The following is a 288,358-nucleotide window of genomic DNA, read 5'->3' on the forward strand; positions in this document are numbered from 1 at the left end:
ACAAACTATAAAACACGCTAAAACATACATAATACTAATAGGGACCCCCATTAATCCTATATGCCCGGATAGCCTGCATCTAAGTGACCAACGTGTCCAAATAGAGCTTAGATCCCACAAATACAGCCGAATCGCCACCGGGGTAAAGTTTTGACCATGAGAAAAGAAGCAGCGGTCGGTCACTTTCAGGAGTCCCAAACCAAACAAAATACCAAATGGTTCCCCTGGCTCATAGGTAGCGATTGTTCCTCATGTTAGTGCGTACCTTTTCCCCAAATAGCATTCTCCTGGCTTGTCAAGAATACAAGCAGGCGTTCGCATAAAATCACCGGTGTTCGGTATATCCGACTTATTTTTTTTTAATTCTTTATTTTTGCAATGAGAGAAGTTGTGGTGCATCAATAGTGGCTTGTGCAAAAGCCCAATCACATTTCTTATATCAGTATCATTGTGTTCCAGAAAGCAAAGGATATATCGTTAATGCTTGCAGTAGGTTGCAGTAGTGGTGTTTGATATGGTCGCAATCCGTCAAGGTTTTATAGTGTTGTATTTAACTTAATCAATAAAATAAACAATATAAAAGGAAAAAGGAAGCACCGAGAACGAGTGTCGTAATTGGTACATTGTGTGTTTGAGTTATGTAATAAAGTAATAAATCTAAACATTTCAGTGAGCACATATCCTGCATCCGTCACTTCTTTTGCCCTTCAAGAGGCTGTCTGACCGACTTAGGGATGAGTGCAAACAGCCATGCAGCGGCATTCGTTGTGGTATAGCTGCTGTACAGAGGCCTGTGCAAAAGCCGATTCTAGTTTCACGAATCACTGTTTGTTGCAGTAAGGGTTACAAGGCATGTAATGCAGTGGTGATTGGTGTATGTACCATCTGTCACATTTAAACAATTTATCATGAGAATAAAAACACTGAGAGAACAAGGAAAAAACAGGAGAATACAGGGTACTTGAAAGGACCCCCCATGTGCTTTAGTAATCAATTTTTGGGGAGTGTCATAAGTTATGCCATCATACATTCCCCACCTCCGTCCCTGAGGCTGGGGCCAGGGAGCACCACCCCCTCCCTCTGAGCCCAGGGATACCCCCGCCCCCTGCCGAGCACACCGGCCAGGGCCCCTTTTTGGGGGTGGAGCCGTGACCCCGACCGGCGCCCCCAGCAGAGCACGAGAGGCTGAGCGGCGGGCGGCCCCAAAGCCTCAAACATTGTGCACCCGGAGTTTAGCTCTGTTCTGGTGGTTTTTCAGTTCATTCTGAAGGGAGAGACCCATCCACCCCCTGTGGTTGTCTATAGGGTTGGAAGACGGAGTGGCAAAATATAGGACACATATGAACGCATCGTAAGATGTGGTTTGGATGGGTCTATTTACCAGTGTGCGACTAATTATTAGATGTATGGGGGTTCCATTCGGTGCGCCACCCCGCCCCTTCACCTCCAGGCTCCCCCACCGCCCCATTTGTGGTCCCACATCCCACGCTCTCCATCTTATTGCCCAGGGACCGGTCAGTTTAAATCCCTGTCTCATCAGTGTACTGCTCCCACAGGTTCTACACCTTTTGAAAGGTCTTTGTTGTGTTCTGCACCCATAAGTTCAGCTTGGCCATAAGGTGGTTATCTTTGTGATGACTAGTGACAGGGGAGGGGGTTCTGGGCCAATGCCCTTCGGGCAGCCAAATAGAGCATGTTAAGCAGTTTCTGTTCGTGACGGGACAAGCCCTCTGTGGGCCTAGATAGGAGACATGCCCGTGGGTCCATGTCCAGGTGTCTGTGTAGTATTTTAGTGCTCAGGTCCACCACCCTGGTCCAGAAGAGCCTGACGATCGGACACTCCCACCACATATGTATGTATAGTTTCATGTAAAGGTGCTTGACCGGGGTGGTGTACCAGCACAATAATGTCTTGAAGGATTGTTCCTGGAAGGTGACACAGATGGAGGAGTGTGCGCACGCCTCCCATATGTCCTGCCACTCCCCTCGCTCTAGCACCTCGCCCAGGTCGGTCTCCCATTGGTTGGTATATATGAGTTTTACCCACTCGTTAGATTCTACACTGATGTGGTATAAAGTAAGGATATAAGACCCTTGGGTTGTTTTTCCTGGGAGAACATTTTTTCGAACAAAGTTAAAGAGCTTTTAGCGGCCTCTTCAACCGCCCTATTATTTGCAAAGTCACATATTTGTAAATAGTGAAAATAAGCCCTTGTGGTGAGAGGGGCGTGCTCCTTGAGCTTCTCGTATGTGACGATGGCATTATCTATGTATAGGTGGACATATCTCTGTAGCCCTGTGTATTCTATCACTTTAAAGTCCCTAGGGTACATTCACCGTCCATTGCTCCAAGTCCCGTATCAGGGTGGGAAGCAAGGGTGAGTAGTTGTGTCTGTATAGTTGGGCGTGATCTGTTGTAAGTTTACTGCCCAGGTAAGGGAGTGCATCTGCAGTGATGCTTAGCTTGTATTTATTGCAAATCAGTGCCGTGTCCGAGAGGTGAAAGGTCATAGCCGTGGATTTTGCCATGTTGACTTTGTAGCCAGATACAGAGCTGGTTTGGTCAGGTGCTCAAAGGATTGGACTGGGTCAGATAGCGTAATCAGGACATCATCAGCGTAAGTGGACATTTTGAACTGTTGTCGGCCTATGTGCACACCCAGTATGTGTGGGTGTTGTTTCAGAGTGGGTAACTAGGGAGTTTTGGGCCTTTGCGGTCGTCTCCACTCGTTGCTCGAGGTCTGAGGTGCGGGCCCCTAAGGCTTGGATTTCAGCCCGGACTTTCTTAAAGTTATGGGTGATCTCCCCTGCGAGATAGCTCCTTACCTCCGATAGTTTGTGGAGGATTTGCGTGGTGTCGCCTAAGTGACCAGCGGGTGCCTCGCCTTCCCTTATGGATGCGTCAAGATAGGGAGCCATGCGAACTGGTGTGGCCGCCATCTTGCGAGGCCAAAACCGTACGGGTCTCTGTGAAGAGATCTATCACGGAGGTGCTGGAACAGCTCCTGTCACCTTTATTTTTGCGTGGCTGCTTTGCTCCCGAGCCTGCAGCTGACATACTGGGGTGGTACAAATTCGATATCGGGTCTCGATGCTTCAGATAAGTGCTATATTGAGTATGGGTCAGCGGAACATTAAGATCAAGCAGCCATGAAGGTCGACGTCCAGGCCACGTCCCCTCGTGTATCCGACTTATAGTTCCAGATACTCGACGACCAAGTCCCGTTGCCTGATTTCAGGAGACAAGATCAACGCACAGGGAGAGCACTAAATCTTATGGTTACTTTGAAGTTTAATTAGTTGGTGTTCGGTAGATCCAACTACCGAATGTAGGAAAAAATTAACAGGGCAAGGGAAAGAGAGTTTGTCACAACCATCAATTACCAAACTACTTTAGCTGGGTACCGGACCCGGACTGCATGGCAGTGGATGCTTTTCTACAGAGGTGGTCTCCCCAGTATGACCGAGAAGAAGTATATTTTGACGGTTGTAGACTATGCCACCCGCTACCTGGAAGCTGTCACCCTGTCCAATATCCAGGCAGCAACCATTGCGGATGTCCTGCTCAGAATATTTGCCACAGTAGGATTCCCCCAGGAGATCGTGTCTGATCAAGGGACCCAGTTCATCCATCAACTATGGAGGTTTTGTGGGATTAAACCCCTGCAAAGCTCCCCATATCACCCCCAGACAAACAGAGTTGTGAGAGGTTCAACAGAGCCCTGGAGCTTTGGGCTTTTGTAGCCACTCACAAGGACTGGAAGCGACAACTGGCACACCTCCTGTTTGCATAACGGGCGGTGCCACAGGAGTCCATTGGGTTCTCTCCATTCGAGTTATTATACAGGAGGCGTGCAAGGAGGGGGCCCTAGATTTTACCTTCCTTCTCTGTTTGGTCTCGGACGCTTTTTCCTTCTCTCCAGGAGTCACATTCCGGATCTCATGTCGTACTAAGTCTAATTCAATGTACATTTTCTAACCCTTCAGGTCAGATCCTCACCTCTGCATTGCTTCTACTTTAAGTCGCTAGGTGGAGACTACGGCGGCACTCATGTCCTCATCCTCTCACCAATTGCTTATCTCCTATGTCCAGCCTCATGGCTCGGTTTCGGTTACTACCTTGGCCAGATGAATTTGTTGGCTTCTATCTCTGGCCGCTCTTGACTACTGATTCTGGCTCATTCCATCAGGGGCACAGCTGCGTCATCAGCTTTCTCCACTGATGCTTCTTTTTTGGATATCTTACATGCTGTGGATTGGTCACGAGAGTCTACTTTTCTGATGTTTTATTTTTGCCTGTATTCGAATGCTGCCTTGATTTAGCAGCGTTAAGATTGCAAAATATGAAGCCTCCTGTCATCTTGTAAAATAAAAGATTATGCTAGCTTTAGTGTACTAATAATCTTAATTTTAATAATGACAGGAGCGGAGTGTAAGAAATTGTAGATTATGCTAGCTTTAGTGTACCTATAATCTTAATTTTATTAATGACAGGAGGCGAATATTTGCTTAAGTCTCTCTTTACTAGAACTCCACAGCAGCAAAACACACAGAGAGTAAACAACCAATCAGAAAACAGCAAGGAGACCATATAACTCCCTTCTCCACATTCTATTTCCTCTTTCAAGCTGCGATAACAACACAGACATAAAAACATAAGATAACAATAACAGTCCGACATATGGCAAAATAACGACTCTCACAGAAGTCTTCAACCGAATTGGAACTTTTAACGAGATCTCATCCTGGAAAGTTTACACTGAAACGAAATAAACAGAATCGAAAAATATGATTAGCCAAGTAAATGTACTTATCACCCAGTGCAAAATTATGTTAACACCACCAAAACTACAGATCCCCGCCTTAGATAATAGTAAAACAGAGAGATGATCTAATAACAATAAGGTACATCTGAGTAGAAACATACCTCCACTAATGATATTCAACACACAATAAACGTCTACAAAAAAGGGTCGGGGAAAAAAAAGGGTGGGAAATATTCGCCTCCTGTCATTAATAAAATTAAGATTATAGGTACACTAAAGCTAGCATAATCTACAATTTTATAACATGACAGGAGGCTTCATATTTGCTGTTTCAACGCTCAGCCAGCAAAGCAAACGATGCATGTTCCACCGGTCTGAAATAAAACTGTTGAAAGGTATCTTCTCGAGACCAGTCTGCTGAATGTGGGTGTTACGCTACTAGGGGTGATTTGGATTGGAACTCAACTGCAGCTTGTAATCTCCCTAATTACAATAGTGAAGAAATGGAGAATCCTTAAGTATCAATACTGTAGCTTTAAGAAAAGAGAGAATCACTGGTAACTTGATTCAACCGAAGTTTTAATAAGTGTTAAACTTAAATGAGTTGCATTTAGGCAATAATCCAATAGGAAGAAGTGCAAGTAATCAACAACACAAAGTTCATTATTAAGTATTTCTTCAGAGATGCATTAAGTAACATTAGTTCATGAGAATAATCTTCAATAGGAACAATAATCAAGTAGCTAAGAATATTTGCAAAGCAAGAACAGTTCATAGTGAATAAGCATGATGGGAGTCGTCCTTCATGAGATTAGTAACTTGAAGCACTGAATGTAATTGCAAAGCAAGAAACAGTTCATAGTGAATAAGCATGATGGGAGTTGTCCTTCATGAGATTAGTAACTTGAAGCACTGAATGTAATTGCAAAGCAAGAAACAGTTCATAGTGAATAAGCATTATGGGAGTTGTCCTTCATGAGATTAGTAACTTGTAGCAATGAAGGTTTGAGTAAGCAAGCATTAGTTCATTAATAAATGATATTGCAGACAAATAGCTGAAATATATACTTAAGGTTAATATGGGTAGTCCTACAATAGTTCAGAGATATGGTCCACTTGTAAAGTAGCAAAGTATCCGTTCTCCAGTAATCCTTTATGGCATGCAGCAATCCTTGCATTTGCTCAAAGGGTGGAACGGCGTGTCTGAGCTTGTGGAGAGGTAAGTCTGGTGGAAGTAGCTCCCAGTAGCTGAGCCTGTGGAGCCCGCGGTCTCGCAGAGGCAGCTCACACGTTAGCTCACACAATCAATCACCAAGCACCCTCTCTCTGGCCCAGCCTCCCTAAATACCGTCAAAGCTGTGTCAGAGGGGGGCGGGGACCGGCTCCTCACCGCTGAGTGCCGAACCCGGAAGTGTTACTCCATGACAGTGGGATATCAGAAAGGGAAGCACCCGCTACTAGGGCTCCCGATGCCACCGCGCCCCTTACCGAATGAGAGCCAAATGAGGAGTCCACACCGGCCACCGATAGTAACCATCTGATCCAACGAGCCAATGTAATGGAAGAAACCGTTTTTTGAGGACGCACATAAGATACAGTTGTCCCGATTGGGAACCTCGAAGCGGGGCAGTAACTGTCACATAGCGAGACAGAGTAGAAACCACACAGAGCTTCAGAGTCTCTCGGAAGTATGGATAGAAAATGGCAGTGGAGTCGGACTTGGTACGTCTTGACACCGAAAAGGTCACCCCGTCTGGAGAAAAAGTGAACGCGTTAACATCAAAAGCCCGGACGTCGGGACCCGATGAAAAGATACAAGGCACAAAAAAAGCGTAAACTTGGCCGACAACGGTCGTAGGGATAGGTCCTGATTATCCGGCAACTCCTGAATGAAATCCAAAACCCGGTGTACGTCCCAGAGGGATGCATATTTAGGTGCCGGCGGACGTGACAGTATGATGCCTTAAGAGTCTACAAACCAAGGGGTCTTGTCCGATGGGCGTCCCTTGAAGGGGAAAATGAGCCGCTGAAATGGCCGATCTGGCAACATTAACCGAACGATATGACCTCCCTTGATCAAAGAGGTGAGAAAGGAAATTCAGTACACTGGATACAGGCGCTGTAAAGGGATCGATACTCCGTTCCAGGCACCAATTACACCATATGTTCCAGACGGACAAATAACATCTCCTCGTTCCTGGGGCCCAGGAGTCCAGAGGAGGCTTCTAGCTGATCCTGATATTCATTGACATTCCAGGCACCCCGGAAAGAGTTCAAGCCACCAAGTGGAGGTGGCCTTCCAGTACGAGGGGGTGATGGTTGCCTCGTGAGTCCGAAAGGAGCATCTGCAGGGACAGAAGGAGAAGCGGGTCCCGACATGACATCTCCAGTAATTCCAGGAACCAAGCCTGGCCTTGCCAAAGAGGTGTCAGCAACACCAACGATACCTGTTGACTCCGTAATTGGAGTAGGACCCGGAAGATCATAGTGAATGGTGGAAATGCATAGGCTCCCTGTGACCGTCAGTCCTGAAGGAAAGCATCCACTGCTGCGCACGTCGGATCCGAAAGCCAGCTGAAATAAGTCGAAACCTGGAAGTTCATCCTTGAGGCGAACAGATCCACCGTGAATGGGCCTCTCCCTTGCGCCACCTCGAGGAATATCGGGCGATGGAGCCTCCAATCGCTGGCATCCCTCTAGTGTCTCGAGAACCAGTCTGCTGTCAGATTCGTCACACATGGGAGGTACTCCGCCTGGAGAGTGATGTTGCGCTGAAGACAGAAATTGTAAATCTCCTTTGTCAACTTTGTCCCCCCCTAGGCGGTTGATGTACTGTACCGCTGATACATTGTCCATTCTCAGCAAGATGCAGCAATCTGACAGATGACCCGCCAGGCTCTGCATTGCAAATGAGCCCGCGATCATTTCTAGGCAATCAATGTGGTAATCCGTTTCCATGTGTGACCAGGGGCCTCCTGTGGAGGCGGTTGCGCAGGTCGCTCCCCAGCCCCATAGGCTCGCATCCGATTCCAGGATGAAGTTCGGAGTCGGGTCGAAAATCGCCTTGCCGTTCCAGGCTGACGTGTATCAGCCACCAGCCAAGTTCGGTCTTGACTTCCTGCGTAATGGGGATCAGTTGGTCGTATAAGGGTCTCCTGCACAGGAAGCGTGCTTTCAGGCGCTGCATAGCCCTGCAGTAAAGGGGTCCTGGGTAGATGGCCTGGATCGATTAGACGGCCTGGATTAGAGGCCCACCACCCGTGCCAGGACCCTGAGTGGAATCTGTTCCTGTCTTAGATCCGTCGGATTTCTTTCAGAATGGCCGTAATCTTGGCCTGAGGGAGGCGAAGGATGCACTGGGTCGCATCTATTTCAAATCTCAAGAATGGAACTACTTGCATCAGTGAGAGGGCCTACTTCTCCCTGTTGACCACAAAATCCAAAGATTCGAACAGAGATCCCATATAAAGCGTCTGAGATTTCAGCCTGGAGGCGTCCACGCAGAATAGAAGTAGATCGTCCAGATATATCAGACATCGGATGCCCCTGGAGCGTAGGCGAGCGTCACCGGTTTCAAGAGTTTGGTGAAGCACCATGGTGCCGAACTGAGGCCGAAGGGCAGGCAGGTGAATTGGCACGGTCTTCCTTTCCAAATAAAGCCAACGTCTCTAAGAAATGCCCTCCATCTTGAAGTGTTGGTAGAAGATGAAGGCGTTCAGGTTCCTCAGGTTTATAACCGGACGGAACTCTCCAGTCTTTTTCCTGACTAGGAATATGGAGCTGAAGAAACCTCCCTCGTCCGGTGCCCCTGAACTGCCCCTTTGTCGAAAAGGGCCTTTATCTCGGTGTCCACCAGAGCTTGATGTTCTCTTGATCAGAGTTGGGTGAGGTACACCCTGAGTGGGAGGTGAATGGAGCTCTATAACATAACCTCGGACCGTATGGAGTATCCATGAGTCTGAAGAAAAGTCCCGCCACCTGTTGAGACTGGAAAAAACATGTGGTGGAACTTGTCTCACCTGTAGGCATTCTGCCTCTTCCACGCGTCTGGCCTCCTCTGCCACGGTCTGACCTCTGGGAGGTGAAGGACCCAGAATGGTAGCTGGGGGAAAAAGTCGGTGTCCGGGATCCTCAGTGGCTTGATGGCCAGAAACGGCCGGAGGCATGACCCCGCTGCCTGCCGGCCCTGCCAAAAACACGTGGAGTGTAAGTGCGTAACACTCTCCTCATTGAAGATTGGGCCTTGTTCAGGGTAGCATAGAGATTGACGTGTCTATGGAGCTCCTTGATAAAGGGTTCCCCGAACAGTAGCCCCTTGGCCAACGGTCCCAGCTCTTTGGACCCTAACTCTGATAATTTAGCATCCATGCGCATAAGGACAGCCTTCCTCCGCTCTGTGCATAGCGCCACGTTGGAGTTGCCCAGCAGGCAAATGGAGCGTAACGCCCAATCACTTATGGCCGCTAGGTCCAGGGTCGAGCCCTGTGAGACAGCTTCGTTCGCCATCATAAGGATCCGGGCCAATGGCCCCAACATGTCAAGCACCTTATCTTGTGCCAGGCGGAGGCTGCGCTCAATCGCTTTCCTGGGGGCACGACCCGTGCAGGTCAGATAGGTGGAGACCATTGAGTCGAACTCTGGTGTCATAGCGACCTGTCACCTGTCAGGTAAGGTGGGTCTGGGGCACTCTGCCCTCAATCTCTTCCAATCTAGGGGTCTGCGAACCCTAGTAATGAACAAACTGAGCCAGATGTTCGGGTAGGGACCACTCATGAGACCAGGGGTGCCGGATGGTGCGCAGGTTAAAGAGTCCATGAATACGTCTTCCCCTAAGGAGGAGTGCAGCGTGCAGCTGTTGCGAAGCGGTCTCACCGGTTTCCTGATGGTACGAAGACTCCTCTGGGTCTTCCTCACCCCAACTGCCTTCGTCCTCTCATTCACTTTTGAGAAAGCTGTAAGCGAAACATGTCAAGTGGAGATTAAGGATTGCCTACAAGGACTGGTTTTATTTATACTTCTTTTTACTATATAGTTCACTTTTAAATAGTTTTATTTATTCTGTTTACTAATAAAGATTCTGTTTTAACACCCAGTCATTCTTGAGCTCCTTATACTCTCACCATCACTCTGCTGTTCCTGATCTACATATATCCCTAGGTGGGGATTGTTCCACCTAAAGCTCCATACACTAGAGCAGGTCATTGCTCTAGCAAATGTAAGTAGGCCAAATATTATTTACTTATCCTACTTTTACATACGTACTGTACCATTGGTATACATCCTTATTTTTTTTCATATGATGAATCGCACTACCTTGGGAATCTGATACCAGCAAAAAGAAATCCTTAGACGGGGATTGTTCCGTCCAGGCTCCTAAAATAGAGCTTTTTAAGCTCTGGAAAACATGAGTGCCCCTTTGGAATATATCTTTATAACCATATTATTCATAACATACTGCACTATCATTGTACTTTTATTTCCCTTTTTTTTTTTAAGAGTAAGACACATAATTGCGAAATCTGCTGCTACCTGTGTATGTATGATTTTATTATAATAATTCTCAGCGCTGTCCACCTAATTTACTTGCTTGGTTTTTATTACAGTCAGGTACAAATAGAAAATAACCAATTACATACAAGGTACAACCTCCACGTCTCCTCCCCTCAGATAACATATAACATAATTAAAACGTGCACAATTATACCCTAGTTCTGGGTGTACCCCAAAAACAGGGGGTACACCTTTAAGTCCAGCACCGCTGGAACAACATGTCCAAATTTCAGCTTATTCGGTTGAGGGGTTCGGGAGTTATGGGTCTTTGAAGTTTTGACCGACCGCACAGATTTTGTAGCCGAAAAGAGTTCCATAAGTTTTGGCCCTGCGGTCGGTCTCCGTTCGTATATTAAAACTCCACGAAATCCTTGCCATCCACAGTCATCTTGTTGTTCGCTGGAATCCCCATAGCCATTTAAGTATAACTACCGAACGGCCGTTTGTTCGGTAGTTCCAGCACGAAGTTATGGGTGTATGGAGGTCTCAGCGGTGTTCGCCTATTTGCGTATCCGTTTTTAGTTCCATGCGTTCACAGACAAACACTGCTGTTCGTGCGCAAGATGGCCGCGAACACGTGTAAAGTCCCGAAATGGCGGCCACCTATATTTTACACACGGAGTTCGTGCTGAACTATGCGAACGGCTGGAAACAAGCTGGGGGGTAAAGTACTTCTTAATTACACACCAAGGTGGTCCGGTGTTCGGTAGAAATACACTGATAAAGAAACGAATCAAACTACCGAACAGATGATATACAATGCAATTCCCTTGATTATTCCACAGAGCTCAGGGGATTGTAAGGTTCTGTTACAAGAGACTTAAGCAAATATGAATCCTCCTGTCATGTGATAAAATTTATATGCAAAACTGCAATATTGTATATAACATTTTGCTTATGTGGTTTCAAAAGTTGGGGTCATTTACTTGATAACAGTGTGATAAGGATCAAAGCTTTCAGTTGCATTTTACACCACCCAGCTAAAACAACCATGGAAGTATGTGTTTTCCCAAGCTATCCTGTCTCTAAAAGAAGTCCAGGCCTGCTCCCAACCTACCCAAAAAACTACTTTAACTGGTCACATCTTACTCAATGTTACATTGTATAGCTGGAGGGAAGAGATCAAAGGGAAAGACTTGTGTAAAGACAGAACTCTCTGGAAAAAGAGGGCGGGATAAACCACTTTTGGGAGGGAAAATGGATTCTGGGACTTGTAGTTAATGACTTCAACATTCAGTCTTTAAAAGAACAACAGCCAAGGAGGTTGGGCTCCTCTCCTCTCTTTTGAAGAGGACAGCGCAATAAGCACAGGTGCCATGGTTAACTGAGAAGACTGTCCCAGACTACCCATGATGAAGGCGCAAGGGGAAGATCTTCATTTAAATTTCTAAGTATTGCCCTTTTACTATGTATATTTTGATTATGTACTGGATATGGTTATAATTTGTAATGGGTATATCCTTCTAAAATCTGTAACAGTATCCTAAATTAATCTTTACAATACACTTTAATAAACACTTGTGTTTGTCTTATTTCTCACACATTCTCTAAAAGAATATCCTTGTAAGAGGGTCATAATTTCTTACAGTGAGTATTTTCCACTCTGTGTTTCCCGACCCTTACTTTAGGGAATACAAACAGCTGATGGTAAGTCTTGGTTTTTTCTGTTCAGATACTGCATAGTAGGTTTACACTGTATGTTCTATAATATGTAGTGGATTGGTTAATGACGGTTGTTATGATTATTTGTGTTGCTCATTTTTTTTACGTCCAATTCCATTTGGCTAAACCTTTTTTTGATATTTTACAGCTTGAATCGCTTTGGATTTCCTAATTTGGAGTATTTCTGGTTGTATTACTACACGTAGTTATTTCTTGGATTACCGTATTTCGTTTTTTTGGTTTAGGAACTTGTGATGTCGCAAGATGAAGAGGAAGTACCAATAGCAAAGTATAGGTTAAGTCAAGTAAAACAAAGTGACGGAGAGGAGACCACTCCTCTGACCTTTCTTGTGATGGAACAGCAAAGAAAGAGGCAGTGCATCAGTTTCCTATAACTCTGATTACCTATGGCTACTTATGATTGGTTCTTGGTTTTTCTATATATTTCTTTGCAGCTATAGATTTTCAACTAGTAGTATGGTCAATTATAGTTATTCCAGTTCTATAAAACAATTTCTAGGTCAGACTACATCATTTGAGAACCCTGTACCTCAGATGCCAGAGACGTTTTAGATTTAAGGAATTATGTTTACCAGGGTATATCAGAATTAATTTTCTTTATTGACGATGTTATTTTGACTCCTATCAGCTGCTGGTCCAGGCAATATCTGAGTCTAGGGAGCGAAGCACAGCATTAAATCTAGATATTTTGTTTTACTAGATTGGAGCATATTTCCAAACTGCGGTACGAGAAAAGGAACGAGCTACATGTAGAGCAGAGTTTATTGGAGTTTGTAGCCAGAATATTACTGGAATCAGAAGACGCTGGGCACATTGTTAGAAATGAAATTTATTTTCATGTCACATTGTGACTCTACATTTATAGCAGCTACAGCAAGGAAACACTGTGACACACACAATTTGATATATTATTACAAGTCCCCATTTAAACCAGGATTACTAACGCTCATTGTACAACTGCCCCGGCTTCCGTCACCTGACAGGCAACAGGACAGGGAAGACCATGGTAAGATCTCACCACTGGGTGTTGGGGAGTCCCCAGTAATATCTCGCCACTGGGTGTTGGGATGTTCCTGATAACATTTCACCATTGGGTGTTGGGGAGCCCCTGATAAGAAATCACCATTGAGTGTTGGGGAGCCCCTGGTAAGAAATCACCATTGAGTGTTGGGGAGCCCCTGGTAAGAAATCACCATTGAGTGTTGTGGAGCCCCTGGTAAGATCTCACCATTGAGTGTTGTGGATTCCATAACACAATTAGTTATTTGTCAGTTTTCTTCTTCCCCAGAACTCCAAGATGAAGGAATCCTCACAAGGATGTTAACCACATTATTGGCATTACCACCTTGAGGGAAAATACCATCTCAGAATATGTCAGCAGAGCCTTGGAGACTGAATAATTGATCACTCTTATGGCACGTTTTACATTAACTAAGAATACTGCACGTGCTGACATCTTTAATCTGGTAACTAATATGTTAATTACCAGCCCATTAAACAATTAGCCAATTTGTGACAAGCTACAGAGAACTATAACCAGGTGATGGTAGGGAAAAGAGTATTATAACCAGTAACAGATCTAACAGCCTGGCACAGTGTATTATAACGAATCTGACAGCCTGGCACAGAGTGTAATAACAGATATGACAGCCTGGCACAGTGTATTATAACAGATCTGACAGCCTGGCACAGAGTGTAATAACGGGTCTGACAGCGAGTATTATAGCAGATCTGACAACCGGGTACAGAGCATTATAAGAGATCTAATGGCCTGGGACAGAGTATAACAGATCTGGCAGCCTGGCACAGAGGGTAATAACAGATCTGACAGGCTGGCACAGTGTATTATAACATATCTGACAGGCTGGCACAGTGTATTATAACATATCTGACAGCCAGGCACAGAGAGTAATAACATCTGACAGCCTGGCACACAGTGTAATAACAGATCTGACAGGCTGGCACAGTGTGTAATAACAGATCTGACAAACTGGTACAGAGGATAATAACAGATCTGACAGCCTGGCAGAGGGTAATAACAGATCTGACAGACTGGCACAGTGTATTATAACATATGTGACAGCCTGGCACAGAGGGTAATAACAGATCTGGCAGCCTGCCACAGAGGGTAATAACAGATCTGACAGCCTGGCGTAGAGTGTAATAACAGATCTGACAGGCTGGCACAGAGGGTAATAACAGATCTGACAGGCTGGCACAGAGGGTAATAACAGATCTGACAGGCTGGCACAGAGGGTAATAACAGATCTGACAGCCTGGCACAGAGGGTAATAACAGATCTGACAGCCTGGCACAGAGGGTAATAACAGATCTGACAGCCTGGCACAGAGGGTAATAACAGATCTGACAGGCTGGCACAGAGGGTAATAACAGATCTGACAGCCTGGCACAGAGGGTGATAACAGATCTGGCAGCCTGGCACAGAGGGTAATAACAGATCTGACAGCCTGGCGCAGAGGGTAATAACAGATCTGACAGCCTGGCGCAGAGGGTAATAACAGATCTGACAGCCTGGCACAGAGTGTAATAACAGATCTGACAGCCTGGCACAGAGGGTAATAACAGATCTGACAGCCTGGCACAGAGGGTAATAACAGATCTGACAGCCTGGCACAGAGTGTAATAACAGATCTGACAGCCTGGCAGAGGGTAATAACAGATCTGACAGACTGGCACAGTGTAATAACAGATCTGACAGGCTGGCACAGAGGGTAATAACAGATCTGACAGCCTGGCACAGAGGGTAATAACAGATCTGACAGCCTGGCACACAGTGTAATAACAGATCTGACAGCCTGGCACAGAGGGTAATAACAGATCTGACAGCCTGGCACAGAGTGTAATAACAGATCTGACAGCCTGGCACAGAGGGTAATAACAGATCTGACAGCCTGGCACAGAGGGTAATAACAGATCTGACAGCCTGGCACAGAGTGTAATAACAGATCTGACAGCCTGGCACAGAGGGTAATAACAGATCTGGCAGCCTGGCACAGAGGGTAATAACAGATCTGACAGCCTGGCACACAGTGTAATAACAGATCTGACAGCCTGGCACACAGTGTAATAACAGATCTGACAGCCTGGCACAGAGGGTAATAACAGATCTGACAGCCTGGCACAGAGTGTAATAACAGATCTGACAGCCTGGCACAGAGGGTAATAACAGATCTGACAGCCTGGCACAGAGTGTAATAACAGATCTGACAGCCTGGCACAGAGGGTAATAACAGATCTGACAGCCTGGCACAGAGGGTAATAACAGATCTGACAGCCTGGCACAGAGGGTAATAACAGATCTGACAGGCTGGCACAGAGGGTAATAACAGATCTGACAGCCTGGCACAGAGGGTAATAACAGATCTGACAGCCTGGCACAGAGGGTAATAACAGATCTGACAGCCTGGCACAGAGTGTAATAACAGATCTGACAGCCTGGCACAGAGGGTAATAACAGATCTGGCAGCCTGGCACAGAGGGTAATAACAGATCTGACAGCCTGGCACAGAGTGTAATAACAGATCTGACAGCCTGGCACAGAGGGTAATAACAGATCTGACAGCCTGGCACAGAGGGTAATAACAGATCTGACAGCCTGGCACAGAGGGTAATAACAGATCTGACAGCCTGGCACAGAGGGTAATAACAGATCTGACAGCCTGGCACACAGTGTAATAACAGATCTGACAGCCTGGCACACAGTGTAATAACAGATCTGACAGCCTGGCACAGAGGGTAATAACAGATCTGACAGCCTGGCACAGAGGGTAATAACAGATCTGACAGCCTGGCACAGAGGGTAATAACAGATCTGACAGCCTGGCACAGAGGGTAATAACAGATCTGACAGCCTGGCACAGAGTGTAATAACAGATCTGACAGCCTGGCGCAGAGGGTAATAACAGATCTGACAGCCTGGCGCAGAGGGTAATAACAGATCTGACAGCCTGGCACACAGTGTAATAACAGATCTGACAGCCTGGCACAGAGGGTAATAACAGATCTGACAGCCTGGCACAGAGTGTAATAACAGATCTGACAGCCTGGCACAGAGGGTAATAACAGATCTGACAGCCTGGCACAGAGTGTAATAACAGATCTGACAGCCTGGCGTAGAGTGTAATAACAGATCTGGCAGCCTGGCACAGAGGGTAATAACAGATCTGACAGCCTGGCACAGAGGGTAATAACAGATCTGGCAGCCTGGCACACAGTGTAATAACAGATCTGACAGCCTGGCACAGAGTGTAATAACAGATCTGACAGCCTGGCACAGAGTGTAATAACAGATCTGACAGCCTGGCACAGAGGGTAATAACAGATCTGGCAGCCTGGCACAGAGGGTAATAACAGATCTGACAGCCTGGCACAGAGGGTAATAACAGATCTGGCAGCCTGGCACAGAGGGTAATAACAGATCTGACAGCCTGGCGCAGAGCATTTTACGGTTTTGATAATCTGGAAAGAATACAATCTAACTATACACCAGTGAGGCCCAAAACAGATTGCAAATGGCAATGTGTTGGAATATGACGGCATATCTGTAGGATCTAAACTATTATACCCTTACTGTTTATTTCTAAAATGAAAGTGAAGATGAGGAGCAAAAAAAAGATAGAAATGAGAAAATAGAAAATGAGTGAATTGGTAGAATTCTTGATAGGAATCAGCACATCCCTGATCTAAACCAGACTGGGGCGATAACACTGAATGTAACAAGGTAATCTGACACAGACACATTGTGGACATTGATCGGTCACTGCCACCGATGATTACGTGTTCCGAACTCCAAGAGATTGCTCCAGTTCCTGTCTGCGCTGCTGGATCTATGAACAATGGGAGAAATTGAGACAATTTAATTCTCTGTTTATTTATAATGACATCGATAAGGACACAGAGCACTGACACCTCACCTTGCAGTAAAAGTATCGGCTAACGGCCTCCTGAGACCAGGGCTCCTGGTAGAAGTCAGCTCTTCTCTCCTGCTCTGGATTTCCCACCACATCAGTCATAATCTGGAAATAGAACGTCATTCCAATTAAAGCAGTAAACTAGAGACACGAACAATATGGAAAATGTGATTAAACTAAATAACATACTATAGCATAATCTGAAATTTGTTTTCAATAAATCTTGTATATTGTACTGAATGGCCTGTATATCTCCCAGTCTCTCTGTAATATACCGACTGGTCTCAGTGCTCAGTGTCAGACAGGTCTGTATATCCCTGTTAGTGACCATGTGATGGCAGAAGTCTCCCAGTCTCTCTGTAATATACTGACTGGTCTCTATGCTCGTTATCAGACAGGTCTGTATATCCCTGTTAGTGACCATGTGATGGCAGAAGTCTCCCAGTATCTCTGTAATATACTGACTGGTCTCAGTGCTCGGTATCAGACAGGTCTGTATATCCCTGTTAGTAACCATGTGATGTCAGGACTCTCCCAGTCTCTCTGCAATATACTGACTGGTCTCTATGCTCGTTATCAGACAGGTCTGTATATCCCTGTTAGTGACCATGTGATGGCAGAACTCTCCCAGTCTCTCGGTAATATACTGACTGGTCTCAGTGCTTGGTATCAGACAGGTCTGTATATCCCTGTTAGTGACCATGTGATGGCAGAAGTCTCCCAGTCTCTCTGTAATATACTGACTGGTCTCAGTGCTCGGTATCAGACAGGTCTGTATATCCCTGTTAGTGACCATGTGATGTCAGAAGTCTCCCAGTCTCTCTGTAATATACTGACTGGTCTCAGTGCTCGGTATCAGACAGGTCTGTATATCCCTGTTAGTGACCATGTGATGGCAGAGCTCTCCCAGTCTCTCTGCAATATACTGACTGGTTTTAGTGCTCGTTATCAGACAGGTCTGTATATCCCTGTTAGTGACCATGTGATGGCAGAAGTCTCCCAGTCTCTCTGTAATATACTGACTGGTCTCAGTTCTCGTTATCAGACAGGTCTGTATATCCCTGTTAGTGACCATGTGATGGCAGAACTCTCCCAGTCTCTCTGTAATATACTGACTGGTCTCAGTGCTCGTTATCAGACAGGTCTGTATTTCCCTGTTAGTGACCATGTGATGTCAGAACTCTCCCAGTATCTCTGTAATATACTGACTGGTCTCAGTGCTTGGTATCAAAGGTCTGTATATCCCTGTTAGTGACCATGTGATGGCAGAAGTCTCCCAGTCTCTCTGTAATATACTGACTGGTCTCAGTGCTCGTCATCAGACAGGTCTGTATATCCCTGTTAGTGACCATGTGATGTCAGAACTCTCCCAGTCTCTCTGTAATATACTGACTGGTCTCAGTGCTCGGTATCAGACAGGTCTGTATATCCCTGTTAGTAACCATGTGATGTCAGGACTCTCCCAGTCTCTCTGTAATATACTGACTGGTCTCAGTGCTCGGTATCAGACAGGTCTGTATATCCTTATTAGTAACCATGTGATGTCAGAACTCTCCCAGTCTCTCTGTAATATACTGACTGGTCTCAGTGCTCGGTATCAGACAGGTCTGTATATCCCTGTTAGTGACCATGTGATGGCAGAACTCTCCCAGTCTCTCTGTAATATACTGACTGGTCTCAGTGCTCGGTATCAGACAGGTCTGTATATCCCTGTTAGTGACCATGTGATGGCAGAACTCTCCCAGTCTCTCTGTAATATACGGACTGGTCTCAGTGCTCGGTATTAGACAGACAGACTAGTGATGTAAATATACAAACAATCTCACCTTGAGGTCTCTGCTCTGAGATAGCAGCCAGTCCTGTATATATCCTTTGGGGTCCCGGGAAAAGCTTAACATAAAATCCCTCTGGATTTTTAGTTGATTAATCGATTCAATAGTCTCATGTATCTGGAGAGGAAGAGAAACGTGTCAGCTATGTTTATTCTTTAAACTTGGAATTGGAGTTCCTTAAAATCTAAATACAATTTGCAAGCTGTAACTATAGGTTAGAATTTCTCTAGAGCTGCTTTGTTTGCTGTGTTTTCAATTTGCGAGAGTTTGAATTTTAGTAAAAAGACCCCCACGCATCTTGTGTACTGAAAAATTGCTCACTGAATATTAGATTTGAGTGAAATGTTTGACTCTCTGGAACCCACAGGAGGGGGACCTGCTCTCTGTATGTTGTTTCCCTGTGTTGATACTGACAGTGACCATTTAATAAAATAAACTGAATTATGAGTGGTGTCTGTTACTAAGGGAGCAAGGCAAGGTTGTCCGATATTTCCCGTGTGGTTTATGACAGACAGAGTCATTGATCCCATGCACCATAAACAGACAAATAAAAGATCTGCAGATGAGGGAAAGAGAAGAAACCCTGCGCTTGTACATCACTTGGGATTCACCCTAAGGGGATTTAGGGACTCCAAGATAGACTTGGCTGCCCAGCTCGTGACTTTTGTTTTTATCTTGCTCTGCACCCTTGTATGCTGTAAGGTAAGCATGTCAAACTCACAGGCCAACAAGTTTTAAGTTTATGTGGGTAGCAAAAAAAAAAACAAAAAAAAAAAAACATCAGTTTTCATAGAAATGGATGTTTATTTCTAGGTATAGTATAAAAAAGTTGCCTAACTGAAACCCTATGACCGTGAGGACGTCCAGTGTCAAAGTAAAAAAAAGAGCACATTGATTTTAAGGAGACGCACATTTGCATCTAACCAATGTTTCAGTCCAACTGCCTTGACATATTAAGAAATGTTTGGTAATGGGACTGAAATGGTGAATGTTTGTTGTTGCACAGCTCCAAAATAAACAAGATAACATCATTTGTTTTTTAAAGTCCTATGAGTGTGATGTGCACTTTGGCTAAGATCATCAAACTTGACGATCTCAGCCAATCCAATGCTTTCCCACAGGAAAGCATAGTGAGGCTATTGTGCATGTGTGACAAAAAGCTGCGGCACTGGTACTGCGAGCAGGAGGGAAGGGGGAGTGGCTGGCACTGCAAGCAGGAGGGAAGGGGGAGTGGCTGGCACTGCAAGCAGGAGGGAAGGGGGAGTGGCTGGCACTGCAAGCAGGAGGGAAGGGGGAGTGGCTGGCACTGCAAGCAGGAGGGAAGGGGGAGTGGCTGGCACTGCAAGCAGGAGGGAAGGGGGAGTGGCTGGCACTGCGAGCAGGAGGGAAGGGGGAGTGGCTGGTAGGCTGGTACTGCGAGCAGGAGGGAAGGGGGAGTGGCTGGCACTGTAAGCAGGAGGGAAGGGGGAGTGGCTGGTAGGCTGGTACTGCGAGCAGGAGGGAAGGGGGAGTGGCTGGCACTGTAAGCAGGAGGGAAGGGGGAGTGGCTGGTAGGCTGGTACTGCAGGCAGGAGGGAAGGGGGAGTGGCTGGCACTGTAAGCAGGAGGGAAGGGGGAGTGGCTGGTAGGCTGGTACTGCGAGCAGGAGGGAAGGGGGAGTGGCTGGCACTGCGAGCAGGAGGGAAGGGGGAGTGGATGGCACTGCAAGCAGGAGGTGGAAGGGGGAGTGGTTTGCACTGCATTCACGAGGGTTAGGGGGTGTGGCTGGCACTGCATGCACGAGGGAAGGGGGAGTGGCTGGCCTGCGGGAGCACACTCTGTGCACTGTAGAGCCGCGCAGCCGGTGTGGATTAATGCTTGGCGGTCTTGTGGGAGAACATGATCGTGGCACCAGTCGTGTGGCTGGTCGCAGCCACACAGCACAAAATGGCTCCAGGGCAGGCGAGCCGCAAATATATTAATTAATTAAATTTGACATGCTTGCTGTAAGGGAAATGCACTGTAGATTTGTGGAGTTTCTGTTGAGTAATTTCACCCCTTAGACTCTTACAGTGAATTTTCTGAAAATCAACCTGCAGGTAAGTCCACTGAAAAGCCCCAATAACAGACCCAATGCAGAAAAAAAAAGAAAGTACAATTCTGGTATGTAGGCAGTGAATAGGCCAAGTTACTGGTAATGGAGCAACATACAGAGACAATAAAAGTGGCCTTATACTCTAATGTGAAAACACGCATTTAAAACACACTAAATGATATTTGAAGTGCAAAAAATGGAATTTGTTTAGGAATGTTTCTGATACTGGATCTTAATGGATCAGATTTCCTTGTCTTGGATGAAATTGAGGACATTCAAGCGGTGACATGTCTTTATCTAACCTCCATATTTCCCAGTTATAGAGGAATTGACAACTGCATTTTGAGACATTTTTGACACCTGATAATTTGATTCCCTAGTATTTTGCCTTGGCTTGTGTACCTTATTGTCCAAAGCAGATATCTCCTGCTGATTGGCTGTGGACAGCAAGAAGCTGCTCATCTGGCTTTTCAGAGGATCTTCTACTTCAACGTCGATATCATAACAGGCGGTTTTCTTCTGGTCTGTTGGGTCAACACTGCAAGGCAAGGGGTTTGAACTACTATGAGCTCACCGTAATTACCATAGAATAGACTATAAGCCCAGAGTCCATGGCCACTTCTCTAAAGACCTCGCAGAGGGTAAATTGCTACACATTGTTTTATTACTTGGTGCCCAGTTGGACAGATCCAGGAGAGAACCAATCCTCAGCCATGCTTTGCTACTACGTGATGAGGGCAAATTTTGTGGAGACTGGTGGCTGAATCTTAATGGAGAATTGTTTATCCTTTGTACAGTCCTGTTAAAAATTTCACCAATGAACTGTATGTTCCTCGCACAAGCTGATAGACTGGCATTATACTGTGCTGCTAATACGAGAGTTTGTTATGGTTCCACGTTCTTCAAGTTTCATATTGTCTGCCTACAACGTCCATTTACAAATAAATAGAAACATGGTTTGCACACCAGTCACCAAAACAACTTTAATACATTTGATGATAGGTCTTGACCTCATCAATATGCTGCTTTTTGTATAATCAAATATTTATAGTTTTTTGCACCAAAAACCGTTTTGCAGAACCAGAAGCCTCTGCCTTTAGCCATGTCCTCTCCTTCCTGAAAGGCTTCCTTATCAGTGTATGTTCATGCTGCGTTTCCTCACATTCACAGCTTATTCGTTTAGCTAAATGTGGAAAAACTACCTCCATAGCCACTGTTGTGATGCTTGGTACAGTATTATTTTTAATATTCAGAGAACAATATGGAGGATGAGACTGGCTGGAGTTTTCAATTTGGAATATTGCTTTAAACATTTCTGGACAAAGTTCAAAGTAGTCTCAGGAAAACCTGAGAAATTAACCCCTTAACCCCTTAATGACACATGACATGTGTGACATGTCATGGTTCTCTTTTATTCCAGAAGTTTGGTCCTTAAGGGGTTAAGGACCAAACTTCTGGAATAAAAGGGAATCATGACATGTCACACATGTCCTTAAGGGGTTAAACAGAAACATCCTCAGGGCTTGAGTCCTGCAGGAACACATGGGAGCGGCGTTCCTGCATTTTTTCCAAAGCAGGAACGTCGTTCCCGCTAGTAGTCCTGCAGGACCTGCCCTGCTACCTGCACACAGGGGCCCAGCACACTCTGTGTTACCTCTCCAGCTGCTCTGTGTCTCACATTTGCAAGACCCGCGGCTGTCAGAGCGTTGCCCGCACATCACGCAGTCGAGTCTTGCGAGATTTAGACAGAGCTGGAGAGGAAAACAGAGTGTGCTTTGCCCCCGTGTGCAGCGGCTGGCTCCCTCCACCATCATTACACATACAATCATCACACATACACACACACACACACACACTCTGCACTTACTACAAACACACTGCACTTACTACAAAGTGTGTATAATGAATGCAGTGTGTGTAGTGTGTAGTGTGAATGTAGTGTGTTTGTAATGAGTGCAGAGTGTGTATAGTGAATATAGTGTGTTTGTAATGAGTGCAGAGGGTGTATAGTGAATGTAGTGTGTTTGTAGTAAGTGCAGAGTGTGTATAGTGAATGTAGTGTGTTTGTAGTAAGTGCAGAGTGTGTATAGTGAATGTAGTGTGTTTGCACTTACTACAAACACACTACATTCACTACACACACTCTGCACTTCCTACAAACACACTACATTCACTATACACACTCTACATTCATTATACACACTTTGTAAGTGCAGAGTGTGGTAAGTGCAAACACACTACATTCACTATACACACTCTGCACTTACTACAGAGTGTGTATAATGAATGTACAGTGTGTATAGTGAATGTAGTGTGTTTGTAGTAAGTGCAGAGTGTGTATAGTGAAAGTAGTGTGTTTGTAGTAAGTGCAGAGTGTGTATAGTGAATGTAGAGTGTGCATAGTGAATGTAGTGTGTTTGTAGTAAGTGCAGAGTGTGTATAGTGAATGTAGAGTGTGCATAGTGAATGTAGTGTGTTTGTAATGAGTGCAGAGGGTGTATAGTGAATGTAGTGTGTTTGTAGTAAGTGCAGAGTGTGTATAGTGAATGCAGTGTGTTTGTAGTAAGTGCAGAGTGTGTATAGTGAATGTAGTGTGTTTGTAGTAAGTGCAGAGTGTGTATAGTGAATGTAGTGTGTTTGCACTTACTACACTCTGCACTTACAGAGTGTGTATAATGAATGTAGAGTGTGCATAGTGAATGTAGTGTGTTTGTAGTAAGTGCAGGGTGTGTATAGTGAATGTAGAGTGTGTATAGTGAATGTAGTGTTTTGTAGTAAGTGCAGAGTGTGTATAGTGAATGTAGTGTGTTTGTAGTAAGTGCAAACACACTACATTCACTATAAACACTCTGCACTCATTACAAACACACTACATTCACTATAAACACTCTGTACTCATTACAAACACACTACATACACTGCATTAATTATACACATTCTGCATTCACTACAAACACACTACATTCATTATACACACCCTGCACTGCATTATATGCATAGGAGTGTACTTTTTTTTTTTTAAAGGGGAGATGGAGGAGATAATCTAGGGTGAGTTTCCACACCTTTTTTCCCCAGGGCTTGGTTAAAGAATATAGAAAATCATAGAAGAAAAAGATAGATATTTAAAGTAATCACAACTAACACCAGTATTGGTGAATTAAAGGTCAATTCACCTATTCAACCAAGTAATCAATGAGAACAAATTCCCATTTCCCTTATTCCCATGCAAGTTATTTCTTATTCTACCGGCAGTCTGAGAAAGATATACCTTAGTAAGTTAAGGAATATTATGAATACTTATTTTATCAGTTCAACATACAGTCTATATATAGATATATATTCAAGTTAGAAGGAACCTTTAATTATATAAGTTTATGTTTTATATCAATAGGGTTAAAGAAAGTTGTGGCCAATCATTGCATAAGGTCATATATCAGGTTACTGTAACTACATTTTATTGGCTTAGATTTGGCAGGACTGGTTGATATTTCAACAGATTGACAAACCAACAATAGTTTCTTTAGCTCAAGTGGCGCCATATTGTTGGTTCTGCGTGCTGGGTTCTGCTGGGTTCTTTGTATCTGTTTTATTGTCGTTTCCTGATAAACTTTTAGATGAAAAGAGGTTTAATGCTGACCCTTTGGCTTGTCAAGTAAATTAATTGACTTGAAATGATATATGGTGTAGCAAATTGATTATAATTTTATATTTTTTCGATTTGGGTTTTATAGTGTGTATTATAAAAATTATATATATTTTAAGCAAAATCTTTCCCATTTGCGGTTCACAAGTGTTTATATCACCGCCTAAAATAGAGACCTACATGGTCCCTGAAGGCTCTATGTGTGTGTGAATATCTATATTCCATACATAGAAAACCTTAAATAACCCAACATCACACTCCCTCTTTTCACTAAGAAACTTCCTTATTAGACACATTCTGAGTATGTACTTAGCTCAACCAATGAGAGGTCCGTGTGGTAGAACTGCTACTCCCGAGATTTCTATACCTTTAGAATGACAAGGCATCATGGAAGCTATAGCTTTACAACATCTACCTATTTGGGCACCCCTGATGTAGACTGTATTTTTTCTTTCTTTTATAAATGAAAAATTTAACACCTCCACAGGTTTCAATTGGACAACCAATTTGGGGTTTTCTTGCACTTTTTAAAATGTATTAATTTAATATTTGTTTTATTACTGGAGAAGCCCATCAACTTTCTTCAATGACTTGGTTCATATTGACAGTGATTGTAATTTACCAAAGAATCATGAATATTTATTGCAGACCCAAAGTGCAACACAATGTACAGTGAAGGAATTGGAGCTGCCTATTCTATGATAGATACAACGTATTTAATTTCCCCAATTAACTGGAAATCTTGGAGATTTACTCACCAACGAGAGGAAGTGGCTTTGAACCTTCTAGTGAACATTCTCAGTGCAGATAAACTTACTAAGGAAATAACAGTGACCTCACCTCACACAGGTATTTATAAGAATTGATCTCTGCAGTTAAACTGTTAGAAAGAGAAAATCTCAACATGGGCTAAACCACATCCCTACCGTCTTGGGAGAGATCAAACCACCACAATATCATCTTGGGATAGATCAAACCACCACAATATTGTCTTGGGATAGATCTAACCACCGCACTATTGTCTTGGGAGAGATCAAACCACCACAATATAATCTTGGGATAGATCCAACCACCACAATATCATCTTGGGAGAGATCTAACCACCACAATATAATCTTGGGAGAGATCAAACCACCACAATATTGTCTTGGGATAGATCAAACCACCACAATATAATCTTGGGATAGATCTAACCACCGCACTATTGTCTTGGGATAGATCAAACCACCACAATATCATCTTGGGAGAGATCAAACCACCGCAATATAATCTTGGGATAGATCAAACCACCACAATGTTGTCTTGAGATAGATCAAACCACCACAATATAATCTTGGGATAGATCAAACCAGCACAATATTGTATTGGAATAGATCAAACCAGCACAATATTGTCTTGGGATAGATCAAACCAGCACAATATTGTCTTGGGATAGATCAAACCAGCACAATATTGTCTTGGGATAGATCAAACCAACACAATATTGTATTGGAATAGATCAAACCAGCACAATATTGTCTTGGGATAGATCAAACCAGCACAATATTGTCTTGGGATAGATCAAACCAGCACAATATTGTCTTGGGATAGATCAAACCAGTACAATATTGTCTTGGGATAGATCAAACCAGCACAATATTGTCTTAGGATAGATCAAACCACCACAATATCATATTGGGAGAGATCAAACCACCACAATATTGTCTTGGGATAGATCAAACCACCACAATATAATCTTGGGATAGATCAAACCACCACAATATAATATTGGGATAGATCAAATCATTGCACTATTGTCTTAAGATAGATCTAACCAGCACAATATAATCTTGGGATAGATCAAATCATCGCACTATTGTCTTAGGATAGATCTAACCACCACAATATAATCTTAGGATAGATCAAATCATAACACTATTGTCTTAGGATAGATCAAGCCACCACAATATCATATTGGGAGAGATCAAACCACCACAATATTGTCTTGGGATAGATCAAACCAACACAATATAATATTGGGATAGATCAAACCAGCACAATATAATCTTGGGATAGATCAAACCACTGCAATATAATCTTGGGATAGATCTAACCACCGCACTATTGTCTTGGGATAGATCAAACCACCACAATATCATCTTGGGAGAGATCAAACCACCACAATATTGTCTTAGGATAGATCAAACCACCACAATATTGTCTTGGGATAGATCAAACCACCGCACTATTGTCTTGGGATAGATCAAACCACCACAATATCATCTTGGGAGAGATCAAACCACCACAATATTGTCTTAGGATAGATCAAACCACCACAATATTGTCTTGGGATAGATCAAACCACCACAATATTGTCTTAGGATAGACCAAACCACCACAATATAATCTTGGGATAGAGCAAACCAGCACAATATAATCTTGGGATAGATCAAACCACTGCAATATAATCTTGGGATAGATCTAACCACCGCACTATTGTCTTGGGATAGATCAAACCACCACAATATCATATTGGGAGAGATCAAACCACCACAATATTGTCTTGGGATAGATCAAACCACCACAATATAATCTTGGGATAGATCAAACCACCGCAATATAATCTTGGGATAGATCAAACCACCACAATATAATCTTGGGATAGATCAAATCATCGCACTATTGTCTTAGGATAGATCTAACAACCACAATATAATCTTAGGATAGATCAAATCACAACACTATTGTCTTAGGATAGATCAAACCACCACAATATCATATTGGGAGAGATCAAACCACCACAATATTGTCTTGGGATAGATCAAACCAACACAATATAATCTTGGGATAGATCAAACCAGCACAATATAATCTTGGGATAGATCAAACCATTGCAATATAATCTTGGGAGAGATCAAACCACCACAATATTGTCTTAGGATAGATCAAACCACCACAATATTGTCTTGGGATAGATCAAACCACCACAATATTGTCTTAGGATAGACCAAACCACCACAATATAATCTTGGGATAGAGCAAACCACCGCACTATTGTCTTAGGATAGATCAAACCACCACAATATCATCTTGGGAGAGATCAAACCACCACAATATTGTCTTAGGATAGATCAAATCATCGCAATATTGTCTTGGGATAGATCAAATCATCACACTATTGTCTTAGGATAGATCAAACCAGCACAATATAATCTTGGGATAGATCAAACCAGCACAATATAATCTTGGGATAGATCAAACCACTGCAATATAATCTTGGGATAGATCAAACCAGCACAATATTGTCTTGGGATAGATCAAACCAGCACAATATAATCTTGGGATAGATCAAACCAGCACAATATAATCTTGGGATAGATCAAACCAGCACAATATTGTCTTGGGATAGATCAAATCATTGCAATATTGTCTTCAGATAGATCAAACCACCAGAATAATGTCTTAGGATAAACCAATCCCCTTGATATTCTTTGAGGCAAACCAATCTATTTTAGTAATCCCCTGAGATGAGCTAACCCACCTGCTGAAACTCATCTGCATTGTCATGAGACCTGTCTGTCTTTACTGCTTCAAGCTAAAACCAAGCACTCTCTTTGGAGCAGTGTTTACTAGGTTTTTCCCCCATCGGTCAGGCATATGGAGAAATGTGGCTGGTCCCCTATGTGCTTCCTAGGGGCTAGGGTGAGATTACAAAGTAGATGGCTGGCTTCTTGACTTCATCTGGTGGAACATGAAGAGATCACATAGCATGTGGCTGGCGCTCCCTAGTGGCTATGTGGAGATTGCACACCTAACATGATTTGATCATTCAACTTACCTGATAATGTGATTAATTACAATTGGATCTGGAGGAAGCAACAAGTTTGTCAACCTTTGTGGGATCTCAGAAAACTTTAATCGCGGACAGTCAAATATCTAAAAGCAGAAACAAGGGACTTGTATTGGTTTCTCTTTCATACTTAATGTAACACATTTCAAAACTGGATTTCATGACAAAAACAAAAACAAAAACCCAGTGTAAATAAACAATGGCTGTTCTACCATACCTTGTTATGGACTGCTCTCTAATACCCTGCTATAGGGGTGCTCTCTAATACCCTGTTATAGGGGTGCTCTCTAATACCCTGCTATAGGGGTGCTCTGCAATACCCTGCTATAGGGGTGCTCTGCAATACCCTGCTATAGGGGTGCTCTGCAATACCCTGCTATAGGGGTGCTCTGCAATACCCTGCTATAGGGGTGCTCTGCAATACCCTGCTATAGGGGTGCTCTGCAATACCCTGCTATAGGGGTGCTCTGCAATACCCTGCTATAGGGGTGCTCTGCAATACCCTGCTATAGGGGTGCTCTGCAATACCCTGCTATAGGGGTGCTCTGCAATACCCTGCTATAGGGGTGCTCTGCAATACCCTGCTATAGGGGTGCTCTGCAATACCCTGTTATAGGGGTGCTCTCTAATACCCTGCTATAGGGGTGCTCTGCAATACCCTGCTATAGGGGTGCTCTGCAATACCCTGCTATAGGGGTGCTCTGCAATACCCTGCTATAGGGGTGCTCTGCAATACCCTGCTATAGGGGTGCTCTGCAATACCCTGCTATAGGGGTGCTCTGCAATACCCTGCTATAGGGGTGCTCTGCAATACCCTGCTATAGGGGTGCTCTGCAATACCCTGCTATAGGGGTGCTCTGCAATACCCTGCTATAGGGGTGCTCTGCAATACCCTGCTATAGGGGTGCTCTGCAATACCCTGCTATAGGGGTGCTCTGCAATACCCTGCTATAGGGGTGCTCTGCAATACCCTGCTATAGGGGTGCTCTGCAATACCCTGCTATAGGGGTGCTCTGCAATACCCTGCTATAGGGGTGCTCTGCAATACCCTGCTATAGGGGTGCTCTGCAATACCCTGCTATAGGGGTGCTCTGCAATACCCTGCTATAGGGGTGCTCTGCAATACCCTGTTATAGGGGTGCTCTGCAATACCCTGCTATAGGGGTGCTCTGCAATACCCTGCTATAGGGGTGCTCTGCAATACCCTGCTATAGGGGTGCTCTGCAATACCCTGCTATAGGGGTGCTCTCTAATACCCTGTTATAGGGGTGCTCTGCAATACCCTGCTATAGGGGTGCTCTGCAATACCCTGCTATAGGGGTGCTCTGCAATACCCTGCTATAGGGGTGCTCTGCAATACCCTGCTATAGGGGTGCTCTGCAATACCCTGCTATAGGGGTGCTCTGCAATACTATGTTATAGGGGTGCTCTGCAATACCCTGCTATAGGGGTGCTCTGCAATACCCTGCTATAGGGGTGCTCTGCAATACCCTGCTATAGGGGTGCTCTGCAATACCCTGCTATAGGGGTGCTCTGCAATACCCTGCTATAGGGGTGCTCTGCAATACCCTGCTATAGGGGTGCTCTGCAATACCCTGCTATAGGGGTGCTCTGCAATACCCTGCTATAGGGGTGCTCTGCAATACCCTGCTATAGGGGTGCTCTGCAATACCCTGCTATAGGGGTGCTCTGCAATACCCTGCTATAGGGGTGCTCTGCAATACCCTGCTATAGGGGTGCTCTGCAATACCCTGCTATAGGGGTGCTCTGCAATACCCTGCTATAGGGGTGCTCTGCAATACCCTGCTATAGGGGTGCTCTGCAATACCCTGCTATAGGGGTGCTCTGCAATACCCTGCTATAGGGGTGCTCTGCAATACCCTGCTATAGGGGTGCTCTGCAATACCCTGCTATAGGGGTGCTCTGCAATACCCTGTTACAGGGGTGCTCTGCAATACCCTGCTATAGGGGTGCTCTGCAATACTCTGTTACGGTGGTCACTGTAATACATGCTGTAGGTTATTGAGATACACTACAATACTGAATCCTCTTATATTCTGCATATTACTGTGGATTTCGGTAGGCCCCCCTTCTTAAAATAGCCTAACTACCATCCCTCATTTACGTCCCTATTATTACCCCATTTCTTCATTCTTACATCTTCATGTCAAGTAATGGCTACAAGTTACACTGGCATTATTTCACTTCTAATTAACCCCCTTCCATACCAACACAGATCACATAATGTGCTTGCTAACAAACCCTCCCAGTTATCTCCCTACACCTTCCCTCGGCACTCAGCTCTGGTACAGCGGCCATGTTGTATAGTAGAAGATGGAGGGATATAACCTCAGATATTTCAAAGTCAAAACCATGCGCCGTTTACACAACAGCAAGCATAACAGCACAGAGGGAGTGTCAAGGGAAATGCCAAACCAGGGTAAGGGACTGTCTTATAACCATCACCTCTACAGGCACACACTCTGCATTCACTAACCTGCTGGAAATACTTATCGCCGCTGATATACTCCTTGTCATGACAGTCTTGAAGTTTGTTGGTTTTTATATATTGCCAAAGAGCCTGAATAATCACTGCTCGCGTCTGAGTGTGAATCCCCAAGAGGCGGGCCAGGCGAGGGTCAAGCTTAAACTGTGGTGGCTGTGTGACAAAGAGATAATATGTGAACGTGCAAGATAACTTTAATGGGGGACCCTCAAGGCATCAATACACCTGATAATCCAGCACTAGGATCAGAGCGGTTATCTGATAATCCAGCACTAGGATCAGAGCGGTTATCTGATAATCCAGCACTAGGATCAGAGTGGTTATCGGATAATCTAGCACTAGGATCAGAGCGGTTATCTGATAATCCAGCATTAGGATCAGAGCGGTTATCTGATAATCCAGCACTAGGATCAGAGTGGTTATCTGATAATCCAGCACTAGGATCAGAGTGGTTATCGGATAATCCAGCACTAGGATCAGAGCGGTTATCTGATAATCCAGCATTAGGATCAGAGCGGTTATCTGATAATCCAGCATTAGGGGCAGAGCGGTTATCTGATAATCCAGCATTAGGGGCAGAGCGGTTATCTGATAATCCAGCATTAGGGGCAGAGCGGTTATCTGATAATCCAGCATTAGGATCAGAGCGGTTATCTGATAATCCAGCATTAGGGGCAGAGCGGTTATCTGATAATTCAGCATTAGGGGCAGAGCGGTTATCTGATAATCCAGCATTAGGGGCAGAGCGGTTATCTGATAATCCAGCATTAGGATCAGAGCGGTTATCTGATAATCCAGCATTAGGATCAGAGCGGTTATCTGATAATCCAGCACTAGGATCAGAGCGGTTATCTGATAATCCAGCATTAGGATCAGAGCGGTTATCGGATAATCCAGCATTAGGGGCAGAGCGGTTATCTGATAATCCCGCATTAGGATCAGAGCGGTTATCTGATAATCCAGCATTAGGGGCAGAGCGGTTATCAGATAATCCAGCATTAGGGGCAGAGCGGTTATCAGATAATCCAGCATTAGGGGCAGAGCGGTTATCAGATAATCCAGCATTAGGGGCAGAGCGGTTATCAGATAATCCAGGATTACGATTAGAGCGGTTATCAGATAATCCAGAATTAGGAGCAGGGTGCAGTGTGGTTACCTGATAATCCAGCATTAAGAGCAGGGTGCAGCGCACACTAACATCGCCCGGCCGCTTAACCTGGAAGCCATCAGTCTCTTGTGTGCTTGGAGTCCGGTGCCACTTTATATTAAACAGAAATACTTAAGTACATTAACATAGTCATACCAAAAAACAGATCCCTACACATAGCAAGATAATGAGATCAATAAACAAGGAGACGCCTATATCTCAAGAGAAGATATGCATAAAAGGAGCAAGTAGTAGTACTCCATTTCAAAAGGGACTTCAATACAAACAAATCATGTTCTAAAAAGAGAAAGTGTAATATGTTTAAATTAGAACTACATGCTATACTATCTGAAGCATTAGAACAAAAAATAATTACAAAAATGGAATTTGAATATCTTTATATTGAGTTTCCAAAACTAGCTATTTTTTTTTACCAATTACCTAAGATTCATAAAAGTCTAGAGGATCCACCTGGGAGACCCATAATCAGTGGGATCGGTTCCCTTACCAGTAACATCTCTGAATATGTAGACATTTATCTACAAAAATATGTGACATTGGCAGCCTCTTATGTAAAAGACTCAACTCAAATGATTAGAGAATTGGAAGGAATGGAGTGGAAGGAAGATTATCTATGGGTTACCATAGACGTCACCTCACTATATCCGGTCATTGACCATATAAAAGGGATAGCCGCTGTAAAAGAGGCGCTAGATAAAGATGGTGACATGTCCAAAAAACAGAGTAAATTTATCTTACAATGTATCAATTTTATTTTGCATAAGAATTCATTTTGGTTTGAGGGAACCCATTATCTTCAGGTCTGTGGTAACGCCATGGGCACCAGGTTTGCCCCAAGTTACGCTAACATCTTTGTAGCTAATTGGGAGGAACGGTGCATTTGGAATAATAATCCATTTAGGGCAAACCTGGTGCTATGGTGAAGGTACATAGACAATGTTTTTATTATTAGGAAGGGAGATGTACAAAAGTTCAATAGTTTTATGATTTATGTTAATTCTAATGATTATGGTTTGAATTTTACCCAAGAAATGGGAGACAAACAGATCCATTTTTTAGATTTAACTTTTTTTGTTGAGAGAAATGTAATTTGCAGGAAAACCTTTTTCAAACCTACGGATTGTAACAGCCTTATAGAATTTTCTAGCTGTCACAACCCCGTATGGTTGCGTAACATTCCTAAGAGTCAGCAAACTAGGTTGTTTAAAAATTGTACAAACCAGACAGATTTTGATAATCAGGTTCAGATTCTCAACAAAAGATTTTTGGATAGAAATTATCCTAAAGAGCTGCTTGAGAGAAGTCAGAAAGAGGTCGAAAATAGAAAAAGGGAAGAATTTTTACAAGTAAGACAGGGAATAACTAATTCTGAGAGGAACACATTCGATATGGCATTTATTACAATGTATAATAATAAGGCGAACAAAGTCCTCAGGAAATATTGGCCGATTCTACTGCAGGATAACTATCTGCACAAAATATCACCTAAGAAACTGAAAATTGTATATAAGAAGACCAATAGTTTAAAGACAATCTTAGCACCTAGTATGCTTCCGAAAAAGGTTTCAGAAAACATACAGGAAACCTTTTTGGGAAAGAAAGCAAATGGTTTTCATAGATGTGGAAATTGTAGCACCTGCAAGTTCCAAAAAAGAACCACTACTACTTTTAAAAGTACTGTCACAGGTGAAAAGTTTATGATAAAACATTTTATAACGTGTAGTAGTAAAAATGTGGTATATTTGCTGGAATGTGCATGTGGAATGCAATATATAGGCCGTACTATCCGCAGACTGCTTGAGAGACTGATAGAACATTTCTATGGCATAAAAAAGAAAAGTGAGAAACATAGTGTGCCTCGACATTGTATTAACTGTTCTGCTTTTACTCTTAATAATTTTGTTTGTATAGGTATTGATTTAGTTGTTCCACATTGGCGAGGTGGCAATACTACCAAGACACTAGCCAGAAAAGAAACAGAATGGATCTATAAAATAGAGGTCTAAATGGCCTTTATGTGAAAGAAAGATTATTCCCTTTTTCTCTCTCTCCCCTTCTTTCTGTTGTCTCCCTATGTTGCATGATCCTGAATGGTAAAACATATGTATATGAAAAATGGGACCACTTTAAGAATTTTCAAAGTATTTATCATTCTAGCATATCTAAATTGGGGTAACGTTTAATTAAGAAGAATGCGGAAATTGAACATTTTGGGATTTTAAAAGTTTAGGGAAATTGGAATTCTTGTATGTATTTTTATGTTTATGTTGATATTTATTTTTATGTTTGTATTGAGATATCACACATTTATTAATAATTATATACGGGTCTAATAAGGATAGAGTTGTACTGTGCCCTTAAGTATAATTTGTAAAAAAATTACATCATCTTTTGGTATAAAGAAAAGAAGGGGTATATACATTGGAACCGTCCTTTAGATTGTAACGATTACCACAAAAAACTGTGCATACAACATTATGTTTTTTTATAAAAAATTTTTTTTATATAAATAGTTCTTTAGTTGACATGGCCACCTTAAGTGCGTATATATAATTGTTATTTTGTGGTAAATTCTAAGGACTTGTTCTTGGATTATCAGGCATGAATTGTGAGTTTTCGGTCACATATAACTATATAAGTGTTATGTTGTGCCCGGACTCAATGCCAATAAAGTTTTGTGCGGTCTCATTTGGCCGCGCATGCGCGCCGAATATTTCCCGATAGCTACTGGTCAATGGGGGTACCCGTACCTGGAAGGAAGTTGGTGTCGGTGTGCGCATGCGCTAGGGCAGTTTTGAGCGCGAAGAGTGAAGAAATGGAAGATATAAGAAGAGACGACAGCGGAGAAGAAGCTACAGCATCTACAGCTCCTGAGGAAGTCACGAAGAACGCGGGATGAAACGCGTTGAGCCAGAGGCATTGAACACAGAAGTCCAGAGACCGTTATTTCACCACCACGTTTGTATTGTTTTGTGAGCCGCAAGTATATTTCAGCCCTAGGAGTCGCGACCAAGGGCTGTATGTTGCATCTGTTCACTTGTGAGCTAAGTGGTTGGTGTCGGGCTTTGTTCCCTGGTCTTAGAATTGCACTGCTTTGTATTTCTTATTTGCAAATATTGCTATTAATTTGATATTCTATGTTATATTTATTTTTATTTATTGAGAAGTGTACATAATACATTTTTGATTTTTTTTAACAAATCTATACACTTGTCTGTAGTGATTAGCGCCCTCATTTGGTGGGTTTGCACCCACCTTCTTTTTTCTAAACAGAGAAAGAGACCCAACTCAAAACAGACATCATATTAGACTGATAGGAACTGGAAAAATAGCAGACAGACTGATGATAATGGTAACCCATACACAGATAATATTGATAATCCATAGATTGATACTAATGGTAACCCATAGACTGACTGATAATATTGGTAACCCATAGACTGACTGATAATATTGGTAACCCATAGGCTGATAATAATGGTTACCCATAGATTGACGATAATGGTAACCCGTAGACATAGTGATAATAAAGGTAACCCATAGACTGAAAATGATGGTAACAGACAGATAATAATGGTAAAAACTAAACAAAAGATGAGATAAGGTTGCGCCAAAATAGGATAGACAAAGTATAGTAACTAATATACAGTATAAAAAGTCCAATATATAGAAAATTCAATATGAAAAATAAAAATAAAAAGTCAAATAAAAGTCCTAATAACATTTGCCAGAAGATATAGCCTTAAATATGTCCGGTATGATTCTTCTACTACAGTGTCAGATCAGGGTATTGATCCATAGGTAAATACAAAAGGAAAAACTAATAGTGCATTATATCCCTGAGATAGATAATACCAGTATAAAAAGTCTAGTATAATCCTACCCACGTTTTTAAGAGCTTATAACCAGCTCTAGAATAGTATGTTTTTATCTCCACTTGATGAAGCCTTGTTGGTGAAACGCGTTGTGGATATTTTATACTGCTGTGGATAAAGGTATTTTGGCTACTTCCATTTGTGAGTGTACCATGTTACTTTTTTATTTGTTCTTCTGTTTTCTACCTGGCATCCAATTTATGTTCTAGTAAGTTCTCCTAAATAATTCCAAGGTGGGAATTATACCACTTACACCCTATACAGTTAGTAGTTTGTCTGCTCTACTGAATGTGAGTAACCATTATTTCATTCTCGTGACACAGTGAGCACTGTTGATGTCGCTTTTACATTTATTTTATGGTCTACATATTGATGAAACATCTACCTAACATCATATCATCACATATCCCTAAGTGGGGATTGTACTACTGCACACAATCCATATTAGAGCTGGTTATAAGCTCTTAAAAACGTGAGTAGGACTATATTAGACTTTTTATACTGGGATTATCTATCTGTAATGGATCCCCTGTACTCTGACTGAGTATATCCATTGTAAGTCTCCCAAATCCCAAGTGAAACAGTAATCAGAGCCTTTGGTTACCCAAACATCAGCCGAGACTTGATGAAGGGTACAACAGGAATGTATTTTTATTTGGTTACACATGGCTTTTATGCCCAGACCACCACAAAGGGTCTCTCATACAAAATTACAGGCGTTTCCCTCCCAAGATCCTCTGTGCCTGAGTGTCACGACTACAAGTGTGGTCCAGCACGCAGAAACTATGTAAACATATACATAGGCAAGAAAAGGAAAATAGGCAAGAAAAGGAAAAGAATGGCCGGACTAATACGCTAGAAACAGAGAAGCCAAGATCAGGATACCAGGAAATCAGATTCGGAAAGATAAAGGTCTGATTGGTCAGAGGGCGACCTCTGACCCCAAAACGTGCATGCGCGTTGACGTCATGACGTCACGCGCACGTAAGTATGAACTTCAGGGGCGGAGCTATGTTTAGGCGCGACCATGCGGTCAGCGCCATTTTGGATCCGGGCGCGACGGCCGGAGGATGCAGGGAAGCGGTTGTCGGCTCGCCGACGAGCAGGTAAGCTCGTGCTGTCGGCAAGGCTGTACCAGTTGGGCACAGCCCTGCCACGCGGCGGGTCGGCAACCGTGACAGTACCCCCCACTCGAAGACCGCCCACCGGGCGGGAAGGATCCGGCTTGAGGGGAAAACGTTTGTGAAATGACCGGACAAGACGGGGCACATGAATCCGGTCAGCAGGAACCCAACAACGTTCCTCAGGGCCATACCCCTTCCAGTCAACAAGATAGGACAAGATACCTCTGGATATTTTGGAGTCCATTATAGAACGAACTTCATACTCCTCCTGGTCACCCACTACCAAGGGCGGAGGAGGGGTGGACACTCTAGTGTATCGATTGCAAGTAAGAGGCTTGAGTAAAGATACATGGAACGAATTGGCAATCCTCATATGGGCAGGAAGTGCCAAGGAATAGGTCACTGGATTGATACGTCGGATGACTCAAAAAGGACCTATGTACCGAGGGGAAAAATTCATGGAAGGAACCTTAAGTTTGATATGGCGTGTGGATAACCACACCTTGTCACCCGGATGATAGACAGGATTGGCACCCCGTTTCTTGTCAGCTTGGACTTTCGCACGTTTTAAAGCCTTTTGCAGAGCTGAATGAACGGAATCCCAAGTATCATGAATAGAATCTAAACGGGTGTTTAAAGCAGGAATATCCGTGTCTGAGAATTCAGAAGGGAAAACTGTGGGGTGATAACCCTGATTTACAAAAAATGGACTATGATTAGGAGATTCATGATTCGCGTTGTTCCTGGCGAACTCAGCCATGGGTAAGAGCTCATACCAGTTAGACTGATTGGCATTGATAAAACAACGTAAATAGGATTCTAAAGACTGATTGGCCCTCTCTGCTGCTCCATTTGTTTGAGGATGATATGCTGACGAGAAGGAGAGTTCGATACCCAATTGTTTACAAAAGGAATGCCAAAACCTAGAAATAAATTGGGTGCCTCTGTCAGACACTATGTTTTTGGGCACTCCGTGCAACCTAAAGATCTCTCTCAAGAATATCTGAACGAGATCTTGAGCAGATGGTAATTTTTTAACGGGAATAAAATGTGCCATCTTTGAGAATCTATCGATGACCATAAGGATTGTATTAAACCCGTTTGAACTGGGTAGATCTACAATAAAATCCATGGCTAAATGGGTCCATGGAGCATTAGGTATGGGCAGTGGTTGTAATAGTCCAGGAGGTGATCTAGGAGGAACTTTAGAAACGGCACATATTTGACATGCCCCCCCCCACATAATCTTTGATATCGTTCCTAAGAGTAGACCACCAAAACCTCCTGGAGATAGCAGAGAGGGTTTTATGGACTCCAGGATGACCTGCTGTGGGATTATCATGAAATAAATCAAGTACCTTTTTTCTTAATGGAGGTGACACATACAGTTTATCCGGAGGTTTTCCCACAGGTGCCTGAGTTTGATCTGCTATTATGGCACAGAAGAGTGGAGAAGACACTTCGGAAACTGTGGTGGCAATGAGGCATTCTGGAAGTATGATAGGAAATATCATACTTCAGGAGCTTCATCTGTCTCAAACTGTCTAGACAGTGCATCTGCCTTTGTGTTCTTGGTCCCAGGCCTATAAGTAATTACGAAATTGAATCGGGAGAGGAACAATGACCACCTAGCCTGACGAGAGGACAATCTCTTAGCGTCCCCAATATAAGCCAAATTCTTATGATCGGTAAAGATCAAAAGTGGCTCTTTGGAACCTTCCAAGAGATGCCTCCATTCCTTAAGGGCAAGTACACTGGCCAAAAGTTCCCTATTCCCTATGTCATAGTTCTTCTCTGCAGGTGTGAGTTTGCAAGAGAAAAATACACAGGGATGATAAAGGCGCATCAGGACTTTCTCTTTGAGACAGAATGGCTCCTACTCCTGTTTCTGACGCATCTACTTCTAGAATAAATTGCTTGGTTGGATCAGGATGGGTCAGGACAGGTGCTGAGGAAAATAAAGATTTTAACTGTTCAAATGCCTCTCTTGCTTCTTTGGGCCATGATTTGCAATTTGCTCCTTTTTTGGTTAGGTTGGTTATAGGAGAAATTACAGAAGAAAATCCTTTAATAAATTTGCGGTAGTAATTCGCAAAACCTATAAAGCGTTGTGTAGCTTTAAGGCCCTTGGGCAACAGCCACTGTAAGACTGCTTCCAGCTTGCGGGGGTCCATCTGGAAACCGGACGGAGATATAACATATCCAAGAAATTGTATCTCCGTTTGGTCAAACTGGCATTTCTCCAGCTTACAGTAGAGACTGTTCTTTAACAGGGTTTTGAGTACTATTCTCACATGTTCGTGATGTGTCTCTAGGTCTGGGGAATAGATGAGAATGTCGTCTAGGTACACTAAAACGAACATGTGGAGGTACTCTCTGAGGACATCGTTAATAAAATCCTGGAATACCGCTGGAGCGTTGCATAATCCAAACGGCATAACCAGGTATTCGGAATGTCCCATTCTAGTATTAAATGCGGTCATCCACTCGTGACCGTCCTTAATCCTGACTAGGTTGTACGCACTTCTGGGATAGAGCTTAGTGAAGACTCGAACTCCTTTCAACCTGTCAAATAATTCTGATATAAGGGGAATAGGATAGGCGTTTATCGTAATCCTATTCAAACCCCTATAGTCTATACAGGGGCGTAGGTCTCCTTCTTTTTTTAGAGACAAAGAAGAACACAGCCCCGGCGGGTGAGGAGGACTTACGGATATGACCCTTTCTGAGAGCTTCCTTTATATACTCCTCTAAACAAAGGTTTTCTTGGGGGGATAGAGCATACACTCCTCCCTTTGGAGGCATAGTACCTGGTAATAAATTTATGGCACAGTCATAGGGTCTATGTGGTGGCAACCCCTCCGACTGGACCTTGTTGAACACCTCCTTTAAGTCCAAATACTGCGGTGGTATTTGTGTGGTTAGGGGAGGTGCAATGGGAACATTGATGGTACCAATTGGTTGTGGCATCTGCTTTAAGCAAGCACCTCTGCATCTCTCACCCCAACTCACAATCTCTCCTTCAACCCAATCTAAACGTGGATTTTGTTTCTGGAGTCAAGGGAAACTGAGTATTATCGGACATGTAGGTGAAGATATGATTTGAAAAATCATCTCTTCAGAGTGAAGAATACCCACTGAGACAGTGATTGGCAGAGTTTCGTGTGTGATGAGAGGCTGGGTAAGAGGCCTTCCATCAATAGCCTCTACTGCTATGGGTCTCTCTTTCTGTCTTAAGGGCAGGAGAAACTTTGCAGAGAATTCTTTGTCTAGGAAATTCTCCGCTGCCCCAGAGTCAATCAGAGCCTCACTGTAGCGGTACTTACCCTCTCCAGGGGCCGGCCGGGGTCCTCCCTTCTCGCCGCGCGCGGTCCTGCTCCTGCACGAGCCGCGCGCGGCTCAGCCAACGATGGGATCAGTCAGGCGGGCAGTGACCGCGAGAAGCGGTCACATGTCCCGCCCGACACTAAGAGCGCGCCGCGCGTCTCGGGCGCGCTCTTAAAGGGACAGTGGGAGACTAAATTAGAATCAGTCTCCCATTGGCCCCTGTCAGGCCACATTCCCCATTCACTCACGTTTTGGGGGCGTGGATATGACAGGAACCAATCAAAGTGAACCTTAGGGTTTTTATACTCACCTGTTTCCCCTTGCTCCTTGCCCTATCGTGGTTTCTGTCCAGTTCCCTTTAGTGCTTGTATCGTTCAGTTGGTTTTTTGGTGCTTGACCTTGGCTTTGTTCCTGACTCCGCTCTCTCCTTATCCTTGCTTGCTTATCCGCTGTTTTGTCCTCTGTGTACCAGTCCTCGGCTTGTTCTACGTTACGCTGTCTCTCAGTTCCCTTGACCTCGGCTTGTTCTGACTCTGTCTTTCTCTCGTCCTAGTCCGGCCATTCTAAGGTCCGGTAGACGAACTCTGTTTCTTGTCTCTTGACTGTGAACTATTCCTGCGTGTTGGGGTATATTACCGTGACACTCACACTGTACAGCGGTCTTCTTAAAAGACAAGGTAACTCTGTCAAGGAAACGGTTCTTAGTCAATTTAGGGGACATATACATCACACCTAAGGTCGGTCCTCGTAGGTGCCTTAGGGGCGCAAGTTTTCCGGCCGAACTTGACATGAAAATCTTTGATGTCCCTTCTTGACGCAATACATACACAACCCTTCATTACGCCTGTGTTGTCTCTCAGTGAGTTTAGCAATACCCAATTGCATGGGTTCAGGTTCTGGAGGTGGAGCTTGGCTAATCACCACTGGGTTAGAGAAACGAGGGGCTATGGACGTCTATTACGTTTGTTTTTTTCTCTTTCTCTGAGCCTGTTATCGATATCTATCATATAGGCAATAAAATCATTGAGGTTAACCGGAAGGTCTCTAGCTGCGGTCTCGTCCTGTATACTCTCAGCTAAACCTTCTGAGAAAGCAGCCACCAAACCACTATTGGTCCAGTCAACCTTCGGACGCCAATGTTCTGAACTCTATGGCGTAATCAGCTACAGAGCGACTGCCTTGTTTTATCCTCATTAGGGTTTTGGCAGCGTTTTTTTCTCTGCCTTTAAGTTCAAAAGTAGCCTTAAATGCTGTTAGGAAGACACTGTAATCACGGGCTATGGCGTTTCCACTCTCCCATAAGGGGTTAGCCCAGGTTAAAGCCTTTCCTGTTAATTGGTTCATCAGATAGTCAATTTTCGATCTATCTGTAGGGAATGAACCAGGGGAAGCTTCGAAGTGGTACTCAATTTGGTTTAAAAAACCTCTAAATTTTTAGAATTACCTCCATAACGAGGGGGAGGTGAAAGGGTTATGGACGGTGGTTTATGTGGCACGGGAGCCACGACAGGTGGCGGAACCACAGGTTGTACAGGAGGTGCCTCTAAATAGGCAGTTCTCTGGAGCAAGGTCTGAAATGCCTGGGCAAATTGATCTAACCTGTGGTCCATATCCTCCACCCTATTCTCACAGGCAATCATATGTTTGCATAGTCCTGCAGGATCCATGGCCCTGCCGTAATGTCACGACTACTAGTGTGGTCCAGCACGCAGAAACTATGTAAACAGGAAAAGGAAAATAAAAGGACAGAGCGTAAACCGGACCTTAGAATGGCCGGACTAATACGCTAGAGACAGAGAATGGTCAAAGGGGAAGCCGAGGTCAAGGAAGCCAGAAAATACACAATACCGTTTACACAAGCCAAGTCAGGGAAACCAGAATTCAGAATAACCAGGGAAAAGCCAAGATCAGGATACCAGGAAATCAGATTCACAAAGATAAAGCACCCTCAGGAAACCAGGAACAGGAAACCATGACAGGGCAAGGTACTAAGGTGAGCTAGGGATTTAAATATCCCTCTCTAAGGTCTGACTGGTCAGAGGGCGACCTCTGACCCCAAAACGTGCGTGCGCGTTGACGTTGTGACGTCACGCGCACATCAGTATGAACTTCGGGGGCGGAGCTACGTTTAGGCGCGACCACGCGGTCAGCGCCATTTTGGATCCGGGCGCGACGGCCGGAGGATGCAAGGAAGCGGTTGTCGACTCGCCGACGAGCAGGTAAGCTCGTGCTGTCGGCAAGGCTGTACCAGTTGGGCACAGCCCTGCCACGCGGCGGGTCGGCAACCGTGACAGTACCCCCCACTCGAAGACCGCCCACCGGGCGGGAAGGATCCGGCTTGAGGGGAAAACGTTTGTGAAATGACCGGACAAGACGGGGCACATGAATCCGGTCAGCAGGAACCCAACAACGTTCCTCAGGGCCATACCCCTTCCAGTCAACAAGATAGGACAAGATACCTCTGGATATTTTGGAGTCCATTATAGAACGAACTTCATACTCCTCCTGGTCACCCACTACCAAGGGCGGAGGAGGGGTGGACACTCTAGTGTATCGATTGCAAGTAAGAGGCTTGAGTAAAGATACATGGAACGAATTGGCAATCCTCATATGGGCAGGAAGTGCCAAGGAATAGGTCACTGGATTGATACGTCGGATGACTCAAAAAGGACCTATGTACCGAGGGGAAAAATTCATGGAAGGAACCTTAAGTTTGATATGGCGTGTGGATAACCACACCTTGTCACCCGGATGATAGACAGGATTGGCACCCCGTTTCTTGTCAGCTTGGACTTTCGCACGTTTTAAAGCCTTTTGCAGAGCTGAATGAACGGAATCCCAAGTATCATGAATAGAATCTAAACGGGTGTTTAAAGCAGGAATATCCGTGTCTGAGAATTCAGAAGGGAAAACTGTGGGGTGATAACCCTGATTTACAAAAAATGGACTATGATTAGGAGATTCATGATTCGCGTTGTTCCTGGCGAACTCAGCCATGGGTAAGAGCTCATACCAGTTAGACTGATTGGCATTGATAAAACAACGTAAATAGGATTCTAAAGACTGATTGGCCCTCTCTGCTGCTCCATTTGTTTGAGGATGATATGCTGACGAGAAGGAGAGTTCGATACCCAATTGTTTACAAAAGGAATGCCAAAACCTAGAAATAAATTGGGTGCCTCTGTCAGACACTATGTTTTTGGGCACTCCGTGCAACCTAAAGATCTCTCTCAAGAATATCTGAACGAGATCTTGAGCAGATGGTAATTTTTTAACGGGAATAAAATGTGCCATCTTTGAGAATCTATCGATGACCATAAGGATTGTATTAAACCCGTTTGAACTGGGTAGATCTACAATAAAATCCATGGCTAAATGGGTCCATGGAGCATTAGGTATGGGCAGTGGTTGTAATAGTCCAGGAGGTGATCTAGGAGGAACTTTAGAAACGGCACATATTTGACATGCCCCCACATAATCTTTGATATCGTTCCTAAGAGTAGACCACCAAAACCTCCTGGAGATAGCAGAGAGGGTTTTATGGACTCCAGGATGACCTGCTGTGGGATTATCATGAAATAAATCAAGTACCTTTTTTCTTAATGGAGGTGACACATACAGTTTATCCGGAGGTTTTCCCACAGGTGCCTGAGTTTGATCTGCTATTATGGCACAGAAGAGTGGAGAAGACACTTCGGAAACTGTGGTGGCAATGAGGCATTCTGGAAGTATGATAGGAAATATCATACTTCAGGAGCTTCATCTGTCTCAAACTGTCTAGACAGTGCATCTGCCTTTGTGTTCTTGGTCCCAGGCCTATAAGTAATTACGAAATTGAATCGGGAGAGGAACAATGACCACCTAGCCTGACGAGAGGACAATCTCTTAGCGTCCCCAATATAAGCCAAATTCTTATGATCGGTAAAGATCAAAAGTGGCTCTTTGGAACCTTCCAAGAGATGCCTCCATTCCTTAAGGGCAAGTACAATGGCCAAAAGTTCCCTATTCCCTATGTCATAGTTCTTCTCTGCAGGTGTGAGTTTGCAAGAGAAAAATACACAGGGATGATAAAGGCGCATCAGGACTTTCTCTTTGAGACAGAATGGCTCCTACTCCTGTTTCTGACGCATCTACTTCTAGAATAAATTGCTTGGTTGGATCAGGATGGGTCAGGACAGGTGCTGAGGAAAATAAAGATTTTAACTGTTCAAATGCCTCTCTTGCTTCTTTGGGCCATGATTTGCAATTTGCTCCTTTTTTGGTTAGGTTGGTTATAGGAGAAATTACAGAAGAAAATCCTTTAATAAATTTGCGGTAGTAATTCGCAAAACCTATAAAGCGTTGTGTAGCTTTAAGGCCCTTGGGCAACAGCCACTGTAAGACTGCTTCCAGCTTGCGGGGGTCCATCTGGAAACCGGACGGAGATATAACATATCCAAGAAATTGTATCTCCGTTTGGTCAAACTGGCATTTCTCCAGCTTACAGTAGAGACTGTTCTTTAACAGGGTTTTGAGTACTATTCTCACATGTTCGTGATGTGTCTCTAGGTCTGGGGAATAGATGAGAATGTCGTCTAGGTACACTAAAACGAACATGTGGAGGTACTCTCTGAGGACATCGTTAATAAAATCCTGGAATACCGCTGGAGCGTTGCATAATCCAAACGGCATAACCAGGTATTCGGAATGTCCCATTCTAGTATTAAATGCGGTCATCCACTCGTGACCGTCCTTAATCCTGACTAGGTTGTACGCACTTCTGGGATAGAGCTTAGTGAAGACTCGAACTCCTTTCAACCTGTCAAATAATTCTGATATAAGGGGAATAGGATAGGCGTTTATCGTAATCCTATTCAAACCCCTATAGTCTATACAGGGGCGTAGGTCTCCTTTTTTTAGAGACAAAGAAGAACACAGCCCCGGCGGGTGAGGAGGACTTACGGATATGACCCTTTCTGAGAGCTTCCTTTATATACTCCTCTAAACAAAGGTTTTCTTGGGGGGATAGAGCATACACTCCTCCCTTTGGAGGCATAGTACCTGGTAATAAATTTATGGCACAGTCATAGGGTCTATGTGGTGGCAACCCCTCCGACTGGACCTTGTTGAACACCTCCTTTAAGTCCAAATACTGCGGTGGTATTTGTGTGGTTAGGGGAGGTGCAATGGGAACATTGATGGTACCAATTGGTTGTGGCATCTGCTTTAAGCAAGCACCTCTGCATCTCTCACCCCAACTCACAATCTCTCCTTCAACCCAATCTAAACGTGGATTTTGTTTCTGGAGTCAAGGGAAACTGAGTATTATCGGACATGTAGGTGAAGATATGATTTGAAAAATCATCTCTTCAGAGTGAAGAATACCCACTGAGACAGTGATTGGCAGAGTTTCGTGTGTGATGAGAGGCTGGGTAAGAGGCCTTCCATCAATAGCCTCTACTGCTATGGGTCTCTCTTTCTGTCTTAAGGGCAGGAGAAACTTTGCAGAGAATTCTTTGTCTAGGAAATTCTCCGCTGCCCCAGAGTCAATCAGAGCCTCACTGTAGCGGTACTTACCCTCTCCAGGGGCCGGCCGGGGTCCTCCCTTCTCGCCGCGCGCGGTCCTGCTCCTGCACGAGCCGCGCGCGGCTCAGCCAACGATGGGATCAGTCAGGCGGGCAGTGACCGCGAGAAGCGGTCACATGTCCCGCCCGACACTAAGAGCGCGCCGCGCGTCTCGGGCGCGCTCTTAAAGGGACAGTGGGAGACTAAATTAGAATCAGTCTCCCATTGGCCCCTGTCAGGCCACATTCCCCATTCACTCACGTTTTGGGGGCGTGGATATGACAGGAACCAATCAAAGTGAACCTTAGGGTTTTTATACTCACCTGTTTCCCCTTGCTCCTTGCCCTATCGTGGTTTCTGTCCAGTTCCCTTTAGTGCTTGTATCGTTCAGTTGGTTTTTTGGTGCTTGACCTTTGTTCCTGACTCCGCTCTCTCCTTATCCTTGCTTGCTTATCCGCTGTTTTGTCCTCTGTGTACCAGTCCTCGGCTTGTTCTACGTTACGCTGTCTCTCAGTTCCCTTGACCTCGGCTTGTTCTGACTCTGTCTTTCTCTCGTCCTAGTCCGGCCATTCTAAGGTCCGGTAGACGAACTCTGTTTCTTGTCTCTTGACTGTGAACTATTCCTGCGTGTTGGGGTATATTACCGTGACACTCACACTGTACAGCGGTCTTCTTAAAAGACAAGGTAAGGGGGGCGGGGCCGGGCCGCCGAGCCGAGCGGCAGCCATCCATGCCGGCTCCGGCTCTGAGCCACCGATAAACTTAAAATGCAGACCGAGAGACCACTAAGAGCCGGGGCACAACATGCCACCAGATGGGGAATAGCCCAGGAACACGGCGGTGTGCCATACGCCGCACCGGCAGCATACTCGGAGCACGGCCGACACACGAGGCCCATACACCCGAGCGGTAAGCAGAGGCAGCGGAATGAGGCGACAGCGGGTGAGACAGGGATATCGGCCCGGCCCCGCTTCCCCCCCCCCTGGCCGGTGGGGGTGATCCCGGCCCATGAGTCCAACCTTCGGGGGCTGGAGAGGGAGGCCCACGCGGCACATTTCCCCTTTCCGCACAGAAACAAGATGGCTGACGCACATGCTGCAGGGGACCGCGCTGAGACACCTCGGCCTCCCCAGGTTGAAGGATCCCGCGGATGGACCCCGCTGGGCGGCAAACTGGTAGGCGAGGAGCCGGCCTTAACCCCTGGATTTGGTGGTGGATCCAGGGGAAACAGCCCCCAGCTCTGTGAGCCCTGTGGGGCCGGGGTGTGTGGCCCCCCCTGGCGGACCGGTGGCCGGGGGGGCACGCACCGGCGCCATGCATGTGACCGGAGCAGGGCGAGGCGCAGCAAGGCTGGAGCTCCAATGAGGTTCTGCAGGAGCTGGGGAGGTGCAGGGGACAGGTGACCCGCGGACTTTCAGGGGGGGAGAACGCTGGACTGCCGCTGTCCCTGAGTGCCCACAGTGCAGTGGAGCCTCTCGCTGACAGACAGGAGCATGCCCTGGGGGGAACAGAGGGGGATTTGCCACGATGGGGGCGCAGGGAGGACTTGGCTGTGGACTATCTGCCCATCATCTATACCCTAAATCTATAAAGCCGTTATGCATATTCCCAGGAAAACGACAAAGCCAAATGGACAGTCGCTTCACACCGGGCGCTAAAACGCCATCTCCAGCGGAGTGGACTCTCCTTTCTTATCCTCAGAGGTTTTAGATAAAGATACGCCTGATTAATCTCTTGCGTGACAAGCTACTACAAAGCCACATCCAGTGGAGAGACTCACCAGTTATCATTTTTTCTTTTTGTCAAAAATCACTGCCAGTGACCCTACAACCTGTTATGTCTTGCTGACTCAGCCTGTAGCTAGTATAGCATGCCTTATCAAACTTACGTTTAACTCTTAACACGCTTAGTTATCCTAGCATGTTATGTTAAATAAGCGACTTGTATTAGCCTAAACCGTACTACAGCAGACACAGTATGCCTAACCATATCTAAATCAGCCTGTTGTTAATTTAGAATGCCTCAATATGCCTACTTACGCTAGCATGTTATGTTCTAAACGGTATTAATGATATTATTTACCAAGTTGACGATCTAGTGCAGTCTAAGCTAGTAACTTTAAATGTAACGAGCAAGCAACGCCGACTCATGTTTTGTTTCTACAACCATATATAAAAATGTGCACTGCTCAAATGCCAATATTGCAATATGTTTATGCTAACGAACGCTATTGTGGCAGAGTAAGCTGTCTTGTATATCAATGCACTCAAAAATAAAGAATAAAAAAAAAAAAAAAAAAAAGACAAGGTAACTCTGTCAAGGAAACGGTTCTTAGTCAATTTAGGGGACATATACATCACACCTAAGGTCGGTCCTCGTAGGTGCCTTAGGGGCGCAAGTTTTCCGTCCGAACTTGACATGAAAATCTTTGATGTCCCTTCTTGACGCAATACATACACAACCCTTCATTACGCCTGTGTTGTCTCTCAGTGAGTTTAGCAATACCCAATTGCATGGGTTCAGGTTCTGGAGGTGGAGCTTGGCTAATCACCACTGGGTTAGAGAAACGAGGGGCTATGGACGTCTATTACGTTTGTTTTTTTCTCTTTCTCTGAGCCTGTTATCGATATCTATCATATAGGCAATAAAATCATTGAGGTTAACCGGAAGGTCTCTAGCTGCGGTCTCGTCCTGTATACTCTCAGCTAAACCTTCTGAGAAAGCAGCCACCAAACCACTATTGGTCCAGTCAACCTTCGGACGCCAATGTTCTGAACTCTATGGCGTAATCAGCTACAGAGCGACTGCCTTGTTTTATCCTCATTAGGGTTTTGGCAGCGTTTTTTTCTCTGCCTTTAAGTTCAAAAGTAGCCTTAAATGCTGTTAGGAAGACACTGTAATCACGGGCTATGGCGTTTCCACTCTCCCATAAGGGGTTAGCCCAGGTTAAAGCCTTTCCTGTTAATTGGTTCATCAGATAGTCAATTTTCGATCTATCTGTAGGGAATGAACCAGGGGAAGCTTCGAAGTGGTACTCAATTTGGTTTAAAAAACCTCTAAATTTTTAGAATTACCTCCATAACGAGGGGGAGGTGAAAGGGTTATGGACGGTGGTTTATGTGGCACGGGAGCCACGACAGGTGGCGGAACCACAGGTTGTACAGGAGGTGCCTCTAAATAGGCAGTTCTCTGGAGCAAGGTCTGAAATGCCTGGGCAAATTGATCTAACCTGTGGTCCATATCCTCCACCCTATTCTCACAGGCAATCATATGTTTGCATAGTCCTGCAGGATCCATGGCCCTGCCGTAATGTCACGACTACTAGTGTGGTCCAGCACGCAGAAACTATGTAAACAGGAAAAGGAAAATAAAAGGACAGAGCGTAAACCGGACCTTAGAATGGCCGGACTAATACGCTAGAGACAGAGAATGGTCAAAGGGGAAGCCGAGGTCAAGGAAGCCAGAAAATACACAATACCGTTTACACAAGCCAAGTCAGGGAAACCAGAATTCAGAATAACCAGGGAAAAGCCAAGATCAGGATACCAGGAAATCAGATTCACAAAGATAAAGCACCCTCAGGAAACCAGGAACAGGAAACCATGACAGGGCAAGGTACTAAGGTGAGCTAGGGATTTAAATATCCCTCTCTAAGGTCTGACTGGTCAGAGGGCGACCTCTGACCCCAAAACGTGCGTGCGCGTTGACGTTGTGACGTCACGCGCACATCAGTATGAACTTCGGGGGCGGAGCTACGTTTAGGCGCGACCACGCGGTCAGCGCCATTTTGGATCCGGGCGCGACGGCCGGAGGATGCAAGGAAGCGGTTGTCGACTCGCCGACGAGCAGGTAAGCTCGTGCTGTCGGCGAGGCTGTGCCGGTCGGGCACAGCCCTGCCATGCGGTGGGCCGGCAACCGTGACACTGAGAGATAATTGCTTAATGAAGTGGTCTGGGTGCAAGGTCCATCTAGGATTAACCCATTCTGCTGTAAACATAGCAGTTTCAGAGAAACGGCTATGTTTACAAATGGGTTAATCCAGCCTCTAGTGGCTGCCTCATTGACGGCCGCTAGAGGCGCCTCCGTGCTTCTCACTGTGATTTGCACAGTGAGAAGATGCCAGCGTCCATAGGAAAGCATTGAGAATGCTTTCCTATGGACTGGCTGAATGCGCGCACGGCTCTTGCCGCGCATGCGCATTCAGCCGATGATGGCGAAAAGGAGGAGGAGAGTTCCCCGCGCCGAGGGAAAACAGGTAAGATTTAACCCCTTCCAACCCCTAGAGCCTGGCGGGAAGAGGGCCCTAAGGGTGGGAGGGACCTAGAGACCCTATAGTGCCAGGAAAACGAGTATGTTTTCCTGGCACTATAGTGGTCCTTTAATTTAATTATTCCTCAGGTACAGAAAAATCTACAATAGTTCCAAACCCCCACTCACAAACACATTTTAATATTTCAAAAGGGGCTAATTGATTGCATGGAAGTTCCTCTTTGAAGCTGGGTTTTCAACAGAGCTATTCTAAAGGTGTGAGAAGTCACACATAAGTGGCCTGGAAGTCTGGGCTCTGTACAAACCAACTCTCATATCTGCCATATGTCTTGTCTTGCTTGCCTCTCAGATAGGAAGTCCTTTGATATGGTAATGATCATGAGACATTTGCTTCACCTAATTTCCCCCCAGGCACTTGAGTTACAGATCATATCACAACGAGACACTGATCTACAGATTAATAACTAAGCCCCATTTCTATTACATTCAGAATGGGACAAGAACAATCGTCTAATCAGCCCAAACATGATTTGCGAACAAGGGGATCACACGTATAGGGGGAACCCCAGCATGATGACCTGAAAACAATAGCAGGCAAGCAAGGGGCACACGTGGGCATAGTACTCTGTGAAAGCGGTTCGTCACACCATCTCTGGGATATATTGCAATATCATTTTTCCTTTTGTTTTTACATACGGATGAATTCCCTGATTTGACACTGTTTTAGAAGAATCACTCCGGACATATTTGAGGCTATATCTTCTGGCAAGTTTTATTGGGACTTTTATTGGACTTATTATAATTTTTTTATATTGGATTTTTTATATATTGGATTTTATATATTAGTAACTATATTTGGTCTATTCTGTTTTGGCACAACCTTATCTGTATTTTTATCTGGCACTCCAAAAAATCTGAGGTGGGGATCATACCACCAGCGCTGTTACCAAGGATCAGTTAGTCTGCTCTTTGCTTGTGAGTACTATTTTAGTTATTTTATATACTGTTTTTATTCAGTGAGCACTATTACTTGTCTCTTTTTACCTTCTTTCCTGAGTGTGGACCATACCCCAGAGGAAGAACCCCACAGCATATCCCACAAGCGGGGATTACATCGCTGAACGCCTTTCATACTAGAGCTAGCTATAGCTCTACTAAATGTAAGTTTATTCCCGTTAATTCCATCTATATACATATTGGACCATTTATATTGCACTATTGGTTCTTTTTATCAGTTTTTTGTCTTTCATATGAGTGGATTCATCCAGAAAAAGACACTGAGGATATTACTCCCGTTTAAGCACTTTATTCTATATTTGATCTGAGTAAGATCCTTTTTATTGGACTTTTTACTTATTTTATGTGTTGTGATTTTTACTTATTTTATGTTGTGATTTTCACTGCTCATTATATTTTGTTATAAGAATTGGCGAAGCACTTCTATTTTTCTCACTATCTTTGTTTCCGAAGGGTTTGGAGGGATCTCAGATGGGTTGCAGCCCATCTGTTAGTTAGCGCTTACTCTTTTTCTGTTGTTCGTTATCTGTTCTTTTGCTTTGCTTTTACCCACTTGTGGGGCTTAGAGGGAGACCTACCATTTTATGAGTGCTGCCTCATTTACATTTTGTGTTTGGTTTTTAGAGCGCTGATCCTTTTCTGTCTAGATAATGATGGTAACCCATAGACAGATAATAATGGTAACCCACAGACAGATAATAATGGTAACCCACAGACAGATAATAATGGTAACCCATTGTGACGAGAGCAATCTCCCCACATTGCATTGGAGGAGCCTGGTTGCCCGCCTGCTCCCTTTAGACTATGGACCGGACTTTTAAAATACTTTATTTTGCCTGCAGTAAGGCTTATTCATGCCTTTCTGCCAGGGCGTTTGGTAGATTTTACCTACCGAACAAAATACCGAAGGCACGACCAACAGGAAGCTGGCGTGTGTCTTCAATTGACCACCCAGTAGCTGCGGTTAACCGCAGCTTCATTGACTACTACTGGGTGGCCACGGTTACACTTAGCGGCCGCTAGGTGGCGGTGTTATGGAGCTCCCCGGACGGCCAGCGGTGCTCAGCCCGGAATCAGTGCACTAAAAGCGGACACTTTTACGTGCAGGCACCGCTGAGCCTCCAGCCTTCCCTACTTCTATTCGTGGCTGTTTAGACGAACGCTGGATTGATCGGGACTTTTTCTATGTGAATGTTTTAACCCAGATAGCTATGCCATAGAGCCTATTCGTGTAATTAAAGACTTTGGCTCCATGGCAATTGAGCTGTGCGAATAGGATCTGCACTGGGTATTGTGGAGTAACTGCGGGACGAGAGATTCCCCAAGAAAGACCAGCAGTTGCAGAAGCGAGTAGCCCTGCAGATGCCCTTCCTGGGAGAGCAGCCCCGGGAGGAATGGGTAAAGAAATTGGAACACCTAGTATGGCAGGAGATGTGGCTGGAAGATGCCTACCAGGCGCTCTGGTGGTATGGGGCACAGTACCTGCCCTGGACAGCCGAGCATGACAAGCCAGAGGGAGAGGGGTTTGATGGTCCTGGCTTGTTATGGGTCTCTTTTTCAGAGCCCGAGTTTGGGAGCCCTACACAAGCCCTGGTTAAGTGATCTCTTTGAGCAGAGGGAGAGCAGGTATGACTGGGACGACACTCACGAGATTGAGCAAGACCTGGTCCACCTGGTGACCCGGGAGATGGAGCTGGAACAGGGCTACCAGCAGCTGTTCCAATCCAGTGAGAAGGCTCAGCAGGAGAGCAGAGTGACAGACCCAGGGACTGACCAATTCAACTGGGACGAGATAGTAGAGTTTTACTGGGAAGAACCCCAGGTGGCCGGTGGAGATGGGACCAAGGTCTCTCCACCGGTCCTGCAGGGAATTGGGAGCCCAGTCTCCATTCCCCAGCGGCAGTGTGATTTATTGGGAATTGGGAGCCTAGTCTCCATTCCCCAGCGGAAGTGTGATATGCAGGGAGTTGGGAGCCCAGTCTCCATTCCCCAGCGGCAGTGTGATTTATTGGGAATTGGGAGCCCAGTCTCCATTCCCCAGCGGCAGGCTGAGTTACAGGTGGCAGAGACAGTCGGTCTCCCCCACCAGCAGCAGAGCTGTGTATCCAAAGGTGAGACAGTCGGTCTCCCCCTCCAGGAGCAGAGCTGTGTATCCAAAGGGGAGACAGTCGGTCTCCCCATCCAGCAACCAGGCTCCAACCAGGCTACTTCCACGGTAGCGCTGGCACCAGGGCAGAGTACCGCTGGTCTCTGCCCACTTAGCAACCCACCAGTCCCCCACTGGTGAGGCACCTGGACATGGACAAGTTTCTCCCTTACCCAGGTGTAGTAACCATTTATTGTGGGTGGGCTATATTACTGTTTGTGCTTCGTGGGTGGGCTGCTGGACTAACCAGGGCACTGACCGGCAGGAGGTCAGATACCCTGTTAGTCTGTCTGGAAAAGGGGAGAGATGTGACGAGAGCATTGCATTGGAGGAGCCTGGTTGCCCGCCTGCTCCCTTTAGACAATGGACCGGACTTTTAAAATACTTTATTTTGCCTGCAGTAAGGCTTATTCATGTCTTTCTGCCAGGGCGTTCGGTAGATTTTACCTACCGAACAAAATACCGAAGGCGCGACCACCGGAAAGCTGGCGTGTGCCTTCAATTGACCACCCAGTAGCTGCGGTTAACCGCAGCTTCATTGACTATTACTGGGTGACCGAGGTTACACTTAGCGGCCGCTAGGTGGCGGTGTTATGGAGCTCCCCGGACGGCTAGCGGTGCTCAGCCCGGAATCAGTGCACTAAAAGCGGACACTTTTACGTGCAGGCACCGCTGAGCCTCCAGCCTTCCCTGCTTCTATTCGTGGCTGTTTATATGAACGCTGGATTGATCGGGACTTTTTCTATGTGAATGTTTTAACCCAGATAGCTATGCCATGGAGCCTATTCGTGAAATTAAAGACTTTGGCTCCATGGCAATTGAACTGTGTGAATATGATCTGAGTGCTATTCGGTAGTTATGTGCGCTCAGATCCCAGCTATCTGGGGATATGTGACATGTCTGTATTTTATGTATTAAATGTAACTTTGTATATTTTAAAGTATTTTACCATCTTTGTGTCCCCACGTGTATAATGGAGTTTTCCTCTGTCCTGGGAGATAATTGGATTACTTCCCAATTATCTCCAGGATAGAGGGAGGGAAATTAGGATGCATTGTGGGGATGTTTTACTTCTGTGTGTCTGAATGTGATACATGTCTGTCTGTGTTACAGTCTTCCATCTGGTCCCCTAGGGGAGTGTCCACCAGGTGGGAGACCTGCATAAATACTGGGCAGGTAGCCCTCAATAAACCAGACCACTGCTTAACCCCCAACACGGAGCCTTGTCTCGTTCTTGGGGGGATTTACTGTATGCTGATAGAGACTGATTGCTAGGGGTGTAAGCCGCTTGGGTGCTTTTCCTATTCGTCTGCTAGCAGCTATTTGTGAGGTTCCAGTTCTGGAGTTTGGAGTGCTATTTTGTATGCAGTTCGGGAGTTTGGAGCATTCCCTTGTATTCAGTTCGGGAGTTTGGTGTTCTGCATTAGCTGTGTCTGTATATCTGGAAGGGGAAGATCTTCTAAACGGCGGTTTAACCCCTTTATGCCCGGGGTGCCGTTACACCCATAGACAGATAATAATGGTAACTAATAATGGCAACTCATATACATATAATAATGGTAAGCCATAGACAGACTGAAATTAATTGAAACCCATAGACAGACAGATAATAATGGTAACCCATAGATTGATAATAATGGACACCCACAGACTGATACTAACGGTAACTCAGACTAATCATAAAGGTAATCTAATAATAATAGTAACCCAAATACTGATAATAATGGTAACCAATAGACGGATAATAAAAGTAACCCATAGACAAACCGATTATAATGGTAACCCATAGACAGACTATGTGAATCCATAGACAGACTATAATGTGAATCCATAGACACATAATAATGGTGACTCATAGACTGATAATAATGGTAACCGATAGATTGATAATAATGGTGACTCATAGACTGATAGTAATGGTAACCCATAGACTGATAATAATGGTAACCAATAGACAATTAATAATGGTAACCGATAGAAAAACCGATTATAATGGTAACACTTAGACAGACAATAATGTGAATTGATAGACAATTAATAATGGTAACCCATAGACAGATAATAATGGTAACCCATAGACAGATAATAATGGTAACCCATAGACAGATAATAATGGTAACCGATAGATTGATAATAATGGTAACCGATAGACAGATAATAATGGTAACCGATAGATTGATAATAATGGTAACCGATAGATTGATAATAATGGTAACCGATAGATTGATAATAATGGTAACCGATAGACATATAATAATGGTAACCCATAGACAGAAAATAATGGTAACCGATAGATTGATAATAATGGTAACCGATAGACAGATAATAATGGTAACCCATAGACAGATAATAATGGTAACCGATAGACAGATAATAATGGTAACCGATAGACAGATAATAATGGTAACCGATAGACAGATAATAATGGTAACCGATAGATTGATAATAATGGTAACCGATAGACAGATAATAATGGTAACCGATAGACAGATAATAATGGTAACCGATAGATTGATAATAATGGTAACCGATAGACAGATAATAATGGTAACCGATAGACAGATAATAATGGTAACCGATAGATTGATAATAATGGTAACCGATAGACAGATAATAATGGTAACCCATAGACTGATAATAATGGTAACCCATAGACTGATAATAATGGTAACCCATAGACTGATAATAATGGTAACCGATAGACAGATAATAATGGTAACCCATAGACTGATAATAATGGTAACCCATAGACTGATAATAATGGTAACCCATAGACTGATAATAATGGTAACCCATAGATTGATAATAATGGTAACCCATAGACTGATAATAATGGTAACTCATAGATTGATAATAATGGTAACCCATAGACTGATAATAATGGTAACTCATAGACAGATAATAATGGTAACCGATAGACAGATAATAATGGTAACCCATAGACTGATAATAATGGTAACCCATAGACTGATAATAATGGTAACCCATAGACTGATAATAATGGTAACCCATAGACTGATAATAATGGTAACTCATAGACAGATAATAATGGTAACCCATAGACTGATTGTCAATCATTTTTTATTGATGTACAGAATCGCATGGGGTACAGAAAGAAGATTGGGATACAGTACAGATTATACATAGCAGGTGTAGTCTAGTACATTGCATATCAACCCCAGTCTCTCATAGATCATATAATGCAATAAACATGTGGAGCTAAAACGCAGCAATATGTCTTAATATTGAGTTCGGCCGATCTCTCGGTTGAGGGATTATTTAGCTGTTCGTTATCCTAGGTTCTTTCTTTTTTCTTTTATGTTCTCCTATGTTAGTGTCTTTCCTTCCCCTGTCCTCCCACTCTCACCTCTCCCCTCTCCCTCTCACTCCCCTCCCATATCCACTCCCCCCTCAGCTCCCTCCTCCTCCATGCCCCCTCTCCCTTCCATAGAAAGTGCCATCCCTGTGGAGTAATGCGTTCATGTGTGGTAGTGACCGAGGCCGTGTGTGCAGGGGTAGATTTTTTCCGTTCAGGCGATTAGTGAGCAGCTTGTGTGTAGTCCATAGACTGATAATAATGGTAACCGATAGACAGATAATAATGGTAACCCATAGATTGATAATAATGGTAACCCATAGATTGATAATAATGGTAACCGATAGACAGATAATAATGGTAACCCATAGACTGATAATAATGGTAACCCATAGACTGATAATAATGGTAACCCATAGACAGATAATAATGGTAACTCATAGACAGATAATAATGGTAACCGATAGACTGATAATAATGGTAACCCATAGACTGATAGTAATGGTAACCCATAGACTGATAATAATGGTGACTCATAGACTGATAATTATTGTAACCGATAGACATATAATAATGGTAACCGATAGACAGATAATAATGGTAACCGATAGACAGATAATAATGGTAACCGATAGACATATAATAATGGTAACCGATAGACAGATAATAATGGTAACCGATAGATTGATAATAATGGTAACCGATAGACAGATACTAATGGTAACCGATAGATTGATAATAATGGTAACCGATAGATTGATAATAATGGTAACCGATAGACAGATAATAATGGTAACCCATAGATTGATAATAATGGTAACCCATAGACTGATAATAATGGTGACTCATAGACTGATAATTATTGTAACCGATAGACAGATAATAATGGTAACCGATAGACAGATAATAATGGTAACCCATAGATTGATAATAATGGTAACCCATAGACTGATAATAATGGTAACCCATAGACTGATAATAATGGTGACTCATAGACTGATAATTATTGTAACCGATAGACAGATAATAATGGTAACCGATAGACAGATACTAATGGTAACCGATAGACAGATAATAATGGTAACCGATAGACAGATAATAATGGTAACCGATAGACAGATAATAATGGTAACCCATAGATTGATAATAATGGTAACCCATAGACTGATAATAATGGTAACCGATAGACAGATAATAATGGTAACCCATAGATTGATAATAATGGTAACCCATAGACTGATAATAATGGTGACTCAGACTGATAATTATTGTAACCGATAGACAGATAATAATGGTAACCGATAGATTGATAATAATGGTAACCGATAGATTGATAATAATGGTAACCGATAGACAGATAATAATGGTAACCGATAGACAGATAATAATGGTAACCGATAGACAGATAATAATGGTAACCCATAGATTGATAATAATGGTAACCCATAGACTGATAATAATGGTAACCCATAGACTGATAATAATGGTGACTCATAGACTGATAATTATTGTAACCGATAGACAGATAATAATGGTAACCGATAGACAGATACTAATGGTAACCGATAGACAGATAATAATGGTAACCGATAGACAGATAATAATGGTAACCGATAGACAGATAATAATGGTAACCCATAGATTGATAATAATGGTAACCCATAGACTGATAATAATGGTAACCGATAGACAGATAATAATGGTAACCCATAGATTGATAATAATGGTAACCCATAGACTGATAATAATGGTGACTCAGACTGATAATTATTGTAACCGATAGACAGATAATAATGGTAACCGATAGATTGATAATAATGGTAACCGATAGATTGATAATAATGGTAACCGATAGACAGATAATAATGGTAACCCATAGATTGATAATAATGGTAACCCATAGACTGATAATAATGGTGACTCATAGACTGATAATTATTGTAACCGATAGACAGATAATAATGGTAACCGATAGACAGATACTAATGGTAACCGATAGACAGATAATAATGGTAACCGATAGATTGATAATAATGGTAACCGATAGATTGATAATAATGGTAACCGATAGACAGATAATAATGGTAACCCATAGATTGATAATAATGGTAACCCATAGACTGATAATAATGGTGACTCATAGACTGATAATAATGGTGACTCATAGACTGATAATAATGGTGACTCATAGACTGATAATAATGGTGACTCATAGACTGATAATTATTGTAACCGATAGACAGATAATAATGGTAACCGATAGACAGATAATAATGGTAACCGATAGACAGATAATAATGGTAACCGATAGACAGATAATAATGGTAACCGATAGACAGATAATAATGGTAACCGATAGACAGATAATAATGGTAACCGATAGACAGATACTAATGGTAACCCATAGACTGATAATAATGGTAACCCATAGACTGATAATAATGGTAACCCATAGACTGATAATAATGGTAACCCATAGACTGATAATAATGGTAACCCATAGACTGATAATAATGGTAACCCATAGACTGATAATAATGGTAACCCATAGACTGATAATAATGGTAACCCATAGATTGATAATAATGGTAACCGATAGACAGATAATAATGGTAACGGATAGACATATAATAATGGTAACCCATAGATTGATAATAATGGTAACCGATAGACAGATAATAATGGTAACCGACAGACAGATAATAATGGTAACCCATAGATTGATAATAATGGTAACCGATAGACAAATAATAATGGTAACCCATAGACTGATAATAATGGTAACCGACAGACAGATAATAATGGTAACCCATAGATTGATAATAATGGTAACCCATAGACTGATAATAATGGTAACCCATAGACTGATAATAATGGTAACTCATAGATTGATAATAATGGTAACCGATAGACATATAATAATGGTAACCCATAGACTGATAATAATGGTAACCGACAGACAGATAATAATGGTAACCCATAGATTGATAATAATGGTAACCGATAGACAGATAATAATGGTAACTCATAGATTGATAATAATGGTAACCGATAGACATATAATAATGGTAACCCATAGACTGATAATAATGGTAACCGATAGACAGATAATAATGGTAACCCATAGACTGATAATAATGGTAACCCATAGACAGATAATAATGGTAACCCATAGACTGATAATAATGGTAACCCATAGACTGATAATAATGGTAACCCATAGACTGATAATAATGGTAACCCATAGACTGATAATAATGGTAACCCATAGACTGATAATAATGGTAACCGATAGACATATAATAATGGTAACCAATAGATTGATAATAATGGTAACCGATAGACATATAATAATGGTAAACCCATAGACTGATAATTATTGTAACCCAAAGACTGATAATAATGGTAACTCATAGACTGATAATGATGACCCACAGACAGCACACACTGTGGGTACAGACACAGTTACACTTATTAACACAGATAATATGGTATAACTCACCTCCACCAGGTGGTTGTCTGGTCCGTAGAGATCTTTATCCAACTCTATGACCAAACTTTTAAAGAATGAGGAAAATTTTCTTTTCATCTTACTCGGCTAGGAAGAAAGGTGTAGAATTCTAGTCAGGTATGGATCCCACATCTATCAGACTTTTCCTGTATAAGTTTCCTAAATCTCTTTTAACAGAACGTTAACTTGTTTCAACATCTAGAGCTATAAACCATTCCTACATCTGGAATTGTAATTTATACTCATAATCCAGACATCTAACCCATTTCCACCCGTAGAGCTATAAGGAATTTACATGTTAATAGTTATGACCTATTTCAGTAACTAGAGCTATTCTCATTCCCATATCTAGAACTGTAGCCTATTTATAGAAGAAATAGTTAAAACCTATGGCACCACATAGAACTTTCCTACATCTAGAGCTATAAACCTTTTTCTACATATGTTCTCCATCTAGAGTTAGAACCATTCCTACATCTAGAGCTATAAACCATTCCTACATCTAGAGTTAGAACCTTTCCTACATCTAGAGTTGGAACCATATCTACATCTAGAGCTATAAACCTTTCCTACATCTAGAGTTAGAACCTTTCCTACATCTAGAGTTAGAACCATTCCTACACTTAGAGCTATAAACCATTCCTACATGTAGAGTTAGAACCTTTCCTAGATCTAAAATGTACCCTTTCATACATCTAGTATAGTACCAATACTACATCTAGAGCTATAAACCTTTCCTACATGTAAAATTAGAACCTTTCCTACATCTAGAGTTAGAACCAATACTACATCTAGAGCTATAAACCTTTCCTACATCTAGAGTTAGAACCTTTCCTACACCTAGAGCTATAAACCTTCCCTACATGTAGAGTTAGAACCAATACTACATCTAGAGCTATAAACCTTTCCTACATCTAGAGTTAGAACCTTTCCTACACTTAGAGCTATAAACTCTACATGTAGAGTTAGAACCAATACTACATCTAGAGCTATGACCCATTTCTACACCTAAAGCTATAAACATTTCCTTCATCTAGAGCTATAAACCTTTTCCTATAGTAGACTTCTGTGTGTGATTAAAGTTCAATTTACAGAGTGGGAGATAAAAACTAAGTAAGTGTGAAGAAAATAGACTTTGTTCGTTATTTTCTCCTATGTTCGGGCTTTTTCTACGGTATTTTGTGCATGGTGAATCTATTGGTTCGGTAGTTTGAAACTACCGAACACCCTCCTGGCTCATTAACTTCAAAAGAACCGTCTATTAAGCGCCCTCTGGGCGGCCGCTGTTCGTATAGCTGAATGCCACGTGGAACAGAAAACGTCGGCCATCTTGTTTGCACGAAAGGAGGCAGCGGGATTTGGTGGTCGAGTGTCTGGAACTAAAATCAGACACTCGACCTCACGAACCACCGCTGAAACTACCGAACGCCTGCTTCCTTTAGTTATGAACAGCCAGGAGAGCGTCATTCGGTAGTTTTGTTCATACGGACAAGGGGAGCAATCGCTCCTATGAGCCAGGAGGATCCATTCCGGACTTTTATTAGTCTTTTGCCTTTTTCTCAATTGACTGACCGCAAACGCTGAATTCGTGGAACTGTTTTGGGCAGGAGCCTCGTGTGTGGTCAGTAACTTGTTTTTAAAAACCCCTGAACCGATCTGGGTGAAATTTGGATATGTTGGTCCCCCAGATCGGGGCTATCAGGGGATATGTAATGTGGGGATACCTTGTGTGGAAAGGGGTGTTCCAACTTTTGGGGAAATTGTGTGCCCTCTGCCTGGAGATAATTGGTTTATTCCTTACCGTATCTCAATATCTCCCAGGCAGAGAGGGCGGGGGTTACTGTAAATCTGTATGTTGATTGGTTATTGTCTTTGTTTATTGTGGGAGGTCTCTTGCAGGAGGATTTCTCATAAAAGGCAGTGTGTTATCAATAAACTTCATTCCTGTTACACCCTTCATGAAGTCTAGGCTCATGTTTGGGGAATATTCTATTTGCTGGGGAGAATCATCTTGGAAGCTGCATTAATCTACACTATTCCTCTACTTCCTACTGCAGCTATAATCACTTATGCTCAGCTATTGGGAAAGGAATAGAAGACCGCAGTACTATAACCACTGCAGGTCTTAACAGTAAGTAAGTTACATTTGAAAATGAAACCATTGTTTTTATGCAGGCTATGTCAGTTACAGTCACGGGAGGTGTGACTAGGGCTGCATAAACAGAAACAAAAGTGATTTAACTCCTAAATAGCCGAAAATTGAGTAGTGACATGATCTATACACAAAAACTGCCTTATTAAGCTAAAGTTGTTTTGGCAACTATAGAGTCCCTTTCATTTTGCCTGTCTTAATTCCTTTCCAATATATATTAACAATTGGGTAAAATTAGTTAGATTAACTAAAATGTCAAATAACTTTTGGCCGAAAAGAATAGCGATATCACTAAAAATCATAGTAACTGAAAATATGTTTCTCTTTGACTGAATGTCCAATAACACCGCTAAAGCCCTCCATAAACATAACCAATTCCTACATGACGAGTTATGACCAATTCCCATGTGTTAAGCTATGACCCATTCCCATGTGTTAAGCTATGACCAATTCCTACATCACGAGCTATGACCCATTCCCATGTATTAAGCTATGACCAATTCCTACATCACGAGCTATGACCCATTCACATGTGTTAAGCTATGACCCATTCCTACATCATGAGATATGACCCATTCCCATGTGTTAAGCTATGACCCATTCCCATGTGTTAAGCTATGACCCATTCCCATGTATTAAGCTATGACCCATTCCCATTTGTTAAGCTATGACCCATTCCCATGTGTTAAGCTATGACCCATTCCCATGTGTTAAGCTATGACCCATTCCCATGTGTTAAGCTATGACCCATTCCCATGTGTTAAGCTATGACCCATTCCCATGTGTTAAGCTATGACCCATTCCCATGTGTTAAGCTATGAACCATTCCCATGTATTAAGCTATGACCCATTCCCATGTGTTAAGCTATGACCCATTCCCATGTGTTAAGCTATGACCCATTCCCATGTGTTAAGCTATGACCCATTCCCATGTATTAAGCTATGACCAATTCCTACATCACGAGCTATGGCCCATTCCTATGTATTAAGTTATGACCCATTCCCATGTATTAAGCTGTGACCAATTCCTACATCACCAGCTATGGCCCATTCCTATGTATTAAGTTATGACCCATCCCCATGTATTAAGCTATGACCCATTCCTACATCACAAGCTATGACCCATTCCTACATCATGAGCTATGACCAATTCCCATGTGTTAAGCTATGACCCATTCCCATGTATTAAGCTATGACCAATTCCTACATCACGAGCTATGACCCATTCCCATGTATTAAGCTATGACCAATTCCTACATCACGAGCTATGACCCATTCCCATGTATTAAGCTATGACCAATTCCTACATCACGAGCTATGACCCATTCCCATGTATTAAGCTATGACCAATTCCTACATCACGAGCTATGACCCATTCACATGTGTTAACCTATGACCCATTCCTACATCATGAGATATGACCCATTCCCATGTGTTAAGCTATGACCCATTCCCATGTATTAAGCTATGACCAATTCCTACATCACGAGCTATGACCCATTCCCATGTATTAAGCTATGACCAATTCCTACATCACGAGCTATGACCCATTCCCATGTATTAAGCTATGACCAATTCCTACATCACGAGCTATGACCCATTCCCATGTATTAAGCTATGACCAATTCCTACATCACGAGCTATGACCCATTCACATGTGTTAACCTATGACCCATTCCTACATCATGAGCTATGACCCATTCCCATGTGTTAAGCTATGACCCATTCCCATGTGTTAAGCTATGACCCATTCCCATGTGTTAAGCTATGACCCATTCCCATGTGTTAAGCTATGACCCATTCCCATGTGTTAAGCTATGACCCATTCCCATGTGTTAAGCTATGACCCATTCCCATTTGTTAAGCTATGACCCATTCCCATTTGTTAAGCTATGACCCATTCCCATGTGTTAAGCTATGACCCATTCCCATGTGTTAAGCTATGACCCATTCCCATGTGTTAAGCTATGACCCATTCCCATGTGTTAAGCTATGACCCATTCCCATGTATTAAGCTATGACCCATTCCCATGTGTTAAGCTATGACCCATTCCCATGTGTTAAGCTATGACCCATTCCCATGTGTTAAGCTATGACCCATTCCCATGTGTTAAGCTATGACCCATTCCCATGTATTAAGCTATGACCAATTCCTACATCACGAGCTATGACCCATTCCTATGTATTAAGTTATGACCCATTCCCATGTATTAAGCAATGACCAATTCCTACATCACGAGCTATGACCCATTCCCATGTATTAAGCTATGACCAATTCCTACATCACGAGCTATGACCCATTCCCATGTGTTAAGCTATGACCCATTCCCATGTATTAAGCTATGACCAATTCCTACATCACAAGCTATGACCCATTCCTACATCATGAGCTATGACCCATTCCTACATCATGAGCTATGACCCATTCCCATGTGTTAAGCTATGACCCATTCCCATGTATTAAGCTATGACCAATTCCTACATCACGAGCTATGACCCATTCCCATGTATTAAGCTATGACCAATTCCTACATCACGAGCTATGACCCATTCCCATGTATTAAGCTATGACCAATTCCTACATCACGAGCTATGACCCATTCCCATGTATTAAGCTATGACCAATTCCTACATCACGAGCTATGACCCATTCACATGTGTTAACCTATGACCCATTCCTACATCATGAGATATGACCCATTCCCATGTGTTAAGCTATGACCCATTCCCATGTATTAAGCTATGACCAATTCCTACATCACGAGCTATGACCCATTCCCATGTATTAAGCTATGACCAATTCCTACATCACGAGCTATGACCCATTCCCATGTATTAAGCTATGACCAATTCCTACATCACGAGCTATGACCCATTCCCATGTATTAAGCTATGACCCATTCCCATGTATTAAGCTATGACCAATTCCTACATCACAAGCTATGACCCATTCCTACATCATGAGCTATGACCCATTCCTACATCATGAGCTATGACCCATTCCCATGTGTTAAGCTATGACCCATTCCCATGTATTAAGCTATGACCAATTCCTACATCACGAGCTATGACCCATTCCCATGTATTAAGCTATGACCAATTCCTACATCACGAGCTATGACCCATTCCCATGTATTAAGCTATGACCCATTCCCATGTATTAAGCTATGACCAATTCCTACATCACAAGCTATGACCCATTCCTACATCATGAGCCATGACCCATTCCCATGTGTTAAGCTATGACCCATTCCCATGTATTAAGCTATGACCAATTCCTACATCACGAGCTATGACCCATTCCCATGTATTAAGCTATGACCAATTCCTACATCACGAGCTATGACCCATTCCCATGTATTAAGCTATGACCAATTGCTACATCACGAGCTATGACCCATTCCGATGTATTAAGCTATGACCAATTCCTACATCACGAGCTATGACCCATTCACATGTGTTAAGCTATGACCCATTCCTACATCATGAGATATGACCCATTCCCATGTGTTAAGCTATGACCCATTCCCATGTATTAAGCTATGACCAATTCCTACATCACGAGCTATGACCCATTCACATGTGTTAACCTATGACCCATTCCTACATCATGAGATATGACCCATTCCCATGTGTTAAGCTATGACCCATTCCCATGTATTAAGCTATGACCAATTCCTACATCACGAGCTATGACCCATTCCCATGTATTAAGCTATGACCAATTCCTACATCACGAGCTATGACCCATTCCCATGTATTAAGTTATGACCCATTCCCATGTATTAAGCAATGACCAATTCCTACATCACGAGCTATGACCCATTCCCATGTATTAAGCTATGACCAATTCCTACATCACGAGCTATGACCCATTCCCATGTATTAAGCTATGACCCATTCCCATGTATTAAGCTATGACCAATTCCTACATCACAAGCTATGACCCATTCCTACATCATGAGCTATGACCCATTCCCATGTGTTAAGCTATGACCCATTCCCATGTATTAAGCTATGACCAATTCCTACATCACGAGCTATGACCCATTCCCATGTATTAAAGGACCACTCTAGGCACCCAGACCACTTCAGCTTAATGAAGTGGTCTGGGTGCCAGGTCCTTCTAGGGTTAACTAATTGTTTTATAAACATAGCAGTTTCAGAGAAACTGCTATGTTTATCAATTAGTTAAGCCTTCCCCCTAATCCTCTAGTGGCTGTCTCACTGACAGCCGCTAGAGGCGCTTGCGTGATTCTCACTGTGAAAATCACAGTGAGAGCACGCAAGCGTCCATAGGAAAGCATTATGAATGCTTTCCTATGTGACCGGCTGAATGCGCGCGCAGCTCTTGCCGCGCGTGCGCATTCAGCCGTCGGGGAGGAACGGAGGCGGAGAGGAGTAGGAGAGCTCCCCGCCCAGCGCTGGAAAAAGGTAAGTTTTTACCCCTTTCCCCTTTCCAGAGCCGGGCGGGAGGGGGTCCCTGAGGGTGGGGGCACCCTCAGGGCACTCTAGTGCCAGGAAAACGAGTATGTTTTCCTGGCACTAGAGTGGTCCTTTAAGCTATGACCAATTCCTACATCACGAGCTATGACCCATTCCCATGTATTAAGCTATGACCCATTCCCATGTATTAAGCTATGACCAATTCCTACATCACAAGCTATGACCCATTCCTACATCATGAGCTATGACCCATTCCCATGTGTTAAGCTATGACCCATTCCCATGTATTAAGCTATGACCAATTCCTACATCACGAGCTATGACCCATTCCCATGTATTAAGCTATGACCAATTCCTACATCACGAGCTATGACCCATTCCCATGTATTAAGCTATGACCAATTGCTACATCACGAGCTATGACCCATTCCGATGTATTAAGCTATGACCAATTCCTACATCACGAGCTATGACCCATTCACATGTGTTAAGCTATGACCCATTCCTACATCATGAGATATGACCCATTCCCATGTGTTAAGCTATGACCCATTCCCATGTATTAAGCTATGACCAATTCCTACATCACGAGCTATGACCCATTCACATGTATTAAGCTATGACCAATTCCTACATCACGAGCTATGACCCATTCCCATGTATTAAGTTATGACCCATTCCCATGTATTAAGCAATGACCAATTCCTACATCACGAGCTATGACCCATTCCCATGTATTAAGCTATGACCAATTCCTACATCACTAGCTATGACCCATTCCCATGTATTAAGCTATGACCCATTCCCATGTATTAAGCTATGACCAATTCCTACATCACAAGCTATGACCCATTCCTACATCATGAGCTATGACCCATTCCCATGTGTTAAGCTATGACCCATTCCCATGTATTAAGCTATGACCAATTCCTACATCACGAGCTATGACCCATTCCCATGTATTAAGCTATGACCAATTCCTACATCACGAGCTATGACCCATTCCCATGTATTAAGCTATGACCCATTCCCATGTATTAAGCTATGACCAATTCCTACATCACAAGCTATGACCCATTCCTACATCATGAGCTATGACCCATTCCCATGTGTTAAGCTATGACCCATTCCCATGTATTAAGCTATGACCAATTCCTACATCACGAGCTATGACCCATTCCCATGTATTAAGCTATGACCAATTCCTACATCACGAGCTATGACCCATTCCCATGTATTAAGCAATGACCAATTCCTACATCACGAGCTATGACCCATTCCCATGTATTAAGCTATGACCAATTCCTACATCACGAGCTATGACCCATTCCCATGTGTTAAGCTATGACCCAATCCCATGTATTACGCTATGACCAATTCCTACATCACAAGCTATGACCCATTCCTACATCATGAGCTATGACCCATTCCCATGTGTTAAGCTATGACCCATTCCCATGTATTAAGCTATGACCAATTCCTACATCACGAGCTATGACCCATTCCCATGTATTAAGCTATGACCAATTCCTACATCACGAGCTATGACCCATTCCCATGTATTAAGCTATGACCAATTCCTACATCACGAGCTATGACCCATTCCCATGTGTTAAGCTATGACCCATTCCCATGTATTAAGCTATGACCAATTCCTACATCACAAGCTATGACCCATTCCTACATCATGAGCTATGACCCATTCCTACATCATGAGCTATGACCCATTCCCATGTGTTAAGCTATGACCCATTCCCATGTATTAAGCTATGACCAATTCCTACATCACGAGCTATGACCCATTCCCATGTATTAAGCTATGACCAATTCCTACATCACGAGCTATGACCCATTCCCATGTATTAAGCTATGACCAATTCCTACATCACGAGCTATGACCCATTCCCATGTATTAAGCTATGACCAATTCCTACATCACGAGCTATGACCCATTCACATGTGTTAACCTATGACCCATTCCTACATCATGAGATATGACCCATTCCCATGTGTTAAGCTATGACCCATTCCCATGTATTAAGCTATGACCAATTCCTACATCACGAGCTATGACCCATTCCCATGTATTAAGCTATGACCAATTCCTACATCACGAGCTATGACCCATTCCCATGTATTAAGCTATGACCAATTCCTACATCACGAGCTATGACCCATTCCCATGTATTAAGCTATGACCCATTCCCATGTATTAAGCTATGACCAATTCCTACATCACAAGCTATGACCCATTCCTACATCATGAGCTATGACCCATTCCTACATCATGAGCTATGACCCATTCCCATGTGTTAAGCTATGACCCATTCCCATGTATTAAGCTATGACCAATTCCTACATCACGAGCTATGACCCATTCCCATGTATTAAGCTATGACCAATTCCTACATCACGAGCTATGACCCATTCCCATGTATTAAGCTATGACCCATTCCCATGTATTAAGCTATGACCAATTCCTACATCACAAGCTATGACCCATTCCTACATCATGAGCTATGACCCATTCCCATGTGTTAAGCTATGACCCATTCCCATGTATTAAGCTATGACCAATTCCTACATCACGAGCTATGACCCATTCCCATGTATTAAGCTATGACCAATTCCTACATCACGAGCTATGACCCATTCCCATGTATTAAGCTATGACCAATTGCTACATCACGAGCTATGACCCATTCCGATGTATTAAGCTATGACCAATTCCTACATCACGAGCTATGACCCATTCACATGTGTTAAGCTATGACCCATTCCTACATCATGAGATATGACCCATTCCCATGTGTTAAGCTATGACCCATTCCCATGTATTAAGCTATGACCAATTCCTACATCACGAGCTATGACCCATTCACATGTGTTAACCTATGACCCATTCCTACATCATGAGATATGACCCATTCCCATGTGTTAAGCTATGACCCATTCCCATGTATTAAGCTATGACCAATTCCTACATCACGAGCTATGACCCATTCCCATGTATTAAGCTATGACCAATTCCTACATCACGAGCTATGACCCATTCCCATGTATTAAGTTATGACCCATTCCCATGTATTAAGCAATGACCAATTCCTACATCACGAGCTATGACCCATTCCCATGTATTAAGCTATGACCAATTCCTACATCACGAGCTATGACCCATTCCCATGTATTAAGCTATGACCCATTCCCATGTATTAAGCTATGACCAATTCCTACATCACAAGCTATGACCCATTCCTACATCATGAGCTATGACCCATTCCCATGTGTTAAGCTATGACCCATTCCCATGTATTAAGCTATGACCAATTCCTACATCACGAGCTATGACCCATTCCCATGTATTAAAGGACCACTCTAGGCACCCAGACCACTTCAGCTTAATGAAGTGGTCTGGGTGCCAGGTCCTTCTAGGGTTAACTAATTGTTTTATAAACATAGCAGTTTCAGAGAAACTGCTATGTTTATCAATTAGTTAAGCCTTCCCCCTAATCCTCTAGTGGCTGTCTCACTGACAGCCGCTAGAGGCGCTTGCGTGATTCTCACTGTGAAAATCACAGTGAGAGCACGCAAGCGTCCATAGGAAAGCATTATGAATGCTTTCCTATGTGACCGGCTGAATGCGCGCGCAGCTCTTGCCGCGCGTGCGCATTCAGCCGTCGGGGAGGAACGGAGGCGGAGAGGAGGAGGAGAGCTCCCCGCCCAGCGCTGGAAAAAGGTAAGTTTTTACCCCTTTCCCTTTTCCAGAGCCGGGCGGGAGGGGGTCCCTGAGGGTGGGGGCACCCTCAGGGCACTCTAGTGCCAGGAAAACGAGTATGTTTTCCTGGCACTAGAGTGGTCCTTTAAGCTATGACCAATTCCTACATCACGAGCTATGACCCATTCCCATGTATTAAGCTATGACCCATTCCCATGTATTAAGCTATGACCAATTCCTACATCACAAGCTATGACCCATTCCTACATCATGAGCTATGACCCATTCCCATGTGTTAAGCTATGACCCATTCCCATGTATTAAGCTATGACCAATTCCTACATCACGAGCTATGACCCATTCCCATGTATTAAGCTATGACCAATTCCTACATCACGAGCTATGACCCATTCCCATGTATTAAGCTATGACCAATTGCTACATCACGAGCTATGACCCATTCCGATGTATTAAGCTATGACCAATTCCTACATCACGAGCTATGACCCATTCACATGTGTTAAGCTATGACCCATTCCTACATCATGAGATATGACCCATTCCCATGTGTTAAGCTATGACCCATTCCCATGTATTAAGCTATGACCAATTCCTACATCACGAGCTATGACCCATTCACATGTATTAAGCTATGACCAATTCCTACATCACGAGCTATGACCCATTCCCATGTATTAAGTTATGACCCATTCCCATGTATTAAGCAATGACCAATTCCTACATCACGAGCTATGACCCATTCCCATGTATTAAGCTATGACCAATTCCTACATAACTAGCTATGACCCATTCCCATGTATTAAGCTATGACCCATTCCCATGTATTAAGCTATGACCAATTCCTACATCACAAGCTATGACCCATTCCTACATCATGAGCTATGACCCATTCCCATGTGTTAAGCTATGACCCATTCCCATGTATTAAGCTATGACCAATTCCTACATCACGAGCTATGACCCATTCCCATGTATTAAGCTATGACCAATTCCTACATCACGAGCTATGACCCATTCCCATGTATTAAGCTATGACCCATTCCCATGTATTAAGCTATGACCAATTCCTACATCACAAGCTATGACCCATTCCTACATCATGAGCTATGACCCATTCCCATGTGTTAAGCTATGACCCATTCCCATGTATTAAGCTATGACCAATTCCTACATCACGAGCTATGACCCATTCCCATGTATTAAGCTATGACCAATTCCTACATCACGAGCTATGACCCATTCCCATGTATTAAGCAATGACCAATTCCTACATCACGAGCTATGACCCATTCCCATGTATTAAGCTATGACCAATTCCTACATCACGAGCTATGACCCATTCCCATGTGTTAAGCTATGACCCATTCCCATGTATTAAGCTATGACCAATTCCTACATCACAAGCTATGACCCATTCCTACATCATGAGCTATGACCCATTCCCATGTGTTAAGCTATGACCCATTCCCATGTATTAAGCTATGACCAATTCCTACATCACGAGCTATGACCCATTCCCATGTATTAAGCTATGACCAATTCCTACATCACGAGCTATGACCCATTCCCATGTATTAAGCTATGACCAATTCCTACATCACGAGCTATGACCCATTCCCATGTATTAAGCTATGACCAATTCCTACATCACGAGCTATGACCCATTCCCATGTATTAAGCTATGACCCATTCCCATGTATTAAGCTATGACCAATTCCTACATCACAAGCTATGACCCATTCCTACATCATGAGCTATGACCCATTCCTACATCATGAGCTATGACCCATTCCCATGTGTTAAGCTATGACCCATTCCCATGTATTAAGCTATGACAAATTCCTACATCACGAGCTATGACCCATTCCCATGTATTAAGCTATGACCAATTCCTACATCACGAGCTATGACCCATTCCCATGTATTAAGCTATGACCCATTCCCATGTATTAAGCTATGACCAATTCCTACATCACAAGCTATGACCCATTCCTACATCATGAGCTATGACCCATTCCCATGTGTTAAGCTATGACCCATTCCCATGTATTAAGCTATGACCAATTCCTACATCACGAGCTATGACCCATTCCCATGTATTAAGCTATGACCAATTCCTACATCACGAGCTATGACCCATTCCCATGTATTAAGCTATGACCAATTGCTACATCACGAGCTATGACCCATTCCGATGTATTAAGCTATGACCAATTCCTACATCACGAGCTATGACCCATTCACATGTGTTAAGCTATGACCCATTCCTACATCATGAGATATGACCCATTCCCATGTGTTAAGCTATGACCCATTCCCATGTATTAAGCTATGACCAATTCCTACATCACGAGCTATGACCCATTCCCATGTATTAAGTTATGACCCATTCCCATGTATTAAGCAATGACCAATTCCTACATCACGAGCTATGACCCATTCCCATGTATTAAGCTATGACCAATTCCTACATCACGAGCTATGACCCATTCCCATGTATTAAGCTATGACCCATTCCCATGTATTAAGCTATGACCAATTCCTACATCACAAGCTATGACCCATTCCTACATCATGAGCTATGACCCATTCCCATGTGTTAAGCTATGACCCATTCCCATGTATTAAGCTATGACCAATTCCTACATCACGAGCTATGACCCATTCCCATGTATTAAGCTATGACCAATTCCTACATCACGAGCTATGACCCATTCCCATGTATTAAGCTATGACCCATTCCCATGTATTAAGCTATGACCAATTCCTACATCACAAGCTATGACCCATTCCTACATCATGAGCTATGACCCATTCCCATGTGTTAAGCTATGACCCATTCCCATGTATTAAGCTATGACCAATTCCTACATCACGAGCTATGACCCATTCCCATGTATTAAGCTATGACCAATTCCTACATCACGAGCTATGACCCATTCCCATGTATTAAGCTATGACCAATTGCTACATCACGAGCTATGACCCATTCCGATGTATTAAGCTATGACCAATTCCTACATCACGAGCTATGACCCATTCACATGTGTTAAGCTATGACCCATTCCTACATCATGAGATATGACCCATTCCCATGTGTTAAGCTATGACCCATTCCGATGTATTAAGCTATGACCAATTCCTACATCACGAGCTATGACCCATTCACATGTGTTAACCTATGACCCATTCCTACATCATGAGATATGACCCATTCCCATGTGTTAAGCTATGACCCATTCCCATGTATTAAGCTATGACCAATTCCTACATCACGAGCTATGACCCATTCCCATGTATTAAGCTATGACCAATTCCTACATCACGAGCTATGACCCATTCCCATGTATTAAGTTATGACCCATTCCCATGTATTAAGCAATGACCAATTCCTACATCACGAGCTATGACCCATTCCCATGTATTAAGCTATGACCAATTCCTACATCACGAGCTATGACCCATTCCCATGTATTAAGCTATGACCCATTCCCATGTATTAAGCTATGACCAATTCCTACATCACAAGCTATGACCCATTCCTACATCATGAGCTATGACCCATTCCCATGTGTTAAGCTATGACCCATTCCCATGTATTAAGCTATGACCAATTCCTACATCACGAGCTATGACCCATTCCCATGTATTAAGCTATGACCAATTCCTACATCACGAGCTATGACCCATTCCCATGTATTAAGCTATGACCAATTGCTACATCACGAGCTATGACCCATTCCGATGTATTAAGCTATGACCAATTCCTACATCACGAGCTATGACCCATTCACATGTGTTAAGCTATGACCCATTCCTACATCATGAGATATGACCCATTCCCATGTGTTAAGCTATGACCCATTCCCATGTATTAAGCTATGACCAATTCCTACATCACGACCTATGACCCATTCCCATGTGTTAAGCTATGACCCATTCCCATGTGTTAAGCTATGACCCATTCCCATGTGTTAAGCTATGACCCATTCCCATGTGTTAAGCTATGACCCATTCCCATGTGTTAAGCTATGACCCATTCCCATGTGTTAAGCTATGACCCATTCCCATGTGTTAAGCTATGACCCATTCCCATGTGTTAAGCTATGACCAATTCCTACATCACAAGCTATGACCCATTCCTACATCATGAGTAATGACCCATTCCCATGTGTTAAGCTATGACCCATTCCCATGTATTAAGCTATGACCAATTCCTATATCACGAGCTATGACCCATTCCCATGTATTAAGTTATGACCCATTCCCATGTATTAAGCAATGACCAATTCCTACATCACGAGCTATGACCACTTCCCATGTATTAAGCTATGACCCATTCCCATGTATTAAGCTATGACCAATTCCTACATCACAAGCTATGACCCATTCCTACATCATGAGCTATGACCCATTCCCATGTGTTAAGCTATGACCCATTCCCATGTGTTAAGCTATGACCCATTCCCATGTATTAAGCTATGACCAATTCCTACATCACGAGCTATGACCCATTCCCATGTATTAAGCTATGACCAATTCCTACATCACGAGCTATGACCCATTCCCATGTATTAAGCAATGACCAATTCCTACATCACGAGCTATGACCCATTCCCATGTATTAAGCTATGACCAATTCCTACATCACGAGCTATGACCCATTCCCATGTGTTAAGCTATGACCCATTCCCATGTATTAAGCTATGACCAATTCCTACATCACAAGCTATGACCCATTCCTACATCATGAGCTATGACCCATTCCCATGTGTTAAGCTATGACCCATTCCCATGTATTAAGCTATGACCAATTCCTACATCACGAGCTATGACCCATTCCCATGTATTAAGCTATGACCAATTCCTACATCACGAGCTATGACCCATTCCCATGTATTAAGCTATGACCAATTGCTACATCACGAGCTATGACCCATTCCGATGTATTAAGCTATGACCAATTCCTACATCACGAGCTATGACCCATTCACATGTGTTAAGCTATGACCCATTCCTACATCATGAGATATGACCCATTCCCATGTGTTAAGCTATGACCCATTCCCATGTATTAAGCTATGACCAATTCCTACATCACGAGCTATGACCCATTCACATGTGTTAACCTATGACCCATTCCTACATCATGAGATATGACCCATTCCCATGTGTTAAGCTATGACCCATTCCCATGTATTAAGCTATGACCAATTCCTACATCACGAGCTATGACCCATTCCCATGTATTAAGCTATGACCAATTCCTACATCACGAGCTATGACCCATTCCCATGTATTAAGCTATGACCAATTCCTACATCACGAGCTATGACCCATTCCCATGTATTAAGCTATGACCCATTCCCATGTATTAAGCTATGACCAATTCCTACATCACAAGCTATGACCCATTCCTACATCATGAGCTATGACCCATTCCTACATCATGAGCTATGACCCATTCCCATGTGTTAAGCTATGACCCATTCCCATGTATTAAGCTATGACCAATTCCTACATCACGAGCTATGACCCATTCCCATGTATTAAGCTATGACCAATTCCTACATCACGAGCTATGACCCATTCCCATGTATTAAGCTATGACCAATTGCTACATCACGAGCTATGACCCATTCCGATGTATTAAGCTATGACCAATTCCTACATCACGAGCTATGACCCATTCCCATGTGTTAAGCTATGACCCATTCCTACATCATGAGATATGACCCATTCCCATGTGTTAAGCTATGACCCATTCCCATGTATTAAGCTATGACCAATTCCTACATCACGAGCTATGACCCATTCACATGTATTAAGCTATGACCAATTCCTACATCACGAGCTATGACCCATTCCCATGTGTTAAGCTATGACCCATTCCCATGTATTAAGCAATGACCAATTCCTACATCACGAGCTATGACCCATTCCCATGTATTAAGCTATGACCAATTCCTACATCACGAGCTATGACCCATTCCCATGTATTAAGCTATGACCCATTCCCATGTATTAAGCTATGACCAATTCCTACATCACAAGCTATGACCCATTCCTACATCATGAGCTATGACCCATTCCCATGTGTTAAGCTATGACCCATTCCCATGTATTAAGCTATGACCAATTCCTACATCACGAGCTATGACCCATTCCCATGTATTAAGCTATGACCAATTCCTACATCACGAGCTATGACCCATTCCCATGTATTAAGCTATGACCCATTCCCATGTATTAAGCTATGACCAATTCCTACATCACAAGCTATGACCCATTCCTACATCATGAGCTATGACCCATTCCCATGTGTTAAGCTATGACCCATTCCCATGTATTAAGCTATGACCAATTCCTACATCACGAGCTATGACCCATTCCCATGTATTAAGCTATGACCAATTCCTACATCACGAGCTATGACCCATTCCCATGTATTAAGCTATGACCAATTGCTACATCACGAGCTATGACCCATTCCGATGTATTAAGCTATGACCAATTCCTACATCACGAGCTATGACCCATTCACATGTGTTAAGCTATGACCCATTCCTACATCATGAGATATGACCCATTCCCATGTGTTAAGCTATGACCCATTCCGATGTATTAAGCTATGACCAATTCCTACATCACGAGCTATGACCCATTCACATGTGTTAACCTATGACCCATTCCTACATCATGAGATATGACCCATTCCCATGTGTTAAGCTATGACCCATTCCCATGTATTAAGCTATGACCAATTCCTACATCACGAGCTATGACCCATTCCCATGTATTAAGCTATGACCAATTCCTACATCACGAGCTATGACCCATTCCCATGTATTAAGTTATGACCCATTCCCATGTATTAAGCAATGACCAATTCCTACATCACGAGCTATGACCCATTCCCATGTATTAAGCTATGACCAATTCCTACATCACGAGCTATGACCCATTCCCATGTATTAAGCTATGACCCATTCCCATGTATTAAGCTATGACCAATTCCTACATCACAAGCTATGACCCATTCCTACATCATGAGCTATGACCCATTCCCATGTGTTAAGCTATGACCCATTCCCATGTATTAAGCTATGACCAATTCCTACATCACGAGCTATGACCCATTCCCATGTATTAAGCTATGACCAATTCCTACATCACGAGCTATGACCCATTCCCATGTATTAAGCTATGACCAATTGCTACATCACGAGCTATGACCCATTCCGATGTATTAAGCTATGACCAATTCCTACATCACGAGCTATGACCCATTCACATGTGTTAAGCTATGACCCATTCCTACATCATGAGATATGACCCATTCCCATGTGTTAAGCTATGACCCATTCCCATGTATTAAGCTATGACCAATTCCTACATCACGACCTATGACCCATTCCCATGTGTTAAGCTATGACCCATTCCCATGTGTTAAGCTATGACCCATTCCCATGTGTTAAGCTATGACCCATTCCCATGTGTTAAGCTATGACCCATTCCCATGTGTTAAGCTATGACCCATTCCCATGTGTTAAGCTATGACCAATTCCTACATCACAAGCTATGACCCATTCCTACATCATGAGTAATGACCCATTCCCATGTGTTAAGCTATGACCCATTCCCATGTATTAAGCTATGACCAATTCCTATATCACGAGCTATGACCCATTCCCATGTATTAAGTTATGACCCATTCCCATGTATTAAGCAATGACCAATTCCTACATCACGAGCTATGACCCATTCCCATGTATTAAGCTATGACCAATTCCTACATCACGAGCTATGACCCATTCCCATGTATTAAGCTATGACCCATTCCCATGTATTAAGCTATGACCAATTCCTACATCACAAGCTATGACCCATTCCTACATCATGAGCTATGACCCATTCCCATGTGTTAAGCTATGACCCATTCCCATGTATTAAGCTATGACCAATTCCTACATCACGAGCTATGACCCATTCCCATGTATTAAGCTATGACCAATTCCTACATCACGAGCTATGACCCATTCCCATGTATTAAGCTATGACCCATTCCCATGTATTAAGCTATGACCAATTCCTACATCACAAGCTATGACCCATTCCTACATCATGAGCTATGACCCATTCCCATGTGTTAAGCTATGACCCATTCCCATGTATTAAGCTATGACCAATTCCTACATCACGAGCTATGACCCATTCCCATGTATTAAGCTATGACCAATTCCTACATCACGAGCTATGACCCATTCCCATGTATTAAGCTATGACCAATTGCTACATCACGAGCTATGACCCATTCCGATGTATTAAGCTATGACCAATTCCTACATCACGAGCTATGACCCATTCACATGTGTTAAGCTATGACCCATTCCTACATCATGAGATATGACCCATTCCCATGTGTTAAGCTATGACCCATTCCCATGTATTAAGCTATGACCAATTCCTACATCACGAGCTATGACCCATTCACATGTGTTAACCTATGACCCATTCCTACATCATGAGATATGACCCATTCCCATGTGTTAAGCTATGACCCATTCCCATGTATTAAGCTATGACCAATTCCTACATCACGAGCTATGACCCATTCCCATGTATTAAGCTATGACCAATTCCTACATCACGAGCTATGACCCATTCCCATGTATTAAGTTATGACCCATTCCCATGTATTAAGCAATGACCAATTCCTACATCACGAGCTATGACCCATTCCCATGTATTAAGCTATGACCAATTCCTACATCACGAGCTATGACCCATTCCCATGTATTAAGCTATGACCCATTCCCATGTATTAAGCTATGACCAATTCCTACATCACAAGCTATGACCCATTTCTACATCATGAGCTATGACCCATTCCCATGTGTTAAGCTATGACCCATTCCCATGTATTAAGCTATGACCAATTCCTACATCACGAGCTATGACCCATTCCCATGTATTAAGTTATGACCCATTCCCATGTATTAAGCAATGACCAATTCCTACATCACGAGCTATGACCCATTCCCATGTATTAAGCTATGACCAATTCCTACATCACGAGCTATGACCCATTCCCATGTATTAAGCTATGACCCATTCCCATGTATTAAGCTATGACCAATTCCTACATCACAAGCTATGACCCATTCCTACATCATGAGCTATGACCCATTCCCATGTGTTAAGCTATGACCCATTCCCATGTATTAAGCTATGACCAATTCCTACATCACGAGCTATGACCCATTCCCATGTATTAAGCTATGACCAATTCCTACATCACGAGCTATGACCCATTCCCATGTATTAAGCTATGACCCATTCCCATGTATTAAGCTATGACCAATTCCTACATCACAAGCTATGACCCATTCCTACATCATGAGCTATGACCCATTCCCATGTGTTAAGCTATGACCCATTCCCATGTATTAAGCTATGACCAATTCCTACATCACGAGCTATGACCCATTCCCATGTATTAAGCTATGACCAATTCCTACATCACGAGCTATGACCCATTCCCATGTATTAAGCTATGACCAATTGCTACATCACGAGCTATGACCCATTCCGATGTATTAAGCTATGACCAATTCCTACATCACGAGCTATGACCCATTCACATGTGTTAAGCTATGACCCATTCCTACATCATGAGATATGACCCATTCCCATGTGTTAAGCTATGACCCATTCCCATGTATTAAGCTATGACCAATTCCTACATCACGAGCTATGACCCATTCACATGTGTTAACCTATGACCCATTCCTACATCATGAGATATGACCCATTCCCATGTGTTAAGCTATGACCCATTCCCATGTATTAAGCTATGACCAATTCCTACATCACGAGCTATGACCCATTCCCATGTATTAAGCTATGACCAATTCCTACATCACGAGCTATGACCCATTCACATGTGTTAACCTATGACCCATTCCTACATCATGAGATATGACCCATTCCCATGTGTTAAGCTATGACCCATTCCCATGTATTAAGCTATGACCAATTCCTACATCACGAGCTATGACCCATTCCCATGTATTAAGCTATGACCAATTCCTACATCACGAGCTATGACCCATTCCCATGTATTAAGCTATGACCAATTCCTACATCACGAGCTATGACCCATTCCCATGTATTAAGCTATGACCCATTCCCATGTATTAAGCTATGACCAATTCCTACATCACAAGCTATGACCCATTCCTACATCATGAGCTATGACCCATTCCTACATCACGAGCTATGACCCATTCCCATGTATTAAGCTATGACCAATTCCTACATCACGAGCTATGACCCATTCCCATGTATTAAGCAATGACCAATTCCTACATCACGAGCTATGACCCATTCCCATGTATTAAGCTATGACCAATTCCTACATCACGAGCTATGACCCATTCCCATGTGTTAAGCTATGACCCATTCCCATGTATTAAGCTATGACCAATTCCTACATCACAAGCTATGACCCATTCCTACATCATGAGCTATGACCCATTCCCATGTGTTAAGCTATGACCCATTCCCATGTATTAAGCTATGACCAATTCCTACATCACGAGCTATGACCCATTCCCATGTATTAAGCTATGACCAATTCCTACATCACGAGCTATGACCCATTCCCATGTATTAAGCTATGACCAATTCCTACATCACGAGCTATGACCCATTCCCATGTATTAAGCTATGACCAATTCCTACATCACGAGCTATGACCCATTCACATGTGTTAACCTATGACCCATTCCTACATCATGAGATATGACCCATTCCCATGTGTTAAGCTATGACCCATTCCCATGTATTAAGCTATGACCAATTCCTACATCACGAGCTATGACCCATTCCCATGTATTAAGCTATGACCAATTCCTACATCACGAGCTATGACCCATTCCCATGTATTAAGCTATGACCAATTCCTACATCACGAGCTATGACCCATTCCCATGTATTAAGCTATGACCCATTCCCATGTATTAAGCTATGACCAATTCCTACATCACAAGCTATGACCCATTCCTACATCATGAGCTATGACCCATTCCTACATCATGAGCTATGACCCATTCCCATGTGTTAAGCTATGACCCATTCCCATGTATTAAGCTATGACCAATTCCTACATCACGAGCTATGACCCATTCCCATGTATTAAGCTATGACCAATTCCTACATCACGAGCTATGACCCATTCCCATGTATTAAGCTATGACCAATTGCTACATCACGAGCTATGACCCATTCCGATGTATTAAGCTATGACCAATTCCTACATCACGAGCTATGACCCATTCACATGTGTTAAGCTATGACCCATTCCTACATCATGAGATATGACCCATTCCCATGTGTTAAGCTATGACCCATTCCCATGTATTAAGCTATGACCAATTCCTACATCACGAGCTATGACCCATTCACATGTGTTAACCTATGACCCATTCCTACATCATGAGATATGACCCATTCCCATGTGTTAAGCTATGACCCATTCCCATGTATTAAGCTATGACCAATTCCTACATCACGAGCTATGACCCATTCACATGTATTAAGCTATGACCAATTCCTACATCACGAGCTATGACCCATTCCCATGTATTAAGTTATGACCCATTCCCATGTATTAAGCAATGACCAATTCCTACATCACGAGCTATGACCCATTCCCATGTATTAAGCTATGACCAATTCCTACATCACGAGCTATGACCCATTCCCATGTATTAAGCTATGACCCATTCCCATGTATTAAGCTATGACCAATTCCTACATCACAAGCTATGACCCATTCCTACATCATGAGCTATGACCCATTCCCATGTGTTAAGCTATGACCCATTCCCATGTATTAAGCTATGACCAATTCCTACATCACGAGCTATGACCCATTCCCATGTATTAAGCTATGACCAATTCCTACATCACGAGCTATGACCCATTCCCATGTATTAAGCTATGACCCATTCCCATGTATTAAGCTATGACCAATTCCTACATCACAAGCTATGACCCATTCCTACATCATGAGCTATGACCCATTCCCATGTGTTAAGCTATGACCCATTCCCATGTATTAAGCTATGACCAATTCCTACATCACGAGCTATGACCCATTCCCATGTATTAAGCTATGACCAATTCCTACATCACGAGCTATGACCCATTCCCATGTATTAAGCTATGACCAATTGCTACATCACGAGCTATGACCCATTCCGATGTATTAAGCTATGACCAATTCCTACATCACGAGCTATGACCCATTCACATGTGTTAAGCTATGACCCATTCCTACATCATGAGATATGACCCATTCCCATGTGTTAAGCTATGACCCATTCCGATGTATTAAGCTATGACCAATTCCTACATCACGAGCTATGACCCATTCACATGTGTTAACCTATGACCCATTCCTACATCATGAGATATGACCCATTCCCATGTGTTAAGCTATGACCCATTCCCATGTATTAAGCTATGACCAATTCCTACATCACGAGCTATGACCCATTCCCATGTATTAAGCTATGACCAATTCCTACATCACGAGCTATGACCCATTCCCATGTATTAAGTTATGACCCATTCCCATGTATTAAGCAATGACCAATTCCTACATCACGAGCTATGACCCATTCCCATGTATTAAGCTATGACCAATTCCTACATCACGAGCTATGACCCATTCCCATGTATTAAGCTATGACCCATTCCCATGTATTAAGCTATGACCAATTCCTACATCACAAGCTATGACCCATTCCTACATCATGAGCTATGACCCATTCCCATGTGTTAAGCTATGACCCATTCCCATGTATTAAGCTATGACCAATTCCTACATCACGAGCTATGACCCATTCCCATGTATTAAGCTATGACCAATTCCTACATCACGAGCTATGACCCATTCCCATGTATTAAGCTATGACCAATTGCTACATCACGAGCTATGACCCATTCCGATGTATTAAGCTATGACCAATTCCTACATCACGAGCTATGACCCATTCCCATGTGTTAAGCTATGACCCATTCCTACATCATGAGATATGACCCATTCCCATGTGTTAAGCTATGACCCATTCCCATGTATTAAGCTATGACCAATTCCTACATCACGAGCTATGACCCATTCACATGTATTAAGCTATGACCAATTCCTACATCACGAGCTATGACCCATTCCCATGTATTAAGTTATGACCCATTCCCATGTATTAAGCAATGACCAATTCCTACATCACGAGCTATGACCCATTCCCATGTATTAAGCTATGACCAATTCCTACATCACGAGCTATGACCCATTCCCATGTATTAAGCTATGACCCATTCCCATGTATTAAGCTATGACCAATTCCTACATCACAAGCTATGACCCATTCCTACATCATGAGCTATGACCCATTCCCATGTGTTAAGCTATGACCCATTCCCATGTATTAAGCTATGACCAATTCCTACATCACGAGCTATGACCCATTCCCATGTATTAAGCTATGACCAATTCCTACATCACGAGCTATGACCCATTCCCATGTATTAAGCTATGACCCATTCCCATGTATTAAGCTATGACCAATTCCTACATCACAAGCTATGACCCATTCCTACATCATGAGCTATGACCCATTCCCATGTGTTAAGCTATGACCCATTCCCATGTATTAAGCTATGACCAATTCCTACATCACGAGCTATGACCCATTCCCATGTATTAAGCTATGACCAATTCCTACATCACGAGCTATGACCCATTCCCATGTATTAAGCTATGACCAATTGCTACATCACGAGCTATGACCCATTCCGATGTATTAAGCTATGACCAATTCCTACATCACGAGCTATGACCCATTCACATGTGTTAAGCTATGACCCATTCCTACATCATGAGATATGACCCATTCCCATGTGTTAAGCTATGACCCATTCCGATGTATTAAGCTATGACCAATTCCTACATCACGAGCTATGACCCATTCACATGTGTTAACCTATGACCCATTCCTACATCATGAGATATGACCCATTCCCATGTGTTAAGCTATGACCCATTCCCATGTATTAAGCTATGACCAATTCCTACATCACGAGCTATGACCCATTCCCATGTATTAAGCTATGACCAATTCCTACATCACGAGCTATGACCCATTCCCATGTATTAAGTTATGACCCATTCCCATGTATTAAGCAATGACCAATTCCTACATCACGAGCTATGACCCATTCCCATGTATTAAGCTATGACCAATTCCTACATCACGAGCTATGACCCATTCCCATGTATTAAGCTATGACCCATTCCCATGTATTAAGCTATGACCAATTCCTACATCACAAGCTATGACCCATTCCTACATCATGAGCTATGACCCATTCCCATGTGTTAAGCTATGACCCATTCCCATGTATTAAGCTATGACCAATTCCTACATCACGAGCTATGACCCATTCCCATGTATTAAGCTATGACCAATTCCTACATCACGAGCTATGACCCATTCCCATGTATTAAGCTATGACCAATTGCTACATCACGAGCTATGACCCATTCCGATGTATTAAGCTATGACCAATTCCTACATCACGAGCTATGACCCATTCACATGTGTTAAGCTATGACCCATTCCTACATCATGAGATATGACCCATTCCCATGTGTTAAGCTATGACCCATTCCCATGTATTAAGCTATGACCAATTCCTACATCACGACCTATGACCCATTCCCATGTGTTAAGCTATGACCCATTCCCATGTGTTAAGCTATGACCCATTCCCATGTGTTAAGCTATGACCCATTCCCATGTGTTAAGCTATGACCCATTCCCATGTGTTAAGCTATGACCCATTCCCATGTGTTAAGCTATGACCCATTCCCATGTGTTAAGCTATGACCAATTCCTACATCACAAGCTATGACCCATTCCTACATCATGAGTAATGACCCATTCCCATGTGTTAAGCTATGACCCATTCCCATGTATTAAGCTATGACCAATTCCTATATCACGAGCTATGACCCATTCCCATGTATTAAGTTATGACCCATTCCCATGTATTAAGCAATGACCAATTCCTACATCACGAGCTATGACCCATTCCCATGTATTAAGCTATGACCAATTCCTACATCACGAGCTATGACCCATTCCCATGTATTAAGCTATGACCCATTCCCATGTATTAAGCTATGACCAATTCCTACATCACAAGCTATGACCCATTCCTACATCATGAGCTATGACCCATTCCCATGTGTTAAGCTATGACCCATTCCCATGTATTAAGCTATGACCAATTCCTACATCACGAGCTATGACCCATTCCCATGTATTAAGCTATGACCAATTCCTACATCACGAGCTATGACCCATTCCCATGTATTAAGCTATGACCCATTCCCATGTATTAAGCTATGACCAATTCCTACATCACAAGCTATGACCCATTCCTACATCATGAGCTATGACCCATTCCCATGTGTTAAGCTATGACCCATTCCCATGTATTAAGCTATGACCAATTCCTACATCACGAGCTATGACCCATTCCCATGTATTAAGCTATGACCAATTCCTACATCACGAGCTATGACCCATTCCCATGTATTAAGCTATGACCAATTGCTACATCACGAGCTATGACCCATTCCGATGTATTAAGCTATGACCAATTCCTACATCACGAGCTATGACCCATTCACATGTGTTAAGCTATGACCCATTCCTACATCATGAGATATGACCCATTCCCATGTGTTAAGCTATGACCCATTCCCATGTATTAAGCTATGACCAATTCCTACATCACGAGCTATGACCCATTCACATGTGTTAACCTATGACCCATTCCTACATCATGAGATATGACCCATTCCCATGTGTTAAGCTATGACCCATTCCCATGTATTAAGCTATGACCAATTCCTACATCACGAGCTATGACCCATTCCCATGTATTAAGCTATGACCAATTCCTACATCACGAGCTATGACCCATTCCCATGTATTAAGTTATGACCCATTCCCATGTATTAAGCAATGACCAATTCCTACATCACGAGCTATGACCCATTCCCATGTATTAAGCTATGACCAATTCCTACATCACGAGCTATGACCCATTCCCATGTATTAAGCTATGACCCATTCCCATGTATTAAGCTATGACCAATTCCTACATCACAAGCTATGACCCATTTCTACATCATGAGCTATGACCCATTCCCATGTGTTAAGCTATGACCCATTCCCATGTATTAAGCTATGACCAATTCCTACATCACGAGCTATGACCCATTCCCATGTATTAAGTTATGACCCATTCCCATGTATTAAGCAATGACCAATTCCTACATCACGAGCTATGACCCATTCCCATGTATTAAGCTATGACCAATTCCTACATCACGAGCTATGACCCATTCCCATGTATTAAGCTATGACCCATTCCCATGTATTAAGCTATGACCAATTCCTACATCACAAGCTATGACCCATTCCTACATCATGAGCTATGACCCATTCCCATGTGTTAAGCTATGACCCATTCCCATGTATTAAGCTATGACCAATTCCTACATCACGAGCTATGACCCATTCCCATGTATTAAGCTATGACCAATTCCTACATCACGAGCTATGACCCATTCCCATGTATTAAGCTATGACCCATTCCCATGTATTAAGCTATGACCAATTCCTACATCACAAGCTATGACCCATTCCTACATCATGAGCTATGACCCATTCCCATGTGTTAAGCTATGACCCATTCCCATGTATTAAGCTATGACCAATTCCTACATCACGAGCTATGACCCATTCCCATGTATTAAGCTATGACCAATTCCTACATCACGAGCTATGACCCATTCCCATGTATTAAGCTATGACCAATTGCTACATCACGAGCTATGACCCATTCCGATGTATTAAGCTATGACCAATTCCTACATCACGAGCTATGACCCATTCACATGTGTTAAGCTATGACCCATTCCTACATCATGAGATATGACCCATTCCCATGTGTTAAGCTATGACCCATTCCCATGTATTAAGCTATGACCAATTCCTACATCACGAGCTATGACCCATTCACATGTGTTAACCTATGACCCATTCCTACATCATGAGATATGACCCATTCCCATGTGTTAAGCTATGACCCATTCCCATGTATTAAGCTATGACCAATTCCTACATCACGAGCTATGACCCATTCCCATGTATTAAGCTATGACCAATTCCTACATCACGAGCTATGACCCATTCCCATGTATTAAGTTATGACCCATTCCCATGTATTAAGCAATGACCAATTCCTACATCACGAGCTATGACCCATTCCCATGTATTAAGCTATGACCAATTCCTACATCACGAGCTATGACCCATTCCCATGTATTAAGCTATGACCCATTCCCATGTATTAAGCTATGACCAATTCCTACATCACAAGCTATGACCCATTCCTACATCATGAGCTATGACCCATTCCCATGTGTTAAGCTATGACCCATTCCCATGTATTAAGCTATGACCAATTCCCATGTATTAAGCTATGACCAATTCCTACATCACGAGCTATGACCCATTCCCATGTATTAAGCTATGACCAATTCCTACATCACGAGCTATGACCCATTCCCATGTATTAAGCTATGACCAATTGCTACATCACGAGCTATGACCCATTCCGATGTATTAAGCTATGACCAATTCTTACATCACGAGCTATGACCCATTCACATGTGTTAAGCTATGACCCATTCCTACATCATGAGATATGACCCATTCCCATGTGTTAAGCTATGACCCATTCCCATGTATTAAGCTATGACCAATTCCTACATCACGACCTATGACCCATTCCCATGTGTTAAGCTATGACCCATTCCCATGTGTTAAGCTATGACCCATTCCCATGTGTTAAGCTATGACCAATTCCTACATCACAAGCTATGACCCATTCCTACATCATGAGTAATGACCCATTCCCATGTATTAAGCTATGACCAATTCCTACATCACGAGCTATGACCCATTCACATGTGTTAAGCTATGACCCATTCCCATGTATTAAGCTATGACCAATTCCTACATCACAAGCTATGACCCATTCCTACATCATGAGCTATGACCCATTCCCATGTGTTAAGCTATGACCCATTCCCATGTATTAAGCTATGACCAATTCCTACATCATGACCTATGACCCATTCCCATGTGTTAAGCTATGACCCATTCCCATGTGTTAAGCTATGACCCATTCCCATGTGTTAAGCTATGACCCATTCCCATGTGTTAAGCTATGACCCATTCCCATGTGTTAAGCTATGACCCATTCCCATGTGTTAAGCTATGACCAATTCCTACATCACGAGCTATGACCCATTCCCATGTGTTAAGCTATGACCCATTCCCATGTGTTAAGCTATGACCAATTCCTACATCACGAGCTATGACCCATTCCCATGTATTAAGCTATGACCCATTCCCATGTATTAAGCTATGACCAATTCCTACATCACGAGCTATGACCCATTCCCATGTATTAAGCTATGACCCATTCCCATGTATTAAGCTATGACCAATTCCTACATCACGAGCTATGACCCATTCCCATGTATTAAGCTATGACCAATTCCTACATCACGAGCTATGACCCATTCCCATGTATTAAGCTATGACCAATTCCTACATCACGACCTATGACCCATTCCCATGTGTTAAGCTATGACCCATTCCCATGTGTTAAGCTATGACCCATTCCCATGTGTTAAGCTATGACCCATTCCCATGTGTTAAGCTATGACCCATTCCCATGTGTTAAGCTATGACCAATTCCTACATCACAAGCTATGACCCATTCCTACATCATGAGCAATGACCCATTCCCATGTGTTAAGCTATGACCCATTCCCATGTATTAAGCTATGACCAATTCCTACATCACGAGCTATGACCCATTCACATGTGTTAAGCTATGACCCATTCCTACATCATGAGCTATGACCCATTCCCATGTGTTAAGCTATGACCCATTCCCATGTATTAAGCTATGACCCATTCCCATGTATTAAGCTATGACCAATTCCTACATCATGACCTATGACCCATTCCCATGTGTTAAGCTATGACCCATTCCCATGTGTTAAGCTATGACCCATTCCCATGTGTTAAGCTATGACCCATTCCCATGTGTTAAGCTATGACCCATTCCCATGTGTTAAGCTATGACCCATTCCCATGTGTTAAGCTATGACCCATTCCCATGTGTTAAGCTATGACCCATTCCCATGTGTTAAGCTATGACCCATTCCCATGTATTAAGCTATGACCAATTCCTACATCACGAGCTATGACCCATTCCCATGTGTTAAACTATGACCCATTCCTACATCATGAGCTATGACCCATTCCCATGTGTTAAGCTATGACCCATTCCCATGTGTTAAGCTATGACCCATTCCCATGTGTTAAGCTATGACCCATTCCCATGTGTTAAGCTATGACCCATTCCCATGTGTTAAGCTATGACCCATTCCCATGTGTTAAGCTATGACCCATTCCCATGTGTTAAGCTATGACCCATTCCCATGTGTTAAGCTATGACCCATTCCCATGTGTTAAGCTATGACCCATTCCCATGTGTTAAGCTATGACCAATTCCTACATCATGAGCTATGACCCATTCCCATGTGTTAAGCTATGACCAATTCCTACATCACGAGCTGTGACCCATTCCCATGTATTAAGCTATGACCCATTCCCATGTATTAAGCTATGACCAATTCCTACATCACGAGCTATGACCCATTCCCATGTATTAAGCTATGACCAATTCCTACATCACGAGCTATGACCCATTCCCATGTGTTAAGCTATGACCCATTCCTACATCATGAGCTATGACCCATTCCCATGTGTTAAGCTATGACCCATTCCCATGTGTTAAGCTATGACCCATTCCCATGTGTTAAGCTATGACCCATTCCCATGTATTAAGCTATGACCCATTCCCATGTGTTAAGCTATGACCCATTCCCACGTGTTAAGCTATGACCCATTCCCACGTGTTAAGCTATGACCCATTCCCATGTGTTAAGCTATAACCCATTTCTAATTCCCATGTGTTAAGCTATGACCCATTTCTACATGTAATATTATAAACTATTATGCAAATTATCTCACTTACATCATCCAGTAGCTTTCCTTCAACCCTCAGCTCCCAAGATGCAATGCTTCCATCTGAATCTTCAGCATCTGGTTTTGCTGGATTAAATGTATTGGAAATATAAAGCCGTAACTTCCTCTTTTGCTAAAAAAGAAAAGAAAAAAGACAGAAAAGTTAAGAATGCAATGCTAAAATCTTCTCTATGCACAAGCAATGCTCATTAAATATAAGCTTGTAGACCATATTCCCATATACCGTCTGTAATCCATATTCTGCATGCTGTAAATAACAATACAGATAATGAAACTATTTAACCAACAAGGATCCACTCTAGAATACTGAAGTCATTTTTATCTGACACCAGACTTGTTTCCAGTGTTTTGTCTTAGTTTTACCAATATGTTGCTAAGAGCTAAAATGGGTGTCACTAACATTACAGACTGCGGCTGGTTACAATCTATAAAATCTATAAACTCTTATAAATTATGAGTACTGGAGGAGAGTTTTAATCTTAACAAATTTCTACCAAAACTAGCCTCAGGGAGTGTGGCCTGGATGAGCATGGTGCAGGACGCACGGTGAATGAGCTCCACACGCCTGGCCACTTAAACCCTAATTTGAGGCACACTTATAGGCAAAGATGGTACGAAATAAGAAACCCTCAGTCCTAGGGACGACTGCGTTAAGCTCCCCGCGCCGCTACAAGGGTACGATGGATGACAGTGGCAAGGCCGTCGGATCTGAGAGGCCCTCCGCACGAAGACAAGATGGCGCCCGCCTCTCCGGGCTCGGAGAGTGTGGAGGAATTCTCGGCGTGGATGCTTTTTAAAGCCGACACAGGCTTCTTAGTGCAAGAGCTCCGCGCAGCACTGAGGGAAGAACTAGCCAGCCAGCGCACTGACCTGAACGCTCTGGAGCAGAGAGTGGATGAGATGTAGACTGCAGCCCAAGACTGCACTCAGCAACACAGGGCAACTGAAATAGCGGTCACTAGGCAAGGCAACATGCTGATTACCCTTAGAAAGCAGGTAGAAGACCGAGAACAGGAGTAGATGTAATAACATCCACATCCGCGGCCTACCTGAAACGGACTCTACCTCACTTATTTCCACACTGGAAGCATGTTTAAGCAAATTCTGGTCACAACAGCTCCTGACACTATCCGCTTTCAACGGGCACACAGGGCCCTGGGCCCGATGAGACAAGATGGCAGCTCGAGGGATATGGTGTGCTGCATGCAGACTTACAGCTCAAAAGAAAAAATAATGGCAGCCGCCAGAGGATTGCCCGCCATTAAGTTGCACTAGGCAGAAGCTTCGTCTATCAAGACCTATCCAATCTAACGCTCGATGTCAGAAGAGCCATACGCCCAAACAAGCGCCATTCGTGAGAAGAGGATTTCATACCGGTGGGGATTTCCCTTCAGCTTGCAAGCTAAACAAGGAAGCACATGGGTGACAGCCTGCTGGCCAGAGCACATCCCAAGCTTCCTGAGAGCCCTGCACCTGTCAGCGATCCGGATCAGGTATTGGATTCTGGAGGAGTCCATTGCAACACGACAAGACCCCCTTGCCCCCATGCGCACCGACGACGCTCCTTCTGGGAGGAGTACACAACAACACAGATGGGGAGGCCCAAAAGAATAGAACGGCAGGGGATATGCCGGGTTATTGGGGAGACTGAGTCACCTTACAATTTAAGGAGCTGGGGGATGTAGTTATTGTTGGGAGAAAACCATGGTCCCTTATTTGACAGGGGGTATACCCGGGACACTTTGGGAGAGGGCCCGATGGGCGCACAGGGGATTTTCCCGGATTGATCACCATCTAGGAGTCCCAAGACACAAGGGCATTACTGGGCAGCCCTCACCAAGCTGCTATTGTCTCTCATTGGTGTATTTTGGAGTGGGGTACGGGGAACCAAAACGCCCCAAGGCGAGACTGTGGGTTAATGAAGGCTCATGTGCTTGCCGGATTGACCACCAAAGGGTGCCCCCTCCGCGGCTCCCTGGTGCCCCCTCCGCGGCTCCCTGCAGAAACCAGTAGCCAATCCTGGACTGTGACTACGACAAAGCTTTTCTCATGTCCCCCGAAGCCTCCTGGGGCCCGAACTTCCCTCCTGATATAATGTTCAGCTTATTTTATTTTTTATTTTAACTCTTTATCTGGTGGAATCTGTCTAGGGTCGTCAGAGTGCTGTTCGGCATTAGCTCTGGTAGCGGTTTTAAGGTTTCTGGAGTGCACCACTGGCGGATGTAAGTCCGGTCCGATTCACCAGATGCCTTGAAATCCTTGGGTTTAAGGCCTCCGGTTATCTCCGGGTTAATTATAAGGGGAGTTAGCGGTTCCGGTGTTGTAGTGAATGAGAGCTTCGTCCTGATCGAGCTCCAAACCTTCAGGGACACCCCTATGAACGGGTGGTTTTGGGATTGCACCCTCCTCAGGGGTCCATGTAGCCCCACTGCAGGGTCTCCTCCACCTGAGCCCTTCCCATGTGTATTCAGATCTTCACTGTCTTAGGTACATGCCATTCCACCACCCACAGGAGTTGTGTGGCTCTGTGATAGTTCCAGATGAAAGGGAGTCCCACACCTCCCTGAGCCTTTGGTAGATGTAGTTGAGCCCTCTTGTTCCTGGGGGCTTGGGACTGCCACACAAACTTAAAGACTTGGAAGAAGGACGTAGGCAAGCATATCGGGATCGTTTTAAATAAATAGAGCAAGCAGGGGAGGAGGTTCATCTTGATGGCATTCATTCTGCCAAACCATGAAACGCAGAGGCCTAACCACCTTGCCATATCAGTTTTCAGCGTGTGTAGTAGAGGTGTGAAGTTGTGGGTATTCAATTGGGATAGGTCAGCGGTAAGCCATATACCGAGGTAATTAAGTTTGGTGTGGCACCAGGTAAAATCGAACTGAGATCGTAGATGGGTGGCAGCTGCTTCTTCCATCGAGATGATTAGAGCTTCTGATTTTTCAGTGTTCAACTGAAGGTTGAGATACGGCCGTATTACGGTGAAGGGAACAAAAGACAACAAATACAGGGTGCGCTAAATAAAATAAAGGGAGATGAAAAAGTCTTTAGGTACAATGTGGACCTTGAGTGAGTGTTCTTAGGTTCTTTCTTTGGGATCTCAGTAGTCGAATATGGAATACAAAAGCAGAGAGGGGAGACCAATAGTGCAAAACCGTAATGCGGAAAGGATCACGAACAACACAGACGTAGAGAAGTGCCAACTTACGATTTAAAGAGCTAAGCCCAGCTCTAGGTAAAACAGCATACAGTGGTATTTAGTACTCCCCACATGTAGGATATTGCTGGACAATTGGAGGTGTCTTCACAAGATTCTTTACACCATCCCAGACAGACGTCAGCATATAAAATATATAAAAGAGGGAAAAACCCAATGGTGCAATAACTTTGGTAATACTGCAACAACAGACAACACTGAGGTCCTAAGAGTGCCAACTTACAATTTAAAGAGCTATGACCAGCTCTGAGTAAAACAGCATACAGTGGTATTTTAACTCCCCACGTGTAGGATATTCCTCTAATGATGCTTGCAGTGCCGGTCTTATGAAAATAAAATCACAAGAGAGGGCCCATAGTGTTTTCCATATATAAAATGACAGTGGAATAAAAAAGAAACGTACTTACAGTGTTCAGAGCAGCCACACTGCTCTATGAACCAGGCGTGGGTGGAATAATCCCCACCAGGGATTTCTTTTGAAGTACTGGATCTTGTTTAAAAAAAATCAGCCCGGATAAAACAGCAACATATAAAGTAAATGTACTAACCAAAGATAAGTGGTAGTCACAAAATACTTTAATTAAAAACAAAGTAAAAATACACAACGCGTTTCGCCAAACAGTAGGCTTTTTCAAGTATTACGGTGAAGGCCCTCAAAAGATTCGGGAGGGAGACCAAGGGGTTGCAGATGAAAAATAGCATAACGTCCGCGTGGGCAGCTATCTTGTGTGTCATTCCTTTCAGGGTTAACCCAGCTATTCCTCTGTCCCATCTGACCGCCCCCAGGAATGGTTCCAGGGGCAAACAGAAGGGGGAAAAAGCAGGCACCCTTTGAAAAGGTGGTACAACGACGATATCAAAGACATCAGGTGTGGGCCGAAACCCATTGCCGTCAGTGTTGCTTTCATATATTGCCAATCTACACGGTCGAAAACTTTCCCCGCGTCAGTGGAGAGAACGAAGGTCTGCTTTTTTGAGTTTTTGGTTGTGTGGATGATGTTCAGTGCCCGTATGGTGTTATCCTTCGCATCCCTCCCGGGGTTATATCCGATCTGGTCCGGGTCAACAAAGTCCAGGAAGACTGCACTGATACGCGTAGCTATGATCTTCATAAAGAGCTTCAGATCCGTGTTTTAGAGTGATATAGGCCTATAGCTAGCACAGCTGGACAGATCTTTACCTTCTTTAGGGATGACTGCTATAGTCGCCAGTAGGGAATCTCTCGGGAAAGCTCCACCATCCAGTAAGGAGTTCATTCCTATTAGGAGTCGAGGTAGAACTACGTCTCCAAACTCTTTGAGGTAGCGCACAGGCAGGCCGTCTGATCCCGGTGCTTTGTTTTTGGAGGCTTTCAGGGCTGCCTGAAGTTCCTCCAGCGTAATGGAGGCCTCCAATGCTTCAGCCTCGTCTTGGTCACATGTTTTAGGTAGTCTGACATCTGTGTGGTCCTTCGCTGTACCTCTGCAGGGATGCCGTTCTGGGGAAATTATACAAGTCAGTGTAATAATTAAGGAATTGGTTAATTTTATCTGGGAATTGGGTTGTTAACTCGTCCTTAGTTTTGATTTTGGTAATATGCGTCGTCGTTTTTGGAGTGTTCTGGCTAAGAGGCTGCCACATTTGTTAGAGTACTCAGAAAAAAAGCGTTGTGACTTACAGACCATGTGTTTTCCAAGATATTGTGGCAGAAGTGCCACTGCCATGTGTTCTTGGAGGGGCCTGCTTGCCAGCCGCCTGCCATAAGACTATGGGCCCTTTAAAAACTTATGTGATTTTTGTACTTTTGTACTCCAGAAAGTTAAAATTATGACTTCCATGGAAATCCCGAACCCCTGAACCAATCTGGGTGATTTTTGGATATTTTGGTCCCCCAGATCGGGGCGATCAGGGGATGCGACTTTTGTGGGGTTTCCATGTGTTTTGGGGGTACTTTGGGGTTTTTGTAAAATATATGTTTTCTGTGCCTGCAGATAATTCAGTTTAGTACAGTTTCTGACTATTATCTCTCAGGCACAGGGGAGGGATTATTCTGTTTTGTGTGGGAGTGTCCTTGACCTGAGAGCCAATGTAATTACAGTGTGTACTTTGTCACAGTCCCCTCTCAGGTCCAGTGGGGAATGCCCCTGGAATATGTTATGGAAAACCCCTTGCCTGGGAACTTGCATATAAGACCAGTTGTGGCTGCCATTAAACAGTTCCATTTCACCCTCATGGTGGGATTGTCTACTAGACAATCTTAAATTGAAAATTACAGACATTTTTGTTGATTTGAAAATTGATATTACTTTGACTGTGGAGTGATTTCTTTTTCATCTCGATTGCCCCTGTCTATCTAAATCATTGATATGTCTATTTACTCATTCATATCTTAATGGTGGTGAAATGATGTATGGCTAGATATTGGAAAGATGAGAAATCTCCCAGTATGGAAGAAATAAGAGCACATATGAATTACCATGGGGTAATGGAAAAAGCAGTATATTATAATGGTAATATAACAAAATATAATAATATCTGGGATGTTTGGTTTACATATTTTAAAGAGTGAATTCTGTCCTCATAATACCTGTCATTGATATGTCTATTGTACCTTTCGTATAATCTATTATTTATCACGTACGTCTTATACTTTATGTATTTATCGGTTTCTTTTTTTGTTTAATAAAGGCTTTCAATTGATGTTTAATGATCTCCTTAATAGAATGTTAGTAATTTAAGCATTTATATCATTACATGAATTGCGATATATTACGTGTTTAAATATGCAATTCAACTTTGAAGACTGCACTTAATTATATAATTGAATTTTATGGTTGCATATTTATGTCTAAAAACAAATAAAAATTTCAAATATAAAACAAAACTATATTATATTCACTTATTGTATTAGGTTTTTACAATAATTCATTCAGTTTATGTTTAAACATCTCTACAGACCCTGATAATACCACTTTTTCAGGCAGAGAATTCCACATTCTTACTGTCAAAAACCTTTCCTTTGCCTTGGACTAAATCTCCTTTCTTCCTGTTTAAATGTGTGACATCGGGTCCTATCTATATTCCTGTTTAGGAATAGATTTCCAGACAATGGTTTGAATGGGCCCTGAATATTATTTTAATGCTATCACATCCCCTCTGAGGTGCCATTTTTTATAAACTAAAGAGATTTTAATGTGCTACACTTTCCTAATAACTAAAATCTTTCATTCCGTTTTAATTTGGAGCCTGCCTCTGCGCTTTTTCTAGTGTAGCTAGACAGGTGCCCAGAATCACACAGCATATTCAAATTGTGGTCTTACCTTTGATTTATAAGTCAATATACTCTATGGTTATCCTTTTGTGGTTCTATAGTTCCCTAATTGTGTTATTGATTATGAATCTTGGTAATATTAATTGATTTGCATTTGACTATTCTGACCTTAGATTTGGAATTTGTTATGATTTCTATTATTCTGATTCAGTGAAACTTTGTTGCCTTTAGATGGTTTTATCCTTTCTAATTTCTCCTATCCCGCCATCTTGTTGTAATTCTGTCATCCCTCGGTCTGTGTTTGACTCTTCTCACTTTGCCTCATACGTCAGGCACTCTAAGGACTGATAATGCATTGTCTTTATCTTAGCTCACCTATGGTTACGTGTTAGCAATTCTGGCAGAAATGCCTTTTGATTTCCAAAGGACTCTTTAGCATGTCTCTCTCACCTTGAGACACCGTGATCCCTCGCACCTTCTCCGATGCTGCTCACTCCCATAGTGTCCAGCTTTATAATAGAAAGCTGATCAGTCAGAGAGTCACGTCAAGTACAGATGGCATCTTTGCACATGCACTCTAGATGAAACGCTTGTTTGAGCAGGGCTCTCATCTACCTATTGTTCCTGTGTAATGTCAGGGTATTTATATCGGCAGACATTTTGTGCTATGATAGAAGTACAAAGTGTATATTCTGAAGTCAATCTAAATAGACCAGACTCCATTTTGTATCTTCAAGTTAACAAAAGAGACACAAAATTTCTATATTTTCTCTAAAACTGACTGCTTTGCCCAAGCTGAATGGAATGTGTATATAAACAAACCAAATAGATAAGACATTGAGAATGGGGGTAGACAGACTGTCTAATTGCAAATGGAATATAATAAATTCTATTCCCAGACTTAGGTGACAGAGGAGATTAAATAATTAAATTTTACTTTCGATATTGTACAACGTCCCATTATAGTTTAAGGTGAAACTTAGTTCACAAACTATCAATTTTAGGAATTACTACAGAAAATGGAGACGCATAGTCTGGATAAGTCCGAAGAAATCCTCTTGATCTGACAGAAAATATAAGTTATAGCCACCATAAAGATAACGTAAATGACGTCAAAAATAGCCACCAGGAAAAGTTAACTCTTTCCTGGATAGGTATGTTTAGTGGGACAATACTGCCCTCTAGAGTTCAAATACTAAAATGATTACCTAGAAGGCAACCACACCCCACATTTGTGATTGGCTATCATTTAGAGGAATTTCCCCTTTAAAAAGTTAAGACAAGGGAAGAGAGAGAGGAGATTCGGAAATTCAAAGATTGAAGAGAGACACATTACAACACTCTCGGGAGATTCAGAGAGATCCAGGCAGAATCGGGCGATCAGAGTAACCAAGAAACTCTTACACTCCATGCAGAGAAAGAGATCCATGACACTTAGCTACCTGAGAATATCTGATGAGAAAATATCTACATAACTGATAAATATACAGGCATTTAATTAATTAATTTAAATTAATTAAAATTAATAGCATGATATATGACTGGATAAATCGTGATTAGATTTCATATTTAGAAATCTTAATTATTAAAGGATATATATATATGGTTATAGCATCCCATCTGCAGCTGGGATTAATATAGCCATTAATGTATTTGTGTGATTAATATCACGTTAGCATATCATGACCATTTATCCAGCTGTATTGATTGGCTCTAAAATAAGATAAAATATCTATTTAGACAAATTAATTAAAATATCAGCTTATGTAACATGTAGATTTCTCATTGGATGGATCAAGGAGTGGTTACTGACTATTTAAATATTATTTTTATTTAAAATTACACAAGAGTAGATCTCAACTACTTAGGAGGTCTAGCCAGCACTGCAAGGGTTATTTCTAACTGCTAGCTAAGTTCTATTGCCCTACACTGCAGCTCAGTGTGAAACTCACATTCCTTCTCTGAAACTTATCGTAAATCAGTCTTGACAGCTAACGGAGTCTATGCTGTACTAACCAGGAAGTAAATTGCCTATTGTATTGCATATTGTTTTATACTGAATATTCATTGATTATTGCCATATTGTATTGCATATTGTTATACTCGAATTCCATTGATTATTATCATGCATGTTACTCATCATTATTAATTTAAATTGTTAAAAATAAAATTATATTTTTATAACAATTTGTGATTTTAATTACCGGTATATGATTATACATTTCACTTATAACGATAACGATTAGGGATCTGAGAATTAAATTAGTGGGTAATTCTCTCTGTTTACAATTATTATCCCATAAATATCCCCACAGTGATTGTCTCATTTATTGTAACCCCCCCCCCCCCCTTTTATAATATTGTAAAGCGCTGCAGAATTAGTTGCGCTCTATAAAGGCCAATAATAATAATAATGCACACTAGCATCACTCAGTGCTGCAAAGTGACAGCTGACCCCTGTAATAAAATTTAGATAGAGTACTGTGTCCTATCGTGCTTTTCTGATCTTCTAGCCTAACCTGTTCTAAGTATCCCTTGTCCACCTAAATTAGATTAACTTATCTTATAATTTTTCCTGTTTTCTGATAACCCGTAACCAGGCTTTGATTTTTACTTCGATTTCAGATTTCTCTTGATCTGGCTCAGTCTTATGTATTTTATGGCTACATTGACCTTGACTATCCCTGACCATTCTACTTGCTTGCTTCTTGTCACTATAGGCCTCGGGAAAGCTGCCAACATACTTTTCCCGGTTGCCTCACTAGGTTCTGCATGTTGGGTTTTACTACCACTGTTACATGTTGGGTTTTACTACCACTGTCTAAGACTCTTCCATACCCTGTGGTATGCCATATGTCCTTGGTATACTCAACACCATCCAACACGCTTAATGCTATATTATTCCTCTGACCCTCTAGTGCAAACTGTGAGTTGTCTCCAACCATGCTGTTCAGATTACAGTAGGTCTCTCACTTGGCAAAGCAGTCCGTCACCCTCCATAATTGTACACTCTCTGCCTCTCACCTTCATATGCATGTATCTCACAATACATCCTTACCTTCATAGGTCTCTTCAATGCTTCTTGGATGTCTACACGTTTCCTCATGATGGTTTGGTCCAATTTTCTCTCAAAAGCCAAAAGGTCCATATAGGCTTGAGACTCAGGAACCAGCTCCCGTATCTAATAATGAAAGTGATAGGTGATCAGTGAGACAATTGCAATGACTGATGTCATAAGTTATATAGGAGAAATCTTCAAACCTAATGGGTGATTAGTATGGAAATGTAAAAGAGCATCCAAGAAATGAGTGAGAAGAAAAGGAAACAGATACATGTAAAGAGCTAAGGGAGACACCAGGGGGACAAAAAGATCTTCTAAATGTCCAGGGGAATAGGAACGATGAAACAAGGAATAGACAGGTGACCACTAGAAATAGAAGGCATGGCAGAAAGGAAAAATACATAACAGTACAAATGTACCAAAAAACAAGTCACTCATAATTCTAATTTGTGTCTTTCTGGTTAATTCCAGAATGAGTCTTTACATCTACCCTTGTTACAGACCACCAGATGATTCTATTGTTACTGTCTAAACTGGAAGGATGTATCTATATAATGTATGGTTTCTCTTCGCTGGCATAATACAAGACAATACTGCTGATGAGATGACAGTGCCTTACAACACAGTCGAGAACTGGCCCAAAGAGAGACCTCCACAGCCAGTTGGGAGATCAAAGCTCTTGGTCATTGGTCAGCTTATTGTAATGCACAGAACTTGTGGCCTGCACCTTCAGTCAATGTATCAGGGCATTGCCATGAATTACCACTTTCTTAGCACTGACTGGAACAGTCTGCACTGCCAGAGATGCAGAGCAGGTGGATCACCTACCAAACCACAATAAATCTTATTTACTCACTCCCTGGCCTGCTTACCTTCCATCTCAATAAAGTCTCCTTCCCCCAAACCTTCACCTGCATAATACAGCTCAAACTCTGCACACAATACAGCCCCTATACCCAACACCTACTAGTGTGCCTATCACCCCAACACTATTTTTATTATTTATTTAGCGCCAACAAATTCAGTAGCACTTTACAATGGGTCGACTAATAAACTTGTCTGGTTACAATAACATGTTTAACAGAGGTTGATGGCCCTGCTCAGTGAGCTTACAAGCTAGAGGGAGTGGGGAAAAGTGACACAGGTAAGGGAAGTATATTGGTTGAATAGTATTCACTGAAGACGTAGTGTGGCGGAACCAGCCTCGCCACTGGGCATTGGAGAAGACTGATTGACAGCCTCCTGCCCTGTGACTATGGCCCCTGAAATGTATTGCCCTTTAAGAAACTTATTTGGGCTTATTGGATTTTGAGACACTTTTTCTGCCCCTTTGAATACATGGGAAGGTGTTTCCTGTCAATTGTTCTCCAGCAGGGCGTTGTCCCAGGGACACTGCCAGACCAGTTGGAACTTGACGTTTCGCCCCTCTGCTGTCTCTCATCAGCCCTTGCTATGGTTTACCCCCATGGCGATTTGACTGTGTTTGTGGGATCTGAGCGCTGTTTGGATATATTGAGCGCTCAGATCCAAGCCATCTGGGGATAGGTTGAATGTGGGGGTTCTGTTCAGTATTATAGGAATTATGTATTTTTCTGTATTTTTGCTGTTGTTGTGAATAGAGACATTTTCTGTACCTGGAGATAGTTGGCTTACCACACCCAGTTAAGCCAATTATCTCCAGGATAGAGGACTCCGTGGAACTGGTTTTGGCTGGAAAGCCATGCTTCAGTGGTCACAAAGGACTTCGACCTATCTTTTTAACCATTTCTGCTGGTATGAATGGGAGTTTTTAGCTGTGTTGTAATGTATTCATTGGTTTGTTCTTCAAAACCCTGTGGGCGGTTCAATGTTTGTAAAAATGGGCATAAAATCAGAGTGTTTGATTAAAAGCTTCAGTTCTACTTCACCCTCAATTTGGAGTGCCGTCTCTTATTGGGGGAATCTGCTACAAGGGATTGCTATGCTTGGCATATTCCCTTGCTATAATCACTCCTAAGCTCTTTTAAGAGCTTGTTCCTGTCTTGCTCTCTGAAGGAGTCTACGGTGGTTATGGTGTCGGTTGGAGTGCCCTCAGGAAGCGCTAGGAGCATCCTTCAATGGAGGTACCCAGTCGGGGTGCCCGTCGATCCGTTACACGTAGTGTGTTTTTTTTTGTTTTTTTTTAAAGTACAGTTGCAGAAGAGGAATCAGTTGGGAGCTATTAACAGTTTAATTGTGAAGAAGTGAGTTTTTAATGATTTATAAAGGAGTGGAGACTGGGTGAGCGTCTAACGGAGAAGGGAAGATAGTTCCACAGGAACAGTGTAGCCCTAGAGAAGTCTTCAAGGCGAGCATCAGAGGAGAGAGTACGAACAGAGGATAGATGTAGGTCTTCGACAGAGCGTAGGGGCCTAGACGGACATACTGGTGTAATAGGTGGGAGCAGCACAGTGGCGTACTAAGGGGGGGGCGGGGGGGGCGGCCCGCCCCGGGTGCCACTGACTAGGGGGGTGCCATGACGTCCAGTGTCATGTGTCACCCCCCATCATTACGCTGCGGCGGCTGCGCACAGCCGCAGCACCTTTGCGGCCCGGCAGGACTTACTTCCAGGATGAGAAGGGGGAGGAGTGTTGTGGGCCGCGGCGTCGCGCAACGTGATGACGTCGTGCGCAGCGCCGTCAGCCCGCCTTCACGGAACCATCCAGCGGAAGGATCCAATATCCGGGCGGTGAGGCACCCAGTCGGTCAAGGCATCATCAAAATGTAAGTAGTCATTTTATGTGATGGGGCTAAATTAATTAAAGGGGGGGTGGATAATGGCCATTAAAGAATTAAAGGGGAGGGAGGTTTAATTAAAGGAGTGAGGATTAATTAAGGGGGTGTATTAAGGGGGGTGTATTAATTAAGGGGGAGTGAGGATTAATTAAGGGGGTATTATGAGGGGTATGGATTAATTAAGGGGGTGTATTAATTAAGGGGGTGTGGGTTAATTAAGGGGGCTGTATTAATTAAGGGGGGAGTGAGGATTAATTAAGGGGGGTGTATTAATTAAGGGGGGAGTGAGGATTAATTAAGGGGGCTGTATTAATTAAGGGGGCTGTATTAATTAAGGGGGCTGTATTAATTAAGGGGGGAGTGAGGATTAATTAAGGGGGGGTGTATTAATTAAGGGGGTGTATTAATTAAGGGGGTGTATTAATTAAGGGGGTGTGGATTAATTAAAGGGGTGTATAAATTAAAGGGGGTGTGGATTAATTAAGGGGGGTGTATTAATTAAGGGGGGAGTGAGGATTAATTAAGGGGGTGGATTAATTAAGGGCGGTGTGGATTAATTAAGGGGGCTGTATTAATTAAGGGGGAGTGAGGATTAATTAAGGGGGGTGTATTAATTAAGGGGGGTGTATTAATTAAGGCAGTTAGGATTAATTAAGGGGGTGTTTTAAGGGGGGTGTGGATTAATTAAGGGGGCTGTATTAATTAAGGGGGGAGTGAGGATTAATTAAGGGGGTGTATTAATTAAGGGGGGTGTGGATTAATTAAGGGGGTGTATTAATTAAGGGGGGTGTGGATTAATTAAGGGGGGGTGTATTAATTAAGAGGGGAGTGAGGATTAATTAAGGGGGTGTATTAATTAAGGGGGGTGTGGATTAATTAAGGGGGCTGTATTAATTAAGGGGGAGTGAGGATTAATTAAGGGGGTGTTTTAAGGGGGTGTGGATTAATTAAGAGGGCTGTATTAAGGGGGGAGTGAGGATTAATTAAGGGGGTGTATTAATTAAGGGGTGTGTGGATTAATTAAGGGGGGTGTATTAATTAAGGGGGGAGTGAGGATTAATTAAGGGGGTGTATTAATTAAGGGGTGTGTGGATTAATTAAGGGGGGTGTATTAATTAAGGGGGGTGTGGATTAATTAAGGGGGGTGTATTAATTAAGGGGGGAGTGAGGATTAATTAAGGGGGTGTATTAATTAAGGGGGGTGTGGATTAATTAAGGGGGCTGTATTAATTAAGGGGGAGTGAGGATTAATTATGGGGGTGTATTAATTAAGGGGGTGAAGATTAATTAAGGGGGTGTTTTAAGGGTGGTGGATTAATTAAGGGGGTTGTGATAATTAAGGGGGGTGTGGATTAATTAAGGAGGGTGTATTAATTAAGGGGGGAGTGAGGATTTATTAAGGGGGTGTATTAATTAAGGGGGGTGTGGATTAATTAAGGGGGCTGTATTAATTAAGGGGGAGTGAGGATTAATTAAGGGGGGTGTATTTAAGGCAGTGAGGATTAATTAAGGGGGTGTTTTAAGGGTGTGTGGATTAATTAAGGGGCTGTATTAATTAAGGGGGGAGTGAGGATTAATTAAGGGGGTGTATTAATTAAGGGGGGTGTGGATTAATTAAGGGGTGTATTAATTAAGGGGGGAGTGAGTATTAATTAAGGGGGTGTATTAATTAAGGGGGGTGTGGATTAATTAAGGGGGCTGTATTAATTAAGGGGGGTGTGGATTAATTAAAGGGGGTGTATTAATTAAGGGGCAGTGAGGATTTATTAAGGGGGGTGTATTAATTAAGGGGGGTGTATTAAGGGGTGTGTGGATTAATTAATGGGGGTGTATTAATTAAGGGGGTTGTGGATTAATTAATGGGGGTGTATTAATTAAGGGGGTTGTGGATTAATTAAGGGGGGTGTATTAATTAAGGGGGGTGTATTAATTAAGGGGGGTGTGGATTAATTAAAGGGGGCTGTGGATTAAAGAATTAAAGGGGGAGGTTTAAATAATGGGGTGCAGGGTTTTTTTGATTAAGGGGGTTGCAGTATTCTATTTATTAAGGGAGGATGTGCACTGCAGATTTTTGTTTTTTTGTTAAGGGGGTGTGCAGGGTTTTTATAAGGGGGGTGTGCAGGGTTTTTATAAGGGGGTGTGCAGTTTTTTGTTATTAAGAGGGGTTGTGCACGTTTTTGTTTTTTATTAAGGGGGTGTGCAGGGTTTTTTATTAAGGGGTGTGCAGGATTTTTATGTGTAGGGAGTGAATGAAATTTATGTGATCGGGGTGCAGGGTTTTTATGTGTAGGGAGTGTATGAAATGTATGTGATCGGGGTGCAGGGTTTTTATATGAAGGGCGAGACAAGGGGCTTTGTAGAAAGGAGCAGGGCAGTTCTCACCAGCCCCTTTCTACAAAAGCACTGGTCTTCCCCCTTCTACAAAACTGGCGCATTTTACAAATGTTACAAGCAGTTTACAAATTTGTGCAATAAATATTATTGAAAACATTGAAAAAAATGTGGGTGTTTTCTTACATTTTTATTATGGGGGGGGGGGGGGGGGCAGGGGGGTGCCACACTCAGGGTCCGCCCCGGGTGCCAAATGCTCTAGGTACGCCCCTGGAGCAGCATTATGTAAGGAAGCAAGAGCCAGAATTTAAAATTTTATCTTATGGGAAGCCAAGGCAGGGACTGACAGAGGGGTGAGGCGTGGGAGGTGCGGACGGACAGGAAGAGGAGTATAGCCACCGCATTCATTATAGACTGTAATGGGGCACATTGGGAGCTCGTAAGGCCACTGAGAAGCAGATTACAGTAGTCAAGGCAAGAGAGGACAGTGGCATGGGCCAGCCCTTTATTCGCATCTGGTGTTAAGTAGGGGCGTATGCGCACAATATTTTTAGATGGAAGCGGTAGGATTTTGTGATCGACTGGACATGAGGGGTGAGAGAGAGGTTTGAGTAAAAGAGAGCACTTAGGCAGCGAGCCTGTGTGATGGAGCTGATGGTAGCACCATTGACTTGGAGGGAGGGAGACACAGGAGTAGCAACACTTGAGGGAAGAAAGACCAGAAGTTCAGGACAAGTTGAGTTTAAGGAAGTGGGCAGCCATCCAGTTAGAAATCGCAGAGAGGCAGTCAGAGTTTACCAAGGGAGGCAGTATAGATCGAGAACAGTAGGGGACCATGGATTGAACCTTGGGGGACACCAACAGAGAGGTGGTTGGGGAGAAGAGGCAGAGCAGAGAAAGAAACACTGAAAGAGCGCTCGGAGAGGTAGGAGGACAATATCTTGTAGACTGAGATTACGGAGGCTGAGAAGAAGCTGTTGATTATCAACAGTGTCAAAAGCAGCTGAAAGGTCAAGGAACATTAGGATTAAATAGCGACCATAAGATTTTGCATCGAGTAAGTCGTTGGTCAGAGCAGTTTCCACAGTGTGCTGAGCGCGGAAACCAGACTGAAGCGGGTAATGGAGAGAGTTGTGTAGCGGAGCTGCAATATGAAATCCCAATATCTCCGCTGGTATAGAAGGTAATCCAAAGTAAAGTGCTGGAAAAGAAGGCAATATCCCAAATCCCCCAGTAACCGGCCGAAACACAGTTCTGGGAGTCAACTGAGGGTTTTTTTTTTTTTTTTGTAAATCTTTCTTTTATTATGGCATATACATCATGGGGTACATAAGAGAAAGAGGAGGCATTGTGGGGTAACATGAGTTGATAATATCAAGATGGTGTGCAATGCACCTCAAAGAAAGATGCCATGGTTTTTTTTTTTTTTTGTGAAACAGTCATGTAAACAGAATGATACAAGCTTGGTTGAGAAACAAAAGTAGTGAGATCAAGTAGTTAAACAATACAAGTACTTGGATTTTTAAACTGAATAATAACTAGCTGTACAACATTAGCAGGTAGAGACATAGATTCAGAGTACTGCAATTTGCACACAATAACATGGGGTTTTCAGTGCTATGTTTTTTACCTGACTACAGGAGAGGCAAAGCAGTGAGTTAACCCGTGATGCACTCTACACTAGCCCCTTTCTAGGCACTGGAGTGTCACCAGCTAATATTCGGTATAACTCATAATGTGTACTAAACTGTGCATGTTTATTTACGTCCGATGTTCCAGGCTGCACTATATATAACCGAAGCTGTTTAGCTAAATGGCAGGCATAGCTCTAGTCTGGCTAGGTATAGATTAAATGAATGTTATGTTAGCCTCAGCGTATAAATCCATCCCCTGCAGAACAAGCGTATTAAGTTTGCATCGCTAGATAATGCTACTGTCGTTCAACAAGGTTAAGTAACAGGCTTATGGACTAACAATTATAAGCGTATAACATTATTACAGGAGCACAAAAGAATAAACGTTCAATATATATCGTAAGTTGCTATCGTGAGGCCTTTGCCATAGGGGTTGTGCATTAAGTAAGGGCTGGCTTGCTATCTACGTGCTATATAAATACATTAGTACAGGCTAGGTACAGGTTAGCTTAAACAGCAGATAGATCAGTTACGAGTAATAATAATATTTTTGCTGTGATCTGGGGTCTTGGGTGGCATGCCGCCCTGTAGACTGAGTAGTCCCAGTTGTTGTTAAGTCCCTTCATCCTATGCCTTCCTTCAGGCTGCGTCGGTCCCCTTGCTGTGGGTCTTTCGGAATCAGCACCTCAGTGGGCCGCGGAGGGGATTGCCACCCGTGTCGCACACCGGTATCCAGCCTCTCTGTCTCCCGGTCAGCGTCGCGGTTGCTGTTATATGCTGGTGAGGAGGGAGAAGCGCTCGGTTTAAGGAGGGTGGTTGGGGCTCCTGAGGAGTGGGCAGGTGGGATATGCTGGTGAGAACTTCCCTTTGGCATTGGGGCGCTTGTGCCGGTGCCCCAGGTACCTGTTACTGCTTTTCGTTGTGCCGGTTCATTGGAGGTAGGTGAGGGGCATCCGCCCAGACGGCGCCTTAGTGCCGGGCGAATCCAAGCCGCCACAGCTTTAATTGCCACCAGAAAGGGTCTCCGCTGGGCATGAAGCTTCGTCCAGAGTATAGAGCTGATCCGCTCATAAAACTCCTGCGTTTGTTTAGGAGGTTTAGTTAGTGCGTGGTTAGTAGCTTGCCGCTGCCGTGTCGCCATTTTGTTTGAGCCCAAGCAGTCTCGTGGTGCCTTAGGTGTTGGCGTTATAAGCCTGCTGTACGGGTTCGTCGCTTGTCTCCTGGGCGACCAGGTTTGGATCGGGATAACCCCCACCGATCCGGGGGGGGGGGGGGGGGGAACATCATGCCACCGGTGCTGTTGACGAGAGGACGGGGAGATCGGCCGCCTCTCCCCTGTTCCCGCGCCTGTAGGCCGCATTCCTGCATCCTTGAATTTTGTGGACCGATTCTCCCGAGACGGATATCTCCGTGTTCAGTGGGGCATACCGAGCTCAGGCAGGTTTGTCTCGGGGTGATGGGAGTCGTTTTTTGCTTGTCTTTTGGCAGTTTTTAAGATGTAGCTGCAGGAGCTCTGCAGCCATGCGTGTGATCAGGATGCTGGTCAGGCTCCGCCCCCCGAGTCAACTGAGGTTTTTATTCACAAGCTCCAGTATTTATGCAAGTCCCCATGCAAGGGGTTTCCTTAATTACTTTACAGGGGTTATACAGTAGTGGACTACATGGGAAACTGAATTTACAGAGCATTTCTCCCACCATGCACTGCTGTACGAGAGGGATACTCCCACTAGAATATCCTGTTAAGTGGATTATCCCTCCAAACAGCAGAACCGGGTTTTAACATAAAAATATATAATTTTTGCTTTATTCATGTGATATTATTGAATGACCGTTCGGTAGATAGCTGGGTCTGAGCACTTACTTTGTGCGAGTACCGCTCAGATTCCAGCATAAATGACCAAATGGCGCACGAAAACATCCTTTATATTACATTCTCCTAAAAGTACCAAACACTGATTGGGGAACCCAATACTAAAAGACCGGAGCTCCCGAACGGCCTGGAAGTCCAGCGGTGTTCGCGCCGTCGAGTAGCCGATTTTAGTTCCAGATGCTCGACGTCTAAACACCGCTGGGCTAACAAAAGATCCAAGATGGCCGACTGTCGCGTGGTCGGTAGTCGAACGACGGCCACCCAGGAAAGCACTTAACAACCGATTGCAACAATGTTGCAATCCGTTAATTGGAGCCACACGACCCTCTGTGTGTGGGCTCTTGTTCGGTACTTGATTCGTTTCACGAACAGCAGGTAAAGTTGCTGTTCGTGAAACGATCATATGAATGCTAGCGGCTTTCGGCTGCTAGCATACGAATGCTCTATATCACAACATACAAGCATACATTTAAACACAGTATTCCAGCGGCTTTTCAGACAACTGTAACGGACCGTTTCAGCATACAAGGGAAAAAATGCGTTTAGGCGATAATCCCCTTTTCCATAGACAGGCACAGCTACTGCAGAACATCACACTCCCGATCTGGATACGAAATAACACTCCGAACTGGAACAGCTGAACAAGAAAAGCAGACATCGGCTTACACTCTTGGCAGTCAGCATACAATCCCATTCCCCCAAAGACCGAGACGACACATCGCTTTGAGGGTTAAGTAAGACTCTAGACTGGGACACCCAGTCTGGCTTTTATTTCCAACTCACACCTACAGGCCACACCCAGGGGGAGGCATAAAAGAACCAATGACATAGATGTTACCTCCCACACATCCCCTCCCCTTAGTGTGACACATAATCCCATTATGCATACAGTGTAAAATATACTTTTACACAACTTTCATAACTTTAAAACCATACATCACATTCACATAAAAATCCATATCCACAATCAATCCATTCAGGGGAACAACATATTAAAAAATGGCATGAATCCGACCAGGGGTTTAAAAGTTACTAAAAGTATCTTTTATTCCCCCTGGCTCAAACAGTAAAAGTAAAACATCCCCACAATGCATCCTGGCTTCCTCCCTTCTGCCCTGGAGATAATTGGAGAAGAAATCTAATTATCCAGGACTAGAGGCAGACTCCATTAACCACATGGTTGCAAAAAGACAGTAAAAGACATAAACTTACATACTGATACATTTAACACATAAAACACACATTTCTACATATCCCCAGTTTAACTGAACACATAAATACCTACATAATATTTAAGACAGTATTACTGTGATATGTTACAAAGTCTTAAAGGGACATTAGTCCCAAAAGTCCCAATATGTCCATTGCTGATTTTAAAGGGCCAGTAGCAGCAATATAAATTATTACATGCCCAAATATAGTGTTTATAGAGCAATATGTCCATGGGCCGTAGTCGCAGAGCAGGAGGCTAGCAGCCAGGCCTCTCCAGTTCCCAGTGGCGAAGCTGGTTTCGCCACAACAACCTTTAACTACACAGCCATATGATCTAAAGTGGCTAGGTTTGCCACAAGTTGGACTCGAAAAAGTCTGCCAATCCGGCATACACAACTCTTTCAAGGATCTTAGAGGCAAAAGGCAGCGAGATAGGGCAGTAGTTGGACAGGGAGTTAGGTTAAAGGTTGGGCTTTTTTAAGAATCAGGGTTACAGTTGCAGATGATGGAAATATGCCAGAGGAGAGGGAGAGAATGAGAATTTTAGTGAGAGGCAGAGCAAGACAAGGAGACAGTGTATGGATAAGGTGCGAGGCAATAGGATCCAAGGAGCAGGTTATGGGGCAGGAGGACCGGAGCAGAGCAGAAACCTCTTCTGCTGTAGCGGGTGTGAATGAACATAGAACAGTAGTGAGAGGGGGTTGGGGGAAGTATTAGTAGAGGAGAGAGAAAAGAGATCTCATGCCTGGTTGTAGAGATCTTGTCAGTGAAGTGAGTTGCAAAGTCTGTGGCGGTCAAGTTGGTAGGAGGAGCAACAGTCGAAGAAGTGAGTTAAAAGTGTGAAATAGTCATTTGGGTTCGCGGGACAGTGTGGTTATGAGGGTATTGAAGTAATTTACTTTTGCAGAGGAAAGAGTCAAGCTGTAGGACTGCAGCATAAATTAGTCAGATGCAGTGGGAGACTTTCTCCAACAGCGTTCAGCAGTTCTGGAGTATCGAGTCAGTTTGGTGTGCCAAGGTTGTAGTTGGAGGCGCGTTTAGGTGTAGGAGGTGCCATGATGTCTAGTTGAGAGGAGAGGATGGAATTGTAGAATGAGGTTGCAGAGCTAGGACAGGTGAGGTTTGAGATAGGTAAAAGTATAGTTTAGAGGTTAGTGGAGAATTGCTCTAGGTCAAGACACTGGAAGTTTCTGTGAGATTGATGTGCCAAGTGGTGTCAGATTGTCAGGTATGATGATGTCAAAAGTCCGCAGATGGTGGTCAGATAGAGGAAATGGAATATTGGACAGATTAGAAGAGGTACAGAGATTGGTGATGGTGAGATCAAGAGTGTTTGCTGCTGTATGGGTTGCTAATTTAGACCATTGCTTGAGGCCAAAGGAGGAGGCTACAGAGAGCAGACGAGAGGCATCAAAGTAGTTGGGGTTGTTGATTAGGATATTAAAATTCCCAAGTATAAGGGAAGAAGTGCAAGAGGAGAGGAAGTGGTGTAGCCAGGAATAAAAATGCTCAATGAATAGCTTAGGATGACTGGAGGGCACTAGATGATAGCAATTCTTAAAGGGACACTGTAGGCACCCAGGCCACTTCAGCTCATTGGTATCTGACACTGGGATGTCCCCACGCTCTGTTTGAGGACCTCCAGAGTCAGATTTTCCCCATAGGAAAACATTGATTCAATCATTCTGTCAGTCGGTACCTGAGTTAGTCAAGTAGCCCACCCACACGCAAGTACTGGACCTGGTGACCTCTGCAGCCCATCTCTGTCCTGTATGTCCCCAGTGGTCAAGTGGGCCTCTAGTACTCCTGGTCTCACTTGTACTTGTACTGTAGGCATAAAGTTGTTTGTACTTGGTGGGCAGAGGCCAGCGGAGTTCTGCCCTGTAGCCAGCATTACAGCTGGGTAAGTCAGGGGGTCGTCCAATCTTAGACGGAGCACAAGTGGAAGGCAGAGGCCAAATGCGCTCTTCCCTGTTGCCAGCGCTTCTGCTGGATGGTTGGGGGGGGGGCTGCAGGTATTCAGGCCCTGGACAAAGGGAAAGGGGAGGGCAGGGGCCAACTGCGCTCTGCCCTGGTGCCAGTGCTTCTGCTGGAGGGACTTGTACGTAGTCCTGCCCTGTAACAAGGGGGCAGGGAGGGCAGAGGCCAGTGGCGCTCTGCCCTGATGCCAGCTCTTCTGCTGGAAGGGGGTCAGTGGGTGTTGCACTAACCCCAGTACCCAGTTGGGAATTAGCTGTGAGAGGAGGGTTCGGCTACCTCCTCCTGGCATTCCTGAGGTGTTGGTTGGTGATCTGGACTGGCCGCCCAGCATCCCTGTAGGTCTGGTGCAAAGACCACGGTCTCATCTGCACCATTGGGGTCAGGAGTGCTGTCCCCCTGTAATTGGGAAGAGGGACCAGCTCTCTCCTCTTCCGGTATATCTGGCTGCCGCTGGGGAGGGAGACCGGTTGCCTCTTCTCCCTGTAATGTTTACTGCCGCTGGGGAGTGAAACCGACCGTCTCCAATCCCTGTAACTGACCCTGCCGCTGGGGAGGAAGGACGATACCTTCCGCTCCCTGTACTGCACACTGCTGCTGAGGAGTGAGACCGATTGTCTCCACCCCTTGTAGGATACACTGCCGCTGGGGAGAGAGACTGACTGTCTCTTCTCCCAATAACATACTCGGCTGCTGGGGAGTAAGACTGACTGTCCCTACTCCTGGTAACTCCGGCTGTAGCTGGGGATCTGTGCCAGCTGCCCAGTGTAACGGACCGTTTCGCTCACAAGACATACAACTTTAAACATTCCCACAATGCATCACAATCCCTCCCCTCTGGCCTGGAAATAATTGGGGAAGAAATCCAATTATCTCCAAGGACAGAGGTAAAACTCCATTACCCACATGGCAGACAAAAAGACAGTAAAAGACACAAAATTACCTATTGAGGCATTTAGTTTTTAAAAAAATACACATTCTACATATCCCCAGATAGCTTAGATCTGAGCGCACATTACTACCGAATGGCGCTCAGATCACATACATACAGTTTAAATGCCATGGAGCCAAAGTCTTTCACATAGTCTTTCGTTAAACGAATGGGCTCCATGGCTTAGCTATCTGGGTTAACATATTCACATATCCCAAAGTACCGACTGAACCGGTGTGCGACACCAAGGGCACGAATAGGAACCAGGGGGCGGACGGCTCAGCGTTGTTCGCGCAAGTAAGTGTCCGTTTTCAGTTCCACAGTGTTAGTGCTGAACACCGCTGGCCATTCGGGACTTAAAATGGCCGCTGCCACGTGTTCGGCAAACGAACAAAGGCCACCCAGCGTTCATTGACTGGCCGGTCAATTGGCGGCACACTCCAGCTCCCCGGTGGTCCCCCGTTCGGTAGTTGGAATCTACCGAACACCCCAGCAGAAAGGCACGAATAAGCCTTTCTGCAGGGAAAATAAACGATTTAACCTGCAGGGCCATAGTCCAAAGGGAGCAGGCGAGCAACCAGGCTCCTCCAGTGAACAGTGGGGAGGTTGGTTTTGCCACACTTCTCCCCTTTACCCACTAGACTAACAGGGTATCTGACCTCCTGCCGGTCAGTGCCCTGATTAGTCCAACAACCCACCCACGAAGCACATACAGCAGTACAGCCCACCCACAATAACTGGTTACTGCACTTGGATAAAGTAGCAACTTGTCCATGTCCAGGTGCCTCACCACGGCTGTGCGGGGGGCTGGTAGACTGCCTTGGTGGGTTGCTGAGTGGGCAGAGACCAGCGGTACTCTGCCCTGGTGCCAGCGCTACCACGGAAGTAGCCTGGTTGTGGGAGGGGGAGACCGACTGTCTCCCCTCTGGATACACCGCTCTTTGGCTGGGGGACAGGACCGACCGTCACTACCCCTTGTGCTGTAAGTGCAGAGACTACGGTCCCATCTGCACAGTTGTGGGGTTTAACATCTCCCCTTGGTGGGTTAGGCTGCCGCTGGAGAGAGGGTGTAACAAGCTCCTCTCTCTGAACTGTAGACTGCCGCTGGGGAGAGGGGGTATCCCGCTCCTCTCCCTGACACTCTCTCTGCTGGTGGAGAGGGGGACCAACTGTCTCCCCTTTCAATATTTTGTCCTGCTGCTGGGGTGCGAGACTGACGGTCTCTGCTCCCTGCAGGACACCCTGCCGCTGGGGAGGAAGGACGGCACCTTCAGCTCCCCGGGGTACACACTGCCGCTGGGGAGGAAGGACGACACCTTCAGCTCCCTGGGAGTCACACTGCCGCTGGGGAGGAAGGACGACACCTTCAGCTCCCTGGGATACACACTGCCACTGGGGAGGAAGGACGGCACCTTCAGCTCCCTGGGGTAAACATTGCCGCTGGGGAGGAAGGACGGCACCTTCAGCTCCCTGGGGTACACACTGCCGCTGGGGAGGAAGGACGACACCTTCAGCTCCCTGGGATACACACTGCCGCTGGGGAGGAAGGACGGCACCTTCAGCTCCCTGGGATACACACTGCCGCTGGGGAGGAAGGACGACACCTTCACACCCTGGGACTCACGCTGCCGCTGGGGAGGAAGGACGGCACCTTCAGCTCCCTGGGATACACACTGCCGCTGGGGAGGAAGGACGGCACCTTCAGCTCCCTGGGATACACACTGCCGCTGGGGAGGAAGGACAACACCTTCAGCTCCCTGGGGTACACACTGCCACTGGGGAGGAAGGACGGCACCTTCTGCTCCCTGGGATATACACTGCCGCTGGGGAGGAAGGACGGCACCTTCAGCTCCCTGGGGTACACACTGCCGCTGGGGAGGAAGGACGACACCTTCAGCTCCCTGGGGTACACACTGCCGCTGGGGAGGAAGGACGACACCTTCAGCTCCCTGGGGTACACACTGCTGCTTGGGAGGAAGGACGACACCTTTGAATCCCCGAAACGCACTCTGCCGCTGGGGAGGGCGGACGACACCCCTGGCTCGATCTGCCAGGAATTGCAGGTACTCTGCCGCTAATTTCCTTGCGAACTGCACGTATTCCTCTGGGGGGTTGGGTCCAAAGTAAGCCAGCCGCATGGCAACCTCTCTGTCAAACTCTTCCTGAGTGTAGTCAGACGCCATTCTTGCTCTGCCAACGTTGGTTCCTTTGTAGATAGGGGCGCTGTACGGGTACTGGCGTTGCCCTCAATTTGTAATCCAAGGAATGCTGTTGCCCTGTAGCTGTCCTTCTGGGATGTGGAATTGATCCCGTCGCTTGCCACCAATTGTAACGGACTGTTTCGCTTACAAGAGGATAAAAAACATTTAGGCGATAATCCCCTTCCAGATAGACAAGCAGCTACTACAATCACCAATCTCCCGAACTGCAAACTGCACGAAGTCACCAACTCCCGAATAGGAAATACACGAACATAGGAAGCAGCCGAACAGGAAAAGCCCTATGAACAGCTTACACTCCTGGCAATCGGCATACAATCAAATTCCCCACAAGAATGAGACGACACTTCACTTTGAGGGTTAAGCAGGAACTCCCTTTACTGGGGCTAACTGCCTGGCTTTTATGCAGGTTTCCCACCTGGTGGACACTCCCCTAGGGGACCAGATGGGAAACTGGAAAACAAATTGGCCACGGACCAATCACAGACATACAACTTTAAACAATCCCACAATGCATCACAATCCCTCCCCTCTGGCCTGGAGATAATTGGGGAAGTAATCCAGTTATCTCCAAGGACAGAGGTAAAACTCCATTACCCACATGGCAAACAAAAAGACACAAAATTACCTATTGAGGCATTTAGTACATAAAACATACACATTCTACATATCCCCAGATAGCTTAGATCTGAGCGCACATTACTACCGAATGGCGCTCAGATCACATACATACAGTTTAAATGCCATGGAGCCAAAGTCTTTCACATAGTCTTTCGTTACACGAATGGGCTCCATGGCTTAGCTATCTGGGTTAACATATTCACATATCCCAAAGTACCGACTGAACCAGTGTTCGACACCAAGGGCACGAATAGGAACCAGGGGGCGGACGGCTCAGCGTTGTTCGCGCAAGTAAGTGTCCGTTTTCAGTTCCACAGTGTTAGTGCTGAACACCGCTGGCCATTCGGGACTTAAAATGGCCGCTGCCACGTGTTCGGCAAACGAACAAAGGCCACCCAGCGTTCATTGACTGGCCGGTCAATTGGCGGCACACTCCAGCTCCCCGGTGGTCCCCCGTTCGGTAGTTGGAATCTACCGAACACCCCAGCAGAAAGGCACGAATAAGCCTTTCTGCAGGGAAAATAAACGATTTAACCTGCAGGGTCATAGTCAAAAGGGAGCAGGCGAACAACCAGGCTCCTCCAGTGAACAGTGGCAAGGTTGGTTTCGCCGCACCCAGCATCCCTGTAGGGCCGGTGGCTCCACCTGCCATCTGGGGGTCTTCCCAGGACCAGTCTATGATTTCTCTTCAGCTGTAGGGCTGGATCTGCCACACAGCTCTCCTGCACTGCCTGCAGGGTATATTGGGGCCAACTAGAGCTGAGTAGGTGTTGGTGTGACGAAGTGCCCTTCGCCACTTGGGCCTGGAGAGGACTGCTTGCTAGCCTCTTGCCATGTGATTATGGTCCCTGGGAGGCTTGGCCCTTTGGGCACAATGGATTTTCGTTGTGCTGCTGCTGGCCCTTTAACTTCCAGAGGAAGGGTTTGTACTTTTAAATTGGCACTTAGGATGCAGTCGAAGTGCCGAAGTCGTCGAAGTGGCCGCCATTCGAATATCGAACACGTGGCGGCGGCCATTTTAATTTAGTCGAAACGGTCAGCGGTGCGTGTTACTAAATCTATGGAACTAAAATCGGCTACGTTTTTGCACGAACATCGCTGACCCTTACCTTCTCAGGAACTTCGACACTTCGGCTGGAATCGAAGTGCGTTCGACAATTCGAACACACTGTTAGACTGGGATATTTGCACGAATGGCCTCGTTCGTGCATTCGAATGGGACTTAGACATTTTTCTCTGTGAAATAGACCGACCGCACAGCCCAACTCTATGGAACTCTTTTTGGGCATGAAAATGTGCTTGAGGTCGGTAAAAAGTGACGTATAACTATCTCCTGAACGGATGAACGGATGCGAATGATTTTTGGGTATGTTTGTATTTGGAATGTGCTGATTAATAATATGCAATTTTTGATAATATTGGATGTACAGTTTGAGAGTTATGAATGTTAGGTAAAAAGTATGTTTTAAACTGTACGTATAATTGGGTTACCTCTCAGGATAAGGGGAGGAGATGTGTGGGATGTAACCATTGTGTGATTGGGTAATTCATAATTGTCTGTGGGCGTCTCTCTTGCATGGGAGCATTGCATAAAAGCAGAGTGTGTGTCATTAAAAGTCTTGTTCCAGCATTAAGCTTTGGCTCATGTGTGGATTACTTGGTGATTTTATTTTATGGGAAGAAGGGAATGCTTGACGGAGTAAAGGATTGTACCGTCACAGTTGGTACTCCTGCTCCAGATCCCATTCCATGTTGACCAGATGGATCAGGTCTGGCCCTAGGTCGCCAGCTCTAGGGTGATCCTAGAAAGCCTCTCTATGGTTATGTATGAACCAAAAGCGTGATTCTGTAGCACTCCCGAACTCCGGTTCGGCAAAGGCCTCCCATAACAGGCCAGGGCCATTGTAATACTCGCCCTCGGGCCTGTCGTGCTCAGCCATCCAGGAAACACGCTGAATGGCGTACCACCATAGCGCCTGGTACGCGTCGTTGATCCACAGTTCCTTCTCTACCAGTATCTTGAGCTTCGTCACCCACTCATCCAGGGGCTGCTCTCCCAGGAGAGGCATCTGCAGCGCCACTCGTACCTGTAGCCGCTGCTCCTCCCTGGGGAGGATCTCACCCCACCGACACTGTACACCCTCCAGGGCCTCGTCCCAAAGCTCCGTTCTAGCGGCCTCTCTGTAGTCAAACATGGCCTCCTCTGATACAGGCCCAACCTCCAGTAAAACTCCTCATATGCGAACTAGCTGGTTCCATATCGCTGTAGCTAGCTCTATCCCTCCACTTATAAATCCAAAACCGGTGTCTACAGGATGCTGTTCCTTGCACTAAGAAGCCATCTCGCTGCTGCCACCAAATGTAATGGATCGCCTTCCACCCCGACCGGGTGCCTTCGTCAGTCAATGCTCCTAGTGCTCACCGAGGACTCCAAGCACTCCAGACACCATCAGCATTGTAGCCCCCTAGCTGCCGTAGCTTGGCTGGGGGTCTCGCCGTCCCAAACTCCTGGATCCAGCTCCCAGTGGGAAGGCCTCTCCTCCAAGAGAGTATAGCTGCAAAGCTCTTATAAGAGCTAGTGATATAGCTTGTATAGTAGGCCACACTGGCCTTTTATGACAGTCCCCATGCAAGGGGTACGCCCATATGGACTTTGTTGGGGACTCCAACACAAAGACACAGACCAGTAAGAACAGTGATTAAATGCATGACACTACTATAACAAACATATAATCCCTCCCCTCTGTATGGGAGAGAATGGAGTCAGATACTGTATTAACTCTATTATCTCCAGGCAGAAAAAACACATATTTCTAAAAAGTCCCAAAAGTACCCCAAACCACATTATATCCCCTGTTACATTCCCTGATAGCCCTGATCTGGGTGACCAATGTAACGGACCGTTTCAGCATATGAGGGGTTAAAATCCGTTTAGAGCGATAATCCCCTTTTCTCAGAAAGGCACAGCTACTGCAGAACATCAAAACTCACGAATTGGATATAGGTGAATGCATCAAACTCCCGAACTGCATACCAGGGAATAAGATAGCACTCCAAGCTGGAACCTCACGAATAGCTGCTAGCAGATGAATAGGAAAAGCAGACATCAGCTTACACTCCTAGCAGTCAATCTCCAACAGCATACAGTGAATCCCCCCAAGAACGAGACAAGGCTCCGTGTTGAAGGTCAAGCAGTGGTCTGAGGTGCTGGGGCACCCAGCCTGGTTTTTATTACATGAGTACACATACAGGCCACACCCAGGGGGAGGCATAAAATAACCAATCACATACATGGTTCAGCCCACACATCCCCTCCCCTCAGATAACATTAAACCCAATTATCCGGTACACCTTTTCAGCCAAGTTCTGGATGTACCCCAACAACAGGGGGTACACCTTTAAATCCAGCATTCAGCCCTTATTCAGGGGGACAACATATTCAAAATTCAAGTCATTCGGATGAACGGTTCGGGAGATATGGGGTTCCAAAGATTTGACCGACCGCATGGGTAAAGTATCCGAAAACAGTTCCATGCATTTTGGCCCTGCGGTCGGTCACAAACAAGGGAATGAAAACAGGCGAATTGCCTGTGTTATAGAGCCTGGAGAGGGTTTGAATGAATTCCCTTGTTTGTGGGGTTCTTTCTACCGAACGGCGGGTCATTCGGTAGTTTCTATACGAATTTCTGGAAGTATGGAGGTCTCAGCGGTGTTTGCCTAGTCAAGTGTCCGATTTTAGTTCCAGACACTCGACGGCAAAACACAGCTGTTCGGTAGTTTAAGATGGCCGCCGCCACGTGTTCGTTTCCCGAATGGCGGCCACCCAGAGGACAAAGAATACATTACACTGATTGCCAATTACCCGTTTGCAACATTGTTGCAAACGGTAATTGGAGGCACACTTATTCCTGGGTGGTCTGGTTGTTCGGTAGTTTCACTCAATATACTGAATGGAGTGATTCTACCGAACAATCAGATGAATGCTGCATACATATAACCCAGGTTAACTGAACACATAAATGCATACATGATATTAAAGGACTAAAGGCAGGATTACTGTAATATGCTCTACAGTCTTAAAGGTACAGTATCCCACAAGTCCCAATAGGTCCACGGATGGCCCTTAAAGGCCCAGTAGCAGTAATATAAACTATTACATGCCCAAATATAGTTTTTACAGTGCAATATGTCCAGGGGCCATAGTCGCAGGGCAGGAGGCTAGCAACCAGGCTTCTCCAGTTCTCAGTGGCGAGGTTGGTTTCGTCACAACCAACATATCCAAAAATCACCCAGATCAGTTCAGGGGTTCCGAAATTCTATGGAAGTCATTTATTTAGTCTCATGCCCAAAACAGTTCCATAGATTCGCGGTTAAGTGTCGCTGGGGGAACAACCGGGAACTGTGAATTCTTCATTCTGAAAACAGTTCCATAGAATCATGGCTAAGTGCCGCTGGAGCACCGACCGGGAGCCGCAAAGTTTTCATGCTGAAAATAGTTCCAGGGCATTCGCGGCTAAGTCCCCCTGAAGTCTATTTGCGGTTTTGGTCCATGTGAACGGCCGCCAAGGAGCTAGCGTTTGGTTCTATGGAAAGTGCCGAACCAGGGGGAATAAAATATGGTTCTTTACAGTTGCTGACCTGGCCCATAATCTTTTGGCAAGAGGCTGGCAAGCAGGACCCTCCAAGAACCAGTGGCAGGGTTACTTTTGCCACAATCACAAACTACCCTTTTTACACACGTATAATGAAACAACTACATCCACACAACTACAGACAACCTCTCCTGTCTCTTTTTTTCCCTCTAGTATTCCACTTTGTCATAAGAACTACCTGATCGGTGCAGTGTTTCAGTCTTCCGCTGCACATGTAGATATATATTTGAAAATCACACATCACTCCTGTTCTCGATCAGAGCATTATCATCTCTGATTTTACAGTAAGACCATGGCTATTGTTATGGTTTATCCGTACCTCTGCAACAATGACCCCGGCTAGTGTATTATTATACTGTGTCTCTGTCACTCTGACCTTGGTTAGTGTATCATTATACTATATCTGAGATACAGTATAATGTTACATTAGCCAAGGTCAGGGTGACCGTCACCTTAACCCCGGCTAGTAAATGGACGATTGCCAGTACCATTATACCGTGTCTGTCACCCTAACCCTGGCTAGTGTATCATTATACCGTATCTGTCACCCTGACCCCAGCTAATGTACCATTATACCAGTCTTCCCCAAACTCCGGCCCCCCAGATGTTGCTGAACTACAACTCCCATGATTCTATGAATTAAATAGATAGGCTGAGAATCATGGGAGTTGTAGTTTAGCAACATCTGGAGGGCCGGCGTTTGGGGAAGCCTGCATTATACGGTGTCATTGTCAACCTGACCCGGGCTAGGGTACCATTATACCGTGTCTCAGTCACCCTGACCTTGGCTAGGGTACCATTATACCGTGTCTCAGTCACCCTGACCTTGGCTAAAGTACCGTTATACCGTGTCTCAGTCACCCTGACCTTGGCTAGGGTACCATTATACCGTGTCTCAGTCACCCTGACCTTGGCTAAAGTACCGTTATACCGTGTCTCAGTCACCCTGACCTTGGCTAGTGTACCGTTATACCATGGTTCTGTCACCCTGACCTTGTCTAGTGTACCGTTATACCCATGGTTCTGTCACCCTGACCTTGGCTAGGGTACCGTTATACCCATGGTTCTGTCACCCTGACCTTGGCTAGGGTACCGTTATACCCATGGTTCTGTCACCCTGACTTTGGCTAGGGTACCGTTATACCCATGGTTCTGTCACCCTGACCTTGGCTAGGGTACCGTTATACCATGGTTCTGTCACCCTGACCTTGGCTAGGGTACCGTTGTACCCATGGTTCTGTCACCCTGACCTTGGCTAGGGTACCGTTATACCCATGGTTCTGTCACCCTGACCTTGGCTAGGGTATCGTTATACCCATGGTTCTGTCACCCTGACCTTGGCTAGGGTACCGTTATACCCATGGTTCTGTCACCCTGACCTTGGCTAGGGTACCGTTATACCCATGGTTCTGTCACCCTGACCTTGGCTAGGGTACCGTTATACCCATGGTTCTGTCACCCTGACCTTGGCTAGGGTATCGTTATACCCATGGTTCTGTCACCCTGACCTTGGCTAGGGTATCGTTATACCCATGGTTCTGTCACCCTGACCTTGTCTAGTGTACCGTTATACCATGCTTCTGTCACCCTGACCTTGGCTAGGGTATCGTTATACCCATGGTTCTGTCACCCTGACCTTGGCTAGGGTATCGTTATACCCATGGTTCTGTCACCCTGACCTTGGCTAGGGTATCGTTATACCCATGGTTCTGTCACCCTGACCTTGGCTAGGGTATCGTTATACCCATGGTTCTGTCACCCTGACCTTGTCTAGTGTACCGTTATACCCATGGTTCTGTCACCCTGACCTTGGCTAGTCTATTATCCGCAATTTCCTCTCTGATGTATATGTTTAACAGGGCCACTCTAAGGTCTAGTAATACATTCATTAGTACTCTACCATCCTAATTTCCTTAGTTCTGGTTGTTAGGGTACAGTCTTGTAACACACTTTTGGTAACCCCAGAGATAATGTGTCATTTCAAGGGTGGCACATCTTGTGTGTAATCCAAAACTCTGAACACCATCCCTGCCCTCTGTACTGCTAAAGGTGAGAAGTTGGATGATAGAATAACACCAAAATGCCATCATTACATTACACTACTAAACCCTGTACTAGCGGAAATATGGAATAGAAAGTGGAAAAAAGTTGCAGAACTGAGCTACAAGACCATCTATAATGAATGCAGATAAGAAGACATGGAAGAGGTACAAAGTACCAACACTGTTCTTTCAAACTGCCTCTCTGCCTCTTTTCTAAACCATAATCTTTCTAAAACTGAACTCATCTTTTTGCCCTCAAATAGTCCTCCATCAATCTCCCTGCACTTCAGTGGGACGCCGATCTCAAGCTCGCTGTCTTGGTGTTACTTGTGACTTAGGTCTTACCTTTTCTCCTCACATCCAGTCTGTCTCCAGTCACTGAAAACACACTGCCATCTTCCTGGGTGACACTTCTCTCATGTCACTACCCTCCTCACTTGCCTCGCCTCCGTAAACCAGCTCCCTCTCTATCCAGCCACTGTTTGGTTCTTCCACTCGCCACGTTTACCAGCTTATTTCGACAAGGGCATTCTTTACATCAATCCCCACCCCCTCTAACATGTTGATGGTTTTTTTGTGTGTCTTTATCCCTTTCTTGTGGATTGAAGCTCGTTTGAGCAGGTTATATTCTGTATGTAAATCATTTGTTGTCAAATACCCATTTTATAATTGTAAAACGCTGTGGAAAATGTTGGTGCTAAATAAATGCAAATAGTAATAATAACAATATCAAACATGGGAAGATGAGTGGTGTGATAGAAAATGAACAAGCCAAGCTCTCTGCACTGGCTGAAGATGGGAAGAATAGTCTGAAGTAGGCTGTGGGAGCTTTTATGAGTTCTGTACTCTGCTAAACTAATTGTGCAATGTGCTAAAACTCTGGGGAACCATAAAAATCAAGCTAGAATCAAGACTGAGTAACTGGCATATCCCCACAAAGAGTCCATATCCTATCATAACACTATCATGAAAGTCTTACTAAACCTGGCAGAGACAATAACTCATTGCTGCCAGGGAAGAAGTACTTACATTGGATAGAGATATATATCAGAAATGACCGCACTCCAAGGACTTTATAGAGATTTTCAAATAAAATGTAACTTTTATTCAATCCATTTAAAAAGTCAATGTTTCAGCTCCCACATGGAGCTTTCATCAGGACAAAACATCAGGTTTATTTGAAAATCTCTATAGTCCTTGGAGTGTCTACATGATCCTTGCCAGACCAGCACCGGGCACCACAGGATTACACCAGGAGTTTTTAGTTTGCTTTATACAAGATATATTTGTTTTTTGGTTTACATTTAGTGTCGCCTGATAGTAAGTAGAGAGGTCACAAGAGGACGCCAGAGATCACGCACAGAGAAAGATCACACGAGAAAGGCAGATATCACAAGCAGAGAAAGTGATCACAAGTGTAAGGCAGAGATCACACACCCCGAGAAAGATCACACGAGAAAGGCAGATATCACACGCACAAAAAAAGATCACAAGTGTAAGGCAGAGATCACACGCACAGAGAAAGATCACAAGAGGAAGGCAGGGATCACACACACGCAGAGAAAGATCACAAGAGGAAGGCAGAGATCACACACACGCAAAGAAAGATCACACGCACAGAGAAAGATCACAAGAGGAAGGCAGAGATCACACGCGCGCAGAGAAAGATCACACGCGCAGAGAAAGATCACAAGAGGAAGGCAGAGATCACACACACACAGAGAAAGATCACAAGAGGAAGGCAGGGATCACACACGCAGAGAAAGATCACAAGAGGAAGGCAGAGATCACACACACGCAGAGAAAGATCACAAGAGGAAGGCAGAGATCACACACACGCAGAGAAAGATCACAAGAGGAAGGCAGAGATCACACACACGCAGAGAAAGATCACAAGAGGAAGGCAGAGATCACACGCAGAGAAAGATCACACACACAGAGAAAGATCACACACACAGAGAAAGATCACAAGAGGAAGGCAGAGATCACACACACACAGAGAAAGATCACAAGAGGAAGGCAGAGATCACACACACGCAAAGAAAGATCACACGCACAGAGAAAGATCACAAGAGGAAGGCAGAGATCACACGCGCGCAGAGAAAGATCACACGCGCAGAGAAAGATCACAAGAGGAAGGCAGAGATCACACACACACAGAAAAAGATCACAAGAGGAAGGCAGGGATCACACACGCAGAGAAAGATCACAAGAGGAAGGCAGAGATCACACACACGCAGAGAAAGATCACAAGAGGAAGGCAGAGATCACACACACGCAGAGAAAGATCACAAGAGGAAGGCAGAGATCACACACACGCAGAGAAAGATCACAAGAGGAAGGCAGAGATCACACGCAGAGAAAGATCACAAGAGGAAGGCAGAGATCACACACAGAGAAAGATCACAAGAGGAAGGCAGAGATCACACACACGCAGAGAAAGATCACAAGAGCAAGCCAGATATCACACGCACAGAGAAAGATCACACGAGGAAGGCAGAGATCACACGCACAGAGAAAGATCACAAGAGGAAGGTAGAGATCACACAGATGCAGAGAAAGATCACACGAGGAAGGCAGGGATCACACACACCGAGAAAGATCACAAGAGGAAGGTAGAGATCACACAGATGCAGAGAAAGATCACACGAGGAAGGCAGGGATCACACACACCGAGAAAGATCACAAGAGGAAGGCAGAGATCACACACACGCAGAGAAAGATCACAAGAGCAAGGCAGAGATCACACACACACAGAAAAAGATCACAAGAGGAAGGCAGGGATCACACACGCAGAGAAAGATCACAAGAGGAAGGCAGAGATCACACACACACAGAGAAAGATCACAAGAGGAAGGCAGAGATCACACACAGAGAAAGATCACAAGAGGAAGGCAGAGATCACAAGCAGAGAAAGTGATCACAAGTGTAAGGCAGAGATCACACACCCCGAGAAAGATCACACGAGAAAGGCAGATATCACACGCACAAAAAAAGATCACAAGTGTAAGGCAGAGATCACACGCACAGAGAAAGATCACAAGAGGAAGGCAGGGATCACACACACGCAGAGAAAGATCACAAGAGGAAGGCAGAGATCACACACACGCAAAGAAAGATCACACGCACAGAGAAAGATCACAAGAGGAAGGCAGAGATCACACGCGCGCAGAGAAAGATCACACGCGCAGAGAAAGATCACAAGAGGAAGGCAGAGATCACACGCAGAGAAAGATCACAAGAGGAAGGCAGAGATCACACGCAGAGAAAGATCACAAGAGGAAGGCAGAGATCACACACAGAGAAAGATCACAAGAGGAAGGCAGAGATCACACACAGAGAAAGATCACAAGAGGAAGGCAGAGATCACACACACGCAGAGAAAGATCACAAGAGCAAGCCAGATATCACACGCACAGAGAAAGATCACACGAGGAAGGCAGAGATCACACACAGAGAAAGATCACAAGAGGAAGGCAGAGATCACACACACGCAGAGAAAGATCACAAGAGGAAGGCAGAGATCACACGCAGAGAAAGATCACAAGAGGAAGGCAGAGATCACACACACACAGAGAAAGATCACAAGAGGAAGGCAGAGATCACACGCAGAGAAAGATCACAAGAGGAAGGCAGAGATCACACGCACAGAGAAAGATCACACGAGGAAGGCAGAGATCACACAGATGCAGAGAAAGATCACACGAGGAAGGCAGGGATCACACACACCGAGAAAGATCACACGAGGAAGGCAGGGATCACACACACCGAGAAAGATCACACGAGGAAGGCAGAGATCACACGCACAGAGAAAGATCACAAGAGGAAGGTAGAGATCACACAGATGCAGAGAAAGATCACACGAGGAAGGCAGGGATCACACACACACAGAGAAAGATCACAAGAGGAAGGCAGAGATCACACGCAGAGAAAGATCACAAGAGGAAGGCAGAGATCACACACAGAGAAAGATCACAAGAGGAAGGCAGAGATCACACACAGAGAAAGATCACAAGAGGAAGGCAGAGATCACACACAGAGAAAGATCACAAGAGGAAGGCAGAGATCACACACACGCAGAGAAAGATCACAAGAGCAAGCCAGATATCACACGCACAGAGAAAGATCACACGAGGAAGGCAGAGATCACACAGATGCAGAGAAAGATCACACGAGGAAGGCAGGGATCACACACACCGAGAAAGATCACACGAGGAAGGCAGGGATCACACACACCGAGAAAGATCACACGAGGAAGGCAGAGATCACACGCACAGAGAAAGATCACAAGAGGAAGGTAGAGATCACACAGATGCAGAGAAAGATCACACGAGGAAGGCAGGGATCACACACACCGAGAAAGATCACAAGAGGAAGGCAGAGATCACACACAGAGAAAGATCACAAGAGGAAGGCAGAGATCACACGCACAGAGAAAGATCACACGAGGAAGGCAGAGATCACACGCACAGAGAAAGATCACACGAGGAAGGCAGGGATCACACACACCGAGAAAGATCACACTAGGAAGGCAGAGATCACACGAACAGAGAAAGATCACAAGAGGAAGGTAGAGATCATACAGATGCAGAGAAATATCACACGCACAGAGAAAGATCACAAGAGCAAGGCAGAGATCACACGCACAGAGAAAGATCACACGAGGAAGGCAGAGATCACACACACCAAGAAAGATCACACGAGGAAGGCAGGGATCACACACGCGCAGAGAAAGATCACACGCAATATGCAGTGAAATAGTGAGATCACCAGCAGAATGGCGTGGAACAGAGATCCCAAGAGGAGAGAAAAAAAAAAAGATCACATATAGAAGGAAAACATCACAAGTGAATACAAAAGAAAAATAACAAGCAGACATGGGTGAAAACTAGAGATCTGAAGCAGAACGGATTAAAAATAAGAGGAAAATGTGGAAAGTAAGAGAGAAATCACAATTAGGAGAGAGCGAGAGATCACAATCAGATCTGAATGGAATTAAGAGATCACTACTGTAATCACGTGGAAGATTACAACTCAAGCTAAGCACAACTCACAGACAAAATCAAGTTGGAATGGAATAGAAAAGAGCTTTTAAGATGAATGGAACAGGAGAGAGTGATTATAGGAGACATGGAGTAGGATGGTGATTACACGAGGTATGGAAAGGATGGTGATTACACGAGGTATGGAAAGGATGGTGATTACACGAGATATGGAAAGGATGGTGATTACACGAGATATGGAAAGGATGGTGATTACACGAGGTATGGAAAGGATGGTGATTACACGAGATATGGAAAGGATGGTGATTACACGAGGTATGGAAAGGATGGTGATTACACGAGATATGGAAAGGATGGTGATTACACGAGATATGGAAAGGATGGTGATTACACGAGGTATGGAAAGGATGGTGATTACACGAGATATGGAAAGGATGGTGATTACACGAGATATGGAAAGGATGGTGATTACACGAGATATGGAAAGGATGGTGATTACACGAGATATGGAAAGGATGGTGATTACACGAGGTATGGAAAGGATGGTGATTACACAAGATATGGAAAGGATGGTGATTACACAAGATATGGAAAGGATGGTGATTACACAAGATATGGAAAGGATGGTGATTACACAAGGTATGGAAAGGATGGTGATTACACGAGGTATGGAAAGGATGGTGATTACACGAGGTATGGAAAGGATGGTGATTACACGAGGTATGGAAAGGATGGTGATTATACGAGGTATGGAAAGGATGGTGATTACACGAGGTATGGAAAGGATGGTGATTACACGAGGTATGGAAAGGATGGTGATTACACGAGGTATGGAAAGGATGGTGATTACACGAGGTATGGAAAGGATGGTGATTACACGAGGTATGGAAAGGATGGTGATTACACGAGGTATGGAAAGGATGGCGATTACACGAGATATGGAAAGGATGGCGATTACACGAGATATGGAAAGGATGGTGATTACACGAGGTATGGAAAGGATGGCGATTACACGAGGTATGGAAAGGATGGTGATTACACGAGGTATGGAAAGGATGGTGATTACACGAGGTATGGAAAGGATGGTGATTACACGAGATATGGAAAGGATGGTGATTACACGAGGTATGGAAAGGATGGCGATTACACGAGATATGGAAAGGATGGTGATTACACGAGGTATGGAAAGGATGGTGATTACACGAGGTATGGAAAGGATGGTGATTACACAAGATATGGAAAGGATGGTGATTACACGAGGTATGGAAAGGATGGTGATTACACAAGATATGGAAAGGATGGTGATTACACGAGGTATGGAAAGGATGGTGATTACACGAGGTATGGAAAGGATGGTGATTACACAAGATATGGAAAGGATGGTGATTACACGAGGTATGGAAAGGATGGTGATTACACGAGGTATGGAAAGGATGGCGATTACACGAGATATGGAAAGGATGGTGATTACACGAGGTATGGAAAGGATGGCGATTACACGAGATATGGAAAGGATGGCGATTACACGAGGTATGGAAAGGATGGTGATTACACGAGGTATGGAAAGGATGGCGATTACACGAGATATGGAAAGGATGGTGATTACACGAGGTATGGAAAGGATGGCGATTACACGAGATATGGAAAGGATGGTGATTACACGAGGTATGGAAAGGATGGTGATTACACGAGGTATGGAAAGGATGGTGATTACACAAGATATGGAAAGGATGGTGATTACACGAGGTATGGAAAGGATGGTGATTACACGAGGTATGGAAAGGATGGTGATTACACGAGATATGGAAAGGATGGTGATTATACGAGGTATGGAAAGGATGGTGATTACACAAGATATGGAAAGGATGGTGATTACACGAGGTATGGAAAGGATGGTGATTACACAAGATATGGAAAGGATGGTGATTACACGAGATATGGAAAGGATGGTGATTACACGAGATATGGAAATTGAGTGATTACAAGGATGGAATAGGAGAGTGATTACAAGAAGGATGGAATAGGAGAGTGATTACAAGAAGAATGGAATAGGAGAGTGATTACAAGAAGAATGGAATAGGAGAGTGATTACAAGGATGGAATAGGAGAGTGATTACAAGAAGAATGGAATAGGAGAGTGATTACAAGAAGAATGGAATAGGAGAGTGATTACAAGAAGAATGGAATAGGAGAGTGATTACAAGAAGAATGGAATAGGAGAGTGATTACAAGAAGAATGGAATAGGAGAGTGATTACAAGAAGAATGGAATAGGAGAGTGATTACAAGGATGGAATAGGAGAGTGATTACAATAATGGAATAGGAGAGTGATTACAATAATGGAATAGGAGAGTGATTACAAGGATGGAATAGGAGAGTGATTACAAGGATGGAATAGGAGAGTGATTACAATGATGGAATAGGAGAGTGATTACAAGGATGGAATAGGAGAGTGATTACAAGGATGGAATAGGAGAGTGATTACAAGAATGGAATAGGAGAGTGATTACAAGAAGGATGGAATAGGAGAGTGATTACAAGGATGGAATAGGAGAGTGATTACAAGAATGGAATAGGAGAGTGATTACAAGGATGGAATAGGAGAGTGATTACAAGAATGGAATAGGAGAGTGATTACAAGAATGGAATAGGAGAGTGATTACAAGAATGGAATAGGAGAGTGATTACAAGAATGGAATAGGAGAGTGATAACAAGGATGGAATAGGAGAGTGATTACAAGGATGGAATAGGAGAGTGATTACAAGGATGGAATAGGAGAGTGATTACAAGAATGGAATAGGAGAGTGATTACAAGGATGGAATAGGAGAGTGATTACAAGGATGGAATAGGAGAGTGATTACAAGGATGGAATAGGAGAGTGATTACAAGGATGGAATAGGAGAGTGATTACAAGGATGGAATAGGAGAGTGATTACAAGGATGGAATAGGAGAGTGATTACAAGGATGGAATAGGAGAGTGATTACAAGGATGGAATAGGAGAGTGATTACAAGGATGGAATAGGAGAGTGATTACAAGGATGGAATAGGAGAGTGATTACAAGGATGGAATAGGAGAGTGATTACAAGGATGGAATAGGAGAGTGATTACAAGGATGGAATAGGAGAGTGATTACAAGGATGGAATAGGAGAGTGATTACAAGGATGGAATAGGAGAGTGATTACAAGGATGGAATAGGAGAGTGATTACAAGGATGGAATAGGAGAGTGATTACAAGGATGGAATAGGAGAGTGATTACAAGGATGGAATAGGAGAGTGATTACAAGGATGGAATAGGAGAGTGATTACAAGGATGGAATAGGAGAGTGATTACAAGCATGGAATAGGAGAGTGATTACAGGATGGAATAGGAGAGTGATTACAAGGATGGAATAGGAGAGTGATTACAATGATGGAATAGGAGAGTGATTACAAGGATGGAATAGGAGAGTGATTACAAGGATGGAATAGGAGAGTGATTACAAGGATGGAATAGGAGAGTGATTACAAGGATGGAATAGGAGAGTGATTACAAGGATGGAATAGGAGAGTGATTACAAGGATGGAATAGGAGAGTGATTACAAGTGGAATGGAGTTGAAGGAAGAGATGGAGTGTGAGAAACTGATCTCAAGCAGTGAAATGAGAATATCAGAATAGAATCAGACCAGAATACAGTGTCGGACACCAATGACAAGAGGAATCACAAATACAATGGAGTGGGGTACTGATGAAAATCAAACATTAAAAGAAAGCGCAGTAAATACGCACATAGCACACAGAATGAGCAGAGAAAAGCAGACTTGAATAGTAACAAGTAGCAGGGAAGCAGAGTGGAGAGAATAATATTACTTGAATGGGCTGGAAACATAGATATGGGTTAAGTGGAGGGAAGGATGTTTTTGAAGGGATTGGTAAGATAGGGATGGGAAGTGGAAAGGTGACAATGTTCTATGAATAGATTGGGAAAAAAAGACATGGGAAGCGGAGTGGAGAGAAGAATATTCATTGAATAAACTGGAAAGGTAGACATGAGTAGTGGAGATAAGAATGATCTTTTAATGAACCGGAAAGGTAGAGATGGGATATGGAGTGGAAACTGAGAAAAAGTTAGTTGAAGTAGAGATTGAAATCAGTGAAATAGATCAGTAGTGGAGACAATGTGAAACAACAAGTATATTTTCCTTCCATTAATAAAGTAATAAGCATTATAGGAGAATGACACAGCAAACAGAGTTAAAACTTACCCTTTGAGGAAGAATTTTATCAGCCATCTTCCTTCTCTTTGTGCTGAATAATGGCAAAAACAGACAATCAGACTTGTCCTTTATTTGTAATAAATCCCCACTAGCAATTGTATTTTCCTCCTCATATCTCACACCCCTTTGTAAGATCTTGAGGTCTATTTGTAAATGCTATACCGCTCACCTCCGAGCCCGTCCCTGTGTGGGTGTAGCTTGTTGCTGAACTTGAGCGGGCGCAGAACGTTTTCTTGTTGGTTCCATCACTGTTGGGGGTATTCCAGGTCTCACAGATGGGCTGCTCCCAAATGGCGGTCCTGGGGGACCCATTGGAGCACCTTGATGAGGCATACGAGCCCCAGATGGCATGCCAGGGCGCTGCAAAAAGAGATTATGGAGTAGAATATCACTGATTTCTTTAGGAGTTACTGAAAGTTTTTTCTGGAAAATGAAAGTTCTCTCTGATGAAAGGGCCTCTGTGTAATGCTTTACACAATGTCATAATTTACATTACCAAGCACTTAGAAGGGTCTGGATATTATACTTATGGACATAGATCTGATAATTACATACATCATCCTATATAGCTTAGGTATTATACTCAGGGCCATAGATATGGATATTACACACACAGCATCCTATCTAGACGAGGTATTATACTCAGGGCCATAGATATGGGTATTACACACACAGCATCCAATCTAGACGAGGTATTATACTCAGGGCCATAGATATGGGTATTACACACACAGCATCCTATCTAGACGTGGTATTATACTCAGGGCCATAGATATGGGTATTACACACACAGCATCCTATCTAGACGTGGTATTATACTCAGGGCCATAGATATGGGTATTACACACACAGCATCCTATCTAGACGAGGTATTATACTCAGGGCCATAGATATGGGTATTACACACACAGCATCCTATCTAGACGTGGTATTATACTCAGGGCCATAGATATGGGTATTACACACACAGCATCCTATCTAGACGTGGTATTATACTCATGGCCATAGATATGGGTATTACACACACAGCATCCTATCTAGACGAGGTAGTATACTCAGGGCCATAGATATGGGTATTACACACACAGCATCTTATCTAGACTAGGTATTATACTCAGGGCCATAGATATGGGTATTACACACACAGCATCCTATCTAGACTAGGTATTATACTCAGGGCCATAGATATGAGAATTCCACACACAGCATCCTATCTAGACTAGGTATTATACTCAGGGCCATAGATATGAGAATTCCACACACAGCATTCTATCTAGACTAGGTAGTATACTCAGGGCCATAGATATGGGTATTACACACACAGCATCCTATCTAGACTAGGTATTATACTCAGGGCCATAGATATGAGAATTCCACACATGGCATCCTATCTAGACTAGGTAGTATACTCAGGGCCATAGATATGGGTATTACACATACAGCATCCTATCTAGACTAGGTAGTATACTCAGGGCCATAGATATGGGTATTACACACACAGCATCCTATCTAGACGAGGTATTATACTCAGGGCCATAGATATGGGTATTACACACACAGCATCCTATCTAGACTAGGTAGTATACTCAGGGCCATAGATATGGGTATTACACACACAGCATCCTATCTAGACTAGGTATTATACTCAGGGCCATAGATATGGGTATTACACACACAGCATCCTATCTAGACTAGGTAGTATACTCAGGGCCATAGATATGGGTATTACACACACAGCATCCTATCTAGACTAGGTATTATACTCAGGGCCATAGATATGAGAATTCCACACATGGCATCCTATCTAGACTATGTATTATACTCAGGGCCATAGATATGGATATTACACACACATCATCCTATCTAGACTAGGTATTATACTCAGGGCCATAGATATGAGAATTCAACACACGGCATCAGATCTAGACTAGGTATTATACTCAGGGCCATAGATATGAGAATTCCACACACGGCATCCTATCTAGACGAGGTATTATACTCAGGGCCATAGATATGAGAATTCCACACACGGCATCCTATCTAGACTAGGTATTATACTCATGGCCATAGATATGGATATTACACACACATCATCCTATCTAGACTAGGTATTATACTCAGGGCCATACATATGGGTATTACACACACGGCATCCTATCTAGACTAGGTATTATACTCAGGGCCATAGATATGAGAATTCCACACACGGCATCCTATCTAGACTAGGTATTATACTCAGGGCCATAGATATGGGTATTACACACACAGCATCCTATCTAGACTAGGTATTATACTCAGGGCCATAGATATGAGAATTCCACACACGGCATCCTATCTAGACTAGGTATTATACTCAGGGCCATAGATATGAGAATTCCACACTCGGCATCCTATCTAGACTAGGTATTATACTCAGGGCCATAGATATGAGAATTCCACACACGGCATCTTATCTAGACGAGGTATTATACTCAGGGCCATAGATATGAGAATTCAACACACGGCATCAGATCTAGACTAGGTATTATACTCAGGGCCATACATATGAGTATTACACACACGGCATCCTATCTAGACTAGGTATTATACTCAGGGCCATAGATATGAGAATTCCACGCACGGCATCCTATCTAGACTAGGTATTATACTCAGGGCCATAGATATGGGTATTACACACACAGCATCCTATCTAGACTAGGTATTATACTCAGGGCCATAGATATAGGTATTACAAACACAGCATCCTATCTAGACTAGGTATTATACTCAGGGCCATAGATTTGGGTATTACACACACAGCATCCTATCTAGACTAGGTATTATACTTGGGCCATAGATATGGGTATTACACACACAGCATCCTATCTAGACTAGGTATTATACTCAGGGTCATAGATATGGGTATTACACACACAGCATCCTATCTAGACTAGGTATTATACTCAGGGCCATAGATATGGGTATTACACACACAGCATCCTATCTAGACTAGGTAGTATACTCAGGGCCATAGATATGGGTATTACACACACAGCATCCTATCTAGACTAGGTATTATACTCAGGGCCATAGATATGAGAATTCCACACACAGCATCCTATCTAGACTATGTATTATATTCAGGGCCATAGATATGGATATTACACACACATCATCCTATCTAGACTAGGTATTATACTCAGGGCCATACATAGGGGTATTACACACATAGCATCCTATCTAGACTAGGTATTATACTCAGGGCCATAGATATGGATATTACACACACAGCATCCTATCTAGACTAGGTATTATACTCAGGGCCATAGATAAGAGAATTCCACACACAGCATCCTATCTAGACTATGTATTATACTCAGGGCCATAGATATGGATATTACACACACATCATCCTATCTAGACTAGGTATTATACTCAGGGCCATAGATATGGGTATTACACACACAGCATCCTATCTAGACGAGGTATTATACTCAGGGCCATAGATATGAGAATTCCACACACGGCATCCTATCTAGACTAGGTAGTATACTCAGGGCCATAGATATGAGAATTCCACACACGGAATCCTATCTAGACTAGGTATTATACTCAGGGCCATAGATATGAGAATTCCACACACGGCATCCTATCTAGACTAGGTATTATACTCAGGGCCATAGATATGAGAATTCCACACACGGCATCCTATCTAGACGAGGTATTATACTCAGGGCCATAGATATGGGTATTACACACACAGCATCCTATCTAGACTAGGTATTATACTCAGGGCCATAGATATGGGTATTACACACACAGCATCCTATCTAGACTAGGTATTATACTCAGGGCCATAGATATGAGAATTCCACACACGGCATCCTATCTAGACGAGGTATTATTCTCAGGGCCATAGATATGGGTATTACACACACAGCATCCTATCTAGACTAGGTATTATACTCAGGGCCATAGATATAGGTATTACAAACACAGCATCCTATCTAGACTAGGTATTATACTCAGGGCCATAGATATGAGAATTCCACACACGGCATCCTATCTAGACGAGGTATTATACTCATGGCCATAGATATGGGTATTACACACACAGCATCCTATCTAGACGAGGTATTATACTCATGGCCATAGATGTGAGAATTCCACACACAGCATCCTATCTAGACTAGGTATTATACTCAGGGCCATAGATATGGGTATTACACACACAGCATCCTATCTAGACTAGGTATTATACTCAGGGCCATAGATATGGGTATTACACACACAGCATCCTATCTAGACGAGGTAGTATACTCAGGGCCATAGATATGGGTATTACACACACAGCATCCTATCTAGACGAGGTATTATACTCAGGGCCATAGATATGGGTATTACACACACAGCATCCTATCTAGACTAGGTATTATACTCAGGGCCATAGATATGGGTATTACACACACGGCATCCTATCTAGACAAGGTATTATACTCAGGGCCATAGATATGGGTATTACACACACAGCATCCTATCTAGACGAGGTATTATACTCAGGGCCATAGATATGGGTATTACACACACAGCATCCTATCTAGACGAGGTATTATACTCAGGGCCATAGATATGGGTATTACACACACAGCATCCTATCTAGACGAGGTATTATACTCAGGGCCATAGATATGGGTATTACACACACAGCATCCTATCTAGACTAGGTATTATACTCAGGGCCATAGATATGGGTATTACACACACGGCATCCTATCTAGACTAGGTATTATACTCAGGGCCATAGATATGGGTATTACACACACAGCACTAGGTATTATACTCAAATCACAAAAATGGAAACTTTCCTTCGTGACTCCTTGGATCAACAAACTCCTATTACCAGTTATTTAAACTATTACCAAATTATTGGTAATAACAAAGCCAAACATCCATCCCAATTGAAAGGTCAACCGTCACCTCAACACTGTTTTATTTATATAATGATCTATTCATCAGGGTTTGGAAGGAAATACGTAGATTCGTTAAATTAAGAAAATGTTTAAAAACAAAAAAACAGAGAGAGAAAAACTAATCCCTACCTTTAGTAAATGACAGGATCCTCCAGCCACATACATACACATTTTTTTTACATATACTTAATTTAACAAAAATTCTATTTCTTTTTAATACTTGATAAAAGGATAATTTCATTATAAAATTGTGTCGAGTTGACTACTTTAAACATATCTACAGAATTTGACAATCTTTCTAAAAAGAGAACTCCACATATTATTCTTGTTGCAGAAAATATCCTTTCTTCTGCTGTAGGTAAAATTTCCTTTCTTCAAGTCTCAATGGATAAGCAATAAATCTAATGAGTACATACGTACCCCAATGTAAACTATTTAGCTCTTCCCTTTTTAAATACTACACACCCCTCACACCCTTTCCAATTGCCGTCTAGTACAAATATCCCATGCCTTTCTGATTGGCTACTAGCATTATTACCCCACTCCTTTGTGATTGGCCACTAGTATTAATACCCCACCCCTTTGTGATTGGCCATTAGTATAAATACCCCATCCTTTACTGTCTGGCCACTAGTATAAACACTTTCTGGTTGGCCACTAGTATGAATACCCCATCCTTTTCTGATTGGCAGCTAGTATGAATACCCTATGCCTTTCTGATTGCCTCTACCCCCATGCCTTTCTGATTGCCCTCCAGTATAAATAAAACTCTTTCCGATAGCCCCCTAGTATAGCTACTCCCTTCCATTTCCAATTGCCCCTTGTATAAATGCCCCCATCCAACTCTGATGGTGCTCTAGTATAAATACCCTCATGCTTTTCCGATTCCGCTCTACTGCAAATAACTCTATACCTTTCTGATTGCTCTCCTTTCTAAATACCCCCACCCCTTTCTGATTTCCTCTAGTATAAAAAAAAACCATCCATTTTTAAAGGGACACTATGGTCACCCAGACCACTTCAGCTCAATGAAGTGGTCTGGGTGCCAGGTCCCCCAGGTTTTAGCCCTTCAGATGTAAACATAGCAGTTTCAGAGAAACTATGATTGAGAAATGCTTTCCTATGGACTGTTTGAATGCGCGCGGTCAGCTCCACTTGGGAGCGGGTGTCGGCGGGGGAGGAGAGGTCACCAGCGCCGAGGGAGCCTGGCGCTGGATTAAGGTAAGTTGCTGAAGGGGTTTTAACCCCTTCAGCCCAGCGAGAGGGGAACCCTGATTGTGTTTTCCTGACACCATAGTGATCCTTTAATATAAATACTCACATCCATTTCTCAATACTCTCGTATAAATACTCACATCCATTTCTTAATACTCTCTAGTATAAATACTCACATCCATTTCTCAATACCCTCTAGTATAAATACTCACATCCATTTCTTAATACTCTCTAGTATAAATACTCACATCCATTTCTCAATACCCTCTAGTATAAATACTCACATCCATTTCTTAATACTCTCTAGTATAAATACTCACATCCATTTCTCAATACCCTCTAGTATAAATACTCACATACTTTTCTTAATACCCTCTAGTATAAATACTCACATCCATTTCTCAATACCCTCTAGTATAAATACTCACATCCATTTCTCAATACCCTCTAGTATAAATACTCACATCCATTTCTCAATACCCTCTAGTATAAATACTCACATCCATTTCTTAATACCCTCTAGGATAAATACTCGCATCCATTTCTCAATACCCTCTAGTATAAATACTCACATCCATTTCTCAATACCCTCTAGTATAAATACTCACATCCATTTCTCAATACTCTCTAGTATAAATACTCACATCCATTTCTCAATACCCTCTAGTATAAATACTCACATCCATTTCTCAATACCCTCTAGTATAAATACTCACATCCATTTCTCAATACCCTCTAGTATAAATACTCACATCCATTTCTCAATACCCTCTAGTATAAATACTCACATCCATTTCTCAATACCCTCTAGTATAAATACTCACATCCATTTCTCAATACCCTCTAGTATAAATACTCACATCCATTTTTCAATACCCTCTAGTATAAATACTCACATACTTTTCTTAATACCCTCTAGTATAAATACTCACATCCATTTCTCAATACCCTCTAGTATAAATACTCACATCTATTTCTAAATACCCTCTAGTATAAATACTCACATCCATTTCTCAATACCCTCTAGTATAAATACTCACATCCATTTCTCAATACCCTCTAGTATACTCACATCCATTTCTCAATACCCTCTAGTATAAATACTCACATCAATTTCTCAATACCCTCTAGAATAAATACTCACATCCATTTCTCAATACTCTCTAGTATAAATACTCACATCCATTTCTCAATACTCTCTAGTATAAATACTCACATCCCTTTCTCAATACCCTCTAGTATAAATACTCACATACTTTTCTTAATACCCTCTAGTATAAATACTCACATACTTTTCTTAATACCCTCTAGTATAAATACTCACATCCCTTTCTCAATACTCAATAATGCTTCCATTATGAAAAAAATCAATTCCCTTCTGGATGACCCGAATAAATGCCCCACATACCCCTTTGGTTGCCTTCACTATAAATACCCACACTACATTATCCATTCTATTTGTGTCCAGTGTGAATACCACAAATAAAACCAACTTGTCTCTATTTGCCCCAATATAAACACCCCACAGTCCTTTCCAGTCGCTCTGCAGCATATAACCTTCATGTTCCTCTCTGGTTGCCCTTTAGTATAATAATCCCACACACCCCTTTAGATACCCTTAAATACCCCTCTCTAATTATCCCACTCACCACTCCATGAACCAGGAACTCAAAGAGTTTGCTCTTAGTTGCCCTGCGTGCTCCACCAGCCGATTCATCAGCTGCCATAACCACTGTGACCCCAAGCAATGTCCTCGACAGTGTATATTTTCCTGTACCCCACTCTTTACTTCTCCAGAACCCCACGTTTCCACCTGGTTAAGATTTGCCTAACCTGTTAATAAACCTTATTCAGACTTCTCAGTTTCACTCTCTAAAATACCCTTCCCCCAAATACTCTCAGTGCCCCTCCCCAAAATACTCTCAGTACCCCTCCCCTAAATACTCTCAGTACCCCTCCCCTAAATACTCTCAGTACCCCTCCCCTAAATACTCTCAGTACCCCTCCTCTAAATACTCAGTACCCCTCCCCTAAATACTCAGTACCCCTCCCCTAAATACTCAGTACCCCTCCCCAAAATACTCAGTACCCCTCCCCTAAATACTCTCAGTACCCCTCCCCTAAATACTCTCAGTACCCCTCCCCTAAATACTCTCAGTACCCCTCCCCTAAATACTCTCAGTACCCCTCCCCTAAATTCTCTCAGTACCCCTCCCCTAAATTCTCTCAGTACCCCTCCCCTAAATTCTCTCAGTACCCCTCCCCAAAATACTCAGTACCCCTCCCCAAAATACTCTCAGTACCCCTCCCCAAAATACTCTCAGTACCCCTCCTCTAAATACTCTCAGTACCCCTCCTCTAAATACTCTCAGTACCCCTCCCTTTATACACAATGAACCCCTCGCCTAAATACTCTCAGTTCCCCTCCCCAAAATACTCTCAGTACCCCTCCCCAAAATACTCTCAGTACCCCTCCCCAAAATACTCTCAGTACCCCTCCTCTAAATACTCTCAGTACCCCTCCCCTAAATACTCTCAGTACCCCTCCCCTAAATACTCTCAGTACCCCTCCCCAAAATACTCTCAGTACCCCTCCCCAAAATACTCTCAGTACCCCTCCCCAAAATACTCTCAGTACCCCTCCCCAAAATACTCTCAGTACCCCTCCCCAAAATACTCTCAGTACCCCTCCTCTAAATACTCTCAGTACCCCTCCCCTAAATACTCTCAGTACCCCTCCTCTAAATACTCTCAGTACCCCTCCCCTAAATACTCTCAGTACCCCTCCCCTAAATACTCTCAGTACCCCTCCCCTAAATACTCTCAGTACCCCTCCCCTAAATACTCTCAGTACCCCTCCCCAAAATACTCTCAGTACCCCTCCCCAAAATACTCTCAGTACCCCTCCCTTTATACACAATGAACCCCTCCCCTAAATACTCTCAGTTCCCCTCCCCAAAATACTCTCAGTACCCCTCCTCTAAATACTCTCAGTACCCCTCCCCTAAATACTCTCAGTACCCCTCCCCTAAATACTCTCAGTACCCCTCCCTTTATACACAATGAACCCCTCCCCTAAATACTCTCAGTACCCCTCCATCATATAATAAATGCACCCCTCCTCTAAATTATTTTCGTACCCTTCCCTGAATACTCAATGTACCCCTCCTATAAATACTCAAAGAACTCCCGCCTGAATACTCTCAGTACCCCTCTACTGAATACTGTTGTACCCCATCTTTAAATACTATTTTTGTTTCTTCAGGACAGTCTGTAACTTTTCCCTAAATACTCTCAGTACCCCTCCATTAAATATTCAATGTACCCCTCCACTAAACACTAGATACTCAATGCATATCTCCACTAAATACTCAATTTACCCCAACTCTAATTACGATTTGTTTTCCTACTTCAGAACAGTCTGTACCCTTCCTCTAAATACTCTTAGTACCCCTCCTCTAAATACTCTTAGTACCCCTCCCTGAATTTTCAATGTAACCCTCCTCACATACAGTCTGCAGCCCTCTTTCAATAGTGATACAAACTGTCTGTACCCTTGTTCAGTGCTGTGTGTACCCCCTAACATGAGGACAGCCTGTACCCCGTCCTGTAGCTTTCCATCCCCCTAGCTTGCTAGATCTCCACTCTTTTTCGGTTTGTCTCCTTGTCTCTTTCTATGTTAGGGATCCTGTCACACCCCCCACCCCCCTCCTCCCCTAAGCTAACTTTCCACCCTCCCCTTCCATCCTTGTCTTATCTCCCTCTTCACTCCAGCTGTCTCTCTGCCTTTCACCCACTTTCCCTGGGCTTCTCTATATATCAGGGACTGTCTTTCTCTTCAAGTCCCCTTTTTCGTTTACATACTGTGTCTGTCTACCTGTCTCTGTGTCTGTCTCTTTAGATTCCCTGTGTCTATCTTTAGAATGTTAAATCTTTGTGTCTGTCTCTACAATGTGCACTCTCTGTATCTGTTATTAGAATTGTCAATTTTGCTGCATGTCTCTACAATGCGCATTCTCTGTGTCTGTCTCTATAGTGCTAAATCTCTCACCGTATCTCTTTCTAAAATATTTAGTCTCACTTTGTCTCTCTGTATCTGTCTCTGGGATGTGTAATCCCACTGTCTGTCTCTGGGATGCATTCTGTCTCACTGTTTGTCTCTGGGATGCGTACTCTCACTGTCTCTAAAATGTGTAATCTCACTGTGTCTGTGGGACGCGTACTCTCACTGTGTCTGTGGGACGCGTACTCTCACTGTGTCTGTGGGACGCGTACTCTCACTGTGTCTGTGGGACGCGTACTCTCACTGTGTCTGTGGGACGCGTACTCTCACTGTGTCTGTGGGACGCGTACTCTCACTGTGTCTGTGGGACGCGTACTCTCACTGTGTCTGTGGGACGCGTACTCTCACTGTGTCTGTGGGACGCGTACTCTCACTGTGTCTGTGGGACGCGTACTCTCACTGTGTCTGTGGGACGCGTACTCTCACTGTGTCTGTGGGACGCGTACTCTCACTGTGTCTGTGGGACGCGTACTCTCACTGTGTCTGTGGGACGCGTACTCTCACTGTGTCTGTGGGACGCGTACTCTCACTGTGTCTGTGGGACGCGTACTCTCACTGTGTCTGTGGGACGCGTACTCTCACTGTGTCTGTGGGACGCGTACTCTCACTGTGTCTGTGGGACGCGTACTCTCACTGTGTCTGTGGGACGCGTACTCTCACTGTGTCTGTGGGACGCGTACTCTCACTGTGTCTGTGGGACGCGTACTCTCACTGTGTCTGTGGGACGCGTACTCTCACTGTGTCTGTGGGACGCGTACTCTCACTGTGTCTGTGGGACGCGTACTCTCACTGTGTCTGTGGGACGCGTACTCTCACTGTGTCTGTGGGACGCGTACTCTCACTGTGTCTGTGGGACGCGTACTCTCACTGTGTCTGTGGGACGCGTACTCTCACTGTGTCTGTGGGACGCGTACTCTCACTGTGTCTGTGGGACGCGTACTCTCACTGTGTCTGTGGGACGCGTACTCTCACTGTGTCTGTGGGACGCGTACTCTCACTGTGTCTGTGGGACGCGTACTCTCACTGTGTCTGTGGGACGCGTACTCTCACTGTGTCTGTGGGATGCGTACTCTCACTGTGTCTGTGGGACGCGTACTCTCACTGTGTCTGTGGGACGCGTACTCTCACTGTGTCTGTGGGATGCGTACTCTCACTGTGTCTGTGGGATGCGTACTCTCACTGTGTCTGTGGGATGCGTACTCTCACTGTGTCTGTGGGATGCGTACTCTCACTGTGTCTGTGGGATGCGTACTCTCACTGTGTCTGTGGGATGCGTACTCTCACTGTGTCTGTGGGACGCGTACTCTCACTGTGTCTGTGGGATGCGTACTCTCACTGTGTCTGTGGGATGCGTACTCTCACTGTGTCTGTGGGATGCGTACTCTCACTGTGTCTGTGGGATGCGTACTCTCACTGTGTCTGTGGGATGCGTACTCTCACTGTGTCTGTGGGATGCGTACTCTCACTGTGTCTGTGGGATGCGTACTCTCACTGTGTCTTTGGGATGCGTACTCTCACTGTGTCTGTGGGATGCATACTCTCACTGTGTCTGTGGGACGCGTACTCTCACTGTGTCTGTGGGATGCGTACTCTCACTGTGTCTTTGGGATGCGTACTCTCACTGTGTCTGTGGGATGCGTACTCTCACTGTGTCTGTGGGATGCGTACTCTCACTGTGTCTTTGGGATGCGTACTCTCACTGTGTCTGTGGGATGCGTACTCTCACTGTGTCTGTGGGATGCGTACTCTCACTGTGTCTGTGGGATGCGTACTCTCACTGTGTCTGTGGGATGCGTACTCTCACTGTGTCTGTGGGATGCGTACTCTCACTGTGTCTTTGGGATGCGTACTCTCACTGTGTCTGTGGGATGCATACTCTCACTGTGTCTTTGGGATGTGGAATCTAACATTGGCAGTCTGGTATGCCCCAAGCTACCTTTAAGTTTAACACGGACACACTGATATCTAGGCTTTAAATTTCCAAATATAGTCCTTGAAATATGTTCTTTTTAATAAGGGGGAAAAAAAGTCTTCTTGACCCAGAATGGCAGTCAGATCTCTCATTGAATCAAGAAGCGGTTACCCCACTTTTACCTCACAGCATGACAATCGAGACTTCAATCTGGAAACAATTCAAACTAGTAGCAGTAGGCATACCTCTCAGGTAAGACTGCAAAAAAATGTTTATAAGTCACTACAGAAAATCCCTGGGAAACTTCTCTCACTGAAACCTCGGTCTTAAAAAGTTAGGCACATTTCTAAAATACTTAAAAGGACACTATAGGCACCCAGACCCTTTACATCACCGAGGGCAGAATGCGGCGGGCAGAGGGACACTATAGGCACCCAGACCCTTTACATCACCGAGGGCAGAATGCGGCGGGCAGAGGGACACTATAGGCACCCAGACCTTTTATATCACCGAGCGCGGAATGCGGAGTGCAGAGGGACACTATAGGCACCCAGACCCTTTACATCACCGAGGGCAGAATGCGGCGGGCAGAGGGACACTATAGGCACCCAGACCCTTTACATCACCGAGGGCAGAATGCGGAGGGCCACTATAGACACCCAGACCCTTTACATCACCGAGGGCAGAATGCGGCGGGCAGAGGGACACTATAGGCACCCAGACCTTTTATATCACCGAGCGCAGAATGCGGAGTGCAGAGGGACACTATAGGCACCCAGACCCTTTACATCACCGAGCGCGGAATGCGGAGTGCAGAGGGACACTATAGGCACCCAGACCCTTTACATCACCGAGGGCAGAATGCGGCGGGCAGAGGGACACTATAGGCACCCAGACCCTTTACATCACCGAGGGCAGAATGCGGAGGGCCACTATAGGCACCCAGACCCTTTACATCACCGAAGGCGGAATGCGGAGGTCAGAGGGACACTATGTTACAGCTTTATATTCCTAACACCATAATGTTCCTTTAATATTTCAACCTTCCAGAGACTCTACAGCATTCAATCGCTCTGTGTCTGTCTTTAGCACATTGTATCTCTCACTGTCTGACCATCAGTGTCTGTCTCGCTCACTTTCTGACCAGCAGTGTCTGTCTTTATGACGGTCAATCTATGACCCTGCCCTCCTTTTGTTTTTAAGTTGTCTTTTTTAGTTTGTCACTGCCTGGCAATCTAATTCCCTGTCTTTGTGATCTCATTATTTGTGGTGTCATTCTCTGTGATCTCATTCTGTCTATGTGATGTCATTTTCTCTCTGCAATCTCATTCTCAGTCTCTGCAATCTCATTCCGTCTGTGCGATGTCATTCCCCATCTCTGTAATCTTATTCTGTTCATGTGATGTCATACTGTCTCTGTAATCTCATTCTCTGCTATCTTATTCAGTCTCTGTAATCTCATTCCCTGTCTGTGATGTCATACTGTCTCTGTGATGTCATACTGTGCTATCTAATTTAGTCTCTGTAATTTCATTCTCTGCTATTTTATTCAGTCTCTGTAATCTCATTCCTTGTCTGTGATGTCATACTGTGCTATCTAATTCAGTCTCTGTAATCTCATTCTCTGCTATCTAATTCAGTCTCTGTAATCTAATTCCCTGTCTCTGATGTAATGTCCTATCATTGCAATCTCATTCTGTCTCTGTGATGTCATACTGTCTCTGTGATGTCATTCTCTGCTATCTAATTCAGTCTCTAATCTAAATCCCTGTCTCTGTGATGTCATTTCCAATCACTGCAATCTCATTCTGTCTCAGTGATGTCATTCTAAATGTCTATAATCTCATTCTGTGTATCTGTGATCTCAATCTGTGTAATCTCATTTTTTGTTTCTGTCTGCTTCGTTCATCTGGCATTCTCACAAGCTCTCTTGACTTTTTTGTCTCTATCTTACACATATTTCCTTTCTAGTATTCTGGCTCTGTCTAGTAGTCAGTCTCTCTCTAGTATGGTCTGTCTGTCTCTGTCTCTCTCTCGTATTCTGTCCCTCTCTAAGTCTGTATATCTCTCTCCAGTAGTCTGTCTGTCTTTCTCTCTAGTAGTCAGTCTTTCTTGTATTCTGTCTCGCTAGCTCTCCCTAGTAGTATGTGTGTCTCTCTAGTATTCTCTCTCTCGTATTCTGTGTGTCTCTCTAGTAGTCTGTATCTCAAGTAGTCAATATCTGTCTAGTAGTCTGTATCTGTATCTGTATCTGTATCTGTCTAGTAGTCTGTATCTGTCTAGTAGTCTGTCTCTCTCAAGTACTCTGTCTGTATCTCGAGTAGTCTGCCTGTCTCTCTCTCTCGAGTAGTCTGTCTCACACTCTAGTAGCCTGTCTCTCTCGAGTAGTCTGTGAGTCTGTCTCTCTAGTAGAATGTCTGTCTCCCTCTCTCTAGTAGTCTGTCTGTCTCCCGGTAATTGCCCCTATCTCAGTATCTCTCCCTCTTTTTCTGCAATTCCATTTTTCATTTGATTTTTCCCCTCTTTCTCTGTGATTTTTCCTCGCTTTCTATGCTTCTACCTGTCCTCGCTTTGATTCTCCTTCTACCATTGAGACTGTCTCTTGTGATCCAGCTCTTTCTTTCCCTCCCCATTTCCCCCCACCGGGTTGCGACTGGGGGTCCCCCAGGGTTATGCTGAGGGCCCACCATCCTGAGAGTTCCAGCTGCTGCATTCCTTTAACTATTAAGTCAGGAATAGTGTGGGCTCACTCTCCCAGCTGTCTCTGTCTGTCTGTCTCTCTCCTGCCTGAGAACATGGCCTGATCACACAGCTGTCCCTGTCTCACAGATGCCTGTGTCTGTCTGTCCTGGGTCTAATCTGACTGTCTGTCCTGTATATGATCTGTCTGTTCTTTCTGTCTCTCTGTCCTAGACATAAGCTTTCTGTTCTGTATGTGATCTGTCTGTCTGTCTGTTCTTTCTGTCTCTCTGTCCTAGATATAAGCTTTCTGTTCTGTATGTGATCTGTCTGTCTGCCCTGGGTCTAATCTGTCCTGGATCTGACTGTTCTTTCTGTCTGTCTGTCTGTCCTAGATATAAGGATATAAGCTGTCTGCCCTGGGTCTAATCTGTCTGCCCTCTATGTGATCCATCTGTCTTTCCTGGGTCTAATCTGTCTTTCTGTCCTGTGTATGATCTGTCTGTCCTCTGTGTGATCTGTATGTCCTCTGTGTGATCTGTCTGTCTGCCCTGGCCCTAATCTGACTGTCTACCTGTTCTTTCTGTCTGCCCTGGGTTAAATCTGTCTGACCTCTATGTGATCTGACTGCCCTGTGTCTAATCTGACTGTGCCTTTTTCAACACTGTTGACCACCAGTTTCTCCTACTCACCCTTTGCGACCTTGGCCTCTGAGATACTGCTCTTTCCAACTTCTCTTCCTATCTCTCCGCCACTCCTTCAGTGTCTCATTCTCTGGTTCTTTCTCCTCTACCTCTCGGTTGGAGTTCCTAAAGGCCCTGTACTGTGACCTCTTCTCAATTTATCCTCTCTGTTGGTGACCTGATATCATCCTATGGCCTTCAATAGCATCTGATGATGATACCCAGATCGACGGCTCCTCATCTGATCTCTCTCCCTGTCTGCTGGACAATGTCTCTGACTGGATGGCTTCATGACTCCTAAAACTCAACTCTCCAAGACAGAACTCCTTGTCTTTCCTCCCTCTAAAGCTACATTTATCTATCTTTCCCTTCAGATCAATGGAGCGATCATAACCTCTACACATTACCTTGGTGTGCTCTACGACTCTGACTTTTCAATTACCCCTTACATAAAATCTAATCACAAAATCATGTCACTTTCACGTTAAAGGAACACTATAGACATCAAAAGTTTTTAGCTTAATGAAGCAGTTTGATGTATAGATCATGCCCTTCTAGTCTCGCTGCTTAATTTTCTGCCATTTAGGAGTTAAATCCCTTTGTTTACACAGCCCTAGTCACACCTTCCTGCATGTGACAAACACAGCCTTCCTAAACATTTCCTGTAAAGAGAGATTTGAGGTTTAAACTTCCTTTATTGCAAATTCAGTTTAATTTATAATATCTTATCTCCTGCTCTCTTAATTGCCTTGTAGAGTCGTCCTTTAGGCCCGCAACAAAGAAATTCCTGTTCAGGGAAGCCGACCACTCAACTTCATAACAAACACATTCCACTTCCCCAAACACTGCCTTCATCGCCCTCTGTACAAGCACTATTCTCAAACTAGCAATCCCTCCCTCCTGCTTCTCATCCTTCCTGTCCATCTAGATTGTAAATTCCATACACCATGGACATAAATCAACCAGTAACTGTGGCAAACGTAACCTCGCCACTGGTTCATGGAGGGGCCTGTTTGCCAGCCTCCTACCCTATGACTATGGCTTCCATACAATTTCTGAACCCCTGAACGGATCTGGGTGATTTTTGGCTATGTTGGTCACCCAGATCAGGGCTATCAGGGAATGTAACTTTTATGCGAAGTTTATGTGTTTTGGGGGGTACTTTTGGGATTTTATAAAAATGTGTTTTTTTCTGCCTGGAGATAATGGAGTTAATACAGTATGTGCCTCAATTTTCTCCCAGGCAGAAAGAAGGGATTGTATGTTTGTTATGGGAGTGTCATGCAGTTAATCACTGTTCTTATTGGTTTGTAAGTTTGTGCCCTGTCCCCAACAAGGTCCATGTGGGCGTACCCTTTGCATGGGGATTGTCACAAAAGGCCAGTGTGGCACCATTAAAATAGAGTTCCTGCTTACCCTCAACATAGAGTCTCATCTAATGTGTGGGGGAAACGACTGGGGATTTCTATATCACTATACTCCCCTGGGATTATAATCACTAGCTCTTATAAGAGCTGTGCCTGCTACGCTCTCTGGAGTAGGAGAGGTTCACCCATTGGAAGCTGGATCCTGGTCTTGGGTCCAGGGTGGGTGGAGGACGGCGAGTTCCCAGCCAAGCTGTAACGCTGGACGTGGGGACTACAGTGCTTCTGGTGTCTGGTGGAGTGCTTGGAGTCCTCGGTAAGCACCTGGAGCATCGACTGACGGAGGCAACCGGTCGGGTGCCAGGCAGTCAGTCACAGTAACCGACCCCCAACATACACAATGGACATTAATCTACCGGTAAGGAACTGCCAACACACCATGGTAGTTAATCTACCAGTAACCATCCCCCAACATACACCATGGATATTAATGTAATCTGTAACCAATACCCCAACATACACCATGGACATTGATGTACCAGTAATCAATTCCCAATATACGCCATGGACATTAATCTAACAGTAACCAACCCCCAACATACACCTTGGACATTAATGTAACAGTAACCAACCCACAACATATACCTTGAGAATTAATCTACCAGTAACCAGTCCCCAACACACACCATGGACATTAATATACCAGTAACCAGCCCGAACATACACCATGGATATTAATGTAATCTGTAACCAATCCTCAACATGCACCATGGACATTAATCTACCAGTAATCAAAGTAATCAATTCCCAATATGCAACATGGACATCAATGTAACAGTAACCATTCCCAACATACACATTAATGTAACAGTAACAAACCTCCAACATACACCATGGACATTAATGTCACAGTAACCAACCCACAACATATACCTTGAGCATTAATCTACCAGTAACCAACCACCCAACATACACCATGGGCATTAATGTAACAGTAACCAGCCCACAACATAAACCATGGACATTACTGTAACCAATCCCTAACATTCATCTTAGACATTAATCTACCAGTAACCAATACTAATCTCCATAGTGTATGTTTGGGGATGGTAACTAGTAGATTAATGTACAAGGTATATGTTGAGGGTTGGTTACTGGCACATTCATGTCCATGGTGTATGATGGGGGTTGGTTACTGGTAGATTAATGTTCATTGTGTATGTTAAGGGTTGGCTACTGGTTGCAATGAATTCCATGGTGTATGTTGGAGGTAGGTCACTGGTAGATTAATGCCCAAGGTGTATGTTGGGGGTTGGTTACTGGTAGATTAATGCCCAAGGTGTATGTTGGGGGTTGGTTACTGGTAGATTAATGCCCAAGGTGTATGTTGAGGGTTGGCTACTGGTTGCATTAAAGTCCACGGTGTATGTTGGGGGTTGGTTGCTGGTAGATTAATGCCCATGGTGTATGTTGGAGGTTGGTTACTGGTAGATTAATGCCCAAGGTGTATGTTGAGGGTTGGCTACTGGTTGCATTAAAGTCCACGGTGTATGTTGGGGGTTGGTTACTGGTAGATTAATGCCCAAGGTGTATGTTGGAGGTAGGTCACTGGTAGATTAATGCCCACGGTGTATGTTGAGGGTTGGCTACTGGTTGCATTAAAGTCCACGGTGTATGTTGGGGGTTGGCTACTGGTAGATTAATGTCCATGATGTATGTTGGAGGTAGGTCACTGGTAGATTAATGTCCATGATGTATGTTGGGGGTTGGTTACTGGTAGATTAATGCCCATGATGTATGTTGGGGGTTGGTTACTGGTAGATTAATGCCCATGATGTATGTTGGGGGTTGGTTACTGGTAGATTAATGCCCAAGGTGTATGTTGGGGGTTGGCTACTGGTAAATTAATGTCCATGATGTATGTTGGAGGTAGGTCACTGGTAGATTAATGTCCATGGTGTATGTTGGGGGTTGGTTACTGGTAGATTAATGCCCAAGGTGTATGTTGGGGGTTGGCTACTGGTAGATTAATGCCCAAGGTGTATGTTGGGGGTTGGCTACTGGTAGATTAATGTCCACGGTGTATGTTGGGGGTTGGCTACTGGTAGATTAATGCCCACAGTGTTTGTTGGGGGTTGGTTACTGGTAGATTAATGTCCATGATGTATGTTGGGGGTTGGTCACTGGTAGATTAATGTCCATGATGTATGTTGGGGGTTGGTTACTGGTAGATTAATGTCCATGATGTATGTTGGAGGTAGGTCACTGGTAGATTAATGTCCATGATGTATGTTGGGGGTTGGTCACTGGTAGATTAATGTCCATGATGTATGTTGGGGGTTGGTTACTGGTAGATTAATGTCCATGATGTATGTTGGAGGTAGGTCACTGGTAGATTAATGTCCATGGTGTATGTTAGGGAAGTTGGATCGGAACGGGTGAGTAGTCCAGAATGTAACATGCATTTTTGCGGAGATTGGTGATTGGCCCTAGATGTAACGTGCATTACTGCTGACTCCCATAATACAGCTGTTCATTACATCCTGTCTTAACCACTGCAAGTTTAGTCTCACTCATGTTAATTTACCCCCTTCAGTCCCTGCTGCTACGAAGCTTATCTTCCACACCTCCTGCTCCTCACACACCTCACTCCTCAACTAGTCCTTACAATAAGTACCTATGACACAGACACAATGTGTCTGTTTTTTTATATTTTTTAGCATTGAAGAGGGATAATATTATTATGCATGGGCTTAAGGGTGGATTTTTTTTCCCGGACTGGACTGCACATTTATTTTTGTTTTTTAATATGGAGAGACCCGATCAGCTGTTCAGGCCTCTGTTCATGTATTTTTATTGTTCTGTGTTGGCTGTTTATTTCATTGACAGACCTGTGTCTCACTCCAAAAAGTCTATTACACTAGGGAAGCCTACCAACTAACCATTGCGGTATCCAGTTGTGTATTTTGGTTTTGTGCTGCCGTAGGCATGACTAAACTTGGGCAGCCACCCAATCTAGATGTGCCCTACCCCTTCCTGTCAAGGCCACACCTCGGCCACACCTCTGCAGAAAGTATTGCCTCCTTTTTTAGTGTGTGCATTTTAATCTTGCTTTTTTGCAAACACTCACTGACAGACACACATTCACTCACATGCACTGACAGACACATTAACTGACAAACACATTCACTGACAGACACACACACATTCACTGACAGACACACACACATTCACTGACAGACACACACACATTCACTGACAGACACACACACATTCACTGACAGACACACACACATTCACTGACAGACACACACACATTCACTGACAGACACACACACATTCACTGACAGACACACACACATTCACTGACAGACACACACACATTCACTGACAGACACACATTCACAGACACATTTTCACACACACTCATTATTATTTTAATTTGTCCACCCAGCCTCCCTACGTTATGGAGTGCTGGAGTGGATCTGTCCCTGGAATCCATTTGGGCTGCTGTGAGGCGGGCAGGGCCGTCTACTGATGCAGGGAGCCGAAATATGATGTCAACACGGCATCACTAGATGGACTACGAGGCGTGAGGGAGCAGAGTTCGGAAGATCACAGCTCTCTCGCCGCCTCTGATGCACTCACCAGCCTTTGGTTTGTCTATCAGGTAACCAGCTGGCCAGCTCTAGGGCCACTCATAACAGCAGTAAACACCTGGGGCGTAGATAGTGCTGCCCACGGCAAGATACAGCACTGCTGGTGGTATCTCCCTTTCCTACTTTCTGTGTTTTCCATTGTCATATTTATAAATACCCTTAGATCATGTCCCTTTTATTCTGCTGCATACAGTGCTCTTCACCTTTTGTATAAAACCCACGTCCTTTGGATGAAATGCTGGTTTAAGCAGAGCATTAGTTGTTCCTACTTTACAAACGCATTTTCTTACAAATGCTTGATCACTTTGTTCACCAGTGCAAAAGACGTTGGCACCATATAAATAAAAATTTTATATAAACTCTGCCTCTACATGGACTGTGATACCTCTCCCTTCTATTATTCACAAACAATTCTACCTATCGAAACATTATTCACAATACTTCTCCTCACTATGCTATTATCCAGGTACTTCTCCACAGTGTCATTATCCCATAGACACTACATTGTCCATTATGCCATCATAACCTGCTCTACCCTGCCCATTGGGGCTTCACCATTCACCTGTAGTTAGACTGCAGACCCTTGACTGACAGTTCGTGATCACTGGCGTGCAAGCAGCACGTGTATTCTAACCGACTTCACTGCACTGAATTCTACAGCAGCGGTCTGACTTGGGTGAACAGACCGTCTGGCGTTCTGCTTCACAGAGATAGTTAGACTCTCTCTCTTACTTACAGGTTCCCCTGAAGGCACAGACCAGCAAATCCTTGCAGTGCTATTACTTTCAGAGATAGCCAGATTCACTCTCTTACTTACAGGTTCCCCTGAAGGCACAGACCAGCAAATCCTTGCAGTGCTATTACTTTCAGAGATAGCCAGATTCACTCTCTTACTTACAGGTTCCCCTGAAGGCACAGACCAGCAAATCCTTGCAGTGCTATTACTTTCAGAGATAGCCAGATTCACTCTCGCTTACAGGTTCCCCTGAAGGCACAGACCAGCACATCCTTGCAGTGCTATTACTTTCAGAGATAGCCAGATTCACTCTCTCGCTTACAGGTTCCCCTGAAGGCACAGACCAGCACATCCTTGCAGTGCTATTACTTTCAGAGATAGCCAGATTCACTCTCTCGCTTACAGGTTCCCCTGAAGGCACAGACCAGCACATCCTTGCAGTGCTATTACTTTCAGAGATAGCCAGATTCACTCTCTCGCTTACAGGTTCCCCTGAAGGCACAGACCAGCACATCCTTGCAGTGCTATTACTTTCAGAGATAGCCAGATTCACTCTCTCGCTTACAGGTTCCCCTGAAGGCACAGACCAGCACATCCTTGCAGTGCTATTACTTTCAGAGATAGCCAGATTCACTCTCTCGCTTACAGGTTCCCCAGAAGGCACAGACCAGCACATCCTTGCAGCAGAATTACCTTTTCTTTACACTGTATTTTGGAATGGTGATTATTATCAGCAGTGCTATTCAGTGACAGTTAGACTTTGGTGCCATCCCAGCAAGCTGATAGTTACACCATTACTATTGTTGTTTACTCTACACTAACAGTCCCTTCCAGGACTTCACCCCTCACTGCTTTAGTAGCCGCTGTACATTGACTGCACTCCCAAATTGCCGAGGGTTCCCCCTGGCACAGAATAGCAAACATGATGTTATCATACCATGTTGCATTCTAGTGATAAACTGTTACGGATCGCTTCTATTATCACTGTCATTCAGCTCAGTCTGCTACTATCTACCAGCATATAGAGAACAAAATCAATCCCCATCACGTCCCCCTACAAACATCTCACAACTTCACCAACCAATATCGCCCACCTCCATACAATAACTCACATCGAACTTACCACAAAACCCCAGAGCCACCTAAATACATCAACATATCAGGACCCAACACAAAGTATTTATCACCCAAACCCCAAAGATCATGATACATTAATGACCACAAAGAATATTTCAATTATTCAAAATCACCAAAATAGATACCAATTACTATCACTAGATTCAGAATTCAAAAATGAAGATCATTTTTAGAAATCCGAACTCATCCCAATGCACTAGTCCAAACACCACACCCATCACAATCAAAAAAATCATTTTACGTTAAGAGGAAGAAGTGGTAGATGTGAGCAAAAGAGAGGCTAGAAAGACAATAATTGCCCAAGACAATCAAAGAAGTGGCATTTTTAACCTCTCACAAATATCAGTTTTAAAGCAGCGCTTTCATGCCGAACTTACCTTTCTTTAATCGATTCATCTTCTCTCCCTCTGTCAGGACCCGTTCTTCATTTCTTCTTTCTTTAAAACATAAAATTAAGTAGGGACTATTTCTCTTATGGAGGTTTCCTACACCTGACCATCTATGACCAGCGAAGGAGCAAAGTGTGCTTCATTTCTGGTGGTCAGAGAAATTTTCCCATAGTTCTTACCTTTCCTCAGTGTTCCCGCGATAATTCCTTTCATTTTTCCCGAATGTCCTGTCATTTAGGCAGAACGCCGGCGAAACTGCCGAATTGTGTCCTAAAAGAATGAGAACAGTTTGTCCATTCGTGTTAGAACGCAATTCGGCACTTTGTTCGGATCGGAATTTCATTCTAATGAATGAAACTCCGATCCTATTCGTGCCGCGGCTGCATCTTGCAGCCGCTTAGTAGATAACTCCCCAATTCCCACGGTATCAGGGAGCCATCTACCAAAAGGCTGAAAGACCTAAATTGGTCTTTCAGTCAAATTTACTAATACTAAGTAAAGATTACTTAGTATTAGTAAATTCTGTCAACACTGTTTTAATTCTGTCTCTTAAACCATGAGCACCCTAGTACCCCCCTCCTCCCCTCCCCCGGCCACCATCCCTGAGTGGCAGGTGGGGGCCCTAAATGAAAATGCCCCCTCCTTCCAAGGTCCCCAAGTCCCTAGTCACCCCCACCCCACCCAAATAAAAAATAATCCCCTACCTACTAAAAATAGTGAAGGGGAAATAATAGAACCAACTGTAAAAAAAATAAAACTTACCATTTGATGTCTTCCTTTTTCTAAAATCTTAATTTTTCAGCCCCAAAAAAGGCCAAATAAAAACCATAATAATCGTCGAAAAAACAGAGCGTAAAAACAAAATCAGACAATGTCCATCTTTACCCGGCGAGGGCACGGCGCAGACTGAGCTCCGCAGGGCGGGGAAAGGCTTATAAAGCCTTCCCACGCCCTGCAATTTGACTCAGAACACTCTGACTGGTTCAACCAATCAGAGTGCTAGTCATTTTACACAGCGTGGGAAAGTTCTTTGGAACTTTCCCACGCTGTGTAAAATGACACAGAGCACTCTGATTGGATGTCTTTTATGGCCCCCACCCGCCACTCAGGGGTGGGGGCCAGGGGGGGGAGGAGGACAGTAGGTCCCCCCATTATCATTTATGGCCCCCACCCGCCGCTCAAGGGTGGGGGCCAGGGGAGGACAATAGGTTCCCCCCTCTTTGTTATTTAAGACCCCCACCCACTGCTCAGGGGTGGGTGCGGGGGGAGGACAATAGGCCCCCCTTATTATCCTTTAGGGCCCCCACCCACCGCTCAGGGGTGGGTTCGGGGGGGGGGTAATAGGGTGTTTTTTGTTTTTTTAAACAGTGAGCAGCCACTGGCGGTATAGCGAGTAGCGGTATTCAGGAGATTTTAATCTCCCTTATGCTATTATGGGGGTCATATTGACCGCCATAGAGTGAGGGAGGACATGGGGGGGCTTAGGAAGTGGCGGAGAGCACTGCTTCCGGCCGCTTCTATCTTTACATTTTACAAGGATGGAGCTGCGAGCCGGTAATAAACTGAACGAAAAAACAAACACTGATGTTCAGTGTGAGTTTGTTCGTCTGACATTTCTTTTCATTCATTCGTCTTTCTGCCAAATTAATGAATAGATGAAATTCCCGTTTGCATGCCCAAGTGTTTAACTGGGCATGTGCAGGAATTTCACGGTGCTATCTAGTTTGGGCAGATGACGTGGATTCATCTACCCACACAAAGATGGCAGCGCCCTAAACATAGGTCCGGACACAAAATAAAGTTTAAAAATAGGTAATATGGGGAGCTTAGGGGCATTTGGGGGTGACTAGGGGGACAGTTAGATGTAGTGGAGTCGGGAGGGAGGTTAAAAAAAAAAAAAACAGGATTCGGCCATGACAGTGCCGCTTTAAATAAAGGTCTTAAATCTGTCCCAACTAATTCTTTTAAACCCTTTGAAGCTTTTCTAGATGTCAAATTTGTCCGTAAAGCTACACTAGATTTTTTATGGAGAAAAATGAAGATACTCCAATTTTACCTTCCCCTCTACCTTCAAATGATTACCATATAATTCAATCCAGCACAATGTATATAGAAGAGGCACATAGACAATTAAACGACACCAATGTATCCGAAAAACTTTTATCAGACCCAATAATAAAGACACAAGCTATTTTAACCCAATTTTTAAATAAAGGTTTAGAGCTAGAAATTTTAAACAAACATGAATTTACATTTTTTTTTTTAAACAGAAAGTTTCCTGTAATACCCTTACTTCCTAAGATACACAAAAATGAACAGAAACCCCCAGGAAGACAAATTGTGTCAGGCATAGGCTCCCTCCTCTGTTACCTTTCACAATACATAGACACCCTCCTCCAACCCTCTGTGAAACTAATGAAGTCTTTTCTTCAAGATTCCATGTCACTATTAACATTTTTAAATAATTTTAAATGGAAACCCAATTTTATATTAGTTTCCTGTGACGTTCAGTCACTTTATACTATTATACCTCACAACATAGGATGCCAAGCCATCAAAGATATTTTAACCAAAGAAGGAAAAATTGCCGATATACAAATTGTTTTTATATTAGAAGGCATAAATATTATTTTAAACAATTACTTTTGGTTTCTTAATTCTTTTTACCTCCAAAAAAGAGGGAATGCTATGGGGACTAGGTTTGCTCCCAGTTATGCAAATTTATTCCTGGCCGACTGGGAGTCCCAAGCTATTTTCAACAACCATGCCTGGAGGCATTTTTTAGATCTAAACATTTTTATTAAAGATGGACAACTACATACCAAAACGTTTCTTTAAAAAAAGTTTGCGTAAACACTGCGATAGACAAATCAAGCTGCCACTACAAACCCTACAAAAGAAAAAAAACACTGAGTATAAAAGTGTGTATAGTGATCGGTAGAATCTACCATAAGTACATATTAGAACATGGTTGAGTAATTTAGACATCGGTTGGTTTAGTAATTTAGACGTCGGCTGCAGTTTTGTGCGCGCCAACGTTTAAAACTACATCCCCAGTAGCAGTCACTACACATGACGCTTACACGCGTCTCCCAGCCGTACTTTGGACGTCGGCAGACACTACATGCGCACCGCCGACTATATTTCCCAAAATACATATCGGCAATCACGGAAGTCACATGATTTTTTTTCAAATGATTATATTATACTATCCAGCCCTTGTTTTCAATATTAAATTACGATACAATGCCCACAAATGATTACACATTATAAATATAAGATGAAGTCTATTTCAATTTGTTTTAATCAGTTTTTCTGTTATTTGTCCATTATCCCATCATACCTTTCTCCACTATCATTATCTTACAGACTCAACTCTGTCCATTATCCCATACATACCTTTCTCCACCCTGTCCATTATCCCATACATACCTTTCTCCACCCTGTCCATTATCCCATACATACCTTTCTCCACCCTGTCCATTATCCCATACATACCTTTCTCCACCCTGTCCATTATCCCATTATACCTTTCTCCACCCTGTCCATTATCCCATTATACCTTTCTCCACCCTGTCCATTATCCCATTATACCTTTCTCCACCCTGTCCATTATCCCATTATACCTTTCTCCACCCTGTCCATTATCCCATTATACCTTTCTCCACCCTGTCCATTATACCTTTCTCCACCCTGCCCATTTTCCCATTATACCTTTCTCCACCCTGCCCATTTTCCCATCATACCTTTCTCCACCCTGTCCATTATCCCATAATACCTCTCTCCATCCTGTCCATTATCCCATCATACCTTTCTCCACCCTGTCCATTATCCCATCATACCTTTCTCCACTGTCATTATCTTACAGACTCCACCCTGTCCATTATCCCATCATAACTTTCTCCACCCTGTCCATTATCCCATCATACCTCTCTCCACCCTGTCCATTATCCCATCATACCTCTCTCCACCCTGTCCATTATCCCATCATACCTCTCTCCACCCTGTCCATTATCCCATCATACCTCTCTCCACCCTGTCCATTATCCCATCATACCTTTCTCCACCCTGTCCATTATCCCATCATACCTTTCTCCACTGTCATTATCTTACAGACTCCACCCTGTCCATTATCCCATCATACCTTTCTCCACCCTGTCCATTATCCCATCATACCTTTCTCCACCCTGTCCATTATCCCATCATACCTTTCTCCACCCTGTCCATTATCCCATCATACCTTTCTCCACCCTGTCCATTATCCCATCATACCTTTCTCCACCCTGTCCATTATCCCATCATACCTTTCTCCACCCTGTCCATTATCCCATCATACCTTTCTCCACCCTGTCCATTATCCCATCATACCTTTCTCCACAGTGTCATTATCCCATCATACCTTTCTCCACAGTGTCATTATCCTCAAGACTCCAGCACGTTTATTATCCCATACATACTTACAACGTCATTAGCTCCGATAATTTTTCCCATTGTATCATTACCCAAAGATACATCTGCCCACAGTGTTATTGTTATGAGATAGCTGTCATACCTCATATACACCTCTACCAACTATTACTATGCAGTGCCATTATGCCACAGGTACCTCTCTCCACCCTGTCATTAGTCATAGATACTTCTGCCCACTGTGTGATTTTCTAAAATATACCTTTCCCCACTATGGCATTATCCATAAATACTTAATTCTACTGTTATTGTCTAGATACCTCTCTTCACCATGTCATTATTCCTAGATACTTCAACTGTGTTATTATACAGATAACCCTCTTCACTGTTTCATTGCCAGGACAGTTTAATACCCAACACAGAACTTAAGTAACCAAATAAAGAATTGGGAATTAGAATACAGGTGAATGGTAAGACAAGCCAAAGGTCAAGGAAAATAGAAGTCTGAATAGTCAAGGTACAAGCTGTCACGAACGCACCCTACTTCAAGAGTGTGCGTGACATAGTTGTGGTGGTGAAAGGGTTAAAGCTCACTATTTGTCGGCACTAGACCAGAAATAATGACCAAATCCCCCTTAACACCACTGTAACAAACCACCTCTTTTACAGGTAGGGCTGTCACAGATCTTGCAGTAACCACCGCCTTCCAGGGTATATAAAGTCCAGGACACAGTCAGCTCGATTTTCCTTTTTCTTTATTCAGTAAGAAAACAGGTGCTTTAAATAAAAAACAAACAAAATCCCTTGCTCTTACTTGAGCTCTTACTAGACAGGAAATTGCTCTCTGCAATTGGGTGGCTTTCCCACTTACCAATTTCCAAACAAAAGAAATGTCTTTGCAATGAACACAGTTGTCATTCACTCTCCTAGCTGTCTTTTTCTCCCTCCCCTGCAGCAGGCTGCCCTCTTCATTTTAAAGGCCTGTCTACTAATTGACTAGCTACAGGTGAGTGTCAATTAGTTAACTCTTAAGTCAAATCTAAATTGTGGTTTGTTACACAGCAACTAGTGCTGTTGGAGCATTGGCCCATCCTACTCTACAAATACTCTGCCCCAGGGATCCATACCATGTTTTGCAGAACCTCAGCAATGTAGATTGCAAACGCTAACATCTCCCTGGGGCATTTAACTGAAAATTCTCAGGTCGCAGTTTAGCAAATCAGGCCTGATGTATCTTCCATCAACCACAATGCCACCTTTACGCTCACACCACCCATACTTAACCATAATAATATAACTGATACTATTTTAACGCTGCCACCACCAAGACAATTTAGAAATGGTTTGCCTTGGTCCCCCAGGTAAATCCATAATAAAAACCCACCAAATACCACTTACCACAATATCTATGTAATTTCAATATACTAATTAGTCTCTTCAGGTAACGTGATCTTTTACCAGACAGAGGCAGAACTTAATGAAGGAATATTTATTATGAGCAAAAAATCGTCCGTGCAAACAAAAATATAGATGATAAACAAATTATTTACAGCAACAACAGATAAAAAAAATAAAGGATAAAATCACAGAAATCTTAATAAATTACTCAGCTCTTCAAAGTAACACTTCTGCCCTGGGGGTCTCTGGTAGGAAAGATGGTGACTCCCTTAGAAATTAGATTCTGACCCCAAGCAAGTACACTGCCCACTTCAGTCTCATTAGAGATATACCCTGTGGATTACGGCGTATTTATAGAGACACTAGTTGACCACCCCATTGTGTCCAGGGGAATGAACTCCTCAATTAAAAGGTACAGCCAAAGGGCTGAAGCCAGCTAGACATTCAGGCTTTTAAAAGTGTAGCATCTCACACCTTGCAGAGCCTTGATTAATTCACATCCATATGGTAAAATCCTTTTCACATTGCTATGCCATTCATATTACCCCTTCTGTCATCTGACCTCTGTGGGGGTCCCAGCTTCAAAAGATGTAACCCCTTTTGACAATGACAATACCATCTCTGCCAGGCCGGCAGGTCCTTAATGCACTACACAAATTACATTAAAGGACAATATTCCATAGTGTAATAATAAGTTAGGCACCCTTGCCGTGACACAAACAAATAGTCAAAACACAGTAGAATCAATAGAATAAACGCACTCATTGATTACCAGAATGGAAACCACGATGTCAATTAGATTAGCAGACATGAGTGCTGCAGCATGGAAAGGAGTCGGCCGCGGGGGAGCAGGAACGTGCAATTTAGAAGTGCAACGTGCGGACGCCGTGACAGGTATTATCCATAGATACTTTTACCAACTCTGTCATTATCCATAGATATTTATTCTCACGTTTTTTTATATAGATATCTCTTTTAAAAGTGTCAATATCTGACCACCATGACATTATTCAATCCCATAGATATTTCTACCTCTCTCCACCATGTCAATAACTAATTGTTATTGATTTCTTCTTACCGTATCGTTTTACCATCGATACCACTCTCCACCCCAGACTGGTTCCCAGCTAGGGATCCAAGCTACAAGCCCATACATTCTCCACTTGCATCAAAGTCCACCACCATAAATTTTTATAAAATTTTGTCCTTATCACCTCTTCTGACTGCTTCTCCATGTAGGAAGAACGAATCCTCTGAGTGCTCCTAACACTGCCTTTACAAACTTACATACTGTCACAATGCCACTCCAAAGAACACTTATTTTCAGCCAATCAAGAATACTCAAAATACTTTATTCATCATGAAAGCTGTCCTCCAGTATTTAACGTACCATTCCTGGTCCTGGATGTTGGAAACTTCAGGCCCTGCCACAAGGTAGGTTATATCAATTTGTTTGATCTCAGCCACCAAACCGTTTATAAGGACCAATTATATATCCAGCCTATCATTGCCCCAATCAAGGTGATTTTAGTTGTAGACAGTTTGTGCATTGCCTCCCCTGATACTCGTACAGCCACAGTACAACCTGTCAGATGTCGAGGCTGGACACATCAAGAATGGGTCAACGTTAAGAAAGCTCTTGTATCCTCGAATGACTTGCCTATTCACCAGTACAAATTGTTGGTGGCAGTCCCGGTTATCCTTACTGGCTGCGTGCACAGGGCTTACGGCAAAGTACTGTAAAGTGGAACAAACTACCTCTCCCGTAGGCGGTAACCAGTCAGTATTGATACGTAAATTTAGTGTCTGCTTTGTAATCCGCGATAGCTGTGGTGTAGGTCCTTTTATGCGGTGACCAGTCTCACTCACTATTCCTCTGGTTTTCCAAGCCTGTGGTTGCACATCTTGCATGATAGACAATTATTAATGACCCTGCTGCTGACAAAAGACTTCCTGCTCTCCTACCTGAGATAGCCTAGATAGCATACTTGGAAGGTCAGTTGAGTGTATTTTTTGAGTCACAGAACAATTGAGAGAGAGTATTGATAGATTGCTTAAAGGTGCAAGGGCAGGCTGGTCACTTCTCCTGGCATGTGTATTTATGAGCCAATCTGGCAGAGTGGTGGCCCATAACCCAGTATCTTAAATCTAGGAGGCGGGGGGATAGAACTGTTCCAGCAGAATCAATTGCAATCCCCGTTCCACAGTGGACACTTGACACCATTTAGAGGCAGCCAGATGTGATTGATATGCACATTTCACATATATAGTGGGCTATATAGTAATCCATACAGCAGTTATCTTCTGATCGCTTCTTTATGTAGGAAATCATTAATTCCTGTGGGTGCTGCCAACAGATATTCTTATCCTATATAATATGGTTCCCAACCTTTTTTAAACCAAGTGCCCCTTGGCAGCCAATTTCCATAATTTGTACCCCTCATATTAACAAAATGTTAGTAATTAGCATCGTTCCTGTTATTTCAGATTTATGTTTATCTCTGCCCCAGGCTCTCCCTGCTTCTCCTCTGCCCCAGGCTTTCCCTGCTTCTCCTCTGTCCCGGGCTCTCCCTGCTTCTCCTCTGTCCCAGGCTCTCTTTGCTTCTCCTCTGCCCCGGGCTCTCCCTGCTCTCCCCTCTGCCCCAAGCTCTCCCTGCTTCTCCTCTGCCACGGGGTCTCCCTGCTTCTCCTCTGTCCCAGGCTCTCCCTGCTTCTCCTCTGCCCCGGGCTCTCCCTGCTTCTCCTCTGTCCCGGGCTCTCCCTGCTCCTCCTCTGCCACGGGGTCTCCCTGCTTCTCCTCTGCCCCGGGCTCTCCCTACTTCTCCTCTGCCCCGGGCTCTCCCTGCTCTCCCCTCTGCCCCAAGCTCTCCCTGCTTCTCCTCTGTCCCGGGCTCTCTTTGCTTCTCCTCTGCCCCGGGCTCTCCCTGCTCTCCCCTCTGCCCCAAGTTCTCCCTGCTTCTCCTCTGTCCCAGGCTCTCCCTGCTTCTCTTCTGCCCCGGGCTCTCCCTGCTTCTCCTCTGTCCCGGGCTCTCCCTGCTCCTCCTCTGCCACGGGCTCTCCCTGCTTCTCCTCTGCCCCGAGCTCTCCCTGCTTCTCCTCTGTCCCGGGCTCTCCCTGCTCCTCCTCTGCCACGGGGTCTCCCTGCTTCTCCTCTGCCCCGGGCTCTCCCTGCTTCTCCTCTGTCCCGGGCTCTCCCTGCTCCTCCTCTGCCACGGGGTCTCCCTGCTTCTCCTCTGCCCCGGGCTCTCCCTACTTCTCCTCTGCCCCGGGCTCTCCCTGCTCTCCCCTCTGCCCCAAGCTCTCCCTGCTTCTCCTCTGTCCCGGGCTCTCTTTGCTTCTCCTCTGCCCCGGGCTCTCCCCTCTGCCCCAAGCTCTCCCTGCTTCTCCTCTGTCCCAGGCTCTCCCTGCTTCTCCTCTGTCCCGGGCTCTCCCTGCTCCTCCTCTGCCACGGGGTCTCCCTGCTTCTCCTCTGCCCCGGGCTCTCCCTGCTTCTCCTCTGCCCCGGGCTCTCCCTGCTCTCCCCTCTGCCCCAAGCTCTCCCTGCTTCTCCTCTGTCCCAGGCTCTCCCTGCTTCTCCTCTGTCCCGGGCTCTCTTTGCTTCTCCTCTGCCCCGGGCTCTCCCTGCTCTCCCCTCTGCCCCAAGCTCTCCCTGCTTCTCCTCTGCCCCGGGCTCTCCCTGCTTCTCCTCTGTCCCGGGCTCTCCCTGCTCCTCCTTGCCCCAGGCTCTTCCTGCCCCAGTGTATCTGCATATGTGCAATGTATCATTCTACAGATACTCCCATCCAGTGTATCATTACTATATATATATACTGTTCCTATTCAATGTTTCATTACCACACGATACTCCCGTCCAATTTATTGTTACTCTACAGATACTGCCTCTATTTCACTTCCCTTTATACAGTTTTACTTTCCCTTTAGTTGTAGAAAGAATGGCTTTAGTGATAGCACGCATCATCCGCCGAATGCGCATGCGCGGCAAGAGCCGCGTGCGCATTCAATCAGTCCATAGGAAAGCATTTCTCAATGCTTTCCTATGGACGGCAGCGTCTTCTCACTGTGATTTTCACAGTGAGAATTGCGGAAGCGCCTCTAGCGGCTGTCAGTGAGACAGCCACTAGAGGCTGGATTAACCCTCAGTGTAAACATAGCAGTTTCTCTGAAACTGCTATGTTTACAGCAGGCAGGGTTAACCCTAGATGGACCTGGCACCCAGACCACTTCATTGAGCTGAAGTGGTCTGGGTGCCTATAGCGGTCCTTTAATGATTTAATAAAATAGTCAATAATGCCTACTGTTTCCTTGGCCATGCATCATCTTCTTGCAGTAAAGATCACTTACCTTCCAGCTCTCTCCTGGATGAGTCCAGTAGGTAAAACGCCCTTACCTTCCAGCTCTCTCCTGGATGAGTCCAGTAGAAGAAGAGCACTAACCTTCCAGCTCTCTCGTGGATGAGTCCAGTAGGAGAGGAGCACTAACCTTCCAGCTCTCTCGTGGATGAGTCCAGTAGGAGAGGAGCACTTACCTTCCAGCTCTCTCCTGGATGAGTCCAGTAGGAGAGGAGCACTAACCTTCCCGCTCTCTCCTGGATGGGTTCAGTAGGAGAGGAGCACTTACCTTCCAGCTCTCTCCTGGATGGGTTCAGTAGGAGAGGAGCCCTTACCTTCCAGCTCTCTCCTGGATGAGTCCAGTAGGTAAAACTTACCAAGCAGTTTTGTTCCAGATTAAATAGAACAAGTTTCCCTAAATAATAAGCTCTGGAGCACCACCAGAGTGGACGTGTATAGACAGATACATTATTAATACAAAAAACTAAAAGAATTGAACTAAAGTATAAATAAAAGTGGAGCAGTGAAAAATTCTTTTTTTGTGTGTTTTTTTTGCGGATCTCATTCTGTAACCAGAATACTGTCAGAACACGGCGGGTTTCACCGCACTCTATACAAACACAGCTACTTCAAGCCGCTCTCCGGAACCCCTAATTGGATGCTAAGCCTGGCAGTGAGTAATACCAGCTTGTAAGAGACAGTGCCTTTCTTGTTTTACTTTACTTTGAATTGTTTGTGATGAATGTTTTTCACTTTACTATTAAGCATTGAGGTTTTTAAACCAATATTATATTGGTATATTATTAAGCTTATATTTATTCAGCTATACTTGTATATTGTGCAGTTTTATACTCAAACTGTCTACACCAGCAGTTCCCAAACTGTGTGCCGCGGCGCCCTGGAGCTCCATGACGTGCACCCAGTGGTGCAGCGGAATTTTCCCCGGTGCTATGATTATCGGGTACCGCGGTCCTTTAAGACCATGACCGGGCCCATGTAATGTTGGCCGGCTGGAAGGAAGTGACAGCCTGTCAATTTCTCCTAGTTTCTTGTAAAGAGACCGTGCAGGAAGGAGAGGAAGCAGCAGCATGAGGGGAGCGGAGCATTCCAGGAGCTGCTCCAGACCCCTCGCTCCCACCAGCCAGCAGGACTCCAAGCCACAATCCTGGACACACAAGGTAAGCTAACAGGAGGGAGGCTGGAGATATAAAATATATATATATATATATGGGTCAGGGCCGCCACCAGAAATGTTGGGGCCCCTGACAAAGCACAAGGTCTGCAGAGTGTGTGTTAGTGTAATGAATGCAGAGTGTGTGTGTGTGTGTGTGTGTGTTTACTAGTGTATGCATGTAATGTAATAATGTAAATGTAATACATGTTTCTCCCCCCTCCCTGCTTCTTACCTGGTTCAGGGAGGGGGGAGATTCCATCCCTGGTGGTCCGGTGGCATTGTGGGGCCCCCCGGCTCCCTATACTTGCAGAGGGGGCCCAGCAGACTACAGGAGCACATTACAGCATTTCCCTCTCTCTAACTCCCGCGAGCATGCCGTACGGAGCGTTGCCACGGTAACCCGAGGCAACGCTATGATTGCTATGATTGCCACACATTGCGGGAGTTAGAGAGAGGGAAGAGCTGTAATGTACTGCTGCAGTCTGCTGGGCCCCCTCTGCAAGTATAGGGAGCCGGGGGCCCCCGGCTGCACATATATATAGCGATCATCGCTATATATATATGTGCAGAGAGGGAATGTGGGGCCCAGGACTGCCAAAGCAGTCCAGCCCCCCCAGGACCGCCGGGCCCATGACAACTGTCATGGTTGTCACCCCCTGATGGCGGCCCTGATCTGGGTCATGGTGTGTGTATGTGTCAGCATGTGTCGGTGTCTATATGAATTTGTGAGTATGTGTCGGTGTATTTATATGTAACACACTCTTGCAATCTAACACAAATACTTCACACAAATGTACATCCGCATTTAAAAGTGAACATTTTATTCAAACACACCCCTGCAATCAAACACAAACATTACATACAACCACACCCCTATATTAAAACACTAAAACTATATACAAGCACCCCTTCAAACTTTAACACTATATATCACACTATAGCACCAGTAAATTCCGTAGCGCTGTACAGATATACAACCTAGAAATTTTGACTTTGGGTGCCTTAAAAAAAATATTCAAATATTAAGAGCGCCTTGGACCTAAAAAGTTTGGGAACCACTGGTCTACACCATTATTTGTATTTATGCTTTCTTTCCCCATACATGCAATGGGAGTTCCGTTTTTGGCGACATCTGCTGGTCATTAAGTAGAAATTACAATATTTCTATATCTTTATTCAAAGCTGCTCTTGCTGTATTTAAAGAGACTCTCCAGTGCCAGGAAAACAAACCGTCTTCCTGGCACTGCAGGTCCCCTCTTCCCTCCCACCTCCCATCCCAAGTTGCTGAAGGGGTTAAAACCCCTTCAGTGACTTACCTGTATCCAGCGCCGATGTCCCTCGGCACTGGTTCAGGATCCTCCCCCGCGGGGGAGGCCTATTGAGCATGCGTGGCCGCCGTCCACGCGGATTAGACCTCCCCATAGGAAAGCATTGAAAAATGCTTTCAATGCTTTCCTATGGGGATTTCAGCGACGCTGGAGGTCCTCACATAGCGACACTATAGCTTTTCGTGTGCTATAAACACAGAAGTGCCCTATAGTGGCTGTCTAATAGACAGCCACTAGAGGAGGAGTTAAGCCTGCAAGGTAAATATTGCAGTTTATGAAACCTGCAATAATTACATTTGCAGGGTTAAGGGTAGTGGGAGTTGGCACCCAGACCACTCCAATGGTCCCCTTAAGGACTGAGCCAAAACCTGGAATTTGCGCTATATGTCTGTCCAACCGTAATTCACCTCTTTCATATTAAATGCACCCCCCCTTATTATATATCATTTTATTCAGGAGAAGCGGATTTCATTTAATATCAAATATTTAGCTATGAAACATAATTTAATCTAAATAAAATATTAATATTTAATTTTCTTAGTTCTACGTGACATTTTAACTGTGAATGCCATAATGCTGTTTGCTTTTACTGCACTAAAATACACATATTTGTATTCAGCGATGTCTCACGTGTAAAACAGTACCCCCTATGTACAGTCTTTATGGTGTTTTGGGAAGTTACAGGGTTAAATATAGCATGTTAACCCCTTCAGGACCGGCCTGTTTTTGCGATGTTTGTACGTTAAGGACCAGAGCAGTTTTAACACTTTTGTGGTGTTTGTGTTTAGCTGTAATTTTCCGCTCTCTCATTTACGGTTCCCATACAAGTTATATATTGTTTTTTTCACGACAAGAAGGGCTTTCTTTACATACCAGTATTTATATTATGTCATATATTGTATTTAAAAAAAATAATGAAATATGGTGAAAAATAAAAAAAAAAACATGTTTTTGGACTTTTACTTGAAAAATCTTTTACTTATCTACAAAAGCTAATGAAAAAAACTGCTAAATAGATTCAAAATTTTGTCCCGAGTTTAAAAACACCCAGTGTTTACATGCTTTATTGCTTTTTTTTGCAAGTTATAGGCCTATAAATACAAGTAGGAAATTGCTGTTTCAATATATATATATTTTAAATGTATCAATAGTGACATTGTTACACCGTTATCTGTCATAAATCCCCGAAACACACCTAACATGTACATATTTTTTAAAGTAGACAACCCAGGGTATTTAAAATGGGGTATGTCCAGTCTTTTTTAGTAGCCACCTAGTCACAAACACTGGCCAAAGTTAGCATTTATATTTGTTTGTGTGTTAAAAATGCAAAAACCGCTAACTTTGGCCGGTGTTTGTGACTAAGTGGCTACTAAAAAAGGCTGAACATACCCCATTTGCAATACCTTGGGTTGTCTTCTTTTGTAAATGGTATGCCATCATGGGGCTAATTCTCATTCCTTGGCTACCATACGCTGTCAAAGGCAACCTAACCAATCTGACAAATTTCAATAAAAAAAAAAAAGTAAAATCAAGCCTTATATTTGACCCTGTAACTTTCACAAACACTATAAAACCTCTACATGTGGGGTACTGTTATACTCAGGAGACTTCGCTGAACACAAATATTAGTGTATCAGAACAGTAAAATATATCACAGCAATAATATCCTCAGTGAAAGAGCTGTTTGTGTGTGAAAAATGCAAAAAACTTCACTTTCACTGACAATATCATCGCTGTGATATGTTTTACTGTTTTGAAACACTAATATTTGTGTTCAGCGAAGTCTCCCGAGTAAAACAGTACCCCCATGTACAGGATTTAGGGTGTCATAGAAAGTTACAGGGTTAAGCACAGTGCTAGCAAATTAAATTATCTGGACTTTTGGCCTGGGTTGGCAGGCAGGTCCCTCAAATTGCAATCATTAAAATTACTTAATTAGGTAAAAATATTACATAAATATGCACGTAGAATTTTAATATATATACATATTTATATATTTGACGTCTACGTGTATATTTATGAAATTATTAATGTAATTTTGTATGTGGACATATGTATATTTTGTATTATTTTTATTTATTTATTTATACATAGATATATATATCATTACATTCTAAGTGTATTTTGATATAAATATATATATATCAATATCAAAATACTGTTAGAATAAAATTGAATATATATATATAATTTTTTTTTAATTATTAAAAATTATTTTTATTTTTTGTTATTTATTTTTATTAACATATTATTTGTATTTTATAATAATATATATATACCATATATATAGTTATTATATATATTGTATATATTCGTGTGTAATTTAAATATAAGTGTATTTTTATATTAATATACGTATATATAAATATAAAAATACACTTAGTGTGACATTATATATATGATATATATACATATATTATATATATAGATATAATACATGTATATATATCATATATATATACACATATTATTATTTTTTTTACACTGATTGTTTTTTTTTTTTTACTTTATTTTATGATTTTACACTTGCAGGGAGACTGCCTGTCAGCACAGACAGTCCCCCTGCAGGCAGATACAAAGACCCCTATTGCGGTCATGTGATCAAGTGATCACATGGCCGTGGGGTCCTGATCTGCCGAGGGGGGACTGCCCGGGCAGACAGGCAGTCCCCCTGGACCGGGAGGAGAGCTGATCGCCGCCGTGGGACCGACGGCGATCAGGTAAGTAGCCCAAAACCGTTATGACGGTTCAGGACCGTCAGCGGTCCAAACGCACGTTTTGCCGCTGACGGTCCTGAACCGTCAGCGGTCCTGAAGGGGTTAAAATTTTCCGTTTTTTCACATTGAAATTTGCCAGATTGGTTACGTTGCCTTTGAGACCGTATGGTAGCCCAAAAATGAGAATTACGCCCATGATGGCATACCATTTGCAAAAGTAGACAACCCAAGGTATTGCAAGTGGAGTATGGCCTGTCTTTTTTAGTAGCCACTTAGTCACAAACACTGGCCAAAGTTAGTGGTAATATTTGTTTGTGTGTGAAAAATGCAAAAAACTAAGTTGAACGCCAATTTTGGCCAGTGTTTCAATGTGAAAAAATGAATTTCACATTGAAACGAAAGAATTTCAATGTGAAAAAACTGAAACGCCAGCCTTATATTTAACTCTGTAACTTTTGAAAACACCATAAAACCTGTACATGGGGGGTACTGTTGTACTCGGGAGACTTCGTGTTTCAAAGCAGTAACAAGTATCACAGCAATAATATCGTCAGTATAAGTGCCGTTTGTGTGTGAAAAATGCATATCATCGTTGTAATACATTTTACTGTGTTGAAACACTAATATTTGGGTTGACGAAGTCTCCTGAGTAAAACAGTACCCCCCATGTACAGGTTTTATGGTGTCTTGGAAAGTTACAGGGTCAAATATAGTGCTAGCAAATTAAATTCTCTGTGCTTTTCGCCTGGGTTGTCAGGCAGGTCCCGCTAATTGTAATTATTAAAAGGACCTAATTATGTAAAATAATAAAAAAAATTGAATTATTTTTATTTATATATGTGTGTGTGTGTATATATATATATAGTGATATATACGTGTATATATATTTCGTTCTATGTGTATTTTGATATATATCAAAATACAGTTAGAACGAAATTACACACATATCTTTTAATTATTTATTTTTTAACGTATTTACATATAAATGTTTTAATATATATTATTATTAAAATACACTTATACTGTGTGTGTGTGTGTGTGTGTGTGTGTCTATATTTATAATAAATATATGATCTAAGTATATATAATTTTGTTTTAAACTTTTTTTTTACAGGCAGCAGGGGGAGTACCTGTCAATCCAGCGACTCCCCCTGTTGGCTAGGACCTTGCAAGGACCTCGCGATCACATGGCCCAGAGAGCTGGAATTGGAGCAGGGGGACTCCCTGGGATGCCAGGTGAGTCCCCCCATACAGCGATCGCCGGTGACTGGGTTAGTGAAGAGGACGTTCTATGCCGCCCACCGGCGTTTAGGACTGGGTCCCCAAGGACATTATAGAACGCCCACCATCCTTAAGGGGTTAAGGGATCACTATAGGGTCAGGAACACAAACATGTATTCCTGACCCTATAGTGAAAACCCACCATTTAGGAGGCGTTCTCCCCCCCCCCCCCCCCCCCCCCCCCCCCCCCTCCCCCTTAACCTCCTCAGAATGGGTTAAAACTCACCTTATTTTCAGCTATCCACAAGTGTGCCATTGAATTGAATTGGCTAAAATCTGCACTGGGGTGGGGCCAAATGCCGTTTTGGCCAATCAGGACCTCCTCATAGAGATGAATTGAATTAATGCATCGCTATGAGGAAAATTCAGCGTCTCCATGCAGAGTGTGGGGATGCTGAACGGCAATACTGCCTACTGTGCAGCACTGAGCCAGGAAGCACCTCCAGTGGCCATCTACGGAGTGGCTAGTTAGAGGTGTCCCTAGGGGCAATGTAAACACTGTGATGTGTGTCAGAGTGTGCCTTTTCTGAGAAAATGCCTGAAGGGAGCTATTATACTCACCAGAACAACTATATTAAGCTGTATATTAAACATTAAGCTGTATACTGTACATTAAGCTGTATATTATACATTAAGCTGTATACCGTACATTAAGCTGTATATTATACATTAAGCTATATATCGTACATTAAGCTGTATATTATACATTAAGCTGTATACCGTACATTAAGCTGTATATTATACATTAAGCTGTATACTGTACATTAAGCTGTATATCGTACATTAAGCTGTATACTGTACATTAAGCTGTATACTGTACATTAAGCTGTATATTATACATTAAGCTGTATACTGTACATTAAGCTGTATATTATACATTAAGCTGTATACTGTACATTAAGCTGTATATCGTACATTAAGCTGTATATTATACATTAAGCTGTATACTGTACATTAAGCTGTATATTATACATTAAGCTGTATATCGTACATTAAGCTGTATATTGTACATTAAGCTGTATACCGTACATTAAGCTGTATATCGTACATTAAGCTGTATATTATACATTAAGCTGTATACCGTACATTAAGCTGTACACTGTACATTAAGCTGTATATCGTACATTAAGCTGTATATCGTACATTAAGCTGTATACCGTACATTAAGCTGTATATTATACATTAAGCTGTATATCGTACATTAAGCTGTATATTATACATTAAGCTGTATATCGTACATTAAGCTGTACACCGTACATTAAGCTGTATATCATACATTAAGCTTTATATCGTACATTAAGCTGTATATTATACATTAAGCTGTATATCGTACATTAAGCTGTATATTATACATTAAGCTGTATATCGTACATTAAGCTGTATACTGTACATTAAGCTGTATATCCAGTGGCGTACACATGACCCATGGGGCCCCGGTGCGAAAATTGATCCGTGGGCCCCCCCCCCTCGCGCTTACTCTGCGCGGGCCGGGGCAGCAACACATGGCGGCGGGCACCTGGTCGCAGGGGTTGCGACCGCGGTATGTACGCCACTGCATGCAGATGCACACACACTTAAAGGACCACTACAGACACCCAGATCACATCAGCTCAATGAAGTGGTCTGGGTGTCAGGTCCCTCTAGTTTTAACCCTGCAGCTGAAAGCATAGCAGTTTCAGAGAAACTGCTATGTTTCACTGAGGGTTAATCCAGCCTCTAGTGGCTGTCTCACTGACAGCCGCTAGAGGCGCTTCCGCCATTTTAAGACACTGAACGTCCATAGGAAAGCATTGAGTAATGCTTTCCTATGGGCGGTTTGAATGCGTGCGTGGCTCTTGCCGTGCATGCGCATTCGGAGCTGAGAGGCGGAGGGATCCCCAGCGCCATGGGAGTCCGGCGCTGGAGAAAGGTAAGTGCTGAAGACACACACACACACACTCTCACGAACAAATGCATACACACTAGCTAACAGACACACACATTTACTGACAAAGACACACTCAGCGGCAGACATACATACACACTCACTTACAAAACATACACTCTCACTGACAAACACACACTCACTAACAGACATCAAACAGACTCACTAACACACACACACTCAGTAACAGACACACACAGTAACACACTCACTGACACTCACTAGCAGACACACACTCTAACACAAACACCAACACTCACACACACGCTCACACACACACTAACGCTCACACACACACACGCTCACACACACTAACACTCACACACACACACACTAACACTAACACACACACACACACACACTAACACTCACACACTAACACACACACACTAACACACTCACACTCACACACACACACACACACTAACACTCACAAACACTAACACTCACACACACTAACACTCACACACACTTACACTTACACATGTTTTTTTTTTTTTTATTTAATCCCCCCGGCCTCCTTACCTTTTGGAGTGCTGAGGGGATTCCCTGGGGTCCAGTGGTGCTGCTGGGCTCCTGGGGGGGCCGGTCACCCGGCGGGCTGGCTGGTCCTGCGGGCGCGCGAGGGAGCACTCTCCCCTGAGTGCTTCCTCTTCAGCTCCCTCGCGCGCCGCGTACTGATACCGGCGCCGGAAGATGACATCATCTTCCGGCTCCGGTATCAGTGCGGTGCGCGAGGGAGCTGAAGAGGAAGCACTCAGGGGAGAGTGCTCCCTCGCGCACCAGCCGGCCGCCGGGTGAAAGCAGGGCCAGCCTCGGGGGGCCCGGAGGTGGCCGGCTCTTGGGCCCCCCAGGAGAAGAGGCTGGCACAGAGCGTACATACCGGGTCGCAGGGGCGGCCGGGCCCCCTGCTGGGCCGGGCCCGGTCGCAGCCGCGACCCCTGCGACCCTGGTATGTACGCCACTGTGTATATCGTACATTAAGCTGTATACTGTACATTAAGCTGTATATCGTACATTAAGCTGTATACTGTACATTAAGCTGCATACCGTACATTAATCTGTATATTATACATTAAGCTGTATACCGTACATTAAGCTGTATACTGTACATTAAGCTGTATATTATACATTAAGCTGTATATCGTACATTAAGCTGTATATTATACATTAAGCTGTATATCGTACATTAAGCTGTACACCGTACATTAAGCTGTATATCATACATTAAGCTGTATATTATACATTAAGCTGTATATCGTACATTAAGCTGTATACTGTACATTAAGCTGTATACCGTACATTAAGCTGTATATTATACATTAAGCTGTATATCGTACATTAAGCTGTATGTTATACATTAAGCTGTATACTGTACATTAAGCTGTATATTATACATTAAGCTGTATATACTGTACATTAAGCTGTATACCGTACATTAAGCTGTATATACTATACATTAAGCTGTATATCGTACATTAAGCTGTATGTTATACATTAAGCTGTATACTGTACATTAAGCTGTATATTATACATTAAGCTGTATATACTATACATTAAGCTGTATATTATACATTAAGCTGTATACTGTACATTAAGCTGTATATTATACATTAAGCTGTATTCTGTACATTAAGCTGTATATACTATACATTAAGCTGTATATTATACATTAAGCTGTATACCGTACATTAAGCTGTATATTATACATTAAGCTGTATATCGTACATTAAGCTGTATACTGTACATTAAGCTGTATACCGTACATTAAGCTGTATATTATACATTAAGCTGTATATCGTACATTAAGCTGTATACTGTACATTAAGCTGTATATCGTACATTAAGCTGTATATTATACATTAAGCTGTATACTGTACATTAAACTGTATATACTATACATTAAGCTGTATACCGTACATTAAGCTGTATATCAGACATTAAGCTGTATATCGTACATTAAGCTGTATGTTATACATTAAGCTGTATACTGTACATTAAGCTGTATATTATACATTAAGCTGTATATACTGTACATTAAGCTGTATACCGTACATTAAGCTGTATATACTATACATTAAGCTGTATATCGTACATTAAGCTGTATGTTATACATTAAGCTGTATACTGTACATTAAGCTGTATATTATACATTAAGCTGTATATACTATATGTGGCGAAACCAGCTTCGCCACTGTGAACTGGAGAGGCCTGGCTGCTAGCCTCCTGCCCGCTGACTATGGCCCCTGGACATATTGCACTTTAAAGACTATATTTGGGCATGTACTAATTTATATTGCTGCTACTGGCCCTTTAAAATCAGCAATGGACATTTTGGGACTACTGTCCCTTTAAGACTGTGAAGCATATCCTATTGTACTGCCTGTATATTGTATATGTATTTATGTATGCAGTTAACCTGGGTTATATATATATATGCAGCCTTCATCTGATTGTTCGGTAGAATCACTCCATTCATTGTATTGAGGAAACTACCGAACAACCAGACCACCCAGGATTAAGTGTGCCTCCAATTACCGTTTGCAACAATGTTGCAAACGGGTAATTGGCAATCATGTAATGTGTTCTGTGTCCTCTGGGTGGCCGCCATTCAGGAAACAACCACGTGGCGGCGGCCATCTTTAACTGCCGAACAGCGGTGTTTTGCCGTCGAGTGTCTGGAACTGAAATCGGACACTCGACTAGGCAAACACCGCTGAGACCTCCAGACTTCCAGGAATTCGTATAGAAACTACCGTATGCTCCGCCGTTCGGTAGAAAGAAACATACGAACTAGGGGATTCATGCGAATCCCCCTTAGTCTCTATAACCCAAGTAATTCGTATGTTTCATTCACCTGTTTGTGACCGACCGCAGGGCCAAAATGCATGGAACTGTTTTCGGATACTTTACCCATGCGGTCGGTCAATACTTTAAAGTCCCATAACTCCCGAACCATTTATCCGAATGGGCTGATTCTTGCATATGTTGTCCCCCTGAATAAGGGCTATCAGGGGATACCTGTTTTGGAGGTGTAGCATAGGTATTTGGGGTACATCCAGGAATTGGGGAAAAAGGTGTACAGTATAATTGTGTTAAGTGCTAATCTAAGGGGAGGAAATGTGTGGGAGGTACATCCATGTGATTGGTTAATTTCATCCTCCCCCTGGGAGTGTCCTGTATGTACTTGTTGGTAATAAAAGCCAGACTGGGTGTCCCAGTCCTGAGTTCTTGCTTAACCCTCAAAGCGATGTGTCGTCTCGGTCTTTGGGGGAATGGGATTGTATGCTGACTGCCAAGAGTGTAAGCCGATGTCTGCTTTTCTTGTTCAGCTGTTCCAGTGTTCGTGTGGTTCCAGTCGGGAGAATGGTGTTTGCAGTAGCTGTCTGTGCATCTGGAAAGGGGATTATCGCCTAAACGGATTTTAACCCCTCCTATGCTGAAACGGTCCGTTACAATTGGTGGCAAGCGGCGGGATCGTTCCTACAACCAGAGGGACAGCTACAGACAACACCATTTTTGGATTACAAATTGAGGGCAACGCTAGTATCCGTACAGCGACCCTATCTACAAAGGAACTCAGAAAATGGAGGAGAAGTTTCAAGTTAGATTGGACGATTACGTCCCGGAGTCTGGAGCAGTCTCAGAGGAGGACATGTTGATGTACAGACAGTCTGTCAGAGGCGGGTTGTGGGACGAAGCCCTAGAACAAGTACCGTATTCACGAGGGGAGCGGCGCCGCAGCAGAAGGCAGCAAATCCTGGCTAGAATGGCAGAGCGGATGCCCCTCCTGAGAAACCAGACCACAGGAAAGTGGGTGACTAGACTCGAGATTCTAGTATACGCAGAACTGACGCTCGACAACGCGTACCAGGCGCTACAGTGGTACGTGGCTCAGTGTGTCCCCAGGATGGCAGAGTATAAGTTCCCAGAAGGCGGAGAGTACACTGGCCCCGGTCTATTTTGGGATAATAGTGGTGACGAGGACTTTGGGGAAGATACCGACTATCGTTTTTGGGACCTGTACGGCATCCGAGAGAACATGCTGGGTCTCTTTGGCGCTATTGACCTCGAGGCAGACCTACGATATTTGGTTACCCAGGAATGGAACCTGGAGGGGGATTACCTGCGACTCATCAATGAGGCCTGGGAAGAGACAACCGGTCCTCCCGCCCAACAGCAACCAGCAGTACCCGAGGTAGCAGAGCTCCTAGACTGGTCCTGTGAGCAACCCCAGGGAGATGAAGGTGTCGTCCTTCCTCCCCAGCGGCAGGCTGAGTTACAGGGGGCAGAGGTTGTTGTTCCTGCCCCCCAGCAGCAAAGTGAGATGCCAAGAAGGCAGTGTGAAGTGAAGGGAGAGGAGAGCAGCGTCCTCCCTCCCCAGCGGCAATGTGTGCCCCAGGGAGCTGATGGTGTTGTCCATCCTCCCCAGCAGCCGTGTGTGTCCAAAGGAGCCGAAGGTGCAGTCCTTCCTCCCCAGCGGCAGGCTGAGTTACAGGGGGCAGAGGTTGTTGTTCCTGCCCCCCAGCAGCAAAGTGATATGCCAAGAAGGCAGTGTGAAGGGAAGGGAGAGGAGAGCAGCGTCCTCCCTCCCCAGCGGCAGTGTGTGCCCCAGGGAGCTGATGGTGTCGTCCATCCTCCCCAGCAGCCGTGTGTGTCCAAGGGAGCCGAAGGTGCAGTCCTTCCTCCCCAGCGGCAGGCTGAGTTACAGGGGGCAGAGGTTGTTGTTCCTGCCCCCCAGCAGCAAAGTGAGATGCCAAGACGGCAGTGTGAAGCGAAGGGAGAGGAGAGCAGCGTCCTCCCTCCCCAGCGGCAGTGTGTGCCCCAGGGAGCTGATGGTGTCGTCCATCCTCCCCAGCGGCAGTGTGTCCTGCAGGGAGCAGAGACAGTCAGTCTCGCACCCCAGCAGCCGGACAAGAGAATGAAAGGGGAGACAGCTGGTCCCCCTTTCCACCAGCAGAGAGAGTGGCAGGGAGAGGAGCCTGCTAACCCCCCTCCCCAGCGGCAGTTTACCGTCCAGAGAGAGGAGCTTGTTACACCCTCTCTCCAGCGGCAGCCTAACTCACCAAGGGGAGATGTTAAGCCCCACAACTGTGCAGATGGGACCGTAGTCTCTGCACTTACAGCACAAGGGATAGGGACGGTCGGTCCTGTTCCCCAGCCTCAGTGTGATGAATCCAAAGGGGAGACAGTCGGTCTCCCCCTCCGGCAGTCGAGCGGTGCACCTAAAGGGGAGACAGCCAGTCTCCAGCAACCAGGCGCCCACCAGACTACTCCCGTGGTAATGCTGGCAACAGGACAGAGTACCGCTGGTCTCTGCCCCCTCAGCAACCCACCAAGGCAACCTACCCGTCTCCCACCCAGCAGTGGTGAAACACCAGAACTTGGACAAAATCCTTTCTCACCCAGATGTGGTAACCGGTTAGTGTGGGTGGGCTGCTCTGTTATTTCTGTTTCGTGGGTGGGTTGCTGGACTAACCAGGGCACTGACCGGCAGAAAGTCAGGTACCCTGTTAGTCTAATTGGCCAAGGGGAGAAATGTGGCGAAACCAGCTTCGCCACTGTGAACTGGAGAGGCCTGGCTGCTAGCCTCCTGCCCGCTGACTATGGCCCCTGGACATATTGCACTTTAAAGACTATATTTGGGCATGTACTAATTTATATTGCTGCTACTGGCCCTTTAAAATCAGCAATGGACATTTTGGGACTACTGTCCCTTTAAGACTGTGAAGCATATCCTATTGTACTTCCTGTATATTGTATATGTATTTATGTATGCAGTTAACCTGGGTTATATATATATATGCAGCCTTCATCTGATTGTTCGGTAGAATCACTCCATTCATTGTATTGAGGAAACTACCGAACAACCAGACCACCCAGGATTAAGTGTGCCTCCAATTACCGTTTGCAACAATGTTGCAAACGGGTAATTGGCAATCATGTAATGTGTTCTGTGTCCTCTGGGTGGCCGCCATTCAGGAAACAACCACGTGGCGGCGGCCATCTTTAACTGCCGAACAGCGGTGTTTTGCCGTCGAGTGTCTGGAACTGAAATCGGACACTCGACTAGGCAAACACCGCTGAGACCTCCAGACTTCCAGGAATTCGTATAGAAACTACCGAATGACCCGCCGTTCGGTAGAAAGAAACATACGAACTAGGGGATTCATGCGAATCCCCCTTAGTCTCTATAACCCAAGTAATTCGTATGTTTCATTCACCTGTTTGTGACCGACCGCAGGGCCAAAATGCATGGAACTGTTTTCGGATACTTTACCCATGCGGTCGGTCAATACTTTAAAGTCCCATAACTCCCGAACCATTTATCCGAATGGGCTGATTCTTGCATATGTTGTCCCCCTGAATAAGGGCTATCAGGGGATACCTGTTTTGGAGGTGTAGCATAGGTATTTGGGGTACATCCAGGAATTGGGGAAAAAGGTGTACAGTATAATTGTGTTAAGTGCTAATCTAAGGGGAGGAAATGTGTGGGAGGTACATCCATGTGATTGGTTAATTTCATCCTCCCCCTGGGAGTGTCCTGTATGTACTTGTTGGTAATAAGAGCCAGACTGGGTGTCCCAGTCCTGAGTTCTTGCTTAACCCTCAAAGCGATGTGTCGTCTCGGTCTTTGGGGGAATGGGATTGTATGCTGACTGCCAAGAGTGTAAGCCGATGTCTGCTTTTCTTGTTCAGCTGTTCCAGTGTTCGTGTGGTTCCAGTCGGGAGGAATGGTGTTTGCAGTAGCTGTCTGTGCATCTGGAAAGGGGATTATCGCCTAAACGGATTTTAACCCCTCCTATGCTGAAACGGTCCGTTACACTATACATTAAGCTGTATATTATACATTAAGCTGTATACTGTACATTAAGCTGTATATTATACATTAAGCTGTATACTGTACATTAAGCTGTATATTATACATTAAGCTGTATTCTGTACATTAAGCTGTATATACTATACATTAAGCTGTATATTATACATTAAGCTGTATACCGTACATTAAGCTGTATATTATACATTAAGCTGTATATCGTACATTAAGCTGTATACTGTACATTAAGCTGTATACCGTACATTAAGCTGTATATTATACATTAAGCTGTATATCGTACATTAAGCTGTATACTGTACATTAAGCTGTATATCGTACATTAAGCTGTATATTATACATTAAGCTGTATACTGTACATTAAACTGTATATACTATACATTAAGCTGTATACCGTACATTAAGCTGTATATCAGACATTAAGCTGTATACTATACATTAAGCTGTATATCGTACATTAAGCTGTATGTTATACATTAAGCTGTATATCGTACATTAAGCTGTATGTTATACATTAAGCTGTATACTGTACATTAAGCTGTATGTTATACATTAAGCTGTATATCGTACATTAAGCTGTATATTATACATTAAGCTGTATATCGTACATTAAGCTGTATATTATACATTAAGCTGTATATCGTACATTAAGCTGTATGTTATACATTAAGCTGTATACTGTACATTAAGCTGTATATACTATACATTAAGCTGTATACTATACATTAAGCTGTATATCGTACATTAAGCTGTATATTATACATTAAGCTGTATATCGTACATTAAGCTGTATACCGTACATTAAGCTGTATGTTATACATTAAGCTGTATATCGTACATTAAGCTGTATATTATACATTAAGCTGTATATCGTACATTAAGCTGTATATTATACATTAAGCTGTATATCGTACATTAAGCTGTATACCGTACATTAAGCTGTATATCGTACATTAAGCTGTATATTATACATTAAGCTGTATACTGTACATTAAGCTGTACATACTATACATTAAGCTGTATACTATACATTAAGCTGTATATCGTACATTAAGCTGTATATTATACATTAAGCTGTATATCGTACATTAAGCTGTATACCGTACATTAAGCTGTATACCGTACATTAAGCTGTATGTTATACATTAAGCTGTATATCGTACATTAAGCTGTATATTATACATTAAGCTGTATATCGTACATTAAGCTGTATATTATACATTAAGCTGTATATCGTACATTAAGCTGTATGTTATACATTAAGCTGTATACTGTACATTAAGCTGTATATACTATACATTAAGCTGTATACTATACATTAAGCTGTATATCGTACATTAAGCTGTATATTATACATTAAGCTGTATATCGTACATTAAGCTGTATACCGTACATTAAGCTGTATGTTATACATTAAGCTGTATATCGTACATTAAGCTGTATATTATACATTAAGCTGTATATCGTACATTAAGCTTTATATTATACATTAAGCTGTATATCGTACATTAAGCTGTATACCGTACATTAAGCTGTATATCGTACATTAAGCTGTATATTATACATTAAGCTGTATACTGTACATTAAGCTGTATATCGTACATTAAGCTGTATACAGTATATTAAGCTGTATATCGTACATTAAGCTGTATATTATACATTAAGCTGTACACCATACATTAAGCTGTATGTCGTACATTAAGCTGTATATCGTACATTAAGCTGTATACTGTACATTAAGCTGTATATCGTACATTAAGCTGTATATTATACATTAAGCTGTATACTGTACATTAAGCTGTATATACTATACATTAAGCTGTATACCGTACATTAAGCTGTATATCGTACTTAAGCTGTATGTTATACATAAAGCTGTATATCGTACATTAAGCTGTATATTATACATTAAGCTGTATATCGTACATTAAGCTGTATGTTATACATTAAGCTGTATACTGTACATTAAGCTGTATATACTATACATTAAGCTGTATACTATACATTAAGCTGTATATCGTACATTAAGCTGTATATTATACATTAAGCTGTATACCGTACATTAAGCTGTATACCGTACATTAAGCTGTATATTATACATTAAGCTGTATATCGTACATTAAGCTGTATACCGTACATTAAGCTGTATATCGTACATTAAGCTGTATGTTATACATTAAGCTGTATATCGTACATTAAGCTGTATATTATACATTAAGCTGTATACCGTACATTAAGCTGTATATTATACATTAAGCTGTATATCGTACATTAAGCTGTATATTATACATTAAGCTATATATCGTACATTAAGCTGTATGTTATACATTAAGCTATATATTGTACATTAAGCTGTATATTATACATTAAGCTGTATGTTATACATTAAGCTATATATCGTACATTAAGCTGTATGTTATACATTAAGCTGTATATCGTACATTAAGCTGTATGTTATACATTAAGCTATATATTGTACATTAAGCTGTATATTATACATTAAGCTGTATGTTATACATTAAGCTGTATGTTATACATTAAGCTGTATATCGTACATTAAGCTGTATATTATACATTAAGCTGTATATCGTACATTAAGCTGTATGTTATACATTAAGCTATATATCGTACATTAAGCTGTATGTTATACATTAAGCTATATATTGTACATTAAGCTGTATATTATACATTAAGCTGTATGTTATACATTAAGCTATATATCGTACATTAAGCTGTATGTTATACATTAAGCTGTATATCGTACATTAAGCTGTATATCGTACATTAAGCTGTATGTTATACATTAAGCTGTATATCGTACATTAAGCTGTATATTATACATTAAGCTATATATCGTACATTAAGCTGAATGTTATACATTAAGCTGTATATTGTACATTAAGCTGTATACTGTACATTAAGCTGTATACCGTACATTAAGCTGTATATTATACATTAAGCTGTATATCGTACATTAAGCTGTATGTTATACATTAAGCTGTATATCGTACATTAAGCTGTATGTTATACATTAAGCTATATATCGTACATTAAGCTGTATGTTATACATTAAGCTGTATATCGTACATTAAGCTGTATATCGTACATTAAGCTGTATGTTATACATTAAGCTGTATATCGTACATTAAGCTGTATATTATACATTAAGCTATATATCGTACATTAAGCTGAATGTTATACATTAAGCTGTATATCGTACATTAAGCTGTATATTATACATTAAGCTGTATATCGTACATTAAGCTGTATGTTATACATTAAGCTATATATCGTACATTAAGCTGTATGTTATACATTAAGCTGTATACCGTACATTAAGCTGTATATCGTACATTAAGCTGTATGTTATACATTAAGCTGTATATCGTACATTAAGCTGTATATTATACATTAAGCTGTATACCGTACATTAAGCTGTATATCGTACATTAAGCTGTATATTATACATTAAGCTGTATATCGTACATTAAGCTGTATATCGTACATTAAGCTGTATGTTATACATTAAGCTGTATATCGTACATTAAGCTGTATATTATACATTAAGCTGTATATTATACATTAAGCTGTATGTTATACATTAAGCTGTATATCGTACATTAAGCTGTATATTATACATTAAGCTGTATATCGTACATTAAGCTGTATGTTATACATTAAGCTATATATCGTACATTAAGCTGTATGTTATACATTAAGCTGTATATCGTACATTAAGCTGTATGTTATACATTAAGCTATATATCGTACATTAAGCTGTATGTTATACATTAAGCTGTATGTTATACATTAAGCTGTATATCGTACATTAAGCTGTATGTTATACATTAAGCTGTATATTATACATTAAGCTGTATATCGTACATTAAGCTGTATGTTATACATTAAGCTATATATCGTACATTAAGCTGTATATTATACATTAAGCTGTATATCGTACATTAAGCTGTATGTTATACATTAAGCTGTATATTATACATTAAGCTGTATATCGTACATTAAGCTGTATATTATACATTAAGCTATATATCGTACATTAAGCTGTATGTTATACATTAAGCTGTATATTGTACATTAAGCTGTATACCGTACATTAAGCTATATATCGTACATTACGCTGTATATTATACATTAAGCTGTATATCGTACATTAAGCTGTATATTATACATTAAGCTGTATACCGTACATTAAGCTATATATCGTACATTAAGCTGTATATTATACATTAAGCTGTATATCGTACATTAAGCTGTATATTATACATTAAGCTGTATATCGTACATTAAGCTGTATATCGTACATTAAGCTGTATATTATACATTAAGCTGTATATCGTACATTAAGCTGTATATTATACATTAAGCTATATATCGTACATTAAGCTGTATATTATACATTAAGCTGTATATTATACATTAAGCTATATATCGTACATTAAGCTGTATATTATACATTAAGCTGTATATCGTACATTAAGCTGTATATTATACATTATGCTGAGCCGCGCACGCATTCAAACCGCCCATAGCAAAGCATTAATCAGCAGTGTCTTCTCACTGTGAGGAAGCTCCTCTAGCGGCTGTCAATCAGACAGCCACTAGAGGCTGGATTAACCCTCCGTGAAACATAGCAGTTTCTCTGAAACTGCTATGTTTTCGGCTGCAGGGTTAAAACTAGAGGGACCTGGCACCCAGACCACTTCATTGAGCTGATGTGATCTGGGTGTCTGTAGTGGTCCTTTAAGTGTGTGTGCATCTGCATGCACTGGCGTACATACCGCGGTCGCAACCCCTGCGACCAGGTGCCCGCCGCCATGTGTTGCGGCCCCAGCCCGCGCAGAGTAAGCGCAGGGGGGGGGGGGAGGGGGCACGGATCAATTGTCGCACCGGGGCCCCATGGGTCATGTGTACGCCATTGTCGTACATTAAGCTGTATATTATACATTAAGCTGTATACCGTACATTAACCGCTTCAGGACGCAGTCAATAGTGCACGTTCTGATCAAAACAAAACGTAAACAAAAACCTGGAATTTGCGCTATATGTCTGTTCACCCGTAATTCACCGCTGTCACATTACGTGCACCCACATTATATATAATTTTGTTCAGGAGAAACAGGGCTTTTTTATTTATCATTAACTATTCATACATGGAACATAATTTATTATGAATAAAATTTTAAAAAATGTGAGAAAATAAGATTTTTTTTTCAATTTGTATCTGCAAAAAAAATGCTCATATTTGTAATCAGCGATGTCTCACGAGTACAACAGTACCCCCCATTAACAGGTTTTATGTTGTTTTGGAAAGTTACAGGGTCAAATATAGAACATTACATTTTCAAATTAAAATTTGCCAGATTAGTAATGTTACCTTTGAGACGGTGTGGTAGCCCAGGAATGAGAATTACCCCCATAATGGCATACCATTTAAAAAAATAGACAAGCCAAGGTATTGAAAGTGGGGTATGTTTAGTCTTTTTTAGTAGCCACCTAGTCACAAACACTGGCCAAAGTTAGCATTCATATTTGTTTTTGTGTGGAGAAAGCAAAAAACTAATATTTGGCCAGTGTTTGTGACTAAGTGGCTACTAAGAAAGACTGGACATACCCCACTTGCAATACCTTGGGTTGTCTACTTTTGCAAATGGTATGCCATCATGGGGGTAATTCTCATTCCTGGGCTACCATACGCTCTCAAAGGCAACATCACCAATCTGGCAAATTTCAATGTAAAAAAAAATGAAATGCAAGCCTTATATGTGACTCTCTAACGTTCCAAAACACCATAAAACCTGTACATGGGGGGTACTGTTATTCTCGGGAGACTTTACTAAACACAAATATTAGTGTTTTAAAACAGTAAAACCTATTACAACAGTAATATAGTCCATAAAAGTGCTGTTTGTTTGTAAAAAATGCAAAAAAACTTCACTTTTACTTAAAATATCATCGTTGTAATACAATTGACCAGTTTGAAACACTAATATTTGAGTTCAGCGAAGTCTCCTGAGTAAAACAGTACCCCCCATGTACAGGATTTAGGGTGTCTTGGAGAGTTACAGGGTCAAATATAGTGCTTAAATTCTCTGCACTTTCTCCCTGTGTTGTCAGGCACGTCAATCAAATTTGAATTAATCAAATCACATAATTATGTTAAAAGATTACTTAAATATACACTTAGAATTTTAATATATATGCATTTATAGGTATTTAAATTCTACATGTATACTAATGTAATCTTTTATGTAATTATATGTATTTATCTATATATATATATATATATTTGCGGTTATTTGTATTTAATATATAGATAGATATATATAGAATGTCATTCTAAGTGTATTTTGTTACCTATATATATATATATATTAATAACAAAATACAGTTAGAATGAAATTACATATGAATATATAATTTATATTACATTTTGTTTCAATATTTTATTTATTAATTTTATTTATTTATTATTGTAATTATACGTATATATATATATATAATATATGTGTATATATCTATTATATATATATATAATATATATACATATTATATATATGTAACATCATTCTAAGTGTATTTTAAAACTAATATATGTACTTATATTAATATTAAAATACACTTTGTATGACGTTACATATATATAATATATTATATATATATAAATACATTTATTTTATTTTTAAACATGTTGAATTAATTTTTTTTTACTTTCTCACCAGCAGGGGGACTGTCTGACATTTCAGACAGTCCCCCTGCTGGCAGATCCACAGCCAGCTATAGGGGGGCTCTCAAAGAGCGATCACATGGCCCCTGGGGGCCTTGTGGCGAAACCAGCTTCGCCACTGTGAACTGGAGAGGCCTGGCTGCTGGCCTCCTGCCCGCTGACTATGGCCCCTGGACGTGTTGCACTTTAGAAACTATATTTGGGCAGGTAATAATTTGTATTGCTGCTGCTGGCCCTTTAAAAGCAGCGATGGACATATTGGAACTTTTAGGACTACTGTACCTTTAAGACGGTGGAGCGTAGTACAGTAATCCTGCCTTTAATACTTTAATGTCATGTATGTATTGTTGTATGCAGTTAACCTGGGTTATATATATGTACAGCATTCATCTGATTGTTCGGTAGAATCACTCCATTCATTGTATGGAGGAAACTACCGAACAACCAGACCACCCGGGACTAAGTGTGCCTCCAATTACCGTTTGCAACAATGTTGCAAACAGGTAATTGGCAATCCATGTAATGTATTATGTGTCCTCTGGGTGGCCGCCATTCGGGAAACAACCACGTGGCGGCGGCCATCTTAAACTACCGAACAGCGGTGTTTTGCCGTCGAGTGTCTGGAACTAAAATCGGACACTTGACTAGGCAAACACCGCTGAGACCTCCATACTTCCAGAAATTCGTATGGAAACTACCGAATGACCCGCCGTTCGGTAGAAAGAACCCCACAAACAAGGGAATTCATTCAAACCCTCTCCAGGCTCTATAACACAGGCAATTCGTCTGTTTCATTCACTTGTTTGTGACCGACCGCAGGGCCAAAATGCATGGAACTGTTTTCGGATACTTTACCCATGCGGTCGGTCAATACTTTAAAGTCCCATAACTCCCGAACCGTTTATCCGAATGGGCTGATTCTTGCATATGTTGTCCCCCTGAATAAGGGCTATCAGGGGATACCTGTTTTGGAGGTGTAGCCTATGTATTTGGGGTACATCCAGGAATTGGGGAAAAAGGTGTACGGTATAATTGTGTTAAGTGTTAATCTAAGGGGAGGAAATGTGTGGGAGGTACATCCATGTGATTGGTTAAATTCATCCTCCCCCTGGGAGTGTCCTGTATGTACTTGTTTGTAATAAAAGCCAGACTGGGTGTCCCAGTCCACAGTTCTTGCTTAACCCTCAAAGCGATGTGTCGTCTCGGTCTTTGGGGGAATGGGATTGTATGCTGACTGCCAAGAGTGTAAGCCGATGTCTGCTTTTCTTGTTCAGCTGTTCCAGTGTTCGTGTGGTTCCAGTCGGGAGAATGGTGTTTGCCGTAGCTGCCTGTGCATCTGGAAAGGGGATTATCGCCTAAACTGGGTTTTATCCTCTTGTAAGTGAAACGGTCCGTTACAATTGGTGGCAGCGGTGGGATCGTTCCTACAACCAGAGGGACAGCTACAGACAACACCATTTCTGGATTACAAATTGAGGGCAACGCTAGTATCCGTACAGCGACCCTATCTACAAAGGAACTCAGAAAATGGAGGAGAAGTTGCAGGATAGATTGTACGGTTCCGTATTCCGGAGGTCTAGAGCAGTGTCAGAAGAGGACATGTTGATGTACAGAGAGACTGCCAGAGCCGGATTGTGGGACGAAGCCCTAGAGGAAGTACAGTATTCACGAGGGGATCAGCGCCGCAGCAGAAGGCAGCGAATTCTGGCTAGAATGGCAGAGCGGATGCCCCTCCTGAGAAAACAGACCACAGAAAAGTGGGTGACTAGACTCGAGATTCTAGTATACGCAGAACTGGTGCTCGACGACGCATACCAGGCGCTACAGTGGTACGCGGCTCAGTGTGTCCCCAGGATGGCAGAGTATGAGTTCCCAGAAGGCGGAGAATACACTGGCCCCGGTCTATTTTGGGATAATAGTGGTGACGAGGACTTTGGGGAAGATGCCGACTATCGTTTTTGGGACCTGTACGGCATCCGGGAGAACATGCTGGGTCTCTTTGGCGCTGTGGACCTCGAGGCAGACCTACGATATTTGGTCACCAAGGAATGGAACCTGGAAGGGGATTACCTGCGACTCATCAATGAGGCCTGGGAAGAGACAACCGGTCCTCCCGCCCAACAGCAACCAGCAGTACCCGAGGTAGCAGAGTTCTTAGACTGGTCCTGTGAGCAACCCCAGGGAGATGAAGGTGTCGTCCTTCCTCCCCAGCGGCAGGCTGAGTTACAGGGGGCAGAGGTTGTTGTTCCTGCCCCCCAACAGCAAAGTGATGTGCCGGGAGGGCAGTGTGAAGTGAAGGGAGAGGAGAGCAGCGTCCTCCCTCCCCAGCGGCAGTGTGTACCCCAGGGAGATGAAGGTGTCGTCCTTCCTCCCCAGTGGCAGCGTACACCCCAGGGAGATGAAGGTGTCGTCCTTCCTCCCCAGCGGCAGGCTGAGTTACAGGGGGCAGAGGTTGTTGTTCCTGCCCCCCAGCAGCAAAGTGCTGTGCCGGGAGGGCAGTGTGAAGTGAAGGGAGAGGAGAGCAGCGTCCTCCCTCCCCAGCGGCAGTGTGTGCCCCAGGGAGATGAAGGTGTCGTCCTTCCTCCCCAGTGGCAGCGTACACCCCAGGGAGATGAAGGTGTCGTCCTTCCTCCCCAGCGGCAGGCTGAGTTACAGGGGGCAGAGGTTGTTGTTCCTGCCCCCCAGCAGCAAAGTGATGTGCCAGGAAGGCAGTGTGAAGTAAAGGGAGAGGAGAGCCGTGTCCTCCCTCCCCAGCGGCAGGGTGTGTCTCAGGGAGCAGAAGGTGCAATCCTTCCTCCCCAGCGGCAGTGTGTACCCCAGGGAGCAGAAGGTGCCATCCTTTCTCCCCAGCGGCAGTTTGCCATCCAGAGAGAGGAACTTGTTACACCCTCTCTCCCACGGCAACCTAACCCACCAAGGGGAGATGTTAAGCCCCACAACTGTACAGATGGGACCGTAGTCTCTGCACTTACAGCACAAGGGATAGGGACGGTCGGTCCTGTTCCCCAGCCTCAGTGTGATGGATCCAAAGGGGAGACAGTCGGTCTCCCCCTCCAGCAGTCGAGCTGTGCACCTAAAGGGGAGACAGCCAGTCTCCAGCAACCAGACGCCCACCAGACTACTCCCGTGGTAGTGCTGGCAACAGGACAGAGTACCGCTGGTCTCTGCCCCCTCAGCAACCCACCAAGGCAGCCTACCCGTCTCCCACCCAGCAGGGGTGAAACACCAGAACTTGGACAAAATCCTTCCTCACCCAGATGTAGTAACCGGTTAGTGTGGGTGGGCTGCTCTGTTATTTCTGTTTTGTGGGTGGGTTGCTGGACTAACCAGGGCACTGACCAGCAGAAAGTCAGGTACCCTGTTAGTCTAATTGGCAAAGGGGAGAAATGTGGCGAAACCAGCTTCGCCACTGTGAACTGGAGAGGCCTGGCTGCTGGCCTCCTGCCCGCTGACTATGGCCCCTGGACGTGTTGCACTTTAGAAACTATATTTGGGCAGGTAATAATTTGTATTGCTGCTGCTGGCCCTTTAAAAGCAGCGATGGACATATTGGAACTTTTGGGACTACTGTACCTTTAAGACGGTGGAGCGTAGTACAGTAATCCTGCCTTTAATACTTTAATGTCATGTATGTATTGTTGTATGCAGTTAACCTGGGTTATATATATGTACAGCATTCATCTGATTGTTCGGTAGAATCACTCCATTCATTGTATGGAGGAAACTACCGAACAACCAGACCACCCGGGACTAAGTGTGCCTCCAATTACCGTTTGCAACAATGTTGCAAACAGGTAATTGGCAATCCATGTAATGTATTATGTGTCCTCTGGGTGGCCGCCATTCGGGAAACAACCACGTGGCGGCGGCCATCTTAAACTACCGAACAGCGGTGTTTTGCCGTCGAGTGTCTGGAACTAAAATCGGACACTTGACTAGGCAAACACCGCTGAGACCTCCATACTTCCAGAAATTCGTATGGAAACTACCGAATGACCCGCCGTTCGGTAGAAAGAACCCCACAAACAAGGGAATTCATTCAAACCCTCTCCAGGCTCTATAACACAGGCAATTCGTCTGTTTCATTCACTTGTTTGTGACCGACCGCAGGGCCAAAATGCATGGAACTGTTTTCGGATACTTTACCCATGCGGTCGGTCAATACTTTAAAGTCCCATAACTCCCGAACCGTTTATCCGAATGGGCTGATTCTTGCATATGTTGTCCCCCTGAATAAGGGCTATCAGGGGATACCTGTTTTGGAGGTGTAGCCTATGTATTTGGGGTACATCCAGGAATTGGGGAAAAAGGTGTACGGTATAATTGTGTTAAGTGTTAATCTAAGGGGAGGAAATGTGTGGGAGGTACATCCATGTGATTGGTTAAATTCATCCTCCCCCTGGGAGTGTCCTGTATGTACTTGTTTGTAATAAAAGCCAGACTGGGTGTCCCAGTCCACAGTTCTTGCTTAACCCTCAAAGCGATGTGTCGTCTCGGTCTTTGGGGGAATGGGATTGTATGCTGACTGCCAAGAGTGTAAGCCGATGTCTGCTTTTCTTGTTCAGCTGTTCCAGTGTTCGTGTGGTTCCAGTCGGGAGAATGGTGTTTGCCGTAGCTGCCTGTGCATCTGGAAAGGGGATTATCGCCTAAACTGGGTTTTATCCTCTTGTAAGTGAAACGGTCCGTTACAGGCCTCATTTGTCATTCCAGGCAGGCACTCCCCCTGTTGGCTATGCCGTCCATGTGATCGCGAGGTCCTTGCAAGGACCTCGCGATCACATGGCCCAGAGGGCTGGAATGGGAGCAGGGGGACTCCCTGGGATGCTAGGTGAGTCCCCCCATACAGCTATCGCCGGTGACCGGGTAAGTGAAAAGGACCGCGGGGACGTTCTATGCCGCCCACCTACCTACCACCATCTTCAACCATCAATGCACTGCTTCCACCTCTACCTACCTACCACCACCTTCAACCATCAATGCACTCCACCTGCCTACCACCACCTTCAACCACCAATGCACTCCACCTACCTACCACCATCTTCAACCATCAATGCACTGCTTCCACCTCCACCTACCTTCCACCACCTTCAACCATCAATGCACTGCTTCCATCTCCAACTACCTACCACCAACTTCAACAATGCACTGCTTCCATCTCCAACTACTTACCACCAACTTCAACAATGCACTGATTCCATCTCCAACTACCTACCACCAACTTCAACAATGCACTGCTTCCACCTCCACCTACCTACCACCATCTTCAACCATCAATGCACTGCTTCCACCTACCTACCACCATCTTTAACCATCAATGCACTGCTTCCACCTACCTACCACCACCTTCAACTATCAATGCACTGCTTCCACCTCCACCTACATACACCCATCTTCTACCATCAATGCACTGCTTCCAGAACCACAGTTCTATTATTCCTTCAACTACTACTAAGTCGCTTTCCAAAACCAGGGTGCTGCTTCCACCTCTTCCTACCAAAAGCATGACACTTCCTTCCACCTCCACCGTGCTGATTCCATCTTCTTAAACAGCACTGTGTCTCAACCATGCTGATTGTGTTTCCTTTCACCAACACGGTACTGCTTCCATCTTCTTCCATTGCTACTTTGCCACCTCCTTCCACCATCACCATGCTGCCTCAACCACCATCAAAGTGTAGCTTCCATTTCCTTCCGCTATCACCATGTTGCCTCCACCTCCTCCCACCATGACCATGCTGCCTAGATCTCCTACCAACATCCGAGATGTATTTTTCCTCCTTCTACCCACTTTCACCATCACCACCATACTGCCTTTCTCTCCTTCCACCATCTACGTGTAGCTTCTACTTCCACACACCATGACTGTTACCTCTACCTCCTTCCACAAACATAATGCTACGTCTTCCCCCCATTACAGAACTGCCTTCAAATCCTTCCACTACCAGTTTGCTGCTTTCATATCCTTCCACCAAAACCACGCTGCTTCCTTCCACCACAACCAGTGGCGTACATACCGGGGTCGCGGCTGTGACCAGGCCCGGCCCACCAGGGGGCCCGGCCGCTCTGCGACACAGTATGTTTGCCACTGTGGCCAGCCTCTTCTCCCGGGGGACCCAGGAGCTGGCCACCTCAGGGCCCCCGGAGGCTGGCCCTGCTGTCACGGGACTCTCCCCTGTGTGCTTCCTCTTCAACTCCCTCGCGCACCGCACTGATACCGGAGCCGGAAGATGGCGTCATCTTCCGGCTCCGGCATCAGTATGCGGCACGCGAGGGAGCTGTAGAGGAAGCACTCAGCCAGGGAGAGTGCTCCCTCGCGCGCCCGCCAGCCTGCCCGCCGGGTGACCAGCCGCCCAGCAACACCACTGGACCCCAGGGAATCCCCTCAGCTCTCCCTAAGGTAAGGAGGCTGGGGGGATTAAATTTAAAAAAAAAAAACATGTGTGTGTGTGTTAGTGTGTGTGTGTTAGAGTGTATGTCTGCTAGTGAGTGTCAGTGAGTGTGTCTGTTTTTGAGTGTGTGTCTGTTACTGAGTATGTTTGTGTGTGCCTGTTAGTGAGTCTGTTTGATGTCTGTTAGTGAGTGTTTGTCAGTGAGAGTGTATGTTTTGTAAGTGAGTGTGTATGTATGCCTGTCGCTGAGTGTGTCTCTGTCAGTAAATGTGTGTGTCTGTTAGCTGGGGATCCCTCCGCCTCTCAGTGCCGAATGCGCATGCACAGCATGAGCCGCGTGCGCATTCAAACCGCCCATAGGAAAGCATTACTCAATGCTTTCCTATGGACACTCAGTGTCTTCTCACTGTGATTTTCACAGTGAGAATCGCGGAAGCTCCTCTAGCGGCTGTCAATTAGATCAATTTTCGCACCGGGGCCCCATGGGTCATGTGTACGCCACTGACCACAACTGTGCTGTTTCCAAGCCAAACTTTTATAAATAAACCATATTTACAATATCTCAGTATGAATGTTGGGGAAACTCATTAACTGAATAACTCGATCAGACTCCAATGTCACATATTTACAGTCAACGTAATCTTATAATAAAATGAATCAAACGGAAAATGTAACTAAATAATGAAAGACTGTTTTAGAAACAGTGGGGGATAACCCCTAGCTATATAAACAGACAAAATAAAGACCCACAAACAAGCAGTTAAAACGTAACATTTAATATAATGATTGGAATCCAACAATAAAAAAAACAACTGGTAGAGCCCGGATGTACGTTTTGCCAGTTGTATTTATCTATTTTTAGTATATAAGGTTTCGAGAGAAACGGCTTACAATACTCTCATCTTACCTTCTAAATTCTTTCTATATCTGAGGGACAGGTCTCGCATAGTTTCATTGTGTCTGTACACCTGGCGCACTTGAAGGTACGATTGGGGACAGGTTTATTTACTGATCTTTATATTTTGAGCAAAACGTGTAATTGTGTGTCAATGCTATATAATATTTCAAATGATATATATAGTGAAATGTTATATATTACATTATTAGCTGCTACCACACATGTGCAATCTCTCCAAAATCACACCGCAAATACAAAATGAAGTAGCGCACAACTTAACAAAAGTGCAAATATTGACTTATCTGTTACCTATAAGCCCACAGCGATATCCTAGTGCAACTATAACACTCAGTTTCCAATCAGTGGAGCTAATAGGTAAGCGGACACCCTCCTTAAAGAAATACTACAGGCAAACAAGTCTTCCCTCTCTGCGTGGTAAAGTCTAAATAAATGCGACACCAATTTTTATTAGTGGATTTTAATAATTCTATAAAAAGGTAAGTTTTAACTGCTGGATTGTGGATCTCTATTATTTGTTAGTTCCAATAAAAGTAGTCTAACTGAATTAGAAAGTCAATGTCTTATTTATTACATATGTGAATGTGCTCCCTATTAATGGGGGGAAGTCGACGTGTGCAACAATTTGAAAAAACCTTTTGGTTTGCACTGCTTTTATTATTTTCTAACTTTATGTATTAGTTCACAAAAAAAGCATTTATGTAAATTGAGCAAAATCGTATTTTAGCTGTCTATTTGTGAGGACCTCTCCTAATTTTTACCAATTTATAGTAACATCAGTGAGCACTATATACTTATATCTCTTTTTTGTATATAAACTACCAACCCACTAACAAGCCTGCGAGACCCCAAGGTGGGGTGGACACCATTCTGAGCTACCATACCAAGGTGGTGTTCCTCTGCACCAAATCATATTACAGAAGACACAAGATATCCCTCGGGGGTGATTGTACGGCTCAAGCGAATCCAGAAAGAGCTAACTCTGCTCTACAAACTGGAAGTGCAATTCTCACCTTACACAAGATAAACTACACTGTATTCTGCTGTTTCCACATTTCGCTACCTCTGAAAACGCTAGGGACCAACCAATTATTGGTCTGGCCGATTTATCGGCCGATATTCTGTATTTTCGGCAATATCGGTATCGGCCAAAAAAGATACAGATTTTGCCGGTAAGACATACCAGGACAGCGGCGGTCGGTCCTGGGGGGCCAAGCAAGCGCTTACTTACCTTCCCAGCAACTCCCTTCAGCTCCTCTGTGTAAATCTCGCGAGTCCCGCGGCCATCAGAGCGTTGCCACGGGTCCACACGGCACGCAGGCCGCGAGAGTTAGATAGGGGAGCTGAAGGGAGCTGCTGGAAAGGTAAGTAAGCACTTGCTTGGCCCCCTCTGCACAGTCCATGCCACCGGACATTGACATATCCCCCCTCCTAGCCAGGTAACAAGCATAGACAGAGGACCAAAAAAAAAAAGTAAATATTTTTTTTAAAAATTAAATAAAAAAGGCCCTCCTCCTCGCCCTATTTTACACAAATTACATACCTACAGAAACACACACACACACACACTGCATTATACACACAACACAAACACACTGCATTCATTATACACACACACACTCTGCATTCATATACACGCTACACAAAAACACACACACTATACAGGGAGTGCAGAATTATTAGGCAAATGAGTATTTTGACCACATCATCCTCTTTATGCATGTTGTCTTACTCCAAGCTGTATAGGCTCGAAAGCCTACTACCAATTAAGCATATTAGGTGATGTGCATCTCTGTAATGAGAAGGGGTGTGGTCTAATGACATCAACACCCTATATCAGGTGTGCATACTTATTAGGCAACTTCCTTTCCTTTGGCAAAATGGGTCAAAAGAAGGACTTGACAGGCTCAGAAAAGTCAAAAATAGTGAGATATCTTGCAGAGGGATGCAACACTCTTAAAATTGCAAAGCTTCTGAAGCGTGATCATCGAACAATCAAGCGTTTCATTCAAAATAGTCAACAGGGTCGCAAGAAGCGTGTGGAGAAACCAAGGCACAAAATAACTGCCCAAGAACTGAGAAAAGTCAAGCGTGCAGCTGCCAAGATGCCACTTGCCACCAGCTTGCCCATATTTCAGAGCTGCAACATCACTGGAGTGCCCAAAAGCACAAGGTGTGCAATACTCAGAGACATGGCCAAGGTAAGAAAGGCTGAAAGACGACCACCACTGAACAAGACACACAAGCTGAAACGTCAAGACTGGGCCAAGAAATATCTCAAGACTGATTTTTCTAAGGTTTTATGGACTGATGAAATGAGAGTGAGTCTTGATGGGCCAGATGGATGGAGTGGTAAAGGGCAGAGAGCTCCAGTCCGACTCAGACGCCAGCAAGGTGGAGGTGGAGTACTGGTTTGGGCTGGTATCATCAAAGATGAGCTTGTGGGGCCTTTTCGGGTTGAGGATGGAGTCAAGCTCAACTCCCAGTCCTACTGCCAGTTTCTGGAAGACACCTTCTTCAAGCAGTGGTACAGGAAGAAGTCTGCATCCTTCAAGAAAAACATGATTTTCATGCAGGACAATGCTCCATCACACGCGTCCAAGTACTCCACGGCGTGGCTGGCAAGAAAGGGTATAAAAGAAGAAAATCTAATGACATGGCCTCCTTGTTCACCTGATCTGAACCCCATTGAGAACCTGTGGTCCATCATCAAATGTGAGATTTACAAGGAGGGAAAACAGTACACCTCTCTGAACAGTGTCTGGGAGGCTGTGGTTGCTGCTGCACGCAATGTTGATGGTGAACAGATCAAAACACTGACAAAGAAAGGTGGCTATATTGGTCACTGATTTGTTTTTGTTATGTTTTTGAATGTCAGAAATGTATATTTGTGAATGTTGAGATGTTATATTGGTTTCACTGGTAAAAATAAATAATTGAAATGGGTATATATTTGTTTTTCGTTAAGTTGCCTAATAATTATGCACAGTAATAGTCACCTGCACACACAGATATCCCCCTAAAATAGCTATAACTAAAAACAAACTAAAAACTACTTCCAAAAATATTCAGCTTTGATATTAATGAGTTTTTTGGGTTCATTGAGAACATGGTTGTTGTTCAATAATAAAATTAATCCTCAAAAATACAACTTGCCTAATAATTCTGCACTCCCTGTACACACACACACACTCTGCATTCATTATATACACACGCTACACAAACATACTGCATTCACTTTACGCACACTACCCACACACTGCATTCACTATACGCACACTACACACACACACTCTGCATTCACTATACGCACACTACACAAACACACAAACTCTGCATTCACTATACACACACACAAACACACACACTCTGCATTCACTATACACACACAAACACACACTCTGCATTCACTATACACACACACTCTGCATTCACTATACACACACACACAAACACACACACTCTGCATTCACTATACACACTACGCAAACACACTCTGCATTCACTATACGCACACTACACAAACACACACTCTGCATTCACTATACGCACACTACACAAACACACACACTCTGCATTCACTATACGCACACTACACAAACACACACACTCTGCATTCACTATACACACACACAAACACACACACTCTGCATTCACTATACACACACACAAACACACACACTCTGCATTCACTATACACACACACACAAACACACACACTCTGCATTCACTATACACACTACGCAAACACACTCTGCATTCACTATACGCACACTACACAAACACACACACTCTGCATTCACTATACGCACACTACACAAACACACACACTCTGCATTCACTATACGCACACTACACAAACACACACACTCTGCATTCACTATACGCACACTACACAAACACACACACTGCATTCACTATACACACACAAACACACACTCTGCATTCACTATACACACACACAAACACACACACTCTGCATTCACTATACACACACACAAACACACACACTCTGCATTCACTATACACACTACGCAAACACACTGCATTCACTATACACACTACACAAACACACTCTGCATTCATTATATACACACTACACAAATACACACTGCATTCACTACATACACACTACAAAAAAAACACACAGCTCCCTGTCTAAACACACTGCTTCCACTACATGTGGCATGTATATTTTGTGCATTTACCCTATATGTCGGTAAGCTATCTGTCTGAAAGTTGACAGTTTATCGGTATTGGCTCTAAAAAATCAATATCGGTCTTTCCCACGCTTGTAAAATTACACAGAGCACTGTGATTGGATGGCTTGAAATCCATCCAATCACAGTGCTCTGTGTCATTTTACAAGCGTGGGAAAGTTCTTTGGAATTTTCCCACGCTTGTAAAATGACACAGAGCACTGTGATTGGATGGCTTGAAATCCATCCAATCACAGTGCTCTGTGTCATTTTTAATCTATCCAATAACAGTGCTCTGTGTCATTTTACAAGCGTGGGAAAATTCCAAAGAACTTTCCCACGCTTGTAAAATGACACAGAGCACTGTGATTGGATGGATTTCAAGCCATCCAATCACAGTGCTCTGTGTCATTTTACAAGCGTGGGAAAATTCCAAAGAACTTTCCCACGCTTGTAAAATGACACAGAGCACTGTGATTGGATGGATTTCAAGCCATCCAATCACAGTGCTCTGTGTCATTTTACAAGCGTGGGAAAATTCTTTGGAATTTTCCCACACTGTGTAAAATAACAGAGAGCACTCTGATTGGCTTAAACCAGCCAATCAGAGTGTTCTTAGCCTAATTGCAGGGCGCGGCAAGGCTTTATAAGCCTTCCCCCGCCCTGCAAAGCTCAGTCTGCGCGGAGCCCTCCATGGGTGAACATGGATTGGTTTTTTTGCGCTCTTTTTTTTTTTTTTTTTTAATTGCGTCGGTTATTATGGCTTTTTATTTGGCCTTTTTTGGGGCTGAAGAAAGAAGATTTTAGAAGAAAGAAAACATCGAATGGTAAGTTGTTTTTATCTCATTTTTTTTTTATTTTTTTTACAGGTTTTTAGTTAAAGGTCCCCCCCTCATTATTTTTAGGGTGAGGGGGGTAGGTAGGGAGATAATTTTTTTTTTTTGGGGGGGGGGAGGGTTAACTAGGCTCACCCCCCCTTTGTATTTAGGGCCCCCACCCACCGCTCAGGGGTGGGGGCCGGGGGGACAGTAGGTCCCCCCTTGTTAATTTTAGGGCCCCCACCCGCCGCACAGGGGTGGGGGCCGGGGGGGACAGTAGGTCCCCCCTTATTGTGAATTTTAGGGCCCCCACCCGCCGCACAGGGGTGGGGGCCGGGGGGGGCAGTAGGTCCCCCCCCCTTATTTTTAGTTTTAGGGCCCCCACCCACCGCTCAGGGGTGGGGGCCGGGGGGGACAGTAGGTCCCCCCCCTTATTGTTAGTTTTAGAAAGCGAGCTGAGCTGTCAGACAGCTCAGCTCGCGAACGCGCATTCCGCGCACATGCGCGGTAAAGTGCTGAATTTCTTCATAGGATGGCTGTCAATGCCGCTCTATGAAGAACGCGATTGGTGCAGCGCGAAGCTGCGCATGCGCACCACATCGCGATGACGCTTCTCTCAGAGAAGCGTCCTATTGGGCCCCGCGATTTCGCCATTTTGACGAAAAAGGGGGCGCGGCATGGCTGGGAGCTCGGCGCTGGAACAGAGGTAAGTTTTTAATATAAAAACACTCCGAAAATTATTTTTAATCAATGAAAGTTCATATAAAAGCAAGAAGGAAGGCTGGGGGACCTGTCTTTCTTGCTTTTATATGTTGACTATAGAGTCCATTTAAAGGATCACTATAGGGTCAGGAACACAAACATGTATTCCTGACCCTATAGTGTTAAAACCACCATCTAGCCCCCACTGGGCTCCTCATGCCTCCATAAATATACCAAAATCTTACTGTATTCAAGCCTAAAGCTATAACTCTGCATGCTGTTTGTCTCAGAAAAACAAGCAGTCTGCTCACATCATCAGAAGTGGTAGTCTGAGCCAATCACAATCATCCCCATAGGATTGGCTGAGACTGACAAGGAGGCAGATCAGGGGCAGAGCCAGCATGATTCAAACACAGCCCTGGCCAATCAGCATCTCCTCATAGAGATACATTGAATCAATGAATCTCTATGAGGAAAGTTCAGTGTCTGCATGCAGAGGGAGGAGACACTGAATGTTTGGATGCATTTTAGGCAGCCATGACCCAGGAAGGATCTCTAACAGCCATCTGAGGAGTGGCCAGTGACGTTATCACTAGGCTGTAATGTAAACACGGCATTTTCTCTTAAAAGACAGTGTTTACAGCAAAAAGCCTGAAGGTAATGATTCTACTCACCAAAACAAATTCAATACGCTGTAGTTGTTCTGGTGACTATAGTGTCCCTTTAACGGTAAGAAAAAGCAGAAGTACAGGGTTAAAAGCAGAAGTAACCACTGTGGTTGGAGCAACCCTTTAAAAAAAGGCGAATCCTATAGTTATAGGTGAGTTTCTATCATTTATTCAGTGGTGTTCATCGCAGTGAAGTGACGGCTACCTTTTTAAAGTCTATTAAAACTAGAGATCACTCCGGAGCTTGTTAAGCCTAATTGACAGCTTGTAACACATTCCACCGCAGTGTTCTAAGTGTTCGTCTGGGTGGCCGCTGTTCGCATGAATGAACACGAGGTGGCGGCCATCTTGTTCCCGCGAACGCAGAACGTGTTTGGTCGTCGAGTTCATGGAACTGTTTTCGGACACTGAAACTCCTGAACACCGCTGGACTTCCAGGATCACCTGCATTTTGTTCAACTTAGAAGGGCACTGTTCAGTGGAAATGTTCCCACGAACAATGTGAACAAGCTCCAGGGTAAGAACATTGACTATGTTCGGTAGTTCGGTTTTTAAACTACCGAACTAGACCGACCACAAGCCCTGATTTTCTGGAACTGTTTTTGGCAGAGGACCATGCGTGCGGTCGGTCAAATTATGACTTCCAGGAAATTCACGAACCCCTGAACCGATCTGGGTGATTTTTGAATATGTTGGTCACCCAGATCACGGCTATCTGGGATCTATCTTTTGTGGGGGTTTTGTGTGTTTAAAGGTATTTTGGGGGTTTTATAAAAATGTGTGTTTCCTGTGTCAGGAGATAGTTGAGTTTAGTACAGTTCCTGACCAAATTATCTCACAGGCACAGGGGAGGGATTATCTTGTTTTGTGTGGGAGTGTCCTGGACCTGAGAGCCAATGTAATCATGTGTATGTTTTTACTGTAGTCTACTTCCATGTCCAGAGGGGAGTGCCCCTTGCATGGGGACCTGCATGAGGCCAATTGTGGCTGCCATTAAACGTGTTCCTGCTTAACCTAAACATAGTCTCATCTCATGTGTGGGGGAAACAGCTGTATCTACTCTGGGGATTGCTATATCACTATACTCCCCTGGGATTATAATCACTTGCTCTTTTAAGAGCATATTGCTACACTCTCTTGGAGGAGATGTCTACCGACTGGAAGCTGGGTCCTGGTCTTGGGTCCAGGGTGGGTGGAGGACAGCGAGACCCCAACCAAGCTGTAACGTTGGCTGTGGGGTTTACGGTGGTTATGGTGTCTAGTGGAGTGCTGGAGTATTCAGTAAGGAAGCATTGATTGGTGGAGGCACCCAGTCGGGGTGATAGGCAGTCTGCCCCACTCACAAATCTATTGGGTGAGCCCCAAGTATACTGGGTGTTACTAATGGAAGACTCAGATGCCCTCAGACCTCAAGGCAGTAATCAACGCGGCAGTTGCCGCTTCTGGGGAGAAGGCCTCAGCCAAGGCGTTCCAGCCTCTCAAGACACAGCCAAAGCGCCCGCTAAACGCTCCCAACAGAGAGACGTCTCGAGGGGGTCCGACTCCTCTTTCAAGGAGCAAGGTCGCCCTGCTAAGTGCCACTAGATGGGCGAAAGGTCAAAAATCAAAACCCGCTAAGGGTAAAGCTCCCCTAAAGAAGGGAAAACGTACACGGATTGTAAACTCTCCAACTTATGGCGTTTCCTCGGACGAGGAGTAGGAGGTCCCACAATCACTATTGTTTCTCGATGAGTGGCAAAGAGAAGATTCTGATCAGGGGACTTGGTGTGACGGTAGTGATTTGTATTACCGTCTAGTATTCCCTTTTTCCCAGTAGCAGAATAACAACAATAATCCACAGGGTAAAATAACGCTGGTATCGCCAAATAATCCACACATGGGCCAAAGCTTAATGCTGGAACAAGACTGATTTACTGGAAGCAACAGGCATTCAATTTATACAGTAACAGACTCCTCCTCTGGGCCAGGCTAGATAATTGAGTTTCAGCAAAATACTAAACTCAATTATCTGCTGGCCAGAAACATTAACAACTTTCAACATTTTTAGAAACACACTTTATACATGACATAGGAATATAAAAACCACATCCCTGGGTAGCTGAAGATACTGGGAGTAACATATCCAAATTGCACGAAAATTCATTCGGTAGTTTCCATGTCGCATCGTGTGGAAGTTTGTCCGGCTCGCCATGTGGTTGTATCCGAGTTAGAGTTCCATGAAATTGGTAGCAAGAGCCGGTCTCCGTTCGTGCAGAATTACACGAAAACCACCACAGTTATACGGTATCTGGTTACATGTGAATGCTCCCCTCATTCAGTTGATTGAAACTCCCGAACGCCAGTCTGATACTGTGAGTGGAAATAGGTCAGACAAGACTTCCATGGAGACCGGGTGTTCGTGTGATTGCCATGCCGAAAATGGTTCCAGTCTGGCCGCGTTCGGGAGATTTAAGATGGCTGCCATCCTTTGTTCTCGCCACGTGTTCGTATGCCGAATGGCAGCCACCTAGAAGCACTCAATTACCTTGCGGTTTTCGTGGTTACTTGGTGTTCTACGTTCTAATTGCTATCCAGGGTGGTCTCCGTTCGGTAGAACGAATAAATGTCCCGAACACAGAAATAAAACAAATACTTTAAAGTCAGGTAAATACAGGGAAATCCTTTACACTTGGGGTCCCAACTCCTTTGTGAAGGAGACCTTTCTGAGTGAACCCCAGCATGTAGGTGATGTGGAGGAAGAGCTGGTTTTGGCGTAGCCGGATGGAGAGCTCTCTTTTTTGATACCACAGGAGATTGGACACATGCACTTCTGGCTATGGAAGGAGGTCCGCAAGAGATCAGAGTGCACTCTGGATAAGGATGCCTATACCCAGGAATTTGACCAGTTGATGGCAGGGGTAGAGACCCAAGGAAAGGGGTCGAGAAAGGGTTCAAGGGACCCAAGGATAAGCTCCTCGATTCTGTCGGGCAACTCGCCCAGGTTCTGACCCGAACGGATGAGGCATACAACCAAACTGACTCCGTTCAGCATACAACGCGCTCAACGGGGCGCACGATGTTCGTGAGTGGACCCAGAGATGTTTTGCTTCCTGGGAAACACAAATGTGGCCCTCTTTTCGGAGAGAGGCCGGGCAGCCTTATTCCGAATTGATGGCAAATTGGTAAACCTCGGGGCTAAAGAAGTGGTCCCACAGGCACGAGAAAATTTTTCAGTGAGCCTTTAATGAAAAGCTAATGCTTAGTCAGAAGAATCTGCTTAACCCTTGGGGGGCACAGGTTCAATTCCCCAGCAGGGTTGACTCAGCCCTTCAGCCTTTTGAGGTAGATAAAATGAATACCATTAAATTGGGTAAAAGTTACATCAATAGGATGCACTTGTAAACCAGAAAATATCTGAATGTCTCTTTCCTGATTAAACAGTTTTACATACCACCATTTCAAGATGGAAGGTGTCCATCTATTGCGGCACCTCCGGCAAGGAGGAGACTGGTTTACCTGCCTGGACTTAAAGATGCCTACTGCCTGTAACAGTAGGCAACGGCAGTCGTCCCTCCTTATGGTTCCTCTGGAACGGGACACCATGGCAATTCACCTGCATCCCCTTCTGGCTCAGTTTGGCACCACAGTGCTTTACGAAGGTTTCTGTAACCAGTGATGGCTCACTTATGGGGTCAAGGCATACGATGCCTGGCTTATCTGGACGACATTCTACTCTACGAACAGAATCGCAACCACCTTCTTTCACCGGTATCCATGACGTAAAAAATCCGACAAGAACTTTGATGGTGGCTCGACGGTATACATGCCTTGAATTGTTGGTAGGCGCCTCTGCTATCCGAAATCTAAGGAAAGGGAGATCAGATTGCTGTATCCAGCTACGGATGGACAATTTCACCGCAGTTTATCATATCAACCACTTAGGTGGCATTTGTTCTCAGACACTGACGCACCTCACGACGGAAATTTTAGACTATTGCCTAGCACGCAATACCACATTGATGGCGGAACATCTTCCAGGGGAAACCTCTCGACACTGGAGGGACAGCAACGATTGGCACCAAGCTCACATATTGGCAACACTGAACAACCTGAGAGGTCCGCTCACGATCAACTTTTTGCATCTAGCACCAACCGCCAACTACCGATTTTCTACAGCTGATTACCAGACCCGGAGGGTGCAGCGGTAGACACATTCCTGCCGGCATGGCCGATCGAAGGGGCTTTCCACCCTTTGCAATGATCGCGAGAGTAGCTCAGGACATCAAATCGCTGGAAGTGGCAAGCCCCATGGTGACGCCCCGGTGTAAGAGTCAACCTTGGTCACCAGATCTCCTCTCACTGTCATACCAGGACCCTCCGCTATTAACAGGTGATCAGATGATACTCACAGATTCCATGGGGAATCCTCATCCCATGCTACAAGAAGGACATCTCTCTTTAGTGGCCTGGAGTCTTTCTCAGGTGTTTGATGCACCGATGACTTATCGTCAACGGCTAGAGATATACTCTGGGACTCATGGGCACCTGGACCGAGGAAGTGTTATCTCTCAGTTTGAAATTCACAGGTCACTTAGTCGGATTTCAGACACTCCACGTGGACACCTCGTTTTCTCCAGAAGGTGTCACTCCTCAGGTGTCTCGACTTAACGTGTTTTTTTTATGTTTGTTTTTTTACCCATTTTTTTCCACCGGAACCCAACTTTACGTGGTCCAGACACTGCACACCTATGACCACAATACAATGACCTCTTCCCAACAATTATTTGTGTCCTACATTAAGCCCCATGGGCAAATCTCGGTTACCACCTTGCCCCGCTGGGTACGATGGTTTTTATCTCTTGCCGAGATTGACCCTTTCTTCGGCGCGCACTCGGTTCGGGGTGTGGCGGCCTCTTTCGCCTTCACAGCAGGGGGGCCTCCATATTGGAAATATTGCTCTCAGCAGACTGGTGACAAGCACCCACCTTTCGGACGTTTTACTATCGCCCGTCTTCCATTGCCGCTTTCTCTCTATTACCTTAGCGTTAAAAATGCAAAGTATGAAGCCTCCTGTCATGTGATAAAATTGAAGATTATGCTAGCTGTAGTGTACTAATAATCCTAATTTGAATAATGACAGGAGGTAAGTATTTCCTCCCCCCCCTACTGAATTTCCCTCCCATTCAGGTGGGTTTTCATCTCCAGGTAGGTGATGTATATTATCAATATGGTACTGATCGTTTTCTTTTGACTATGTAATTGACTCTATTCACTCTAGATGGAAAGTTGGGGTTGTTTTTCATATATAGTTGATATGTATAGTTATTCTATATTAGGTAGCTATATTATGGTACATATGTTAAATTTTATAGATCACAATAGACTGTGATAGTACCGAATTATTGCACACCTTTTAGGTGAGGGTTACTCATTTTGTTCAGGTTTACATTCCAAATCACTAAAACGCTCTTGGTCTCTTTCAGCTTAAAAGCAACAAAGAGATCTTCTACATCAAGCGTACAAGGATATTCGTCGTTCAACCGTTCTTCATCGTTCCTGGAATTTGAACTGTCTTCGTTATTCCGTATGGTTCTTCAGTTGATCGTGTGACTTGTGATGTCACCGTTATCAAGATGAAGTGACTAAGTGGAAGGCGTATCTTATACTGCCTGTCTCTGATTGGTTCCTTTTGTCTCTATATGTCTTTGCTGCTATGGAGTAGTAAAGAAAGATTATGCAAAATACTAGCCTACTGTCATTATTAAAATTAAGATTATTAGTGCACTAAAGCAAACATAATCTTCAATTCTTTCATAGTGAGCTGTTTCATACGGAAGCTTTGCCGAATCCTTTCACATGGGAAGAATCTGGGCGGGCAAGCAATCACAACCTCCCAATCACATTTACAGACTTGCAGTAATTACATCAAAGCAGGATAAGAAGAAGAATCACGTCACATTTAGAGCAAGATAAGCTGACACAGGTAATATATAGATGAATTTTAGAACTCCGGGGAATTTAAACGCTTACTTTTCTGTTAAAGTGAGCCTGTCACGACAGATATAGGTTTGCAGTTTATTAACCCCTTAACGCCGTTACGGCGTGCTATGCCGTCACGGGTTAAGTGGGCTTTAAAGCCGTTATGACGGCATAGCACGCCGTAACGGCTTGCAGCCCCAGGAGGTAAGATGTACTTACCTCCGCCGCGATCCGCTTCGGGAGGACTGCCTCACAGCCCAGGCAGCCCTCCCACGGCAAATCAGGCCCCCGGGGGCCATGTGATCGCTCTCAAAGAGCGATCACATGGCCCCCTATAGCTGGCTGTGGATCAAAAATGTAATATCAGACAGTCCCCCTGCTGGTGGGAAGTATAAAAAAATAAATAAAACACAAGTGTAAAAATAAATTAAATATATTTTTATATATATAATATGTATATATATTATATATATAATATATATACATATTATATATATGTAACGTCATACAAAGTGTATTTTAATATTAATATAAGTATATATAGTAATATTAAAATACACTTAGAATGATGTTACATATATATAATATGTATATATATATTATATATAATAGATGTACGTATATATATTATATATAAATACGTATAATTAAAATAATAAATAAATAAAATAATAAAATAAATAAATAAAATATTGAAACAAAATTTAATATAAATTATATATGCATATGTAATTTCATTCTAACTGTATTTTGTTATTAATATATATATATCGGTAACAAAATACACTTAGAATGACATTCTATATATATCTATATATATATAAAATACAAATAACCGCAAATATATATATATAGATAAATACATATAATTACATAAAAGATTACATTAGTATACACGTAGAATTTAAATACCTATAAATGCATATATTTTAAAATTCGACATGTATATTTAAATAATCTTTTAATGTAATTATGTGATTTGATTAATTAAAATTTGATTGACATGCCTGACAACACAGAGAATTTAATTCGCAAGCACTATATTTGACCCTGTAACTCTCCAAGACACCATAAAACCTGTACATAGGGGGTACTGTTTTACTCGGGAGACTTCGCTGAACTCAAATATTCGTGTTTCAAACTGGTAAATTGTATTACAACGATGATATTTTAAGTAAAAGTGAAGTTTTTTTGCATTTTTTACAAACAAACAGCACTTTTATGGACTATATTACTGTTGTAATATGTTTTACTGTTTTAAAACACTAATATTTGTGTTTAGTGAAGTCTCCCGAGAATAACAGTACCCCCCATGTACAGGTTTTATGGTGTTTTGGAAAGTTAGAGAGTCACATATAAGGCTTGCATTTCATTTTTTTCACATTGAAATTTGCCAGATTGGTTATGTTGCCTTTGAGAGCGTATGGTAGCCCAGGAATGAGAATTACCCCCATGATGGCATACCATTTGCAAAAGTAGACAACCCAAGGTATTGCAAGTGGGGTATGTCCAGTCTTTCTTAGTAGCCACTTAGTCACAAACACTGGCCAAATATTCGTTTTTTGCTTTTTTCACACAAAAACAAATATGAACGCTAACTTTGGCCAGTGTTTGTGACTAAGTGGCTACTAAAAAAGACTGGACATACCCCACTTTCAATACCTTGGCTTGTCTACTTTTTCAAATGGTATGCCATTATGGGGGTAATTCTCATTCCTGGGCTACCACACCGTCTCAAAGGTAACATTACTAATCTGGCAAATTTCAATTTGAAAATGTAATGTTCTATATTTGACCCTGTAACTTTCCAAAACACCATAAAACCTGTTAATGGGGGGGTACTGTTGTACTCGTGAGACATAGCTGATTACAAATATGTGCATTTTTTTTGCAGTAAAACCTAACAGTATTATGACATTCACAGTTAAAATGTCAGACGGAAATGCAAATTTAAAAAAAAATCTTATTTTCTCACATATTTTTTACTTTTATTCATAATAAATGATGTTCCATATATGAATAGTTAATGATAGATTAAAGCCCTGTTTCTCCTGAACAAAATGATATATAATAAGTGTGGGTGCATATAATTTGAAAGAGGGGAACTACGGGTGAACAGACATATAGCGCAAATTCCAGTTTTTGTTTATGTTTTGTTTTGATCAGAACGTGTACTATTGACTCCGTCCTGAAGGGGTTAACCAGCTGGCTGGACTCATGTTATATTAAAGAATAACTGTCACCAACTGCTCTGCTGGTAGGTGACTGGCAGCAAAAAGTGCTGAACCTGTTGATCCGCCAGGAGCCCACACCATACACACAAGCACGACACAGAGTTCTATAGGGGATCCTGGAAACCACACATAGATAAAGTATTTTTCCCTACGGCCGTAACTAGCCACGGCTTAGGAAATGATAAAACTTGATGACAGCTTTTATCCAAGTTTTATCGGGCGCAGTGAATATACCAAGCCAAAAGAGTCCACACTTTGTCTTAGTATATTTTCTGAGTTGGAATGTCAGTTAATATCTAACTGTGGCGAAACCGACCTCGCCACGTGTCCTTGGAGGGGGCTGATTGCCCGCCTCTTGCCTTTGGACTATGGACCAGACTGTATGTGAATGTGTTAACCCAGATAGCCATGCCATGGAGCCCATTCATATAATGAAAGACTATGGGAAAGACTTTAGCTCCATGGCAATTGTACTGTGTGAGTAGGATCTGCGCGCTATTCGGTAGATTTGTGCGCTCAGATCCCAGCTATCTGGGGATATGTGAAATGTCTGTGTGTTATGGATAAAAAGTAACTTTCTGTATTTTAAAGTGTTTTATGTCTTTCTGTAACCATGTGGTTAATGGAGTCTGCTTCTAGCCTGGATAATTGGATTACTTTCCTCTTTGTCTCCAGGATAGAGGCCTAGGTAAAATCTGTCTAAAACGGTTTGCCATGCGGCTAGTAAGGGACAAAAGATACTTTTAGTAACTTTTGAACCCCTGGTCTGATTCATGCCATTTTTTAATATGTTGTTCCCCTGAATGGATTGATTGTGGATATGTATTTTTATGTGAATGTGATGTATGGTTCTAAAGTTATGAAAGTTGTGTAAAAGTATATTTTGAACTGTATGCATAATGGGATTATGTGTCACACTAAGGGGAGGGGATGTGTGGGAGGTAACATCTATGTCATTGGTTATTTTATGCCTCCCCCTGGGTGTGGCCTGTAAGTGTACAAGTGTAATAAAAGCCAGGCTGGATGTGCCAGTCCAGAGATCCTGTTTTACCCTCAAAGTGAAGTGTCGTCTCATTATTGGGGGAAGGATTTATTGCATGCTGTTCCAGTTGACTGCTAGGAGTGTAAGCCTATTCGTATGGTTCCTATTCAACGGTCTACAGCATTCCTATGCTTGAGAAGATTCATATGCTGCATCGGTTCGGTGATTGTGGTGTCTGCCAGAGTGCTTGGAGTCCTCAGGAAGCGCTAGGAGCATCCATTAACGGAGGTACCCGGTCGGGGTGCCAGGCGATCCGTTACATTGGTGGCAAGCGGTGGGATGGCGTCCTAGTGCGAGGTAAAGCAGCTCGGAGACACAGTGCGTTTGGATTTACAAATTGAGGGCGACGCTGGTGTGCATACAGCGTCCCTGTCTACACAAAGATTTGGGAAAATGGGGTTCGTGGACCCCTGGGCACTCACACCTGAGGAAGAGAGTGAATTGGAATGGAGAGATAATGCCCGGAGAGAATTATGGTACGATGCCCTGGAGGAAGTCCAGTATCAACGGCAGCAGCGCCTTCCTGGTGTCGCATACCAGTTGGAGGAACAAATGGCCTGGCGGATGCCGCTTCTGGGAGACCAACCCGGAGGGCAGCGGGTAAGACAACTCGAGTATCTCGTGGAAAGGGAACTGAGCCTGGACGCCTCATACCGGGCACTGTGGTGGTGCACCGTCCAGCCAGAGACGTGGAGGGCAGAGGGCATCCAACCGGAGGGAGAGAACTACGCTAGCCCTGGCCTGTTGTGGAAAGCCTTAGCGGAAGACGTCGACTTTGGCAGTCCAGCAGAGTCACGGTACTGGGCTATCTTGCATTACCGAGGTGAGATGATACAGAGCCCGAGATCTATTGGACTGGGAGAAGACCTCCGCCGTTTCGCTGCCATGGAACGAGAGCTGGAGATGGACTATGTAGAACTATTAAATTCCTGCCAGCCGCAGAGCAGGGACGCAGACCGGGAAAACTGGGTGGCAGACCCAGACCTGCTAGCCTACAGCTGGGAAAACGTGGCCGAGGTACCCCCTGCTTCACTACCAGCTGCAGAAGTCGGGGACCTCATAGACTGGTCCTGGAGAGACCCACAGATGGCAGGTGGAGATGGGACCGAGATCTCTCCACCGGCCCTACAGGGATGCTGGGCAGTCGGCCCAGATCCCCAGCGGCAGTGTGCGTTACAGGGAGCTGAAGGTGTCGTTCTTGCTCCCCAGTGGCAGTCTATGGTGCAGGGAGAGGAGCCTGTTATCCCCTCTCCACAGCCGCTGAAGGTGTGTAAGGGAGAGGAGTTTGTTATTCCCTCTCCCCCGCGGCAGCACAGCTCACCAAGGGGAGACAGTAAGCCCCTCACCAGCGCAGATGGGACCGTGGTCTCTGCGCCCTGCCTACAGGGAGTACAGAGGGTCAGCCCTGCTCCCCAGCGGCTGAAAGTGTGTAAGGGAGAGGAGTTTGTTACCCCCTCTCCCCAGCGGCAGCTTAGCCCACCAAGGGGAGACAGTAAGCCCCACACCAGCGCAGATGGGACCGTGGTCTCTGCGCCCAAGTTACAGGGAGCTGAAGGGGCCGTCCTCCCTCCCCAGCAGCAGTGTGATTTGTTGGGAATTGGGAGCCCAGTCTCCATTCCCCAGCGGCAGAGTATCCAGCAGGGAAGGGAGAGCCCAGCCCCCTTTCCCCCTCAGCAGGACTCTGTGCTGAGAGGAGAGACAGTCGGTCTCCCTCCGCAGAGATGGGAAGTATGTATGGGAGAGGAGATTGTTACCACCTCTCCCCAGCGGCGGATCATTAATGTACAGGGAATAGAGAGCCCAGTCTCCATTCCCCAGCGGCAGAGTGTTCTAATGGGAGAGGAGCTGGTTACCACCTCTCCCCAGCGGCAGCTTAATGTACCAGGGGGAGACTGTAAGCCCCACACCTGTGCAGATGGGACAGTGGTCTCTGCACTTCCAGCACAGGGGGTAGGGACGGTCGGTCCTGCCCCCCCCCCCCCCCCCCCCCACGACAGGGCTGTTTGGCCAAAGGGGAGACAGTCTGTCTCCAGCAGCAGAGCTGTGTACCCAGAGGGGAGACGGTTGGTCTCCCACAACCAGGCTCCAATCAGGCTATTTCAGTGGTAGCGCTGGCACCAGGGCAGAGTACCGCTGGTCTCTGCCCACTCAGCAACCCACCAAGGCAGACTACCAGTCCCCCACACAGCCGTGGTGAGACACCTGGACCTGGACAAAGTTCTCCTCTACCCAGGTGTAGTAACCATTTATTGTGGGTGGGCTGTACTGCTGTTTCTGTTTTGTGGGTGGGTTGCTGGACTAACCAGGGCACTGACTGGCAGGAGGTCAGATACCCTGTTAGTCTGGGGGGTAAAGGGGAGAAGTGTGGCGAAACCGACCTCGCCACGTGTCCTTGGAGGGGGCTGCTTGCCCGCCTCTTGCCTTTGGACTATGGACCAGACTTTATGTGAATGTGTTAACCCAGATAGCTATACCATGGAGCCTATTCATATAATGAAAGACTATGGGAAAGACTTTAGCTCCATGGCAATTGTACTGTGTGAATAGGATCTGCGCGCTATTCGGTAGTTTTGTGCGCTCAGATCCCAGCTATCTGGGGATATGTGAAATGTCTGTGTGTTATGGATAAAAAGTAACTTTCTGTATTTTAAAGTGTTTTATGTCTTTCTGTAACCATGTGGTTAATGGAGTCTGCTTCTAGCCTGGATAATTGGATTACTTTCCTCTTTGTCTCCAGGATAGAGGCCTAGGTAAAATCTGTCTAAAACGGTTTGCCATGCGGCTAGTAAGGGACAAAAGATACTTTTAGTAACTTTTGAACCCCTGGTCTGATTCATGCCATTTTTTTATATGTTGTTCCCCTGAATGGATTGATTGTGGATATGTATTTTTATGTGAATGTGATGTATGGTTTTAGAGTTATGAAAGTTGTGTAAAAAGTATATTTTAAACTGAATGAATAATGGGATTATGTGTCACACTAAGGGGAGGGGATGTGTGGGAGGTAACATCTATGTGATTGGTTATGTTATGCCTCCCCCTGGGTGTGGCCTGTAAGTGTACAAGTGTAATAAAAGCCAGGCTGGATGTGCCAGTCCAGAGATCCTGTTTTACCCTCAAAGTGAAGTATCGTCTCATTATTGGGGGAAGGATTTATTGCATGCTGTTCCAGTTGACTGCTAGGAGTGTAAGCCTATTCGTATGGTTCCTATTCAACGGTCTACAGCATTCCTATGCTTGAGAAGATTCATATGCTGCATCGGTTCGGTGATTGTGGTGTCTGCCAGAGTGCTTGGAGTCCTCAGGAAGCGCTAGGAGCATCCATTAACGGAGGTACCCGGTCGGGGTGCCAGGCGATCCGTTACACTAACATAATAAGATTTTATTGTTATGAAATAGTAATTTTGAACTGGATGGGGAGCAGGGGAGGGTGACGGAGATGTCTCATAGCAACGGAGAGTCCAATAGTATTGAGGCCTCTTATAGGAACTTCTGAGAGCCCGTAGGGTGAGAGACCTCTTATATTAATCACTGAGAGCTTTAGGGCGACAGACCTCTCGTAGCAATTACTGAGAGACCAATAGGATTGAGGCCTCTTATAGGAACTTCTGAGAGCCCATAGGGCGAGAGACCTCTTATATTAATCACTGAGAGCTCTAGGGCGCGAGACCTCTCATAGCAATTACTGAGAGTCCAATAGGATTGAGGCCTCTTAAAGGAACTTCTGAGAGCCCATAGGGCGAGAGACCTCTTATATTAATCACTGAGAGCCCTAGGGCGAAAGACCTCTCATAGCAATTACTGAGAGTCCAATAGGATTGAGGCCTCTTATAGGAACTTCTGAGAGCCCATAGGGCGAGAGACCTCTTATATTAATCACTGAGAGTCCTAGGGCGAAAGACCTCTCATAGCAATTACTGAGAGTCCAATAGGATTGAGGCCTCTTATAGGAACTTCTAAGAACCCGTAGGGCGAGACCTCTTATATTAATCACTGAGAGCCCTAGGGCGAAAGACCTCTCATAGCAATTACTGAGAGTCCAATAGGATTGAGGCCTCTTATAGGAACTTCTGAGAGCCCGTAGGGCGAGATACCTCTTATATTAATCACTGAGAGCTCTAGGGCGAGAGACCTCTCATAGCAATTACTGAGAGTCCAATAGAATGGGAGACCTTTCATTGTAATCACTGGGAGCCCATAGGGCGAGAGAAGTCTCATAGCAATCACTAAGAGCCCAATATAAGGGAGGCCACATATAGTAATTACTGAGAGCCCATAGGGCGAGAGAACTCTCATAGCAATTACTGAGAGTCCAATAGGATTGAGGCCTCTAATAGGAACTTCTGAGAGCCCGTAGGGCGAGAAACCTCTTATATTAATCACTGAGAGCTCTAGGGCGAGAGACCTCTCATAGCAATTAATGAGAGTCCAATAGGATTGAGGCCCTTTTATAGGAACTTCTGAGAGCCGGTAGGGCGAGAGACCTCTTATACTAATCACTGAGAGCTCTAGGGCGAGAGACCTCTCATAGCAATCACTAAGAGTCCAATATAAAGGAGGCCACATATAGTACTTACTGAGAGCCCATAGGGTGAGAGACCTTTCGTAGTGATCACTGAGAGCCCTAAGACGAGAGACATATGGCAAGAGACTGGGAGCCCATAGTGCGAGAGACCTCTCCTATTAATTACTGGGAGCCCATAGTGCAAGAGACCTCTTATATTAATTACTGAGAGACCTCTCATAGCAATCACTGAGAGTCTAAGCGGATGGATGCATCTTATAGTAATTACTGGCAGCCAATAGGGCGAGAGACCTCTAAAAGTAATCACTGAGAGCCCAATAGGATAGTAATTACTGAGAGCTCATAGGGTGGGAGACCTCTTGTATTAATCGCTAAGAGCCCAATATAAGGGAGGCCACTTATAGTAATTATGGAGAGGCAATACAGCGAGAAACCGCTTATATTAATCACTGAGAGCCCATAAAGCAAGAGACATCACATAGCAATCACTGAGAGCCCATACAGCTAGAGACCTCTTATAGCAATCTCTCATAGCAATCACTGAGAGCCCATACAGCTAGATACCTCTTATAGCAATATCTCATAGCAATCACTGAGAGCCCATACAGCTAGAGACCTCTTATAGCAATCTCTCATAGCAATCACCTAGAGCCCATACAGCTAGATACCTCTTATAGCAATCTCTCATAGCAATCACTGAGAGCCCATACAGCTAGAGACCTCTTATAGCAATCTCTCATAGCAATCACCGAGAGCCCATACCGCTAGATACCTCTTATAGCAATCTCTCATAGCAATCACTGAGAGCCCATACAGCTAGATACCTCTTATAGCAATATCTCATAGCAATCACCGAGAGCCCATACCGCTAGAGACCTCTTATAGCAATCTCTCATAGCAATCACCGAGAGCCCATACAGCTAGAGAACTCTTATAGCAATCACTTAGAGCCCATACAGCTAGAGACCTCTTATAGCAATCTCTCATAGCAATCACTGAGAGCCCATACCGCTAGATACCTCTTATAGCAATCTCTCATAGCAATCACCTAGAGCCCATACAGCTAGATACCTCTTATAGCAATCTCTCATAGCAATCACTGAGAGCCCAATAGGAGGGAACCTCTTATAGTAATTACTAAGTGCTTATAGGGCGAGAGACGTCTCATAGCAATCACTAAGAGCCCAATAAAAGTGAGGCCACTTATAGTAATTATGGAGAGCCAATACATCTTGAGACCTCTTATATTACTCACTGGGAGCCCATAGAGCGAGAGACATCACATAGCAAACAACGAGAGCCCACAGGGTGAGAGAAGTCACATAGCATTCACTGAGAGCCCATAAAGCAAGATATTACTCACTGGGAGCCCATAGAGTGAGAGAAGTCACAAAGCAATCACTAAGAGCCCAATAAAAGTGAGGCCACTTATAGTAATTATGGAGAGCCAATACATCTAGAGACCTCTTATATTACTCACTGGGAGCCCATAGGGTGAGAGAAGTCACAAAGCAATCACTGAAAGCGCTAGGGCGACAGACATCACACAGCAATCACCGAGAACCCACTGAGAGCAAGAGATCTTATATTAACCACTGAGAGCCCATAGGGCGAGATACCTCTTATATTAATAACTGAAAGCCCATGGGGTGAGGGACCTCTTATATTAATCATTGATAGCCCATAGGGCGAGAGACTTCTCATAGTGATCACTGTGAGCCCATAGTGCGAGAGACCTCGTATATTAATCACTGAAAGCCCTAGGGCAAGAGACGTCTCATAACAATCACTGAGAGCTCAAAGGGCTACAGACCTCTCATAGTAATCACTGAGAGCCCATAGGGCGAGATACCTCTTATATTAATCACTGAAAGCCCTAGGGCAAGAGCCGTCTCATAACAATCACTGAGAGCTCAAAGGGCTACAGACCTCTCATAGTAATCACTGAGAGCCCATAGGGCGAGATACCTCTTATATTAATCATTGATAGCCCATAGGGCGAGAAACCTCTCATAATGATCACTGTGAGCCCATAGGGTGAGAGATCTCTCATATGAATTACTGGGAGCCCATAGTGCAAGAGACCTCTTATATTAATCGCTGAAAGCCCTAGGGCAAGAGACGTCTCATAACAATCACTGAGAGCCCATAGGGCAAGAGACCTCTCATATTAATTACTGGGAGCCCATAGGGTGAGATATCTCTTATAGTAATTACTGAGAGCCCAATAGGAGGGAGACCTCTTATTGTAATTACTCAGAGCCCATAGGGCGGGAGACCTGTCATGCGAATTTCTGAGAGCCCATAGAGCGGGAGACCTGTCATGCTAATTACTGAGAACCCATAGGGCAGGAGACCTGTCATGCTAATTACTGAGAACCCATAGGGCGGGAGACCTGTCATGCTAATTACTGTGAACCCATATGGCGGGAGACCTGTCATGCTAATTACTAAGAACCCATAGGGCGGGATACCTGTCATGCTAATTACTGAGAACCCATAGGGCGGGAGACCTGTCATGCTAATTACTGAGAACCCATAGGGCGGGAGACCTGTCATGCTAATTACTGAGAACCCATAGGGCGGGAGACCTGTCATGCTAATTACTGAGAACCCATAGGGCGGGAGACCTGTCATGCTAATTACTGAGAACCCATAGGGCGGGAGACCTGTCATGCTAATTACTGAGAGCCCATAGGGCGGGAGATCTGTCATGCTAATTACTGAGAACCCATTGGGCGGGAGACCTGTCATGCTAATTACTGAGAACCCATATGGCGGGAGACCTGTCATGATAATTACTAAGAACCCATAGGGCGGGAGACCTGTAATGCTAATTACTAAGAACCCATTGGGGCGGGAGACCTGTCATGCTAATTACTGAGAACCCATAGGGCGGGAGACCTGTCATGCTAATTACTGAGAACCCATAGGGCGGGATACCTGTCATGCTAATTACTGAGAGCCCATATGGCGGGAGATCTGTCATGCTAATTACTGAGAACTCATAGGACGGGAGACCTGTCATGCTAATTACTAAGAACCCATAGGGCGGGAGACCTGTCATGCTAATTACTGAGAACCCATAGGGCGGGAGACCTGTCATGCTAATTACTGAGAACCCATAGGGCGGGAGACCTGTCATGCTAATTACTGAGAACCCATAGGGCGGGAGACCTGTCATGCTAATTACTGAGAACCCATATGGCGGGAGACCTGTCATGCTAATTACTGAGAACCCATAGGGCGGGAGACCTGTCATGCTAATTACTGAGAACCCATAGGGCGGGAGACCTGTCATGCTAATTACTGAGAACCCATAGGGCGGGAGACCTGTCATGCTAATTACTGAGAACCCATAGGGCGGGAGACCTGTCATGCTAATTACTGAGAACCCATAGGGCGGGAGATCTGTCATGCTAATTACTGAGAACCCATAGGGCGGGAGACCTGTCCATAGGGCGGGAGACCTGTCATGCTAATTACTGAGAACCCATAGGGCGGGAGACCTGTCATGCTAATTACTGAGAGCCCATAGGGCGGGAGATCTGTCATGCTAATTACTGAGAACCCATAGGGCGGGAGACCTGTCATGCTAATTACTGAGAACCCATAGGACGAGGGACCTCTCATGGTAATCACTGAGAACCCATAGGGTGGGCGACCTCTGGCTCTCTGTAAATTTGCATTAGTAGATGTCTCTCACTACCTCTATGCATACATTAAGGAATGTCTCATTAACACTGGCTGTCTCTAGCTGTGCTTTAATTGATTCTCTCTGTATCACACAATGTATCTTGCACACAGTATTACTGACTGTCTCTCAGAAGGTATTTGTGGCAGTCTCTAAAATACTTGATGTTTCTAGGCGTGTACTAGTGGATGTCTCTTGGTATCACTGGCAGTCTGTGTGTGGGTATTAGTGGATGTGTCTGTGTCTCAGAATCATTTATAGGTGTGCATTAGTGGCTGTCCTTCTGAATCACTGACTGTCTCTAGCTATATACTAATGGCTATGGCTCTGTACACTGGCTGTCTCTAGCTAACTAATGATGACTGTCTCTCTGGGTCACTGGCTGTCTCTAGCTATATACTAATGGCTATGGCTCTGTACAATGGCTGTCTCTAGCTAACTAATGATGACTGTCTCTCTGGGTAACTGGCTGTCTCTAGCTATATACTAATGGCTATGGCTCTGTACAATGGCTCTCTCTAGCTAACATATAATGACTGTCTCTCTGGGTCACTGGCTGTCTCTAGCTATATACTAATGGCTATGGCCCTGTACACTGGCTGTCTCTAGCTAACATATAATGACTGTCTCTCTGGGTCACTGGCTGTCTCTAGCTATATACTAATGGCTATGGCTCTGTACACTGGCTGTCTCTAGCTAACTAATAATGACTGTCTCTCTGGGTCACTGGCTGTCTCTAGCTATATACTAATGGCTATGGCCCTGTACACTGGCTGTCTCTAGCTAACTAATAATGACTGTCTCTCTGGGTCACTGGCTGTCTCTAGCTATATACTAATGGCTATGGCTCTGTACACTGGCTGTCTCTAGCTAACTAATAATGACTGTCTCTCTGGGTAACTGGCTGTCTCTAGCTATATACTAATGGCTATGGCTCTGTACACTGGCTGTCTCTAGCTAACTAATAATGACTGTCTCTCTGGGTCACTGGCTGTCTCTAGCTATATACTAATGGCTGTCTCTAGCTAACTAATAATGACTGTCTCTCTGTGTCACTGGCTGTCTCTAGCTATATACTAATGGCTATGGCTCTGTACAATGGCTGTCTCTAGCTAACTAATAATGACTGTCTCTCTGGGTCACTGGCTGTCTCTAGCTATATACTAATGGCTGTCTCTAGCTAACTAATAATGACTGTCTCTCTGTGTCACTGGCTGTCTGGCTGTGCACTGTATTCGTGTCTGTCTCTAGGTGTGTGCTACTGGCTGTTTCCAGGAGTATTAGTGGCTGTCTCTGAGTATGGCAAGCAGTCTCTATGTATGACTGGCTGTTTCTGTGTGTATGACTGGCTGTCTATCTGTATGACAGTCTGACTCTCTGTAGAGCTGGCTGTCTCTGTGTGACCGGCTGTCTCTAAGTTTGGCTGGCTGTCTCTGTGTATAGATAAGACAGTCAGTATAGCTGGCTGTCTCTCTGTGTGGATACCTCTCTGTATGACTGGCTGTCTCTCTGTATGACTGGCTGTCTCTCAGTATAGCTGGCTGTGTCTCTATGACTTGCTGTCTCTCTGTATATAGCTAGCTGTCTCTCTGTATGACTGGCTGTCTCTTAGTATAGCTTGCTGTCTCTCTGTGTGGCTGGCTGTCTCTTTGTATGGCTGGATGTCTCTTTGTATGGTTGGATGTCTCTTTGTATGGCTGGATGTCTCTTTGTGTGGCTGGCAGTCACTTTGTGTGGCTGGCAGTCACTTTGTATGGCTGACTGTCTCTCTGTGTGGCTGTCTGTCTCTCTGTGTGGCTGGCTGTCTGTCTCTCTGTATGGCTGTCTGTCTCTCTGTATGGCTGGCTGTCTCTCTGTGTGGCTGCCTGTCTCTTTGTGTGGCTGCCTGTCTCTTTGTGTGGCTGCCTGTCTCTTTGTATGTCTGGCCGTCTCTCTGTGTGGCTGCCAGTCTCTTTGTGTGGCTGCCTGTCTCTCTGTATGGCTGGCTGTCTCTCTGTGTTGCTGGCTGTCTCTTTGTATGGCTGGCTGTCTCTTTGTGTTGCTGGCTGGCCCTTTGTGTTGCTGGCTGTCTCTTTACGTGGCTGGCTGTCTCTCTGTGTGGCTGGCTGTCTCTTTGTGTGGCTGGCTGTCTCTTTGTGTGGCTGGCTGTCTCTTTGTGTGGCTGGCTGTCTCTTTGTGTGGCTGGCTGTCTCTTTGTGTTGCTGGCTGTCTCTTTGTGTGGCTGGCTGTCTCTTTGTGTGGCTGGCTGTCTCTTGGTATGGCTGGCTGTCTCTTTGTATGGCTGACTGTCTCTCTGTGTTGCTGGCTGTCTCTCTGTGTGGCTGGCAGTCTCTCTGTGTTGCTGGCTGTCTCTTTGTGTGGCTGGCTGTCTCTCTGTGTGGCTGGCTGTCTTTGTATGGCTGGCTGTCTCTCTGTGTGGCTGGCTGTCTCTCTGTGTTGCTGGCTGTCTCTCTGTTTGGCTGCCTGTCTCTCTGTTTGGCTGCCTGTCTCTTTGTGTGGCTGGCTGTCTCTCTGTTTGGCTGGTTGTCTCTTTGTTTGGCTGCCTGTCTCTCTGTGTTGCTGGCTGTCTCTTTGTGTAGCTGGCTGTCTCTCTGTGTGGCTGGCTGTCTCTCTGTTTGGCTGCCTGTCTCTCTGTTTGGCTGCCTGTCTCTCTGTGTTGCTGGCTGTCTCTCTGTTTGGCTGGCTGTCTCTCTGTATGGCTGGCTGTCTCTCTGAGTTGCTGGCTGTCTCTCTGTGTGGCTGGCTGTCTCTCTGTGTGGCTGGCTGTCTCTCTGTGTTGCTGGCTGTCTCTCTGTGTTGCTGGCTGTCTCTCTGTTTGGCTGGCTGTCTCTCTGTTTGGCTGGCTGTCTCTCTGTGTGGCTGGCTGTCTCTCTGTGTTGCTGGCTGTCTCTCTGTATGGCTGGCTGTCTCTCTGTGTGGCTGGCTGTCTCTCTGTTTGGCTGGCTGTCTCTCTGTGTGGCTGGCTGTCTCTTGGTATGGCTGGCTGTCTCTTTGTTTGGCTGGCTGTCTCTCTGTGTGGCTGGCTGTCTCTCTGTGTTGCTGGCTGTCTCTCTGTATGGCTGGCTGTCTCTCTGTGTGGCTGGCTGTCTCTCTGTGTGGCTGGCTGTCTCTCTGTGTGGCTGGCTGTCTCTCTGTGTGGCTGGCTGTCTCTCTGTTTGGCTGGCTGTCTCTCTGTTTGGCTGCCTGTCTCTTTGTGTGGCTGGCTGTCTCTCTGTGTTGCTGGCTGTCTCTCTGTTGCTGGCTGTCTCTTTGTGTGGCTGGCTGTCTCTCTGTGTGGCTGGCTGTCTCTCTGTTTGGCTGGCTGTCTCTCTGTTTGGCTGGCTGTCTCTCTGTTTGGCTGCCTGTCTCTTTGTGTGGCTGGCTGTCTCTCTGTGTTGCTGGCTGTCTCTCTGTTGCTGGCTGTCTCTTTGTGTGGCTGGCTGTCTCTTTGTGTGGCTGGCTGTCTCTCTGTGTGGCTGGCTGTCTCTCTGTGTGGCTGGCTGTCTCTCTGTTTGGCTGCCTGTCTCTCTGTTTGGCTGCCTGTCTCTCTGTGTTGCTGGCTGTCTCTCTGTATGGCTGGCTGTCTCTCTGTGTTGCTGGCTGTCTCTTTGTGTGGCTGGCTGTCTCACCTTTCTCTCCATTGATGTCTCCTGGTTCTGTCTGCTCCAGATACATTGCACATGCGCAGAGCTAGGGAGCGTCTGACAATACCTTCCGCGGGAAAGTCAGGGAACGTCACACAATAAGCCTCAAAAGTTATAGAAAAGCTTCTTTCTCTAATTCAAATAAAAATAAATAGCACAAATTAATTAATCAGAGTTTATTAAACCGGTTTATTGTAAGCCACCTAATTAATAACACAGGGATTATTAAACCGGTTTATTGTAAGTCACCTAATTAATAACACGGGGTTTATTAAACCGGTTTATTGTAAGCCACCTAATTAATAACACAGGGATTATTAAACCGGTTTATTGTAAGCCACCTAATTAATATCACAGGGATTATTAAACCGGTTTATTGTAAGCCACCTAATTAATAACACAGGGATTATTAAACCGGGTTATTGTAAGCCACCTAATTAATAACACACGGTTTATTAAACCGGTTTATTGTAACCCACCTAATTAATAACACGGGGTTTATTAAACCGGTTTATTGTAAGCCACCTAATTAATAACACACGGTTTATTAAACCGGTTTATTGTAAGCCACCTAATTAATAACACAGGGATTATTAAACCGGTTTATTGTAAGCCACTTAATTAATAACACAGGGATTATTAAACCGGTTTATTGTAAGTCACCTAATTAATAACACACGGTTTATTAAACCGGTTTATTGTAACCCACCTAATTAATAACACGGGGATTATTAAACCGGTTTATTGTAAGCCACCTAATTAATAACACAGGGATTATTAAACCGGTTTATTGTAAGTCACCTAATTAATAACACACGGTTTATTAAACCGGTTTATTGTAAGCCACCTAATTAATAACACAGGGATTATTAAACCGGTTTATTGTAAGTCACCTAATTAATAACACGGGGATTATTAAACCGGTTTATTGTAAGTCACCTAATTAATAACACAGGGATTATTAAACCGGTTTATTGTAAGTCACCTAATTAATAACACAGGGATTATTAAACCGGTTTATTGTAAGTCACCTAATTAATAACACAGGGATTATTAAACCGGTTTATTGTAAGCCACCTAATTAATAACACGTGGTTTATTACACCGGTTTATTGTAAACCACCTAATTAATAAAACTGGGATTATTAAACCCGTTAATTGTAAGCCACCTAATTAATAACACGGGGTTTATTAAACCGGTTTATTGTAAGCCACCTAATTAATAACACAGGGATTATTAAACCGGTTTATTGTAAGTCACCTAATTAATAACACGGGGATTATTAAACCGGTTTATTGTAAGTCACCTAATTAATAACACAGGGATTATTAAACCGGTTTATTGTAAGTCACCTAATTAATAACACAGGGATTATTAAACCGGTTTATTGTAAGTCACCTAATTAATAACACAGGGATTATTAAACCGGTTTATTGTAAGCCACCTAATTAATAACACGTGGTTTATTACACCGGTTTATTGTAAACCACCTAATTAATAAAACTGGGATTATTAAACCCGTTAATTGTAAGCCACCTAATTAATAACACGGGGTTTATTAAACCGGTTTATTGTAAGCCACCTAATTAATAACACGGGGTTTATTAAACCGGTTTATTGTAAGTCACCTAATTAATAACACAGGGATTATTAAACCGGTTTATTGTAAGTCACCTAATTAATAACACAGGGATTATTAAACCGGTTTATTGTAAGCCACCTAATTAATAACACAGGGTTTATTAAACCGGTTTATTGTAAACCACCTAATTAATAAAACTGGGATTATTAAACCCGTTCATTGTAAGCCACCTAATTAATAACACGGGGTTTATTAAACCGGTTTATTGTAAGCCACCTAATTAATAACACAGGGATTATTAAACCGGTTTATTGTAAGTCACCTAATTAATAACACGGGGATTATTAAACCGGTTTATTGTAAGTCACCTAATTAATAACACAGGGATTATTAAACCGGTTTATTGTAAGTCACCTAATTAATAACACAGGGATTATTAAACCGGTTTATTGTAAGTCACCTAATTAATAACACAGGGATTATTAAACCGGTTTATTGTAAGCCACCTAATTAATAACACGTGGTTTATTACACCGGTTTATTGTAAACCACCTAATTAATAAAACTGGGATTATTAAACCCGTTAATTGTAAGCCACCTAATTAATAACACGGGGTTTATTAAACCGGTTTATTGTAAGCCACCTAATTAATAACACGGGGTTTATTAAACCGGTTTATTGTAAGTCACCTAATTAATAACACAGGGATTATTAAACCGGTTTATTGTAAGTCACCTAATTAATAACACAGGGATTATTAAACCGGTTTATTGTAAGCCACCTAATTAATAACACAGGGTTTATTAAACCGGTTTATTGTAAACCACCTAATTAATAAAACTGGGATTATTAAACCCGTTCATTGTAAGCCACCTAATTAATAACACGGGGTTTATTAAACCGGTTTATTGTAAGCCACCTAATTAATAACACAGGGATTATTAAACCGGTTTATTGTAAGTCACCTAATTAAAAACACAGGGATTATTAAACCGGTTTATTGTAAGCCACCTAATTAATAACACAGGGTTTATTAAACCGGTTTATTGTAAACCACCTAATTAATAAAACTGGGATTATTAAACCCGTTTATTGTAAGCCAACTAATTAATAACACGGGGTTTATTAAACCGGTTTATTGTAAACCACCTAATTAATAACACAGGGTTTATTAAACCCGTTTATTGTAAGCAACCTAATTAATAAAACTGGGATTATTAAACCGGTTTATTGTAAGTCACCTAATTAATAACACAGGGATTATTAAACCCGTTTATTGTAAACCACCTAATTAATAAAACTGGGATTATTAAACCCGTTTATTGTAAGCCACCTAATTAATAACACGGGGTTTATTAAACCGGTTTATTGTAAGCCACCTAATTAATAAAACTGGGATTATTAAACCCGTTTATTGTAAGCCACCTAATTAATAACACGGGGTTTATTAAACCGGTTTATTGTAAGCCACCTAATTAATAACACAGGGATTATTAAACCGGTTTATTGTAAGTCACCTAATTAAAAACACAGGGATTATTAAACCGGTTTATTGTAAGCCACCTAATTAATAACACAGGGTTTATTAAACCGGTTTATTGTAAACCACCTAATTAATCAAACTGGGATTATTAAACCCGTTTATTGTAAGCCAACTAATTAATAACACAGGGATTATTAAGCCGGTTTATTGTAAACCACCTAATTAATAACACGGGGTTTATTAAACCGGTTTATTGTAAGCCACCTAATTAATAAAACTGGGATTATTAAACCCGTTTATTGTAAGCCACCAAATTAATAACACGGGGTTTATTAAACCGGTTTATTGTAAACCACCTAATTAATAACACACGGTTTATTAAACCGGTTTATTGTAAACCACCTAATTATTAACACAGGGTTTATTAAACCCGTTTATTGTAAACCACCTAATTAATAACACTGGGTTTATAAAACTGGTTTATTGTAAGCCACCTAATTAATAAAACTGGGATTATTAAACCCGTTTATTGTAAGCCACCTAATTAATAACACGGGGTTTATTAAACCGGTTTATTGTAAGCCACCTAATTAATAAAACTGGGATTATTAAACCCGTTTATTGTAAGCCACCTAATTAATAACACGGGGTTTATTAAACCGGTTTATTGTAAACCACCTAATTAATAACACACGGTTTATTAAACCGGTTTATTGTAAGCCACCTAATTAATAACACAGGGATTATTAACCCGGTTTATTGTAAGCCACCTAATTAATAACACACGGTTTATTAAACCGGTTTATTGTAAGCCACCTAATTAATAACACACGGTTTATTAAACCGGTTTATTGTAAGCCACCTAATTAATAACACAGGGATTATTAACCCGGTTTATTGTAAGCCACCTAATTAATAACACACGGTTTATTAAACCGGTTTATTGTAAGCCACCTAATTAATAACACACGGTTTATTAAACCGGTTTATTGTAAGCCACCTAATTAATAACACAGGGTTTATTAAACTGGTTTATTGTAAACCACCTAATTAATAACACACGGTTTATTAAACCGGTTTATTGTAAGCCACCTAATTAATAACACAGGGATTATTAAACCGGTTTATTGTAAGCCACTTAATTAATAACACACAGTTTATTAAACCGGTTTATTGTAAGCCACCTAATTAATAACACACGGTTTATTAAACCGGTTTATTGTAAGCCACCTAATTAATAACACACGGTTTATTAAACCGGTTTATTGTAAGCCACCTAATTAATAACACACGGTTTATTAAACCGGTTTATTGTAAGCCACCTAATTAATAACACAGGGATTATTAAACCGGTTTATTGTAAGCCACCTAATTAATAACACAGGGATTATTAAACCGATTTACTGTAAGCCACCTAATTATTAACACACGGTTTATTAAACCGGTTTATTGTAAGCCACCTAATTAATAACACAGGGTTTATTAAACCGGTTTATTGTAAGCCACCTAATTAATAACACGGGGTTTATTAAACCGGTTTATTGTAAGTCACCTAATTAATAACACAGGGTTTATTAAACCGGTTTATTGTAAACCACCTAATTAATAAAACAGGGTTTATTAAACCGGTTTATTGTAAACCACCTAATTAATAACACGGGGTTTATTAAACCGGTTTATTGTAAACCACCTAATTAATAACACAGGGTTTATTAAACCGGTTTATTGTAAACCACCTAATTAATAACACAGGGTTTATTAAACCGGTTTATTGTAAACCACCTAATTAATAACACAGGGTTTATTAAACCGGTTTATTGTAAGCCACCTAATTAATAAAACTGGGATTATTAAACCCGTTTATTGTAATCCACCTAATTAATAACACGGGGTTTATTAAACCGGTTTATTGTAAACCACCTAATTAATAACACACGGTTTATTAAACCGGTTTATTGTAAGCCACCTAATTAATAACACACGGTTTATTAAACCGGTTTATTGTAAGCCACCTAATTAATAACACAGGGATTATTAAACCGATTTACTGTAAGCCACCTAATTAATAACACACGGTTTATTAAACCGGTTTATTGTAAGCCACCTAATTAATAACACACGGTTTATTAAACCGGTTTATTGTAAGCCACCTAATTAATAACACAGGGATTATTAAACCGGTTTATTTTAAGCCACCTAATTAATAACACAGGGATTATTAAACCGATTTACTGTAAGCCACCTAATTATTAACACACGGTTTATTAAACCGGTTTATTGTAAGCCACCTAATTAATAACACAGGGATTATTAAACCGGTTTATTTTAAGCCACCTAATTAATAACACAGGGTTTATTAAACCGGTTTATTGTAAACCACCTAATTAATAACACAGGGTTTATTAAACTGGTTTATTGTAAGCCACCTAATTAATAAAACTGGGATTATTAAACCCGTTTATTGTAATCCACCTAATTAATAACACAGGGTTTATTAAACCGGTTTATTGTAAACCACCTAATTAATAACACACGGTTTATTAAACCGGTTTATTGTAAGCCACCTAATTAATAACACACGGTTTATTAAACCGGTTTATTGTAAGCCACCTAATTAATAACACAGGGATTATTAAACCGATTTACTGTAAGCCACCTAATTAATAACACACGGTTTATTAAACCGGTTTATTGTAAGCCACCTAATTAATAACACACGGTTTATTAAACCGGTTTATTGTAAGCCACCTAATTAATAACACAGGGATTATTAAACCGGTTTATTTTAAGCCACCTAATTAATAACACAGGGATTATTAAACCGATTTACTGTAAGCCACCTAATTATTAACACACGGTTTATTAAACCGGTTTATTGTAAGCCACCTAATTAATAACACAGGGTTTATTAAACCGGTTTATTGTAAGCCACCTAATTAATAACACGGGGTTTATTAAACCGGTTTATTGTAAGTCACCTAATTAATAACACAGGGTTTATTAAACCGGTTTATTGTAAACCACCTAATTAATAAAACAGGGTTTATTAAACCGGTTTATTGTAAACCACCTAATTAATAACACGGGGTTTATTGTAAACCACCTAATTAATAACACTGGGTTTATTAAACCGGTTTATTGTAAGCCACCTAATTATTAACGCAGGGTTTATTAAACCGGTTTATTGTGAGCCACCTAATTAATAAAACTGGGATTATTAAACTGGTTTATTGTAAACCACCTAATTAATAACACACGGTTTATTAAACCGGTTTATTGTAAGCCACCTAATTAATAACACACGGTTTATTAAACCGGTTTATTGTAAGCCACCTAATTAATAACACAGGGTTTATTAAACTGGTTTATTGTAAACCACCTAATTAATAACACAGGGTTTATTAAACCGGTTTATTGTAAGCCACCTAATTAATAAAACTGGGATTATTAAACCGGTTTATTGTAAGCCACCTAATTAATAACACAGGATTTATTAAACCGGTTTATTTTAAACCACCTAATTAATAACACAGGGTTTATTAAACCGGTTTATTGTAAGCCGCCTAATTAATAACACAGGGATTATTAAACCGGTTTATTGTAAACCACCTAATTAATAACACACGGTTTATTAAACCGGTTTATTGTAAGCCACCTAATTAATAACACGGGGTTTATTAAACCGGTTTATTGTAAGCCACCTAATTAATAACACAGGGTTTATTAAACCGGTTTATTGTAAGCCACTTAATTAATAACACTGGGTTTATTAAACCGGTTTATTGTAAGCCCCCTAATTAATAACACAGGGTTTATTAAACCGGTTTATTGTAAGCCACTGATACCGGAGAATCTGACGGAAGTCAAGCACAGAGAGATGGACACAGGTTTCTTCAGGAAGGAAGAGATTCTTTATTCGATTCACCGACCGGGGCTCAGAGGGACTAATGTCACCAAAATACTACAAGATCTGAGCCCAGAACTGACTGTGTAAATGCATGATATAGACATATAGCTCCTCCTATAGTTAACTCTACCCACATATACTCTTTACCCAATCAGCTGAACAAAGCCTAACTTCCCTTACCTGTTAGACCACATGGCTCACCCAGAACAATGGAGGAGGGGAAGTGTTTTCAGTTCCTGCATTCCTGCACTTGCTCAGTACACTGTTGATTGTATCTTAGCTACGTGTAACTGACTAACTGATACACCAACATACACATATGCCACGTGGAAATCTCGGCCTACTAAATTTAATTTCTACCGCGCTTCCACCACACTCCCCCCTTTGATGCTTCTGATATATATAATAATTCCAGATGCATCACCTAATCATCGCTTACTTACACCTCAAGTTGCCATGAATCAGAACAGACCTTGTAAGCATCTTAGCATCCTTACAAATTCCTTCAGCACTTCTCATTCTGAATATATTCTCTCTGGGCTAAGGGTTCATACTTGCAAACAGCCATTACATGCGCAGCTGGTTTCCTTTCTGTCGTGCTCTCTATGACATTCTGTATGGACCTAATTACCAATGGAACCAAACATGGTAGAAAGAGACACACTATAATCAACATGACTCCTCCTACCAATGTCTTGATCCCTCCAAGCTGCTCGTACCTACTTCCAAACCAACTACTAGAATTGTACCCGTTCCAGGCTTAAGTCGGTACATGCGTCAGTTTAGCCATGTGGCTTGTGAGATCAGCCACTGCCTGCCCTTCATCATCTATGTGCAGACAACAGTTGCTGAGATTGAACTTTCCACATACACCTCCTTCTATTTGCACTGGAAGTGAATGGAGGACTTTATCAACAGCCCAACTGGTTTACCTGGTAAGAAGGCTATGTGCTTTACAGAGGAATCCATAATTGCCTAATGGTAGAATGAGGCTTGAATCCCTGTATTAGAATACAATAACACTTCATGGGCATACAGTTTGGCTGTTAACCAGTTCCCTCACATATTACATCCCTCCTATTGGCAATGAAGCGCGCTAAGGTAGCCAATGCCACTCATTATCTTCCCAGCTACCTACATTCAAGGATGCTAGCTTCTTTTTATGATTCACATCATAAACTTTAACTCCCAAGGTCTCTCCTGTTTCAATTGGCAACAAGAAGAAGGATGGTTTGAGCACACCTAATACACATGCCCCTTCCCAGTCCTGTGGCAACTCCGAATAGGCTTTCTTACCACAGATCCAGTACAAATTTGCTGGGGCTTTCCAACTAGATGTAGCAGATAGGTCAAACCACACGTCCTTTAAATTGGTATAACTTGCAAACGGGTTAGGTGGTTCTGAGACATTTGAAGCCGACCACCAAGTTGTATCTTTTGTACTATCATTATAAGCTTTTTGCCCTAGACAAGTCAATTCTCCTACAGATGTATTAAACATTATTCCTTTCCTTGCTATGCAAACATAACCTATGATGGAGGTCTTTAATCTCCACTCAGATTTACCTCTAACACTCACTTGGTAATCAGTCTGAGAAGATATTAACTGTTCAACTGTCTCAGAACCGGAATACATTACCTCCTTTGCTTCCCATGGCCATTGGTCTCCCATATTAGTACCTCCACACACATAGCAGTTGGTTACATTAAGACTACCCGCAATGCTCTCGGCTAGATCAATAAATAAGTTCTTAGCATTATGGGGGATCTTATTTTCCACACTCATCTCCTCATAGAAGGAATGAAATACCTGATGAGTCTGGGCTGCCACAGTATCGGTCTCTATCCCTATAAATAATATTGTCCCAGGATCCAACCCTGTTCCATATATCTGGAACCCAAATAAGTTCCCAAACCTATCTATGAATAGTTCTGGGTCATTGATAAGTATATGGACTGGGTTAATCTCCCTAGACTTACAATATGGCTTGGTAGGCAACTTAGAGACGATCATATCCTTATCTACTGTCTGTCCCCAGGTTCCCCACCCTACACAGGACCAATACGGACAATAATTATAATCTTTATTTGGGCATTTTGGATCCATATATTTGTACTTACTACTGGGGCAAATATATTTATCATTAGACCCATAAGTTCTTTCCCATTTAAGATCCCCACATACATTCCACGTTTTTTTACCACTTGATATCGCCTTACATGCATCAAATAGCAGAACACCCGAAGAATGTACGGTTTCTAGTATGGTCTTATTTATCAGGGTCCCCTGTGAGTCTCCATTACGAATAGTCAACCAAATTGTACGGGGTTGATATTCTGGGCTAAAACACTTAGGTTCTCCTGCTCTTTGATGGCATACACTATAATCTATTCCCAAGTATCTACACTTAGATACATGTCCTTTACACTCATACTGGGAATGCCAAATAAGGGTCTGAGAAATATGATTACCTGTCTTTGTAGTCTTAACCCCTTCAGGACGCAGTCAATAGTGCACGTTCTGATCAAAACAAAACGTAAACAAAAACTGGAATTTGCGCTATATGTCTGTTCACCCGTAGTTCCCCTCTTTCAAATTATATGCACCCACACTTATTATATATCATTTTGTTCAGGAGAAACAAGGCTTTCATTCCATATCAAATATGTATATATGAAACATCATTTATTATGAATAAAATTAAAAAAAATGTGAGAAAATAAGATTTTTTTTTCAATTTGCATTTCCGTCTGACATTTTAGCTGTGAATGTCATAATACTGTTAGGTTTTACTGCAAAAAAATGCACATATTTGTAATCAGCGATGTCTCACGAGTACAACAGTACCCCCCCATTAACAGGTTTTATGGTGTTTTGGAAAGTTACAGGGTCAAATATAGAACATTACATTTTCAAATTGAAATTTGCCAGATTGGTAATGTTACCTTTGAGACGGTGTGGTAGCCCAGGAATGAGAATTACCCCCATAATGGCATACCATTTGAAAAAGTAGACAAGCCAAGGTATTGAACGTGGGGTATGTTTAGTCTTTTTTAGTAGCCACTTAGTCACAAACACTGGCCAAAGTTAGCGTTCATATTTGTTTTTGTGTGAAAAAAGCAAAAAACAAATATTTGGCCAGTGTTTGTGACTAAGTGGCTACTAAGAAAGACTGGACATACCCCACTTGCAATACCTCGGGTTGTCTACTTTTGCAAATGGTATGCCATCATGGGGGTAATTCTCATTCCTGGGCTACCATACAGTCTCAAAGGCAACATAACCAATCTGGCAAATTTCAATGTGAAAAAAATGAAATGCAAGCCTTATATGTGACTCTCTAACTTTCCAAAACACCATAAAACCTGTACATGGGGGTACTGTTATTCTCGGGAGACTTCACTAAACACAAATATTAGTGTTTTAAAACAGTAAAACATATTACAACAATAATATAGACCATAAAAGTGCCGTTCGCTTGTAAAAAATGCGAAAAACGTCACTTTTACTTAAAATATCATCGTTGTAATACAATTTACCAGTTTGAAACACGAATATTTGAGTTCAGCGAAGTCTCCCGAGTAAAACAGTACCCCCTATGTACAGGTTTTATGGTGTCTTGGAGAGTTACAGGGTCAAATATAGTGCTTGCGAATTCAATTCTCTGCACTTTCTCCCTGTGTTGTCAGGCATGTCAATCAAATTTTAATTAATCAAATCACATAATTACATTAAAAGATTATTTAAATATACACGTAGAATTTTAATATATATGCATTTAAAGGTATTTAAATTCTACGTGTATACTAATGTAATCTTTTATGTAATTATATGTATTTATCTATATATATATATATTTGCGGTTATTTGTATTTTATATATAGATAGATATATATAGAATGTCATTCTAAGTGTATTCTGTTACCGATATATATATATATTAATAACAAAATACAGTTAGAATGAAATTACATATGCATATATAATTTATATAAAATTTTGTTATTTTATTTATTTATTTTTATTTTTATATATTTTATTTATTTATTTTATTATTTTATTTATTTATTATTTTAATTATACGTTTTTATATATAATATATATATGTACATCTATTATATATATATATAATATATATACATATTATATATATGTAACGTCATTCTAAGTGTATTTTAATATTAATATATGTACTTATATTAATATTAAAATACACTTAGAATGACGTTACATATATATAATATGTATATATATAATATATATACATATTATATATATATATATATATAAAAATATATTTAATTTATTTTTACACTTGTTTAATTTATTTTTTTTACTCTTCCTACCAGCAGGGGGACTGTCTGATATTTCAGACAGTCCCCCTGCTGGCAGATCCATAGCCAGCTATAGGGGGCCATGTGATCGCTCTTTGAGAGCGATCACATGGCCCCCGGGGGCCTCATTTGCCGGAAGGGGGCTGCCTGGGCTCTCAGGCAGCCCCCCAGAAGAGGATCGCGGCGGAGGTGAGTACCGCCGAGGTCCTGGGGGCTGCAGCCGTTACGGCGTACCATGCCGTCGCAACGGCTTTAAAGCCCATTTAATGCGTGACGGCATGGTACGTCGTAACGGCGGGAAGGGGTTAATGCAAACCTCACAGCCTGGTGTGTGGGTACCTCTACCTTCCTGAATAATTAAAAAACACAAATATATACATTATCAAACACATCACTCCTGACATCTTCTTCCTAACTCTTCGACCGTGCGATGGCACCTCAGCTTCCAGGATGTGAGGGCTGCAGGGAATGGAGTCCTTCCTGATCCTCACTTTTCTTCACAGAGGTTTTTCCTCTGGCTTAACGTTGGTAGGTGGTCAGGCTTTATTGTGGCCGTCAAAACACCTACTTGCTGATCTCTTTGATTACGCTTAAAGTCCCAATATCTCCTCGTCACTCCGACTGAGTTACACGCTTTAACCGGATCTTGCAAGGATTCTCTGGATCTATGGTAGCTTGTCAGGAATCTGCCGCTGGTTTTTACCCTAGAGTGATGAATCCACGGAGTCACTTCTACAACCTTTACAACTGTTGGGGTAGATAAAAGAACAACATAAGGACCTCTCCACTTGGAACCTAATGGAACAGTGTTCCATTCTTTTATCCACACTTGATCCCCTGGATGGTAAGAATGAACAGGTGGATATATGTTCACAGGTAACCTATCTTGCACCTATTTCTGTACCTTCATCATAATTTTACTCAACTCAGCCACCTACAGCCGAGTAATTCCATCATCAAACTGACATAAATCTCCTCCTAAATTACTGAGTATGGAAGGTAGATGCCCATACATAATTTTTCAGCAGTAACCCAGAAACAAAAGAAAGCATCTTTGAGGTCTAGGAAGGTATAGTAGGTTGCCCCACCTGGTATTAAAGCAAGCAGATTATAGGGGATGGGTACCACTGGGTGTATATTGACTACTGCATTATTAACTGCGTTTAGATCTTGTACAGGATGATACTCATCTGATCCCGGCTTCTGAACAGGTAATAATGGAGTGTTCCAAGGGGAGGTACAGAATTTTAGGATGTCATACTTTACACACTTATCCACATAGGTTTGTATATTTTCCTTAGCCCTCTATAATATATGGTACTAACTAAGGCTAACAGGATACGCTCCAAGCTTTGATTCAATGTGTATTGGTGGAATATTGCGAGCAAGTCCTGGAGGATTATTCTCTGTCCATATTCTTGAAATGTCAAATAAGGATTCATCACTCTTAGGGTCTGTATTTGTTATTATAGAGTAGAAGTGCCATTCTTCTTCCCTTTGCACCGATACTGATATTATGCCTGGTGATCTATTAAAAGGTAGTCAGGTGATTTGGAGCCAATTTAACCCCAAAATCACACACATTATATCCCTTTTTAAAGTTATTTAGCATACATTCTAAGGGATCAACAATCTTTGAATCCAGCGCACCCATACTTAGCAACGGAGCGTCTAATTCAAAGAAACACAACAAACACACCTCCAACAGTCACACTCTGTAGCGGAACCCTGTTGTTGGCTTCCCCCTTCCTGTATTGTTGATTGCCCTCACCTACCCTACCTTGCCCTAAAGACAAATACTGTCCCTGGCCCTTGGATTACTTCGGGCAGTGTTGCAACTTTAAATGGGCACTTCGGATACCGTTGAAGTGCCGAAGTAGTCGAAGTTGTCGAAGTCGTCGAAGTGAACGGCATCGAACAAAGGCCCTCGTCGCGGCGGCCATTTTAACTTCCGACACCGCCGACCCTTACCATCGACTCCACTTCGACACTTCGACTAAAGTCGAAGTACCGGCCACACTTCGAACGGGACTTAGCCGTTTTTATGCCAGAAATTGACCGACCGCACAGCCCAAATTCATGGAACTGTTTTGGGCAGGAAAATGTGCTTGCGGTCGGTCAAAAGGGACCTCCAGCTAACTTTTGATCCACTGGAGGGATGGGGATGATTTTTGAGAGTGTTACTAATTGAAGTTTGCTGATTAAGAAAATGTTTTATGTTTGTAACACGAATATTGTAGAAGTTATAGATATTGTGTAAAAGTTATGTTTGAAACTGTATAATAAGTGGATTATCTCTCAGGCTAAGGGGAGGGAATCTGTGGGTTGCAACCGTTATGCTATTGGCTATTTTACACCTCCCCTGTGGGCGGTCTTATGTGTGTAAGATGGAAATAAAAGGCAGGCTGGATGTGCCAGCCAGCAGTTCCGTTCCTGAAACTGTGTGTCGTCCAGTTATTGGGATTGCTGTTGGGATATTGCTGTGTTACTTTACCGTCTGGAAACCTTGCCTGTGGATGTATCGTCACCTTGTTCCTGAGCCTCACTGGTATCTTTAGTGGAGAATAGCTGTGAGATATCGGCTCTCCGCTACACACTCGTTTCCTTGGAAACAGCACCATGTGGCACAGTTACTAGGTCAAACTCATACAACAAAACACACAGGGAATTCCCGTACACACACAGCTGTTACACCAGTCACTAAGTAACTAATACTGTGCCCTTTGGCGAAACTATACAGTCACCCACGCTATAATTCCCTATATCTGAATTACCCGTCTATAACATACCCCAGTAACATCGTCTTTACAAACAGTAGTTATAGTACGGTTAGCATTGGTTAGAGTACAATTTAAAGTCACAGTTCAATTAGTAGTGGTTATGGTGTTAAACATACAACATAGACGACAGTTATTAGTAGTTATTTACAATATCAATAATTATAATACATGGTTATGGTACCGTGCGCTAAAATACAGTTACACACTATTCACACTCTCGCTAGACGGCAGAGCTCACGCTATCTAGCAAGATATACACGCTACTACAACAATCTTTAACACATTTACAATTCCCAACTAATCTATTGGCCAGTACCTTGATGGACTACCTAAAACTATTTACATCCGTTTTGGTTAGCCACGCTGCCCAAGCACCACATATAGCGAACTAGAGGGCGGAATTTACAACAGAACCCTCTTAGTCTATATACTCTATCAAAAGTCTAGTGGGTTCCAAATTTACACGCCTTCCCACTTAGCCAAGATAGGTTGAGATCTAGCGGACCGAATTTACACAGACGCCGCTTAGTCTCCCGATCCCTCCGACCTAGCGAACGTAATATACACCCTAGAACGCTAGTCTAGACAAGACACCGGTGTCCGGCTTGGGCTATTTACACAGAACCCAGCCTGACTCCAAATCAAAATTAAACGGGCTGACTACAGGGCGTTTAATTACGAGCGGTGCGCCTTCGCTCCTTCCCTCCACTGGAGGGGGCAGATTCCATACACAAATAACCCCTTATGGGCCTACCGCACAATCGGTATCCAATACCCCTAGTGGGTCCATCGTCTAAAACAGTAGTCGTCTTACCTCCTCGTTCCTGAACCTGAGTTCACACTCATCGACGGGGACACCCCAGCACTTACTACGTAGAGGCCGATGATCTCCTGGACAACAGACCAGTGGCGCCGAGACGAAAGGAGGTCCACGCAGAAGTTCAGGGGTGCAGCCGTAGAGAACGTGGGCAAAGATAGACCGTCTCACGCCTCTGCTTCTTAGCCACCGTTAACGATGAGCTTCCCGGCCAATTGCACCAAATGATACCGGAGAAACTGACGGAAGTCAAGCACAGAGAAGTGGACACAGGTTTCTTCAGGAAGGAAGAGATTCTTTATTCGATTCACCGACCGGGGCTCAGAGGGACTAATGTCACCAAAAAACAGCAAAGTCTGAGCCCAGAACTGACTGTGTAAATGCATGATATAGACATATAGCTCCTCCTATAGTTAACTCTACCCACATATACTCTTTACCCAATCAGCTGAACAAAGCCTAACTTCCCTTACCTGTTAGACCACATGGCTCACCCAGAACAATGGAGGAGGGGAAGTGTTTTCAGTTCCTGCATTCCTGCACTTGCTCAGTACACTGTTGATTGTATCTTAGGTATGTGTAACTGACTAACTGATACACCAACATACACATATGCCACGTGGAAATCTCGGCCTACTAAATTTAATTTCTACCGAGCTTCCACCACACCACCTAATTAATAACACAGGGATTATTAAACCGGTTTATTGTAAACCACCTAATAAATAACACAGGGTTTATTAAACCGATTTATTGTAATCCACCTAATTAATAACACGGGGTTTGTTAAACCGGTTTATTGTAAAGCACCTAATTAATAACACAGGGTTTATTAAACCGGTTTATTGTAAACCACCTAATTAATAACACAGGGATTATTAAACCGGTTTATTGTAAACCACATAATTAATAACACAGGGTTTATTAAACCGGTTTATTGTAAGCCACCTAATTAATAACACGGGGTTTATTAAACCGGTTTATTGTAAACCACCTAATTAATAACACAGGGTTTATTAAACCGTGTTATTGTAAGCCACCTAATTAATAACACAGGGTTTATTAAACCGGTTTATTGTAAGCCACCTAATTAATGACACAGGGATTATTAAGCCGGTTTATTGTAAACCACCTAATTAATAACACAGGGTTTATTAAATCGGGTTATTGTAAGCCACCTAATTAATAACACAGGGTTTATTAAACCGGTTTATTGTAAACCACCTAATTAATAACACAGGGTTTATTAAACCGCTTTATTGTAAGCCACCTAATTAATAACACAGGGTTTATTAAACCGGTTTATTGTAACCCACCTAATTAATAACACAGGGTTTATTAAACCGGTTTATTGTAAGCCACTTAATTAATAACACGGGGTTTATTAAACCGGTTTATTGTAAGCCACTTAATTAATAACACGGGGTTTATTAAACCGGTTTATTGTAAGCCAACTAATTAATAACACGGGGTTTATTAAACCGCTTTATTGTAAACCACCTAATTAATAACACAGGGATTATTAAACCGGATTATTGTAAGTCACCTAATTAATAACACAGGGTTTATTAAACCGGTTTATTGCGAGGCATGGGTACAGTTCCAAATAATAGATTTGTGTTTAAACTAAAAGAAATTTGTTTAGATTTAAATTATTGTTCTTGGGTACAACATCCATTTTTAGATAGACCACAGAGAAAAGTCAATAATGTCAATTTTCAAGCTGGACAAAAGTGGTTAGGGATGTCTGACATAGCTCCCGTGTTCAAACTGAGTACCTCCGCCAGATCCGCTTCCTCAGAACCACAGGGGACTCTGGAGCACTTCAGACCCAGTCACCAAAGCTTCACTGGGGTCCCTCAGGCACTCTTCCACCAGACCATGACCAAAATGGAACTAAAACACACAACTTTGTTTTTGACATGGGCTATCCTTTGGTGACTTGTCCTACAATATGTGGTGAAATCCTTATTAACATAGAAACATAGAATGTGACGGCAGATAAGAACCATTCGACCCATCTAGTCTGCCCAATTTTCTAAATACTCTCATTAGTCCCTGGCCTTATCTTATAGTTAGGATAGCCTTATGCCTATCCCACGCGTGCTTAAACTCCTTAACTGTGTTAACCTCTACCACTTCAGCTGGAAGGCTATTCCATGCATCCACTACCCTCTCAGTAAAGTAATACTTCCTGATATTATTTTTAAACCTTTGTCCCTCTAATTTAAGACTATGTCCTCTTGTTGTGGTAGTTTTTCTTATTTTAAATATAGTCTCCTCCTTTACTGTGTTGATTCTCTTTATGTATTTAAATGTTTCTATCATATCCCCCCTGTCTCGTCTTTCCTCCAAGCTATACATGTGAAGATCCTTTAACCTTTCCTGGTAAGTTTTATCCTGCAATCCATGAACCAGTTTAGTAGCCCTTCTCTGAACTCTCTCTAAGGTATCAATATCCTTCTGAAGATACGGTCTCCAGTACTGCGTACAATACTCCAAGTGAGTTCTCACCAGTGTTCTGTACAATGGCATGAGCACTTCCCTCTTTCTACTGCTAATACCTCTCCCTATACAACCAAGCATTCTGCTAGCATTTCCTGCTGCTCTATTACATTGTCTGCCTACCTTTAAGTCATCAGAAATTATCACCCCTAAATCCCTTTCCTCAGATGTTGAGGTTAGGACTCTATCAAATATTCTGTACTCTGCCCTTGGGTTTTTACGTCCAAGATGCATTATCTTGCACTTATCCACATTAAATGTCAGTTGCTACAACTCTGACCATTTTTCTAGTTCACCTAAATCATTTGCCATTTGGCTTATCCCTCCTGGAACATCAACCCTGTTACATATCTTAGTATCATCAGCAAAAAGACACACCTTACCATCAAGACCTTCTGCAATATCACTAATAAAAATATTAAAGAGAATGGGTCCAAGTACAGATCCCTGAGGTACCCCACTGGTGACAAGCCCAAGCTTCGAATATACTCCATTGACTACAACCCTCTGTTGCCTGTCACTCAGCCACTGCCTCACCCATTCAACAATATTGGAATCCAAACTCAAAGATTGCAGTTTATTGATAAGCCTTCTATGTGCAACAGTGTCAAAAGCCTTACTGAAATCTAGGTAAGCAATGTCTACTGCACCACCCTGATCTATTATTTTTAGTTACCCAATCAAAAAAATCAATAAGATTAGTTTGGCATGATCTCCCTGAAGTAAACCCATGTTGTCTCTGATCTGTTTTGTCCCTTTTTTTTACTGACTATGCTATTTTCTCTTCTGTGTGTGATTTGGAAGTTCTTATAACTTGCTCAGCCTCTTTCTACCTAATCTTATAGATCATTCTGTCTTCCTCACTCTGTTTTTTTTTATAATTACTAAATGCTAACTTTTTGTTTTTTTCTATTTTGGCCACATCTGCGGAGTACCACAGTGGTTTCTTGAATTTTTTGCTTTTACTGACAAGCCTAATGCAATTTTCTGTTGCATTCAGCAGTGCAACTTTTAAATAATCTCATTTCTCTTGGACTGCATTCAAATTGCTCCAGTCTGATAATGACTCCTTTACACATATTCTAATTTTAGAAAAGTCTAAAACTTTTTTGTTCACTGTTCTTATATTAAACCACACTGACTGATGATCACTGGATCCTAAACTACAGTAATATCGGATACCAAATCTCCATTTGTTAACACTAAATCTAGTATGGCCTCTTTACGAGTTGGTTCCTCAACGACTTGTTTTAGAGACAATCCCAGTAGGGAGTTTAGAATATGTGTGCTCCTGGCACAATCAGCTATTTTGGTTTTCCAATTCACATCAGGAAGATTAAAGTCACCCATGATAATAACTTCCCCCTTTATTGTCTTTTTAGCTATTTCCTCAACTAGTAGATTATCTAATTCTCCTATTTGTCCTGGGGGCCTATAAATCACACCTACACGAGTTACTGTGGGGTTACCAAATTCTAACGTAACCCAAACGGACTCTATGTTCACCTCACTAACTTTTATTAGGCTAGATTTTATGCTATCCTTCACACACAGGGCCACCCTCACCCTTTCTTGCCCTCCCTGTCTTTTCTATATAAAGAGTACCCTGGTATTGCTATGTCCCAGTAATTTTTCTCATTATACCATGTCTCAGTAACAGCGACTAAATCTACATTATCAGTTTCCATTACTGCCACAAGTTCATGGATCTTATTAGACATGACTCTAAGCTTATCATTTTTTAACACACTTGCTACAGGCACCTTCTGTCCTTGTTTTGGGGGACAATTGGATTGATGTTTTATCACCCTTTTGCCCCCCCTCCTAGTTTAAATACATCCTAGCAGAACCTCTAAACGGCTCACTGAGAACATTTGGTCCCTTTTGAGAAAGATGCAAACCATCTTTTCTGTACAGTTCATTTCCATTCCAAACAGAGCTACCATGAGAAATAAAGCCAAATCCTTGCTCCCGACACCATTCACCAAGCCACAAGTTAAAGTCCCCAATACGCATCCGCCTGTCTTTCTGAGTGTTATGCACAGGCAGAACTTCAGAGAATGACAGTGTGGAAGCAACCTGCTGTATATCATTGGCAAAAACACTAAAAACTTCCTTAACCTCTGAAACCTCATTGCAAGCCAAGTCATTTGTCCCCAGATGGACAAGTACATCCAATTCCCCTTCTTGCTTTGCTCGTGTAAAAATATTACAAATACGTATCCTGTCTCCGTGAGCAGTAGCTCCGGGAAGACATCTCACAAGACCACCATTGTCCATCTCCACACCTCTTATGATAGAATCCCCCAACAACAACTGCTTTCTATTAGGCCTCACCATAGTCTCCACAACACCACTACCCTCAGTGCCTGAGCCTGTCTCCACAACACCACTACCCTCAGTGCCTAAGCCTGTCTCCACAACACCACTACACTCAGTGCCTGTCTCCATAACACCACTACACATGGTGCCTGAGAATGTCTCAATAACACCACTACCCTCAGTGCCTGAGCCTGTCTTGACAACACTACTAGCCCCAGTGCCTGAGCCTGTCTCCACAACACCACTACCCTCAGTGCCTCAGCCTGTCTCCATAACACCACTAGCCTCAGTGCCTGAGCCTGTCTCCACAACACCACTACCCTCAGTGCCTGTCTCCATAACACCACTTCCCTCAGTGCCTGAGTCTGTTTCCACAACACCACTACCCTCAGTGCCTCGGTCTGTCTCCACAGCAACACTACCCTCAGTGCCTGTCTCCATAACACCACTACACCTGGTGCCTGAGCCTGTATCCACAACACCACTACCCTCAGGGCCTGCCTGAGCCTGTCTCCACAACACCACTACCCTCAGTGCCTGAGCCTGTCTCCACAACACCACTACCCTCAGTGCCTGAGCCTGTCTCCATAACCCCATTACACTTGGTGTCTGAGCCTGTCTCCATGACACCATTACACTCTGAAAGTGCAGAAAATTAATTATGTAGAGCAACAGACTGTGCAATATGCCTTTTATCCACAACTCTAAGTCTACCAGATCCTACAGTAATCCATCTGTCATTCCTAGTATGTCTCTGCGGCAGTGGCTTTGCAGCAGTTCCAGCCTGAGTTTGTTTACCAGATAATTTACAAATCTCAGACTTCAAAAATACAATCTCCTGCCGCAAGATAGAGAACTGTCTACAGATTAGACAACAACCAAACCTCCAAAAAGTGGAACGTGAAAGAAATGCATAGCAACTATTACACTGAACTAAGTCTGCCATTCCAATGAGGTGAGTGATTTCAATCAAACAAATCTTAAATTTTTATTTATCCTCCTGATTACCTCAGATTACCTCCAGGTTATCTCCAGAATATCTCCAATCACACACTTAGATGTAGCAACCAAGCTAACAAACATACATGACTTGAGGAACAAGCAACATAATTATGCCTCAAGTACATAACACAATACTACATTTCCAAACTATGGAAAAGCTAATATTTATGGATACAACTGGTCAGTTTTTGAAATGTTCTAATTTGCGTATTGTGATAATACAAATTAATTTTCCAGTTTCACCAGCAGAGGGCAATGGAGAGTGATCACATGTCTGAGAAAAAAAATCCCCTTTTAAAACAAGTGTACCCCAACCACAGTGTCCCTCAGGGTTCTGTTTTGGGACTGCTTCTATTTAACATGTTTATAAATGATCTTGAAATAGCCATGTTTCAGTGTTTGCAGATGACACAAAACTCTGTAAAGTAATAAAATGTGAGCAAGATATTACTTTTCTGCAGAGGGATTTAGACAGATTGGACACTAAATGGCAGATTAAATTTATGTAGAGAAATACAAAGTTATGCACTTCGGCGTAAAGAATGCACAAGCAACTTACACCCTAAATGGTAGTAAGTTAGGGATAACGACACACAGTGGCGTTACTTAGGGTGGGCACATGGGGGGGCCAGGGACAAAAGTAGGGGGGCAGTTATAAAATTTGTATATATGTGTGTGCATATATATATATATATATATATATATATATATATTGTGATAAAGTGAAGGCAGAGAGGCCATTTAACCCCAGGGGGAGTATATGTAGTTTGTGTGTTGCACAACACAAAGCTATGTTTAGTTATGGGCCCCTGGGATGGAGCATTTGGAGAGAAGGGTGGGCCAATGCTCCACTCCTCAGTTTAGACACAACTGGGAGAAATAAGGTCCAGGCCAGAGTTTTTTGGACTGTCTCCAACCCACTGCTCAGCTGCAGATAATCAGCTGTAGCAGTGGGAATAAACTCCTCCCTGCTAGGCAGGTACAGGGGGGATTGCTGGCTTCCTCCCAGGAAGCAGGTAGGAGAGAGGCTGTTCTCTCCAGTGAGAGAGTCAAGGAGGCTGAGCAATGGGAGTGCATAAAGGGAAGCAGTTAAGGCTGGCTTGGAGCACTGGGAGTGCAGAAAGGGAAGCAGTCAAGGCTGGCTTGGAGCACTGGGAGTGCAGAAAGGGAAGCAGTCAAGGCTGGCTTGGAGCACTGGGAGTGCAGAAAGGAAAGCAGGCAAGGCAAGGCTGGCTTGGAGCACTGGGAGTGGAGAAAGGAAAGCAACAGGCTAGCTAGCAGAGTGTTGCTATCTAATAAGGTTGGTGCGATATGTTTTTGTTAGTTTAACCCTGATAGAGAGGGATATTAAAAGTGAGTTAGTGCTCAGACGAGCTAGGCTTTTTTGTTTATAGGGATTTGTGTTACATTATTGCATTTATGATTTCATTTGCTGCTGTCTCCTGTGTAAACTTACAAATAAAGTGCCTGGATTATATGCAATTAAAAGGACTGTGCCTGTTGTTTACCCTAGAGGACCGTGCTACCTGCTGACAAGGATCACAATATATATATGCAAAGGCTTGGCCTGCAGTTGTGAGAGGGGCATGTTGCCCTACTTAAACCCCCTACTCACCTTCCTCCATCCCATACGTGTTTTTAGCGATTCGCATGTCGCTATTTCCGGTCACCATTACCTCACTTTGTCCTTGTGGTTTCCTTGCTGGCCTGCTGGTTTTCCCGCTGTTCGGTCCTTCTGGGCTCTGCTCTGGCTCTCGTGTTGTCCCAGACGATTCTTCTGATTCGTGAGTTACTTTACCCACGGCATCCTCACAGTTTGGGTCTACCCCTCCCCTCTCCCCCCCCTAGTCCTTTCGCATGTTGGTTTGCTTTTCTTTTAGTTTATTCTCCTCCTATCGTATGCCTGTTCTGGAGTTTTCCCTCGCTCCTCTTGCTGGTTGGTTTGGGCGCATGAAACACGAGGCTGCAACGCTACAGGCCTCTAGGAGGTACTGGGGGGAAAACGTAACGGTTAGCGCTTATGTTTCCCAGGCAAGTGACAGGGTTGTTGTAGATAGGCGTATCAGCGCCCTTCTGGTTTGTATTGATTTCCACCTGGCTCTCTTCTACACTGTTTCTCTTTAACATAGGAACTCTCACATACCTATTTTTTGGGGATGCTTCCTATAACAGAATACTTTCGCATCCAAGACCATGATTGGAGTTTTCCATGCATGCCTTGCTTTCTGTACTATCTAACACGTGGGGGTTTTGTTCGCTACATGGTGAACTGCAGTGAATCGGGAAACTGTTCTCTAAACATTTGGACTAGACTGTCCATGATGACAGGGATAGCTTTATTTTCGGTTACACGGTTTTTCTTTTTATTTCCACAAACTCTGTTTTCATTAATTACAATTCTCCGTTTGTTAACCCTGTGTGCTGCAGGCTTTATTAGGGTATTAAATAGAATGCTTTCAGGGTTTACTGGTGGCAGTGGGGTTAACTATCCACGAGTCATGATTTACAATGTCAAATACTTCCTCACACTTAAAGTTTATTTATTAACATCAAATTGTTGTGCACTGTAATCATGTTTACTAACAGCAAATCCAATTGAAATTTCATTTTTAACTGAATAAGCAGGATTCAGTTATTACCCTTCCTTATTTGTTTTATTTTATTTTTTTTCTAAATATAGGTTGGTGTATTTACTATATTCGAATCGATACTGGATTTCTATTTCGTCTTGTCCTAAAACAGGCTACGTCGGTAGTACTTCACTTACTGTTTCGTACACGCATACCTCACATGTGTCCCTATTTGGGAGGGACAGACCAGTCTTTTAGGGTCCAAATGCCTCTTTCCCCCTTTTTCTCTCTTAATGTCACTCTTCTTCCCGTACCCCCCTCCAACCACTTACATTTTCATCCCTCAGTTCATCCTCTCTCTCTCACTATCATCCCCTCTAAGTTAGCTGTGGCTGGCTGTCAGCCGTCAGGGACCTAGGGGTCCACTAGTTGTAATTCCCCTGGCTTCTTCGCCTTTAGGTAAGTGGTCCCGCGAGGCCAACACCTATCCTCATACTCGGAGGTACTACGCCCCTCGGGCCAAATCATAGTTAGTCGCATCGCATGTGGCATAAAGAGGGCCTCACCAGTCACTCCCATTCTATCTTATGATTAACTGTCACTGAGAGGCCGACACCCTGCCACAACGTTCCGTGGCCACGTTATCCCCTCGTGCCAACGCATAGATAGAGCCTCTCATGCTGCTTGGCATCTAGCAGGGCCTCACCTGTCACCAAACCTAGTTTTAATTGTTTCGCCTTTTTTGGCATTAGCTAGTATGCCAGCACACACACATTGGGTCGCTTGTGCACTGTTTATTCGTCTGTTTTCTAGCAGGTCTCCGTTGCCAGGCGCTGGTGTGGCACTTTATCCACCCCGGCTCTCTGGCTTGGTCTGGTACTCCTCACGCTGTGGAGTTTCAGCTACTCCTACCTTCTTTTCGTGTTCTGGTCTCTTCCTCGCTTCGCTGTGGTTCTCGCGAGTCTACTTATTCCCTCCCCGACAGCCTTTTGGACAGCTGGACTCTCAGTGTCAGTCCTCACACTACGACATACTTTTTTGGTTCATTGATCTTGAGACTAGATTTAATCCGTCCTACTATTCTGGTCACCTCTCTAGGATAGGGTATCCATGACTTCAAACTAGTTTCATTTTGGTCCGTATATTTAATCTCTAGGTCAATGGAAATTCTCAGCGTATTCCCCATATGTACCACGTACCGTCAAAGGCATTTACCATATAGCTAGGCAATTAAGGTCTTTCTTATGAGTTGTTGATTGTTCTACATTTCTGGCATGTATCTATTTTTTCCCTCTTTTATTACAGGCCTACCCCGACGTCAGTTCCGGCACACCTCAACCAACTTTTTCCCCTTTTACTATGCTACCCTTGGTACGCTTCCTATACGGCCTTATTTGCCCCGCACACAAATGCAAAGGCTTGTCCTGCAGTTGTGGGAGGGGCGAGTTACCCTACTTAAACCCCCCTACTCACCTTCCTCAGTCCCGTACGTGTTTTTAGCGATTCGCATGTCCCCACCCTCCACTCCCTCTATCTATACTTTTCATTACACCTCATGGGTGGGCCCTCTTTTATTACAGGCCTACCCCGACGTTGGTTCCGGCACACCTCAACCGACTTTTTCCCCTTTTACTATGCTACCCTTGGTACGCTTCCTATACGGCCTTATTTGCCCCTTCACACAAATATATTTACACACACATATATACAAATTCCAGGCGCCAGGTCGAAAAGACATTTTACCGTGGCACCTGGCATTTGTCAGCTCTTTGCTAAGCCGCGCAGGAAACATTAAAGCCAGCCAACGCAGGGAGCAGTAACCTTCCTGCAGTTCCTCTCTGCTCCCTCATGCGCTGTTTAGTGGCATGAAGTCACTGCGGCATCACCACAGAGAGTACGCTGGGGAGCAGAGAGAAACTGCAGGAAGATTGAGAGGAGAAACACTGGACGCCAGGGAAAGATCCACTCAGCTCTCCCAATGATAGGAAGGCTGGGTGGATTTAAATTAAAATAGCAATTTGTGAGAAAATGTGTCACTGTATGTCTGTCAGAATGTGTGTATGTCTGTCAGCGTGTGTCTCAGTCAGAGAGTGTGTGCCTGTCACTATATGTCTGTCAGAATGTGTGTATGTCTGTCAGCGTGTGTCTCAGTCAGAGAGTGTGTGCTTGTCACTGTATGTCTGTCAGAATGTGTGTATGTCTGTCAGCGTGTGTCTCAGTCAGAGAGTGTGTGCCTGTCACTGTATGTCTGTCAGAATGTGTGTATGTCTGTCAGCGTGTGTCTCAGTCAGAGAGTGTGTGCCTGTCACTGTATGTCTGTCAGAATGTGTGTATGTCTGTCAGCGTGTGTCTCAGTCAGAGAGTGTGTGCTTGTCACTGTATGTCTGTCAGAATGTGTGTATGTCTGTCAGCATGTGTCTCAGTCAGAGAGTGTGTGCCTGTCACTGTATGTCTGTCAGAATGTGTGTATGTCTGTCAGCGTGTGTCTCAGTCAGAGAGTGTGTGCCTGTCACTGTATGTCTGTCAGAATGTGTGTGTCTGTCAGCGTGTGTCTCAGTCAGAGAGTGTGTGCTTGTCACTGTATGTCTGTCAGAATGTGTGTATGTCTGTCAGCGTGTGTCTCAGTCAGAGAGTGTGTGCTTGTCACTGTATGTCTGTCAGAATGCGTGTATGTCTGTCAGCATGTGTCTCAGTCAGAGAGTGTGTGCCTGTCACTGTATGTCTGTCAGAATGTGTGTATGTCTGTCAGCGTGTGTCTCAGTCAGAGAGTGTGTGCCTGTCACTGTATGTCTGTCAGAATGTGTGTATGTATGTCAGCGTGTGTCTCAGTCAGAGAGTGTGTGCCTGTCACTGTATGTCTGTCAGAATGTGTGTATGTCTGTCAGCATGTGTCTCAGTCAGAGAGTGTGTGCCTGTCACTGTATGTCTGTCAGAATGTGTGTATGTCTGTCAGCGTGTGTCTCAGTCAGAGAGTGTGTGCCTGTCACTGTATGTCTGTCAGAATGTGTGTATGTCTGTCAGCATGTGTCTCAGTCAGAGAGTGTGTGCCTGTCACTGTATGTCTGTCAGAATGTGTGTATGTCTGTCAGCATGTGTCTCAGTCAGAGAGTGTGTGCTTGTCACTGTATGTCTGTCAGAATGTGTGTATGTCTGTCAGCATGTGTCTCAGTCAGAGAGTGTGTGCTTGTCACTGTATGTCTGTCAGAATGTGTGTATGTATGTCAGCGTGTGTCTCAGTCAGAGAGTGTGTGCCTGTCACTGTATGTCTGTCAGAATGTGTGTATGTATGTCAGCGTGTGTCTCAGTCAAAGATTAAGGACGGAGCTTGCGTACGGGGAGTCGATCGTCCATGCAGGGCCAGAGCTTGTGTGCCGGGGAAGCTGCTGCACAGTAGTGGAACTAACGTAGAGTGGGCCCTGGAGCAAAAACTGTTTTGTAGGCATGTGCATGGGGAAAATATTTGGTTCGGTTCGGCATTCCGAAATTCGGGACTTCTGCAATTCGGGACTTCAACACTTCGGAATTTCGGGACTTCTCTTGCAGTCGCTTAGTAGATAACTCCCTAATTCCCACGGTATTAGGGAGTTATCTACCAAAAGGCTGAAAGACTTAAATTGGGCTTTCAGACAAATTTACTAATACTAAGTAAAAATTACTTAGTATTAGTAAATTTTGCCCCTACTCACTATACCGAGAGTAGTTGCATGTCTATTAAACAGTGAGCAGCAGGGGTGGGGGCCAGAGGTGAGGACATTAGGCCCCCCCCTTATTCCAATTTAGGGGTGGGAGTCAGGGGGGAGGACATTAGGTCTCCCTCTTATTTTACTGTAGGGCCCCCACCCACCGCTCAGGGGTGGGGGCCAGGGGGAGCACATTAGGTCCCCCCCTTATTATTTAGGGCCCCCACCCACCGCTTAGGGGTGGGGGCCAGGAGGAGGACATTAGGTCCTCCCCTTATTTTACTGTAGGGCCCCCACCCGCTGTTCAGGGGTGAAGACCGGGGGGGGGGGGGGCAATAGGAGGGGACTTTTTTTTTTTTTTAAGTGAGCAGCCATAGGCTGTTTAATAGACATGCCCCTACTCACAGTATAGCGGGTAGGGGCATAATTTACTAATACCAAGTAATCTTTAGGGAGTTATCTACCGTATATACTCGAGTATAAGCCGAGTTTTTCAGCACATTTTTTGTGCTGAAAAACCCCAACTCGGCTTATACTCGAGTCAGAGTCTGTATTATGGCAATTTGCATTGCCATAATACAGACAGGGGGTAGAGGGGTGCTGGCAGAGCTGTACTTACCTTTCCTGCAGCTCCTGTCAGCTCTCTCCTCCTCCGCGCCGTCCGTTCAGCACCTCGGTCAGCTCCCAGTGTAAGTCTCGCGAGAGCCGCGGCTCTCGCGAGACTTACACTGGGAGCTGACAGAGGGAGCTGCACAGACCGCGCGGAGGAGGAGAGAGCTGACAGGAGCTGCAGGAAAGGTAAGTACAGCTCTGCCAGCACCCCTCTCCCCCCCACTGAACTACCAATGACACTGGACCACCAGGGAAGGAGCCCCCCTCCCTGGCCAGCTAGCAAGCAGGGAGGGGGGACGAAAAAAAAAAGATAATTTAAATTTTTTTTTAATAATAATTAAATAATAATACAAAACAAAATAATAATATAAAAAAAAAAATTAATAATATATTAAATGCCCACCCCCACCAACACATACACAAACACACACTGCATCACACACTGCATCACACACTCACACTTCATTCATATACACACACTGCACTCACACACACTGCACTCAAACACACACTGCATTCATACACACACTGCACTCATACACACACTGCACTCACACACACTGCACACACACTGCACTCATACACACACACTGCACTCATACACACACACTGCACTCATACACACACACTGCACTCATACACACTGCACTCATACACACTGCACTCATACACACACACTGCATTCATTATATACACACACTGGAAATAAATATTCAATTAATATATATGCACACACACTGCACTCATACACACACACACTGCACTCACACTGCACTCATACACACACACACACTGCACTCACGCATTGCACTCATACACACTGCACTCATACGCACACTGCACTCATACGCACACTGCACTCATACGCACACTGCACTCATACACACACTGCACTCATACACGCACTACACTCATACACACTGCACTCATACACACACACTGCATTCATTATATACACACACTGAAAATAAATATTCAATTAATATATACGCACACACACTGCACTCACACACTGCATTCATACACACGCTGCACTCATACACGCACTGCACTCATACGCACACTGCATTCATACGCACACACTGCATTCATACGCACACACTGCATTCATACGCACACACTGCATTCATTATATACACACACTGTAAATAAATATTCAATTAATATAATTTTTTTAGGATCTAATTTTATTTAGAAATTTACCAGTAGCTGCTGCATTTCCCACCCTAGTCTTATACTCGAGTCAATAAGTTTTCCCAGTTTTTTGGGGTAAAATTAGGGGCCTTGGCTTATATTCGGGTCGGCTTATACTCGAGTATATACGGTACTTATTCATTCCTGTCATTACACCGACTGGCTAAATAACTTACAATTTATATGAATGTATGTTACTTGATTGTTGTAAGTATTGCAAATGCTTACAGCTGAATCCTGGCTATGTGTCAGGGTACCTGAGGTCTCTACCTCCGAGAGAGGTAGAGACTTAGTCGTTCATCCATCCGGACGGCCTGATTTCCCTCTTCCTCGCGGTCCATCCGGTCATGCAAAGCCGGCCGCGAGGGAGTGACTCCCTTTTATAGCATGACGCCCGGAGGTCGACGTCAGGACGTCAACACGGAACGACCTGTCACTCAATTGGTTCAGGACCAATCAGGACTCGACGGAGGTGTGTCTACTTATCTGAACAGGGCATTTAACAGTGCTTCTTTCATTAGCTCATTGCCCCGTCGTGGTTCTAGCTTGTTCTAGTCACTCAGTGCTCGTATTTTCTAGTTATCCCTTTTGGTTTTGACCCGGCTTGTTTGCTCTATTCTGCTTATCTCTGTTACCCTTGATTCGGCTTGTCTATCGCTTACCTGTCTTCTGTTACCCTCGACCTCGGCTTGTCTTTGACTATTCTCTACTGTTCTACTTACGTTAGTCCGGCCATTCGAAGGTCCGGTATACGTATCTGGCTACTGTTTGTACTCTGCGTGTTGGATCCCTGTCCCGATCCTGACACTATGTTTGTATACTTTTTATTTAAAATTGTATACAGTGTAACATTCTTCATTCTTCCACTGGATAAGTATATTAGTTCTAGGGCAATACTGTGCTTCGGAACTTCGGCAACTTCAGAACTTCAGCAATTCGACACTTCGGAAATTCGGTAATTTTGGAATTTCGGGACTTCAACCATTCGGCAATTCATCAATTCGGACATTCGGAAGTACCCGAATGTCCGAATTGCCCGAAATGAAATGAATTGCACATGTCTACTGTTTTGGGCTCCTGAAGACACATGCCCATCGGGTGGCCCTTATTACACGGCACACCACAGCACCAGAACTCCCTGTAGTTCCACTGCTGTGCCTTCCTTATTACATGCAAGACACCTTTTTTCACGGAAACTGGAAAACCTTTTCAGGAGATGCGAGATTATTTTTCATGGTGTTTAAAAGGGGCTGTGGTGAAGTGTGTGTGTATAGAGGACTCTGTTTATGGTGTACTATGTGTAATTAGGGGCTGTAGAGCATGTGCTCATGTATAGGAGCTTTTGAGATTGAGTGTGTGCTGAGAGGGCTTGTAAAGTGTGTGCGTGTGCATTTAGGGGTTGCATTGTGAGTGTATGTGTATTGGGAGCTGTAGAGAGGTATATGAGATTCCGTGTGTAATGGGATGAAGCATGTTTGTATGTATGCATGCATGTGTGTGTGGGGAAGAAGTGTGTATGTGGGTGAAGAGATGATGTGTGTGAGGAGTGCACTGTGTGTGTATGCAAAGGTGTACTCTGTGCTGGTGGGAGTGTACTGTATGTGGGGTGTTCACTATCTGTGAGGGTGTACTGTGTTCAGGGGGTGTAGAGAGTGGAATGGGGAAGAGTTTTACAAGTTTTACTTTATTAATTGTTTATAAAAAAATAATAATCCCCTTTCCCTGATCTTAACTGCAGGGAGGGGGTGACACAATTAGATCCATGGTGGTTGAGAAGGCTGCCTATCCATCGGGTGCAGGGGAGGTCACGAGGTGAGAGGTCTCTCTTGGAGCTCTAGCACTAACACAGACTGACCCATACAAACCCACAGACTGACCCATACACACACACAGACTGACCCATACACACACACACAGACTGCTACCCCACATACACAGACTGACCCATACATACACACAGACTGACCCATACATACAGACTGACCCATACACCCCCACACACACACTGACTGACCCATAAATACACACACTGACCCATACAAACCTAGACTGACCCCCACCCAGACTGACCCCCACACACACAGACTGACCCATACACACACAGACTGCCACCCCACATGTACACAGAGACTGACCCATACATACACAGAGACTGACCCATACATACACAGAGACTGACCCATACATACACAGAGACTGACCCATACATACACACAGACTGACCCATACACACACACAGACTGACCCATACACACACACAGACTGACCCATACACACACACAGACTGACCCATACCCCCACACAGACTGACCCATACCCCCACACAGACTGACCCACACACACACACAGACTGACCCACACACACACACAGACTGACCCACCCTACACACACACAGACTGACCTCCCACACACACAGACTGACCAATACACCAGGGCTTGAGAAATTTGTTTGGAATCTAGGAGTCAGTTAAAAAAGTTACGGGACAGTTTTTTTTAAGGGACACTATAGTCACTGTGGCGAAACCAACCTCGCCACTGTGAACTGGAGAAGCCTGGTTGTTAGCCTCCTGCCCTGTGACTATGGCCCTGCAGGTTAAACCTTTTATTTTCCCTGCAGAAAGGCATATTCGTGCGTTTCTCCCAGGGTGTTCGGTAGATTTGATCTACAGAACAAACTGACGAATGCGCGACCACCTGGGAGCTGGAGTGTGCCTTCAATTTACCTTCCTGAAGCTGCGGTTAACCGCAGCTTAATTGACGAATCCAGGGTGGTCTTTGTTCGGTTGCCGACCACGAGGCGGCGGCCATTTTAAACGTGTGAATCACCGGCGGTGTTCGGCGAGGATTCTGTGGAACTAAAAACGGATACTTATTTGCACAAACACCGCTGAGCCGTCCGTCGCCTGGTTCCTATTCGTACAAGTTTAACCGAACACCGGCATTCGGTATTTTGTATATGAGAATATGTGTTAACCCAGATAGCCATGCCATGGAGCCTATTCGTGGGATTAAAGACTTTGGCTCCATGGCGATTAAACTGTATTTGTGTGGTCTGAGTGCCATTCACCTAATAATGTGCACTCAGACCTGAGCTATCTAAGGGTTGTGTGACATGTCTGTGTTTTATGTATAAAAGGTAACTTTGTGTATTTTAAGGTGTTTCACTGTATTTTGTGTCCCATGTGTGTAATGGAGTTTTGCCTCTGTCCTGGGAGATAATTGAATTACTTCTCTAATTATCTCCAGGATAGAGGGAGGAGATCAAGATGCATTGTGGGAATGTTTTACTGCTGTGTGTCTGTAATTGGTTTATGTCTGTCCTTTGTTACAGTCTTCCATTTGGTCCCCTAGGGGAGTGTCCACCAGGTGGGAGACCTGCATAAATACTGGGCATCTTACCAAACGAATTTAAAAGTCCTCCTTTATTCTCCTACCAGAGAGCGCAGAATCTGAGAGACAAATTGGTACACTCTGACATAGGGACCAGTCGCAAATAGAAAAGATTTTTTTCAGAACCCAAGAGGGGCACACACCCATGTCTAAATTGCATACATTGCAACAGCATAATCAAGGGTGAATGCTTTGTTCACCCACGATCGGGTAAGTCATATAAGATACTTGATTACTACACATGCAACTCCGGTTATGTGGTATACATTTTGAAGTGTCCATGTGGATTCCTCTATGTTGGAGAAACAATTAGACCAGTAAAAGAACGCATTGGAGAGCATAAGAGGGATAGCAGAGCAGCTATTCAGAGAGGGACCGGTGAGAAACCTGTACCGAGGCATTTCTTACAACAAGGACATAATGTCAATCAGTTACGCTTCCAAGTTATAGATGGTATTAAGCCCCTACGGAGAGGGGGAGATAGACAAAAAGCACTTTTACGCAAGGAAACAAGGTGGATTAGCATCTTGGAGACACTATACCCGGATGGTCTGAATGAGGACTATGACCTCAAACACTTTTTGTGAAGTTATCCACGGGGAGTGTATATCTTCGAGAACATTTATTCCTGTCCACTAGACTAAATATTGTACTTTTACTCTATCTTACAGTATGCACTGTGGTCTATACCTGGCACGCTGGTCTTGATTATCCCTTAAGGATTTCTATAACAGTTGACCAAGTTTGGTCCGCAACCCGTCAGAAAGCGGGGTCCAACATTAGAGAACCCATGAGCATTCTTTACACGCTACACTGCTGGTGAGTATGCCTTTTTTGCTAAAACATATATTTTTTTATTTTTTATAAAAAAAATTTTTGATTTTTGATTTTTTATTTTTTATTTTTTACAAATGTATTCACATATGCTAATCATTGACCTTTTGATTATCTGTTGCAATATTACATCCTCTAAATATAAAAACACTTTTAGACATGGGTACAGGGTTGTTTCAATACAATTAATCTTTTATAAGTACCTTTACTATTATATATTATATTATATTATATATAAATTCCTTTCATAGTCAAAGAAATACCCCTCTATATATCCTGCAAAATATTTGCAGGTCTTGTCATGTATTTTTTCTGTGTTTTTATAAATATATCAAGAGCCTGTATTTGTCCATAGTCCCCTTAGTTTACATTTTTCTGTATATATTATATGTTGTTAATATCCTGTCATTTCTGTACAATACCATGGTTTTGGTATAATATACTCTGTTTGGAGTAATCTACCTCAGGTAGACCGCAATCAGCGGGAAGACGCATGCGCAGGCGAAATCAATACACGCATGCGCACACGGAGGGGAGCACGTAATGACGTCATGCGCGTCATTACGTCATTCGGTCGCGACCCGCGCGAACAAGCGGGCGCGCCGAATCAGGGACATAAATAAGGGACTTACTATTTCATTTTACTCACACAGGGCCATTGAAGGGGCTGAAGGGTCCCGAGCGCGCAGCCCATTTATCCGACGCAAGAATCTACATTCTGGATATACCTGACCCGGACCGGTTAAAGACTCACCAAAACTTACCAAGCACCTACCAAGTATCGACCAAAATCATCATTACCAAGCAACAGCAACAGAGGAGGAACAGTTTGCAATCTATAACGAAGATAGACATATTTGGGACTGGATGTTTTCTTTTTTCAGCAGAACATACTGGTGAGATCGATCCATATACAATAGTGTGTACACACTGGTGACTGTATATACTTTTTTTCACTTATTTTTCTCTTTTTTCATTTTTCTCTTTTTTTCTCTTTTTAAATTTTTTAAATTTTTTCATTTTAAAATTTTTCTACCATTATTGTATATACTGTATATACTTACCTGTCCATACTGGTCTATATCCCAGATTGAGAATTTTTCATACCACTACAACGTTTATTTATATGAATTTAACTTTTGAATACCTATATGAATTCAACTCTTGCAAGGATATTGTGTTTTTTTACATGACATCACATTGGTTGCCATAGGATACTTGTCATATATAGTATCCATCTTTTTCATCTCTTTTTTGTGTATATATATGAAATTGTTTCACCATTCATGATTAAATACGTATCAATTTTTGCCTTATTTTGAGTGCAGTATCAATTTTTGTAATAAATACTGGGCAGGTAGCCCTGAGTAAATGAGTTCCTGCTTAACACTCAAAGCGATGTGTCGTCTCGTTCTTTGGGGGAATTGGATTGTATGCTGACTGCCAGGAGTGTAAGCGGATTGAATGCTTTTCCTGTTCGGCTGATTCCAGGGTTCGTGTGTTTGCAGTTCGGGAGTTGGTGAATTCGTACAGTTTGCAGTTCGGGAGATTGGTGATTGCAGTAGCTGCTGGTCTATGGGAAAGGGCATTTTATGTCAAGACACGGAGGCTCATATTGCTTAACCCTTTCTTTACTGTCCACCAATAGCAGCAAAGTACATTAACAGTAAGAAAAAACAGTAACCATAGAGATAGGACACTCCCATATCCAGTCCCAGTATAATAGGCAGCACCTCCTCCTCCAATTCCTCTTTCTTTGCTGCTACCAGACAGATAAGTACCTCACAAATTATTTTTCTCTGCTGACATTTTGTACCATTCACTGGTTAATGTATGATTGTATATTGTATTTATTTGACCTTCTGTTGTATACCTTGTTTGAGCCCAGGGTCCCAGACCTTCCCTGTCCGGCTTTATCCTGCTCTACCTTCTCTGATTCCCTTGGTATCGCTCTAAACTTTCTCTCCATTACTCTGCCGGTGTTCTATCAGATCTCTATACCTTGTCAGAATCCTATACCGGAAGTGACACAGCCGCACCGGAAGTGACGAGGCCGCACCGGAATTGACGTTTCGGAGCTGGAGGAGGAGGAGCGCCTGCACAGAAGAACAGGTAGGTGAAAATTTCACACAGATCGGGAGCGAAGGCCACCTAATGCGCATGCGCGAAACCCACACTGCGCCTGCGCAAGTAGCTACAAGGGAGGGGGGATGGAGGGGATTTAACGTGCCAGTGCGCACGCGCGCCTAAGTACTCCCGTCGGGCACAGACAGCGGGATACAGCGCGCGTGCGCACCAGCGGGCAGGGAGATCGATTCAGCCGAACATTCATCTGATCTCCCTGCCCCACACTGCGCACGCGCCCACCCAGCCAGGACAGCCTCGGACACCGCGCATGCGCACTTAGGGGGTAGGAGATTTCTTAGAAGAAGATATGGCCATCAGATTTCTATACCCCCTGTCTCAGACTATTTCTCAGGCTTTATTGGCACAACCTGTACCCGCAGAAGCGTCTGCCATACCTACACGCTTAGCGCATCCCTCTGTAAACCTCCCAGGGGGCGACTCTAGAAAGGCTAAGGCCAAATCTAAACACCTGATCCCTCCCGCCTCCAGAACCACCAAGACTGGTGTGAAAATAGCCACCCAAGATAGCGTGCCTGTGTCACGCAAAAGAGCCTTTCCGCGCCAGGCAGAACGGGCGCGGCACTGGAAATGGGCCAGAGCACTTACAGAGAGCGACTCCGACTCAGAAATCGGGTCTTGTGAGGAGGGTATTGATGAGTCCGGGGATGACTCTAAGAACGAGTCGGACGGGCAGGACACTGACCCATTTGCCCCTACCCTACCAGGATTGGTAATTAGTGACTCTCGCAGTGACTCTCCCGCTACCGCGGGTTCGACTCTCATGGACACGGCTGGAGAACCTATGTTTGACCCGGATGCTCTCCATCACCCGAGGTCGGCAGAATGGCTCCCAGCCGACCATGTAGCAAAATATCTTGAGAACTGGGTTAGGCGCCCTCTTAGCAAGACGGCGCGCAACAAGCTCAGGGCAGAATGCCCTAGACCCCTTATCCCTAATAAAGTCTGCGAGACACCTATTGTAGACCCTAAAATGACGCAGTTTCTTGCAAAGATGGTTTGGAATCCCCGTAAGGGTATGGAATCTGCATTAAAGTCATGCCAGGACAAACACCTGGACATTTTTGGTCCCTTAGCAAAATTATTTGACCTGGCCGAGATGGCCAGAACTGAGAATAGACAGGTTGACCCGGAAGAACTCCGTGGTTGGGTGCAGAGGGCAATCTGCATAGCCGATAGTGTGAACACTTCCCTGTCTATAGAACGGCGTAAAGCCATCCTCTTTAAAATCGAGCCCAAACTGGCCAACCTCGCCCTCACTGAGGCGGGCAAAGACGCTCAGGGCCAGCTGTTCGGAGACTCCTTTATCAAGGACCTGGGGCGCTTTGTAGGTGCTTTCACAGCCTTAGACAAGGCCCAGTCCTCCATGATGAGAGTGTTTCAGGGACGGGTCTCTTCCAGGGCCGGCAGATTCAGGAGCTGTCTGTCCGGCCGATCTAATTTTAACTCCCGAGGATCGGGACGAGGCTCTTATAACCAGAGGCCACCTTATCAGGACACGAGACACCAGTCTCCCTTCTTCCCATCTCGTGGAAGACCATGGCGCTCCAGAAGCTTCAGAGGGAACCCCGGTTCCAGACGCCGTTACGGTAAGACCACACCTAATTCATGCTTTTTCCAATATCTGTGTAGGGGGCAGACTCCGTCATTTTTTTACATGCCTGGTTAGAGATCACCTCAGATGCCTGGGTTGTGAACACGGTAAAGGGGTTCCACATAAAATTGGTAGACTCCCCGGGTCGCATTCCTCCCCCCCACCCTATGGTAATGTCAAAGGCAAACCGCGCCTTAATAGACAAGGAACTATTGTCACTCCACATGAAAGGAGCAATAAAACGGGCACCAGTGAACCATGCTGGGATTATCAGCAACATTTTCCTGGTGGAAAAGAAAGGCGGCCAGATGCGCCCAGTTCTAAACCTTCGGGCCCTAAACTCCATAGTGCACTACCGACACTTCAAAATAGAGGGAATCCACCTCCTTCGGGACTTACTCCTACGTGGAGACTGGATGGCAAAGTTAGACCTCAAAGATGCCTACCTAACGGTCCCGGTGACCGAGTCATCCAGGGACCTACTGAGGTTCCTCTGGAAAGGCGGAACATGGCGATTCACATGCCTCCCGTTCGGACTCTCGTCTGCTCCGTGGTGCTTCACCAAATTGATGCGACCGGCCATGGCTTGGCTGCGCAGTCGCGGGGTAAGGCCGATAGTCTATCTGGACGATATCCTCCTCATGGCACAAGATCGGGGAGTCCTCTTAGAACACCTTCAATGGAGAATGGATCTCCTACATCCCCAGGTTTCTTGCTCAATCCCCGACCCGACACATGGAGTTCCTGGGGTTCACGGTCGACTCGGAAGCGGAGTCTCTCAGTCTCCCTCCAACCAAAATACGCTTAATCCGCAAGGAACTACGACGTGCCCTCACGAGACACCAGCTGTCGTTGCGACACCTGGCACGACTCATTGGACTACTGACCTCGTCCATCCAGGCGGTGTTCCCGGCTCTGCTCCACTACCGAGCTCTTCAACGCCTGAAGATAGCACACCTTCGCAAAGGGTCCTCGTATGCAGATTTGGTCCCCCTGGACTCGGAATCCCGAGACGAGATGGCCTGGTGGATCCACAACCTATCCGCCTGCAATGGCAAGGCCATCTTCGGCTCTCAGCCAGAGTTCACGGTGGACTCAGTTGCGAGTCTCCACGGCTGGGGCGCACACTGCAACGGGGTGACCACTGGGGGTCGAGGGACAGACGCAGAGTCCCGACTCCACATCAATGCCCTAGAACTATTGGCTGGTTCCTTCGCGATCAAGAGCTTTGCGAACGGCACGGCCAGTGCATGCATCAGACTGCGTATGGACAACATCTCAGCGGTCCGGTATGTCAACCACCTGGGCGGCACGCGCTCAGCGATGATGGCCCGCTTAGCGAAAGATTTCTGGACCTATTGTCTAGCCAGGAACCTGACGGTCCAGGCGGAATACCTTCCTGGCCTTCACAATACCCATGCGGATTGGAGCTCACGCTATCTCGCAGACACCAGCGATTGGAAATTGGATACAGAGGTGTTCTCCACTATCTCGTCCTTTGGGGGCCTTTCTCTATAGACCTCTTCGCTTCCAGACTCAACGACCAACTACCCAGGTTCTACAGCTGGTGCCCGGACCCGGCCGCGGCGGCAGTGGACGCGTTCCTACAGGAATGGCCCGACTCACGCCTTTACGCTTTCCCACCATTTGCCATGCTCCCCCGAGTGCTACTCCAGGTACGGCACCAGATGGCGGATATGGTCCTGCTAACCCCATTCTGGGGTACCCAGTCGTGGTTCCCTCAACTCCTGGAACTGGCAATAGACGTTCCCGCTCTTCTGCCGCCCAACCGGGACCTTCTGCTGAACCCGATGGGCCAACAACACCCCCTCCTACTGGACGGATCATTACGGTTACTGGCATGGAGAATTTCGGGGGACCCGGGGAAGTCCCAGGAGTTTCGGACACAACTCGACGCCTCTTGGCTGACGAATGGGCTCCCGGCACTAGACGCTCATATGGGACCGCTTGGAGAGCTTGGGCTGGTTGGTGCCTGGCTAGGGACCTGGATCCCGTGGCGGCTCCTGTGACGGCGATACTACTCGGACTCGGACCTCACCTTGCAACAACTCTCTGCCAAATTGGTATGCCTGTTCTGCCTCATTTCATGTAAACGAGTCTCGGAGGTACGTGCCCTGGACCATGATGCAAGATCCTTCACCCCGGATGGGGTGACATTCAATATCTCCAGAAGGACGAAGACGGTCATACGCTCCTGTCATTATGTCTTCACAGGTTGATCCACTTCTAAGCGCATCGCATGAAGGACGTCTCTATGCTCAGGACTTCCACAAGTTAGCTGAAGTTCAAGAGTTGACAAAGAGATGGACTCCCTATGGTTAAAGTTTCACCATTTGTTCCCGGTTTTGCCTATGTTCGAGGGCATCCGCTGTTCCTGTATCAACAAGGACTCTGGGCCGTGGCCCTTCTAGTGCTGGACTGTTTCCTGACTTCCGGTTACTGTTGGCGGGTAGCATCTCCAAAGAAAGAGGAATTGGAGGAGGAGGTGCTGCCTATTATACTGGGACTGGATATGGGAGTGTCCTATCTCTATGGTTACTGTTTTTTCTTACTGTTAATATACTTTGCTGCTATTGGTGGACAGTAAAGAAAGGGTTAAGCAATACTTGCCTCCGTGTCTTTTATAAAATCATGACTTTTCGTCATGAAATAGCAAAGTCATGTAATTATCGCCTAAACGTTTTTTATCCCCTTGTGAGCGAAACGGTCCGCAACAGTCACCAGAACCACTACAGATTACCAGCGAAACCAGCATGGCGTGGGGAAAAAGCCCATACATGGCCAGGTGACACGGCGCAAATCCTGACAAGGCTTGCCAAAGTACAAACTTACCTGGCTGGTGAAATAGAGAGATCAACGACGGTCCAACAAGCCGAAATCTCTGCTCTGGGCGCACGCACTGCCAGACTCAAGGAGCAGCTGGAAAGCACGACGAGAGCCCACAACAAGGCAATCGATCGTGTGAATGAGCTGACAGCCCACATGACAGAAGCTGAACTGGCGTTAGAAGATATGGCTAATCGTTCACGGAGGAAAAACCTCCGAGTGAGGGGCTTACCGGAGGGGGAAAGAGAAGGTTCCTTGACGATTCTCATACTGGAATTATTCAAGCCCCTTCTGCCGGACATACCGGCTGACCAATGGCACATAGAAAGGGCGCATAGAGCCCTCTGTGCCAGAAGATTAGATGCTTACTACCCGAGAGATATTATTGTACGCTTCCTATATTACCAAACTAAGGAGGCCCTGATGCGGAAGAGCAGGGACTGCAAACTACAGCATGGAGGAGCAGAGATCCACTTGTACCAGGACCTATCACCTAGCACCCTCCAGAGAAGAAGAGAATGGCGTCCCATTACTGAGGCTCTACGCGGCGCAAATATTCAGTACGCCTGGGGATTCCCCTTTTGGCTGATGGGCGTCAGGACATGGGCCTTACCCCCCTGGAACGCCAACGGAGACCCGGGGTGCTTCCTCGGAGCCCTAGGAGTAAACACCCACGGCGACCTACCAACGGCCCGGGCGGCTCCTCAAGAACTGGAGACATTACCAACCGATTGGCAAAAGGTCGGGGCCCGCCAGTGGTAACATGGAGAGCGGGTAAGCTGCGGCTGTAGCCGAACTGGGGGTCTGTCACTGAGGGCCAGATCCTGCCGGGGGATGGTGGCCAAGACTCTTGGGGAGGGGGGAAAGCCTAAGTTCACAGCCCCCCTAGCTGGCATTATCAGTGGGGGGGCTCAGCACGAAAGTTGGGGTGGGGGGCGATGGGCATACGGGCGGTTGCGAGATCGCTGGGTACCCACCTATACCTAATACACATTGGCGGGCTTTGGTAGTCACACCACCTGGGAGTAAGGGACTCTTTTCAAGCATTTGCCGTGCTCCCCCGAGTGCTACTCCAGGTACGGCACCAGATGGCGGATATGGTCCTGCTAACCCCATTCTGGGGTACCCAGTCGTGGTTCCCTCAACTCCTGGAACTGGCAATAGACGTTCCCGCTCTTCTGCCGCCCAACCGGGACCTTCTGCTGAACCCGATGGGCCAACAACACCCCCTCCTACTGGACGGATCATTACGGTTACTGGCATGGAGAATTTCGGGGGACCCGGGGAAGTCCCAGGAGTTTCGGACACAACTCGACGCCTCTTGGCTGACGAATGGGCTCCCGGCACTAGACGCTCATATGGGACCGCTTGGAGAGCTTGGGCTGGTTGGTGCCTGGCTAGGGACCTGGATCCCGTGGCGGCTCCTGTGACGGCGATACTACTCGGACCTCACCTTGCAACAACTCTCTGCCAAATTGGTATGCCTGTTCTGCCTCATTTCATGTAAACGAGTCTCGGAGGTACGTGCCCTGGACCATGATGCAAGATCCTTCACCCCGGATGGGGTGACATTCAATATCTCCAGAAGGACGAAGACGGTCATACGCTCAGTCTCGTACCCGAGTTTTCCGTCTAACCCACTGTTGTGCCCAGTGACCTGTTTGAAGGAAAACGAACTTCGAACGAAGGCCCATAGGTCGGACCCAACGCCTCAACTTTTCCTCGCGACCCGTCGACCATTCACCCCTGTATCCAGCACGACTCTGGCTCGTTGGGTGAAGTGGATTATGTCGCAAGCGGGGGCGGATACATCCATCTTTAGCGCCCACTCCACACGTGGGGTGTCAGCAACGTCCATGGCCTCTTCGGGGGCACGCCTGGAAGACCTTATGAGGATGGCGGACTGGTCCAGAGAATCCACCTTCAGGGAATTCTACTTCCGACCTCAGCCACACGTTTTCTCGTCGGTCATTGCTCAGCTTTAAACTAGCAATATGAGCCTCTTTATGTCTTGACATAAAATTACATGATTTTGCTATTTCATGACGAAAAGTCATGATTTTATAAAAGACACGGAGGCGAGTATTGTCCCTCCCTATTACTTATTTATATAATTCCCCCCCCTGTCATTTCTCGCTTCGGGCGGTAAGTATAACATTGCCTTCCATGAATGTATGACTTATATGTACATCTGACTCATGACACTTCACATACATGGGGACTCTTGACTCACATACGAATGGGGGTACACTAACGGGTGGCTTGGTTTCCAATGTATCGTATCTTGACATGGGCAAATAGTGTTAGTACCGATTTAACCTTTGGGCTCCTGTCATTATGTCTTCACAGGTTGATCCACTTCTAAGCGCATCGCATGAAGGACGTCTCTATGCTCAGGACTTCCACAAGTTAGCTGAAGTTCAAGAGTTGACAAAGAGATGGACTCCCTATGGTTAAAGTTTCACCATTTGTTCCCGGTTTTGCCTATGTTCGAGGGCATCCGCTGTTCCTGTATCAACAAGGACTCTGGGCCGTGGCCCTTCTAGTGCTGGACTGTTTCCTGACTTCCGGTTACTGTTGGCGGGTAGCATCTCCAAAGAAAGAGGAATTGGAGGAGGAGGTGCTGCCTATTATACTGGGACTGGATATGGGAGTGTCCTATCTCTATGGTTACTGTTTTTTCTTACTGTTAATATACTTTGCTGCTATTGGTGGACAGTAAAGAAAGGGTTAAGCAATACTTGCCTCCGTGTCTTTTATAAAATCATGACTTTTCGTCATGAAATAGCAAAGTCATGTAATTATCGCCTAAACGTTTTTTATCCCCTTGTGAGCGAAACGGTCCGCAACAGTCACCAGAACCACTACAGATTACCAGCGAAACCAGCATGGCGTGGGGAAAAAGCCCATACATGGCCAGGTGACACGGCGCAAATCCTGACAAGGCTTGCCAAAGTACAAACTTACCTGGCTGGTGAAATAGAGAGATCAACGACGGTCCAACAAGCCGAAATCTCTGCTCTGGGCGCACGCACTGCCAGACTCAAGGAGCAGCTGGAAAGCACGACGAGAGCCCACAACAAGGCAATCGATCGTGTGAATGAGCTGACAGCCCACATGACAGAAGCTGAACTGGCGTTAGAAGATATGGCTAATCGTTCACGGAGGAAAAACCTCCGAGTGAGGGGCTTACCGGAGGGGGAAAGAGAAGGTTCCTTGACGATTCTCATACTGGAATTATTCAAGCCCCTTCTGCCGGACATACCGGCTGACCAATGGCACATAGAAAGGGCGCATAGAGCCCTCTGTGCCAGAAGATTAGATGCTTACTACCCGAGAGATATTATTGTACGCTTCCTATATTACCAAACTAAGGAGGCCCTGATGCGGAAGAGCAGGGACTGCAAACTACAGCATGGAGGAGCAGAGATCCACTTGTACCAGGACCTATCACCTAGCACCCTCCAGAGAAGAAGAGAATGGCGTCCCATTACTGAGGCTCTACGCGGCGCAAATATTCAGTACGCCTGGGGATTCCCCTTTTGGCTGATGGGCGTCAGGACATGGGCCTTACCCCCCTGGAACGCCAACGGAGACCCGGGGTGCTTCCTCGGAGCCCTAGGAGTAAACACCCACGGCGACCTACCAACGGCCCGGGCGGCTCCTCAAGAACTGGAGACATTACCAACCGATTGGCAAAAGGTCGGGGCCCGCCAGTGGTAACATGGAGAGCGGGTAAGCTGCGGCTGTAGCCGAACTGGGGGTCTGTCACTGAGGGCCAGATCCTGCCGGGGGATGGTGGCCAAGACTCTTGGGGAGGGGGGAAAGCCTAAGTTCACAGCCCCCCTAGCTGGCATTATCAGTGGGGGGGCTCAGCACGAAAGTTGGGGTGGGGGGCGATGGGCATACGGGCGGTTGCGAGATCGCTGGGTACCCACCTATACCTAATACACATTGGCGGGCTTTGGTAGTCACACCACCTGGGAGTAAGGGACTCTTTTCAAGCAGACCAGGAAGGGTTATGTAACGGACCGTTTTGCACATAAGAGGTTAAAAAACGTTTAGGCGATATTCCCCTTTCCAGATGCACCGACAGCTACTGTAAGCACCAATCTCCCGAACTGCAAACTACACGAATTCACCAACTCCCGAACAGGAAACACACGAATACTGGAAACAGACGAACAGGAAAAGCATACAATCAGCTTACACTCCTGGCAATCATCATACAATCCAACTCACCAATAACGAGACGACACTTCGTTTTGAGGGTCAAGCAGGAACTGGTTTACTGGGGCTAACTGCCCGGCTTTTATACAGGTCTCCCACCTGGTGGACACTCCCCTAGGGGACCAGATGGGAGACTGGGACACAAAGGGTAAAAGGACCAATCACAGACTTACACATCCCACAATGCATCACAATCCCTCCTCTCTGGCTTGGAGATAATCGAGAAAATCAAGAGGAACTCTATTGATAGCTGGAGATATGAATGTTACACCAGACGTAAAAATGGATAGAAACCAACTAATAAGAACAATCATTATACAAAAAAAATAATCAATAACGCTAGATCATTTAGTAATATTATGATAGAACATGATCCCAATAACAGGGACTATTCATATTTCTCTCATGTACATAAAACGTACTCTAGAATAGATATTTATTTAATAAATTTGTGTAGTTTACAGAGGTTTGAAAATTCTAATATTGACAATATATCCTGGTCAGATCATGCACCGATAATAACTAACATAAAACCAAAAAAATGATACTAAAGGAAGGACACCTCGGAGGATGAATGATGAAATTTTAGACTCAGTATATGGTCTAAAATACTTGAAAGACCAAGCAGAAGAATTTATAAGATTTAATGATAATAAAGAAGTATCTAATAGCACTCTTTGGTGCACATACAAATGTTTTATGAGAGGAAACTTTATAAAAATTGGAGCAAAACTGAAAAAAATCAGGGGAAACGGATCTCTATATAGAATTAGCCATATTAGAAAATACTAATAAAAAAGATTTAATTATATTAAGATTAAACAAATACAAACTCAAATTAAAATCAATTTATCAAATAAAGTGAACAATGCAATTATAAGGTTTAAACAACAGTGGTATTTTGGAGAAAATAGAACGAGTAAAAAATTTTCTAATAAATTAGCATTTAAAAAAAGACAACAAAAGATTACAAAGATAAAATATAATAATAAAGATTATTTATCACCAACTGACATAGGGGAAGTATTTGGTCAATATTACAAGTTATTATATAATCTTTCAAAGACCCCATTAACTATCGAAGATAAAGATACCTTCCTATCCAACTGTAAATTACCAAAAATTAATGTAGAACAGACTAAAGATTTAGAATCTCCTATATCTATGACAGAGATTACCCACGCTATAAAAACACTCCGCAAAGGGAAAGCTCCGGGACCAGATGGTCTAACGGATTCCTTTTATAAAACATTCCTTACTCCTATCGCTTCTCTTCTCTTTAAAGTCTACAATGAAGTGAGAGGCCAGAAATATTTCCCTAAGGAAATGTTACAAACAATGATTACTCCCATTCTAAAACCAGAGAAAGACCCACATTTTGTATCGAATTATAGACCTATTTCGTTATTAAACATTGATATAAAGATCTTCTCAAGGATATTAGCTGATAGAATAAAAAAAATCGTCCCGACTTTAATCCATCCAGATCAAGCCGGATTTATAATGGGTAGAAAAGGAGCTCACAATGTACGTAGGCTTTTAAATCTAATACAGGTAATAGAGGATAATAAGATTCCATCGCTGTTTGTGGCCGTGGATGCAGAGAAGGCCTTCGACAGGGTAAACTGGTTGTTCCTGTCGAGGGTCCTTAACCCCTTAAGGACACATGACATGTGTGACATGTCATGATTCCCTTTTATTCCAGACGTTTGGTCCTTAAGGGGTTAAAGCATTTGGGTTCCAAGATTTTATATACGATTCAATCTGGTCTCTCTATACCAATCCTACAACTAGGGTTATGGGAAGGGGTATTGCATCTGAATGGTTTGATGTAAATAATGGCACACGCCAGGGATGTTCCCTGGCCCCATTGCTATATGCCTTAACTATAGAACCACTTGCCTCAGCCATTAGACTAGACCGAAAAATTCAAGGCATTCATCTGGCCGGTAAACAAGTCAGGGTTCTATTATATGCAGATGATATAATTTTAACATTAACTGAATGTGAGGACTCACTATATCAATTTATGGAATTAATTGAGAAATATAGATTTATTTCTAATTATAAAATCAACATAAACAAAACACAGGCAATCTACACCAACTTACCTGAACAACAACTTCTATCTTTAAAATCTAAATTTCCATTCACTTGGTCGAGTGAGAATATAAAATATTTGGGAGTAAAATAAGTTTTGACTGGAATCAAATAATTAAAATCAATTACTACCCATTGCTCAAAGATATGAAAGACACGTTACTTAAATGGAACAATCTATACGTATCATGGATCGGAAAATCTAATGCGGTTAGACACTATTTACTACCTAAACTTGAATATATAATGAGAACCATTCCCATGAAAGTTCCAAAAGACATATTAAAAGAATATCAAAAAATATTCTCCCAATACCTCTGGGGGAAAAAAAAAAATCAAGAATAGCCCTGAAATATATAACTACTAAATTTATGGATGGTGGAATATCATTCCCAGACGTATATCAAGTACATGACGCAATCATGCTCTCTCATATCTTAGAATGGAATACCTATAACAATGTGGACAATTTGTGGATAGATCAAGAACAAATCTCGAGTAATATATCTGATATTAAATTGTTATACTGGATTGATCCTCCAACATTTTATATTTAAAAAATAAGATAATATTGGATATTTTTTCTAATATGCAAATGCTGAAGAAAAAATTAGAGATCATTGAACATCTAACTATAAATTCACCAATTGAAATATTACAAATATATATTGAGGATATTAATATCAAAAAATGGAAGGAGAATGGTCTGGCAAAATTAGCCGATATCTTAAAACCAGATCTTCAAATAAAATCGTTTCAACAAATTCTTATAGATACAAAAGGTCTCGATAAAGAACAATTCACATATATTAGAATCAAACATTTCATTCAATCTTATCCAATACATAACACCTCAGTTATAGATAATATCCTTTAGATAGAACATAAGAATAATATGGTCTCTAAAATAAATAAGGTTTTATATAGCAGATATAATAAGGAAAAAATGAAATCTATATTGAAATGGGAAAATGACATTGGAAATTAGTTTTCATTGGATCAATGGTAGGAATCATTTGATTTGCTTAGAAAAGCGATACATTGTATAAGTTTATATGAACTACAGATTAAATTGGTCCATAGGTGGTATATGGTCCCAGCGAGAGTTGCAAGATTCCACCCCCCTACAGACTCACTCTGTTGGAGATGTTTTAGACACGAGGGAACTTTGAAACATATCTGGTGGGATTGCTATGTTCTTGACCCCTTAAAGCAAGCGACATCTACAATAATCAAGAATATTCTTAGAAAAACAATGAACCTCTCTCCACAATTATTTTTGTTACATATGAATATTCCTACTAAAAGTAAAATTATGACCTATTTAATAATTCATATATTAATGGCGGTTAAAATTTGCATCGCCAGATACTGGAAAACCGTAAATATCCCCTCATGGAGAGAGGTGGAATTTCAAATAGGATATCAACATTTAATGGAGAAACAGGTATATAGAAATCTCAATATGCCAAATACACACATCAAGATATCGGAACCCTGGATAACCGAGACATCCATTACCCAATAATGTACAGCATACTAATAAAAACTGCTCCTTAAAGTTCGAAACTTTGGCTTTGGTGCACTGTTTGAATGAGTACTTTGTCATGTATGTTTTATATGTTTAGTTTTATAAGACATGACTAGGGGAAACAAGGTATCAACATACTGGCTCATATAGATTACGATGGTACACTAGGTTAGATATTGATATTCTATGGCCGATCTTATGTCAAATAAAAATAATATAAAAAATAAATTTCGGGGGCGGAGCCAAGCATCCAAAGGGAATGGCCGCAATTTTTCACAGCTCCTGAAACAGGAGTAAAAGCTGACAGCTACCGGACCCCAAACAGCTCCATCGAAGGGTGAAAACCACCTACAACGACGCCTGAAGGGGTGAGCAGCACACAGATGCCCTTCAGATTCCCGCAATCCGGCAGGAACACCCGACGGAGGTCTGGGGCCTACCCCGAGTTCCGCGCCATAAAGACAGCGCTGGGAATATTGGAACGGGCGGAAGCACCTGAATACTCACCTTGGGCCCAGCACACACAGCCCCAACAAGACCCAAACACCATGGGTAGAAAATCCCAAAAACCACAACCAGGTGCGTACAAAGACTCACAAGACATAAGCACCATGTTACAGCGCCCTGCTGCTGCAAAAATGGCGGCCGAGCCGGAATACACTGATGGCTCAGATGGCTCTGAGGGACTCACAGGGGAGCATTTAGAACCCCTAAACACCCAATCACGCCAAACAGAACCGGCAAGGGAAAACAACCTGACCCCAGCAACTAGACAGGGCATAGCAGAGCTCCTACAGGAAATGAGGCAGCTACATGCAGCAGACCTTGAGCTACTGAAGACAGAAATCACAGCAGTAACAGCCCGCACTCAAGCCTCTGAGGAGGACATACTGGACTTAAGACAAGAGGTACAAGGCCTCAAGGAATCCATACTCCAACTGCAATCCTCCCAAGCTAACTTAACAAGCAGGGGAATACCCGATTCCATTAGCATAACAGAGTTGCCCCACTATCTCAGGCGACTCACCAACTCACTCCTGCCGAACATCCAGGCCAAGAAGCTCACCTTTGAGGGACTCTTTCGCATCCCGAAACCAAGACAAGCTCCACCAACAGCATCACACAATGTCATAGTCAGATGCCACTCGTCCACTGACAAGGCCCTCCTAATGACGGCAGTTCGGGGTAAAACTCCACTCACTTTTGAATCCAGTCAACTTACCTTCTCACCACGCAACACATTGCTGTGGAGACACTCACTGAGACCGGTAACCAGCCAGCTGCGCAACGCAGGCATAGAATATAGATGGACATTGCCGAACTCTAACAGTAACCGCGGAGGGCAACACGAAGAAACTAACCAGCCTAGCAGACGCAGACTCCTTCCTCCGGGCCCTGGGGCTCTCCACGGCAGTGGCAACAGCGACAACCCCCTCTACCTCACACACCTGGGATCCGGAGAGAGCCGTGACCTTCACACCCAGAGGGGGCACACAACCAAAAGCCCCGACCAGAAAGGACTGCACCAACCCGCAGCATACCTTATTAAACGGTCAAGTTTAAGATACTAAGTTCTTATAACTCACATTTGTTTCCCCACCGATCAGACGCTCTGTTTAAGTTTATTTTCTATGTTACCTTTTCCCTTTTTAAACACCTGCCATAGAGGCTACAGGCACGAGACTAACACCCACCGACAATCCCCCCAACAGACACCTACTAATAGGACCCCAACCGGCACACCCAACACGCATCAAGTGGGCCCCCGCACTAAACAGGAGTCGCCACGCATAACACCCGCGACAGCCACTACGGACATAAGCAATAGCACCCCCCCCCCTAGGGGACTTCCATCAACCATGACACACCAGACACCGCCCACACTGGGCTTTTGCTGCCCATAAAACGGCATATGTACCTAGTTGCACATGAAGGGCTACCGGTGAAGAGACGTTCGAGGGCTCAAACACAACTGTAGGTACGAAAAGCTACACTGCACTAGCCTAATTACTTGACTAGAAATGACTACATGCGTTAACTGACACACAACTACATGCATGGCTTAAACATTGTTTATCTATTATTAATATTTGTTAATTATACTGTCAGTTCTACATCGAACCATAGACACATACCCAGTAAAACAACTGTTTTAGCACATTCTAAACTCTGACGTGTGTGACCCAATCTGTGCATGAACAACTCAAACCTGAGGCTGCTATACAGGACTGTATAGCTCTCACTACTCTATACAAAGAATAATGTGTAGCCCTAACATACTACTGAGCTGGGCACTGTTAACATACCCATTAGGTAGACATGTCTTGTATTTGCGCACTGACCTATTGTAATCTACTATCTCCCTTAAAAATTTGTGCTGTTTTACATATGCCATGATGATGTCTTTCTCTGCTGTCATTAATGTACTTGCCCATGCTGTCGTGGCTGTGCAAGCCCATTTGTTATAACATGCACAACAAAAATAAAGAATTACAAAAAAAAATAATAAAACATTTTTTTTTTATAGAACTTCATTATATATAACAACATATGATGAATTGGTATTTATTCTATTATTCAGAGATAATGAGCTTAATCATGGCTTAAACCCACCAATCAGAGCGCTCTGAGCCTAATTGCAGGGCGGGGCAAGGCTTTATAAGCCTTGCCCCGCCCTGCAGAGCTCAGTCTGCACGGAGCCCTCCATGGGTGAAGAAGGATTTTTTTTTTTTTGCGCTGGTTTTTTTTTTTTGTATGTTTTTTAATTGCGTATGTTATTATGGTTTTTTATTTGGCCTTTTTTGGGGCTGAAAAAAGAAGATTTTAGAAGAAAGAAAACATCGAATGGTAAGTTATTATTTTTTTTTTACAGGTTCTTAGTTAAAGGTGTCCCCCCTCATTATTTTTAGGGTGAGGGGGGTAGGTAGGGGGATTCATTTTTTTTTGGGGGGGGGGAGGGGGTGACTAGGGGTTTGGGGACCCCTAGTCACCTGGGGGAGGGACGGGACATTTTTTTTAGCCACAGGCTGCTTACTGTTTACTAGACATGCCCCTACTCGCGGTATAGCGAGTAGGGGCAAAATTTACTAATACTAAGTCATTTTTACTTAGTATTAGTAAATTTGTCTGAAAGACCAATTTAGGTCTTTCAGCCTTTTGGTAGATAACTCCCTAATACCGTGGGAATTAGGGAGTTATCTACTAAGCGGCTGCAATAGAAGTCACCGAAGTGCCGAAGTCCGAAAATTTTCCCCATGCACATGCCTATCCTCGACGATATGGCCAAAGCCCTTACGTGGTCCAAGAGGAATTTTTATGAACATGCGAACAAAATGGATACGCTCCAAGCCAGAGTCCTGAGACCTAGACAACGCGGGGGCCACATCACCTCTATACGACATAAGGACGGGTCAATCAAAACTACTCCCCGGGACATAGCGGAGGTCTTTACAGACTTCTACAAATCCCTATATAACCACTCCCCGGGATCAGAAAACCGGACATTACAGGATGAGACTGAGACGAAAAGATTTTTAGCGAATCTAGGACTATACAAGTTAACTCAGGCGGAATCAGAGACACTAGCGGCAGAGATCACCCCAGATGAGGAATCCCAAGAGATATCCCAGCTGAAAGGAAATAAAGCTCCTGGCCAGGATGGGTTTGATGGCTGCTATTACAAAGAGTTTAGAGACGAACTCATCCCCCACCAAGTAGCTCTCTTTAACAAATTCAGATCAGGTGACAGTCCGTATTCAGACATGTCCCTGGCTACCATTATTTTACTCCCAAAACCAGACAAAGACCCGAGCCTCCCAGGTAGTTATCGCCCAATCTCTCTCATAAACCACGACATTAAAATATTAGCGAAAATTCAAGCATCAAGATTAAACCCACTGTTATCCTCATTAGTAGACGCAGATCAAGTAGGGTTCTCTTTGAGAATACTCGTAGAAACATAGACCTCATATGGAAACAAGGGGCCACTCACACCCCAACCATGTTTGTATCCCTAGACGCTGAAAAAGCGTTTGATAGAGTCTCTTGGATGTATTTATTTATGGGTTTCCCGGACCAGGCAATCACTTTGATTAAGGCCATGTATAGCAACGTGCGAGCACAGGTGAAAATGTTGTGTGCCCCGCTCTCTCCATTCCGCCTTCATAATGGCACAAGACAGGGGTGCCCACTATCCCCCCTCTTATTTGTGCTTTCCCTGGAGCCGTTACTACAGGCTTTGCGGAGACATCCAGACGTACAGGGAGCCCGGGCAGGGGGAAAGGAATATTTGGTATCAGCATACGCAGATGATGTGCTTCTGGCGCTCACTGACCCCGATGAGGGCCTTGCACGGTGTGTGAAATCCAACCACTTATAGATCCAAACTGTATTTTTAAACCGAACTGTATAATTTTCCTGCTATGCTCTGTATCTTGCAATGTATGCGGCATTCGTGTGTTACAGCACACGAATTCCGCTAATGTTAAGCCTGGGTACCCACGAACAGTGAATCACCGCACTGTTCATGGGATAAGCAAAGTACTGAATGGGAGACCACCCATAGCAGGTCGTGTGTCTCCAATTAAGTACTTTGCAACATTGTATCTAAGTAATTGCGGTTTGTTGCGGGTGGCCGCCATTCGTGTACCGAACATGAGGCGGCGGCCATCTTTGTCCAGCGGGGTTTTGTCGTCGAGTGCCTGGAACTAAAATCGGCTACTCGGCAACACAAGCCCCGCTGGACTTCTGAGCCATTCGGGAGTTTACCGTTTTCGGGACTTTCATTCCCTCCATTCAGGCAATCGTTTAAACGAAGTGGTCCTGATAAGGGAAACTGAATAGCGTTCGGTTATTTGTGTTGGGATCTGAGCGCAAGTTCACTTAACTGTGCGCCCAGGTCCCAGCTATGTAATAAATGGTTAACTAACTGTAGCCCAAATATTGTGTTGGTTATGGATTTTAATGTGAAAACTGTGTTCCTCTGTACCAAGGGATACTCCCATTAGCAATGCATGCTGGGATAAGTATCTCCTTGGTACAGCAATTGTATGATGGTTATTGTATGTGTAAAACCCAGTCCCCCATGTAGTCCCCTACTGGACAAACCCTGCATTGGGACTTGGGAAACCCTGTACATTTGTAACCACATAAATACTGCGCCAGTAATTAAAAACCTCAGTTGACCTCGGGAGGAAGGGATTGTAACTACGCTACCTACATTTTGCCTGTTTTATACCTGCTTCATCCTGTCTACCAGCGGAGATACCGTGGATAATACTACTACTCCGCTACACACGGGATCCTCACAGACTATGGAGCTATTTCGGGTTACAAAGTAAATATGACTAAATCAAGCGCCCTACCAGTATGCGTGCCAGAGGGAGACATAGCCATAATTAACAACACACACTGTCGGGATCCAGCGGGCGGCTTGATCGGGGGGGGGGCTGCACTCCGCTCGCAGTACTCACCCTCTAGCCGTCCGCGGTCCCCTCCTCCACGTGGGCTCGGCGAGCGGCATCCCTCCAGCCTCGGATGCCGCCTGCGTCTTCCTCCACGTCCCCCAGCGGCAGCATGCATGACGCTGCACGCTGGGAGACCGCCCAAGATATGACACGCCAGGGTCAGTCACCTGACCCGGCGTCAAAGGCACAGTGCCTCAATCACAGTTGTCTGATTGGAGATATCTCCCACGTGATTGTTAATTCTGATTGGAAATTATCCAATCAGAATTAACCTTATGGTATAAATACTTACCTTTCCTGTTCCTCCCTGCCCTGTTGTGGTCTTTGCTTGCTAGTATTGATACTGAACTTGTGTTTTCTGGTTACGTACTCTCTGGCTTGTTAATCTGACTTTGTGACTTTCTCCTACCCTTTGACCTCGGCTTGTTTCTCGTTATCCTGTCTTCTGGTTCCCCTTACTCGGCTTGTCTCCTGACTATTCTGTGTGTGCTTAGCCCGGCCACTCTCAGGTCCGGTACTGCACCTTTTCTCTGTGTGTGTGTGTGTGTGTTAGCGTGTTGGGTTCCCCGAATCGAGACATTACAACAGGGCCAAAATGGAACCTGCTGACATACCACAGCTCCTAGTTAATCAGGAGGCTAGAATGGATGGCTTGGACCACCGTATGGATCAGTTTGCTCAAGCGTTGCAAACCATACTGGCTCGTACTGCACACTTGCAGCCTGCCGTTCAGGAGGCTGCTGCTGCTGTGCCCGAACCCATTCCCACTCTAGTACCTGTTCCTGCTCATGTAGTGCATATGACGCCGCCACAGCACTACAGCGGTGACCCAGCATTGTGTCGTGGTTTCCTCAACCAAATCGACATCCATTTGGTGATGAATCCACGTTCCTATCCCACTGACAGATCTAAAATCACCTTTTTGATAAACCACTTGTCAGGGAGAGCTTTAGCATGGGCCAACCCCATGTGGGAGAATACGTCTCCTATGTCCTTTGCAGATTTTCTGACAGCTTTCAAACGCACGTTTGATCAACCCGGTAGGGTTGCTTCTGCTGGCAAAGCTCTGCTTAGGGTCCGACAGGGTAATAGATCTGTAGCGGATTACACTATCGAATTCCGCACTCTAGCAGCTGAAGTGGTTTGGAATAACGACGCCCTCGTAACAGCCTTTCAGGAGGGTTTGGCCGCTTACATACTGGATGAAATAGCATCCAGAGAATTGCCTGTTCTTCTGGATGATGTTATAGACTATATGATTCTTATTGATAACCGTATTAGAGAGAGGCATAGTCAAAGACGGCTGGATACACGGGTGTTACGTGCTCTACCCAGTACTGCATTACTAGCTCCTAGGCCATCATCCCCTGAACCCATGCAATTGGGTGCTACAGGGTTAACTGAGGCTGAAAGAGCGTACCGTAGAAGGGAGGGGTTATGCCTTTATTGTGGAAAGAGGGGGCACCACTGTAATGCCTGCCCTAAGGTACAGGGAAACTACAGCACCTAAGGCCTAGAGAGGGGTCGGCCTCGGGTGTTATGGCTTTGTCCCCTCATGTTTCCATCTCCAGACCGTTTATTACGGTTTCTCTTTTGGTCAATAAAACCACTATAACAACTAAAACCTTGATCGATTCAGGTGCGGCAGACAACCTTATGGATGAGAACTTTGCCAAAACCGCAACCTTGACTCTGATCCAAAAGGCCACACCCTTGGCCGTTGAGGCCATAGATGGTAGACCGCTTGAGAAACCTCTGGTAACTCATGAAACCCAAGAAATCGTTATGTCTGTGGGTGCTTTGCACAAGGAAAGGTTAACCTTCCAAAAAATTGACTCCCCTACTGCCTCCATCGTTCTGGGTTTTCCCTGGTTAGTTAAACACAACCCTGTACTTGATTGGGGTTGTTTGGATATACTCTCCTGGGGGGAATCTTGTCAACGAGACTGTATGGCTCATGTACGTCCTGTTTGTTCACTCAATGTGCCCACGGCTAAACCACTTTCTGTTTCTGTCCCTTCTGTATATGCAGACCTTGCATTGGTTTTTGAAAAAAGGGAGGCAGATAAGCTACCTCCACATCGTGAGTATGACTGTGCCATAAACCTGTTACTGGGTACTATGCCTCCTAGGGGTAAGGTCTACCCTCTTTCTGAGAAAGAAAACCAGATCATGGAGGAGTACATACGGGAATCCTTAAGTAAAGGTTTTATTAGAAGGTCCTCCTCTCCTGCTGGTGCTGGTTTCTTTTTTGTGGCAAAGAAGGAAGGCGACTTGAGGCCATGTATAGACTACAGGGGTCTGAATAATATAACGATTAAAAACGCCTACCATATCCCCCTCATCACCGAGTTGTTTGATCGTGTGAAAGGTTCTAAGTTCTTCACTAAATTAGACCTCAGGGAGGCTTATAACCTTGTCCGTATAAAGAAGAATGACGAGTGGAAGACAGCGTTCAATACGCGCAGTGGGCATTACGAATATCTGGTCATGCCTTTTGGACTGTGTAATGCTCCTGCTGTGTTTCAGGACCTTATAAATGATGTCCTTAGGGATCTATTGCATGTCTGTGCCGTGGTGTACCTTGACAACATACTTGTGTATTCTCCTGATTTGAAGTCACACCATAACCATGTTAGGATGGTGCTCAAAAGGTTATTACAGAACGGACTCTACTGTAAGTTAGAAAAATGTTTATTCGATCAGACCTCTGTGCAATTCCTAGGATATATAATTACTGAACAGGGTTTCAGTATGGATCCTGCTAAATTGGAAGCCATACTGTCCTGGCCACTTCCCCAAGGACTGAAGGCTATCCAGCGATTTATAGGATTTGCCAACTATTATAGGTAATTTATAAAGAACTTTTCACCACTTATCTCTCCTATAACGAAGCTTACTAAAAAAGGTCTACACCCTAGGGTTTAGACTCCTGAAGCCCTTAAAGCCTTTGAAACTCTCAAGAAAGCATTTGCCTCTGCTCCAGTGCTGCACCACCCTAATCCTTCTCTTCCCTTTGTTATGGAAGTAGATGCTTCTGAGTCGGGTGTGGGAGCAGTACTGTCACAGAGGTTGTCGTATGACAAACCCCTCCATCCCTGTTGTTATTTTTCTAAAAGGTTGTCTGATCCAGAAAATAATTACGATGTTGGGAACAGGGAACTATTAGCTATTGTGTTAGCTTTTAATGAATAGAGGTACTTATTAGAGGGTTCTAGGCACAAAATAATGGTTATAACAGATCATAAGAACCTCTCCTATATAGCTGATGCTAGAAGGTTATCTGCCCGGCAGGCTAGATGGTCTCTATTTCTTTCACGCTTCCAATATGTTATTACCTATAGACCTGGTTGCCATAATGCCAAAGCTGACGATATCTCTCGACAGCTTGAACCATTAGAATATGTTAAACCGACTCCTGAACCTATTGTACCTGCGTCTCAGATAATAGCTGCTACCCGTTTGGTTGTTTCGTCTCCTTTCCTTGGTAGCATTAAGGCATACCAAACCCAAGCACCCCCTGAGACGCCGGCTGGTAAACTATAAGTTAACTTTATTTCACACCCCCAAAACTGCCGGTCATCCGGGGGTTACCAAAACCTATAAGGGTCTCCTTCAACAGTTCTGGTGGCCTTCACTTAAGCGAGACGTAGTGGATTTTGTACAGGCTTGTCGGGTCTGTACGCAGTGTAAGTCCCCTAATGTGAGACCCCAGGGTCTACTGATGCCTCTATCTATACCCAAGAAAACATGGACCCACTTATCCATGGATTTCATTGTAGACCTTCCTCTTTCTGACGGTCAGACAGTGATATTGACTGTGACGGATAGGTTCTCTAAAATGGCGCACTTTACTCCGCTTAAGAAACTGCCTTCTGCGGTTCAGCTAGCTCAGGTGTTTGCCAAAGAAGTGTTCCGCTTGCATGGGGTACCTCAGGATATCGTATCTGACAGGGGCCCTCAATTTGTCTCTCGGTTTTGGAGGGGCTTTTGTGTTGAGATGGGGGTCTCCTTGTCGTTCACTTCCTCCTATTTCTGGCAGCAGATAAAAGATTTGATAGCCCAAGTTCTGCCGAGGGCCCACGCCCCCTCCCCCCCCCCCAATGGACCCATGGTTATTTTTCCTGAGCAGAACAATAGAGGGGTGAACCAGACATGAACAGAAACTAGTTCATAAAATTACCCCTGCGGCAAGGAGAGCAGTGGCCTCTGACTGGCTTAAAACAAGCATACCACCCATTGGGGGTCATAAATAGAATTAGGGAGGTATACGTAATGGATGACCTAACAGCCAGGGTGCGAGGTACCCACAAAAACTTCCAGAAGATATGGGCTCCCTGGGAGGACAGCCCCCTAGGTCAATAGCTCCCAGTAATCCCATTAAAACAAGCAGAAGTAGCATTTAGGGCATGACAAAAGCACAGAGGGCCCCGTCAGAGATTGTTTGACATCACGCAACGAAAGATCACACAATGTCGGAGGGCGGTTCCAGATGGCAGGGCTAGGTTCAACACCACAGCATAGAGCCAAGCGGAACAGAAGGGAAGTGACTCTATATCCTCCCCTCCTTCCATTATCCCCCCCTTAATCCACCCGGACCCCAATCTTATGCTGATTCCTCTTCTTTCCTATTCTTCTTTCTGTTTTTCTTGTCTCTTTCAAGGAACTCATATCCCCCCATGATCTACAGGGGATAAGATAGAGTGTTATCAGTTCTACGGTTGACAGAGATGTTCCTTGTTTCTTTTGTACAGTTAACTTAAAAAAGTGGACAGGGCATAACCAATTAAAGGAACACTATAGTCACCTAAATTACTTTAGCTAAATAAAGCAGTTTTAGTGTATAGATCATTCCCCTGCAATTTCACTGCTTAATGCACTGTCATTTAGGAGTTAAATCACTTTGTTTCTGTTTATGCAGCCCTAGCCACACCTCCCCTGGCTATGATTGACAGAGCCTGCATGAAAAAAAAACTGGTTTCACTTTCAAACAGATGTAATTTACCTTAAATAATTGTAACCTAGAAGAGCACCTGAGGAAGACCACTAACAGTTGGTTGAAACGCGTTGTGCAATATTGCTTTTTATTATTTATTTTTTAAATAAATCACTTATCCTGATACTCCTGGCTCCTGGCTCCTGACTCCAAACTTGACAATAGACGATTATTGAGATTCAAGGGGAACCTGCCTGAAGAGTTAAAGAAATGTGTATGTCCCATTTAAGTGACATAAAAGCTACCTAAGTCCTGAGCCTACTTCTAAACGGCTCATCAAAGTGTGAGTGATTCCATCTCAGAATTTCCCATTTTATTGTATATAATATACAGGTTGCACTATGTCCTTCTCTGTGTTTATATTTTTTGTATAGGGAATTCTATAATTGAATCTACTCATTGTATATAAGGAGGAGATACCTATTATTTGTCATACTCCAGGTAAATAACCCTCCTTGGTGTGTGTGTGCGCTTTTACCTTTCTTTGGTTGTACTGTATCTTCTTTAAGTATATATAGTGGTGATATACTTGGGTTTAGCTGCACCATTCACCTATTTGATCCTTTAGCGCCACCTCTATACTGTTTCTTGCTATTTGTTTATTATTTACCACTGTATAGATAAGGCTGCTTAGGAATATGTCTATATTTGAAAAAAGACATAATTGGTGCAATTTGGCACATGAGAAGTTTGGGGAGGACAATCAGACTATTGAACCCAAAATTACTCTGAGTGATAACTTAGACGAAAGTATTTTTCTGTTAGAAAAATTACTTATCCGTGAGTTAAAAATAAAATGGGAGATTTTTACCCTTGAAAAATACCTTGAGAAGGAAATCACCCCTAGGGGGCTCAGGTTCACCAAGTTCCCTACGTTTAATAGGGAGAAAGAGGGTTTCATTAAGATATGGACTACTGCTTTGGAATCATTTTCGATTACTATGATTAATATCATTGTCTCAGAAAGAAGGGATAATTTACGGGAAATCGATGAATTGATTAAGGGAATCAAAATTAGATTAGAACCCTTTGTAGGGACTAAAGATTTTGAGAGTCTCTCAGAAAGAATTAGTAATAAAATAGATAAAATTTAAAAAAGTCTTGTTTTCAATAAAAAAAAGAAATGTAATAGAGACCTTGATGATTATGCTAATACCGTATATACTCGAGTATAAGCCGAGTTTTTCAGCCCATTTTTTGGGCTGAAAAACCCCAACTCGGCTTATACTCGAGTCAAGGTCTGTATTATGGCAATTTGCATTGCCATAATACAGACTGGGGGGAGAAGGGGGCTGGCAGAGCTGTAACTTACCTGTTCTGCAGCTCCTGTCAGCTCTCTCCTCCTCTGCGCCGTCCGGTCAGCACCTCGGTCAGCTCCCAGTGTAAATCTCGCGAGAGCCGCGGCTCTCGCGAGATTTACACTGGGAGCTGACAGAAGAGCAGAACGGACGGCGCAGAGGAGGAGAGAGCTGACAGGAGCTGCAGAACAGGTAAGTTACAGCTCTGCCAGCCCCCCTCTCCCCCCCACTGAACTGCCACTGGACCACCAGGGAAGGAGAGCCCCCCTCCCTGCCATATATCAAGCAGGGAGGGGGGACGAAAAAAAAATATATTAATAAAATAAGAAATAATAATATAAAAATAATAATAATAATAAAAAAATTAATAATAACAAAAAAAAGGGGTATAAGGACCACTATGGGAGGGGGGGGTATAAGGACCACTATGGGAGGGGGGGGGGGGGTATAAGGACCACTATGGGAGGGGGGGGTATAAGGACCACTATGGGAGGGGGGGGTATAAGGACCACTATGGGAGGGGGGGGGGTATAAGGACCACTATGGGAGGGGGGGGGTATAAGGACCACTATGGGAGGGGGGGGGTATAAGGACCACTATGGGAGGGAGGGGGTGGGTTAAGGACCACTATGGGAGGGAGGGGGGTATAAGGACCACTATGGGAGGGAGGGGGGGTATAAGGACCACTATGGGAGGGAGGGGGGGTATAAGGACCACTATGGGAGGGAGGGGGGGATAAGGACCACTATGGGAGGGAGGGGGGTATAAGGACCACTATGGGAGGGAGGGGGGGGATAAGGACCACTATGGGAGGGAGGGGGGGTATAAGGACCACTATGGGAGGGAGGGGGGGATAAGGACCACTATGGGAGGGGGGATAAGGACCACTATGGGAGGGGGTGGGATAAGGACCACTATGGGAGGGAGGGGGGTATAAGGACCACTATGGGAGGGAGGGGGGGTATATGGACCACTATGGGAGGGATGGGGGGGGATAAGGAACACTATGGGAGGGAGAAGGGGGATAAGGACCACTATGAGAGGGAGGGGGTGGGATAAGGACCACTATGGGAGGGGAGGGGGAAGTAAGGACCACTAGGGGAGGGGAGGGTAAGGACCACTAGGGGAGGGGTGAGTCAGGACCACTGGGGGGGGGGAGTGAAGGAACACAGGGGTGGGGAGGTAAGGACCACTGAGGGAGGAGGAGGGGAAGTCAGGACATATGGGGGGGGGGAGGGGGCGGCAAAAAATGTTTTGCCTACGGCGGCAAATATCCTTGCACCGGCCCTGCACACACTGCATTCACACACTGCATTCATGCACACACACTGCATTCATGCACACACACACTGCACTCATACACACACTGCACTCATACACACACACTGCATTCATTATACACACACTGTAAATAAATATAAATTAATATATTTTTTTTAGGATCTAATTTTATTTAGAAATTTACCAGTAGCTGCTGCATTTCCCACCCTAGTCTTATACTCGAGTCAATAAGTTTTCCCAGTTTTTTGGGATAAAATTAGGGGCCTCGGCTTATATTCGGGTCGGCTTATACTCGAGTATATACGGTAATAGGGTTAGGGTGCCACCCAATTCCAAGAAAGATAACTATCATCAGAGACAAAAAGAGAGACCTAGGACCCCAGAAGCTAGGGGGAAATCATCAATTTCACACAGGAATAAAGACACCCATCAGTATTTTTAACCCTACAATAATTATAGATTCAGAAAAGAGGATCTCTAATTGAGGACAACTATGCGCCTAACAAAATAAGGTCCCATTTTCAGGAAAATAAATCTCAGAGACCTAGAAGGATCTCACAACCAGAACCATCGAGATCTGATTGTCCTGAGCCTGCGCCATCTTTTCAGAGATGGAATAGGTTCAGGGAAAGAAAGATTTCTAACAATAGGAGAAGAAGTCCAGCTAGAAGGGATTCTCCACATATACCCCTAAGGAATCGTTTTGAAGCCCTCAGAACAGAACCTAGGGAGGATGTTTTTTTAGGGAACAGAATGGGGAGAAATACCCCGATAAAAGAAACCCCAAGGAAAAGGACCAGAAAATCAGAAGAGGAAAGAGAGGAGGGAGAGATCATGCCAGGAAAAAGGAGGCAGAGGGAAGTGAGATAAGGATTTTTAATTTGTCCAATAGAGTCCTTTCTCAAGTAGAGAAAGGTATTCTATCCAAAAGTTTTAAATTTGTACCAAGTTGTCCAGCAAATAAGTTTGATGTATTTCTTGATCTCAACCGCTATACTAGAAAACTTTGTTTAAATTTTTTTTTTAACAAACAAAATCCTATTACACCAGTAGTAATGGCCAATACGGCTTTGATGAGTGAAAGTCTGGGAATCGTACACACAGATTTGAAGAAAAAATCTGACTTTTTTCCCACTTTTCTCAAAACAGACACTATTAAAGTTTTTGAGAATTCGTGTCTTGAAGATATACATAATATTAAGCCCCTTACCAAATTTGAACAGAATATTTCCTTTCAAGAAAGAAAAGCTATAGATTCAATTAAAAGAGATAAATCTATCATTGTCAAACCAGCAGACAAGAGGGAGGGGTAGTCATCCTCGATAAGAATTGGTATGTATGGGAAATATATAGACAATTAGATGACACAACTACATACGTGAAACTTAAAAAGGACCCTCTAGAAGGAATTAAAAACAATTTGAGAACATTCCTGGAGAAGGGTTTAGAGGACAATATTTTGGATAAAAAGGAGTTCTCTTTTCTACTTCTGGAACACCCGAGACTTCCTGTTATATATATTGCCCAAAATTCATAAGGATATGGCTAACCCCCCAGGATGCCCCATTGTCTCTGGGATTAATTCAGTTCTGTCTGCATTATCTCAATATATCGACTACCACCTCCAACCTCTAGTCAAAAAGACTCCAGCTTTTTTACAAGACTCTATGAGTCTACTTAATATTTTAAAAGATTTTAGCTGGCATGATGATTATTTACTTGCAACATGCGATGTGTCAAGTCTCTATACAATCATCCAGCATGATAAAGGATGTAAGGCCGTTGAATTTTATCTTGAGGCATCTGATGTATATGGAGAACTACAGAGAAATTTTATTCTGGAGGGAATACGCATGATTTTGCACAATAATTATTTTTGGTTTGAGGAGGAGTTTTTTATGCAAATTAAAGGTACGGCCATGGGGACCAAGTTTGCTCCAAGCTATGCTAATTTATTTATGTCCTTTTGGGAACAATCTTTTGTTTTTCGGGGACATGATTTTGGCGCAAACTTGGTCCTCTACAAGAGGTATATTGACGATATTTTTATTATATGGAAGGGGTCAGAAGACACTTTTCTTCAGTTCTTCACATATCTTAATGATAATGATTGGGGAATCACACTCACTAAAAGTGTGAGTAAATGCAGTATTGATTTTTTAGATCTTAACGTTTTTATTCAGGACCAAGTTTTAATGACCAAAACTTTTTTTTAAAAAGGTAGGTGTCAACAGTTTTATTGAACTAGACAGCTGCCATCACCGCCCATGGCTGAACAATATACCCAAAGGGCAGTTCCTCCGGATACGTAGGAACTGTACCAAAAAAGAGGACTACATTAGTCAGGCAACGTCCCTCAAAAACCAATTGACGCAAAAAGGGTATGGAAGTGACGACCTGCAGGAAAAAATAGATCAGGTTGGCAATATGGACAGGTCTCTTCTGCTACAATATAAAGGGGAAATGATTTAGGTCAACACAATAAACAGATCCCCTTTATTTTTAATTTCTCTAGTAATATTGCTGCCATTAAAAAAATTATTAACAAAAACTGGCACATTTTACAACATGAGGAGGATATTAAGCAGTATATAGGCAATAAACCTAAGTTCATATTTAGGGGTGCGAAAAACCTTAAACAAATGGTAACATCTAGCTTCATTAAAACAGAAGCGCCGAGGAATTTTTTAAGTAATTGGACGCAAGAACAAAAGGGCTTTTTCTACTGTGGAACTTGTAGAGCTTGCTGTAATACCCTAGGATTGAACAAGAAAGTGGAAAATTTCCATTCATCAGTGACTAAAAAAGAGTATCATATTAAAACTTTAATCACTTGTCATTCTACCTACGTCATTTATCTCCTACAATGTAGTTGCGGATACCAATATGTGGGGAAAACGTCCCGCCAACTCAAGATAAGGATCAGCGAACATCTTAGAAATATTCAGAAAGGTTTTCCGAACCATAGTGTATCTAGGCATTTTTTACAACACCATGGTTCGGATCCCAGGTTTCTACGTTTTTTTGCTATTGAAAAAGTGGTAGGACATTGGAGAGGTGGGGACATATCCAAAGCTCTTAGTTTAAAAGAATCCAAGTGGATCTTTGAATTACGCTCCCTGACTCCAAGAGGATTAAATATTGATTTTGAGATTAATAAATTGTTATAATAGATTGTGGCGAAACCGACCTCGCCACGTGTCCTTGGAGGGGGCTGCTTGTCCGCCTCTTGCCTTTGGACTATGGACCAGACTTTATGGGAATGTGATACCCCAGATAGCTATACCATGGAGCCTATTCATATAATGAAAGACTATGGGAAAGACTTTAGCTCCATGGCAATTGTACTGTGTGAATAGGATCTGCGCGCTATTCGGTAGTTTTGTGCGCTCAGATCCCAGCTATCTGGGGATATGTGAAATGTCTGTGTGTTATGGATAAAAAGTAACTTTCTGTATTTTAAAGTGTTTTATGTCTTTCTGTAACCATGTGGTTAATGGAGTCTGTCTCTGTGCTGGAGATAATTGGATTACTTCTCCAGCACAGAGAAGGCTCTGTAAAAAACGGTCTGAGCTGGAAAGCTAGGGGTTTTAAAAGATACTTTACTAACTTTTGAACCCCTGGTCTGATCCATGCCATTTTTTAATATGTTGTTCCCCTGAATGGATTGATTGTGGATATGTATTTTTATGTGAATGTGATGTATGGTTTTAGATTTATGAAAGTTGTGTAAAAAGTATATTTTAAACTGTATGCATAATGGGATTTTATTAAAGACACGGAGGCTCATATTATGCATAACTCTTTCTTTATTTCCTCAGCAGCAAAGATAGAGGAATATAAATATTATCAAAAAATGAAAGAAAACTGTACAGGCATAACAGGTAGCCAATCACATAATAGAGGAAGTAGCTATATAAGTCCTGTGTCTCCCACAATCCCCCTCTTTCTTTGCTGCTTCCTCAGACAGCTAAGTATCTTACTTGAGCTCTACTACTTATTGCATTTTGTGTTGTGATATTTACATGTGTTTTACAGTTATTGCTTATAGCTGTTATTATTATTGTACTATCTGTAATTGGTGTTTGTTTTTGACCACATCGTTGGTGTAGTTGGGTGTTCCCCCCTGGGACTTTGCCCACCATCGCGGGCTGTGTTTTTTCCCTCCATCCCGTCCCTGCTCTCTCTGATCGCTTTTTGGCGTAGTTACTCTGCCGCAGCGGTCCTCTTTCTGCGACCGCGGCTGAGTGTGCTCGTTCCCCTCTCGCCGGGAGCCAGTCCGCGAGCGCACTCTGACACGTGTCACTCGTATCGCCCTGTCCTGCCGTGCGGTCGGTCCCTGTTTCTGCCGGGTTCCTCTGCTACACCAACGATCGGGTTATAATCCGTTTGCTGTTCCGCTGGGTTACTCAACCCATTTCTGGTAATTTTTTCTTTAGGTTTGCCTTAGTGCAGTTTTACCCTAAGTGACTACCGCCATTATGCAGGATAATAAGGATGGGCCTACTGACCCCTCTGGGGATTTCCCGAAAGATAACCCTGAGGGTGCTATGGCCTCTCAGGAGTTCCAGGCCTTATTAGAGGCCACTATGGCGTCCTCCCTTCAGAAGGCTATTGCCTCCGCTATGGGGGCTGTTTCATCCTCCTTCACCCAGTCACTTCACTCTGTATTTTTGCCTTCCATGGCTACCCCTGCCCCCCTGGGTGTGGGGTCCCCTTCCCCTGCCCAAACTGTGCCGGGTGCCCGTAAGGCTAAGGCAAAATCTCGCCATATCGGCTCCCACTCCTCGATGCAGGCCTTGCCTGCCATGACTGACACGCCTCTGGCGGTCGCAGATAGCGCGCGTCCCACGTGCACAAGAGCCCCTGGCCGGGCTAAAAAGGCTAGGTTGTGGAAACGGGCTAGAGCCCTGGATAATGGGTCGGATACCGACCGGAGTGTGGAAGATGATTCCGATATTATGGAGTATGACTCCTATGTTGAGGGCGAGTCAGACGAGGATCAACCCCCTACGGGTGTAACCCCTGCTGGGTCCTCTGCCAACCCACGAGAAAAAGTACCAGACCCCACTGGGGATGATAATAAAGGGCTTTTAGACCCACAGGGTAACCCCCTGTTCGACCCGGACGACCTACGTCACCCGAGGTCTGCTGAATGGGTCCCTCCGGACCATATCGCCCAATATGTGGCTAAACGGATACGCACACCTCTGTCCAAGGAAGGCCGCAATAAATTGCGCGCCGAATGCCCACGGCCTTCCCTCCCTGGCGCTGCCTGTAAAACCCCAGACGTTGATCCTCAAATTGCCCAATTTCTAAATAAGTCTGGATGGAAGCCTAAAAAGGGTCTTGATCACTCCCTGAAAGGGTGCCAAGATAAAATTCTAGATACGCTGGGCCCCCTATCAAAGCTGTACGAGCTTCTTGATGCCGCTCGTAATGGTGACTCAGTTCTGGATGTAGATGTGGCCATCGGGTGGGTCCAGCGGGCTATCTGCCTTATAGGGAATGCTAACACGGCCATGTCCTCCGAGAGACGCAAGGCTATTCTCTTAAAAATAGACCCCAAACTGGCCGCTATGACCGTAGCTGAACCTGACTCAGGCGATGAGGGGATGTTGTTCGGCACATCCTTTGTGAAGGACATGGGATCCTATGTTAAAACCTTTACGGCTATCGACAAGGCGCAGGCAAATATGAAGCGCGTATTCGCGCCCAAGGTTTTCGGTGGGGCCGGGCGTAGCAGGAACCGTCCACCCGGCCGTGGTTTCCGAGGCTCATTCCGTGCCACCAGAGGTTCCTTTTTCCCCTCTCGAGGGTTCCAAGATCCGAAAACGCCTCCCTTCTTCCCGGCAAGAGGGAGATCGTGGGGCTCCAGATACCCCCATGGTGGATCTTCGGGCAGACGCCCTTATGGCGAGTACCCCTTCTTCCCTTCTCGATCGGGTTCGGGTGGCGGGGAGGCTGGCTTTATTCTACCCAAAGTGGGCAGTTATAACCTCAGATGCTTGGGTTCTGCAATGCGTAAAGGGTTATCAACTAGATTTCGTCTCCCTGCCTGTTCAAATGTATACCCCCAGGGAATTGTCTCTCCCACAGGAGCAGGACGCGATGATCTCCGCGGAAGTCGAGGAGATGTTCTCGAAAGGCGCCATCGAGGAATTGCCGTTCGCCACTCCAGGCTTTACGAGCAATCTCTTCCTAGTACCCAAGAAAGGGGGCGGTGTCCGCCCAGTGATAAATCTTCGCCCTCTCAACGCCTTCCTACGCTACCAACATTTTCAGATGGAAGGCATTCATTGTCTCAGAGACCTTCTGAGACAGTCGGATTGGATGGCCAAGTTGGACCTGAAGGATGCGTACTTCACGGTTCCAATAGCAGTGGAGTCCAGGGACTACTT

The 288,358-nt window shown here is 43.8% G+C and overlaps 1 protein-coding gene across 7 annotated transcripts; it reads right to left on the bottom strand.

Moving 5' to 3' along the window:
* Window positions 1–16,219: 16,219 nt before the first annotated feature.
* SMARCD3 (SWI/SNF related, matrix associated, actin dependent regulator of chromatin, subfamily d, member 3) lies at window positions 16,220–221,482 on the bottom strand. Of its 7 annotated transcripts, none has more exons than XM_063452963.1 (13): window positions 221,440–221,482; window positions 131,930–132,120; window positions 131,749–131,791; window positions 100,250–100,372; window positions 90,714–90,836; window positions 60,103–60,198; window positions 31,971–32,072; window positions 30,806–30,967; window positions 28,297–28,394; window positions 21,239–21,374; window positions 18,757–18,879; window positions 16,934–17,035; window positions 16,220–16,846 (listed from the first exon to the last, which is right to left on the bottom strand). In XM_063452963.1, the coding sequence occupies exons 1-13, from the start codon at window positions 221,449–221,451 to the stop codon at window positions 16,793–16,795; spliced, it is 1,365 nt and encodes a 454-aa protein (XP_063309033.1). In that variant the 5' UTR covers window positions 221,452–221,482; the 3' UTR covers window positions 16,220–16,792. The 7 variants fall into 7 exon arrangements, with proteins under 7 accessions (XP_063309033.1, XP_063309038.1, XP_063309032.1 ...); XM_063452968.1 differs by lacking the exon at window positions 221,440–221,482 and adding an exon at window positions 147,271–147,290; XM_063452962.1 differs by lacking the exon at window positions 221,440–221,482 and adding an exon at window positions 146,460–146,508.
* Between the last annotated feature and the right edge of the window lie 66,876 nt (window positions 221,483–288,358).

Source organism: Pelobates fuscus, chromosome 4, assembly GCF_036172605.1.
Source record: "Pelobates fuscus isolate aPelFus1 chromosome 4, aPelFus1.pri, whole genome shotgun sequence".
In the NCBI taxonomy this organism is placed as follows: domain Eukaryota; kingdom Metazoa; phylum Chordata; class Amphibia; order Anura; family Pelobatidae; genus Pelobates; species Pelobates fuscus.

Bases quoted from the DNA above. Each gene is read 5' to 3' on its own strand.
- SMARCD3 (XM_063452961.1), bottom strand. From the start codon at position 139,651: ATGGCAGCTGATGAATCGGCTGGTGGAGCACGCAGGGCAACTAAGAGC. The intron at 28,395-30,805 runs GTTAGTGAATGC...TTCTGCTTTTAG, and splicing joins GCGATAAGTATTTCCAGCAG to ATATTTGACTGTCCGCGATT. The intron at 18,880-21,238 runs GTACACAAGCCA...CTTCCTCTCCAG, and splicing joins TATCTGCTTTGGACAATAAG to ATACATGAGACTATTGAATC.